The sequence below is a fragment of the Salvelinus namaycush genome, chromosome 3, assembly GCF_016432855.1.
Source record: "Salvelinus namaycush isolate Seneca chromosome 3, SaNama_1.0, whole genome shotgun sequence".
NCBI classification, from domain to species: Eukaryota; Metazoa; Chordata; class Actinopteri; order Salmoniformes; family Salmonidae; genus Salvelinus; species Salvelinus namaycush.
This window is the reverse complement of record NC_052309.1, coordinates 67179772-67468129: the sequence shown is the minus strand read 5'-3', so window position 1 is coordinate 67468129 and position 288358 is coordinate 67179772. Positions and strand designations below refer to the sequence as shown.

The following is a 288358-nucleotide window of genomic DNA, read 5'->3' as shown; positions in this document are numbered from 1 at the left end:
TCCCTGTGCACAAAGCGAGGTCCTGACCTCAACCTCATCGAACACTGTTGGAATGAATTGGAACGCCGACTGCGAGCAACGCCTAATTGCCCAACATCAGTGCCCGACCTCACTAATGGTCTTGTGGCTGAATGGAAACAAGTCCCCGCAGCAATGTTCCAACATCTAGTGGAAAGCCTTTACAGAAGAGTGGAGGCTGTTATAGCAACAAAGGGGGGACCAACTCCATATTAATGCCCATTATTTTGGAACAAGATTTTCGATGAACAGATGTCCACATACCTTTGGTCATGTTGTGTAACTTAGGTCACCTGTAGGTCATTCCCTTGAAAAGTGACACATCTGACATGAGTCAACATGTACAGCACCAGTCAAAAGTTTGGACACACCTACTCATTCCAGGGTTTTTCTTTATTTTTTACTTTTTTTCTACATTGTAGAATAATAGTGAAGACATCAAAACTATGAAATAGCATACAGTATTACATTTCTGGATGTTGCAACACACTTTTGTATGTGGTATGTTCCACAAGGTACTAGAGAACCTTACTTAAGGGGTACTCTCTATATCAATGCAAAATACAGCTAGGAAAACCAAAGAACTAGTTTGAAAAGAGAAATGATCCACCACACAATTAAAATATTAAGAAATAGAAAGATCAACTCATCCATATTCTTTCCCCTTGTCATGTCTTAAACGTGTGTAGTACATTATTAGAAGGAGGAAAGTAAGGTTTCTAACAGGTCACAACCAGATTTAATGCAGGGAATCAACCAAAACCCTGACCTCTGGGTTCCCGTTTGAATAGGAGGCAAAGACAGATGTTTTCTTCCCCCTCATAACATTCCTCCTACAGTTCGCTCCTTCTCATGACCAGATTTCTGTCCTGCTCCGTGGAATGCTTTGGAGAAGTTTTAGATAGAAAACTCACTGGTGGGCCAGTGAGCCACGCTTCAAAACCAGCTCTTTTCTGCTCTGTAAAGCGGACGAATGGGGCTGAGGAGAGAGGGGGGGAGGGAGGATGGAGACGGAGGAGTGAGGGGGATCGTGTGTGTTATCGTCTCCAACTGTGGAATGTTGAGTCGGCATGAAGAGCTCAGTGGCAGGTCTGGAACCGATCAGAGCAGAAGAGCTCAGGGCCGAAAGAGAAGGGCGAGAAAATTGGAGAAAAGGGGAAAAAATTATGGAGGGAGAGAGAGACTGACAGGCAGGCACGTACGTGGGAAGAATGGGGCAGGGAGGGAGGAATGGAGATGAGAGAAGAGAAGTGAAATGTCCTAGGTTCACCCTGCCTTCTAGTGGAGGGTTGCTGTAGCACCCTGCTTCCAAATGACTGCCTAACTGGTTGTAATGAATTTGAGCTGCCTACAAGTTGGAGTTGCCTACTAAGTGATGATGTGAGTCTGGCCCTGATGTACTACCCTTTCTGGGACTGACTATGTGACTGTGGTGGGCTTTTTACATTTGAATCCCTGTGAAGAAAGGTTCAAATAAGCACCTGTTTTGATTTTTTAAATATTTGTTGTTTTTATATGAAATGAATAAAATATATGTTGGCTAAATGACTGTCAATAGAATTATTTCATTGTTTTAATTTTTTGTACTTTAGTTAGACCAGTATATGCATGTTATTGTGGGGGAACGAGATGTTTACTGTTGCCTTGACTGAACTAGTAAGATAAATAGTTGTGATGTTGAAGAACCCCCACCAGAGGGCAGGTCTTGCTCACAATAACAGCTCATTTAAACTGTTTAACTTCTTATGGCTGCAGGGGCAGTATTGAGTAGCTTGGATGAAAGGTGCATAGAGGTGCCCAGAGTAAATGGCCTGCTCCTCAGTCATAGTTGCTAATATATGTATATTAGTATTAGTATTGGATAGAAAACACTCTGAAGTTTCTAAAACTGTTTGAATTATGTCTGTGAGTATAACATAACTCATATGGCAGGCAAAAACCTGAGAAGTTCCACTTCCTGTTTGGATTTTTTCTGAGGCTGGTAGATTTTCAACCAAGCTCCCATTGAAATTACAGCGAGATATTGATGAGTTTTCACTTCCTACGGCTTCCACTAGATGTCAACAGTCAATAGAACTTTGTCTCATGACTCTACTGTGAAGGGGGGCCGAAGGAGACAGGAATGAGTCACCACTGCCATGAGGTGACCATGCTTTGACCACGCACGTTCACGTGAGAGGCAGCTCCGTTCCATCGCTAATCTGAAGTCAATGTAATTCTCCGGTTGGAACGTTATTCAAGATTTATTTGAACAACATTCTAAAGATTGATTCAATACATCGTTTGACATGTTTCTACTGACTGTTACGGAACTTTTGGACATTTCGTAACGTTTTAGTGAACGCGCTTTGTGACTTTGGAATTGTTTACCAAACGCGCTACCCAAAGTAGCTAATTGGACATAAATAACGGACATTATCGAACAAATCAAGCATTTATTGTGGACCTGGGATTCCTGGGAGTGCATTCTGATGAAGATCATGAAAGGTAAGGGAATATTTATCATGTAATTTCTGGTTTCTGTTGACTCCAACATGGCGGCTAATTTGACTCTTGTTCTGAGCTCCGTCTCAGATTATTGCATGGTTTGCTTTTTACGTAAAGTTTTTTTTAAATGTGACACAGCGGTTGCATTAAGGAGAGGTATATCTATAATTCCATGTGTATAACTTGTATTATCATCTACATTTATGATGAGTATTTCTGTTGAAACGATGTGGCTATGCACTATCACTGGATGTTTTTGGAACTAGTGAATGTAACGCGCCAATGTAAACTCAGATTTTTTTATATAAATATGAACTTTATCAAACAAAACATGCATGTATTGTGTGACATGAAGTCCTATGAGTGTCATCTGATGAAGATCATCAAAGGTTAGTGATTAATCTTAGCTATATTTCTGCTTTTTGTGACTGGTATCTTTCGCTGGAAAAATGGCTGTGCTTATTGTGGTTTGGTGTGACCTAACATAATCGTTTGTAGTGATTTCGCTGAAAAGCATATTTGAAATCAGACACTTTGGTGGGATTAACAACAAGATTACCTTTAAAATGGTATAAGAAACATGTATGTCTGAGGAATTTTAATTATGAGATTTCTGTTGTTTTGAATTTGGCGCCCTGCACTTTCACTGGCTGTTGTCATATCATCCCGTTACCGGGATTGCAGCCATATTAATGAGTTCCTCACTTTCCTGGTCTGATGCACCATATTCTTTCTCTATCTCTGTCTTTCTCTCTGTCTCTCCACCCCATACATATCTACTGTATGTGCATGTTTATGTGTCCTTGAATGTCTGCAGCTGTGTCTCCATCCAGTCTGTAAGACTCATAGTTCAGGCTGTGATCCTGATCTGCCACACCTCATTGGAGGAGAATGAAACGAGGGCCTCTACCTTTGCTCTGGCTGGGACTCCTTCTGTATGGCTTGGCAGGCACCAATAGCTTGTCTATGTGCCGCCTGCCTGTTGCGGCTGATCTGGCAGCGAGGCATTGTGACTGGCTGCCCGTAGCTGGAGCTGGAGCACTAATGTGCTGTGAGCCATTGTAATGAGTTCAACTGGAGCCCTTTAAGACTGAGACAATCAGTGTGTCAGACTGAGCGTGCCAGCCAAGCGGACATGAGGTCCGACGGCTCTATCCACTGGCCAGGGGTACACTGTTTGGCAAATTAATTGACCTAGGTGTCTGTCCAGGGGTTTGTTCCATGGACCAATGGACCAGGGGTGTAGTGATTAGGCAGAACACTTGGATTAATATAGGTATTTAGGCAGATTGTTTTTGCGCCCTAATCAAGCGAGACACCTCTCCGTCTGTGTAGGGAGGGAATCACTCATCCCAAATCAAACAGAGGAGATTGTTTCTCTTGCAGGGAGAGAACTAAACGTCTGAGTCATTTATCTCACTTAGACTGCCTGTCGAAACTCATCTGCCTAAATATTTTACACTGTTAGTGGTATTGATGTAAGAGCCATAATGTAGAAAATAGCATTTGTATATTTTAAGTTATTACAGTATGATTATTTATGTGAATTTTTGTACATTTGTTCATATTTAGAATATTGATATCTATTTGGATCATTCCATTATGGATATTTGTATATGAATCCCCCTTTGTATAGCACAGACTGGAATAGGTTCCGGGATTCTTCCGATGGCATTGAGGAGTACACCATATCAGTCACTGCCTTTATCAATAAGTGCATCGACGATGTCGTCCCCACAGTGACTGTATGTACATACCCCAACCAGAAGCCATGGATTACAGGCAACATTCGCACTGAGCTAAAGGGTAGAGCTGCCGCTTTCAAGGTGTGGGACTCTAACCCGGAAGCTTATAAGAAATCCCGCTATGCCCTCCGACGAACCATCAAACAGGCAACGCGTCTATACAGGACTAAGATCGAATCGTACTGCACCGGCTCCGATGCTCGTCGGATGTGGCAGGGCTTGCAAACTATTACAGACTACAAAGGGAAGCACAGCCGAGAACTGCCCAGTGACACGAGCATACCAGACGAGCTAAATAACTTCTATGCTCGCTTCGAGGCAAGTAACACTGAAACATGCATGAGAGCATCAGCTGTTCCAGACGACTGTGTGATCACGCTCTCCGCAGCCGATGTGAGTAAGACCTTTAAACAGGTCAACATTCACAAGGACGCAGGGCCAGACGGATTACCAGGACGTGTACTGTGAGCATGCGCTGACCAACTCATACCATCAATCATTCATATATCTTTATGTACATATTCTTCATCCCTTTACACTTGTGTGTATAAGGTAGTTGTTGTGAAATTGTTAGGTTAGATTACTCGTTGGTTATTACTGCATTGTCGGAACTAGAAGCACAAGCATTTCACTACACTCGCATTATCATCTGCTAACCATGTGTATGTGACAAATACAATTTGATTTGATCTGATTTGAACTGGCAAGTGTCATCACTGACATTTTCAACCTCTCCCTGTCTGAGTCTGTAATACCAACATGTTTCAAGCAGACCACCATAGTCCCTGTGCCCAAGAACTCTAAGGTAACCTGCCTAAATGACTACCGACCCATAGCACTCACATCTGTAGCCATGAAATGCTTTGAAAGGCTGATCATGGCTCACATCAACACCATTATCCCAGAAACCCTAGACCCACTCCAATTTGCATACCGCACCAATAGATCCACAGATGATGCCATCTCTATTGCACTCCACACTGCCCTTTCACACTTAGACAAAAGGAACACCTATGTGAGAGTGCTATTCATTGACTACAGCTCAGCGTTCAACACCATAGTGCCCTCAAAGCTTATTACTATGCTAAGGACCCTGAGACTAAACACCTCCCACCTCCCAGGTGGTAAGGGTAGGTAACACATCTGCCACGCTGATCCTCAACACGGGGGCCCCTCGGGGGTGCGTGCTCAGTCCCCTCCTGTACTCCCTGTTCACTCATGACTGCATGGCCAGGCACAACTCCAACACCATCATTAAGTTTGCTGATGACACAACAGTGGTAGGAATGATCACTGACAATGATGAGACAGCCTATAGGGAAGAGGTCAGAGACCTGACCATGTGGTGCAAGGACAACAACCTCTCCCTCAACGTGATCAAGACAAAGGAGATGATTGTGGACTACTTGAAAAAGAGGACAGAGCACGCCCCTATTCTCATCGACGGGGCTGCAGTTGAGAGCTTCAAGTTCCTTGGCGTCCACATCACCAACAAATTAACATGGTCCAAGCACACCAAGACAGTCGTGAAGAGGGCAAAAGCCTATTCCCCCTCAGGAGACTGAAAAGATTTGGCATGGGTTATCAGAGCCTCAAAAGGTTTTACAGCTGCACCATCGAGAGCATCCTGACGGGTTGCATCACTGCCTGGTATGGCAACTGCTCGGCCTCCGACCACAAGGCACTACAGAGGGCAGTGCATACGGCCCAGTACATCACCGGAGCCAAGCTTCCTGCCATCCAGGACCTCTATACCAGGCGGTGTCAGAGGAAGGCCCAACAAGTTGTCAAAGACTTCAGCCACCTTAGTCATAGACTGTTCTCTCTGCTACCGCACGGCAAGTGGTTCCGGAGCGCCAAGTCTAGGTCCAAGAGGCTTCTAAACAGCCTCTACCCCAAGCCATAAGGCTCCTGAACAGCTAATCAAATGGCTAACCAGACTATTTGCATTGCCCCCCCTCTTCTTCACTGCTGCTACTCTCTTTTATTATCTATGCATAGTCACTTTAATAACTCCACCAACATGTAGGTACAGTATAATGTACATAAAACCTTATTTACCTCAACACCGGTGCCCCCGCAAATTGACTCTGTACCGGTATCCCCTGTACAGTTGAAGTCAGAAGTTTACATACACTTACAGTCATTAAAACTCATTTTTCAACCACTCCACAAATGTCTTGTTAACAAACTATAGTTTTGGCAAGTCTACTTTGTGCATGACACAAGTCATTTTTTTCCACTTATAATTCACTGTATCACAATTCCAGTGGGTCAGAAGTTTACATACACTAAGTTGACTGTGCCTTTAAACAGCTTGGAAAACTCCAGAAAATTATGTCATGGCTTTAGAAGCTTTTGATAGGCTAATTGACATAATTTGAGTCAATTGGAGTTGTACCTGTGGATGTATTTCAAGGCCTACCTTCAAACTCAGTGCCTCTTTGCTTGACATCATGACAAAGTCAAAAGAAATCAGCCAAGACCTCAGAAAAAAATGGTGGGCCTCCACAAGTCTAGTTCATCCTTGGGAGCAATTTCCAAATGCCTGAAGGTACCACGTTCATCTGTACAAACAATAGTACGCAAGTATAAACACCATGGGACCACGCAGACGTCATACCGCTCAGGAAGGAGACGCGTTCTATCTCCTAGAAATGAACGTACTTTGGTGCAAAAAGTGCAAATCAATCCCAGAACAACAGTAAAGGACCTTCTGAAGATGCTGGAGGAAACAGGTACAAAAGTATCTATATCCACAGGTCCTATATCAACATAACCTGAAAGGCCGCTGAGCAAGGAAGAAGCCACTGCTCCAAAACCGCCATAAAAAAGCCAGACTAAGGTTTGCAACTGCACATGGGGACAAAGATGGTACTTTTGGAGAAATGTCCTCTGGTCTGATGAAATAAAAATAGAACTGTTTGGCCATAATGACCATTGTTATATTTGGAGGAAAAAGGGGGAGGCTTGCAAGCCACAGAACACCATCCCAACCGTGAAGCCCGGGGGTGGCAGCATCATGTTGTGGGGGTGTTTTTCTGCATGAGGGTGTGGTGCACTTCACAAAATAGATGGCATCATGTGGGAGAAAAATTATGTGGATATATTGAAGCAATATCTCAAGACATCAGTCAGGAAGTTAAAGCTTGGTCGCAAATGGGTCTTCCAAGTGGACAATGACCCCAAGCATACTTCCTAAGTTGTGTCAAAAAGGATAAAGGATAACAAAGTCAAGGTATTGGAGTGCCCATCACAAAGCTCTGACCTCATGCCCATAGAACATTTGTGGGCAGAACTGAAAAAGCGAGTGCGAGCAAGGAGGCCTACAAACCTGACTCAGTTACACCAGCTCTGTCAGGGGGAATGGGCCAAAATTCACCCAACTTATTGTGGGAAGCTTGTGGAAGGCTACCCAAAACATTTGACACAAGTTAAACAATTTAAAGGCAATGCTACCAGATACTAATTGAGTGTATGTAAACTTCTGAGCCACTGGGAATGTGATGAAAGAAATAAAAGCTGAAAGAAATTATTCTCTCTACTATTATTCTGACATTTCACATTCTTAAAATAAAGTCGTGATCCTAACTGACCTAAGACAGGGATTTTTTTACCATGATTAAATGTCAGGAATTGTTTAAAACTGAGTTTAAATGTATTTGGCTAAGGTGTATGTAAACTTCCGACTTCAACTGTATATATTTTGTACACATACTGTACTTAACCCTCTTTTGTGGGGGAGGGGGGCACAAAACTACTTCCATTCATCTTTTTTAAATTGGTACCTGGTTACCTTCAGACGAGTCCTGTGACATTTGTAGGGGTCGTAGAACAAAATGGAGATGTTCATGAGTCTCCCCTTTCCATAGCGGGGTCATATTAGTTTTTAGGCCAAACAGCCTGCTCTTTAGTTACTTAGTTATTCTTATCTCTTACTTTTTTAAAGGTATTTTCTTAAAACTGCATTGTTGGTTAAGGGCTCCATGCTCCATTTAGTTTAATCCATATGACATTATATCCCTGACATCACTGCTTGAATCAGTAGGTGAGAAGAATACAGTTTTTGAACATGTTAAATTCATTTTCATTGTAAACTTTTCTATATTACTATATATTACTATATAAAAGGTCAAACGGAGAAACTTCTGAATGTTTTTATTGCGTCAGACTCACTTCTTTTTACATAGTGTCACGTTCGTCATATGAATCGGACCAAGGCGCAGCGTGGTATGCGTACATTCTTTAATATAATAAGAATGAACACTGAACAAATGAACCAAAATAACAAAACGACACGTGAAGCTATGCAAATGATTGCTGACAGGCAACTACACATAGACAAGAACCCACGAACACCAAAGGGAAAATGGCTACCTAAATATGATTCCCAATCAGAGACAACGATAAACAGCTGCCTCTGATTGGGAACCATATCAGGCCACCATAGACATACAAATCACCTAGACCTACAAAAACCCTAGACATACAAAAAAACCTAGACAATACAAAAACTAACGTACCCACCCTAGTCACACCCTGACCTAACCAAAATATAAAGAAAACAGAGATATCTCAGGTCAGGGCGTGACACATAGACTGGTTGAATTTTTTGAGAAGCCTGCACCACTACAATTGGTTTTGTTTCTGCAGTTTGTAGAGAGTGGTCCTGATGCCTCGTCCATTCAGGATAAATGAGGCTCGGTTAGAGTCTGAGGCAGGGCGACAGAACGAATCATTTGGACGGGCCTTTGATCCATAGGTGCGGATGTTTTTTCACGGGACCTTCTATGTGTGCACGCGCTGGCGTGTTCACAATTATTTTTCATGGGTTTTATAGTAGACCATGGCAGCCTGTGAGTTTCAGGTTTGCTAAGCTTATAATTTAGCCTACCATTTCTGCCGATCTAATTGACAGTTATGAGTATTGTGATATGTGCATTTTTGTGGAACAGTTTTTAGTAAAAATGTTTTTTTTTCTCAAAATCGTTGTCACGTGGTTAATCATGCAATTCTGAAGGAAAATTATAAAAATCTATAAGTTAAAATTCAACTAAAGCGAGAGCACCAGCCTCTGCCATATGGACACATTGATACACTGTGGTCCATTGGCAGCTAAAGAAATAAGCACATAGAACTCCTATAGGCCAATGCAGCAGTAGGCCTATTTTATTTTTTTATTTCACCTTTATTTAACCAGGTAGGCTAGTTTAGAACAAGTTCTCATTTACAACTGCGACCAGGCCAAGATAAAGCAAAGCAGTGCGGCACAAACAACAACACAGAGTTACACATGGAATAAACAAACGTACAGTCAATAATACAGTAAAAAATGTCTATATACAGTGTTTGCAAATGAGGTAGGATACCGGAGGTAAGGCTATAAGCCATAGTGGCGAAATAATTACAATATAGCAATTAAACACTGGAGTGATATATGTGCAGAAGATGAGTGTACAAGTAGAGATACTGGGGTGCAAACAGCAAAAAATAAATAAAATAGATAACAGTATGGGGATGAGGTAGTTGGATGGGCTATTTACAGATAGGCTATGTACAGGTGCAGTGATCTGTGAGCAGCTCTGACAGCTGGTGCTTAAAGCTAGTGAGGGAGATATGAGGTTTCAGTGATGTTTGCAGTTCGTTCCAGCCATTGGCAGCAGAGAACTGGAAGGAAAGGCGGCCGAAGGAGGAATTGGCTTTGGGGGTGATGAGTGAAATATACCTGCTGGAGCGTGTGCTACGAGTGGGTGCTGCTATGGTGACCAGTGAGCTCAGACAAGGCAGGGCTTTACCTAGCAAAGACTTATAGATGACCTGGAGCCAGTGGGTTTGGCAATGAATATGAAGCGAGGGCCAGCCAGCAAGAGCATATAAATTGCAGTGGTGGGTAGTATATGGGGCTTTGGTGACAAAACGGATGGCACTGTGATAGACTGCATCCAGTTTGCTGAGTAGAGTGTTGGAGGCTATTTTGTAAATGACATGACAGTCAAGGATCGGTAGGATAGTCAGTTTTACGAGGGTATGTTTGGCAGCATGAGTGAAGGATGCTTTGTTGCGAAATAGGAAGCTGATTCTAGATTTAATTTGGGATTGGAGATGCTTAATGTGAGTCTGGAAGGAGAGTTTACAGTCTAACCAGACACATAGGTATTTGTAGTTGTCCACATATTCTAAGTCAGAACCGTCCAGAGTAGTTATGGTCGGCGGGCGGGCAGGTATGGGCAGCGAGTGGTTGAAGGGCATGCATTTAGTTTTACTTGCATTTAAGAGCAGTTGGAGGCCATGGAAGGAGAGTTGTATGCCATTGAAGCTCGTCTGGAGGTTAGATCACACAGTGTCCAAAGAAGGGCCAGAGGTATACAGAATTGTGTCATCTGCGTAGAGGTGGATCAGAGAATCACCAGCAGCAAGAGCGACATCATTGATGTATACAGAGAATTGAGTCGGCCCGAGAATTGAACCCTGTTGCACCCCCATAGAGACTGCCAGAGGTCCGGACAACAGGCCCTCCGATTTGACACACTGAACTCTGTCTCAGAAGTAGTTGGTGAACCTGGCGAGGCAGTCATTTGAGAAACCAAGGCTGTTGAGTCTGCCGATAAGAATGTGATGATTGACAGAGTCGAAAGCCCTGGCCAGGTCGATAAATACAGCTGCACAGTATTGTCTCTTATCGATGGTGGTTATGATATCGTTTAGGACCTTGAGCGTGGCTGAGGTGCACCCATGACCAGCTCGGAAACCAGATTGTATAGCGGAGAAGGTACAGTGGGATTCGAAATGGTCGGTGATCTGTTTGTTAACTTGGCTTTCGAAGACCTTAGAAAGGCAGGGTAGGATAGATATAGGTCTGTAGCAGTTTTGGTCTAGAGTCTATAACTTCCATCTTTAACTAAGTAAAGTACATAGGCCTAAATCCAATACGCAAAAACAGTAAAAAATATCCTGATGAAAATTGTGTTTTTTTCAATCACATTCATCTCTCTATTGTGGTGAGTTAAGACAATCAGACATTGCCAAAGGGGCACTGTCCTACATGTGCACACAGCAGGCCAGGTACATGACTGTAATTAATACATGCTTTAACAGAAATGTATGTAACCAAATGACGGGGGATTAATGGTACATTTACTAGGCTTACTGGTGACATATGTAATGGGGAATTTATAAAACAACAAGAAAACAATCAAAGGGCAAACAATTCACAGAATGAAACAATGAACGAACAAGAATTGGCAGGAGACAGCTGAGTTCATTCTGGAGAGCTGAGAGCATGCATTCTGGAAAGCTGAGAGCATGCATTCTGGAGAGCTGAGAGCATGCATTCTGGAGAGCTGAGAGCATGCATTCTGGAGAGCTGAGAGCATGCATTCTGGAGAGCTGAGAGCATGCATTCTGGAGAGCTGAGAGCATGCATTCTGGAGAACTGAGAGCATTCTGGAGCGAGACAAGCCATGTCTTCTCCCACCCTCCCCTTCTTCTTGTTGCCACATTTTTTATTATACTCAAGACACATTATCTTCATAAATATTTTAGATGCTTTTCACTGACAGACGCAACTCAATCAGCTAAACATATTGCTACATGGGCTTCCCACATGTCCATAGGCCTACACATCTTGTGATTTGAAATAATCCAGAGCTAATTTTTTTTTAAAGAAACTAATGATTGATCATCTGTGGCTAAGTCATGCTCTTTGGTGAAGTATTTTGAATGTTTTCATTTAGACAGGGGTAATTATATAATTTGCGCAAAACATCATTTTATTTTAGGTGAAGCCAGCATCCTAACAGTGCACTGTGCATCGCCAACTTTTCTTTCCAATTCGCAAGAGACTGAAACCACAGATGTGTATATGATGACGAGAGGCTCATGTCGCCGCACTAAGAGTCTGAGTTGTTGTCCTAACGCTTCGAACACACGGACAGTGTCATTGCATTTTGGTACACGAGAATTGCATTCATTTCCAATGAAAAGCTGCGTTTACCTTGCAGCAACTGCAGAGGCAGTTGCAGTGCGTTAGGTGTGGTGCATATGTTGTATTTATCGAGCGTATGCGTCAAACTGTATGCGCAGACTGCTTGACAGAAATGGTAGCAGAAGGTGAATGTTGAACTTTTGTTGCATACATATCCAGATGATGCTGCATACTATTTAGCGTCTGACACTGTCGGTGTAGTGGAAGCGTAAAAACGAAAGTGAGCCCTCTCGCTTCGCCTCTTCCTCTCTGCTGAAACTAGTGAGCGAAACAGCGCCCCTCTGTCTCACTATATGTAGACCATGTATCTGATGCTGTCTGGCCAGAAATAGTATGACATGCCATGCTCTTTTGGTCCAGACAGCATCTGATACATGGTCTACACATGCGGGGACAGCGGGACGCTGTTTTGCTCGCTCGGATGCTTTATCTGAGATTGATGAGTCTTTCTGTCGACAAATATATGATCAATATTTCAATATTTTATTTGGACGGGCAAGGAGGTATGGTAAGGTGGGTCAGGCCCCCTAAGACCCGCCCATAACGCCAGTCCTGGGCTGAGGCATCAGTTCAGTTTTACCCATCTTCACCTCAACCTACCAACACCCCACCTTGTAGCAGACCCAGGTAGAGGCAGTGGTAATCTGGGCTGTTGTTGTAATACTGAGGAACACATTCTGCTGAAGCAGCGCTTTCTACACAGCAGCCCTGACAATTACCCATCTCCCCTCTCATGTGTTAACCAGGCCTGGCTGTGGAGGCGGTGGCGGTGGTAGGGTGGTGTCAACAGGAAGGACGTACGCCCAGAAACCGTCTCTCTCTCTCTAGCTCAGGCTTATGAGAGCAAGCAGATGGCTTATCTTAATTCCATTTATGTCCGGGGCCCTGTTACCGTGGTACTGGTACGCCAGCACGCCGGTCGTCTTCTCAGGCAGGGACAGTTTGGGAATATTCAGAGAGAATTATTATTATTATTATTATATTTTAACCTTTATTTAACTAGGCAAGTCAGTTAAGAACAAATTATTATTTACAATGACGGCCTACCAAAAGGCAAAAGGCCTCCTGCGGGGACGGGGGCTGAGATTCAAATAAAATAATAATAATAATTTAAAAAAATGCCATGCTCATAGTTTTGTTTCTGTTTCTCTAGAACTCAATTCTTGTTTAACTGTGTTTTGTTTTAAATACATCTCTGTAAATGTAAATGTAATATTTTACGAATTTGTCTGTGTGCTGTTCTGAGTCAGAAGCTGCTGGACAAACTGCAACAATAAAAAATTGAACACAAACCTGTATCATCATCACCAAACATCCATGTTGCATCCATGATCCGTGCTTTTAGACACTAACAGATGTGTCTGGCATGCATTGATATTTATTTATTTGGCTTCACTTGACTTTTTTATTTAGAAGATTAGTTAGTCACAGAGAAGAGGGACAGAGGCCAAAGCAAGGACTCAGTGCTTAGCGTCTACTTTTCGTTAATCATCTAAATGAGAAACCAGGTGTGTTTGGTTCTTCAAAGCTCTGCCTTCTGAAGGCACCCCATTAGCAGAGTGTTCATGTGCTAGGTAGGGCTCATTTAATTGAATTGTTTCTGTGGCAACTAGCAAATTACATTCATATTGTTTGATCATTGAGTTGAGAAGATTGTGTGCGTGCCTGTGCGTATTTTATCATGTATTTCATAGGTAGCACATCCGGTGAACAGGTCAGGGTTCCATAGCCGCATTAAGAGCAGCAGAAACTGGATCAGAACCACGACAACGTGGACTGGGGCAGCCAGGAGTCATCGGGCCATGTAGTCCTGAGGCATGGTCCTAGGGCTCAGGTCCTCCGGGAGGGGGGAGAGAGAGAGAAAGAGAGAGAGAGAGAGAGAGAGAGAGAGAGAGAGAGAGAGAGAGAGAGAGAGAGAGAGAGAGAGAGAGAGAGAGAGAGAGAGAGAGAAAGGGGGAAATTAGAGGGAGCATACCTAAGATCACACAGGACACCAGATAAAACAGGAGAATTACACCAAGATAGGACAGACTGATCCTAGCACCCCGGCAGATAGACTATTGCAGAATAGCTACTGGGGACTGAGACGGGGGGGGGGGGGGGGGGGGGGGGGTCGTGGGACACTGTGGCCCCGTCCAAAGTTACCCCCGGACAGGGCCAACCAAGGCTGAGTATAGCACATCTCCCCCAGCGCACAAGCTCAAGGGGGCGCAAAACCGGACAGGAAGATCACATCAGTGACTCAACCCACTCAAGTTAAGTATAGCGAAAAAACCTGGCATGGCATGATGCACCCTCCTAGGGACGGCATGGGAGAGCGCGAGCAAGCCAATGACTCAGCCCCTGTAGTAAGGTCAGAGGCAGAGAATCCCAGTGGAGAGAGGGGAGCCGGCCAGGCAAAGACAGCAAGAGTGGTTGTTCACTGCAGTGCCTTGCTGTGCACCTTCACACCCCTGGGCCAGACTACACTCAATCATAGGACCTACTGAAGACAGTAAAGACATAATCCTGAAGAGTCTATTGACGCACCCGTGCGTCAATCTACAGTCAGTAACATAATAACAAAATCCCCATCAAAATTCTTCAGTTTAAGTTAGAGATATCTGTTTTCTTGCATGGGCTGCGTCTCAACCCACCGAATCAGCCCATGTCGGCCTTCCGTATCTGCGGTGGAAGGTGAAACATCCCGAAAATCGGTCTTCTCACAAAAACGTCTGTAGAACAGTACAATATGACCACCCTATGGAAAGATAAGACTGGTACGAACATGAAAGTGTTCTCTGTTTTGCTCTACGACTCCCACAAGCCCAACGGGACTCATCTGAAGTCGGTAACGCTGATGTGCCAACTTCTGTCTGTAGCGTCTGAACCGTTTGGGCTACAAACTAATATGACCCCTCTATGGAAAGATGAGACGCTCACGAACGTTTATGATCTTCTCCACAAGTGTCACGAACCTATTTGAATGTAACCCATACAAATGAATGGAAGTATGAAGGTAGTTTTTTGCCAACAAAAATATAGGGTTAAATATGTATGTCCAAAAGAACAAAAATATTTCCTGAGCTTTCTTATGACTCCTAGATATAGGACAGACACCTCAAAACCTTATTCCTCATGATAAATTGTTTTATTGTCTTTTTTGCCATTTATGAATGTGTTTTTCAATGCGTTTCTACAGGCTACAGTAATAAAGGCCAATTCAATATTTTATCAAATAATTTGTGTATATATTTTATTGTTATCTAAAGTGGTCCTAAAATTCTAAATCAAATAGCTAAATGATCCATGGTATGACCATCTTAAAACAATTCCATATGTTAGCTTAGTAGAACCCCCCTCATCCCCACCACCACTCCATACAAACGTAGCTCTATAGGAGAAAGTCCTGCCTCCAGCTGTTTGCTTAGAAATTCCAGGAACAATAAGGAGGCCTGCGTCTTGTGACCATAGCGTACGCGTAGGTATGTACGAAAGGACCAAATCGGAGAGATAAGTGTTACGGAGTCTAGTTGATAGGTAATCGACTAGCTGGACTGTTCCCCAGACTCCACGTGTAGGGATTTGTACAATGCTTAACAAGGCTGTTGAACTTGACATTGGTGTCTGTCTTTATTCCCTTATCCAACCTAACATACAGAAACATGGTATCAGAAGTGGCTCGGAAAACACACGTTTGTTAATTTTGTAGCTAAGTACAGTATAGGCGCAGTTACGTTCCATATGCGAACACATGCCGTTTCCTACTCACAACACTGATCAACTCGTTGTTAGCTGGCTAGCTAGCATCACTACCTACCTCCATGACTGAAGGGAAAGACATCTCCTATTCCATTGCTATGGCAGCGAACATTCCGCCACCAAATCACATGGTTCTCACAGGGGACTGGAATACTAATTGGGACAACTTCAGGGATGAATTCGAGGACTATGCGCTGGCGACCGGTCTACATGAGAAACCCAACGAGGTACAAGCGGCAACTCTGAGGAGTTTAATGGGCAGCGAATGCAGGCATATCTACCGGCACAATCTCACCCTCACGGCACGACAACAGTGTGATGCAAAGGCTATATTGGATGCATTGGAGAATTACTTCAAACCCGCCAGAAACGTCATTTACGAGCGGTTCGTTTTCGGAAGCTGCAAACAGGAAGAGGGTGAGTCAGTACACAACTTTGTAACCCGTTTGAGAGAGAAATCCGCCACTTGTGAATACGGGGGATTGAAAGATGAATTGCTTCGTGACAAAATAGTACTGGGAATTGCAAATGAGAATACGCGCCGGCGTCTACTGAGAGAGAGAGGCTTAACATTAGTAACTGCCATCGAAATGTGCCGCACTGCTGAAGTCACTGACATGAGAATGAGAGCAATGGAAACGGAAACCCCACGCTCCGACGTTGATACTGTTCACGCTGTTGCTAGGCAGACATTCAGACAAAACCAATCGAGGCAGAGTAATTCACCACGAACGGTGAACACAGAGAGCCCCGTAGCATGTAAATACTGTGGGAATACACACACACGTGGCAAAGAGCACTGCCCTGCCTACGGAAAACCATGCAGAGCTTGTGGAACTAATAATCACTTTGCAAAAGTGTGTCTCAAAAGCAAAAGAAGGGTGAGTGAGGGCAAGATTCACTGTGTTGATGATGTTACTCAATGTTCAGAGCTGAACAGTGAAAGGGACATTTACATGCATTAATCCATTGGGGCTGTACACTCAAGAGGGAAGAAATGGTTTGTGACACTACGATTACACAACAAGCAACAACAATGTCAACTGGATTTGGGTGCTACATGCAACGTAATGAGCTACAAAGACAAAATCAATCTGGCACCTGACACACATCTATTGCCCAGCGATACTAGACTAAAGCTGTACTCAGGAGAACTAATGAGCTCTATGGGCACCTTTGAGACCGAATGTGTTATTCGGGGACGCAAACACAAGCTGGAGTTTGAGATTGTGAAAACCAGTCAAAATCCTCTCCTCTCAGGCTCCACATGCGAACGCCTGGGACTGATGCAGTTCACTGTACCAAATGACCTGCACATTGTGGATCATGTCCAGCATGGACCCCTGTCCAAAGAACAACTACTCAGCAGATATGACGATGTATTCAACATGCCCGTTGAATCAGTGCCTGGGGAGGTACACTTTGAAGTGGATGAGAGCATCACTCCAGTCCAGTGTGCTCCTCGCAATGTGCCCATTGCAATGAAAGTGGCTGTGAAGGCCCAGCTGGACAAGTATGAGGCCGATGGCCACATGACATCTGTGACTGAACCAACTGACTGGATTAGCAATATGGTCATAGTGAAAAAAACAGAGAAGCTGAGGGTCTGCATCGACCCAAAGCATCTGAACCAAGCACTGAAACGATCCCACTACATCATGCCGACACTAGAGGATGTCCTCTATAAGCTTCCCAAGGCCAGGATTTTCACCTTGGTGGATGCCCGAGATGCATTCCTTCAATGCAAGCTAGATGAAGAAAGCAGCTTCATGACTACCTTCTGGACCCCCTGGGGTCGGAAACGCTGGCTCAAGCTCCCGTTTGGTGTCTCAGTGGCGCCTGAGGTATACCAACGCAAGCAGCACGAGTTACTGGCTGGGCTCAAGGGCATTGAACCCATCGCCGATGATATCCTGATCGTAGGCTGTGGTGAAACAGACGAAGAAGCAGAACGCGACCACGATGTGAAGCTCCTGGCACTGATGGAGCGCTGCCAATCAGTTAAGCTTCGTCTTGGCCTGAAGAAGCTGCAGTTCAAGGTGAAAGACGTCCACTTCCATGGCCACATTCTCTCGGCAAAAGGCCTGAAGCCGGACCCAGACAAGGTCCAAGCGATCCTCGACATGCCAAACCCGTCTGATGCAAAAGGAGTACAGCGTCTCATCGGCTTTGCAAACTATCTTGCAAAGTTCATGCCACACCTATCAGCAGTCTGTGAGCCTCTGCGCTGGTTGCTGGACAAAGACACACCGTGGCACTGGCTACCCAAGCACGAGGCCGCAGTGCAGGAGATGAAATCTCTGGCTTCATCCATGCCAGTGTTGCGCTACTACGACGTCACGAAGCCTGTCACAATCCAGAGCGACTCTAGCCAAAGGGGACTTGGATGCTGCCTTATGCAGGAAGGCCAGCCCGTTGCGTTTGCCTCGAGAGCGCTCACCCCCACCGAACAAAACTATGCACAAATTGAGAAAGAGTGCCTCAGCATCGTCTTCTCCTGCCAGCGATTCCATCACTACTTATATGGTCGAGAGCTGGTCACCGCTGAAACTGACCACAAACCACTCATTTCCATATTCAGTAAACCTCTCCTCAATGCGCCCAAGAGGCTTCAAAGCATGCTCCTGACTCTGCAAAACTACAGCCTGAAGGTCATTTACAAGCCAGGACCTGAGATGTACATCAGCGACACACTGAGCAGGGCAACAGCACAATGTACAGGTCGAGGCACTGCCTATCAGCGGCAGGCCATCTGTTCGCTACAGCAGGAACAACAAGATGTTCAACAGATCAATCAGGCAGACTACTTAAACGTCACAGATCACCGCCTAGCCCAGATCAGGCAACATACTGACAAGGACGAACACCTACAGTCACTGAAGTCCATGGCTCTCGCAGGTTGGCCATATCTGAAAGAGGAGACACCTTTCACAGTGAGAGAATACTGGACCTTTCGAGATGAGATCAGTGTGCAAAATGGCGTCTTGTTCAGAGGTCAGAAGGTCATTATTCCCAAATCACTACGTCCAGAGATGCTTACCCGCATACATTCCAGTCACGTTGGAGGTGACGCATGCTACCGCCAGGCTCGTGAAACATTATACTGGCCAAACATGCAAGCAGAAATTAAAGACTTTGTCAGCAACTGTACCACATGCAACGAGTACGCTCATGAACAGCAAAAGGAAACCATGATGTCACACGAACTGCCCACAAGGGCCTGGCAAATCATCAGCATGGACTTATTCAGCCACAGACAAAAGGACTATCTTCTCATCGTTGATCATTACTCTGACTTTTGGGAAATTGAACTGCTCCCTGACTTGTCTGCAGAGACGGTCATAAAGCGCTGCAAGGCGCAGTTTGCAAGGCAAGGTCAGCCTGACAAGGTAATCACGGACAATGGCCCACAATTCACTGCACAGTTCAAGCGTTTCGCCTCAGAATGGGAGTTTGACCACGTGACCTCCTCTCCAAGACACCCAAAAGCAAATGGCAAGGCAGAATCAGCTGTCAAGATTGCAAAAAACCTGTTAAACAGGGCCTTGCGCGACAGCAACGACCCATGGAAAGCAATCTTACAGTGGAGGAACACACCCACCGAAAACATGGACAGCAGCCCAGCACAACGCCTTCTGTCCGGACGTCTGAAGACTACTATCCCCGTAGCTAACAAGCTACTTGAGCCCTGCGTCATGGTTGGCGTCACGGACAAACTGCGTCACAGAAAGCAGCTCGCTAAGTGCTTCTACGACCGGACTGCTCGAGACCTACCAGAGCTGGAGGTGGGTGAAACTATAAGGATGAAACCGCTGCCGGGAGACCACACAGGACTTTGGAGGCTGGGCACATGCCTACAGAGAGTTGCACCACGTTCTTACCTGGTGGATGTTGGTGGCTCCCTCTATCGTCGCAATCGGGTGGATCTGCGCGTAGCAGAGCAGACAAACCAGAACATGCCATACACTCACCTAGATGAGCTGGAGGGTAAGGGTAAGGGGTGCAGAATTGAGACATGAGCCAACTGAAGGTGAGGCTTCTACCCCACCAAACTCTCCAGCTCGTGGCCCTAATCCTACACCTGTCAGAGCCAATACTTACTCACGGGTGGGTCGGCTGTGCAAGCCACCGGACAGGCTTACTCTGTAAGCAAGAGACTTAACTTGTTGTCTGTTAATAAAAAATAAAAAAAAGGAAGATGACAACTAAAGTAAAAAGAAAATGTCATGCTTTTCAATTGTTATGACTTGACTGTTAAGAACTCAATGTTATGCCGTTATGTTTGCACTTTCTATTGAAAAGGATGATGTTACGGAGTCTAGTTGATAGGTAATCGACTAGCTGGACTGTTCCCCAGACTCCACGTGTAGGGATTTGTACAATGCTTAACAAGGCTGTTGAACTTGACATTGGTGTCTGTCTTTATTCCCTTATCCAACCTAACATACAGAAACAATAAGTAGGAGCAAGTCCATGTAATGATTTGTAGGTTAACAGTCAAAAATAACAGTGAAATGGCTTCTAGCCTTAAAGGTGTTACACTTAAAATTTCTCAGAATTTCTCCCCTACGTGGAAGCTGCATTCAAACTCCCCGTGTCCCATTTCCCCATAACATGTTAGAGACTCACGCTGGAGCCTTCTACTTTCGGTTTTGGTCCACCAGCTTCAAACAGCTGTAAAATAAAAAAGTGTTATTGAAAAGACATTTGACAGCGATTTAGATGGTACAATGATTCTTTACACCAGTGGTTTTCAAAAATTTTGTAGTCCCGTACCCCTTCAAACACTCAACCTCCAGCTGCGTACCCCCTCTAGCACCAGGGTCAGCGCACTCTCAAATGTTGTTTTTTTGCCATCATTGTAAGCCTGCCACACACACACTATACGATATGTTTATTAATCATAAGAATGAGTTTGAGTTTTTGTCACAACCCAGCTCGTGGGAAGTGACAAAGAGCTCTTATAGGACCAGGGCACAAATAATAATATAATAACAATCAATACTTTTGCTCTTTATTTAACCATCTTACATATAAAACCTTATTTGTTTGTCTTAAATGGTGAATAACTCACCACAGGTTATTGAGAAGGGTGTGCTTGAAAAGATGCACATAACTCTGCAATGTTGGGTTGTATTGGAGAGAGTCTTAGTCTTAAATAATTTTCCACAAACTGTCTGTGCCTGTACTTAGTTTCATGCTAGTGAGGGCCGAGAATCCACTCTCACTTAGGTACGTGGTTGCAAAGGTCATCAGTGTCTTAACAGCACGATTTGCCAAGGCAAGAAACTCTGAGCGGAGCCCTATCCAGAAATCTGTCAGTGGCTTCTGATTAAATTAAATTGTCACAGCACAGCTTGTTGCAATTTCGATGAGTCTCTCTTGTTCAGATATCAGTAAGTGGACTGGAGGCAGGGCATGAAAGGGATAAAGAATCCAGTTGTTTGTGTCATCCATTTCGGGAAAGTACCTGCGTAATTGCGCACCCAGCTCACTCAGGTGCTTTGCTATATCACATTTGACATTGTCCGTAAGCTTGAGTTCATTTGCTCACAAAAAATCATACAATGATGGAAAGACCTGTGTGTTGTCCTTGCTAATGCAGACAGAAAAGAGCTACAACTTCTTAATCATAGCCTCAATTTGGTCCCGCAAATTGAATATAGTTGCGGAGAGTCCCTGTAATCCTAGATTCAGATCATTCAAGCGAGAAAAAACATCACCCAGATAGGCCAGTCGTGTGAGAAACTCGTCATCATGCAAGAGGTCAGACAAGTGAAAATTATGGTCAGTAAAGAAAACTTTAAGCTCGTCTGTCAATTTATAAAAACGTGTCAATACTTTGCCCCTTGATAACCAGACGCATGTTGTAAAATAATTACATGGTCTCTGCCCATATCATTGCATAATGCAGAAAATACATGAGAGTTCAGGGGCCTTGCTTTAACAAAGTTAACCATTTTCACTGTAGTGTCCAAAACGTCTTTCAAGCTGTCAGGCATTCCCTTGGCAGCAAGAGCCTCTTGGTGGATGCTGCATTGACCTATCTGCACAAATAGCCACTCTCGCCACTGAGCTCAAAACAAAGATTGACTCCGTTAAAGAAGACTTGGCGAAACAGGACACCCGTCTCAATAGCCTGTAGGGCGGTGCAAATATTTACTCCGACAAAGTGGTGACACCGGAAGAGCAAGTCACTCGGCAGTCATCAGATGTCGTCAAACTTACTTCCAAGGTGAGGACCTCGACAACAGATAGCGCCGCGGGAACGGTTGTATTTTTGTCGTGAGAGAGGGACTCGAGACCGTAGGCGAATTGTGGCTTACCCTGTTCATAGCTAAACTGTTACAGGAATCCTAGGCCTTGATTACGCCCCCACCCTTATCCGTGCGCACAGAAGTTTACATTCCGCACCAAAGAATGGGGAGCCGCTCGGACCCATCGTAGTCAAATTCCACTACTTTCAGGATAAAGAGGATGTCCTCCATACGCATCATGAGTGACTCCCATCACTGATGATGGCCAGAAGATTCACATTTACCCGGACTACAAGGCTGCAGTCATGAAGAAGAGGTTGGCCTTCAACAAGGTGAGGGGGCTCCTACATTGCTGTCTGGACACCAAGTTTGGCATTCCCTACCCAGCAGTGCTGAAGATCACTACTCCCTCCGGCAAGCAGAAAACAATCGTGAATCCACAGGAGGATCCACAGGAGGTACGTCCACAGGAGGATGGACAGGCGGCATACGACTAACTAGCCATTGTAGGCCCGTACTCTGCCCCTGACCTTACACTACTAGCCATGCTACCCGTGACTAAGGACCAACTAGGTAACTCATCTCTTGATTAGAAATGTGCCTCCACCCTGCTGCCAAAAAGGACAATTATTCTTCCAGTAACTTAACATTATGAACAATAATGGTATGTATATGGTGACATGTTCTCACAAGGACAATATAGTTTGAATAGTATTTTATTTACAGTACATGGCACAATTAGCTTTTACCAACTAGCTGCGAAATGTTGAATTATACTGGGTTTGTTTTCCTATTTGTTTGGACATACCTACTCATTCAAGGGTGCAAAAAAGTGTTAAACAAATCAAAATATATTTTAGATTTTAGATTCTTCAAAGTAGCCACCCTTTGCCTTGATGACAGCTTTCCCACCGTACTTTGAAAAATCTCAAATCTAATATATATTTTGATTTGTTTAACACTTTTTTGGTTACTACATGTTTCCATATGTGTTATTTCATAGTTTTGATGACTTCACTATTCATTTACAATGTAGAAAATAGTACAAATAAAGAAAAACCCTTGAATGACTAGGTGTGTCCAAAATTTTGACTGGTACTGTATATCTATTTTTTATTAACCTTCAGAAATATGCATATTGCATAAGATACATTAGAGAACTGAGGTGGTTCCCTCCAGAATCCCTTCCCTAAGTGTAAACTTGATTATGTTCACCCTGGATCGAGCTCTACTGAAGTTTCGCTTAACATGGTAGTATCTTGCTCTAATCTAGAAGAGGTAGATGCAGCCTTCCAACAGGGAGAAGGCCAGCATAGGGGTCCAAGGTTTTCTTCAGGTTATTTTGATTTTTTAGCTATTTTTTTATTTTCTAATATTTTATTATTCTGACCTTTCAGACCACTGGCCATGTGATTGTACTAAAATTAATTTGAAATTACTATAACTATGCCTAATTCACATGCTCTAGGCTTCACATGCTTTCTCAGCTGGAACTTAAAAGGAATTAACCATGTGTTCAAGCGTAGCCGAGCATATGCTCATTTTAAGTCTTAAAGTCCGGGCATTGTTAATCTCCAAGAGACCCATCTCCGGTGAGACCAAAGAGATCAAAGATAACCCTGAACGAGCTGCAAACCTCCACCGCGGAGATTGGAGTATCTGTCCATGGGACCACTTTAAGCCGTACACTCCACAGAGCTGGGCTTTACAGAAGAGTGTCCAGAAAAAAGCTATTGCTTAAAGAAAAAAATAAGCAAACACGTTTGGTGTTCACCAAAAGGCATGTGGAAGACTCTCCAAACATATTGAAGAAGGTACTCTGGTCAGATGAGACTAAAATGTAGCTTTTTGGCCATCAAGGAAAATGCTATGTGTGGTGCAAACTCAACACCTTTCATCACCCCGAGAACATCATCCCCACAGTGAAGCATGCCGGTGGCAGCATCATGCTGTGGGGATGTTTTTCATCGGCAGGGACTGGGAAACTGGTCAGAATTGAAGGAATGATGGATGGAGCTAAATACAGGGAAATTCTTGAGGGAAACCTCTTTCAGTCTTCCAGAGATTTGAGACTGGGATGGAGATTCACCTTCCAGCAGGACAATGACCCTAAGCATACTGCTAAAGCAACACTCGAGTGGTTTAAGGGGAAACATTTAAATGTCTTGGAATGGCCTAGTCAAAGCCCAGACCTCAATCCAATTGAGAATCTGTGGTATGACTTAAAGATTGCTGTACACCAGCGTAACCCCTCCAACTTGAAGGAGCTGGAGCAGTAGAGACATACCCCAAGAGACTTGCAGCTGTAATTGCTGCAAAATGTGTCTCTACAAAGTATTGACTTTGGGGGGGTGACTAGCTATGCACGCTCAAGTTTTCAGTTTTTTTTTCTTATTTCTTGTTTGTTTTACAATAAAACATATTTTGCATCTTCAAAGTGGTAGGTATGTTGTTTGAATCAAATGATACAAACCCCCCAAAAATCAATTTTAATTCCAGGTTGTAAGGCAGCAAAATAGGAAAAATGTCAAAGGGGGTGTCACGTCCTGACCTTAGAGAGCCTTGTTATTCTCTATTTTGGCTAGGTCAGGGTGTGACTAAGGTGGGTAGTCTAGTTTTTGTATTTCTATGTTGACCTGGTATGGTTCCCAATCAGAAGCAGCTGTCTATCGTTGTCTCTGATTGGGGATCATATTTAGGCAGCCTTTTCCCACTTGTTTTTTGTGGGATCTTGATTTTGTGTAGTGCCTGTGAGCACTACATTTGCTTCATGTTTCGTTTTGCGCTTTATTGTTTTCTGTGTGTTTCACTTCCAAATAAAGAGGATGGAATCATACCACTCTGCATTTTGGTCCAATTCATATTACAACGATCGTGACAGGGGGTGAATACTTTCGCAAGCCAATGTAATACAGAATATTAATCTGCCTTCCTTGGCAAATACAAAATCTGCATGGGAGCAAGACATAGGTGGCAAGCTACCCAATGACACATGGCAACATAGTATTGGGCGTATCCACACCTCATAATTTTGCATTAGGCATGGGCTCATTCAGTTCAAAGTTTTGCACCGTCTCCATTATTCAAATGACTAATTGGCAAAAATATATCCAACTGTTGACCTCAAGTGTTTGAGATGCCACCAGAGTCCAGCGACTGTGGGACACATGGTTTGGTCATGCCAATCTTTGAGTGGCTTTTGGGACTCCATTTTTGAGGCATTCTCACATATGTGTAATACAAGTATTAGCCCTAAACCGTTCACTGCCATGTTTGGTGTACTTCCCCTAAATCAGAATGTTACCACGGATCAGGCGAATGCGACAGCATTTGCCTCGCTGTTAGCTCGCCGCCTTGTCCTCTTTCACTGGAAGTCTGCAAAGACGCCTTCCTTTATGCAGTGGTTTAAGGAGGTGATGTCATCTCTGCCTCTGGAGAAGGTGCATGGGTCCCGACAAAAGTTCAACTTAACCTGGTCCCCATTCTTACAATACGCAGAGCGTATTTTACTTCGTGTAACTTGTATATTTTGGTAAGCAGTCATGTCTGTTCTAGTGGCCATATATTGTGCTGATAAGACTCAACTATAATTATGATACCGATATTTATTGAACTTTTTTCATTGTTTTTGTTTCTATTACTGTTTATGTTTTTCTCCTATTTAAATTACTTTTCTGTGATATCCTTGTATGATACCTTGGTGGGTGGGGTGGAGGGAGGGAGGGATGGATGGATGGGATGGAGGGAAGGAGAGAGAGAGAGAGAGTGAGAGAGAGAGAGAGAGAGAGAGAGAGAGAGAGAGAGAGAGAGAGAGAGAGAGAGAGAGAGATGTATGGGGTAAGAATAGGGACAAGGAGGAGGAGAGGAGATTAGAAAAGAGAGGATTGAAATCCTCGGTTCACCCTGTCCCTTAGTGGAAGGTTGCTGTAGCACCCTGCCTCCAAACGATTTTGCCTATCTGGTTGTAATGAATTTGAGCTGCCTACCAGTTGGAGTTGCCTACAAAGTGATGATATTTGAGTCTGGCCCTGATGTCCTACCCTATCTGGCATTGTTTGACTGTGTGGAGTGGGCTTTTTACATTTGAGTCCCTGTGAAGAAAGGTTCAAATAAGCACCTGTTTGGATTTTATATATGAAATTAATAAAATATATGTTGGCTAAATGACTGTCAATTTATTGAATAAATTGTTGGTGCTTTAGTTACTCCATTATATGCACATTATTATATCATGACTGAACTAGCAACATGACTATTGTAGTTGTGATGTTGAAGAACTCCCACCAGAGGGCAGGTCTTGCTCACCGTAACACCTTGACTGTGTTTCAAATGGGTTCCTCACTTTCCCGGTCTGATGCGTCATATTCTCATACTCTCTCTGTCTCTCTGTCTCTCTCTTTATCTCTGTCTTTCTCTCTGTCTCTCCACCCCATACATATCTACTGTATGTGCATGTTTATGTGTCCTTGAATGTCTGCAGCTGTGTCTCCATCCAGTCTGTAAGACTCTTAGTTCAGGCTGTGATCCTGATCTGCAACACCTCATTGGAGGAGAATGAAACGAGGGCCTCTACCTTTGCTCTGGCTGGGACTCCTTCTGTATGGCTTGGCAGGCACCAATAGCTTGTCTATGTGCCGCCTGCCTGTTGCGGCTGATCTGGCAGCGAGGCATTGTGACTGGCTGCCCCTAGCTGTAGCTGGAGCACTAATGTGCTGTGAGCCATTGTAATGAGTTCAACTGGAGCCCTTTAAGACTGAGACAATCAGTGTGTCAGACTGAGCGTGCCAGCCAAGCGGACATGAGGTCCGACGGCTCTATCCACTGGCCAGGGGTACACTGTTTGGCAAATTAATTGACCTAGGTGTCTGTCCAGGGGTTTGTTCCATGGACCAATGGACCAGGGGTGTAGTGATTAGGCAGAACACTTGGATTAATATAGGTATTTAGGCAGATTGTTTTTGCGCCCTAATCAAGCGAGACACCTCTCCGTCTGTGTAGGGAGGGAATCACTCATCCCAAATCAAACAGAGGAGATTGTTTCTCTTGCAGGGAGAGAACTAAATGTCTGTGTCATTTATCTCACTTAGGCTGCCTGTCAAAACTCATCTGCTTGAATATTTGATGCCATTAGTGGTATTGGTATTGTTTCTGCAGTTTGCCTCATTGTCCATTCAGGATAGATGAGGCTTGGTTAGAGGCAGAGGCATCAGTTCAGTTTACCCCCTCCTCACCTCAACCTACCCACACCCCATCTTGAAGCAGACCCAGGCAGAGGCAGTGGTAATTTGGGCTGTTGTTGTACTATTGAAGAACACATTCTGCTGAAGCAACACTTTCTACACAGCAGCCCTGACAATTACCCATCTTTCCTCTCATGTGTTAACCAGGCCTGGCTGTGGAGGCGGTGGCGGTGGTAGGGTGGTGTCAACAGGAAGGACGTACGCCCAGAAACCGTCTCTCTCTCTCTAGCTCAGGCTTATGAGAGCAAGCAGATGGCTTATCTTAATTACATTTGTTTCCAGGGCACAGTTACTGTGGTACGGGTAAGCAAATAGACCGGTCATCTTCTCAAGTAGGGCCAGTTTGGGACAACTCAGAGGGAATGAAAAGGGCATTTTCATGCTCATAGTTTGCTTTCTGTTTCTTCAGGAACTCAACTCTCGTCCTTAAGAGTCTATTGATACACGTGTAATTAACATAATAAACAAATCCCCATCAAAATCTGTCTGTTTACAGCTAGAGATTTCTGGGTTTTTTTAGATGAGGGAGAATGTGCTCGTGGTATTGACTGGACCAGAATCAGTGGAACGGTATAAATACATCAAACGTGGTTTCCAGGTGTTTGATGCCATTCCATTTGCTCGGTTACGGCCATTATCATGAGCCGTTCTCCCTTCAACAGCCTCCACTGATCTCATTCCATCGCATCCGACCTATGTAGGCGTTCCACATCCGCAATGGTAAGTGGCAGAGCTATAGCTCTGTTTGTCAGACCAGGAGACATCGCAAACATTGTTCTTCTCACGAAAAACGTTCAAATGGTTTGGCCTACAACAATATGACCACTCTAGATGAGACTCACAAATACAATGGTGTTCTCCGTTTTGCTGTACGACCCCCACAAGACCCACGGGACTCGTCTGAAGTTGGTAACGTTGCTGGGTCAACTTCTGTATGTAGTATTCTAACCATTTGTGGATAATGATGATAGAGAAAGTTACAGATGCACAAATATCATACCCCAAGACATGCTAACCTCTCACCATTACAATAACAGAGGAGGTTAGCATTTTTGGGGGGGGGGGGGGGGGGGATATTTATGCCTCTGTAACCTTCTCACTCATAATTATTCACGATTCATTCAGCATTATCCGTATTAATCCACATTAAGTGTTGAGAAACATATTCTTATTTACAATAAAAGTGACTCCATAACACAATATATTATCTACCATTCATTTCTATTGGGCACAAAATGATCCGAAACACAACCAAAACAAACAGCAAATCTAACAAATTTGTTACCTTGATTTAGTCATTGACTGCTTTGAATATAGGACCAAATACTTCACGTTTTACTACCTTAATACACATATAAATGAATTTGTCCCTAAACTTTTGGTCCCCTAAAATGGGGGGACTATGTACAAAAATTGCTGTGATTTCTAAATTGTTCACCCGATATAGATGACAAGATTAGATTAAAACTGTCAGTCTACACTTTAAAATCTGACAGTCTACTGACAGTCATTGTATCATTTCAAATCCAAAGTGCTGGGGTACGGAGCCCAAAATCATGTCACTGTCCCAATACTTTTGGAGCTCACTGTATATTTCCTGAGCTTTGTTATACTGTATCTCCTAGATATAGTATAGACACTTCAAAACCTTATTCCTTACGATGTATTTTTTTGACTCTGTTTAGGCATTTATGAATGTGTTATTCAGTGTGTTTCTATGGGCTATAGCAGTAGCCCAAATTCAACATTTGATCAAATCATTTTTGTACATATTTTTTTATGTTTAAAGGGGTCCTAAAATTCCAAATCAATTGGCTAAACGATCCACGGTATGACACTCTTAAAACAATTCCAATGCTGTTCTGAGTCAGAGGCTTTCTGGACAAACTGCTATAATTTTCTTACAAACACAAACCTGTATCATCATCGCCAAACATCCATGTTGCATCCATGATCCGTGCTTTTAGACACTAACAGATGTGTCTGTCATGCATTGATATTTTTTGATTTGGCTTCACTTGACTTTTTTATTTAGAAGATTAGTTAGTCACAGAGAAGAGGGACGGAGGCCAAAGCAATGACTCAGTGCTTAGCGTCTACTTTTCTTTAATCATCTACATGAGGAAACCAGGTGTGTGTTTGGTTCTTCAAAGCTCTGCCTTCTGAAGGGACAACATTAGCAGAGTCTCGTGGTGTGTTAGGGAGGACTCATTTGATTGAACTGTTTCCTTGGCAACTAGCCAATTACATGTATGGTGTTTGATCATAGAGTTTAGAAAGTAAAGAAAAAATAGTGTGTGTGTGTGTTCGTGTGTGTCACAGTAATACACTTTACTCTTACACCACCGAGGGAAGTTTGAGTTGAATCCCTGCTTGATAGTCATTTACATCGTGATGACCTGTCTATGAGCCCAAAGGCCCTTAATAGTACCAGTGTATAATAGCTAAACCCCCCGCAGTGCATGTGGTTCACAACAGCTTAATGACACAAACACACTTTACCCCCCGTGGCAACCATCCCAGCATTGATCATTATGTGTATTTCCTATGAATTACCTGCGTTGATGCATTAGTACTGGGTGTTACCGCAGTGAGGGGGCAGAGTGCTGACACTGCATGACACAGTACGTCAATGTACAGTGGCTCAGGTTGAAACCCACACAAGATGTCATGACGATGATGATGATAATGAGGTGTGGCTTCCTTGTGTACAGCATGTCAGCTACCGTCTTAGCTAGGGGGCTGAATAGCAGCCATGAACTCTTGTAAGCAGCTCAGCTTAATCAATATCCTCTTCAACTTCCTGTTTTTATGTCTAGATCCTCCCTCGTTTTAGATCCTACTTGTCTTTACCTCTTCTCTTCCTACCCTCCTGTTCCTGGTTTACTCTCCGCTAGGTAAGAGAAGGCAGGGGAGAGCGGGGGAGGGAGAGAGAGGGCCGTTAACAAGTGAAATTTAAAACCTATTCACTCTCTACCCTCAGTCATCCGTTTGGAGGGAAGCAGCTGTTAGTCTGGCCGAGAGAGAGAGAGAGAGAGAGAGAGAGAGAGAGAGAGAGAGAGAGAGAGAGAGAGAGAGAGAGAGGGAGAGAGAGAGAGGAGAGAGAGAGAGAGAGAGAGAGAGAGAGAGAGAGAGAGAGAGAGAGAGAAAGAGAGAGAGAGAGGGGGGGGGGGGGAGAGAGAGAGAGAGAGAGAGAGAGAGAGAGAGAAAGGTTGGATCTTCCCTCTTCCTCTGCTCTGAAACACAGCAGTGTAATGGGTCTCCTTTGAAGTAACTCTCCTAATCGAAACATGTTCTAGATTAAGATCTGCTTGGTTAGCTTTTATAATCAATGCTTTTCATTACTCTTGTCTGAATCCAGTTATTCTGGAATACCAGTGGCAACCTATATTGCTAAACACTATGATTTTTTATTATCATGTCCACTACATTATTGACTGTAGTGACATGAGTCGGTAAAGGTCACGTGATGAGTAAGCCCCGCCTGCGAACTTCCAAACCAGTGTCTGCCCTAGGTCCAAAAGGGAATTTCTTCTTGTTCTTGTTGGTTGCTCCCATGGGAGACCCGGGTTTAAACCCTGCATGTAACAGTATCACAATATGGAATGATTTAAGTCACACGGTTCATTGTAGGTACTCTGAATAGAGGTCATCACATGATTACCACACTTGTTATCTCCAAAGAATTTCCCCAGCTGTTTCTTTTCAGGCACGTAATGCGTCCGTACTGCATGGACTTTGCATTGAGGTCCAGCTGTGGTATCCGCAATCAGCGCCATTGTGTTGATGAAGAGTGAGGGGTCAGACTGTACAGAACACTCCATTTTAATCCCGATGGTGGACCTTGGTGCGATAGTTCTCCACTTGGGGCGACTGAGAAGTAACCTGGGCTCGTGTCCACAAAGCCTCTCTGAGTAGAAGTGCTGATCTAGGATCAGTTTAGCCTTTTAGAGCTTGATGAATAAGACCATGAGGATCTCAGATCAGCACTCCTACTCTAAGACACTTTGTTGATACAGCCCCAGGTGAGTTACATTGCCCAGTTGGAAACCAACTCCAACTCTGATTCACACTCTGGCAACACCTGATCTGCCCAGAGACTCAAAACCACATCCAATGCCAGAAGTCCTGGTCTGGAATCAGCAATTGATTGATTTCCAGTCAAAATGATTTTAAAACCCATGAAGCAACCTATTGTTCTCTGTGTACAGGGATAAAAAAACGACTCTCTGGCCAAATCAAAGCCTCCACACTTCAAAGTGGCCAGATCAGCAGCATATACACACAGCAACTCCAGAGCACAAGCAGAAATAGTTTTCTCTCACTTTGCTGTCCAAACACATTTTTAGCTCCCATCTCTCCTCTCCCCCTTTCCCTCCCTCTCTCCTCTACACACAAACACACACACACACAGATGAGGCTGAGGGGATGTCAGAGTTCTGTTTTTCATTTTTGTTTATGTCTAGACATGGACTGGGAGTTCTCTCTGCTCTCTTCTCTGACATGACTTGGGATGTGGAGCTGCAATAGCAGCACCTGGAGGGGAGAGGGCGTGTAGTTACAGAGAGGCTGAGGCCGTGGACAGAGGTAGGGGACACGATGAAAGAGAGGAGGGGTCTGAACAGAGGGTGACATAGAGGGCTGGAGGGGAGGGGGGTTAGTTACAGAGAGGCTGAGGCCATGGACAGAGGTAGGGGACACGATGAAAGAGAGGAGGGGTCTGAACAAAGGGTGACATAGAGGCCTGGAGGGGAGCGTGGTTAGTTACCTTGTCTGTGCAGATGAGAATTTGTATCTGTGCCTGCGGAATGCTGCTCTTTCTCATGTCAAGGACAGAAGCGCGTGGTGAAAAGGATTATGGATATTCTGGTCCCTGCCTCAGGGAGTAGGGGGGTCTGTGGCGGTCGCTGACCATGCTGGCAATCTTTCAGCCGCGTAATTAGCATTCTTAATGTGTCTAATTAAGCCAACACGCTTTGTGCTATTTCAAGAGCCTTGTAATCCAGCGGATGGATTGATACCAGAACACAGGAAGGACTCAGAGGGAGGGAGGTGTTTCATCGGTACACATCATTGATGTAATCTATCATAAAATCAGACTAATAACTTTCCATTGTTGAGCAGCACTGCTACTTCTGCCCCTGAACCTCTCGGACTGGCTCTGCCTCAGTTTACCCACATCACATTAGAGTGTTCTAGAAGGAATGGAATTAGTATGCGAGCATTTAGACTTTATCTTAGCTAGACTTAGGGAGGATGAGTGTAGGGAATGTATTGATTGTGGCTCGTTGTATTAATAGTCATTAATAATACCTTAATTGAGAGGTTCAAACCATCAACAACGACTTACTTTCAAATACAACTTTTAAAGGTATTGATTTAATTTCCTTTTTTCTTGTTCTTTAACAATATACGTTTGTCCTCAAGCACTTCAATATTCAATCAAGCTCTCCTTCCCTAGTCAATCTCCCAAAACACTTACTGACAAGGGAGGTCATTCAGAATTTGACCTTTACACACGCACGCACGCACGCACACACACACACACAAGCACCATTTTGCAGACCCACATAAACCCTTACAGAGAGCCATTTTGCTCAAATCTGCTTATTTCATATGTTCCTAAAGGATTTCTCCTTCTCTTGTAAGGCGTCAGCTGTGCTTGAGTGAGCAGGATTGTTGTTTTGGATACGGTGGCCATGGCCCCTGGTGTCACTGAGTCTTACAGAACCCCCCCCCCCCAGAAGTACCTGTGAACAGTAATACGGTCATATAAACAACCACAACACACATCACTATCGCCCCTAACCAGGGATGGGATTATACACTGATTCATTTGCATGGATTTCTACCTCCAAAATAAATAGAATGAATGATAAATAAGGAACAAATAAAGACAAAAGGTGATGTTAATTTATGGAAATCTGTTTGGCTGCTTTGATGCAGTCTTATGCCCAATCCTATATTAACCTCCCCCCCACACGCACGCACGCACGCACGCACGCACGCACGCACGCACGCACGCACGCACGCACGCACGCACGCACGCACACACACACGCACACACACACACACACACATCTGCTAAGTGCACTAGCCATGGTGCGGTAGTGTTGGTGTCGGCTCTTCTGGGCAATAAAGAGAAAAGGAGGAGCTGAGGGAGAGAGATGAGGTCAAACTAAAGACCGAGCACAGAGCAACAGCCCAATCCCAGGTCTGTTTACTCTGTCTGGTTTCCAGGGCGATGGCAGGAGAAGGGAGAACGCAGCTAACAGGGTCCGCTTTCTATGATATGAATCCACTGCTTTTAGAAAATACAATTTTTCCCATGAAGTGAAAATATTCGGTCTGTTTTCCATTAACTCGGTCTTAACTAAAGTTTCAAGACTCATGGTCAGTAATGGTCATAACACAGTAACAGCATGGACCTTGTATTCCCATTAATGGTCCTGGCAGGTATGCACTCTGTTTGGGCAGTACATCTAGCAGTTCAGCTAGAGAGATACAGCTACTGAGGCGCTGCAGTGTTTTCTCTGTGGGGAGGGCCGGGGACGAAGATGAGCTCCATTGTTGGCATAAATTGCATGGGCCAGCCTGGCCACCTCTCCACTCGGCATCTCTCTCCTCCTGTTGATCGATCTAATCCTTTACCATAATGAGTTTCTCTCCTTGATGGTCTGAGTGGGCTGGGCCACACAAAGGAAGACGTTAGAGAGAGAGAGAGAGAAAGGGGGGAGAGAGAGAGTGGAGAGGGAGAGGAAGAGAGAGAGAGGGCAGAGAGAGGGGAGAGAGAGAAAGATAGAGAGAGTAGAGGGAGAGGGAGAGCGAGAGCGAGAGAGAGAGACAGAGAAAGCGCAAGAGAGAGAGAGAGAGAGAAAGGGAGAGAGAAAGGAAGAGAGAAGGGGAGAGAGAAAGCTGAAAGAGTGAGATGATATACAGTACAGAGGGGAGTGATGGAGATGGACAGGGCCTGGAGTTATAGCGAGAGCAGAGGCTCTTTGGCTTTAGTTGTGACAGACAGAGTCAGATGTCCATCATCTCCCTATAGAGATAGTGAACATAGAGTACATGAAGGCCTGAGACACGAAGGCTGTATGAGATGTTGCTGTACATGCAGCAGGCTCTACTGATGAAGGGTTGCCTCCCAAATGGCACCCTAGTCCCTATAAAGTGCACAAAGTATTATAAAGGGAATAGGGTGCCATTTGGGATGAAGCCAATGACTCATGCTGTGCATACTGTGATCTTACCTCTCACTGAGGCCTGGCTCTGCTTCATGCTTCTGACAGCTCATGTGTCCATCTGGGATGTTTCCAAGACTCTCTTCCCTTTCCATGTTTCCCTCCATCTTGTATCCATCTCAGTCAGTTCATTGAAGGTGGAATTCTGTTCGGCTTGATGTTTTCATACATCATTCTAGCCTCCCTGTGTCACTGAGAGGGCTGCCATTTTCGCACCAACCAAAATCAATTTACTTGTGTATGTGTTGCTGTACTGTAGTGTATCGGATGTTTTTTTTCTCACAACTCCTCCCCATCTCTTCATCCATCCAATCCGCTCTTTTTCATTTCCTAATCTAATTCTGTTCAACTGTTGGTCAACAACAGTGACCAAGCTAAGACTTCTCTGAAAATAGACTCATTGTTTAATTAGAGCAAGCTACACAACTGTAGGGACAAATGAAATATAAAGAGAAATGATAGGAGCAGAGAGCTGGCACCTACTGTAGCTTGGCACCAAACCCTAAACTGAAAAAATATCCCAGCAACCCCTGCTATTTATACCCAGAGCAATATCATCCAGTATCAACATAAAGGTCATCCAATTACAGCCCCACACAATGTTAAGCCTGACAGCCATTTTCCTGACTAGCACTGGGAATAGCCTGGTGAGACCTGAATCAGAGGAGTCACTGTTGAGACAGGCTATTTCATTCAACCTTGTCATCGTCTGTATTCAGATGGATCAAGGCCTCCTCATCCACCACTTCAAATTGTGTCTTCCTGGCTTGCATTGCTACAAGGGTGAATGACAATGGCAACCGGATGCCTCTGGAATTCATAAGCACCCTGGTGAATTTACATAGAAATTATCCCTGATATGTAAATAAATAAAATCAAGCCCTAAGGATGGGTTTTCTGTCTGTGTGCTGTTATCTGCATCTGAGCGTCTCTCTCTCTCTCTCTCTCTCTCTCTCTCTCTCTCTCTCTCTCTCTCTCTCTCTCTCTCCGTGTGTGTGTGTGTGTGTGTGTGTGTGTGTGTGTGTGTGTGTGTGTGTGTGTGTGTGTGTGTGTGTGTGTGTGTGTGTGTGTGTGTGTGTGTGTGTGTGTGTGTGTGTGTGTGTGTGTGTGAGCGCAAGAGAATTAGAGAGAGAGAGAGAAATGCTACATCTCCACACTCAAGAGTTAGTGTGTGTTTATATGACTGTTGGATTTGTCTGTGTTGATGTTGATTATCATGCGTCTTCTTAATTGTCCCCCATGATGAAATTGGGAAGGGGACTATGGTCTCCGTCCGTTAGTACGTTTGTACGTTAGTCACACGCTATATCTATCTTGATTCGTCTAAATCACTATCTTGATTTAGACGAAACTTGGGTGAATGAGGAGTCTTGCCATAGAGATCCAGTATTGACTAAATTACACTGATTGGCCCAAGGCTGGAGCTAAACTAGTTATTTGAAATATGTTAGTCACACGCGATATCTCAATTGGACCAAGAGGGGGCGCTGCATCATTCATGGGGGATTACATGCTTACTGTTGCCTTGTTTCTCTGTTGTTTTCAATATCTCAATCTCATTCTAGTTTGCTTTAAGCTTTCTCTGAGCACTTACCAGCAAGTGTTTTACAAAATCATAAACCTCAGTTCATTAACTCAGCAAAGAGCTTTCTGCACATTATGATATTTAGATTTATACATCCCAAACTGAAAAACACATTATTTCAGCAGAGTTTCGATTTGTCACAGTTTGTTAATAAATCTATGATCTGGTCCATAGTAAATCAGCCCCTAATCCCCCAAGCCCTGCCAGATGTTACATCTAAGTCCCTATCTTCATCATCATGTCTCTGAATATAAACTGATTAGTCATATAGCATGGTGGTACCACTGACATAACGCTACGGGCCTAATTAGTGTGGCTGTCACAGCAGACCGAATCAATAGGGGCCCTTGTCGACTTGATAAAACTCATTTCTCTCCACCGTGCCATTGCATAGTGTCGTCGTTCTGTTTTTCTCAGCAGAACCAAACTCTACTCTGTGATGTTGCTAGATAATCTATGTCAGCCTGGTTTAGTTCATCTTTTACAAACTGTTGTTCTGTTGAGATCTAACAAGATTCACGGCACAATTCAAAAGTATTCCACAACAGTTGTGGGAGCTCTTGAGAGGCAGAATTCTATTACTGGATCATGTTCCACAAGGGGCAACAATGGAATTGAAAATTCAGATTGATTAATGTCATGAGGCCATCATTTAGTCCCCCCTGATTTTGACGACATTTGTCGAAAGGTTGGTGGCTTGGCGAGTCCACTTTGATGTTTTCATTTGCCCAGGCCAGATGAAATGTTCTGGCATGTAGACTAGAACCCCAGTCCCTCAGTATCACACCATGCCCTCTGACTGAGACCCTCCCTTGTCACTTTCCTAGCCCCTCAGAAGAGGGGATGTTGTCCCAATGGGGACATACATCCAGAGGCAGCTCATCCTCTCAGCCACCTCTACGTGATTGGTGGGAGACGAGCCTTCAGGAACAAAGAGATTTTCCTGTCAAAGAGGAGGGACTTTTATATCACCTGGCTGTCAAATATCTAGCTGAAAGAGATAACTTAAAAGCTTTTGATCTGACTCCCGTTGTAATCTTTTAAATGCATATTGCCTTGCGAGGCATTATGTAGTGGGCAGTAATATTTGATTTGTGTATATACAGTATATTATATATATATACTGTAGATTACATGCGACTCATAATAAGACGAAGCAATTAGCCTATTAAAATGTTTACCTGACTCCAGAAAGATCATTAAAATATACAAGCAAGCATTAGCAATGAGTTGATGTAGACTAGCAACAATTGGCCTGAGAATTGTCTATAGCAAAGACAGATATTTAATTGCCATTGTACAATGAATGGATTCACATACAAGGCAAGTATTAACAAGCATTACGAAGCATACTTCTAGGCATCCTAAGATCCTAAGGTTAATTTAGAAGACAAAACATGAACAAAGAGACGCCTACTAGACCAGAGGCCTAGAAGCCTAGGAAATGAGAATTGATCATACAGCCTTCCACCGTGGACTGAATACAGGATAAGAGAGAGAACAAAGGCATTTAATTCCATTTATAACATCTGAAGGTGTAACCTTTCAACCCAAAACCAACCGGCATCAACCAATCAAGCAATACCAAGTTTACAGTGTAACCTGACCACCAAGGCCCAATCTCTACATGGTGTCACTGCATCTAAGAACGTGTGTGGCGGATGAGACCGATGTAAATAAGACACAATTCCTGAGAAGACAATAAACCCTCTTTACATAATAGAGTAATTCAGAGATCACCCTGTACAGATACAAGTGACCACATAGATCATCCATCCATATAGATAGCATCAGAGTGAACACGTTTTAGATAGATTCCAGACGTGGATACTATAGTATTATTCTATCATATTCAATAGTCAGACCTCTGGATACTGTAACAGAGAGATACATTTTGGTCCCTCAGAGGGGAATGGGCTGACTAGTCCTTGGGCGTTGTCCTTTGTGCTTTCCTTGTGTTCCTGGACCATTTGCCATGCAGCTCCAGGTGACAGAGAGCACGTCAATTAGGGCCGAGCCTACATTATACAATATCTATGAATACTCAAAATCCTTGAACAGATGTGGATGCTACTGGGTTTTTTCTAACATAGCCAGTGAGTCCTGGTAAATCATTAGGATAATCCACAGTGCTTGGAAAGCGACAGACCTGTTGTGTCATCATGGAATCCATGCCAGTCTTTGAGGGAGGAAAGGGGGAGAGATGCAGCTGTCTTGGCTGGGCTACAGAGCCATGTCGAGTTGTGCCAAGCCAAGCCAAGCTGTCTGTTCGCTAAACAACAACAGATCTTGAACAACTAGAAAGTATCACTCGCGATGAATACACAGTGGGAGAGAAATAAAACAGTACCTTTCATACATCAGTTCCCACTTGGCACAAACTGGTTGAATCAAGGATGTTTCCATGTCATTTCAATTAAATGACTTTGAACTAATGTGGAATAGATGTTGAATTGATGTCTGTGCCCAGTGGGTTACATCAGTTCTACCTGTGTGTGGAGACAAGAAAGGTCCAGACGGCCACCGCTGGGAGTGTGACTGAGAGGGGAGTCATGGTGTTGTGGCCCGGGGCGTGTGCTGGCTCCCGGCTCTGGGTCTCCGTGTACCAATCACGTCTTGTGTGTTTACGTCGCCCCCCTCCTCTCCTCTCCCATGCCTCTGAATTAAAGCCCTTCTACCTTATGAATTTTAATGTCCACTCCTGCTCTTGACCCACCCAATAGGCCCAAAATCTCTGGCTCTGAAACATTGACATACTTCTCCCGGCTCGCACACCACACCCCGACAAAACAGAAGCAGGGGAGAGCGGTGCTGTTTGCTAAAAGCAAGCATTCTGCTGAATTATTGAAAGGACATTGAGATGGAGATGGGGTATAGAGAGATAGAGGTCAGAATAACATTGGAGAAACTGCATTTTTGAACATTTCTGTTTTGCTTTAAAAAATAACATAATGCATCAATGAACATTTTATCTCTTCAATTTTTGGGGTTCTAAATTCTTGAGTTGAACCTAAATGTTTAAACATGCTGATATTAGGTATACTTTGATCAAAGTGTATCTTTAGCGAAACCTCAGTTATAATACTAAAATATATAATACTAAAAGACAGCAGAGACAAGTAGCAGCAGTAGGCCAAGGCCACAAGCACTTTCATGCATACAGATTATGTAGTGGTCTGGGTGTAGCTGGTGCAGAGGAGTCAGGCGCAGGACAGCAGAGATGAGTAACACAAGTAACTTTACTCAAATATACCAATAACATGTCGTAATACCGAGCCAACAATAACGGATCGAACATACATAAAACAATCACGCGCAAAAACCATGGGGAAAACAGAGGGTTAAATAATGAACATGTAATTGGGGAATTGAAACCAGGTGTGTAAAACAAAGACAAAACAAATGGACAATTAAAAGTGGATCGGCGATGGCTAGAAGGCCGGTGACGTCGACCACCGAACACCGCCCGAACAAGGAGAGGGACCGACTTCGGTGGAAGTCGTGACAGTACCCCCCCCTTGAAGCGCGGCTCCAGCAGCGCTTCGACACCGACCTCAGGGACGACCCGGAGGACGAGGCGCAGGGTGATCCGGATGGAGACGGTGGAACTCCCGCAGCAACGAAGACTCCAAAATGTCCTCCACCGGCACCCAGCATCTCTCCTCCGGACCATACCCCTCCCACTCCACGAGGTACTGAAGGCCCCTTGCCCGACGCCTCGAGTCCAGTATGGCTCAAACAGCATACGCCGGGGCCCCCTCGATGTCCAGAGGGGGCGGAGGAACCTCCCGCACCTCAGACTCCTGGAGTGGACCAGCCACCACCGGCCTGAGGAGAGACACATGGAACGAGGGGTTAATAGAATAATCGAAGGGAAGCTGTAACCTGTAGCAAACCTTGTTCAGTCTCCTCAGGACCTTGAATGGCCCCACAAACCGCGGGCCCAGCTTCCGGGCAGGGCAGGCGGAGGGGCAGGTTTTGGGTCGAGAGTCAGACAACGGTCCCCGGGTGCGAACACCGGGGCCTCACTGCGGTGGCGGTCGGCGCTCGTCTCACAGCCCGTTGCAGGTGCACATGAGCGGCGTCCCAGGTCTCCTCTGAGCGCTTAAACCACTCGTCCACCGCAGGAGCCTCGATCTGGCTCTGATGCCAAGGTGCCAGAACCGACTGATACCCTAGTACGCACTGGAAGGGGGAGAGGTTAGTGGAGGAGTGGCGGAGCGAGTTTTGGGCCATCTCTGCCCAGGGGATGAACGCCGCCCACTCCCCTGGCCGGTCTTGGCAATAAGACCACAGAAACCTACCCACATCCTGGTTTACTCTCTCCACCTGCCCGTTACTCTCGGGGTGAAAACTCGAGGTAAGGCTGACCGAGACCCCCAGACGTTCCATGAACGCCCTCCAGACCCTTGACGTGAACTGGGGACCTCGATCAGACACTATATCCTCAGGCACCCCGTAGTGCCGGAAGACGTGTGTAAACAGGGCCTCCGCAGTGTGTAGGGCCGTAGGGAGACCGGGCAAAGGAAGGAGATGGCAGGACTTAGAGAACCGATCCACAATGACCAGGATCGTGGTGTTACCCTGTGAGGGAGGAAGATCCGTGAGGAAGTCCACCGATAGGTGCGACCACGGCTATTGTGGAACGGGTAAGGGCTGTAACGTCCCTCAAGGCAGGTGGGCGCACACAGAGCAGGAGGAAACATAAATCCTCACGTCCTTGGCCAAGGTGGACCCCCGGTACTTCCCACTAAGACAGCGCACTGTCCGACCGATGCCAGGATGACCAGAGGAGGGTGACGTGTGGGCCCAATAGATCAAACGGTTGCGGACAGCAGACGGAACGGACAGACGCCCAGCTGGACACTGGAGGGGAGTGGGCCCGCTCGATGTCCGCGTCCAGCTCCCACACCACCGGTGCCACCAGGCAAGAGGCCTGGTGGCACCGGTGGATCCGGATCCGGATGAGCCAGCACGGGAGCCAAGGTAAACAGAGCCCTCAGGTGACCAAAAGCCCTGTCCGCCTCAGCCGACCACTGCAGTCGCACCAGTCCCCCCTTCAGCAGTGAGGTAATGGGAGCTGCTACCTGACCAAAGCCTCGGATAAACCTCCGGTAGTAGTTGGCAAACCCTAGAAACCACTGCACCTCCTTTACCGTAGTGGGAGTCGGCCAATTACGCACGGCTGAAATGCGGTCACTCTCCATCTCCACCGCTGAAGTGGAAATGCAGTACCCTATGGAGGGAGACGGACTGTTGGAAGAACAGAAATTTCTCAGCCTTGACGTACAGGTCATGCTCTAACAGTCGACCAAGCACCCTGCGCACCAGGGACACATGCTCGGCGTGAGTATATCAGAATGTTGTTGATATACACCACTACACCCTGCCCGTGCAGGTCCCGGAAAATCTCGTCTACAAAGGCCTGGAAGACTGATGGAGCATTCATCAACCCGTACGCCATGACGAGGTACTCATAGTGCCCTGAGGTGGTACTAAATGCCGTCTTCCACTCGTCCCCCTCCTGGATACGCACCAGGTTGTAAGCGCTCCTGAGATCCAATTTTGTCAAGAAGCGCGCCCTGTGCATTGACTCTATTGCACTGGCTATGAGAGGCAGCGGGTAGCTGTACTTCACAGTGATTTGGTTGATACCTCGATAGTCAATGCACGGGCGCAGTCCTCCATCCTTCTTCTTCACAAAAAAGAAACTCGAGGAGGCAGGTGAAGTGGAGGGCCGAATGTACCCCTGCCCCAGGGATTCGGAGACATATGTTTCCATAGCCGCCGTCTCCTCCTGTGACAGGGGATACACGATACACGGGAAGTGTTGCGTCTACCAGGAAATGTATCTCACAATCCCCCCGTTGATGGGGTGGTAATTGAGTCGCCTTCTTCTTACAGAACGGGCGAGAGCCAAATCGGCATATTCAGAGGGGATGCGTACGGTGGAGACCTGGTCTGGACTTTCCACCATAGTAGCCATGACGGAAACCCCTAAACACCTCCCCGGGCACTCTCGTGACCACCCCTTGAGAGCCCTCTGTTGCCACGAAATAGTGGGGTTATGACAGGCCAACCAGGGTAGGCCCAGCACCACGGGAAACGCAGGAGAATCAATAAGGAAAAGACTCATTCTTTCCTTGTGACCCTCCTGCGTAACCATGCCCAGTGGAGCGGTGGCCTCCCTAATTAGCCTTGACCCTAATGGTTGACTATCTAGGGCGTGCACAAGGAAGGGCATATCCACAGGATCAATGGGGATCACTAAACTATGGACAAATGCTCTGTCATTAAAATTCCCAGCTGCGCCTGAATCTACGAGCGCCTTATGCTGGGAATGCGGGGAAAACTCAGGAAAATGTATAAGCAAAAATATGTGAGCAACAGGGGGCTCTGAGTGAGCCTGGTGCCGACTCACCTGGGGTGACACGAGAGTGCCCTGCCTGCCTCCTCGACTCCCAGAGGAACCTCCCCAGCACCGACCAGCAGTGTGCCCTCTGCGGCCACAGATGGTACAGGGAACGGCCCCTCCTCCGGTCGCCCTAAGCGCAGCACCTCCCAGCTCCATGGGCGTCGGAGCGGTGGTGCTGGAACTGACAGGCCCCGATCTGGACGTCCGCGGGTAGCCAGCAGGTTATCCAGCCGGATGGACAGGTTTACCAGCTGGTCAAACGTGAGAGTGGTGTCCCTGCAGGCCAACTCCCGACGGACGTCCTCGCGCAGACTGCACCGGTAGTGATCGATCAGGGCCCTGTCGTTCCATCCCGCGCTGGCGGCCAGGGTCCGGAAGTCCAAGGCGAACTCCTGTGTGTTCCTCGTCCCCTGCCTCAGGTGAAACAGAAGTGGCGGGTGAACTCCGTGTAAAACAGAGGGTTAAATAATGAACATGTAATTGGGGAATTGAAACCAGGTGTGTAAAACAAAGACAAAACAAATGGAAAATGAAAAGTGGATAGGCGATGGCTAGAAGGCCGGTGACGTCGACCGCCGAACGCAGCCCGAACAAGGAGAGGGACCGACTTCGGTGGAAGTCGTGAAAGATTAGAGGGTGACGGGGTGTGTGTGTGTGTGTGTGAGAGAGAGAGAGAGAGAGAGAGAAGATAAAGACAGCAGGCATGAGCCGGTAGCACCACTGTCCACGACTGCCCTCTGACTCGTCATTTGAATAGGAACATACAAACCCTGTGGGTTTAGAAGAGGCATATTCTCCTGGCTGATCGACATCAAAACACAACTAACACAAGCTCTTAGACAGTAATCTAATCTTCTTGGTCGTGTATGTTTGTATGCATATACAAGCAATGTGTGTGTGTGTGTGTGTGTGTGTGTGTGTGTGTGTGTGTGTGTGTGTGTGTGTGTGTGTGTGTGTGTGTGTGTGTGTGTGTGTGTGTGTGTGTGTGTGTGTGTGTGTGTGTGTGTGTATGGCACAAGCCTCTCTGAAGGCCATGTTATAATGAGATCCCTGAATGCAGTCAACCTCTAAAACGACAGCTGTGAATAAATCCAGTCATCTCCCTCCCCACCACTTTCTGAGCTATCTGGCACTCAACTAGAGGGAGGATGAGAGGTCATAGGGCCACTGACTGAGGGCAGGGGCTCAAGATGGCTGCCACTCACACAATATGCATTCCAAACAGGCTAGTCAGGCTGCCAAACCGGTCCACCCTGTCACATCATACCAGAGGAATTCGCCTTTTTTATCCATTTCTGAAAGCATAACGTCCCTCTACTGCTGCTGTGTTGGTTTTAAGGGCTGGAGAGCTTGCAGGACTGTTATTGACTAAGGGGCGGCGTGAGGGCATGATGCTGTGTAATGGCCGTGGTTTTTCATGCGGAAGTGTGTCTGAGTTTTATCGACCAGCCGACCAGGGCTTAGCAGCTCCTGGACAAACTCCAGCAGCAGGAGGCTGTATAAAAGGAGCAGGTGTTTTACTACAGGACCGGCATGTACAGTTCCTCTACTTGTACGGAACAAGTACAGAACACAAGAAGTACACACTTCCACGTCGAAAACACAAGCCCTTAAACAGTCTTTACTGATATTACAATGTTAGACAGTAGAACCAGGGTGGGAAAGGTAGGGTTATGGCTAGGGTTGGAGTTGAACCAGTGTGTGGACATGAAGCTAGGGTTAGGATTAGGGTGTACATACCCATTCAGAGGCTGTTCCTCACTTGTCCTTCTGGTAGAGACCTCTGAGCCAGAAGCAGAGATCAAATATGACTGCAGGGTGCCAATAACATCACAACGGTCCTGTGTGTGAGAGAGCGCTGGACGGACAGCACAACCGAGAGTTCATACTCTCTCTCACACATCGACACACACTTCTACTCCCGGGCAAACGGTCATGGCTGCTTCCCAGTCAATAGAAGCTTACTGTATTATTTAGCATTATAGGTTCTTGCTGTGTTTCAACATGCAGTAGAAACCTGTCCGTGTGCATCACTTCTCAGTGTCGTCAGGTAAACAGGTGGAGACTATCCAGGGAGGGGTAGTACATTAGAATCCCCCATGTAGGAAACGTTGTGATGAACAGGAGTTTATCGATGGGGATTGTAGAGAGTAATTAAGGTATTCTGTTGTGTTTGAACTCCACGTAGGATTCCCGAAACAAATGATGCATTTCCTGTCCCGTGTAATGCAGTTGTGTTGGGTTACTGCCGTACTGCCGAGCCGCTGTATGCAACACAAGTCATTAGTTAGATAATCAAGCTTGCTCCCATTATCGCTGTTCATTTTAATGAGATGTACACATCCACAGCATTCCCCAAATGAGCCAACAGACAATAGGGGCCTGTTTGCCTCCCACATACGCTAATGCTCTTTTAATGTCTCCAAATCAACACAAACAAACCAACATGAAGGACATTTTAAATACTGCAATAAATGTATTCACTTTCAGAAACAAGTGAATTCGTATTTTCCAGAAATACTGCAACTGCATGTTTGACTGTGTATACTATCTCAATCCTGTTCCAAAAAGCATTCTGTCATGTATGTTCTCTATTTGGGAACTGGTTGTACACTGCATTCACTCCATAGGAGTATAGGTTAGATTAAACGCATGGCCTGCTCGCCATACCAAATAAATAACGGATCCCAATCACACACTATATTATTCGAGGCTACACTAAGGTCATAGGAAGACGTAAACAAGGAGAAAAGCAAAGTCGAGCAGAGTGGTACAGACAGAATGGTGAGTATCAGAGCTGTAGCAGACTGTGAGGGAAGCAGATGTCTTCTCTGACAGGTGTTGTCAGTGGGAATTGTTCGACACTGGCGCTACTCATCTGACTGAACAGGCTGTGTTATCTCAGCTCCGCTCTCAGTCATGCATCTCCTTCCATCTCTCTCCCCAGCGGATATTTTTCCATCTCTTTTACTCACTCTCTCTTTCCATCTCTCTGTCTCGCTCTCTCACTCCCCCCCTCTCATCCTCCTCTTCCTCTCATTCTCGTGAGCGGCAGGGCAGGTGTTTGAAACCTCTCAAGTTATTTACAGATGCAGCCGATGCTGTTACACTTCGCAATGATTTCCGTTTTATTACAGGCCAACTACCAGCACCTCAACCCCATCTAACAACACTTCATCTGAGAAGAGAGGACAAGAAACGTCAGAGAGCGAAGAGAGGAGCGAGAGAGAGAGAGAGAGTGGAGAAGAGGAGGTGTGCATGAAACTCTGATGTTTAAGACTGCTCTGCCTCAGAATACAAATTACAGCTGTCAAAAATACACAAAACCCCTGACATTCTGTTAGTTTAAACTGATTTGAACGCTTTTTCTTGCTTAAACACTCAGAGGCTGCATCAGATTTGACATTACTTATGTGTTGGCAAGCTGTAAAAATACAATTTCCAGTTCAAGTGTTCAAATTGAAGCTTAGAGCAATTCAAGAGCATTAGACTGACGTTTTAATTGGTTTTGCCTCAGTGAGATTGCATTGCACTGACTTCTCTGCTGTGGCTGCTGTTGATGGCTGGCTAGAGAAGAATCAGCCATGGAAGAGATGGAGAGAGAGAGGGCAGGTGGAGGGCTAGTTAGGGGAGAGGCAGAGTAGAGGAGTAATGTGGAGGTGTGAGGGTGAGGTAGAGGCTGAGGAGCGGTGCGGAGGTGTGAGGGGGAGTCAGACAGTCAGTGATTGGCTTGATTTCCCCAGTGTGTCTATCATCATTTGTTGAGCCAGTCTGGGCTCTATCAGGCAGAGTGGAACTCAGGTTCAGCAAATGATTCTGCTCTCACTTGTCTAAGCGATCTATTTGCAGAAAGCAACAGTGGCTCAGCGACAGCCATATTGGTCATCATAGGCTTTTTTGGAGAGAGTGAATGGAAACAAGGAAATAGGGAAAGGCAATCAACACAGGGAAGAGGAGGTTTGTTGTGTGATCGATGTGTCCTCTTCCAATCTCCTGTGTTTGTTATTTCAGAGTATGTTGCACTGTAGATGGCTCATAATGTTGGGCTGAAAGCTGATACCTCTCAAATGTTTGTATTGTCTTGCAGTTTTCTGTATCGTCAGACTGTCCCATGTATCGTCTGGCAGTTGTACGTATCGTCAGACTGCCCCATGTATCGTCTGGCAGTTGTACGTATCGTCAGACTGCCCCATGTATCGTCTGGCAGTTGTACGTATCGTCAGACTGCCCCATGTATCGTCTGGCAGTTGTACGTATCGTCAGACTGTTTTCTATACTATATTATCCTATTGTTCTCTGCATCGTCTGGTTGTTCTGTTTTGTCTAGCTTTGGCTGGTATTTGCATTGTCTCATTGTTCCATGTTTTGCCTGACTGTTCCATATATCGTCTGGAAGTTCCATATATATATTCCATATAGCGGTCCCGTGTGGCTCAGTTGGTAGAGCATGGCGCTTGCAACGCCAGGGTTGTGGGTTCGATTCCCACGGGGGGCCAGTACAAAAAAGTATGAATGTATGTACTTGTAAGTCGCTCTGGATAAGAGCGTCTGCTAAATGACTTAAATGTAAATGTAAATATATCATCTGTCTGCTCTGTGCATTATCAGGATGTCGTCTGTGTCATCTATGTGTTCCTCTGTGTGGTAGTTGGATCTCTCTCAGGCCTCCTCGAGCTGAGCTGGCACAGTCTTGGTGTTTATGAGACAGCGGGCATGTGTTTGGTCCCACCTGGCAGAGTGGGTGGAGAGGAGGGGTGCAACAGAGAGAGGGTGGATGGACAGGAGGGACAGAGAGTGTGAATGAGAGGCCTGTTGTGACACTGTGGGGAGCGGGTGGGCATATTGCAAAGCAGCGGGTGCTCAGCCAATCTGGGACGCTGCCTGCTCTCCTGAGGCGGCAATCTCAAAGGAGGGAAGGGTTCTGATTGGCTGCCGGACAAGATAGACAGGGGCAGCAGCCGGAGAGTTCTGCCAAGGACCCAGTGGAGGTGCACCTGTCCCAGTGTCACAAGACCGGAGATGGTTCAGACTGACTGACTTCACACACTGTCTTCGTTTGTGTGTGTGTGTGTGCGTGCGTGCGTGCGTGCGTGCGTGCGTGCGTGCGTGCGTGCGTTTGCTTGGCTTTGAAGTTTTTTGGTTCTGGCTTAATTTTGCTATGCCCACAGGGGAGTTTGGGCCCTAGACCAGCCTGTCTCCCCAGGAGAACCAGGGTTGATGCGTTGCCAGGGGGTGTAAATGGCTGCTGTTGGAGGGGGTTTGGACCATTCTATGTTTCTCTGCTAATTTGATTTCACTCTCACATCCATAATCTATCAGAACAGTGGCCACTGTGCTGTATGAAGACCAATAAAACCTCACCTTAATAATATACTCCATTCTCCGAGGCCCATAGCAACTGTCTCTATGATGCATGCCTCTTGCATGTGTGGATTTGCATGTATGATAGGTCTACAGTATGCTTGCAGTAAGAGTTACGGAATACTATTGGTGCACTCTTTACGTTCCAATGCCTCTGAACCATTAGAGGAAGCAACCAAAGCATTAAGCAGTCAACAGCAGGCTAGCATTGTCATAACACTGGGTGGACTCATTTGTCAAGGAAACACTTTGGTACAGTTCATGTCCAAATGCATTTTCAATAGAGCTGGACCTTAAAAGCTTGCCTCACACTACAATTCCTTCAAATGGGAGAGAATATTAGTATTTGTGGCTTACAAATGACCTAAAACACACATTAAGAGAATTTGACTTAGACAAAGATGTAGGAATACTTACACACCCATGACAACACACCCAAATTCCCCATGACCTTAGCTCCTGTGTGGCCATGTCTTTGAAGTGGGCATGTCCTCAAGCAAATCAGAAAGACTAGGATTGTGTGGTATGACCTCCCTTTCCTGTTCAAGCATACTTGCCCAAGAGTGATTTGCTATTGGCTGTGACCTTGAATACCCCCCCCCCCCCCTCTTGGTGCCAGACAAGTCTGTGACCTCTTGCTGACAGACAGGTATGTGACCCCTGCAGTAGAAAGGAAATTACTCCGAGCGAGTTACCTCAGCTCCGGTGATACAAGGACAGAGAAGATGAAAGAGTGATAAGGACAAGAAAGAGAAAAGACAGAGAGTGAACCAGAGAAAGAGAGAGAGAGACTATTGTGGCATTATTCCCAGCAATGTGTGAGGACATGAAAGGAAAATATTAAATATTTATGTTTTTCTCAGAACTCACGTAACACATGACTCCTGCTTACAAGCAAAAACTAAAGCAGGAAGTACCAGTGACTCGCTCAATACGGAAGTGATCAGATGACACGGATGCTACACTACAGGACTGTTTTGCTAGCACAGACTGGAATATGTTCCAGGATTCATCCAATGGAATTGAGGAGTACACAACCTCAGTCATCGGCTTCATCAATAAGTGCATCGAAGACGTCGTCCCCACAGTGACTGTACGTACATATCCCAACCAGAAGCCGTGGATTACAGGCAACATCCGCATCGAGCTAAAGGCTAGAGCTTTCAAGGAGCGGGAGACTAATCCGGATGCTTATAAGAAATCCCGCTATGCCCTCAGACGAACCATCAAACAAGCAAAGCGTCAATCCAGTATTAAGATTGAATCCTACTACACCGGCTCTGACGCTCGTCGGATGTGGCAGGGCTTGAAAACTATTACGGACTACAAAGGAAAACCCAAATGCGAGCTGTCCAGTGACGCGAGCCTACCAGATGAGCTAAATGCCTTTTATACTCGCTTCAAGGCAAGCAACACTGAAGCATGCACGAGAGCACCAGCTGTTCTGGATGACTGTGTGATAACACTCTCAGTAGCCGATGTGAACAAAACCTTAAAACAGGTCAACATTCACAAAGCCGCTGGGCCAGACGGATTACCAGGATGTGTACTCAAAGCATGCCTCAACCTCTCCCTGACCGAGTCTGTAATACCAACATGTTTCAAGCAGACCACCATAGTCCCTGTGCCCAAGGAAGCGAAGATAACCTGCCTAAATGATTACCGCCCTGTGGCACTCAGGTCGGTAGCCATGATGTGCTTTAAAAGACTGGTCATGGCTCACATCAACAGCATCCTCCCGGACACCGTAGACCCACTCCAATTCGCATACCACTCCAACAGATCCACAGATGACGCAATCTCAATCGCACTCCACACTGCCCCTTTCTCACATGGACAAAAGGAACATCTATGTGAGAATGCTGTTCATTGACTACAGCTCGGTGTTCAACACCATAGTGCCCACGAATCTCATCACTAAGCTAAGGACTCTGGGACTCAACACATCCTTCTGCAACTGGATTTTGGACTTCCTGACAGGCCGCCCCCAGGTGGTAAGAGTAGGCAACAACACGTCTGCCACGCTGATCCTTAACACTGGGAACCCTCAGGGCTGTGTACTTAGTCCCCTCCTGTATTCCCTGTTCACCCACGACTGCGTGGCCAAACACAACTCCAACACCATCATTAAGTTTGCTGACGACACAACAGTGGTAGGCCTGATCACCGACAACGATGAGACGGCCTATAGGGAGGAGGTCAGAGAACTGGCAGTGTGGTGCCAGGACAACAACCTCTCCCTCAACGTGAGCAAGACAAAGGAGCTGATCGTGTACTACAGGAAAAGGCGGGCCAAACAGGCCCCCATTAACATCGACGGGGCTGTAGTGGAGCGGGTCGAGAGTTTCAAGTTCCTTGGTGTCCACATCACCAACAAACTATCATGGTCCAAACATACCAAGACAGTCGTGAAGAGGGCACAACAAAACCTTTTCCCTCTCAGGAGACTGAAAATATTTTGCATGGGTCCCCAGATCATCTAAAGGTTCTACAGCTGCACCATTGAGAGCCTCCTGACCGGTTGCATCACCGCCTGGTATGGCAACTGCTCGGCATCTGACTGTAAGGCGCTACAGAGGGTAGTGCGAACGGCCCAGTACATCACTGGGGCCAAGCTTCCTGCCATCCAGGACCTATATAATAGGCGGTGTCAGAGGAAAGCCCATAAAATTGTCAGAGACTCCAGTCACCCAAGTTATAGACTGTTTTCTCTGCTAGCGCACAGACCAAAAGGCTCCTCAACAGTTTCTACCCCCAAGCCATAAGACTGCCACTGGACAATTTACATTGACCCCCCCCTCCCTTTTGTACACTGCTGCTACTCACTGTTTATTATCTATGCATAGTCACTTCACGTTACTTTTTATTATTACTTTTTTATTTTAGTCTACTTGGTAAATATTTTCTTAACTCTTCTTGAACTGCACTGTTGGTTAAGGGCTTGTAAGTAATTTCACGGTAAGGTCTACACTTATTCGGCGCATGTGACAAATAAAGTTTGATTTGATTTGATTTGATCATCCTGACATGAGAACAAGGGGAGAGACAAGTCCTCTTCTGTTTCACATGAAGGGAAAAAACTGTTTCCTCTGCTCTGCTAATGCTTTGTGCCAACATTAGCCTGTCACCACTGTCATTGAGGAAATTCCTCAGTGTTACTTTGGGTTCTTTGATTTGGCCTCTACCCCCATACCCTTCTGGAATGTGTGTGTGTGTGTGTGTGTTTATGGTGTATGTGTGTCTGTGTGTAGGTAGGTGTGTGTGTGGTTTGATGGATGGGTGGGTGGGTGCGTGCGTGCGTGCAGGTGTGTGTTTGTGTGTGTTTGTGTGTTCTCGTGCTGGTGAGTGACGGCCCTTGAGCAGATGGCAGAAGGACACCACTGCATCAGCGACTCACAGCTCAGCACCGTGCCCATCACTCACCTCTGTAAATACATCATTAGTGAAGCTGGTGTTAGTGTGTCTGTATGTGCATGTCTGTGTGTGTGTGTACTGTACGTGTATGTCTGTGTGTGTGTACTGTACGTGTATGTCTGTGTGTGTGTACTGTACGTGCATGTCTGTGTGTGTGTACTGTACGTGTATGTCTTTGTGTGTGTACTGTACGTGTATGTCTTTGTGTGTGTACTGTACGTGTATGTCTTTGTGTGTGTACTGTACTGTATGTCTGTGTGTGTGTGTACTGTACTGTATGACCCTCCTCTGTGTGTGTGTGTACTGTACTGTATGACCCTCCTCTGTGTGTGTGTGTACTGTACTGTATGATCCTCCTCTGTGTGTGTGTGTACTGTACTGTATGACCCTCCTCTGTGTGTGTGTACTGTACTGTATGACCGTGTGTGTGTACTGTATGTGTATGTCTGTGTGTGTGTACTGTACGTGTATGTCTGTGTGTGTGTACTGTACGTGTATGTCTGTGTGTGTGTACTGTACATGTATGCGAACAGTACAGTACACACAGTGCTAATGCAGCCCCTTCAATTCTGTGTTCATCTGCTGCCCTCTTAATCATTTCCTCTCTCTACTCTCATACAAAACTATTTTGAAATCCTCACTTCCGTTCTCTTTGTTGGATGCTCATAGAAATCTAATGAGAAGTTGTTCTTTGTTCTGTTCTTATATAGCTGGAAATGTGACATTTTGTCAACAGACATACAACACTTGAATGTATTTTTTTATTTCACCTTTATTTAACCAGGTAGGCTAGTTGAGAACAAGTTCTCATTTACAACTGAGACCTGGCCAAGATAAAGCAAAGCAGTGCGACACAAACAACAACACAGAGTTACACATGGAATAAACAAGCATACAGTCAATAACACAATAGAAAAAAAAGAAAGTCTATATACAGTGTGTGCAAATGGAGTGGGAAGGTAAGGCAATAAATAGGCCATAGTAGCAAAGTAATTACAATTTAGCAAATTAACACTGGAGTGATAGATGAGCAGGTGGTGATGTGCCAGTAGAAATACTGGTGTGCAAAAGAGCAGAAAAGTAAATAAAAACAATATGGGGATGAGGTAGGTAGATTGGGTGGGCTATTTACAGATGGGCTATGTACAGCTGCAGCGATCGGTTAGCTGCTCAGATAGCCGATTTTTAAAGTTAGTGAGGGAAATATAAGTCTCCAGCTTCAGTGATTTTTGCAATTCGTTCCAGTCATTGGCAGCAGAGGAAAGGCGGCCAAAGTAGGTTTTGGCTTTGGGGATGACCAGTGAGATATACCTGCTGGAGCACGTGCTACACAATGCTAAAAATACAATTGAAGAGAGAGCAGAGCTGTTATCATCCATAATTCTATAGACAGTTCTACTTCACGTTCTCATCTTCATCGTCGGTCCCTTTTACCCATACTGTACTGAACGTATCACGCATATGTGAGCATCTAAACGCCCATACTGTACATGCTTTTCATCATGCTCTCTCTCTCTCTCTCTCTCTCTCTCTCTCACACACACACACACACACACACACACACACACACACACACACACACACGCACACACACACACACACACACACACACACACACACACACACACACACACAATTATCAACTCAGAAACACAAATTTCCTTGTCAACGGCACAGTGCACATGGCTCCCTTCATAACTGGCAATTTAGAATCCTCAGCCAGTGTCATTGTCTTAGGAAGAAAAGGAAAAGGAGAATGAGATAAAGACTGAATTAGAGAGAGGGGGGGGGGGATTGAGTGGGTAAGTGATCGAGTGAGCGAGCGAGAGAGAGAGAGAGACAGGGGGGGGGGGGGGGGGGGGTGGAGTGAAAGAGAGAGAGTGAAAAAAGAGGTGGAGCAAAGAGTCTTGTGGGTACAAGCCCTGAAAGTATATCTTTAATCTGCTTAATTTTACATGCAGTTTAAACGAGCCATCTATTTTTAAACACTTCCATTTTCCTGAGCAAGCACATGTCGTGCCGGGTATTAGAGACCTGTCTACCCTGGCGTTACTGTCTGGCTTAGTCATGGAGATCACCCACGTCTATGAAACCCCAGTCCTCACCAACCAGAAACCGGGAGGTAGAATTTATCTGAATGCGTCTGAGTGGGCACCCAGTGTTTTTCACTTCCTAGCATTCAGCTAAAATGTCCATTCAGTAATCGCTGGCTGGGCCAGCCTGAGGGGATGTCAGGGACACCTTCATATAGAGCAGACACAAGATCTACCTGCTATTTACGGCCCGCAGGATAGCTGTACTTCCCCTCTCCCATGGAGCCCAAATTACACTCCTCAGAGAGACACAGCCAAAACACACACAAACCTAAACACTCACTTAGTTTTGCTGGGGGGTTCATTTCAATGTCTGATGAGTGTTTATGTGTGCTTGGCTGTAATATAATGCTGCAACTGAACATTTGTCAACTCCCTCTGGGGCATACAGAGGTGCCACTCCCTGACCAAGCCTGCTATGCTGCCCGGGGCACATGGGTAATTTATGGCTCAGGCCTGTATGTATGCCCGCTGGATTATTACTCGGTGTCCTTTGACATTACCTCTCACCCTTTATCTCATCGGGACCATAAACAACTCTCATTGTGCTGGGAGAGCAGTCAGTTGAAGACAAGGCAGGGGTCATTGGAGCAATCAAATGATTGTCTATTTTGTCTTCTCTGTCCTCTCTCTCTCTCTCACTCAATCTCTCACTCTCTCTGTCAATTGAAATTGTGCACAAAAGTTTGACTCAGACTAACAAAGTTATGTTTCGGCTAACAGTGATGGAAGTTGCTAGGTTGTGTGGTTTATATCCCAGGATTGAATAGTTTACTCAGGTCTCGGTGAGAAGATGGGCGGACACCCTGTTGGACAAGAATGACCACCAAAAGTTATGTCCACCCAACTTTTGATGTTAATTCTTCATGAGGTCAAAAGCAGCTAAATACGCTGTGCATCCCACACACCAACACACACTCTCCCACACACCAACACACACTCTCCCACACACCAACACACACTCTCCCACACACCAACACACACTCTCCCACACAACACCACACACTCTCCCACACACCACCACACACTCTCCCACACACCACCACACACTCTCCCACACACCAACACACACTCTCCCACACACCAACACACACTCTCCCACACACCAACACACACTCTCCCACACACCAACACACACTCTCCCACACACCAACACAGTCATCTGGTCCCATCCCCTGACACTAATCCAACCCACAGGTCCACATATTACTTCCTCTTTACCAATAAGTAGTGACTGCAGAGACACACAGCATGAATATACGTAGACAGTCAACGCACACACACAAACAAGCACATCTTAACTAACTCTTCACACAGACACACCCAAACCCAACCCTCCCCCCTTAAACCAGGCTGCAGAGCCAGACAATTCCCAGTTAGCCAGGATGAAATGTAATAATTATCAGAGAGCCTAGTTGCATATTAGCAGATTGATGTTGACATTTGTTGACAGTTTTTTTTTGCGATTGCTTACACATTTGTTGCGGAATTCAGCTCATTATGTCAAAACTCCACGCACAAGCCAAATAAGACACACCACTTGGAGGTAAACATCTCGCTATGTCAAAACGAAACTGCAATCAAAACAATCCTTTTTCAAAATCGCATTTTCAGGAAAACAAAATGTTTCACACATGCACCATTTGAATGACTCTTTCAAAGCAGCAACACACCGATGCACTTTATACAAAACAGGGCTGTCTTCAGTACGTTGCATACCTTTTAAACGTTCTCATACAGACCTCTGTGAAAGATTGTTCCACTACAGTACACCCACTCACATTTCAATGAACACAAAAGTAGAAAGGCTTCAGAGAAAAATAGATACAGCTTCTTTTTTGGGCCATTGCAGGTTTTTACAACAACAAACACAAAGAGAAGTAGAATTATAGTACAGTCATCAATACAATGTTACTGTAAACTCACAGAAACTAAAATAATTACAGTAAAATTCCAGTGTAATGGTAAACAAATAGTATTGTAAGGGATTGTAAGGGATGGGGTGGATGGTTTATGGATCCTGCCTTCTGTTAGGGTCTGGCCACATCACCTCATCCACATCACAAGCAATGTTATACCTGGCTGGTCACCGGGGAAAATATTGCCTTGCAACCCTGGACTGACCCCACATCAATGTCTCCGCATGCCTCTTCCGTTGCTTGCAGAAGAGGCAGACGGGCATGTGGTTGGCGGCCATACACTTTCCAACGGCAAGCCGAAAATAATTCCTCAATCGGATTGAGAAATGGGGAGTAAGGGGGCAAGTATACAACTGTGAAGTTATTGTGGTTGGTGAACCAGTCCCTGACCAGAGCAGCCCGGTGGAAACTAACATTATCCCAGATGACAACAAACCTGGGCTGCTCTGGTCCGTCCTGTACAACTGCATAATGTTGTGCATCCAGAAATATGATTGTGTGTGCAGTATTGTAAGGACCCAGGGTGGTGTGGTGATGGAGAAGTCCTTGCAGACAAATGGTGGCACACAAGGTGATATTTCGCCCGCGCTGCCCAGGGACATTCACAATGGCCCTTTGTCCTATAACATTTTCGGCCCAACGCCTGGTTTTAGCTGGACTGAGTCCAGCTTCAATGAAAATTAACTCATGAGGCTGTGCAGCTGCATCAAAGTCCAGGACTCTTAACAGAAAATGCATACACTGTACCGTGAATATGGTGTAACTCAACACAGGACTACAATGTCTACATTTTCACACAAGGATGGGGTTGGGGGGTGGGTTGGGTCAGACACATTCAGTCAAAACTACAAGCTACAGGCAAGGCAGGTGTCGCCACAGACAACCCCCTGGTCCCCTTTCTTGTTCTTGTCCTCGTCCTATGCCTCTCTCTCTTCCTCTTCCTCTCCCTCTCACTGTCTCCATGTTTGCAAAGTTCTCACAAAAGAGGTGCGCTTACCTGAGGTCTATTCGTGGTGCTAAGGCTCAGACTAATTGGTGTTCAATTACTGTATAAGTGTTTTCATGTGTGTCTGGGGGTGTTGCCAATTTCAGGTACGTTTTGCATTTTGAATAGAAGTGTTTCCCCAATGATTGCAAGAGATTTCATTCACGAAGTGTCTAATGTAAGAAACTGTGTGTAGTGTTTTGCAAGTGTGTTGCAGAATTGCAAACAAAGTGCAAACAAAGTGCAACGTGTGTTGCAGAATTGCAAAGAAAGTGCAATGTTTGTACTTTTGGTACCTTTGTTTAAGGTACGGTTACAAAAGTTACGGTTTTGATGCTTTTGTCTAAGCATTCACTTTCAGAACGTAAGCAATCGGCAAACACTGTATTTTTTTAATGAATGATGCCAAAACGGTTTGTCTTATCAGAGATGCACAGAGTGATGGAATGAATAGTAATTTAGAGGAGGAGAGGAGAGAGGAGCGAGTCGGCATCAATTTAAGACAGTGTCTGTGTGTCTGAGCTTGTGGAAGCATGTGTATGTGGGAATGTGTCTGTATGTGTCTACATGTGTGTTCATGACTCTGTATGTGTTTACATGTGTGTTCATGACTCTGTATGTGTTTACATGTGTGTTCATGACTCTGTATATGTTTACATGTGTGTTCATGACTCTGTATGTGTTTACATGTGTGTTCATGAGTCTGTATGTGTTTACATGTGTGTTCATGACTCTGTATGTGTTTACATGTGTGTTCATGAGTCTGTATGTGTTTACATGTGTGTTCATGACTCTGTATGTGTTTACATGTGTGTTCATGAGTCTGTATGTGTTTACATGTGTGTTCATGACTCTGTATGTGTTTACATGTGTGTTCATGACTCTGTATGTGTTTACATGTGTGTTCATGACTCTGTATATGTTTACATGTGTGTTCATGACTCTGTATGTGTTTACATGTGTGTTCATGAGTCTGTATGTGTTTACATGTGTGTTCATGACTCTGTATGTGTTTACATGTGTGTTCATGAGTCTGTATGTGTTTACATGTGTGTTCATGAGTCTGTATGTGTTTACATGTGTGTTCATGACTCTGTATGTGTTTACATGTGTGTTCATGACTCTGTATGTGTTTACATGTGTGTTCATGACTCTGTATGTGTTTACATGTGTGTTCATGACTCTGTATGTGTTTACATGTGTGTTCATGAGTCTGTATGTGTTTACATGTGTGTTCATGACTCTGTATGTGTTTACATGTGTGTTCATGAGTCTGTATGTGTTTACATGTGTGTTCATGACTCTGTATGTGTTTACATGTGTGTTCATGACTCTGTATGTGTTTACATGTGTGTTCATGACTCTGTATGTGTTTACATGTGTGTTCATGAGTCTGTATGTGTTTACATGTGTGTTCATGACTCTGTATGTGTTTACATGTGTGTTCATGAGTCTGTATGTGTTTACATGTGTGTTCATGACTCTGTATGTGTTTACATGTGTGTTCATGAGTCTGTATGTGTTTACATGTGTGTTCATGAGTCTGTATGTGTTTACATGTGTGTTCATGAGTCTGTATGTGTGTTCATGAGTCTGAACACACATACGGTCTCAACCTTCAAGTCTTTATTGAAGACTCATCTCTTCAGTAGGTCCTATGATTGAGTGTAGTCTGGCCCAGGAGTGTGAAGGTGAACGGAATGGCACTGGAGCAACGAACCGACCTTGCTGTCTCTGCCTGGCCGGTTCCCCTCTCTCCACTGGGATTCTCTGCCTCAAACCCTATTACAGGGGCTGAGTCACTGGCTTACTGGTGCTCTTCCATGCCGTCCCTAGGAGGGGTGCGTCACTTGAGTAGGTTGAGTCACTGACGTGATCTTCCTGTCTGGGTTGGCGCCCCCCCTTGGGTTGTGCCGTGGCGGAGATCTTTGTGGGCTATACTCGGGCCTTGTCTCAGGTAAGTTGGTGGTAGAAGATATCCCTCTAGTGGTGTGGGGGCTGTGCTTTGGCAAAGTGTGTGGGGTTATATCCTGTCTGTTTGGCCCTGTCCAGGGGTATCGTCGGATGGGGCCACAGTGTCTCCCGACCCCTCCTGTCTCAGCCTCCAGTATTTATGCTGCAGTAGTTCATGTGTCGGGGGGCTAGGGTCAGTCTGTTATATCTGGAGTATTTCTCCTGTCTTATCCGGTGTCCTGTGTGAATTTAAGTATGCTCTCTCTAATTCTCTCTTTCTTTCTTTCTTTCTTTCTTTCTTTCTTTCTTTCTTTCTTTCTCTCTTTCTCTCTCTCTCTCTCTCTCGGAGGACCTGAGCCCTAGGACCATGCCTCAGGACTACCTGGCTTGATGACTCCTTGCTGTCCCCAGGCCACCTGGCCATGCTGCTGCTCCAGTTTCAACTGTTCTGCCTGCGGCTATGGAACCCTGACCTGTTCACCGGACGTGCTACCTGTCCCAGACCTGCTGTTTTCAACTCTCTAGAGACAGCAGGAGTGGTAAAGATACTCTGAATGATCGGCTATGAAAAGCCAACTGACATTTACTCCTGAGGTGCTGACCTGTTGCACCCTCAACAACCACTGTGATTATTATCATTTGACCCTGCTGGTCATCTATGAACATTTGAACATCTTGGCCATGTTCTGTTATAATCTCCACCCGGCACAGCCAGAAGAGGACTGGCCACCCCTCATAGCCTGGTTCCTCTCTAGGTTTCATCCTAGGTTCTGGCCTTTCTAGGGAGTTTTTTCTAGCCACCGTGCATCTGCATTGCTTGCTGTTTGGGGTTTTAGGCTGGGTTTCTGTACAGCACTTTGAGATATCCGCTGATGTAAGAAGGGCTTTATAAATACATTTGATTTGATTTGATTTGTATGTGTTTGCATGTGTGTTCATGAATCTCTATGAGTTTGCATGTGTTCTCGTGAATCTCTATGTGTTTGCATGTGTGTCATGCATGTTTGAACAAGCCCCCTTTTTACTGCTGGAAACAGACCATTGTCCCTTGTCACACTCTGGAGTAACAAGGGACTGTATATAACAGCTAATTGTATATTGAGGGAATGGACATACCTTATCATTGTAGGCGAAGCTGAACATACCTTGTAAGGCCTGCAGCCTGAATAACAATGTTCCCTTGCTGTTTGTTGATCAGGCCTCTGGACCACAAAGGGAAGTGCTGCCAAAGCTGCAAAATGCCATCCAACACTGGCAAGAATGGCTCAGCTAGACGTGGCTCTCTGCCAACACATCCCCCTTCTCTCTATCTATCTACACACATACCGGCAGACACACACACTGTTGTGTTGTATGACATACAAACACACACAGAAATACAAACATGCATGCACGCACACACACACACACACACACACACACACACACACACACACACACACACACACACACACACACACACACACACACACACACACACACACACACACACACATATTTTCAGACACTGATATCTCCATAGAGAGAACATGGCAGACTTGGGGATTTAGCCAGGGTGTCTGTCTGGGGTGAAGTTGAAGTGGAGGTGCTTCTTTCTCCTCTGAGTTTGAAGACTTTCCTGGAGTTGCTGTGAATGCCAACAGGAGATGAGGACAACAGGAGAGACATTTCACAATGCCGGGGCCAGACGAGACAAGGTGGGCGGGAGGCAGACACACTCCTGTTTCAGCAGCATCCAGCCTGAGTGTGTGCTCACGGCTTCATTGGCCTGATTAGGGACAGCACAGTGGCTTCTTCCTTCCGTACACACTGAACTACCCCTCTTCCTGTTTCCTCCACATCTCTCTCTCCCTCTGCTGCTGCATTTCCTCTTCAACTATAATAGCATTTTTCTAACTGTGGGTGTGCGTGTGCATATGTGTGTGCGTGTGTGTGTCTATGTGTCCATACCTTTGCCTCTGTACGGTAATTGACAGCAGGTCTCACCATGCCAAGTTCATCTGGGTTTATTCATGTTCTGGAACATCAGCTCGTTGGTTACCGTGACGTCAGCATCTCTGGGGAAACACATTGGGTTCAGGGTCTGACAGTCGCTCGATCTGGACTTCACATCGCCATGGTGGGAGAATGTTTGTAATCAAAGCATGACCTAGCTCCTCTTTCCTATGTCTTGTCAGTGTATTCCTAATCCCTGCATAGATTGCTGTTTGTTTAGTCTGGGTTAGTGTCTTTCAGCGTAACGGTTTATCATTGTTGTTGCTTCATGATGATTTTGATGTCTGAAAAGTTCACAGGGCTTGGTGGGTAACCACCTGGATTTAACCACAAGATATCCTCAGAAATTACACCCAGGACCAGCCCATACTCCTACACCAGCTCATCCCACAACACCAGCCAACAGTGACAGTAGCTAACAGTAGCTTCATACTATACAGCAGGGATCAACTAGATTCATCCACAGGCCTATTTTCTTTTCTTTAGCGGATGGTCAGAGGGACATAATTACATATAAAACATCTGGTTTTACTGCTAGCTTGAGTTACCTGGGGTGGCAGAGAGTTCCATTTAGTCATGACTCTATTTAATACTGTGTGTTTCCCAGCCTCTGTTCTGGACCTAGGGAATGTGAAGAGACCTCTGGTTGCATGTCTTGTGTTGTACCGATGAGTGTCCGAACTGTGTGCCAACTGCTTGAACAGACAGTTCGGTACCTTCAACACATCAATGCCTCGCACAAAATCCAATACTGAAGAAGTTGATTTCTCCTCAACTTTGAACCAGAAGAGATTGACATGCATGTCATTAACATTCGCCCTCCGTGTACATCTAAGTGGAATATGTGCTGCTCTGTTCTAGACCAACTGCAATTTGCCTATGTCCTTCTTTGCCGCACCTGACCACACAAGTAGACAGTAGGTCCAGGTGAGATAAAACTAGGGCCTGTAGGAGCTGTCTGGTTGACTGAGATATGAAGAAAGCAAAGAAACGCCTTATCATGGACCTCTTCCCATTTTAGTAACCATTGAGTCTATATGTTTTGACCATGATAGCTTGCTATTTAGGGTGACACCCAGCAGTTTAGTCTCTTCAACTTGCTCAATAGCCACTTTAATTCAATAATAGATCTAGTTGAGGTTTAGGGTTGAGCGAGAGATTTGTCAAAAAAATTATGCTTTTAGTTTTTGGGATATTTAGCACGCCTGCTGCTAGTTACCCATTCTAAAACTGACTGGGGCTCTATGTTAAGGGTGTCAGTTATTCATTTTACTGTTGCAGTCGACGTGTATACTATTGAGTCGTCAGCGTACATGGACACACAGGCTTTATTCAAGGTCAGTGGAAGGTCATTAGTAAACACGAAAACAATAATGGTCCAAGCCGGCTGCCATGCGGTACACCACACTCAACCGAATTTGTATGAGAGGCTTCCGATTGGATAGGTAACCATCTATCCATGATAAGGCAGAGGATGTTCATCTGTAACACCTACATTTTTTCAGCAATATGTTATGATCAATGGTATCAAAGCCTGCACTGAGGTCTAACAAAACAGCTCCCACAATCTTCTTATTATCCATTTCTTTCAACCAATCATAGGTATTTGTGTCAGTGCTGAGCATGTTGAGTGCCCTTCCCTATAAGCATGCTGAAAGTATTTTGTTAATTTGTTTTCTGTAAAATAACATTGTATTTAAAAAAAAAAAAAAAATTTGCTAAGCATTGGTAACAGGCTAATTGGTCTGCTGTTTGAACCATTAAAGGGTGCTTTGCTGTTTTTGGGCAGCGGAATGACCTTTACCTCCCTCCAGGCCTGAGAGGGGGGAGCAAATAAAATCACTTGCGGGCCAAATTCGGCAGATGGGGATCCCTGCAATACAGTACAGGCCAAAAGTTATTGCACCGGCAAGCACTTACTCTGTACATTAAATGTAACATAATACATTTTCTTCATTGTTGAAGTGATCAAAAGCAATATACATGTAAGAGAATGTTGTTGATAAAAACCTGACTTGTTGTCACTATGCCCTGAGATTAATTCTCCAACCTCATGTAGTCACACTAGGTGTGCTTCAGCCTGCTTATGTCTGCGTGTGATTGGTTCTCCACTGTACTCATTCAATTGGATGCATGTCAGAAGCAGTCAGAAGCTTTTACCATGGATCTAGGTAGGGTGAAATACAAGGCAGTACACTAACCATCTTCCCCTCCCAGTGAGGAAGAGCAGAGCGTCCTACTCTCAGCAAATTAGGCAGACAAACCTGTCCTGCATATTAACATCACACAAGAGCAGACATGGTTTTAATTGCGCCATAATTAGTCCCCACAACACTGTCAGACACCTGGGTGACTCTTTCTCTCTCCATAGAGGTCCAGGGTGAATGCTGAAGTGTGTAACTATGGAGAAACCTAAAAGGCCCAAAGGTACTAAATAAGGATGCTTCCTAAATGGAAGCCTATTCCCTACATAGTAGTGTGCACTACTTTTTACCAGAGCCCAGAGCCTATGGTGCACTATAAATGAAATAGGGTGTCATTTGGGACACAGGCTAACTCCCTTCAGAGGGCATGATGAGGCATCAATTATGTTTTAGGTTGTGCACAGTAAATGTCTGTTCTTTATCTGCTGTTATGGATGTTCAGGTATTCTTTCTCCATCCAACACATATGGCTGTTAATCCAATAGATCTGTTCCCCCTCAATCACGTCTCAGACAATTAAAAACAAGCCCAAACACTGATTTGTTGCATACCTTAATGATGAAATAGAAACCTGTGTTTCATTATAAGCGTGGGTGAATGGTTGCCTGGCGTGTGAAACTATGACAGATTAGATATTGAATATTCTCACAACATTCCTCCTAACCACCACCCCCAACCACTTCATCCCCAATCTCCCCAATCTTTTTTACTTAAAAATCATACAATGTGATTTTCAGGATTTCTGTTTTAGATTCCGTCTCTCATAGTTGAAGTGTACCTATGATAAGAATTACAGACCTCTAAATGCTTTGTAAGTAGGAAAACCTGCAAAATCGGCAGTGTGTCAAATACTTGTCTCCCCACTGTACAAGCATTGTTTTAATTAGCCGGAATGTATTCGGTGGTGGAAAGAAGAGCTAGGCACTAAAGTGTGGACTAATTCATCCCCACAGTCTGTGTTTTCATTACTCAACCACCTCAGGGACCAGCTCAGGTCTGCCTCCACTTTGTTGTGTTCATCTGTTAGGAAACAATCTAGTTCAGCTGGAAAATGTAAGAGGCAACAAGGGAAAGTTCTCTAGATTAATATTCTGGTGGAGGCTTTTCATCTCAAGACGTGCAATTTGGCTGGTATATACTGGCTGGCATATACTGGCTGGCATATACTGGCTGGCATATACTGGCTGGTATATACTGGCTGGTATATACTGGCTGGTATATACTGGCTGGCATATGCTGGCTGGCATATATTGGCTGGCATATACTGGCTGGTATATGCTGGCTGGCATATGCTGGCTGGCATATACTGGCTGGCATATACTGGCTGGCATATACTGGCTGGTATATACTGGCTGGCATATACTGGCTGGCATATACTGGCTGGCATATACCGGCTGGTATATACTGGCTGGTATATACTGGCTGGCATATACTGGCTGGCATATACTGGCTGGCATATACTGGCTGGTATATACTGGCTGGCATATGCTGGCTGGCATATATTGGCTGGCATATACTGGCTGGTATATACTGGCTGGCATATGCTGGCTGGCATATACTGGCTGGCATATACTGGCTGGCATATACTGGCTGGTATATACTGGCTGGCATATACTGGCTGGCATATACTGGCTGGCATATACCGGCTGGCATATACCGGCTGGCATATACCGGCTGGCATATACTGGCATATACTGGCTGGCATATACTGGCTGGTATATACTGGCCGGCATATACTGGCTGGCATATACTGGCTGGCATATACTGGCTGGCATATACTGGCTGGCATATACTGGCTGGTATATACTGGCCGGCATATACTGGCCGGCATATACTGGCCGGCATATACTGGCCGGCATATACTGGCCGGCATATACTGGCCGGCATATACTGGCCGGTATATACTGGCCGGCATATACTGGCCGGCATATACTGGCCGGTATATACTGGCCGGCATATACTGGCTGGCATATACTGGCCGGCATATACTGGCTGGCATATACTGGCCGGCATATACTGGCTGGCATATACTGGCTGGTATATACTGGCTGGCATATGCTGGCTGGCATATATTGGCTGGCATATACTGGCTGGTATATACTGGCTGGCATATGCTGGCTGGCATATACTGGCTGGCATATACTGGCTGGCATATACTGGCTGGTATATACTGGCTGGCATATACTGGCTGGCATATACTGGCTGGCATATACCGGCTGGCATATACCGGCTGGCATATACCGGCTGGCATATACTGGCATATACTGGCTGGCATATACTGGCTGGTATATACTGGCCGGCATATACTGGCCGGCATATACTGGCCGGCATATACTGGCCGGCATATACTGGCCGGCATATACTGGCCGGCATATACTGGCCGGCATATACTGGCCGGCATATACTGGCCGGCATATACTGGCCGGTATATACTGGCCGGCATATATTGGCCGGCATATACTGGCCGGCATATACTGGCCGGCATATACTGGCCGGCATATACTGGCCGGCATATACTGGCCGGTATATACTGGCTGGTATATGCTGTCTGGCATATATTGGCTGGCATATACTGGCTGGCATATACTGGCTGGCATATACTGGCTGGCATATACTGTCTGGCATATACTGGCTGGTATATACTGGCTGGCATATACTGGCTGGCATATACTGTCTGGCATATATTGGCTGGCATATACTGGCTGGCATGTGGCTGTGTAGCACTACTTATTTGTCCAAGTGCAGTGTACAGATGTAGGATCTTAAATTGAGCCAGTTAGCTAAAGCGGTGACAGGAAATGTGAATTATTATGTGGATTATATTTAATGGACATTTTTGTAGAGGTTAATACATTTGTCGTAAAGGAAAATCTAACTTCAGAACCTTTTGTAAACATCAAATACACTACAAGTTTTAAAAGTCCTGCATAGTAGGAACGTTCTCCTGCAACAGGGTGATCAAATTAAGATCCTACATCTGTATGTGTGTGTGCATGTACAAACCATGTGCACTCATGCGTTGTGTGTTTACCTCTCTTGACTCCTTTCTAGGAGTCCAGGTTTCCCTCAGGACACTGGCCAGTGTACTGTAGCTTACTGATAATATTCACAGGCAAATTGGGCATGGATGTAGACAGTACGTTGTCAGTATGAATGGCCAGTCAGATACACTACATGGCCAAAAGGATGTGGACACCCCTTCACATTAGTGGATTCGGCTATTTCAGTCCACCCGTTGCTGACAGGTGTATAAAATCAAGCGCACAGCCATGCAATCTCCATAGACAAACATTGGCAGTAGAATGGCTTTACTCGGGCTTCTGAGAGGCGCAGCGGTCTAAGGCACTGCATCTCAGACACCAGGGTTCGATTCCAGGCTGTTTCACAACCAGCCGTGATTGGGAGTCCCACAGGGCGGCGCACTAATTGGTCCAGCGTCGCCCGGGTTTGGCCGGGGTAGGCTGTCATTGTAAATAAGAATTTGTTCTTTACTGGGAAAGGGGGATACCTAGTCAGTTGTCCAACTGAATGTATTCAACTGAAACATGTCTTCTGCATTTAACCCAACCCCTCTGAATCACAGAGGTGCAGGGGGCTGCCATAATCGACATCCACGTCTTCAGTGCCCGAGGAACAGTGTGTTAACTGCCTTGCTCAGGGGCAGAATGACAGATTTTTACCTTGTCAGCTCTGGAATTTGATTCAGCAACCTTTCGGTTACTGGCCCAATGCTCTAACCACTAGACTACCTGCCGCTGACTTGCTAAAGGTTAAAAAAAATGTAATAAAAAAATACTGAAGAGCTTAGTGACTTTCAACGTGGCACCGTCTTAGGATGCCACCTTTCCAACAAGTCAGTTTGTTGAATTTCTGCCCTGTTAGAGCTGCCATGCTCAACTGTAAGTGCTGTTATTGTGAAGTGGAAACGTCTAGGAGCAACAACGGCTCCGCCGTGAAGTGGTAGGCCACATAAGCTCACAGAATGGTACCGCCGAGTGCTGAAGTGCGCAGCACGTAAAAATCATCTGTCCTTGGTTGCAACACTCAATACCGAGTTCCAAACTGCCTCTGGAAGCAACGTCAGCACAAGAACTGCTCATCGGGAGCTTCATGAAATGGGTGTCCATGACCGAGCAGCCGCACACAAGCCTAAGATCACCATGAGAAATGCCAAGCGTCGGCTGGAGTGGTGTAAAGCTTGCCGCCATTGGACTCTGGAGCAGTGGAAATGCTTTCTCTGGAGTGATGAATCATGCTTCACCATCTGGCAGTCCGACGGATGAATCTGGGTTTGGCGGATGCCGGGAGAACGCTACCTGCCCGAATGCATAGTACCAACTATAAAGATTGGTGGAGAAGGAATAATGGTCTGGGCCTGTTTTTCATGGTTCGGGCTAGGCCCCTTACTGCCAGTGAAGGGAAATCATAACGCTATAGCATACAATGACATTCTAGATGATTCTGTGCTTCCAACTTTGAGGCAACAGTTTGGGGAAGTCCCTTTCCTGTTTCAGCATGACAATGCCCCCTTGCACAAAGCGATGTCAATACAGAAATGGTTTGTCGAGATCGGTGTGGAAGAACTTGACTGGCCTGTACAGAGCCCTGACTTCGACCCCATCGAACACCTTTGGGATGAATTGGAACGTGGACTGCGAGCCAGGCCTTATCGTCCAACATCAGTGTCTGACCTCACTAATGCTCTTGTGGCTGAATGAAAGCAATGATCCAACATCTAGAAGAGTGGATGCTGTTATAGCAGCAAAGGGGGGACCAACCCCATATTAATGTCCATGATTTCGGAATGAGATGTTCGATGAGCATGTGTCCACATACTTTTGGCCCTGCAGTGCATGACTAGACCTCCTGTATGGATGCCATCCGATAGTAATTGGGCATGAATTTATACAATCCAGACCACCAGACAGTGAGTTGTCTGTATGAATAATGTCAGATGGCAATTCAGATAACACTGGACCCCATGTATGTCTCACAGTGGCTGTTATGAACAGCATGGGAGGGGAGTAAATGAAGTATGCAAAGGCAGAGTGGAGAGGGAGAACTAACAAAGGTACTTCTAATCCCCCTGGTTTCTCCTCTGTAAAGGCCAAATGACTGATCAGATTGCTGAAATAAATGCCAGACATTAGGACATTCGGCTGTAATAAACCTCTCCTTCACATCACAAGCCTGGTAAATGCCTGTGAGTGTATGGAGATACAGAGAAACCCAGAGCATAGTTTTAGTTTAAATACCTAGATTGTGCATGGATGACAGACAGACAGACAGACAGACACAGACAGACAGACAGACACAGACAGACAGACAGACAGACAGACAGACAGACAGACAGACAGACAGACAGACAGACAGACAGACAGACAGACAGACAGACAGACAGACAGACAGACAGACAGACAGACAGACAGACAGACAGACAGACAGACAGACACAGACAGGAGACCACAGGATTGAGCAAGGGAAAGGCATGGTGGGCGCTGGGCCTGCTGGTGTCTTGGTGTCAGTCTGAACTGCAGGGGGACAGCAGGCCCAGCGCCCACCATGCTGCTGCTGGGGCCAACCTCCTTTCCCTTGCTCATTTTCCACCCTAAGTTATCCCCTCCCAGACTTCCTCTGTCCCCTGTGCCCATCCAACCCACCAACCCCTCAGCCCCTCTCTGTGTCTCTCTACTGTATATTGTTAAATTAATCTTTCCTTTTCTCTCTTCAGATCACATAAAGAATTTACGATAGTAAAGTTTTGAAAAACATATTTGTTATCCAAATTAAAAGCCCAATGAATACTCACCTTCTGTGTAATGATTTAACTCCCACCGCTTGTGGGACATTTATTTTTAAGGCACGTATAAATAACAACTGCACGAGGACAGACAGTGACTGACAGGCTGACACACACGTCACAGTTACAAATAGTAGCTAGCTAGATATTTAAAAAAAATAGTTTTTCAAAGATTTCAAAGGAAAGGAAAGTAGACAATGAATGTAGGGTGTTTTTTGCCCTTTTTGCACATCAGATGTACAGCCTTGTAAAAGCCTTCATGGTAAAATGACTCCTCCTGACCCGTCAAGTAGAAGCCAACAATCTCACCCACCTTCTGACACTACTAGTCTGTTCCCTATCAGATGACCAGCGGGAGAAGTATACATCGCTGCTGCGTGCTTTGAACGGTGAGTTTTCTCGTCGTTTTGAGGATTTCAAAGTGTTGGAAAATGACATGTTGTTGGTTTCCTCTCCTTTCACCTTCAATGGGGAAAACGCTCCCACTGACCTGCAACTTGAGCTTATCGATCTTCAGTCTGATGCAGTGATTGAAGAACTACTCAAAACAATGTCACTGACGAGGTTCTATGCATCTCTTGATGAACAAAACTTTCCAAAGATTAGGAGTCATGCTCAGAAGATGTTTGTACTGTTTGGGTCGACCTATGTATGTGAACAGACATTTTCAGTGATGAAATATAACAAGTCAAGGCACAGATCATCTCTTACTGACTCACCTCTCAGCAATCCTGCGCATAGCGACAGAAACTATACCTGACTTCACTGCTCTAGTCAACGCCCATCAGAGACTTCACTCCTCACACTGATTGAGTAGTTTAAATGTAATGTTGAGCTCTCTTTCTTTTGTTTTTGTGCATACCCGTTAACAAGAGTCCTGTCCGTGGTGCTGAATGCACAGTGTACTTTTCCCTCCGTGTAGTTCATTGTCTGTTTAATAATGAAAATACCTGCCAAAAGGAGAACATGGATGGGGTTTATTTCTGTGCATCTTAAGAAAGTAAAATAGGTAGCATATCTGGACGTGATTTACAGTAGATATATCTGTCAATACAGTCATACACATGATGTATAATCCTGTAATATGGTTCTGGCCCGCGATGGCAAAAATATATTCTAATGTGGCCCTCCATGGAAAATAATTGCCCATGCCTGGTCTTACCTAACCTGTTTTGTCCTCCATAAATATACTCCACCTAATTTGCTCTTTTGCGATTCTTTGCCCTCTTCCTTGCACACTATCACTCTCTTAGATGTGGACTGGGTGTAATTGGGAGCTTTGGAGGTTGCCTGGTAGTCTGGGGCTTTTAAATAATAATAAAATATGTTGATTCAACGTACAATTGTAACACAACCAGCTGCAATAAGATTGTGAGTTTGCTCAATAGAAATTCCCACACAACATTTTTGATGTGAGTTTGCTCAACAAGATTCTTTTGGAAGACCCAGGGTGAGAGGAGCAAACTCACAATCCTCTTGCAGCTGGATGCATTACAATTGTAAGTTGAATCAGCTTTTGTTTTCGTTTATTTACAGTGTGTGACAGCAGCGGTGACAGACATACATAGAGGAAATGTATTAAGTCAGGCCAGGACAGGGCCACAATGTGGTGACAGAGACTGTGTCCACTCCGACCTCCAGCCACACACTGTCTGGTCAACAGTCTGCCTGCTCCCCAACACCCCGTCATGTTTGGAATGTCACACAGACCAGCAGACAGACAGGGAGGCCATGGCTGCCCTGGCCTACAGCTTGGTTTACAGGTGCATGCAGGGAAAAATAACTCAGCCAACCACAGACGTGAAGGGTCAAACTGATGACAAAATGTTTTCCTCAGAGACTAGTACAACATGCACGTGATGTCAGCTGTCACTTTGAGTACAGTCGAAGCTCCTCTCACCCCGGGTTAAGAAGCAGCATGTGGTGACTCATTTAAATATGAACAACACATTGTGTTGTCTTCTTTGTTGTGTTGATGATGCACTCGTTTTGCTTTAGTTAATTCAGTGAGCTGTGTGTTGCCTTGTCAGTCTGACTCACCTCGAAGGCAGCATGACTGTTTGACTTTTTGATGAGGAAATAGTGCAATGATGGTGGTGGTAACCTTGACGACGTCCAATAGATGCTTATAGGCATAGCGCTAACAAGTAACCAGAGGGATCTGCCTGGACTCTCTTATGATTAACACCTGGTGAGGTTTAATACATGGCTTATTGTGCACTGTAAAAATAGAAAGACTCAAAACACCATGATTGCGTAATGAAACCACGAAAAGACCTGAGCTTAGATCTGGTGTTTGGAGGGTGTTTGAATGTAAACCCAATGTAAGTGTTCTGATACACAGAAAGTGTTTCAAAACAGAATTGAAGTACTCTGAAACACCCGAATCGATCTGAATATTGGTGTTTAAAACACTTTCTGGGGTTTCAGTGCATGTAAAAAAAGGCAGCATCAAAACACACAACAAATACTGTTTTTTCAGATTGTCTCTTGGACTGTTTCTCGGACTGTCTCTCGGTCAAATGGTTAAGAAATGCAAATGCATTATAGCCTAAATATTGATTGATGATAAGGGCCTGTGGAGAATTTTTTTTCTGGAATTCCAACTTAATTTTTTCAATGCTTTATTTAGACATAATAAAAACAGGAGACCGAGGAGTTAAAGTGGGACAGGCGGAAGCGGGAATTGAACACCCGGCTTCTGGGGCAGTAAGATGGTAGATTTCACTGGAATTTCATTGAAATTTTACACGCAACCACACATCCACAGAAAAACATATTCAGTGGTGAATTGACCCCAAAAGACAAAAAAACATATACTTAATAAAAATGAATGCAAGTCGTTTCAGTGATTTGTTAATTTCATTTTACCCCAAAAAATTAAGAATAAAACCAACTTAATATGTTGCTCAAAATGTAAGTATTTTTGAATCTCCTTCCTATCTTGCCACGTGGTTCTGTTTTTAGAGGATGCTTGTTGTAAAACCTCTAGTTACTGCTAGTGGATTGAGCACTGCTCAACAATGCCTGCCAAAATGGGTTAAACTTGCAAATGATCAGATACATAAATCAATCTTTTAAAATACTTCAGAAAAGGTTATCTAATTCTGCACTAGACAGGATTTGAAACACCATAATAGTGTTAAGAAGCTTTAAAGAGAGGAAAGGGGGCCTCCCGAGTGGCGCAGCGGTCTAAGGCACTGCATCACAGTGCTTAAGGTGTCACTACAGACCCGGGTTCGATCACAGGCTGCATCACAGCCGGCCACGACCGGGAGACCCATGAGGCGGCGCACAATTGCCCCAGTGTTGTCCGGGTTAGGGGAGGGGTTGGCCGGCTGGGATTTCCTTGTCCCATCGCACTTTAGTGACTCCTTGTGGTGGGCCAGGCGCCTGCAAGCTGACTCCGGTTGCCAGCTGTATGGTGTTTCCTCCGACAAATTGGTGCGACTGGCTCCTGAGTTAAGCAAGAGGTGTGACTTGGCAGGGTCGTGTTTCGGAGGACGCATGGCTCTCAACCTTCGCCTCCCCTGAGTCTGTAGGGGAGTTGCAGAGACTAACTAACAATTGGGGAGACAAAAGGGGTAAACAGTGAGGAAATTAAACCAAAAGAGAAGATATCTAATTCTGCACTAAACAGAACTCGAAACACAAAAAATTGTGTTTTCAACATTTTCCGGTAGGCTCTCAGTCCCTAGCAAAGTGTTGCACAACAATTGATTAAAAGGTGTTACAACGGGGCCTCCCGAGTGTTTCGGAGTCCGCATGACTCGACCTTCACCTCTCCTGAGCCTGTTGGGGAGTTGCAACGATGAGACAAGATCGTAATTGGATATCACGAAAAAGGGGGTAAAATACAAAAAGAGGGTGTTACAACATACCATGTAATGTTTCAAAACATCTCAGGATGATGTGTTTCAAAACTCCAGCAAAGTTAAGGTTTCGTCTCCTTCTCGTTGGTGGCAGCTCAGTTGCTACTAGTTGATGTTACAAAGCACTTAATTTTAACAGCGTGAATAATTAATGGAGCTGTATAGGGGAGTTAGATCAGGCTGGACCCCCAGCTAACATTCATCTGTTTGGGCTGAGTAATAACCAGAAGATGGTCACACCCCACTGGGCACACACTGGTTGAATCAACCTGGTTTCCACAACATTTCAACGAAATTACATTGAACCAATGTGGAATAGATGTTGAATTGACGTCTGTGCCCAGTGGGACAGACTAGTTACAGTGCTGCTTGAAAGTATGTGAACCCTACAGTGCTGGTCATTATTTTGGTATAACATATACATAAAATCCTTATCTAAACCCCAATTCGTAATAAAGACATTCCAAGTAAATGACAGAAACAAACAAACAAAAATATTTTCATTGTTTATTTAACAAAAGTGGTTTATTTAACAGAAACTCAGATTTGATGTGTCCAAAAATATGTGAACCCCTTCAGTCAATAGCTTGTGCCACATCCACTAGCAGAGATAACTTGGAGTAAACATCTCCTATAGCCAGTAATCAGTCTCTGACATCTGTTTTGAGGGATTGTTGCCCACTCCTCCTTACAGAACTCAGCCAATTGAGTGAGGTTTGAGGGGTGTCTGGCATGAACTGCCCGCTTCAGGTATTGCCACAGCATCTCAATTGGATTTTGGTCAGGACTTTGACTTGGCCAATCCAAAACACAAATCTTCTTTCTGCTGAGCCATTCTTTGGAAGATTTGCATGAATGCTTTGGGTCGTTGTCTTGTTGGAAGACCCATTTTCGGCCCAGCTTTAGCTCCTTGACTGATGGCCTGACGTTCTGTTCAAGAATCTCCTGGTATACCTCAGAATTCATGGTTCCCTTAATGATGTGGAGTCGTCCAGGTCCAGAGTAGGAAAAGCAGCCCCAGATCTTGACATTCCCACCACCATGCTTGACTGTTGGGATACGGTTCTTTTGGTGGTAGGCAGTGTTGGGTTTTCGACAAACCTAGCGGTGTCGATTGTGACCAAAAAGGTCCATTTTGGACTCATGGGTCCAGAGAATGGACTTCCAGAAACCTTCAGGTTTGTCCAGGTGGTCTCTGGCATAGTTACGACAGGCAGTTTGGTTCTTTTTGACAGCAGAGGCTTCTTCCGAGCAACCCAACCATCAATAGCATTTTGATTCAGTGTTCTTATTGTTGGAACAAGTTACCTGAGATGCAGCAAGGGAGGTCTGCAAATCTCTGGAAGTTGTGTTTCGTTTGGCTTTCACCTGATTTATTATTGTTCTTGTGGCTGTTGGGGATATTTTGGAAGGGCGTCCACTTCTAGGCCGAGTTGCTGTCATGTTAAATGCTCTCCATTTGTAAATTATTTGCAGAGCAGTGAACTGATGGAGCTCAAATCTTTTTTGAGAGGATTTTATAACCTTCCCCAGACTGATGTGCTCTCACTACCCTCCTCCTGATGTCCTCTGAGATCTCCTTTCCTCTCCGCATGGCGTGCTTTGCATTCACCTGGATGGGTAACACCAAACTGACCAGGTTTCTTATCTCTATTTATCAGAATCCTGCCCAAACTCTTTCCTAACGATCTCTCCTTTTGATTGGTTCATTTGGTACCCAATTGTTTACCCACCAGATTCTACTTACCTGCTTGATTTAACCAATGCAACTTGGGGTTCACTTATTTTTGCACCTGCAGTAATTCTTTTTTTCATTTTGTTCTTCTACTACACGCATGATTTCCTCTACACCAACATATGTCAGATCAAAAAGACTGGTTCTGATTAAATGAAGATTTCATGGTAAAAACGAAAAAAATCTGTAATTGCACAAGGGGTTCACATACTTTCAAGCAGCATTGTTTGTAATGTTAGTGACTGACAGCACTGATGTCTTCTCAAACACAACGAAGAGACATGGGTCAGAGAGGAAGTCTCGTCTCCCTACAGTCAAGCTGTTGCTTTATTTTAGACTTTTAGAGTATGTGAAAATACAGTAAAATAGCCCTAACATTTTACTGCTATATTTCCCACAAAGTAACATCTTAACATAACGACAACAGCAATAGCTTCAGTGAATCAAGTTGACATGATCTGAGTTGACGCATTGAACAGTGTTAAATTATTACGGAAACAGATATGTAAAGTGACTTTTTTCTAGAAAGCACTTGTGGTTCGAATGATCTGAGGAAAACTCCACACATTCTTCATGTTGTTAACTCTGTCTGGTTACAAAAGCAATGTCAAACTGACTACTGTATTTCCGTCTGTCTGACCTACTCCCATCATTTACCCACTCAATAAGCGTCCCTTTTCAGCATTTTTTTTGTACACGTTTCTATTCTCATATATGGCAACAGGAAGTATCAACACAATATAGCATAGCAACAGCAACCATGTCCATTGTCCACTGAGAAGTTTCTTGTTCCATCTTCCTGATTCAACTCCTCCACTACCTTCTCCACAGAATGAAAGTGTTCTCCTCCAGCCATCCAGTAAAGATGGCTGTTGTGCCGTCCTTGTGTTAAGGATTGATCCCCCAGTCAGTGCACTCCACAAACCCTACCCCAGGACCATGCAGCACTTCCTATTTCCCTCCTCTCCTCTCTCCACCCTAAGACTTCGTCTCGAGAACCAGTCCACTTCACAGTCCATCAGCCCCCCCCCCAAAAAATGTAAACAGCTCCAAAAAGATTCGCAAACACACACAAAAGCATATTTTTTCTTTTTTTGTCCTTGTTCCTCAGCAGTGCAAAACGAGAATATTAGAGGATTTCTTTAAAAAATAAAATTGAACAAAACAAAACCAATAAATAGAGTTCCTCTTTCTGTCATATATTTCTGTGTATCATACTGTACTATATATATATATATATATATATATATATATATATATATATATATATATATATATATATATATATATATATATATATATTTGTCTTGGTGGGTCTCTACATGAGCACACAGCTCTTGGCCCGGTCCTTCTGCATGACAGGGGCAGGATCCAGGGTATCAGTCCGACCGGGCAGGGGGGGCAGGGGCAGCTGGGACACCCGTTTGAGGCCCCGGCGGGAGCTGCTGCGTTTCAGCTGAGGCTTGTGTGGCCGCCGCACAGACGCCAGCGTGGTGATGTGGAACACGTCCCGTACGCTGTTCTCCGACACCTTGGAGGTGCACTCCACGTACGCTACCGCACCTATCTGACGGGCCAACCCACTACCCTGAGGGGAGGGAGGAGAGGAGGGAGGGGGTTAGAGACCATCATCATCTTCAACAACATCAAGAACATCATCATCAACAATGTCAAGAACATCATCATCAACAACAATATCAAGAACATCATCATCAACAACAACATCAACATCATCATCAACAACAACATCAACAACATCATCATCATCAACATCAACAACATCATCATCAAGAACATCATCATCAACAACAACAACATCAAGAACATCATCATCAACAACAACAACATCAAGAACATCATCATCAAGAACATCATCAACAACAACAACATCAAGAACATCATCATCAAGAACATCAAGCACATCATCATCATCAACAACAACATCATCAACAACAACATCAAGAACATCATCATCAACAACAACATCAAGAACATCATCATTATCATCAACAACATCAAGAACATCATCATTATCATCAACAACATCAAGAACATCATCATCAACAACAACATCAAGAACATCATCATCAAACACACCATAATCAACAACAACAATGTCAAGAACATCATCATCAACAATGTCAAGAACATCATCATCAACAACAACATCATGAACATCATCATCAACAATGTCAAGAACATCATCATCAACAACAACATCATGAACATCATCATCAACAACAACATCATGAACATCATCATCAACAACAACATAATCAACAACAACAATGTCAAGAACATCATCATCAACAACATCAAGAACATCATCTCATCAACAACATCCTGCTGTTGTGAATAGTATCTACTGTTCTTCTTGAGGTACCATGACAGTTAATGTGCCATAACCTAGCACCAATGATCTCACATTACTGTAGTGAGATACAAGCAGGAGCCACAGATGGATTTGGTACTGTAGATATGTGGTAGTGGTGGAGTAGGGGCCTGAGGGCACACAGCGTGTTGTGAAATCTGTGAATGTATTGTAATGTTTTTAAAATTGTATAAACTGCCTTAATGTTGCTGGACCCCAGGAAGAGTAGCCTTGGCCACCGCTAATGGGAATCCATAATAAATACAAAGAAATACAAAATACAGAGATGCTGCTGGTCTAAACATAATATCTACAGTGCAGACAGTTGAACCTGCCCTACATCTAATGAATAATCCATGACTCTCTCTCTGTCTCTCGGACTCTCTTGCTCTCTTTCGCTCTCTCCGTCTCTCTCTTGGTCTCTCTCTCTCTCTATCGTTCTGTCTCTCTCTCGCTCTATCTCTCTGTCTCTATCTCTCTGTCTCTCTCTTGCTCTCTCTCTCTATGGCTCTCGCTCGGTCTCTCTCGCTCTCTCTCTGTCTCTCTCTCGCTCTCTCTCTATGGCTCTCACCCTCTCTCTCCTCTTTCTCCTGCCAAGTTCTGGTGTTGCTGTTTAAACTGAGCAGAAAGCCCACCACAGAGAGCTCATTGGGCCAGAGTTTTCCTCCCACTGTCTGGTACATGTATATGTATTGGAGACTAGAGAGGAGAAACTAACTCGCTGTCCAAAGCCTGCCTGGCACTGTGTGCTGCCTGCTTCCCCCCAGGCCCAGTGTTAGCAAAGCTCACTGACTGAAAGGATACATTGAACGGATGAGGCTTCAGTTTAGAATTCTATGGTACTGTATTTGCCCTCTCATTTCTGGCTATCTCTCCTTATTCTGCATTAGATTATAACTAGTCCGGATTAAGTCTGTTTCCCTGTTTTACTTTGGTTTGTCTTCACACCCAGAGTCGTACGGGGACAGCCCGGCACTAATGCAGTACCAGATGAGAAGGCAGTACAATAAATCTCCAATGGCCCTCTCTGGGAATTATACGGACTCACACACAGATGGAGCCTTTCAGAACCACAGGCCTGGTGTGATCTTATCAAGGCTCCTTCCTTACACAGTCACACAGTCACAGGAAAAGTATCTATTAGGTGGAAGCACCCATTTAGAGAAGGGAGGGAGGGAGGTAGTGAGGAAGGAGAGAGAGATATTGAGAGGGAGGGACATTAAGGAAGGGAGAGAGAGAGCGAGAAAGTGCGAGATTGAGAGGGAGGGAGACAGAGCGATAGGCGAGAGATTAAGGGAGGGAGAGAGATTAAGGAAGGGAGAGAGAGAGCGAGAGAGAGAGGGGGAATTGAGGAAGGTTGAGAGAAACGAAGGGAGAGGGAGAGATGGGCCTGACAAGCAGCAAAGCTTTATCAGATCGTGGCCAGATTAGTGTGTAATGTGTAGAGTTCACCCTGTGGTCACCTCGCCTGTGACTCCTCAACTCTGCTACCGGAATTCAATTTGAGATCAACAACAGGATAACAAGCTGGGGGATATTGGATTAGATCAGCAAAAGTTGGTTGTTGGGAGCCTGCCTGGCGCTTGTACTGTATGTGACAGATTCCCTGGCAATTATAGACAGGTCAGAACAGTACAGTAGAGTAGCTGCCTCAGACAGAAATAGAGTATGACGTAGAACAAAAACACAATAGCCCTAACATGAGCCTCTGAAACATTGTCCATGAGCTTAATGGTATTCCACTCTATCTTTGGTTTGTCTATTTTATTGACATGCTCTGTTTCTTTCCTGTTGCTTTTTGGGGGGATCTGGATCTGGTTGTTGCCCCCACAGCCAGCCACAGCCAGCCCACAGCCAGCCACAGCCAGCCACAGCCAGATCACAGCCAGCCCACAGCCAGCCCACAGCCAGCCCGCAGCCAGTTCACAGCCGCCCACAGCCAGCCCGCAGCCAGCCCGCAGCCAGCCCGCAGCCAGTTCACAGCCGCCCACAGCCAGCCCGCAGCCAGTTCGCAGCCAGCCACAGCCAGCCTACAGCCAGCCCGCAGCCAGCCCGCAGCCAGCCCATAGCCAGTTCACAGTCAGCCACAGCCAGCCCACAGCCAGCCCGCAGCCAGCCCACAGCCAGTTCACAGCCAGTTCACAGCCAGCCACAGCCAGCCCACAGCCAGCCTGCAGCCAGCCCACAGCCAGCCCACAGCCAGATCACAGCCAGCCACAGCCAGCCCACAGCCAGTTCAGAGCCAGTCCACAGCCAGTCATGGAAAAGGGTCTCGGTTCCCTGTGTGTATGGGGGGTGAAACAGCCCCACAGCCCCTCCACTCTGTGTATGTCAGACATGGGAGAGCATCAACAAAGAAACACGTAAAAAGACTATTTCACAGATTTACTGACCAGTTTATCACCTCCTCCCTTTTTCCCTCCATCATTACCATGTCCCTGGCTAACAGGATGTGGTAGCGTTCGCTCCATCATTACCATGTCCCTGGCTAACAGGATGTGGTAGCGTTCGCTCCATCATTACCATGTCCCTGGCTAACAGGATGTGGTAGCGTTCCCTCCATCATTACCATGTCCCTGGCTAACAGGATGTGGTAGCGTTCGCTCCATCATTACCATGTCCCTGGCTAACAGGATGTGGTAGCGTTCGCTCCATCATTACCATGTCCCTGGCTAACAGGATGTGGTAGCGTTCGCTCCATCATTACCATGTCCCTGGCTAACAGGATGTGGTAGCGTGCGATAAAAGGCCTTGTTTATCAAAGTTCTATTCATTCCACCTTTTCAAAATCCCTAAATCTGCATGAATATTTAATCTCAGGGTAAAATGTGTCTCGACTCCTGAGACATAAATCCTATACATACCCACCCCCCACCCTGCCACCCCCTAAACCCCCTTTACAATAACCAACCTCCACATCGCTGTCAGCATATTAGAGTCAGAACGCCAACCTCTGCAAAATGTCTGCTTAAGTGTGTTTCTATGTATAGGGTAATATGTACATAATGTATGTTTGCGTGTTGATATAGCAACTGTGGATGGCTACATCAACGCTGGGTTAAGGGTTAAAGCTAGTTCTCCCGTGCGTGTCTCATTATAACTCAATTGGCTTCTCTTTCTCTTTTTTTAAAGACCCGTCTCCTTCCTGCTATGTTTTTCTCTCACTCTTTCATTTCTTCATCCCTCCATCCTTTCCGAACTGCTCTTCCTCTGCTCACCTGTTCGTGTGTGATGGGGATGAGGCGTTGCTTGGACAGCTCTCTCAGGGTGCCCACGTCTGTCCTCATGTCCAGCTTACAACCCACCAGAACCACCTTGGCATTGGGACAGAACTCCTGGGTCTCCCCCTGCCACTGTGGGATGGGCACACAGACAGGAGCATGTTAACAAGGACACATACAGAGAGAGACAGACAGACAGACAGACATACAGACAGGCAGAGGTTAACAAAGAAACAGAAAGAGCGAGGTAGACAGACAGTTCAAACCTAATACAAATACTGTACATGTCAAATACTAGAGCTCTAATTTATTTTGTTTTTTTCCATTAAAATTATGAAACCAATGGATTAGTTCCAAAAGTGCAAATTCCAAGCCAACTCAAGCACACCTCAATTGGACCGAGGTCAGTATTTGATCCAGGTCGGGGACAGACATAGACAGACAGACAGACAGACAGACAGACAGACAGACAGACAGACAGACAGACAGACAGACAGACAGACAGACAGACAGACAGACAGACAGACAGACAGACAGACAGACAGACAGACAGACAGAGCATCAGTAAATAGCCAGCAGCGCTCATCCGTCAGGTCACCTCACCAGCAGGACATTCCTATGAAAACAGTGGAATGACTCCACACGGAGGACCTTTACATTCTCTGGGCCAAACTACCCTGACCTGCGACCCCCAGGACTTTACCCAGGCCACTTAGCTCATAGAGGAATAGAGTTGACCCTGGCCCCTGTTCAGCAAAGAGGATGAACCGTTTCTTTGTCTCACCTAAATCTCTCTGTAATAGACATTAGGTTATCTCATTAGTCTAAATTAATGTAAATGAATGACTTTGCTTCCGTGGTCTTCCTGTGAGACTTCTGTTCTGTTCCCTGTGTATTTGTGCGAGTCTCCCAATATAGCTTCACGCAGTTAGATGAATACGCAGATCTATGATTAGACCTCAGAGGAATCTATCATTTCACAATAATAGGGAAACTGTTTCAATGAGCTCCCCATTAAATCAGTGCTATAAATTCTCTTTGCCAATTGAGTGGTTTGGATACGACTTACTAATCCAATAGAAATGGAGGAGAGAGATTTCTGTGTGATATAATACAACGGCATGAGATTAATTTAATTTCTTTCTAAAAGCTGGCTTGAGTCAATAGAGCTATTTTAGGTAGAGCACAGAACAGAAAGCCCTGTGCAGTCCAGTTGAAACAACACCCTGTGACATTAAATGTCATCGTTCAGGCTTCAGCTGGAAAATAAATTCTGCCTCCCTTCTGCCACACAAATACCAAATAACACGCCCCCCCAAAACATCCACCATGTCTGAATTCAACCAGGAGCCACATGCAGAATGCAGGGGTGTGCAGCCATCCGTCAAGAGTTAAACAACCTTTGACCCCCTCCTCATGCTCCACCCCCATCTCTTCTATACCATCCAATCACGTTGCACCCCCATTCTCAATCCCCTCCCGCTCCTGTCATCTGATGACCTTGGTGACAGGCAAGGTCACAGAGGTCAAGAGTCTAATTTGGGACGGTGATTGGGCAACAGGTTTCCATTCGCCCCAGGTTTTAAAAATTACCAGAGCGACAGCTAGGGGTCAGGGGGTCATGGCCACCCCCTACCAAGGGATTCATGGGAAAACCAAAAGCCATGTCGACAGACGGGGGCGCGGAACTCTGAGACGGGTGGGTAGAACCAAGGTGTCGTGTGGGTCAGCTCTACAGAGCCTGTAGGTGGGGCGTGTTTTACCAGCTCCCCTCAGACCACGAAACACGTCAACAGAGCCGCCGTGGGAATGTCTTTTACAAGGTCCTGAGCTTTGGAGGAGACCTTCAAAGAGACGCACCACACATGGCCTCAAGATGGAGGACTACTGAGAGACCGCTGAGGGCCAGCGAGACCGGTTAACATGACACAAACACACACACACACACACGCACATGACTGCTTTATATGTGTAATGTAACAAATTTACTGACGCACACAAACTCTCTCATGAGAATAGCTGTAAAACATTCCCATGACCACGTCACCACCCCACCTCCACACCTTACCACACTCTGTCTGGTTCCCTTCCCAAGCTCAGTATCAACATATCACACCCAAAAGCCACCGTAAAAACATTAACTCTCAGCATCTGTCCTGGCTTCTCATTTAATATGAAATTCCCATAAATGCCCAGATTCACATAAATACTCTGTCTCATTAAACAGCTGCTCTTTGATTGGTTGTTGCATAGCTAATCTGCCATTGCTGGAGCTCCACTTCAAATCCCACCCCAACCGGGCTCCAAGGCCTCCTCTCATTCTCCAGTCTGACCTCTCATTCCAATAGGGGTCAAGGGGTCAAGTAGCCCTGCTTGTTTCATGGGGATAAAGGGGGGTAGCTCTTACCCCCATCGTGACATTATTCTATTGTGTGCTGGCTATAGAATGTGTGCTGGCTATAGATAGCATGGGAACTCTATATGAGAAGGGAAGGCAGAACAGTTTGGATGAGAAGGTTAATAGAGAACGTTCTCTAATGGCAGGGCATGTTGTTTACATACCCTGGTTGTGAGGAGGAGGAAGAGGAGGAAGAGGAAGGGGGAAGGTTGGAGGAGGAAGGTGAGGGAAAGGAGGAAGAGGAGGAGGAAGATACTGACCTTCTTCAGAACACTGTCCAGAGTCTCTGGGCGACTGATGTCAAAGCAGATGAGCACAGCGTCTGAGTCAGGATAGGCCAACGGCCGCACGTTGTCATAATACGAGGAACCTGCGGACACACAGACACACATACAGCTAGTCCCAGTCAGTACGCTAGACACTTTACGTAAGGTCCCTTTACCTCATTCAACCCAGATGATTCTAATAGAATGTGAACGCCTCGCAGCCTCTGTACACCCTGGAGGACGAAGCTGTTTAACAAATGGGCATTAACATACTGTACACTTAACCATTCCAGCAGGGAGTATCACAGCTTCACAGCACACACACTCAAACACCTGTTGATTTAAACAGCTGTGGGCAGATGGGAGAGTGTCCTTAATCTGTGACCCTCCCCCTTCCCCAGTTTAAGAGGCGGTAGGGGGTAGGGAGGGGCATTGTGATAAGCACACACACACATGAACTGCAGCTGGCAGAGGAGCTAGATCCCTTTCCACATACTACATCCCTATCCCAAATGACAATGGTCGCTGGTACAAAGGGCAAAGCGCTTTCTTGCTCTCACTTTCTCTGTCGCTCCTGAGATTTCTCTCTCTCTCACACACACACACACACACACACACACACACACACACACACACACACACACACACACACACACACACACACACACACACACACACACACACACACACACACACACACTCTTGGAACTCAATCTTGTCCATATACACATCTCACTCTTCACTCTCTCTCTCTTTTCTGTACCTTTATCCGTTTTGGAGGCAGAGTGGCACCACAGCAGAACAGCAACCACTCCTTTCCCCTCTCTCCTCTCTCCATTCCCCCTCTCTCCTCTCTCCATTCCCCCTCTCTCCTCTCTCCATTCCCCCTCTCTCCATTCCCCCTCTCTCCTCTCTCCATTCCCCCTCTCTCCTCTCTCCATTCCCCCTCTCTCCTCTCTCCTTTCCCCCTCTCTTCTCTCTCATTCCCCCTCTCTTCTCTCTCATTCTCCCTCTCTCCTCTCTCATTCCCCCTCTCTCCTCTCTCCATTCCCCCTCTCTCTCATTCCCCCTCTCTCCTCTCTCCTTTCCCCCTATCTCCTATCTCCTTTCCCCCTATCTCCTCTCTCCTATTCCCTCTCTCCATTCCCTTTCTCTCCTCTCTCCATTCCCCTTTCTCTCCTCTCTCCATTCCCCTCTCTCCTCTCTCCATTCCCCCTCTCTCCTCTCTCTCCATTCCCCCTCTCTTTCTCCATTCCCCCTCTCCTCTCTCTCCATTCCCCCTCTCCTCTCTCTCCATTCCGCCTCTCTCCTCTCTCCATTCCCCTCTCTCCTTTCTCCATTCCCTCTCCTCTCTCCCATCCCCCCTCTCTACTCTCTCTCCAGCCCCCCTCTCTACTCTCTCTCCAGCCCCCCTCTCTACTCTCTCTCCAGCCCCCCTCTCTACTCTCTCTCCAGCCCCCCTCTCTACTCTCTCTCCATTCCCCCTCTCTCCTCTCCCCATTCCCTCTCTCCTCTCCCCATTCCCTCTCTCTCCTCTCTCCATTCCCCCTCTCTCCTCTCCCCATTCCCTCTCTCCTCTCTCCATTCCCCCTCTCTCGCCTCTCTCCATTCCCCCTCTCTCTCCTCTCTCCATTCCCCTACTGCTCTCATTAGGAGGCTTGTAAAACTCACTGGGCTCCGAGGGATCCTTGCTGGCGATGTGGCTGTGGGTTCCTTCCTGCCTCCCCTGAGATATAGGCAACACAAGCCTACATCCCTCTAGAGCATGGGAACAGAAACTTGTTGGAATGGACACGAGGAATCTGACTCTGCTATTGCTTTTGTTAGGAGACAGACTGGCGAGAGAGAGAGAGAATATAAAACAGGGGAGAATAAAGACGTAGACTAGATTTTAACCTGAAATGTCAACTGAAATGCCACCAAGTTAGAGCAGTAGAAGCCTATACAAACAGCCTGTACCTGATGTCTGGCATGTAGAGTAGAGTGATGTAGACATTGTTACTGTACATGGCCTCACATAATGCCATGGTAGGCTGTTCAAGCTGCACAGGCTTTCTGTGCCAGTGAATTGGGCTGGACACAACGGTAGTTGCGCCTGTTTTAGCAGTGCTATTTTCTCTTTGTTTGTGGTGGAATGAGGCCTGCACAATGGCTACACGCGGTGCATAACCCTAAACATTCAGCTAGCCGCCCTGCCCTGCCCTGAGCCATCCCCTCACCGGACAATGCAACAGGCCCCCTGTCCTAAAGGGTCAAAGGCTGCTACCCTTCAGCGAGAGAGAATGTGCATGTGCGAGGTTTGGCCTTTGTACGCTTGAGATTACGAGTGCACTGGAAGGAAGCTTTCGCAAATGTCTTCTTCTGCAGCCAGAGCTCACTCTTCCTGTTTCTCCCGTCCTGCTGTTCAACAGAGCAACAGAGTAACACAGAACAGAGTGACATCTCAAATACAAAACAGTGGGGTCCCAGACAGAGCCGGGGATTGTATCTCAGAAAAGAAGCAGTCCTCCCAGCAGCAGGAAGTCAGTCATTAGGAAACGATCACATGGACAGCAGGTCCACCACACAGCAGTGTATCAAACAATGCAGGGCCCTGATTGGTCACAAGGTATTGTAATGCCAAAGGTGATCTTTAGTATGTATCACATCACAACAGGCCTGCAGTGAGGAGAGAGAGAGGGAGTGAGGGCAGAGGAGAGAGGGAGGGACTGTGTTAGAGGAGAGGAGAGAGGGAGGGAGTGAGGGCAGAGGAGAGAGGGAGGGACTGTGTTAGAGGAGAGGAGAGAGGGAGGGAGTGAGGGCAGAGGAGAGAGGGAGGGACTGTGTTAGAGGAGAGGAGAGAGGGAGGGAGTGAGGGCAGAGGAGAGAGGGAGGGACTGTGTTAGAGGATAGGAGAGAGGGAGGGAGTGAGGGCAGAGGAGAGAGGGAGGGACTGTGTTAGAGGAGAGGAGAGAGGGAGGGAGTGAGGGCAGAGGAGAGAGGGAGGGACTGTGTTAGAGGAGAGGAGAGAGGGAGGGAGTGAGGGCAGAGGAGAGAGGGAGGGACTGTGTTAGAGGAGAGGAGAGAGGGAGGGAGCGTGTGAGGGGAGAGGAGAGAGGGAGGGAGTGAGGGCAGAGGAGGGAGGGAGGGACTGTGTTAGAGGAGAGGAGAGAGGGAGGGAGTGAGGGCAGAGGAGGGAGGGAGGGACTGTGTTAGAGGAGAGGAGAGAGGGAGGGAGTGTGTGAGGGGAGAAGAGAGAGGGAGGGAGTGTGAGGGGAGAGGAGAGAGGGAAGGAGTGTGTGAGGGGAGAGGAGGAGAGGGCAACAAAAATACTTAATGACTTTCACACTGGGCTGAAGCTAGGGCAAAGAGCAGAGGGATGAGAGAGGGGGGGATCAACCAGTCAATCCTTGGGGGATCAATCAGTCAATCCTACAGATCAGTATGATTGACAGGCGACGGGCACGGCAGGCCTAGTCACAGAACCTCAGAGGAACAGAGAAGCCACCTCAGCACTTTTACAAAGTCAGAAAAGTCCTCTGAGAGAGAGAAGGGGTGGGAGGGAGAAAACGAGGAAGGAGGAAGAGTACACTGTGTGTAAAACAACCCGAGCAGACACAAATAAAACTAATCACCATAACCATCATCATCAGCAGCAGCAGCAGCAGCAACAGGAGGAGGAGGAGGAGAGATGCAGTTTTTGCCACTCACAAAATTCCTCTGCGCCTCTTGCCAAAAGCGAGGCCCCTCTTTCACAGTTTGATAGGTGCGAGAGATACGGTGGGGATGGGGGGTGCGATGGTGCAGAGAAGGGGGGGGGGGGGGGGTTGCTGTGCTCTGCAGATGGGTAATGAAAGTCTTGGACTGGACAGAACAGAGAAAGAGGTATAGGACCGTTACATGAGGCATGAAGATGGGGCTCACGCCGTTGGCTGTGAGATAGAACAAAAGGTCAAGTGAATTCCAGTCAGGGACGGGAGGAGGGACAAGACGGATGGGGAAGAAGGGGGAGGGGTACAGGCAGAACCTGGCCGAGCCCACTCAGGACTGGCACTGCCAAAGCAAACCTGCCCCTCGATACCAAGGACGGGCATAAAACACCGCAAAAAAAACGCCTAGCGTTAGCATTATGCTGATTTAGCACTAGCCACCACCGACAGGAAGTAAGGATGGCTGTCTTTATGTCCACTGTACTAATTAGAGAGAAGAAGAGGCATGGCAGAAGGGAAAAGCCTCTGTCTGAGTGGAGGATACAGAGAAGCCAAGAGGCCAGCCTTCTCAAAGGCCATTAACATCCCAAGGGACTTACAGTATAGTAGTACGATACAGGCACGGACTAACACACTTCATCAAGTATAATGCCTGTTTTGGGTAAAAGTATCAAAACATAATTGTATATAATTTAACTTGCGCGTTGAAGAGCTATATTGCACCATTACCAGGACGATTACGCCTCTTTGAACTGGGACATGTCTGGTTACTTGTGGAGACATGACTCATGGTTAAAGGGTTTTTGCTGGGTGCAGAAGCAGCTGAGAAAGAGGCCATTGTAATGGCTTCCAGCAAAGAGACGGGGAAAGAGCAGCCTTTGCCCAGAAGTCGTCTAATGAGCAGAGGGCAGGGAGTCCACAGCAACAAACACCGGCTGACTAGACCACACACACACCACACACACACACACACACACACACACACACACACACACACACACACACACACACACACACACACACACACACACACACACACACACACACACACACACACACACACACACACAGACACAGATGCAGACGCCCACTTTCTCAAATACAGTGACTGATGCATACTGTTCTGGGCCCATAGAAACAGTATAATCAAACTAGCCATAGCCCATACACACAAACACTAAAAATACAAATGTGCTCACACATACCACTCTCTCTTTCTCTCTTTCTCTCTTTCTCTCTTTCTCTCTTTCTCTCTTTCTCTCTAACACCCGCAGCTGTTTTCCCCTGTAATACCACCTTCAAAGTGCAGCAAAACATTTCAAGTTGTGCTGACTGTGTAGCATAGCAACCTGCAGCGACGCACATGGCTTCTTTGTGCTGCCCCCGAAAGGAGGTAAGAGACGGAGGGAGCGAGAGAGCAGGGGAACGACGGAGACGGGAAAAAGAGAGCGAGGACGGAGTGTATCCCCAAGGAGCTGATGCATTGATGGCAAAGAGGTAACCAAGAGGAAACGGGGAGGGGGGAAGAGGAGAGGAAAGAGAGGGGGATTGGGGCTCTTGGACATTAGAGCTTTCACTGCAGATGCCCAGAGTCTTTAGTAATGGGGGGTTGGCCTATAGCCTTCCACTCAAGCAAACCTTGCTTACACAGAGAGAAAAGCATTATGTCTTGCCAGACCGGACACCTTTAGAGAGGGCTTGTACTGCAGGCTACTAGATGCCAACCCAGGACGTTATATACTGCATCTAGAAACAACATCCTTTCATCATGTCCTACAAAGCATTCTGCTGGCTTGGTCTGTTTCCCCTCCGTTAGTTCTAAGGTTTGAACACTGTGGGTGTTTGCACTTTTCCCAGTTCGACACACACACACACACACACACACACACACACACACACACACACACACACACACACACACACACACACACACACACACACACACACACACACACACACACACACCGATAAAGAATCTGGTGGTCTGAAATACGGTGTGCAACGTCAGGTTGTCAAAGGCTCTAAAGTGCAGGTGGGACAGTGGACAGTGGGTTAAATGGCCATTAACCTCCCCAGTCTGTGGTCCCCTTGCCAAGGATATTGATCAAAGCTATACTGGCTCCCTCTCTCTCACCCTCTTTCTCTCTCTGGCGGAAATAGATCCTTTGAAGGGTGATGGCTAAGCCCCGGTGCAAGGATCTGACTCAAAGCCCTACTGTAGTGGAGTTAATGCCTGTGTCTCTCCCACTCGCAGGTTCAAAAGCAGGGCTGTCCGCTGACAGAGCAGGTTGGGGACAGAGGGGGACGTGGCCGCCAGCCGAGAGCTGGATTACTGTCTGTCTTCTCTGGGCCTCTGGGGATATGGTGATGGAGACTCCTCTTTCTCTCTCTTCTCATCCCTCCTCTCCTCCCTCTCTGCATTTCATCTCCTGCCTTTTGATCTCTCTCTCTCTATATATATATGTGTGTTAATGTTTTTTTCTGTCTCTATAGAGACTAAGTCAAGCTGTGTTGCTTTCTATCACTCTCTCCCACTATCCTTGTCTCACTATGGCTCTCTGTTTATGACATGATTCTCCCTGGCGGAAACCTTCAATCGTCTTCCTTCTATTGCTGTTTTTCTCTCACTTCTCCCATCTCTCTCTGTGTCTTTCCTCCCCAGTTAGTGTCCAACTGAGGAACCAATGTTTTCCAATGAACTACTGTGTATTGCTTGTTTATGATGTAACCAATTCTTTGAGTTCTGTTTGCTATACAGTACTTAAGACTTTATTAGGTCCAGGTCTTTGTTAGACCGAATATGCATCCATGATTGATTGTCTATGTACAATACAAGCACACCTCCCCAGTCTGTGGTCTGGGGAGGTGTGCTTGTATTGTCTGATGTCATTTACAAAATAAAAATAGCCCCTAACACTCTACTCAGCAAACTGGATGTAGTCTATCACAGTGCCATCCGTTTTACCACCAAAGCCCCATATACTACCCACCACTGCGACCTGTATGCTCTCGTTGTCAGGCCCTCACTACATATCCGCCGCCAAACCCACTGGCTGCAGGTCATCTATAAGTCTTTGCTAGGTAAAGCCCCGCCTTATCTCAGCTCACTGGTCACCTTAGCAACACCCACCCATAGCATGCGCTCCAGCAGGTATATTGCACTGGTCATCCCTAAAGCCAACACTTCCTTTGGCCGCCTTTCCTTCCAGTTCTCTGCTGCCAATGACTGGAACGAATTGCAAAAATCTCGGAAGCTGGAGTCTTATATCTCCCTCTCTAACTTTAAGCATCAGCTGTCAGAGCAGCTTACCGATCACTGTACCTGTACACAGCCAATCTGTAAATAGCACCACCAACTACCTCATCCCCATATTATTACTTACCCTCTTTCTCTTTTGCACCCCAGTATCACTCCAGTATTAATGCTAAATTGTAATTATTTTCACCTCTAGGGCCTATTTATTGCCTACCTCCCTACTCTTCTACATCTGCACACACTGTACATAGATTTTTCTATTTTTCTTTTCTTTTGTGTTATTGACCGTACGTTTGTTTATGTGTAACTCTGTGTTGTTGTTTTTGTCGCACTGCTTTGCTTTATCTTGGCCCGGTCGCAGTTGTAAATGAGAACTTGTTCTCAACTGGCCTACCTGGTTAAATAAAGGTTAAATAAAAAATAAAAAAAAATTAAATAAACACGCTTTGTCTGGGTTTGCTCAAGCATAGCCTCCCTCACACGAAGAATGATGAGGAACGATGAGTCACTACGAAGCAGTTACACCAAATAACACCATTCAAGCAGACAAGGGGCATTTAAAGACAGCCGGGAGAACAAAAGGCTTTGTGTTTCCCCACCTCCACCACTTAGACGTCTTAACGCCAACCGCGCTGATTCTAACGTCCCCTTTCCAACACCCAGCTTCGCGTCACGTCTTAAGATAACTTCTCTGTCGTTGCTCTGGGCAGGTGAAAGCAGAGTAGGGTCCACAGGGAAGGGAGGAGAGGGAAAGAGGGTATTTTATAATTGAGAAGACCTGGGAATATCCGGTTTCACTCCCTGAAGAGATTATGTGTTGATCCGATTAGACAAAGGGCCCGTGGAGACAGGTTGTAAGGCAGGCCGCCCCCTCCCTGGTCCTTCACAGCACCTCAGAACAGTCCACAGCTGAGACACGGCTAAAGCACGGAGGGATGGAGGAGGGAGGTATACTGCAGACTGCAGGCATGGTGGTGGCCAGTGTTCGGTTGCTTCACAGACAGCGCCCCGCTCTCTTCTCTCTCTCTCACACACAATCAAAAATCCACCTCCTTAGATTCCCTTTCCCCTGTAAAACACCATGCATCACATCCTTTTATAGTCATCTCTTTTCCATCTCTTTCTTTCCTGGGCTGAGGGAAATTCATCAGAGTGTTGGAATACTACTAAGAGTGGGTTATTTCCGTCCAAGGCTGTCTGTTGGATATTAAATAGGAATTGAAATAGGAATGTTCAGACATCTATCACGGTCACATAAAAGACAGCTTGTGAGAGGAAACGGACATCCTCTCCACTTCCCAGCCATCCAAGTGCATCCCTATCATAGCCCTATCTATCTTTGGCCCACTCTGTAGGGTCCCTAGGGAGGGCTCGAGTGGAGATGATGGGCACAATTTCCCTCTCTCCTTTGAGTACACTTCCACTCCCCCCAAAAGACAGCAGAGAAAGAGAGTGATAGAGAGGGAGAGAGAGGGAGAGAGAGGGAGAGAGAGGGAGAGAGAGAGAGAGAGAGAGAGAGAGAGAGAGAGAGAGAGAGAGAGAGAGAGAGAGAGAGAGAGAGAGAGAGAGAGAGAGAGAGAGAGAGAGAGAGAGAGCATCTGATCCTGTTTTTAAATAAAGTCATCCATAACTGATGGGAGCTGTGGAAGGGAAGTGGGAGAGGATGTGGGTTAGGGGGCCACGGGGGTAAGAGACAGGCCCAGCCATATCCCCTTACACTGAGAGAGGGTCTCATCCAGTGCAGGTGGTGGTAGCCAAGTGGCGGTGAGGGTGAGGGCCAGTCACCGTGCTGTTCAAAGTGCCGTGATCAAAGCTGTCGCCACGACAAGTTATGCCGCCGCTACGCTTGCCGCCCGGAGGGACAGGCCCGGAAACTGCGTGTCCCAGAGTTCCCTGTGTGAGCTGCATCCTGCCACACTGGGAGATCAACACTCCTTCACTGCTGGCGGAGGATAACAAACAAGTGTTTCAGGAAAGTCAGTAAATCGGATGACACTCAGAAACTCCAAATCAATCAATCAAATGTATTTATAAAGCCCTTCTTACATCAGCCGATGTCACAAAGTGCTGTACAGAAACCCAGCCTAAAACCCCAAACAGCAAGCAATGCAGGTGTAGAAGCAACAGACTAATCCTAGTTTCAGCCCATTTGACTCCATTTGGGATCAACAACCATCCACTGTGGCACTGGAGTCATAGGATCATACAGAGGATCACATTACTGTGAGTCACTGAAGACCAATGAGTTATAGAGGCATGCTTAGAATACACTTCCTGTGTATAGGCCTGTGTCTTTGGCTGTTTATTCTTGGCTGGCAAATGTCTAAATAATGTGTGTGAGTATCTGTGAAAGAGATAGAGTGCGTGTGTGAAGTACAGTTTGTAAACAGTCAGTGTATGCGTGAGTAAGTGAACGTCTCCCACGGGACTGGAAATCTTTCCCTCAGGGTTAAACACAAGCCTGTACCATAACACATCACAAAGCCCAGAGTGCTAGGCTCTCTCTCATATTGATGTGTACAGTATATTGATGTGTATAGTGTATATTGATGTGTACAGGATATTGATGTGTATAGTGTATATTGATGTGTATAGTGTATAATGATGTGTATAGTGTATATTGATGTGTATAGTGTATATTGATGTGTACAGGATATTGATGTGTATAGTGTATATTGATGTGTATAGTGTATAATGATGTGTATAGTGTATATTGATGTGTATAGTGTATATTGATGTGTACAGTATATTGATGTGTATTATTGATGTATACATTATATTGATGTGTACAGGATATTGATGTGTACAATATATTGATGTGTATAGTGTATATTGATGTGTATAGTGTATATTGATGTGTACAGTGTATATTGATGTGTACAGGATATTGATGTGTATAGTGTATATTGATATGTACAGGATATTGACGTGTACAGTATATTGATGTGTATTATTGATGTGTACAGTATAATAATGTGTACTATTGATGTGTACAGTATAATGATGTGTATTATTGATGTATACAGTATAATAATGTGTACTATTGATGTGTACAGTATAATGATGTGTATTATTGATGTATACATTATATTGATGTGTACAGTATATTGATGTGTATAGTGTATATTGATGTGTATAGTGTATATTGATGTGTATAGTGTATATTGATGGGTACAGGATATTGATGTGTATAGTGTATATTGATGTGTATAGTGTATATTGATGGGTGCAGGATATTGATGTGTATAGTGTATAATGATGTGTATAGTGTATATTGATGTGTACAGTATATTGATGTATACATTATATTGATGTGTACAGGATATTGATGTGTATAGTGTATATTGATGTGTATAGTGTATATTGATGGGTACAGGATATTGATGTGTATAGTGTATATTGATGTGTATAGTGTATATTGATGGGTGCAGGATATTGATGTGTATAGTGTATAATGATGTGTATAGTGTATCATGATGTGTATAGTGTATATTGATGTGTACAGTATATTGATGTGTATTATTGATGTATACATTATATTGATGTGTACAGGATATTGATGTGTATAGTGTATATTGATGTGTACAGGATATTGATGTGTATAGTGTATATTGATGTGTATAGTGTATATTGATGTGTACAGTATATTGATGTGTATTATTGATGTATACATTATATTGATGTGTACAGGATATTGATGTGTATAGTGTATATTGATGTGCATAGTGTATATTGATGTGTATAGTGTATATTGATGTGTACAGGATATGTATGTGTATACTGTATAATGATGTGTATAGGATATTGATGTGTATAGTGTATAATGATATGTATAGTGTATATTGATGTGTATAGTGTATATTGATGTGTACAGGATATTGATGTGTATAGTGTATAATGATGTGTATAGTGTATATTGATGTGCATAGTGTATATTGATGTGTACAGGATATTGATGTGTATAGTGTATATTGATGTGTACAGGATATGTATGTGTATACTGTATAATGATGTGTATAGGATATTGATGTGTATAGTGTATAATGATGTGTATAGTGTATATTGATGTGTATAGTGTATATTGATGTGTACAGGATATTGATGTGTATAGTGTATAATGATGTGTATAGTGTATATTGATGTGCATAGTGTATATTGATGTGCATAGTGTATATTGATGTGTATAGTGTATATTGATGTGTACAGGATATTGATGTGTATAGTGTATATTGATGTGCATAGTGTATATTGATGTGTATAGTGTATATTGATGTGTACAGGATATGTATGTGTATACTGTATAATGATGTGTATAGGATATTGATGTGTATAGTGTATAATGATGTGTATAGTGTATATTGATGTGTATAGTGTATATTGATGTGTACAGGATATTGATGTGTATAGTGTATAATGATGTGTATAGTGTATATTGATGTGCATAGTGTATATTGATGTGTACAGGATATTGATGTGTATAGCGTATATTGATGTGTATAGTGTATATTGATGTGTACAGGATATGTATGTGTATACTGTATAATGATGTGTATAGGATATTGATGTGTATAGTGTATAATGATGTGTATAGTGTATATTGATGTGTATAGTGTATATTGATGTGTACAGGATATTGATGTGTATAGTGTATAATGATGTGTATAGTGTATATTGATGTGCATAGTGTATATTGATGTGCATAGTGTATATTGATGTGTATAGTGTATATTGATGTGTACAGGATATTGATGTGTATAGTGTATATTGATGTGTATAGTGTATATTAATGTGCATAGTGTATATTGATGTGCATAGTGTATATTGATGTGTATAGTGTATATTGATGTGTACAGGATATTGATGTGTATAGTGTATAATGATGTGTATAGTGTATATTGATGTGCATAGTATATATTGATGTGCATAGTGGATATTGATGTGCATAGTGTATATTGATGTGTATAGTGTATATTGATGTGTATAGTGTATATTGATGTGTACAGGATATTGATGTGTATAGTGTATAATGATGTGTATAGTGTATATTGATGTGCATAGTGTATATTGATGTGTATAGTGTATATTGATGTGTACAGGATATTGATGTGTATAGTGTATAATGATGTGTATAGTGTATATTGATGTGCATAGTGTATATTGATGTGTACAGGATATTGATGTGTATAGCGTATATTGATGTGTATAGTGTATATTGATGTGTACAGGATATGTATGTGTATACTGTATAATGATGTGTATAGGATATTGATGTGTATAGTGTATAATGATGTGTATAGTGTATATTGATGTGTATAGTGTATATTGATGTGTACAGGATATTGATGTGTATAGTGTATAATGATGTGTATAGTGTATATTGATGTGCATAGTGTATATTGATGTGCATAGTGTATATTGATGTGTATAGTGTATATTGATGTGTACAGGATATTGATGTGTATAGTGTATATTGATGTGTATAGTGTATATTAATGTGCATAGTGTATATTGATGTGCATAGTGTATATTGATGTGTATAGTGTATATTGATGTGTACAGGATATTGATGTGTATAGTGTATAATGATGTGTATAGTGTATATTGATGTGCATAGTATATATTGATGTGCATAGTGGATATTGATGTGCATAGTGTATATTGATGTGTATAGTGTATATTGATGTGTATAGTGTATATTGATGTGTACAGGATATTGATGTGTATAGTGTATAATGATGTGTATAGTGTATATTGATGTGCATAGTGTATATTGATGTGCATAGTGTATATTGATGTGTATAGTGTATATTGATGTGTACAGGATATTGATGTGTATAGTGTATATTGATGTGCATAGTGTATATTGATGTGCATAGTGTATATTGATGTGTATAGTGTATAATGATGTGTATAGGATATTGATGTGTATAGTGTATATTGATGTGCATAGTGTATATTGATGTGCATAGTGTATATTGATGTGCATAGTGTATATTGATGTGTATAGTGTATATTGATGTGCATAGTGTATAATGATGTGCATAGTGTATATTGATGTGTATAGTGTATAATGATGTGTATAGTGTATATTGATGTGCATAGTGTATATTGATGTGCATAGTGTATATTGATGTGCTTTTGATGTGTATTGATTTATCAATGCAAGGCTCATCTGTAAATGATACCTTGGTCTCAGCATGAGTCCCTGTCAAAATAAAGGTGCAATCAAAAAAACATAACAAAATAAGTAGTAGTATTGACCTAAGTATGTAAGAGCCATACGTCCACCAATCATCACTGTGTGTCCTGATGTGAATATGTTAAGCAGATTGTATGTTAAGCCTCAGTGTCTAGCACCTCCCAGTGAGTCTACAGTCATATTTAAGAGAGGCGGTACAGACAGAGACGTATCATATGGCCTTTGTCTGTCTGTGACAAAGGTCAGACGGTCATACAGAGATCACAGAGATCATCAGATAGCAGAGGGATCAGAGGGGAGGATGTCATTAGAGATCTGTCTGAATGGAATCCCCCAAAAGCCACTATGTGTCTAGATAAGGAGCTGGGAGACAGTGAGAGGGCAGAGGAACAGGGAGAGGAACAGGGGCAGGTGGGCAGTGGGCTCACCATGGGGCTGTGTAGTATACCACTCGAAAGGACATGGCACATAATAAGCCCAGAGAGGAGCATGACCTTGGGTGCACCGTATGCATGTTTCCTTTGTGTTTTTAGATTATTCAAAAAAGTATGTATGCGGGCGTGTGTGTGTGTTTGCATGCGTGCCTGCCTGCATAGTCGCATCTGTGTGTTTGTGAGTGAGTGCGTGCGTGCGTATGTCTGAGCGAGTGCGTTAGACTGAAACTGGATATTCTGTGTGTTTAATTATAGGCTGTGTGTTCCTGTCAGTGAGGCTGACTGGCCCTCTTACAGCTCCTACCCTCTCATAGCTCCTCTCCTCCTTTCCTTTCCTCTCCTACACACTGTCGCTGACTCCAGGTCAGAACAGAGCTATGCAAACTAATGAGAGAGAGAGAGAGAGAGAGAGAGAGAGAGAGAGAGAGAGAGAGAGAGAGAGAGAGAGAGAGAGAGAGAGAGAGAGAGAGAGAGAGAGAGAGAGAGAGAGAGAGAGAGAGAGAGAGAGAGAGAGAGAGAGAGAGAGAGAGAGAGAGAGAGAGAGAGAGAGAGAGAGAGAGAGAGAGAGAGAGAGAGAGAGAGAGAGAGAGGGAGGAAGGGACACGGTTCATTAAAAAAAAACTAATTTGGTCGTTTAACTAGCCATGTCAGACTATTGTCTTTCTCTTCTTTCCTTCATGTTTTCTTCCTCTTTTCCCTCTTTCAATTGTCCAGGGTCCTGTTGTCTCTCTGGCTGAAGCATACGGGCACCCAGGTCTCCTCCAACATCCAGACGGTAGTGTAACAGTTAGTGTTAGTGACTCAGACCAAGAGAACCCCAAGGCTCTAGGGGGAGAAGGGGAGAGTCAGAGACGTGTACCCAGCCAGGGGCCACTCTGACTGGGTAGACATAAAGCCCTGCAGCCTGGACCTCTGGGTGGCTACACTGTCACAGACACTCAGTGGAACAGTGTGCGGTGAGGTGGCTACGGTATCTATGAATAAGATATCTACTGTACATGTCCACATGCTGTACATCCACAGTCACCACATTTTAGGGTGCAAGATTCCAATAACGTTCCCAAAATTCACAGGTGTTCCCGAAATCCCAGTTGGATTATTCCTGGAATCAGTATGGAATAAGCAGGAGATCTATCAATCCTCCAACCGGGATATTGGAAAAATCTGTATTTTGGTTTCCAGAATTTTTGCAAAGCTACCACATATACAGCTATTACTTCTAGTCTATATGTAAAAGAGAGACGCAACACTGTGGAGGCTCTTCTCCAGTGGGTATGAGGTGCTCCAAAACGGGAGCCAGAGACGGGGAGCCGCAAGGGAGGCCAGGGAGGGGCCGGATGAAACCCCCCCACAGAGCCGACCCCCGCCAGAGGCTCAACAGAGAGCCAGATCACCACCCCCTGTCCAGAAATAACTCCACATGCACTCTGTCTGTCTGTCTGTCTGTCTGTCTGTCTGTCTGTCTGTCTGTCTGTCTGTCTGTCTGTCTGTCTGTCTGTCTGTCTGTCTGTCTGTATGCACAGACCCGGCAGTAGCACGTTTAGCGTTTACGCTCAGCTCCTGTTCAGAAGCACCGTCCATGGTCATTTGGTTGTTTGCGTTATAATACACTATTAGTGATGGTCTTTGGTGTTTTGGGTTGTTTTATGACTGTTGAAACATAAAGAAACATACCATTTTACAATGTGTTGAATAAGATATGTATAACAATATAGGCAGTGTTCTTCAGACAACGGAACTAAGCGCAGGTGCATAGGGTGAATCTTTTACAATGGGTTCTCATAACTACTTCTGTTTGAAGTGCTCTGATGACATGTTAGGGTTAAGTAGTCCTGACGTACCTTTTCATGTCCTAAATATAGTCTGGGTATTGGGCAACATCTTCCCTATTACATTAGGAATACACCTATTCTCCATAATGGTGCGTCACTGAAACAATCGTTCTAAAAACCGACACAATGCAGCGTTTGACATTCCAATGGCAAAATAATGGGAGAGGAAATGATCATAGAGCCTTTTCAAACAGATAAACTGGGGCGAGAGGGGGGATGGGTAGTTCATCTGAAATGTGACTCCATGCGCGATCTAAACACCTTTCTCATAAAAATTATTCCTCTGGGAGTCAACAAGGGTCATACCACTCATACCACTCATTTTCACAGACAAACACACACACAGACAGACAGACAGGTGCACAGTACACTCACGGGCTGTACCTAACCGGCGGGTGTGCCTGCTACGTGCTAATCCTCCTGAAAACAGGTTGAAGTTTCGGCAGTTCTACCCCCAGGCAGGTCAGGAGTCTAGCATGAAGTGCTCAGTGTAGACTAGTGCAGTTGTGTGAGTTAGTCAACAGCAGCGAACAGGATATACACTCATCTCTTTTCAGGATACTGACAATAAAGATTTCACTTCGGGGGGGGGGGACATTTCCACTACGATTTAAGGGTTGTGATAGATTTAAAACGTCACGCAAAAACGAACCATAGCCTTGTACAATAAGTGTGTCCCAAATCATAAAACACAAGTGCAGGTAGGAGAAGATGAAAACGTATGAGGATGAGGAGCATCACGGCACGACGAGGAAGGGCAAACTAAAGGCTGACTGATGCAGCACCTCACTGAGGTCATCTTCCCCAGTCATCTCTGTCTAGAACTGTAAATCAACATGGCAATCCAGGCCGAGCTGCTCATTTCATGTTTCTGCTTTCTGAAGGACCTCCAGCTACAGCCAGCCACAGTAGACGGGGCTGTTGCTTTTATTTCATCTCTGTTTTGATTTGTAGCTCATGCAGTTGCTATTAAAGATGAATCAAGTGGAAAGGGTTAGGGCAGGGAAGGCCCTGTGAACTAAGCTTGTTTATACAGGGCTCTTGATGCCCTAATGGTCCACTGCACTGCACTGAGAATGTGGCTTTAAGCTAAAAACATAGTCACAAGAAACGTTGAAAAGTCACTGCGTGTGTGTGTGTGTGTGTGTGTGTGTGTGTGTGTGTGTGTGTGTGTGTGTGCGTGCGTGCGTGCGTGCGTGCGTGCGTGCGTGCGTGCGTGCGTGCGTGAGTGAGTGCCTGCGTGTGTGTGTGTAGTGGCTGTGTGAGTGGTGTAAGGTGTTTGAAGCTATTTGTCATTATCGCTCAAATCAAAAATATCACCCCACTAATTACAGAAACACCTGTTGTGAGTAAAAGTGTTATAAAATAATCATTATAATACATGTGGAGGGTCAAGTAGGCAAGTGGATAATATTTTGGAGAGGTGTTGAACGCCTCTAATGAAATTAGAAATCATTCAAAATATGTGTGAAGCTACAGTATGACTAAGAATATTCTCTGACCCGCAACAGACAAGTCTTTCACTGTTAAGATAGGAATCATACGTAGTCAATCAGAGAGCATAAACAGAGATGTGACTGTGGTGTGGGACTGTGGGAGAAGCCTGACTGACTGTCATGAGTTACTTAGATATTCCCTGGGACAGTCCTTGCTGTGCTGTGAGTGGGAGAATGTTCCAGGCCTGACTTGGATGAGTTCCCATGGTGCAGCACCACCACACTGGGAAGAGAAACAGTACAGGGGGCATGACAGTATTGGTTGGATGAATACTCAGACTGGCTGATGAGCATCATAACCCGTGACCGTGAGCACCCAGTACTGGTCACTGATTGGTGCACAGACCTATTGTGACCCAGTGTCAGTTAGCTTGGCCAATCACAGCTCGGAATGGGGTTAGGAATGGTGACATTTAAACTCAAGGAGCAACGGTTTGTCAGTCATCGCTGGCTTTTTATATATCAGTCCTCGCTACTGCTATTTAGATACACAAATACACACATGCCAAAGACAGATAAACAGACATGCATACACAGACTATGCCCTCTCCCACAATACATACACACACACACACACACAAACACAGACAAACATTATCATTTGCATTCCACTCAATCAGTTTCTAATTGACTTAACCCTCCAGATGGTCCGTGGCGTAATGCAGGGGGAATACAAAGCAGCTGCCAATTTCCCTCTGGTTCTGGACAGCCATAATGGCCCTGTTTCTGTTCATGCCTATTTAAATTAACCATCCTATTCACTAAGACACCGGTTCACACACACACACACACACACACACACACACACACACACACACACACACACACACACACACACACACACACACACACACACACACACACACACACACACACACACACACACACACACACACATAGTACCTAGACACAGTCATGACCCTAATTAGATCAACCTCACCTCTGTTTTCTTCCATCCTGTGAATACTAGAAACCCTGCTGATCTGGAGAACAACAGATCCCCGAGGCTAAACTAATCAATGGTCTACTGCCACACTAAAACAATAGGCACCGTGGCCTTGTTAATGGCAATACACGTCCCACCAAACCCACTGAGACCTATCAGACCACAGAGGCTGTAAACGTGTAAATGAGGAGGCTAGACTCCAGCTCCTGAACCAGAACACACCTCAAGGACTAATCAATAATGATTGAATCAGTGATATTCAGAGACCACGGGGAGTCTCTTCTGTTCAACTGATGTGTTATTACTAATGCCCTCTCCATCTTATTACCCGCCACTAACTAGGTGGATGGCAGATGGCGTGAAACCAACTGAGCTGATCCTGGTACATTGTTATACAGAGCTGCTGTTGGGTGGTTATAGACAGTGGTGTAAAGTACTTCAGTAAAAATACTTGAAAGTATTACTTAAGTATTTTTTGGGGGTATCTGTACTTTGCTTTACTATTTATATTTTTGACAACTTTTACTTTTACTCCACTACATTCCTAAAGAAAAAAATGTACTTTTAGCAATTACATTTACTTTTGAAACTTAAGTATATTTAAAACAAAATACTTTTAGACTTTTACTCAAGTAGTATTTTACTGAGTGACTTTCACTTTTACTTGAGTCATTTTCTATGAAGGTATGCTTATTTTTACAGAAGTATGACAATTGGGTACTATTTCTACCACTGGTTATAGATTACAGGAGGCTTTCTACAGACCATGGTCCTGCGCTACACATGAGTAAGTTATAGACGCCATATTGGCTGTAGTTTATGAAGGCCAGCAGGGGGTCTACTACATATGCAAATGCTTCTTCACAGTAATTACATAGTGGGTCCAGATAGTGGCCATGCAGCCAGACAAATGGAGTGGCAAATACACATGGTCCCTGGCAATACACTGCTGCTGCCAGCACACGGGAGAGGGGGGAGGAAGAGTGAGAGGGTAGAAGAGGGGGTTACGAGAAGGGTGTAATTAAAAGTATTGAAATGTTTGAGTTTTTTACCATAGGAGAACATCCGTTAACTAATTTACATCTGAAGTGAAAACATGAGCATCTGTGTTTGGTACGAACCAAGGAGTAAATAGGCAGGCATGTGAGCACACATACTCTTGAGTGTAACTTGCTTGAGGCTGGTAGACTGGGTGGGTGATATCATGTTGGTAGACGGAGTACAGGGAGGGGGGGGTTATTGTCTCTTTACTGAAGATAAAAGGCTAATCACCCATCGTCAGTGATCATCAAAGGGTTAGATATGGACAGACAGAAGCACAACTCTGCTACCATTACAGAAGCCCCCCGGTCCAAAGCTATGGAGGAGATAAGGAATACTTCTGACCCACTGATTCCTTCCTCCCAGCCACAGAGACTTCTTCAGCCCTCACTGACAGACTCAAGTAGATTTACTCTCAGGGTCAACACCAGGTCCCTCCCACACACAGAAAGTCCCCTCAAAAGAAAACACTCTCAGCTATATGACCGTGTAAAACGGCAATGCCCCCATCATCATCATCCGTCGTGAGGATGTTTTTACGTTTAGGAATGTTTATGGCAACAGACGGGGATTCCCCTGTGGGTTCAATTACATACCCAGGCTTCTCAGTCACTCAGTCAGGCAGCCAGAGATGTTTCTGTTTTGACCAGTGAGTGGATCTCTAAGCTGCACTTACAGCTTCAGCCTGAAGGCCCTGGGCTGAGAGCTGAAACTAGAGCATAGCATTCCACACAGACGGACCACAATCACCCACTCTTAAGTCTGGAGATGTGGTCTCAAAGGGGCAAACCCAAATTGCTTTCCCACCATGGTGGGCATCTGTATTCTAAACCCCTCAGATAGAGGGTCCATACCTGGAACCAAACACTGACTGACCCATTATCGACAAAGAGGCATAATAAGTCAGTTAACGTCCAGAGAAACACTATTTGCAGCCATTTGGCACTGATAGGAGTGGATTGAGAGCTAGTGCAACTGTAACCACAGTCAAACACAACTGAAACAGTTTGGATGGGTTGAGATCATTTCTGTGGGCCAGTCAGTCATTCGGCCATTCTCCTTCAGCCCCTGCCCCTGCCCCTCCCCGACCCCCCCCAGCAGTCTTCTGGCCCCTGGACAGAGCATGGGAACAGCCCAGCCACACGCAGCGCTCCGCAGAGAGAGGAATGCAAACAGAGTGCAGCGCTGAGAGAAAGGGCTGGCACTGGAGATTTTCAGCAAAGAAAACAATCATAAATAGCAGATGCCTCAAGCAAAAGTACGCCAGTCAGTCAGTCGGCATGGTCAAAGCAATTCGGCAGAGAGATGGCTGCTTGAAAAACCCGAAATGATTGAAGCAGCCCTCCCACGGTTGCAGACATGGACTGTCGTCACTGCCAAGCCGAGCAGCCAGCGGGATTGACTTGTCATCAGCCTTTAGGAGATAGATGCAGAGAGCAGAAATAGTCTTACCTGACGTGTCCCACATGTTCAACTCAATCCTCTGTTTTTCGATTTCAAAACTGGCCGTGTAGTTTTCAAAAACGGTGGGGACATAGTTCTGAAAAAAGGGGTGCATCTTGATTAGTAAAGCACTAATGGCACAGGCGTAACATAGGTTAGACGTTCAACTACGTACATGTAAAGTATCATACAAATATATAGACTATATTAAAACAATATAGGTCTAGTTGCTAATAACACCCAGATACAATATTAATGAAAATGGGAAATCGAATACAATCCGAAATACATTATATGAGTCTATATTGTTTAATCACTAATAATAATGACCATTTTATATTTAAAACTGTACATTATTTCCCTGTCTTTCAGTTTCCTTCTCTCTCTCTAGGGAAATGCCTAACGCAGGTGCGTACACACCTCTGGCTCATAATTTAAATCAAGACATTTGGGGTTAAATGATTAGAATAAAGTATCTCTGGTCGTTCTATTTGGTTTGGTGTCCGTCTTGACATTTATCTTTGCTTCATTCCAAAACGGCGATGACCTACAGTACACATACCACTCTTAAATGATCCAGTTGCCTGTTTTCAAGTGTTGACAGTCGTGCTCATAACGCAAGACTTCATAGCCTATATATATATCAGGACACTTACCTCGGGATAGCAGTCCTTCGCAAAAACATGTAGGAGCGCCGTTTTACCACATTGCGTATCTCCGACCACCACGATCTTACAGCGGCTGCCTTGACTTTCCATCTTTGTCTGTCAGTGTGTCTGTTCTGGACGCGGATCGGTTTCATTCACCATCCGATGTCGATATAAGGTGAGACTGGAACTCAAGGAAAACCCAGCAGGTACATGCCCCGGTTGTGGCGCGACCTACTATGTGTCCTCCCCCGGTTGTCCTCCCCTGTCCACCCCGTGCAGCCCTCGGTTCCCACGGTTACACTAGCTATCCTCTCAATGCCTGTTTACACCCACCTCGCCCGCAACAACAGCACTCAGCAGCAGCACGCGGATCCCTCCCTTCAAACTCGTTAATTGGCCACGCCTTGCCCATACACGCGCCCAACCACAGCGAGTTGGTCCTCGTGCCTCTGTGTTCATTTACTTGTTTGAGAGCTTGTCTCTTTACTTGTCTAACAGTGACGCATATCTTCATTATTTGTTGTCGGGAAGATGATTCATATTATGATTGGGCTACATCTCATGACCTTTATTTATAGCTTTGAGGATAGTGTTGAGATACACATTTCAACGAATGTACTGACTGTTTATTACATAGTTATAAACTGTCAAACTAGACTAATAATTAGCCTAACAGTTGCTAAACGACTTATAAACCCTTTATAAATGATTTATAGGTCTAACGTATATCTTAATGTTAACTGGGAGTGTCTTATACGTTCTCAAAACAAATGAAAAGGAAAGTATTTTTGTATTATGCATTGTAGGTAGGCTACAACTATGGGGGGATGAAGCTGTATGGTGTGATGGATCGTGTCCTCCTTGTGACCGGGGTTTTAGTAGATAGCTAGAGGACAGAGAACAAGCCACTGGTAATAAGTAATAAGGATCAGTTATCACTGTATCTTGAAACATCATGTTGTGGAAGTCGAAAGTCTTAAGCCACGCAGCCCAGCCCTGTATTTATACATATTGTAATGAAACAGCAGGGAGCAGGTCTTGAACCCTCGACCTTCGAGCCCAAGGTCCGGCGCGCTATCGACTGTGCCGCAAAAGCATGCTCGTGCGGCAGAGTCGATTTCCGCGATTTTAAACCCAGGGTCGTTACAATATCAATGGATCACTTCCCTATCCAAAACTCGAATTGCCTCATTTGGAAGCTCTTCGACTGAAACGTCCATGTTTCACGTACTGTTGATGTTTCAAGTGAAATATAAATGCCACCCGATGCAGACCGGTTACAATTCAGTGAGGTCACAAACTAGTTGTTACATACTTTTTCTACAGGCTTTCACTGCCTCCCTTTGGTGAGGAGTGGTATTTTATCTATAGGAAAAGAAACCCACGCTGAGCCATCAGCAGTAGCCTACCACCAGTGCCTGCATCTTCCCGAAAGATTACTGAACCAAGAAGATATTGTTTTGGGGGGTTTCAATGGGCCTACATGATTCATAAGTCATATATAATATATTTGCAGCACTAGGGTTTCACTTGTATGATACAGACTACATTTAACTTGTAGAAGCCTAGGCATTACTGAATTCCACCAATACATATCTTTTTTACTTCAACTTTCTCAGCATGCAGTTGGTCAGACATGAGGTACAGAGAGTACCATTACATGGCTGTGTGAGCTCCCCTTCCCTCCTGTCTATGACTAACTCCACTCTATGATACAAGTCTTTTAACCAGAGTTAAACGCAATGAGCTGTGCAGTGCTTCTTCTGCGCAGCAGGTGGACACAGAGCACAGTCTCTCTCTGGTCCAGTGGTGGCAATGTATGAAAGTAACTTTTACAGTGTTCCCTATTTCCATAAAATACGACTTATAATTAGAAACAATATGAGTGAAATAGCTTTCCTTCCCAAAAATTGTAATTAAGTATGTCAAAAAAACAGCTTTTCTTCCCCAGCTTGGACTGGTCACAAACAACAGAATGGTATGGGAATATCCAGGGCCTTCAGAAATTATTCACCTTCTTGACTTTTTCCACATTTTGTTGTGTTACAGCCTGAATTTAAAATGGATTACATTTAGATTCTGTATCACTGGCCTACACACAATACCCTATAATGTCAAAGTGGAATTATGATTTTAGACATTTTTACACATTCATTAAAAATGAAAAGCTGAAATGTCTTGAGGCAATAAGTATTCAACCCTTTTGTTATGGCAAAACTAAATAAGTTCTGGAGTAAAAATGTGCTTAACAAGTCACATAATAAGTTGCATGGATTCACTGTGTGCAATAATAGTCTTTAACATGATTTTTAATGACTACCTTATCTTTGTAACCCACACATACAATTATCTGTAAGGTCCCTCATATGAGCAGTGAATTTCAAACACGGATTAAACCACAAAGACCAGAGAGGTTTTCATGCCGCAAAGAAAGGCACCTATTGGTAGGTGGGTAAACTTTAAAAATGCAGACATTAAATATCCCTTTGAGTATGGTGAAGTTATTAATTACACTTAAAACCAGTCACTACAAAGCAATGGTGGGAAAAGTACAGACACTTTAATAGAAAATTACTCAGGTAAAAGTGAGTCACCTAGTAAAATACTACTTGAGTAAAAGTCTAAAAGTATTTGGATTTAAATATACTTAAGTATCAAAAGTAAATGCAATTGATCAAATATACGTAAGTATCAAAAGTAAAAGTATAAATAATTTCAAAGTCCTTATGTTAAGCAAACCAGACGGCATAATTTTCTTGTTTTTTATTTATTTACGGATAGCCATGGGCACGCTCCAACGCTCAGACAAAATTTACAAACGAAGCATGTGTTTAGTGAGTCCACCAGATAAGAGGTTGTAGGGATGAACAGGGATGTTCTTTTGATAAGTGCGTGAATTAGACCATTTTATTTTCCTGCTAAGCATTCAAAATGTAATGAGTACTTTTGAGTGTCAGTGTCACGTTCTGACCTTAGTTCCTTTTTTTATGTCTTTATTTTAGTTGGTCAGGGCGTGAGTTGGGGTGGGCATTCTATGTTGTTTTTCTATGTTTTGTTCTGTTGTTATATTTCTATGTGTTTGACCTAGTATGGTTCTCAATCAGAGGCAGGTGTCAGTCGTTGTCTCTGATTGGGAGCCATATTTAGGTAGCCTGTTTTCTATTGTGTTTTGCAGGTGGTTGTTTCCTGTGTTAGTACCATACAGGACTGTTTCGGTTGTTTGTTTGTACTTTTGTTCAGTGTTCTGTTGAGTTATTAAATATCTCATTATGGGCACTTACCACGCTGCACATTGGTCCGATCCTTGCTACTCCTCCTCAGACGAAGAGGAAATCCGTTACAGTCAGGGAAAATGTATGGAGTTAAAAGTATATCATTTTCTTTAGGAATGTAGTGTAGTAAAAGTAAAAGTTGTCCAAAGTATAACTAATAAAGTAAAGTACATATACTTAAAAAACTACTTAAGTAGAACTTTCAAGTATTTTTACTTAAGTACTTTACACCACTGCTACAAAGATACAGGCATCCTTCCTAACTCAGTTGCCAGAGAGGAAGGAAACAGCTCAGGGATTTTGCCATGAGGCCGATGGTGACTTTAAAACAGTTTAATGGCTGTGATAGGAGAAAACTGAGGATGGCTCCACAACATTGTAGTTACTCCACAATTTTAACATAAATTACAGGGTGAAAAGACGCCTTGTACAGAATAAAACGATTCCAAAACATGCATCCTGTTTGAAATAAGGCACTAAAGTAAAACTGCAAAAAACATGGCAAATAAATTAACTTAATTTCCTGAATACAAAGCGTTATGTTTGGGGAAAATTCAACACAACACTGAGTAACACTCTTCATGTTTTCAAGGATGGTGATGGCTGCATCATGTTTGTCACACCCTGATCTGTTTCACCTGTCTTTGTGCTTGTCTCCACCCCCCTCCAGGTGTTGTCCATCTTCCTCATTATCCCCAGTGTATTTATACCTGTGTTCTTTGTTTGTCTGTTGCCAGTTTATCTTGTCTTTTCAGGTCTTACCACCATGTTTTCCCATCTCCCTGCTTTCTCAAGTTCTGTTTCCTAGTTTCCCCAGTTCTGACCCTTCTGCCTGCCCTGACCCCGAGCCTGCCTGCCGCTCTGTACCTGCCTGACTCTGACCCGTTTACGAACCTCTGCCTGCCCTGACCCCGAGCCTGCCTGCTGTTCTGTACCTTATTGACTCTGTCCTGGATTATGGACCTCTGCCTGCCATTGACCTGTCTTTTTCCTGCCCCCTATTTGGGTCAATAAACATGTGACTCTAGCTGTCTGCATCTGGGTCTTATCCTGAGTTCTGATAATGTTATGGGTATGCTTGTCATTGGCAACGACTAGACAACAATTTTTTTACATACAAAAAGAAACAGAATAGCGCTAAGCACAGGCAGAATCCTACAGAAAAACCTGGTTCAGTCTGCTTTCCAACAGACACTGGGAGACAAATTCACCTTTCAACAGGACAATAACCTAAAACGCAAGGCCAAGTATAACCTGGAGTTGCTAACCAAGATGACATTGAATGTTTATGAGTGGCCTAGTTACAGTTTTGACTTAAATCAGCTTAAATCTATGGCAAGACTTGAAAATGGCTGTCTAGCAATGATAAACAGCCAACTTGATAGAGTTTTAAGAATTTTAAAAGGAATAATGGGCAAAGATTGTACAATCCAGGTATGCAAAGCTCTTAGAGACTGATCCAGAAAGACTTACAGTTGTAGTCACTGCCAAAGGTGATTCTAACATGTATTGATTCAGGGGTGTGAATACTTATGTAAATTAGATACTTCTGTATTTAATTTTGAATACATTTGCAAAAAAAAATGTAACATGTTTTCACTTTGTCATTATGGGGTATTGTGTGTAGATGGGTGATGAAAAATATTTTTTGAATACATTTTGAATTCAGGCTGTAACACAACAAAATGTCAATAAGTCAACGGCATGAATACTTTCTGAAAGCACTGCAGCCTACCAATCATTATAAATATCCATGACAAGTAAACAGTTTATTTTCCAGCTCAGTCACTGAGCCAATGAGACGTCTCGGCCAAAGCATGTGAGGTCACCTTATATGAAATGGAAAGCATTTTTGAAGACGTCTGTTTCAGACAAGTTTATGGACAGAGAGGCCTATTACCCTATTTTTTTTCTCGAATTTATGATTTGACCACAAATACAAGTAAAGGACGAGTCAACAACATTATTTGGGTGGGCCTTAGAGTTGACAGAATATTAGCTTTTTGGAGGGGGACAGTTAGGTCCCATGTAGCCTAAACGACAGAGAAACACGTCAGAGTTTGGTCGAATAATAGCCCTTCCCATGACTCAATGCTACATTGGAGTCATTCCATGTCCCTTTCGATTAGCTGAGATGGTTTGGTCAAGTGTGGATCGCTCTATCTGGAAACAGAATGATCCTGATTGATGTATGGTTTTGGAAACCTTGAACACTCAACTTAAAAGTATTGTGCGAGATTTGGGCAATTAAGTCCTTTTTCTACTCCAGATTATTTATTTTATTTTATCCATGAGTTCATCTGACTCTGGGTAAGTAGAAAAAGGGCTTAACTGTGAGAATCTGTGTTAAAACGGCGCACAATAAGTGTATCTTTTCTATTTGTCAAATGATTTTGGGTAGATATGAAAATAGAGTTTCTGATGTTTCCAAATCCGTATTGCACACAGTGATTATTAACATTAGACAAGCGTCAGGACAGCTGTAGGCCTACACATTGGCCCTGCCTTGGTCAATTGTTCAAATGAGAACTCTATGGCTGTATGGCCAACAAGCTCTCACAGTCTCACTGCATAATTAAACGTTTATCCTCGTTCTCCAAACTTACAATTTCTAATTTAGAAGTTGCTCCAAACGTTACATTTCAAAGTGTTTTTGTTGTGCCTGCTGCTTTGTATCGTTCCATTTCTCCAAACATCAAATTTAGAAGTTAAGGGTTAAGTTTAGGCACTCATTCTAAATGGCTATGGTAAGGGTTAAGGTTTGGGATAGGGTTAAAACATTCAGTTTAGGCACTCATTCCAAATGGTTAAGGTAAGGGTTAAGATTTGGGATAGGGTTCAAATAAAAAATAGAAACCAGTGTCCACAACTGTAACCTTCTGATCCAAAGTCATAGGATTCCATCCATCTACTTTAGCAAAACCCAAGCCTACTTGATGGTAATAGGGCTCACTGTTATGCTTAGTGTTCGGTTTTGAAAAACATTTCCCGCGTCCTCAGGACATGGATAGATGTCCAATTTCGACTTCAAACTTGAACGACCTGGCAGGTATGGTCTTGGGTTCTCGAGAGCTAGTCAGATGCAGGCAATTCAATTACAGTAGGTTTGGAGCGCAAATATTTTGTTTTTTGCGCCATTATTTAGGCCTATTCTTTCTAGTCATGACTTTTGCACGTTTTGATAATTAGGTCTCTATTTCCATATCAAGATATGTTTGCAAACTTACCGGTAATTGCTTGTTCTTGAACAGGGAAGATGTTTGAGGCCTGGTTTATTTTGAGCACTCTACAGACTCCATCAATGTGCCTTCCAGACAGAGGCTTCAAGGCACCCATTATTTTAGAGGGGGCACGAAGTGCGTGATGATGGAGGGGGGTGGTCCAGAGGCTGGCTTGCAAGTCTGAGAATTTAGCATTTTTCAAACACCTGAAACAGCTTTTTCCTTCAGTTCTATGTAGTTTTTTTTTTCTGCATACGTTATCTAAGTATACCTCTTTACCTGTTCAGTTGTCATTTTAATGAATTATGCACATTGATTCTTCAAGAACTTTTATGTCTTAGGAGATTAGTACAACTGCCACATTGGTATAGCTATACTGTAGTATCATAACCAAATAATTAAAGCAATTTTTGCATGGCAGATAGGATAGTCAGACGAGCTACCCAGCTAGCACAGAACCATGTTTCTTAGAGCTTGGTGAGAGCATGGTTGTCACAAAAAAGTGCAAAAATGTATGCACTCACTACTGTAAATTGCTCTGGATAAGAGCATCTGCTAATGTAAAAATATATATATATATTTTAGGAGGCATGGCTGATTGCGGGCGTGGCCTTCAGATCGATCATATTATTGGCCACCCTTGAGAACAAATGTAATTCCTGTTCATTATGTAAAGTTTACATACTGCAAATAAGTGTTCCTTAAAATGTTTTGCATTTTACACATTCTTCTAGAATATTAGAATTATTTATTACATATTATAATAAGGGGGTATGTATCCTAAAACTTGAATTTTCATAGGCTGTTATGGAACTCATAAACTTCTGTAAGCCTCATTTAAGCTACAAAAATGTAAATGTTCAACCTTAACATATGATAACTATACAACAGAACAAATGAACAGGAATGGCTCAAAAATAACTACTAAACTACGCCTCCAGTCTTCTGATCTGACCCACTGGGTCATATCTCAATAACTCAGCACCAAAAGAAAATAATCCAACCAAGTGACCCAACGCCTAAAAACAGGACAATCTAAGGGGGCGTGTGCCCTTGTGTCCCCTATGGACATGACGCCTCTGCTTCCAGACGTCTGAACCCACAGCTCCCTGCCTTATCCAGGCCACATTACTGAATGTGTAATGCTGTAAAGCAGAACTGTAATAACCTACTTCGTCAAAACAGAAGAAGAACTCTCAGGGCACCTAGTTGTTCAGGAGCACAGACAGTGCTGCAGCAGTGACAACACTTTTTAACATTTTGTTCTGCGACTTTGTGCCTTAGTGGTGCTTTGCAAAGACATTAATAATGCAATGCACACTACTTGACTGAAGCATACTGAAAACAATTCATTCTGATTGATGATTCTATAAAAGTCAATTGGCCTCATAGGAGTTTTATCCTCAAGATGTAAGCACAGCATAAGAGAGAGAGAGCCTGCTGATGGCTGATAGCGTCCTTATTGTATTCAAGCTGGTTAAGTGGAGGCTTAAGCCTTCTGCATGATTCGGTTCAGCTGGCACCTAGCCAAACTTGGCTACGCGAAGTGAATGAGAGTGTGCTCGAGTACTCCCTTCAAAGACCGCTTGAGAAACGATGTTTTTTGTTGATCATTGCTAGACAGACATTTTCAAGTCTTGCCTTAGATTTTTCAAGCAGATTTTTCGTCAAAATTGTATCTAGGCCACTCCGGAACATTCAATGTTGTCTTGGTAAGAAACTCCAGTGTATTTGGCCTTGTGTACACAACTTATGATGTGGGAACTGGCACCTAGACCAATATCAAAGAAATAAAATGTATAAATACACTTGTAATATTTTTTATTTTGACAATTGCAACTGTCAACACGGAGGGGGGGGGGGGGGGGGGGACACAATGTAGCACACACAGACGTTTATGTAAATGATTAATGAGATACACAGAATGAAACAATATGGGATTGGCAATTTTTTGGGAGGGGCGGTATCAGCAATGCATTCAGCTATTAGCAAAGCATTCACTTGTGCCGGACAAGACTAACCTAGAGGCAGCAGTCAGGATGTATCGAATCATATCAGGAAAGGGTAACATAAAATATGTAGTCAACACGTAATCAATCATTAGTTTATGATAAAACAGGTTCAGTCAAGCAATCACTTTATTCCCTGTTTTTAGTCTATCTTGTGAGGGATAATGTTTGATAAACACCTGTCAAACAGACAGCCTATTATGTAATTGTGCCATTTGAAGCAGTGCATGTCTTTTCCTGTCAGTGTGAAGACAGCTGTAGACACAACATGGACCAATAGCTGCAGCCACTTCTTCCAGTTCAGCTTGAGTTAGTGGTGTGGCATCCACCAGCTCACCCATGCAAAGGAAAAAAACTAACCAGGATGAGTCAATACATGTAAGAACTTCAGTGATACTGAGAGCATCAACATGTTATGTATACTGTAAAAAAATACCTACTGTAGAAGTTTTGTACAGATCCATAAGCTGTGTGTGCCTCCAGTTGACAAACTACACTCCCCCAGTTACGTTTACACACAGATGTGCGGAGCACGCTAGATAGCTAATTAGCACAGGTGGCCAGCTAGGTCTTCCGTCTGTCTTCCGTGAACAAGAGATATATCATGAGATATTATAAGGGCTCAGGGCCAGACACGGATGCAGACACGGGAGGCAGATGGTTTGAGTGTTTGATATTTATTAGTTCCAAAAGGGGTAGGCAAGAAAATAGTCGTGGACAGGCAAAAGGTCAAAACCAGATCAGAGTCCAGGAAGTACAGAGCGGTAGGGAGGCTCGAGGTCAGGGCAGGCAGACTGGTCAGGCAGGCGGGCACAGAGTCCAGAAAACAGGCAAGGGTCAAAACCGGGAGGCAGATGGTTTGAGTGTTTGATATTTATTAGTTCCAAAAGGGGTAGGCAAGAAAATAGTCGTGGACAGGCAAAAGGTCAAAACCAGATCAGAGTCCAGGAAGTACAGAGCGGCAGGGAGGCTCGAGGTCAGGGCAGGCAGACTGGTCAGGCAGGCGGGCACAGAGTCCAGAAAACAGGCAAGGGTCAAAACCGGGAGGACTAGCAAAAACAGGAGCACGGGAAAAACACGCTGGTTGACTTGAAACAGACAAGACGAACTGGCACAGAGGGACAGGAAACACAGCGACACCTGGAGGGGGGGAGCGTTGACGGAGGAAAGCCAGTGTTCGACGAGTAACAGGATGACAGGTAAGCCTGGATGAGTGAGTCCATTCCAGGACCTGAGACCGGACCGAATTCGGAACAAACAGCCGGTTAGCCAGGCCCCCCCCAGGGTCCGACTGGGAATGCTGTGCCTTGCGAACCAGAGCCGCAATTCCCCAAACGACAGAAGCCGCCAAACAAGAGGCAGGGAGGATGGTCTCAGATTCAGAGGGAGTGGCAGTGGAACTGTACAGACGGGATAGAGCGTCCGGCTTCACGTTCTTTGACCCTGGTCGGTAGGAAATGGTGAAATTGAACCTGGTAAATAACAGAGCCCAATGAGCTTGCCTTGGATTGAGGCGCTTGGCAATATGGAGGTATTCTACATTTTTATGATCCGTCCATACCAGGAATGGATGTTCCGCCCCTTCCAGGCAGTGTCTTCACTCCTCCAGAGCCATCTTCACAGATAGGAGTTCCCAGTTCCCAACATCATAGTTCCTTTCCACAGAGTTGAGACGATGGTACATGAAGGTACAGGGATGAAGCTTTTGGTCCTGGACGGATCGCTGGGGAAGAAAGGCCCCTACTCCCACGTCGGAAGCATCAACCTCCACCACAAACTGACGAATTGGGTCTGGATGGATGAGGATAGGAGCAGTAGTGAATCGCTGCTTAAGATCCCCAAAAGCCTTGTCCGCTGCTGGAGACCATGTGAACGGTACCATGGGAGAGGTGAGCGCAGAGAGAGGAGCCAGAAGGTTGCTGTAGCCCCGAATGAAACGGCGGTAGAAATTAGCAAAACTAATTAAAACCATTGGAACTGCACCCTGGACGTGGGCTAGGGCCAATCCACCACTACTCTCACCTTCTCCTGATCCATCTGTACATTCCCCTCAGCAATAATGTATCCTAGAAAGGAGATAGTGGAGCGGTGGAACTCACACCTCTCAGCCTTTACAAACAACTGATTCTCCAAGAGTTGCTGAAGAACCTGTCGAACATGGAGAATGTGTTCCTGGGCAGAACGAGAGAAAACCAGGATGTCGTCGAGGTAGACAAAAACAAAACAATTCAACATGTCCCGGAGCACATCGTTGACCAGAGCCTGGAAAATGGCAGGCACGTTGGTGAGTCCAAACGGCATAATTAGGTACTCATAATGTCCACTGGCAGTGTTGAAAGCTGTCTTTAATTCGTCTCCTTCGCGTATCCGCACAAGATGTTAGGCATTCCGAAGGTCCAGTTTGGAGAAGATAGTAGCCCCCTGGAGAGGTTTGAAAGCTGAGGAGAGGAGTGGTAGAGGGTACAGATTTTTAATCATAATATCATTGAGACCCCGGTAATCAATACACGGATGCAGGGTCTTGTCCTTTTTCCCCACAAAGAAGAATCCTGCGCTGGCAGGAGAGGCAGAAGGGCGAATACTCCCAACAGCCAGTGAGTTCTCGATGTACTCCTCCATGGCCTTGGTCTCAGGGCCAGACAGGGAATATAGCCGGCTTCGTGGCGGTGTGGTGCCCGGGAGGAGGTCAATAGCACAATCGTAGGGACGATGTGGAGGAAGGGAGGTAGCACCAGCCTTGCTGAAAACCTCCAGGAGGTCCTGATACTCTGCGGGCACGGCAGCGAGATCCGAGGCCGTACTTAATCCTGGAGACAGACGTTTCCAGGATTTTTGAAATCCTCCAGATGACGACAAATGACGGATTGTTGCTACCAAACAGCCGTTGCCCAGGAGAGCGCCTTTCCCGACATTAGCATAATAATATATGCTATCTTAGATTGGTCCAACGGGAACGAAGATGGCTGTAGCTCAAAAATAAGAGATCATTGAGAAAGAAAACCCCGGCAGGTACCAGGATCCCCAGAGTAACGCTCCAGAGGTGGTAAGCGGGGTTCCCGCGGAGCCGGGGTAGGCTGTACAAACTCACCACTCATAGGGAAAAAGTTACTGGGTGGTTGGGGGTTCTCAGAGGTGGTAGGCTGCCTATGAGCTAACTCCCTGATTTGCTCCATAATAGCCTTAAACCCCTGGTTTTGGCGTGCCATCAGGGAACGAAGCCCTTCCAGAAGTTCCTGAAGTAGCTCCTCATGCCTCCCAATTGTGGCTCCCTGCAGGGAGACAGAGTGGCGGTGCTGGTCCAGCTCTGCTGGGTCTGTCATGGCCAGTTTGTACTATAAGGGCTCAGGGCCGGACCCAGATGCAGACACGGGAGGCAGATGGTTTGATATTTATTTGTTCCAAAAGGGGTAGGCAAGAGAATAGTTGTGGACAGGCAAAAGGTCAAAACCAGATCAGGTGGTACAGAGTCGCAGGCAGGCTCGAGGTCAGGGCAGGCAGACTGGTCAGGCAGGCAGGCACAGAGAAAACAGGCAAGGGTCAAAACCTGGAGGACTAGCAAAAGAGAGAATAGCAAAAGCAGGAGCATGGGAAAAACAAGCTGGTTGACTTGAAACAGACAAGATGAACTGCCACAGAGAGACAGGAAACACGGATAAATACACAGGGTAAATAAGCGACACCTGGAGGGGGTGGAGACAATCACAAGGACATGGTGAAACAGATCAGGGCGTGACAGATATGGCAGTGTGGAACACTAACCCAAAACCTGGGATGGCAGGTAGCCTAGTGGTTGGACTAGTAGCCAAAAGGTTTCAAGATCGAATCCCCGAGCTGACAAGGTAGAAATCTGTTGTTCTGCCCCTGAACAAGGCAGTTAACCCACTGTTCCTAGGCCGTCAATGAAAATAAGAATTTGTTCTTAACTGACTTGCCTAGTAAAATAAAGCTGTGTAGTAATTTAACCTTTTGGTTTTAGAAAATTATTTTTCACTGTTATGAAAGATACATTCTTTATGTGCTAGCTAGCATGCTAGCTAGCCCAACTGCTACATGCAACATAACAGCTGAGACTAATCTTAGCGAATGTCGTCAACAATAGTCAAAAACAACATATAAACCTGTTAGAACAAAACATGTATTATGAAATGTACAGGCAAAATGGTCATCACTATGGAAACCGTCCAGTTGAGGAGCAGTGGCTCTCCCTGATGGTGACGTCCTCACATCCCATTAAACATCTATGTCTCTCACATACAAAAATACCTTTGGCTCTGCCGTCCCTTCAGCTTGTTTCACTTCCGCATCCAGCTCAACATCCACTCAGGGGCTCCCCCTGTTAAGTGCTGCTCTACTGATCTGGGGTCAGTGCCAGGTAGCACTTTTGCAGATCAATAACTTAACCCGCTAGGTCTCTCCAGGACACAGGCCTTATTGACAGTATGGATACAAACCTTTCGAAGCCCGCGACACCTCAGGGGAAGAATATGGTTTTCCTGATTATTGGATCTGGCAGGTGAGCCAATTTCATAATGTCAGTCAACATACCCACACGATGGAGGGGTGACAGGATCGAAAGACAAGCAGTTTTTTTTATGACGCGTCTGTACTTTACTGGGAAGTAGCAACAATGAGTCCTGAGCATCCTGTGGGTTCCGGCCAATCACACAGTATAATAAACAGACATTTCCTCTGAACTCCTCGTGTTCCACTACTCTCTCTCTGTTATACACATACATACATACATACATACATACATACATACATACATACATACATACATACATACATACATACATACATACATACATACATACATACATACATTTATATTTTTTACAAATATATTGTATTTTATTATTTTCCGCTAACCCTTACCACCCCTTCCCTAATTGGAGTAAACTAATGAACAACAACACTTAGGCGTCTACTTCCAGCTTATACATACTATATTCATTTTACGGATACAATCTATTTTACAATAGTTATCTTTTGTTTGTTTTTAGTCCTGTCCTTCCTCTACCCTCAACCTCAATCTATTTCTGATGTTCTATTTGACATATATTTTCAACTGTGCTGTTTCACAAAAGTTCTGAACCTATATACATTTTACAGAGACAGTATATTTTACAATTGTTATCTTATTGTTATTAGTCCCACCATTCAGCTTCATTCAACCCCTCCCATTTATCTCTTAACACCATCCATATTGGATTTCTATTTGCCATATATTTTTCAACTGTGCTGTGACGCTTCACAAAAGTACTGAACCTTTCTATTCTCATAGTTTCTACAGATTGTAAATTAAAGAGAAATATTTTTGCTATAAGTATTATTATATTATTGATCGATTGACATTGACTTTTCAAATCACATCTGCAGCATTAGCTCCATGTAAACGTTGCATTTCTTCAGCCATTCCTGGACCTGTCACCAAAAACAAGCTACATATGGACAGTACCAAAATAAATTATCTAATGACTCTGTCTTTTCACAGCAAAATCTGCAGAGCTGGGAAGGTTGTATCCCCCATAAAAAATTATTTTAGCATATCAGTCCATGTGCCGTGGAATCGGTAGATCAAAACTATTTTGCAATATATATGGCTGTCAATTTGTCAATTCTTTGGTCTTAAAATGAAACTGGTATGTATTTTTATTTATTACAGACAAGTTCGGCAGACAAGTTCCTTACTTTTTCCCCCTTCCACTTGCCTTTTCCATTTGTGCGGTAATGCCGCAATTAGTTAGTTGCAATTTTGGGTAGAGCAGACATTTCCATATATTTTTGTTTGCTGCATGCGTGACATAACTCCACCAGTCCTATTTATGATATAATTTAGAAAGATTATACCTTTTTTTATTTTTCTTTATTGAAAAATAAAGTTTTTTTTATCAATTAGTATATTTGAGTTTAACCACAATATTTGCTGTATTATTTGTTCTGTCTTTTCTGGTGGATTAAATTGAAAATGCAACCAACTTTCTATGGCTTGTTTTAAAAATAACGATATTTTGGAGATGATTTTATTTTCAAATAACCGAAAGTGAGAGGTTGTAATCTGAGTAAAGGGAAAAAGGCCATTCTTTAACACGGGGTTAGACATTCTTACTAATTTAACCAGAATAACTTTTTTTTATTTTACAAAATAACTTTTGTATGACTGACACCTTAAGTGAGAGGTCTAATATACTTTAATATTTAATCATTTCTGCCCTCCGAATTCATATTCATTATATAAATAAGCCCTTTTAATTTTGTCTGGCTTGCCATTCCAAATAAAATTGAATATTTTTTGCTCATATAATTTAAAAAACAGGTCGCTAGGTGTAGGCAAGATCATAAGCAAATAAGTAAACTGGGATATGACTAAAGAGTTAATCAGGGGGATTTTTCCACAAATAGAGAGATATTTTCCTTTCCATGGTAGCAACATTAACTTTCTATAAAAATGTATTGGAGTGAGATAATTTCTTTACTTCGGTATATGTATACCAAGTATGTCCACATCCCTATCAGACCATTTTATTGGTAAACTACACGGTAATGTAAAAGTTTTATTTTTTTGTGATCCAATACGTAATATAGTACACTTATCATAATTTGGTTGTAATCCAGAGAGGTTAGAAAAAGTATCTAGATCCTCTATGAGGATGTGGAGGGATCCAGATTGTGGATTTAAAAGAAAACATGAATCATCAGCATACAATGACACCTTTGTTTTTAGGCCCTGGATTTCTAACCCCTTAATATTACTGTTGGATCTGATTTTAATAGCTAACATTTTGATGGCAATAATAAATAGATATGCCGATAGTGGACAACCTTGTTTTACTCCTCTTGACAGTTTAAAACTTGACAGTTTAAAACTTTTTTTGAAAAGGCCTTTTCAAAGTCAGCTATGAATACAATGGCCTAGTTTCCCAGATTTGTTATGTTATATTGTTTCCAGTACTTGTCTTGGGCTCCCGGGTGGCTCAGCGGTCCAAGGCACTGCATCTCAGTGCTCGAGGGTTCACTACAGACACTGGTTTGACCCCTGGGGACATTTATCAATGTAATCTCCAATCCCAGAATTTAATTGAGATGTCACTGTCTGTGCTGTTGACCTGAATTGAGAAAAGCACACAATTTGTTAAAGGCCCAGTGGAGTAAAAATCTTGATTTTCCTGTGTATACTATATACTTCCACACTATGAGGTTGGAATACTACTTTGAAATTGTGAAAATTATAATGCCATTTTAGTGTAAGAGCTGTTTGAAAAGACGGCCTGACATTTCAGCCTCGTTTTGGTGGGATGGAATATTTACCACCATCAACAGGCAATAAAATAGTTAATAGACTAATAAGAGAGTTCCACACCAAAAACAGCTAGTTTTCCCCTCCTCACTCAGACCACTCCCAGTCTGTCCGAGCAAAATTCTTGCTTGAGAAGTTGCTCTTTGCTAATGTAATGGGGGTCAGTGTACTGCAAACAGCTTAGCTTCCTTCAGTGTCTGACTGCTCCACACTGGGCTCGAACTAGTGATCTCTGCTTTGCAACTCATGCAAATGCCATATTTTATTGGGATGGGCTGGTATTAATTCACAACAAACAAAACAATATATACAGTTGAAGTCAGAAGTTTACATACACCTTAGCCAAATACATTTAAACTCAGTTTCACAATTCCTGACATTTAATCCTAGCAAAAATTCCCTGTCTTATGTCAGTTAGGATCACCACTTTATTTTAAGAATGTGAAATGACAGAATAATAGCAAAGAGAATGATTTATTTCAGCTTTTATTTCTTTCATCACATTCTCAGTGGGTCAGAAGTTTACATACACTCAATTAGTATTTGGTAGCATTGCTTTTAAATTGTTTAACTTGGGTAAAACGTTTCGAGTAGCCGTCCACAAGCTTCCCACAATAAGTTGGGTGAGTTTTGGCCCATTCCTCCAGACAGAGCTGGTTTAACTGAGTCAGGTTTCTAGGCCTCCTTGCTCGCACACACTTTTTCAGTTCTGCCCACACATTTTCTATGGGATTGAGATCAGGGCTATGTGATGGCCACTCCAATACCTTGACTTTGTTGTCCTTAAGCCATTTTGCCACAGCTTTGGAATTATGCTTGGGGCCATTGTCCATTTGGAAGACCCATTTGCAACCAAGCTTTAACTTCCTGACTGATGTCTTGAGATGTTGCTTCAAAATATCACCATAATTGTATTTTTTTATGATGCCATCTATTTTGTGATGTGCACCAGTCCCTCCTGCAGCAAAGCACCCCGACATGACGCTGCCACCTGCTTCATGGTTGGGATTGTGCTCGTCGGCTTGCAAGCGTCCCCCTTTTTCCTCCAAACATAACAATGGTCATTCTAGCCAGCCCATGGTCATTCCGGCAGCCCATGGGCCTGTTTTTACATTACTTTTTCCTTATTTCTCTGTTGTCATAATCATCTATGTTGAGCATTTGGCTGACCAGTGGGCAACGGCTGGCCCGCCTACCAAGATGGTCTCAAGTGCCCTTTTAATGTTAAACTCACAAAGTCAAACGTATATCATCAAAGAGAGTGAGACCTGCTCTGACTGTCAGTCACTCACTTAAAAAAGAAAAATGGAAGGTGGTGCCAAAAAGTTTGAGACAGTTACGCACGCCTCTAAGAAGAGGGAACGCAACACCCTGCTACAACTCAACTCCCCGTGAAGTGAAAGAGGTATGGGACTGTAGGTGCGAGTAAGGATGACAAAGGCAGAGAGAGTGGTACCGTTTACAAGGAATTTATTCCGTCACACGGTATTATGGGGAAAAGGGGCTGGACGGAACCAAAGCAAAGAAAGTAAATGTCAAAGCCCTCTCCTACCTTACCTGCCTACCCACTACTTACCTAACTTAGCACCACCTGGTGCGCTAACCAAAATACAGGGGGTGGTCCACCCAGGTCTTTCCTAGTGTGCCTAGACAGTGAATATACTACGGGTATATGTATGCCCGCGGGCCTCTTGCCTAAGCACTCCCTAGGTGCCTTCCCCTTCCCCCCTGTGAACAAATGAAACAGAATATTAAACTATTTCACAAACAAACTGAGAAACACAGGACATCAAATAAGCTCTATCTGAGCAACAAACTAACACAGAACATACCAAATCTCTTAGCAACAACCAACATGATTATAACCATCAGCCTCCTCTCTCTCCGCAATCATCTCTGAGCAAAAAATCTCTCTCTCTGCATTCTTTTTCTCCTGAACAGAACACTGGCTTTTATATAGCTTCAGAAGGTGTCTAATCGGATACAGCTGTAACTTGACGAGGGGGCGGTGTCAGCTCCAATCATCAATGAGGCTGACCAATCAGCTGCTTGGGGAGAATTCAGGAAGCCATCTCCTGAAACACACACACTCAAATACAAACTACAACACAGAAACTGGGGAACGTAACAGAGACCAAAACTAGGGAACTTGAGACCATTTAGTAGGCGGTGCTAAATTTAGACGCTGCTAAATTTACAAGCATTTTGCTGCACCCGCAATAACATCTGCTATGTGTATGTGACCAATAAAGTACAGTTTGATTTGATTTAAATGTGTGAAATTAATCAACGTATTTGCTGAAAGTTCTGGTTCTGCTGGTCCGAGTGCTGTGTACGTGTCTGTGAGAAATGACAGATCAGCTGCTGTGGTGCAGTCGAGGTAGGAAGAAAACAGAGAAAGACACACTCAGGCACACTGACACAGCTCATGTAACCTAATACTGCCAGTTAGGCCTAATATTTTGGAATATACTGTATTTCATACCTACTGTAGTAGGCTAATTACAACACTCCTTCCATGGCCTCCAACTGCTCTTAAACGCTAGTAAAACCAAATGCATGCTTTTCAACCGTTCACTGCCCGCACCCGCCCGCCCGACTAGCATCACCACCCTGGACGGTTCCGACCTAGAATATGTGGACAACTATAAATACCTAGGTGTCTGGTTAGACTATAAACTCTCCTTCCAGACTCATATTAAACACTTCCAATCCAAAATCAAATCTAGAATCGCAACAAAGCCTCCTTCACTCACACCGCCAAACTTACCCTAGTAAAACTGACTATCCTACCGATCCTCGACTTCGGCGATGTCATCTACAAAATAGCTTCCAATACTCTACTCAGCAAACTGGATGCAGTCTATCACGGTGCCATCCGTTTTGTTACCAAATCACCTTATGCCACCCACCACTGCGACCTGTATGCTCTAGTCGGCTGGCCCTCGCTACATATTCGTCGCCAGACCCACTGGCTCCAGGTCATCTATAAGTCTATGCTAGGTAAAGCTCCGCCTTATCTCAGTTCACTGGTCACGATAACAACACCCACCCGTAGTACACGTTCCAGCAGGTATATCTCACTGATCACCCCCAAAGCCAACACCTCATTTGGCCGCCTTTCCTTCCAGTTCTCTGCTGCCAGTGACTGGAACGAATCGCAAAAATCGCTGAAGTTGGAGACTTTTATCAGCTGTTGTAGGTAGTGATTCTGTCACGTCTACTCCCACTCCTCCCCTCCGGCAATCGACGTCGCCGGTATACTAACCATCGGTCCTGGGATCCATCATTACGCACACCTGGCATCAATCATTACGCGCACCTGCACGTCATCATGAGGCACATCTGGACTACATTACCTCACTTATTACCTCCCCTATATCTGGCACTCCCTTAGGTTCTTTCCCCAGTCAGTATTGTTCCTGTGTTTATGCGTAGACACTACTGTTATGTTACTACAATACGCACACTATTGTATATAGACTTATTTTTCACTGTATTATTGACTGTATGTTTGTTTTACTCCATGTGTAACTATGTGTTGTTGTATGTGTCGAACTGCTTTGCTTTATCTTGGCCAGGTCGCAATTGTAAATGAGAACGTGTTCTCAATTTGCCTACCTGGTTAAATAAAGGTGAAAAAAAATAATAATAATTTAAAAAAATAAAAATAAAAAAATAAAAAATGTTGTCTCGTTCCATGTTTGTTGTTTTATTAAACATTGCGCCTGCTTCTCGACTCTCAGCGTCTCCGTTACATAATTCTGACTCCAACAATGGAAGCAGCAGGAAAACAGACTATCTCCCAGACTGTCGACGAACAGGGATACCTTCTACGTCAACACCATGTGTAACGTTCGTCGTCGAAATGAGACCAAAGCGCAGCGTGGAAAGTGTTCATAATTGAATGTTCACAAAAACACTCAAACAAAATGACAAACGGAGAAAACGAAAGCGCACAGTTCTGTCAGGGAAACAACCTAAACAGAAAACAACACCCCACAAAACCCAAGCGGAAAATTACAACTTATATATGATCCCCAATCAGAGACAACGATAAACAGCTGCCTCTGATTGGGAACCACACACGGCAAAACAACAAAGAAATAGAAAACAGATTTTCCCACCCGAGTCACACCCTGACCTAACTAAATATAGAGAATAAATAAGGATCTCTAAGGTCAGGGCATGCCACCATGACCAGATGGCACAACTAGGGATGGCTATGGAAGAGGTTCTTTGCAGTGTGCAAGGTCTCGAACATACCCAGGAGGTGTTGCCGTCAACTAGCGGAGGATAGTCTACAAGCCAATCGACCCAGCGTGCCAGCACAACAGCCCATTCAGCAACCCGCTCAGGTCAATGATGCTCGTTTGTCCCTCCCGGATAAATATGATGGCACCCAATCTAAATGCCGTGGCTTCCTACTTCAGTGCTCCCTCTACTTTATGCACCAGATGGGAGCCCCCATCACCGAGAGGTCCAAGGTTGCTACCGTTATTTCTCTGCTGACTGGACAGGCGTTGGAATGGGACATGGACACCTGGGAGAGAGGAGAGGGGAAGCTAGATTGATATGAGGGGTTCTTGGCTCTGTTCAAATGCATATTCGATCGTTCCCCGGAGGGCAGAGAGGGGAAGCGCGCCTAATCCCATTACGGCAGTGGGACCAGACGGCAGCTGAGTCTTCCGGACAATAGCAGCATCCAGCGAATGGAACGAGCCGGCGCTTCGTATGCTATTCAGAAGAGCTCTACGCGAGGAGGTACAGACGGAATTGGCCTGTCGAGATGACAACCTTTCCTTGGACGCACTCATTGCGAGGGCTATCCGTCTGGATAACCTACTTCGGGAGCGTTGGTACTCTCATCGCTTCTCTCCCTCCCTCCCTCCGTGAACACTCTGGATCAGAGCCTGAACCCATGGAGGTAAGGGTCACATGCCTCCCCGCGGCGGAGCGATGCGGGTCAGTTGGGGCTCTGTCTGTATTGTGGTCAAGGAGGGCACCAGCTCCAGCAGTGTACGGCACTTTCTAATCCGGGATCCACAAGAGCCGAGAGACGGTCACGTGATCTTCCACCTCCTGGGGCAGGAGTGAGTATTCCATCTTCATCACTTTCTGCTAAACTATTTTTGGTGTCCATCACAGTAGTTGTCTGTCCCTCATGTACTGTGTCTACAGCGTTAGTGGATTCCGGTGCCGCAGGGACCAGACCCTTGCCTCCTCTCTTAACATCATCTCATACCCGCTCTCCTCTCCTTTCCCGGTTCAAGCCCTCGATAATCGGCCACTAGGATCCGGATCCATCACACACTATCACCCAACCCCTCACCCTCACCGTGGAGTCCATTCATCAGGAGAACATCCCCTTCTTCATCACCAGTGCACCAGTTCACAAGATCATCTTCGGCCTCCCTTGACTTCAATGCCATAACCCCACCATCTCATGGTTGAGGATGAGAATCACAGACTGGTCACCCAATTGCCAGAGGACCTGCTTCCCCATCCCCTGTGGGTGGCTGAGACCCAGGCCATGGAGAATTACATCCAAGAGGCGCTCCAACAAGGTTTCATCCGCATGTCCACTTCTCCTGCGTCGGCTGGTTTCTTCTTTGTGGCCAAGAAGGATAGAGGGTTACGTCCATGTATTGATTACAGAGGACTCAATGAAATCACCACAAAGTACCGTTACCCTCTCCCGTTGGTGCTGGCAGCCATCGAACAGCTCCGCAGGGCCCAATTCTTTACCAAACTGGACCTGCGGAGTGCATACAGTCTCATCTGCATCCGGGAGGGGGATGAATGGAAGACTGCATTTAGCACAATGTCTGGCCACCTCGATTACTTGGTGATGCCATTTGGCTTAGCCAATGCTCCATCAGTGTTCCAGGTATTCATTAACGAGGTGTTCAGGGACATGCTCAGACGCCAGGTGGTCGTGTATATCGATGACATCCTGGTCTACTCGGCTATGCTGGAGGATCACATCACTCATGTTCGAGCAGTCCTGGAATGCCTCCTGGCTAACCGCCTGTTCGTCAAGGTTGAGAAATGCCAATTTCATCTGAAGGCTGTCTCCTTTGTTAACTTAGGCTACCACATCAGTCCACAGGGAATGAGGATGAAAGCCAAGATCGTAGATGCGGTCAGGTTATGGCCAGGCCCAACCACCATAAAAGGGTTACAATGGTGTTTGGGGTTTGCCAACTTCTACCCCGTTTCATCAGGAACTTCAGCTCTGTCACCGCCCCTATCACCTCTCTCCTCAAGGGTGGTCCCCGTAGGTTGGTATGGAGCCCAGCAGCCGACGAGGCCTTCTTTCTTCTTGAGGGATGCTTCACCTGCGCCCCATTGCTCAAACACCCAGATCCTATGATATCCTTTGTGGTGGAGGTGGATGCTTCAGAGGTGGACGTGGGGGCAGTTCTGTCTCAACAACATGGTAATCTACAGAAATTGTATCCGTGCGCACATTACTCTAAGAAGCTGTCACCTGCAGAGAGGAATTACGATGCCTGAGCTCCTGGCGGTGAAATTGGCATTAGAGGAGTGGAGACACAAGCTGGAGGGTGCCAAGGAACCATTCGTCATCCTCACCGAACATCGGAACCTGGAGTACATAGGGACAGCGAGGAGGCTCCAAGCAAGGTGGGACCTTTTATTTACAAGGTTTGACTTCACGCTGACCTATTGCCCAGGTTAAAAAAAACTCTAAGGCCGATGCCCTGTTCCATCTCTACGATTCGGGAGAGGGTCCTGTACAGAATGCACCTATAATCCCATCCTCCCGTGTCTTAGATCTTGTGGTCTGGGACATAGATGTGGACATTCGCCAGGCTCTGGAAAGGGAGCCCTCACCCACTAACTGTCCTCCCGAGTGCATCTACATTCCCACGGGGATAAGGGATCGGCTGCTGACCTGGGCACACACAGCTGTTGTTGCTGGACATCCAGGTATTTCTTGCACTACCCAATCCATCTCTGAGAAGTTCTGGTGCCGCAGGACCTAACTCGCTATGCCAACTCCTGTTCCGTATGTGCCCAAACCAAATCCCCTTGGAATGCTCCAGCAGGGAAGCTCCTTCCCCTTCCCATGCCTCAGCGTCCCTGGTCCTATCTATCCATTGACTTTGTTACTGATCTCCCCTCCTCTGACAGTTTCACCACCATTTTGGTAGTTGTGGATACATTTTCAAAATATCTGGCTCTCTACCAGGAACCTCCCACTCCACCTGCCCTGCAAGAAGCTGAGCCCCCGGTTTGTGGGGCCGTTCAAAGTTCTCCGGAGGGTCAACGAGGGGACGTATAGGTTGCAGCTTCCCAGTGACTATTGGGATGTCACCTTCTTTTCATGTCTCCCTTCTCAGACTGGTGGTTCCTGGTCCCCTAGCTGATGCTGTCCCACACGACACCCCTCCACCCCCCCTGGACATCGAGGGGGGTCCGGCCTATGCTGTCAGATCTCTACTGGACTTCCGATGTCATGGGGGTCGGCTCCAGTACCTGGTGGACTGGGAGGGGTATTGCCCAGAGGAGCGATGTTGGGTTCCGGTGGAGGACATTCTGGATCCCAACATCATCCATGATTTCCACCTTCGCTGCATGGACCGGCCTGCTCCTCGTCCTAGGGGCTGTCCCTCTGGTCGGCGTCATCCTGTGGCTGGAGCCGCGCGTCGGGGGGGTACTGTCATGTTTACTCCCACTCCTCCCATCCGGCATTCGACTTCGGCGGTATACTAACCACCGGTCCTGGGATCAATCATTACGCGCACCTGTATGTCATCATGAGGCACATCTGGACTCCATTACCTCACTTATTACCTCCCCTATATCTGGCACTCCCTTAGGTTCTTTCCCCAGTCAGTATTGTTCCTGTGTTTATGCGTGGACGCTACTGTTATGTTGTCTCATTCCATGTTTATTGTTTTATTAAACGTTGCACCTGCTTCTCGACTGTCAGCGTCTCCGTTACAGACTCTAGTGTCGGATTACATTTCATAGCCACTGAAGGCTGGAAAGTCCCACCTATATCCCCCTCATTTCAATCGCTGAAAGGCCTGTCACTTCTTGGCAGAAATATAAGCAGACGCGCACGACACTGTCAAACGAAGCCCATCGCTTCTATCCACATAAACTAGTTGTAGGATCGTTCTTTGATGAACACACAAGGTTGAATATTGAATTCAATAGAAGAAAAGGGAGAGAAGGAGACTGCCCCTTCCTTAATGTAGCCATTGGCTGTATTATACAACCAAAACATTAAGGAACTGGCAGTCTCTCTCACTATCTTTCTCTCTCTCTGTTTTCTTCTATTGAATTATATGTAGCCTAATATTTAAACACTTAGCTAAGTGGGTAGGGGGGAACACTTGACATGCTGTAATTTGAACTATGTATTTAAGCTGTTATTAGGTATTATGATTTTCTTCTTTGTTTATTCATTCACAACTATGATGGGTAACATTTTATTTTAAGGGTCAATAATAAACCATTTATTACCATTCTCACAAAAGATGGGCATGCCGTTGGTAGACATTCCTGCAGTACCTGGTAAAATTGTCACGCCCTGACCTTAGAGATCCTTTTTATGTCTCTATTTTGGTTGGTCAGGGCGTGAGTTTGGGTGGGCATTCTATGTCTGGTGTTCTATGTTGTCCTTGTTTTGTATTTCTATGTGTTTGGCCTGGTATGGTTCCCAATCAGAGGCAGCTGTCTATCGTTGTCTCTGATTGAGAACCATACTTAGGTAGCCTGTTCCCACCTGTGTTTGTGGGTAGTTGTTTTCTGTTTGTGTGTCGTCACCTTACAGAACTGTTCGTTTGTCGTTTTTGTTGTTTTGTCAAGTGTTTCGTATTATATGAACACTTACCACGCTACACCTTGGTCCTCTTCTCCTTCTCCCGACGACGTTTGTTACAAAAATAACAAGCACACATCACAGGATGTTTAAGAAAATATATATACATGTGTGAATAACTACCTTACTAATATGTACAAAGGGTGAAGTAATGATTAATAAACGCTGAGCAAACGTTTTGTTAATGCCTTATACATTATTTATGGACTCTTAAAAAAAGTGTTACCCAGCACAGAACAGACAGCTCAGCTGCTGCTGCAGCAGTCAAGTGTAGTGGACATAGGGAGAAGAGAGAGAAGGAGAGATATGTACTGCCAGTTTATTGATGTTTTGGCTATATATTATATACAGTGCATTCGGTAAGTATTCAGACCCCTTGAATTCTTCCACATTTTGTTACGTTACAGCCTTATTCTAAAATGGATGAAATTGATTTTTTTTAACCTCATCAATCTACACACAATATGCCATAATGACAAAGCAAAAACAGGTTTCTAGAAATGTTTGCAAATGTATTAAAAATAAAAAAAACTTAAATATGACATTTACATACAGTTGAAGTCGAAAGTTTACATACACTTAGGTTGGAGTCATTCAAACTTGCTTTTCAACCACTTCACAAATTTCTTGTTAACAAACTATAATTTTGGCAAGTTAGTTAGGACATCTACTTTGTGCATGACACAAGACATTTTTCCAACAACTGTTTACAGACAGATTATTTCACTTGTAATTCACTGTATCACAATTCCAGTGGGTCAGAAGTTTACATACACTAAGTTGAATGTGCTTTAGAAGCTTCTGATAGGCTAATTGACATAATTTGAGTCAATTGAAGGTGTACCTGTGTATGTATTTCAAGGCCTACCTTCAAACTCAGTGCATGTTTGCTTTAAATCATGGGAAAATCAAAATAAATCAGCCAAGCCTCAGAAAAAACATTGTAGACCTCCACACGTCTGGTTCATCCTTGGGAGCAATTTCCAAATGCCTGAAGGTACCACATTCATCTGTACAAACAATAGTTCGCAAGTATAAACACCATGGGACTACGCAGCCGTCATACCGCTCAGGAAGGAAACGCGTTCTGTCTCCTAGAGATGAACGTACTTTGGTGCGAAAAGTGCAAATCAATCCCAGAACAACAGCAAAGGAACTTGTGAAGATGCTGGAGGAAACAGGCACAAAAGTATCTATATCCACAGTAAAACGAGTCCTATATTGACATAACCTGAAAAGCCGCTCAGCAAGGATGAAACCACTGCTCCAAAACCGCCATAAAAAAGCCAGACTAAGGTTTGCAACTGCACATGGGGACAAAGATCGTACTTTTTGGAGAAATGTCCTCTGATCTGATGAAACAAAAATACAACTGTTTGGCCATAATGACCATTGTTATGTTTGGAGGAAAAAGGGGGAGGCTTGCAAGCCAAAGAACACCATCCCAACCGTGAAGCACGGGGGTGGCAGCATCATGTTGTGGGGGTGCTTTGCTGCAGGAGGGACTGGTGCACTTCACAAAATAAATGGCATCATGAGGAAGGAAAATTATGTTGACATATTGAAGCAACATCTCAAGACATCAGTCAGGAAGTTAAAGCTTGGTCGCAAATGGTTCTTCCAAATGGACATTGATCCAAAGCATACTTCCAAAGTTGTGGCAAAATGGCTTAAGGACAACAAAGTCAAGGTATTGGAGTGGCCATCACAAAGCCCTGACCTCAATCCTATAGAAAATTTGTGGGCAGAACTGAAAAAGTGTGTGCGAGCAAGGAGGCCTAGAAACCTGACTAAGTTACACCAGCTCTGTCAGGAGGAATGGGCCAAAATTCACCCAACTTATTGTGGGAAGCTTGTGGAAGGCTACCCGAAACATTTGACACAAGTTAAACAATTTAAAGGCAATGCTACCAAATACTAATTGAGTGTATGTAAACTTCTGACCCACTGGGAATGTGATGAAAGAAATAAAAGCTGAAATAAATCATTCTCTTTACTATTATTTTGACATTTCACATTGTTAAAATAAAGTTGTGATCCTAACTGACCTAAGACAGGGAATTTTTACTATGATTAAATGTCAGGAAATGTGAAAAACTGAGTTTAAATGTATTTGGCTAAGGTGTATGTAAACTTCGGACTTCAACTGTAAGTATTGATACCCTTTACTCAGTACTTTGTTGAAGCACCTTTGGCAATGATTACAGCCTCTTCTTGGGTATGACGCTACAAGCTTGGCACACCTGTATTTGGGGGGTTTTCCCCATTCTTCTCTGCATATCCTCTCGAGCTCTGTCAGGTTGGATGGGGAGCGTTGCTACACAGCTATTTTCAGGTCTCTCCAGAGATGTTAGATCGGGTTCAAGTCCGGGCTTTGGCTAGACCACTCAAGGACGTTCAGAGACTTGTCCCGAAGCCACTCCTGCGTTGTCTTGGCTGTGTGCTTAGGGTCGTTGTGCTGTTGGAAGGTGAACCTTCCCCGCAGTCTGAGGTCTTGAGCCCTCTGGAGCAGGTTTTCATCAAGGATTCCTTCGACCTCACGGGTTGGTTTTTGCTCTGGCATGCACTGTCAACTGTGGGACATCATATAGACAGGTGTGTTGCCTTCCCAAATCATGTCCAATCAATTGATATTACCACAGCTGGACTACAATCAAGTTGTAGAAACATCTCAAGGATGATCAAGGGAAACAAGATGCACCTGAGCTCAATTTCGAGTCTCATAGCAAAGGGTTTGACTACTTATGTGAATAAGGTATTTCTGGTTTTATTTTTAATACATTTGCAAAAATGTTTAAAAACCTGTTTTTATTTTATCATTATGGGGTATTGTGTGTAGATTAATGAGGAAAAACACGTCTTTAATCCATTTTAGAATAAGGCTGTAACGTAACAAAATGTGGAAAAGGTCATAGGGTCTGAATATTTTCTCATTGCACTGTATGTAATAGTAATTAACCATTAAGATAGGGGGGAACATGTATGACAGCCAGGCCACTTGTATTTGCAATGTAAGTAGTAAGGCTTTCACAAGGTATTATGTCTATTAGGCATGTATTCAGTAATCTTTCTTCTTTATCTAATAAATGTGTTTATTCATTCACAAGTAGAATGTTGCTGGGCCCAGCACAGGCAGTGTGGTCTCTTGTTCTTCTGATACCAGTGCTGTGGGAAAGGATGCTAGGCTTAGCAGAGACAGCTCAGAGTTGAGTGTATTGGAGGAAAGAAGAAAACAGAGACACAGATGTACTGCCAGTTCCTTAAAATGGTGGCTCTATATGTAATGGCTCTATACTGCGCCAGCCTCCCGGGTGGCGCAGTGGTCTAGGGCACTGCATCGCAGTGCTAGCTGCGCCACCAGAGTCTCTGGGTTCGCGCCCAGGCTCTGTCGCAGCCGGCCGCAACCGGGAGGTCCGTGGGGCGACGCACAATTGGCATAGCGTCGTCCGGGTTAGGGAGGGTTTGGCCGGTAGGGATATCCTTGTCTCAGTATGTAAAATGTAATGTAATGTAAAAAAAAAAAAAAATGTAATTAAATGTATGCACTCTACTGTAAGTCGCTCTGGATAAGAGCGTCTGCTAAATGACTAAAATGTAAAATGTAAATGTAATAGCAATTAACACATAGGAGTGACAGACAGAGCAAAGACAGACATAGTGACAACAGATGAGAACAAGAAGCACAGACAGTGCAGTAAAGGTTGAGAAATGCTGTACTATAGTTGCTTATGTTATTTTACATTAGCATTACTGGGTGGGGATGTGAAATGACAGTGCTGAATTTTTGTCCCAGTCCGCCCCTGGCTATGCCGAAACGTATATAGGCGGACACAGTCAGTTTGTCTATAAAATCCACTTGTCGTTGTTCCTCCTCAGTTACTCCGCTCTCCGGGTTTCCTAGCTTGCCTCCTTCTCGTCCCACTCACACACACTGTCAGAGCGCGGAGTTGACAACCTCTGGCCACTGTAGCCGTTGCGAGGCAGCCTGCTCTTTCCTCAGCTGAAGCTCTCATTGACTCGGGTTTGTGTCCTCATGCAAGACTGCTGAAGAAGCTCTGAGAATCCGTTTTTTTCTTCTCTCTTTGCTCCTGACTCACTCAGATCGGACTCATCAACGCTTCATTACTGCAAAGCTCCTAAAGACAAGAGGATAAAAGTGAACGTTTAATTTCAAGACTTGTTACTGTCTACTAATACTCTTCACAATGTCTGGCGATGATGCACCTGCTCAGCAGCAAAACGCCGAGGAAACAAAGCAAGAGAATAAACCCAGCGAGGAGCCGAAAGCTGAGTCCAAGCCGGAGTCCCCACCAGTCAGTTCCACCGAGGCGGCAGCCACACCGGCGGCGACCGAGAAGGTCCCCGAGGAAGAGCAGTTCACCTACCGCTCTCTGGTCCTTTCCGGCTACGGGGGCTATGATAAGGTGAAACTGCAGGTGAAGAAGGGGAAGCCGGCACTCAAGGCCGGAGAAGTCATGGTGCGGGTCAAGGCATGCGGGCTGAACTTTGCCGACCTGCTGGCCCGGCAGGGTCTGTACGACCGGCTGCCGTCCCCACCTGTCACGCCAGGGATGGAGTGCTCCGGGGAGATCGAGGCTGTGGGAGAAGAGGTGACGGATAGAAAAGTAAGCGCGCCACATACTCTCCGCTCTCTCCTCTCCATCTCTCTCACCTCACCTGCTTCTTAAGCCTCTGTCTTAGAAATGGATTTAGCTTACTCGTATGATTTCCTAGTAAACCTGATCATTTGACAATTTCCATGAACAATAATGTTGTCGGCTACTTTGTTCCAAAGAAAGCACATTTGGTTAACTCATTTCTTGAGGTATTTGGGTTCATATTAGGATGCCGTTTGATTTAGGGCGTGTCAGTCTTTGCTATTGATTTGAATTGACAATTCCGTCTCACATGTGTTCATGTTAGTCATCTATTACCAGCATCACCATCGTCATCACCACATTCAACACTAAAAGCCCAGACCAATACATTTGAATATTAATGTAATCTGATTTCAGAATAAGACTGTCTATTTGTCCAAAGTCTCAAAATGACCAGAGAGTTGGAACAATGATAGCCCACAAGAATAATGTAGCCTAATTTCGCTGCTAAATGCTTTGGAGGGTTATTGCTAGCCCAGTCACTGGTGCGTAAATGGAGAGCATAGCAGCATAATACTCACTCAATCTTCTGAGTGGAAAGTTACAAGCCGAGGAGTGCATTTGTTTTTTTTAATGCTTCCAGCAAAGGACCCAATTGTTTAATTGGCAGTGAGTTCAATGAAGCCAGCGCCCCTCGTCTACCGACAATAAAAATGAGTTGCTTTGCGCACGGGAGATTGACAGCTCCAAATTGTGAGTATCGCCATCGGCTAGACAGCTAACCTGCTGAAAGGCGTGTAGCACTCGGTTCTGTGGATTTTGAGAGATTACAATGCTATCTCTACGTTTAGGGGATAGAAAAGTCGAGATAATTAAACCTTTTGAAAAACATTCCGCATTTGGCACTTTAGAGCACCGTTTCGGGGATAGGAGGGAGGGAGGTGGTGGTGGGGGGGGGGGGGGGGGGGGTGCGACTCCACGCAGTAGTGAGGTTGCCTTTGTTACGGAGAGCGACAGTGGCTCACGCACTAAGCGAACGGAAAGGGCGAGGCGCAAGACCAGGAGAAGCCGAAAATTTAAATGATTACTCGCGATCTTTGTCAACAGACATGTCTTTGGGAAAGTCACAAATCACCAACCATTCAATCTTCTGATTTTTTATCGATTTGAAATGAATATTGCTATATTCTGCATACAATGCCCATTAAACAGCATCTATTTTTAGGGTATACACGGAGCATACCAAACATTAGGAACACCTTCCTAATATTGAGTTGCACCCCCCTTTACCCTCAGCACAGCCTCAGTTCGTGGAGGCAAAGACTCTGCAAGGTGTCGAAAGGGTTCCACGGGGATGCTGGTCCATGTTGACTCTAATGATTTACCCAGTTATGTCAAGGTTCCTGGATGTACTTTGGGTGGTGGACCATTCTTGATACACACGGGAAACTTTTGAGCGTGAAAAACCCAGGAGAGTTGCAGTTCTTGACACAAACCAGTGCGCCTGGCACTTACTACCATACCCCGTTCAAAGGCACTTAAATCTTTTGTCTTGCCTTTTCACCCTCTGAATGGCACACATACACAATTCATGTCTCAATTGTCTCAAGGCTTAAAAACCCTTCTTCAACCTGACTCCTCCCTTTCATTAACAGGTGACATCAATAAGGGATTATAGCTTTCACCTGGATTCACCTGGTCAGTCTGTGTCGTGGATAGAGCAGGTGTTCTTAATGTTTTGTACACTCAGTGTATTTCCGTACTATGAATATTTTGAAAGGACTGTATTATTCTGCTTATCTATCGTATGTCTTCACATAAACCCATTGTCATATAATCAGCATTACTTGTATGATAATAACATCACCTATGTATTGATCATTCCAGGCTACCTCTCCTTGTTTGAATAGTGTGATGAGTCATGTTTTACTGCCAGTTATATTACTGACTGCATGGCAACACCAACCACATCCTTTCAATGGAGCTAATAGCAACATATTGTGCATAACGACCCTTTAAATCTGTTCATTTTATAACAATATGACAATTTAGGCATATAGTAGCCTAGAGATATTGTTGCTATATTATTTGAACCTGAGACCGAACACCATCACAGATCAAACTCTATAACAAAACCACAATGTTCACTAAGCACAAAGACTTGGTATATTCATTGCTATTTTTACAACACCAATCATATGTTCTGATGGTATAACCCTGCTGTAAACCTTTATTGCTCTTAAACAATTGATTAACCTTACATTACAAAAGTCATTGACATGAAGACAAATTGACCCAGGTCTAGACTAATTAAAATCAGAACACTCTGCAATTGTTGCATTTGGACCATGTCAGCAAGAGCCATTAAAGCACGAAAGAGAAGGTGCCAGATCAGTCCAAGCCTGCATCCCAATTGCACCCTATTCTCTATATAATGCCCAGAGGCCCTGGTCAAAAGTAGTGCACTATATAGAGATTAGGGTGTCATTTGGGACGTACACTAATAAGATCAGTGCACCTCTGTCTCAGCAGGGAGTGGTCGTGTCCCTGAAATCCACTGGACCTGAAGATCCGTAGGGATAAGATGAGCATATAGAAGCGTCTATATACCAGAGTTATTGGCTCTGTGTCGGTCATTGACAGCACAATGGTCTTAGACAGCATAATATATGATATGACCCATGTTCTATTATATACTTCCCTGGCCTCACTGCACTTTGTTATTCATGCAGATTGGATTAGAAGGTCACACACACGGTCACACACACACACACACACACACACACACTGCAGTCCCCATACTACCCCTACCTTCCCCCAACTCCAACTCCCTAAATTAAGAGCCAATCTTCCTAATGGATAGAGATCTCTGTGTTTTGGCAGGAGGGAGCTCACAGGGAATGTGCTGACCTTAGTTGCAGTCACTGTTTTTGGGAGGCTTCTGTTCTCTCTCTCTCTCACCCTCTCTCTCTCTCTCTCTCTTTCTCTCTCAAACACAGACTCACAGACACATGCACACACGCTGTCACTGAGTTTGCAGTGACACAGTGACTGGAAGTAGGTTAATACAACAGTGACATCACCCCGAATAACCGCACGAGCAGTGCGGGGAAAGAGCGAGTAGAGCGAGTAAGTGACAAAAAGAGGGAAATATCCCAAATTACACTCTATTACTCATGACTGACAATCCTCAATCAGCACTTTTTTCACTAAACCCTTTCCTTTTTTGAGAGTATAAGCTGTAGCTGAGCTCTGGTAGGATCTGACCCATATGTTCTCAATTATCTCCCTCCGGCCCACATTGTCAGTCTGGTATTTCCTCCGTCCCTCCTACCTCGCTCCGTTCCGTCCCTCTTGTCCTCCTTTTCACTACAGATTGGAAGCACACTCGTAGCATGCATTTTGCACAGCCTGTCTTGATAGTCGGCCTTAAACAACAAAGGGAGGAGAGAATCAGACGCCTGGAAACTTTTCTGAGTTGTCGTTCTTGGTCCCTCTCGGTTCTGTTGAGGTTTTTTGAGTGTGTGTGCTTTCGTCATTGTTATAATTAAGCAGTAAGGCCCAAGGAGGTGTGGTGTATGGCCAATATACCACGGCTAAGGGCTGTTCTTAAGCACGATGCAACGCGGAGTGCCTGAATACAGCCCTTAGCCGTGGTATATAGGCCATATACCACAAACCCCGACGTGCCTTATTGCTATTAGAAACTGGTTACCAGCGTAGTTAGAGCAGTATAAATAAATGTTTTGTCATACCTGTGGTACACGGTCTGATATACCATGGCTGTCAGCCATTCAGCATTCAGAGCTCAAACCATCCAGTTTATAACAACTATTATAACTTGGGTGGTTCGAGCCCTGAATGTTGAGCAAAACCACTGGTCTGACAAAACATGTGTTTTTACTGCTCTAATTGCGTTGGTAACCAGTTTCTAATAGCAATAAGACATCTCAGAGGTTTGTGGTATATGGCCAATATACCACGGCTAAGGGCTGTGTCCAGGCACTCCGCGTTGCTTTGTGCGTAAGAACAGCTCTTAGCCGTGGTATATTGGCCATATACCACACTCTCTCTGGCCTTATTGCTTAATTATAACACTGCCGAAAGCACACACACTCAAAAAACCTCAACAGAACCGAGAGGGACCAAGAACGACAACTCAGAAATACGACGTCTGTATGTCTCCAAGTTTGTTACCGTAAACAGTTCTAGCCCATCAGTAACAAGACTTGCTGTCGCAGTACCGTAGTCATGGTAATGGCTGCAATGGTAGAAAGAGCAGGTAAAAAGCACAGATTATAGGTCACACTCAAGGTAGGTTCCATCCGTGAACAGGGCGGGCCGTGTTCCTGACACATATAATGCTCCATGGATGACCCTCTCAGTCTCACACGGTGCACACATCAGCAGACTGAAAGGTTTATCATAGTCCAAAACATGTCGACGTACGCACATTGGTGTTCAAGAATATTGGACCGTTGGCCTTTCAGACTTTGGAAGTTCCAACACAGCTCAAGCAATTTCTCCAACTGTCAACACATTCAAATGAATAGAGGAAGCGTGCCGGAGGAGCGTTTGTTGAGAATTATGGGGAAGTGCGCATTCGGGCTGTGTGTCAACCGTGGATGGTGTTCTCAGAGCCGTGTAGCTATGTCACAATGGGAAGCCTATGATTTACGCTTAACAATGTCAGACGACAACACTGCTGACACAACACAGTAGGATGAATACATTGTCCCTTGTCCTTTAGTCTAAACTAGGCTCCATGAGAACATTAAGGAGCCATACTGAGTTCACAGCTACTCCTCCAGTTGAGACTAGAATCCATGATCTAACCAATTGAGGGCAAAAGTTGATGAGCTCGTCAAACCACATAAACTCTGACTTGTAGCCCACATACCCCCAAACCTGAATCACTAGTTGATAAAGGCCAGTGGTGTACAGCAGCTGACTACAAGGCTCTTTGAGAAGCTCCCCCTCATACACTGTGTGGTGACTTGATTGGAGGCTGGAGAGTCAGGGGGGAGGACATGAGAGAAGTATGAGGGGGGGGTCACACAGTAACAAGTGCTGTGATAGACAAGTCACAAGGAGGACTTTGGCCAAGAGTGTGTTTGAGTGGGAGTATGTTCTGTGTGTGTGTGTTGTTCTTCTGTTTGCGTGTGTGCATGTGTGTGTGTGTGTGTGTGTGTGTGTGTGTGTGTGTGCGTGTGTGTTTGTGTGACGGTGACTCACATGCCTCACATGGGCACACAATACATGCCGATGTAGTTGAATGTGATGGTTGAGTCATCAGCGTGTTTCCTGCTAGGCTCCAACGCCTCTGCCTATTGATCCTACCTGCCATATTGGAGCTCCAATTAACGGACTGAGGGCAATGAGTTTCACCACAGGGAGATGGAGAGAAGGACAGGCAGAGGGAAAGAAAGAGAGAGTGAAAGATGAAGACTGATAGAAAAGGAGTGAAAGAGAGAAAGAGGAAGGACTCAAAACGCATCAGCTTGAGACTGGGATATAAAGAGAGGGAGAGTGAATGAGAGGGAAGAGGGAGATCTCTCTAATTGGAGTGGATAGACAGACAGCGAGGCGCATCGCTCCCTCCAGACCATTAGAGAGGCCCGGGCGGGCGGGAGGATGGTGGGGAGGCTGGGCCGGGAGGAGTGGGTTTGTTCCCAGGAGGAGAGAGCTTGTCTTGTGCTCAACCATGGAGAAGAATCTGGCAGGGCCGCTGATGAGTGGAGAGTGGCCAGGGGAGAAGATGGGACCCATTGTCCTGTCTCACTGACGAGGGAGAGGGGAAACGGGCAACTCCTCGAACAGGGCCCATGGAGGGAGGTGGAGAGAAGGAGATAGAGAAAGGGAGACGGGAGGAGGGAGGGAGATTAAAAAAGCGGGGGTAAAGGAGATACTGTACAAGACAGATAGAGAGAGACAATCAGAAGAGATACTGAAGGAGTGAGAGGGAGAGACAGCGAAGAAGAGTGACAGGTTGAGGGAAAGGGAGAGGAGTAGAACGAGGGAAGGAAAGGAGTCAGATGGATGTAGAGGTGGGGTGGAGGAAGAAAACAGGAAGAATGTTAGAATGCAGTGGTGGGCTGTTTCCTGTGTCCCTGGTGTTTCCCTCCCTGATTGGCCAGTCCCTCGGCAGGGGGGGAAGTTTACAATGGAGCTCTTCCTCCTGGACAGACAGGAGAGGGTCGGAGGTTCCTGCTGCTCTGATAAGCCCGATTGGGGACACGGCGCCCAAAATGACAAGCAGGGGAGAGGAGGGGAGGGGGGTTGGGGTGATAAGGAGGGAGGAGATAATTGTCAGAGAGAGAAGAGTAGCAGTGGGGGCTAATGCCATATCATGTTATGATGTTGACTGTTGTCACAGTGTGTGGTACTATATAACAAACAACTAATGACAAAATAACTAACCTGACCGCCACAGTCATTTGCATTGTGAACCTTAGATTTGTAAAATTCCCCCCAACACCAAACCACAAAACAGCTGATCCCTTGCTTTCCATAAACATAGCCACTTGTAACTTGTGAACTAAATGACATGTCTACAGTAGATATACACTAGTTAGGGTTGCAAAATCCCACTAACTTTACCCACATTCCCAGGTTTTCTCCAAATCCTGTTTGGATCCAGGATTTCCTGCCTATTCCCTCCTGATTCTGTGAATCTTCCAACCAGGATTCTTGGAAACCCTGGGAATTGTCAGAAATGTACTGGGATTTTGCAACCTTATAGTAAAACATGACTCTTTCCCGTTCATGCAGGTGGGTGACAAGGTGCTGGTGCTGAACCGCTGTGGGCTGTGGCAGGAGGTGGCCGTGGTGCCCGCTACCCACACATTCCTCATCCCAGAGGGAATGACTTTTGAGGAAGCCGCCGCCCTCCCCGTCAACTACATCACCGCCTACATGATGCTGTTTGACTTTGGCAACCTGAGGCCCAACCAGAGCATCCTCATTCACTCTGCTGCAGGTAGGAACCAATCACCATAGACACCTGGGTAGGTAGGAACCAATCACCATAAACACTGTGTAAGTAGGAACCAATCGCCATCACTGGTATAGGGACAGAACATAGAACAAGACACACACCCCATAAAATTAAATCATGAGTGACCCATAGAATTAGAGTAAGTACTATTGTAATTGTAATCCAGTGACACACTTATTTCTTATTATTAACTGGGTAGTTTGAGCCCTGAATTCTGTTTGGCTGAAAGCCATGGTATATCAGACCGTATACCACAGGTATGACAAAACATATATTTTTACTGCTCTAATTACGTTGGTAACCAGTTTATAATAGCAATAAGACTCCTCGGGGGTTTGTGATATATGGCCAATATACCACACCTCCTCTGGCCTTTTTACGTACGTATACACCTGCAGGCCAGCAGGGGGGTCTCTGTCATTCAAAGGAACAAAAATGCATACATTGTGAATATGAATACATTCCTTGGGAAAACACAGTGATAAGTCTTGAATGGTGTATAGTGCCAAACCCATAGTCCAGTCCAGGTCAAGAATGTTGTGTACTATGAACCCAAGAAAATGCATCAATCTGTATTGTTCCATAGCTCCTGTCTATAATTGTGTATTATAACTCTGTGAATTACGAGAAGGAGTGGTATTGTAGATACTATGTAAGAGTATTGCAAATACCACTTAAGATACAACCCTGTGTGTGTCAGTACTGAGTAGAGCAGCGAAGTGGTGAGAGTTGGGGTTGGAGGAGCACCTGTCACCTGGCTTTGGGGGTCAGAGTGCACTGTATGGGGTGGAGGAATGGGGGAATGGGGGAGTGAGGGGGTGTAAGCACCTGGGTATGGGTGTGTTGAGGTTTTGAGTGTTTTTGAGCGTAAGAGAGTGAGTGTCTCGGTTGTGTGTCAAGGACAAGGCCAGCTGGTCAAAATGGAAGGCAGTTGTTTTTTTATTCTTCCTGTGCATACAGTACATGCATGTGTGCAGCGTGCATCTGTTATGTGTCAACACATTAAAATGACGTCCTCATTTCCTCAATCAAAGTTTGTACCGACAGATGTAGCCTATTGAATGTCATTGTAGAAAAGGCCTATGTATAAAATGCATCCTCCAATTGCAACCTCTGCCTACTGGTATGCCCACACAATGTTCTATTTGTAATACCCTCAAACACCAAGATGGGCATACCTCATTTCAAAATAGGCCATCATCACTGTCAATCGTGAATGATAATTCTTCACGTTTTACCGGTGAAACGTCCAAACTGCATCTGCGTCAGTAAAATGCAAATGAATCATTATGTGATCTTGCGAGACATTGATTCAGCTTTTATCCAAGCATCATTGTGAGAAGTGCTAATATCTTATTTGTAATAATAACAAGTGATGACCAGGACTATTAGGCGTAGGTAACATATCTTGATGAGTGTTATTAAGTGATTGGACAGCCGTTCCTGGTGCTGAAAGAACAGCGCCAGAATCGCGTAATGATGTTAAAGAAGTTGAACCAACTTGTGTTACTGAAGGATAGCTCTGTCATTCGGCCAGTTCAGGAACAGACAACAATAATTTGCAGTATAGCCTAATAAGCCTATGACTACGTGGGATAGCTATTTGTAGGCTATAGCCTAATCTAAATATAAATACAATTGGCTTAATATCATTGCACTATTTGTGAGGAGAGCTTTCGTTGCGAGTAGGCATTTCATTGTATTGTGTAGCTTACACTACGCTGTATCATAAATCAACTTTGATTTGATTAGCTTGAACACATGGTTACAATATACCATATTACAGAATAAAAGAAAACAGAGAGGTGAACTATTCATAGAATTTATTTGCATACATTAACATGCTATCAAATCAATTGACCAATTAGTGAACATAAATCATTACTAGGTAGAAATGCAGGAAATTAATTTTAAAACAGCCATAAAATCAAGCTTTTGGTGTTGTGTATTCACGCATCGCAATAAACTATAACCTAAATTCCTTATTACCTCCAACTTGGCCCAATTCACATTTATAATTGCCCACCCTGACATACCAAGCTAGAGCTGCGTCGGTCTCAACCAATAGCCAATATAGTCTAAATATCCCAAGCAGGGCTACAACAACTTCCAGAGAGGATCAGGCTCCTTGGGCTTTGCGGTGGCAACTCTGGTTTGGGTGTCCTCGGCGGAACGGTGTCACCGTAACCAAGTGGTCACATCATCTTGGGTTCCACTGCGCAAGAGGAGGTCCGTGGAGTTTTATGAACATCATTGCAGGCACACAGTAAATTTGGATCCTACATCTCGGTGTAACCACCTGTCACATTACGTTGAGCTGCCGAGATTGAGATATCTACTGTATGTTCAACGTTCTGATTGGCCAAAGAGGTATACATACAGTTGAAGTCGGAAGTTTACATACAATTGGGTTGGAGTCATTAAAACTCGTTTTTCAACCACTCCACACATTTCTTGTTAACAAACTATAGTTTTGGAAAGTCGGTTAGGAAATCTACTTTGTGCATGACACAAGTAATTTTTCCAACAATTGTTTACAGACAGATTATTTCACTTATAATTCACTGTATCACAATTCCAGTGGGTCAGAAGTTTACATACACTAAGTTGAATGTGCCTTTAAACAACTTGGAAAATTCCAGAAAACGATGTGATGGCTTTAGAAGCTTTTGATAGGCTAATTGACATAATTTGAGTCAATTGAAGGTGTACCTGTGGATGTATTTCAAGGCCAACCTTCAAACTCAGTGTCTCTTTGCTTGACATCATGGGAAAATCAAAAGAAATCAGCCAAGACCTCAGAAAAAAATTGTGGTCCTCCACGAGTCTGGTTCATCCTTGGGAGCAATTTCCAAACGCCTGAAGGTACCACGTTCGTCTGTACGAACAATAGCACACAAGTATAAAGACGCAGCCGTCATACCGCTCAGGAAGGAAACGCGTTCTGTCTCCTAGAGATGAACGTACTTTGTGGCGAAAAGTGCAAATCAATCCCAGAACAACAGCAAAGGAAGCTTGTGAAGATACTGGAGGAAACAGGTACAAAAGTATCTATATCCACAGTAAAACGAGTCCTATATCGACATAACCTGAAAGGCCGCTCAGCAAGGAAGAAGTCACTGCTCCAAAACCACCATAAAAAAGCCAGACTACGGTTTGCAACTGCACATGGGGACAAAGATGGGAATTTTTTGAGAAATGTCCTCTGGTCTGATGAAACAAAAAAAAAATGTCCATAATGACCATTGTTATGTTTGGAGGAAAAAGGGGGAGACTTGCAAGCCAAAGAACACCATCCCAACCATGAAGCACGGGGGTGGCAGCATCATGTTGTGGGGGTGCTTTGCTGCAGGAGGGACTGGTACACTTCACAAAATAAATGGCATCATGAAAATGTGGATATATTGAAGCAACATCTCAAGACATCAGTCAGGAAGTTAAAGCTTGGTCGCAAATGGGTCTTCCAAGTGGACAATGACCCCAAGCATACTTCCAAAGTTGTGGCAAAATGGCTTAAGGACAACAAAGTCAAGGTATTGGAGTGGCCATCACAAAGCCCTGATCTCAATCCTATATAACATTTGTGGGCAGAACTGAAAAAGCATATGTGAACAAGGAGGCCTACAAACCAGACTCATTTACACCAGCTCTGTCAGGAGGAATTGGCCAAAATTCACTCAACTTATTGTATGAAGCTTGTGGAAGGCTACACATAACGTTTGACCCAAGTTGAACAATTGAAAGGCAATGCTGCCAAATACTAATTGAGCGTATGGAAACTTCTGACCCACTGGGAATGTGATGAAATAAATAAAAGCTGAAATAAATCATTCTCTCTACTATTATTCTGGCATTTCACATTCTTAAAATAAAGTGGTGATCCTAACTGACCTAAGACAGGGGTTTTTACTAGGATTAAATGTCAGGAATTGTAAAAAACTGAGTTTAAATGTATTTGGCTAAGGTGTATGTAAACTTCCGACTTCAACTGTCCTTACAGTATTTGGTTTGTCATTCTATCATTTTTAATGGAATTTTTGTGGTAATTCAATTTAATTTATTTAGAATATATTCAAATATTTTTCCAATAAATTGTTTTACCAGCTCTGTGTATTCTCAAATCTCTGATTCGGAGGGGTTGGGTTAAATGCAGAAGACACATTTCGGTTGAATGCATTCAATTGTGCAACTGACTAGGTATCCCCTTTCCCTTTCCCGTGCTCCGGCAGCACTACACCCCTGTGTTTGGGACAGTATGTGGGTAGATATGGCTATGAGAAGCACAGATGAACTATCCATCTGTGTATGTTAGAAAGGAACCACGTCACTCTACTCAGTGCAGGTGTGTGTGCCCCTTGACATGGAACATAATCATTACAAGATGGAGTATGAGATTCATGTACTACTGTAATATCCACAAGTGTGTTTCAGAGCTAGCAGAGGCTAATGAGTCAGGCTAATCACTCAATTAAAGGTCACCGTGGAATTCACAGGTGTTTGCTTTCATTCCTATTATTTAGCTGATGTCATTCGTCAACTTGGACCTTGGAGAATTGATGTAGAAGTGGAACTCAGTTTGCCTCGGGTTTTGTGCACTGTAAAAGTGTATGGTTTCCATAGGAGGAGGGGGCGTACAACACTAAGTGTTCCCCTTGGTCTGGTAGAGTGTAGTGTAGTCCCGAATGGCACCCTAATCCCTATATAGTGCACTACCCTTTACCAGAACCTATATAGGGAATTGTATTCAGTTTCGGACACAGTCTACACAGGTCTAGACCTCTGGTTTCTCATGGCTCCCAGCTGTCTGTAAGGACACAAGGATTAGAACAAAGGATTACTGAATCCATAACAGAAACATTTGCCTGACAGCCTCTTTGCCTGAAGAAGAAGAATTCTTCTTCACTCTTTCTTTATTTTTAAAATCTCTCATACTACACACACCCACTCAGGGTCATGAAACAATGTGTAGATGTATATTTTCTTCACTGTTTGTAAAGGCAATTTAGTTGCAAATGGAGATGGTGTGTTTGTAACAGAGGCAGTACGTACACTAGCTGCAGCAGCGGTGCTACTTTTATATGAATTTATTTTGAGTACACACATTTAGGCCCTATTCCCACTGTGAGAGATGAAGGAGAGTCTGAGGAGCGGAGTGGGGAACGAGATCTACTTTTCAATTCACATTTACATCCTTCCTTTACCTTTTGTTGTTGTGGCTATGCGACATTCTTGGTCCGCCGCTCAAATTGACCCTAAATATCACAGTAGCCACTAGCTAGGAAGCTAAAAATATTCAACAATCCGGGCAATTTTTCTTCTAAAACATATTACAATGTTGAATAACGCAACCAAACCATATTACACTCTTGAATAATGCAACAATCCACAAGCATGTGCATACAATGAAAGGGTTTATTTTGTTGTCCGTATGTAACACAAGGGATATGAACAGGGTCTCCACGTCTTAGACCAGGGGTGTCAAACTCATTCCACGGAGGGCCTAGTGTCTGCAGGTTTTTGGTTTTTCCTTTCAATAAAGCCCTAGACAACCAGGTGTGGGGAGTTCCTAACTAATTAGTGATGTTAATTCATCAATCAAGTACAAGGGAGGAGCGAAAACCCGCAGACACTCGGCCCCCCGTGGAATGAGTTTGACACCTGTGCCTTAGACCTTTAGACCAAAATTCCCTCTTTGACTGAGGGCACTCAGGGCAGACACTGGTTTGGAAGTTTGCAGGCGGGGCTACCTCATCACGGGACCATGACCGACTCATGTCTGCTACATTCACCCCCCTTTGACCTCCTCCCCTATGAGAGACCGCCCCACGTTGGGCGCCATTGTAACACGCGGGATATAAACCCGGGGCCTGTATCCACAAAGCATCTCAGAAAATATCCTAGGAATCCCGATAAAACCGGTTTTAAGCCAAAAATAGCTCCCAGCTCAGAGTGTTTTAGGATGATGTTAACTCTATAGCATACTTCAGACAGCCACGGTGAATGTGACTGTAAATCAAATGTTACAATGGTAAAACGTTTGATATAATTTAACCTGACACGATCACTTGCCGATAATGTTGCAAACAACGTCGCATACAACGTTTGAAAGGACGATCATTTTCATCGAACACAATCAAAGTTAACATAAGCCCTAGATGCCTTCAATTGCCCAATTTATAGGCATGCCCAATTTAGGCATCTTTTTTTAACAACGTGATAATGCTCTCCAAAGGGATAACTTGAAATAACATAATGTAGGTAATTAAATAATCAAAAGAAAAACATGTTTATTTATTAGCCTATTTGTTAGAAGTATTTAAGCATATGATGTGAAATAGGCCCCGTGAAATCATTGTCAACGACACAAGAGATGCTGGTGCATGAACATTTAGATTAGTCATGGGTTGATTTTATAAAGAATTATCAAAACATGATTTGAATAACTCCAAAACAATTGCATGTGGCACAGGAACCACTGACTCGCTACATTGTTCTATTATCAAGACAGCTGCTGGTAACTCTTAATGGGTTAGGACAGCTCATGAGGTGTGCTAAATATCTGTCGACTAGGTGTGACTCTTATGACTAAAGAGGCTTCATGCACAGCTTTTATTTTTACCCATAAGAGTAGGAATAAAATGGCTCTATTCTCAGCACTTACGGGTTTCCCACAGGATCAACCAACGTCTTAGACCATTAGACAAAGCCTGCAGTCCAAACGTGTTCTTTTTACCTCATCAGGCCTTGCGCTAGCTACTTTTCCTCAGGGGAATCTCCGTCGAAACAGGATGCCGTTTGATTGCCATCTTAAGTGGAGGTCCAATTCACTAACATTGCCCCCTAGACCCTCGATTTTGCCTGAGGGAGCGAGTGGAGAACTTTGATCACTTGTGGGATTGATATGACCCACAATTCAATGCAAACTGTATTCATGTGTCAAACTGTGTCAAATTTAAGTGTCAAATTTAATCAACATGGCTGCATTTTCGGCATGTGAGACAAAATTATGACGCTAGCTTGCAAAAAAAGACATATAGATGACATTGATTTAAGCATTGGCAAATGGGAATGATGTTCAAATTGGCTTAGTCTTGTAGTGAGGAGCCTATAAAATGTAGCTAGCTTCATAAACATATTTTGGGGAATTCAGAATATATTGGAATAAATGACCAAACTATAAAACTAGCTAGCCAGCTATGGGTAACTGTAGCTCGCTACCTGACAGGAGTGCTAGCTAGCTATGTTAGCTTGCTAGGTACATTAATAGCTTTAGGTTGGTTGTTTTTAAACTTAACTTCATGATTTCCACCAAGGACGTTGCCTCTCCGATCATCACTCTCCCTCACTTGGGCAAGGGACATTTAAGGTACACTCGGATGTGATGATGTAAAACGTCATTCCAGGGCTGAGGGTTTACTGTAGGGCCAGGGGCTGTCTATTTTGCGTTTGTACTGCAACCCAAGAGAAAATTCCCTCTTGGGCTGAGGGCAGACACTGGTTTTGAAGTTCGCAGGCGGGGCTACTTCATCACGTGACCATGACCGACTCATGTCCGCGACATGTACACATTAAAGTGCTGACAATACACAGCTAACTCAAGTAACATTAGCATATCAATAATGAATGTTTACCCCTCCCATACGAATATAAAAGACAGTAACGTTATCATACAGTGTCATTCATATTATAATATAGGCTACACAGGTAGCTAGGCAACGTTAGCTAGCAAGCTAGCTAGCTAAACAAAATAATTTCTGCATTCTCACATAAACATGCTGGCTGTAGCTACTATATGCTGACGATTAGCTGAACCATAGCTAGATAGTGTAAGCCTTAGAGCTCCTAACTACCATATTAAAGTTACCTTAGAACAAATCAGGCTTCATTTGATCAATATCATGGAAGTCATTATATGAGGTAAAAGCAAATTGCGACTGAAAACGTTGATCATTTCCTAGGGAATAGCTTCTTACCTGGACCTCAGTGCAGTCAAGCAACAACAACAAAAATACACTGTTGAGATATATAGCTACAATTTCAGAATGTACCAGGCTGCTACAACAATTTCAGAATGTACCAGGCTGCTACAACAATTTCAGAATGTACCAGGCTGCTACAACAATTTCAGAATGTAACAGGCTGCTACAACAATTTCAGAATGTACCAGGCTGCTACAACAATTTCAGAATGTAACAGGCTGCTACAACAATTTCAGAATGTACCAGGCTGCTACAACAATTTCAGAATGTAACAGGCTGCTACAACAATTTCAGAATGTACCAGGCTGCTACAACAATTTCAGAATGTAACAGGCTGCTACAACAATTTCAGAATGTACCAGGCTGCTACAACAATTTCAGAATGTACCAGGCTGCTACAACAATTTCAGAATGTACCAGGCTGCTACAACAATTTCAGAATGTACCAGGCTGCTACAACAATTTCAGAATGTAACAGGCTGCTACAACAATTTCAGAATGTAACAGGCTGCTACAACAATTTCAGAATGTACCAGGCTGCTACAACAATTTCAGAATGTACCAGGCTGCTACAACAATTTCAGAATGTACCAGGCTGCTACAACAATTTCAGAATGTACCAGGCTGCTACAACAATTTCAGAATGTACCAGGCTGCTACAACAATTTCAGAATGTAACAGGCTGCTACAACAATTTCAGAATGTAACAGGCTGCTACAACAATTTCAGAATGTACCAGGCTGCTACAACAATTTCAGAATGTAACAGGCTGCTACAACAATTTCAGAATGTAACAGGCTGCTACAACAATTTCAGAATGTAACAGGCTGCTACAACAAGTAAATAAAATAAGGAAAATGTCTGTACACTTCAGCTGTTTCAAAAACATTGCTATGCTATTAAAATGTTTACTGTAAGAGTGTTGGCTTAACGAGACAATTCTGTTTACACTGGCCTTCTTAGAGGGGGCAACTGTCAGGCAAGTGTTGTGCACAACCTCCGGTTAAGACGTGACAAGTTCGCAAGTTTACATTGCAGCATATATGTAGCCGGGGGTATTTTTTGCCAAACCTCTAGTAAGTGTGAAGATCTTATTAGTACACATCCACCCTTGTTTGGTCCCTAGCTAACACCTCTGGTTGGTTGGTTCATGTGGCCTCCTCCCCCTCACATGGTGGTGGAGGGTGTTGGGCAATGATGTTGCTGCAGCCTAAGAGTCTGTCAGAGCACGTCTCTGATTTTAAACTCTAGGTTGGTGTCAGATATCAAACTGTGTGTGTGTGTGTGTGTGTGTGTGTGTGTGTGTGTGTGTGTGTGTGTGTGCACAACCACAACCACAGTAATGGTACGTGCGTGCTTTTTTTATTAGTGTGGTTGTGTGTCAGTGGATGTCTGTCTTGCTCTTGCACCGGTGAGATTAAAAACACAACCAGCGATTTGAATCATATCTCTAACCCACAGTTTTACACGTATGTACAGAACGTCAGTGTATCCGGATGCATGTCTTTAATAGTGAACACTGCTTTTTAATAAGATTCAGTGACTCCGTTTGTACAGCTATAGTATATTAAAAGAGTGGGTGGTACTGCATGAGGACACGAGCCATTTCTCATATCCAATCTCAGGACATGTCCAGACAGATATGATTTAATTGTCTGTCATTTCTACTGGCAGTAAATCAATATATAGATCAACAGCCAGCTTCTTATCGTGGCGACCATAGAGTCATTGTTTGATGAGCAATCTTCTGCTTCCCGCTGTCATCAGTCTCTTTGTCAATGTTACTCAGTTTCTTCTCTCTTATCGGCCTGTGGTGCCGTAGAGCCATGCTGGTGAATGAGAGACTACTAGAGCTCTGTCTATGGCTCTATGTGGCTCTATGGTGGTGCTGCCTGGTGTTTTCAACAGCCTGCTAACTTGTTGGCTCCCACTGTGAGGACCCAGGCAGAGAGGTGTCTAGCTCATTGCCTGCAGCAGCACCACCCCCCACCCACCTCATGACAAGGAAAGATACTGTATGTCCTCTCCAGCATAATTGCCACTGTCAATGTTTTAGCTCTCTGGAGATTATTACATAGGCCTTCTCTGTCCTCGTACCCAAGAGAAGAGACCTCAGCTAAGGAGGCCGAAATCAAAGGTAAACCTCAACCGTACCTCTGTCATAGAGTTTAGTACAGAGACTCAGAGAGAGAGAGAGAGACAGCTCTGTAGAGAGAGAGAGAGATAAAGAGCTTCCCCTGGTGTGTCAGTGTCATGGCTGTGTGTGAACCGTGAATCGTTGACTGACCCCAGCTGCCTCTCTCTCTCGTGGGCCTGTGGGCCGGCCGTTCCCATCCCCTCTCCCCAAACAATGGCATGTTGTTCTCCTACCATCCCGCCCTCTCTGTCCGCTGGGCTCGCACATCTGCATCCTCCCGTCCTCCACCTCCCCTCCTCCCCCCTCCACATGACCCCGACCGGGGAGGCTCCTCATGACCATGGCGTATCAGTGCTCGATACCTCGTCATCGGGGAGCGTGCGTACATTTCCCCCTTTGTTTTCTCCAGAGGGACAGGGCGAGGGAAGGAGTGCAGTGACATTTGGACGTGTTGGGGGGGGGGGGGGGGGGGGGGGGGGGGGCGTCCACTGTACCCGGCCAAGAGCCTTTTCCTGCGACCTCTCCCTGAACTGGACCCTGTGTTTATGGATTAGGTCTGGCTAGCAGCCCTGCATGCCACCACGCCCACTAATACACACACACACTAGCACACACGCGCACGCGCACATGCACACACATACATACACACTTGACTGGGTCTAGGCCTGAGTGGTCTGACTAACACTAGTCAGACCACTAGTGTTAGTCAGGGAGAGGAGGGGAGAGAAATCAAGAGGAGGGGAGAGAAAGGAAAGAAAGAAAGAGATTGAGTGAAGACGATAATGGAAGAGAAGAGAAAGAGGTGACAGAGTATAGAGAAAGTACAGAGATGTTGATGTTACCTGCGCACTCTACACTCTTAGAAAAAGGGTTCCAGAAGGGTTATTCAGCTGTCCCCACAGGAGAACCCTTTTTGGGTCCAGGTAGAACCCTCTGTTGCAAGGTTTCTACATGGAACCCAAAGGGGTTCTACCTGGAACCAAAAAGGGTTCTTCAAAGGGTTCTCCTATGTGGACAGCCGAAACGTTTTAGGTTCTAGAAAGCACCTTTTTTCTAAGAATGTAAGATATCACTCAATATGAGAGACAGACAGAATATCACTTTGTTAGTTTATCCTACAATTTCAGTCAAATCACGTCTCTATTTCAGCATATCCTTTAGCAGTCTACAATGACTCCCCACTGTCTGACTACCCTGTGCTGTAGGTCTTACCCTAGTTCAGTGAATGCTAATAAGGGCTGTGTTGGAGAGGAGAGTCCTGGTTGTGTTTGTTCTCTGGGCCTAGCTGGCTGGCTGGCATCATACCCAGACGCAGATCAGCTGCACTGATAGCACAGGAAAACCAGGGCATGCAGCCTCCGCTCCAACCTCCAACCCACCCTCCAATCAGAATACGCTCTCACTCACAACCCTTGCCTTATGACCCCATTCAGCTTAAGCCCCTCCACACACACACACACACACACACACACACACACACACACACACACACACACACACACACACACACACACACACACACACACACACACACACACACACACACACACACACACACACACACACACACACACACAGGTGTGTCTGTCTGTACATTTGAGTTGGTATTTATTTTCCTACAATGTGTGTTTGTGTTAGGAAGAATGTGTTTGTTTGTGCATGGTTATCAGTGTGTTTTATGAGAACATGTTTGTTTGTGTTTGTGTGTACAATGAGTGTATGTGTGTGTTAGTGTCTCTGTGTGCGTTAGCATTGTGTGAATTCTCACTCAGGAAATCGCAGGTTCTGCCTTCTCACACAGGATGTGTTTTGAATTCACTCACCCAGTCACAAAAAAATGTGCATCCTATACGTGGTACAGAGAGGAACCTACCATACGACAAAGCATATTAAAACACTCACCGAGTTCACAGCTACAGAGAGCAGGGGAAAACACTATGCTATGTAACACAGTCATCTCTCCTTATAGCAGACACAGACACACACCCAATGCCATTTTATGCTCACACACTCATGTAAGCCTCATGTAAGATTTGCACAATAACAGAGCAAGAAACATTGCTCAATCATGTCCGACTTGTTGATCTTGTTCACCGTCCCTTTGGTAACGAAGGATTCTTGAGTTTATGGTTTTATTCCATTCTTTGTCAGCCACAGGCACCACAGGCTAATGATAGGGTGTGGGAGAGGGTAAGCTTGGAGAGTGGAGACACAGAGAATGACATGGGGCAGACAGCATGGAACCCTGACGTGACATGAGCGGCCTCACATCTCTCCGTGATTAGCATTAGCACGTGTGCTAGCTAGTGTTATCATTGCTAGCACCATACGGCCCACACCTATAACCACAACCTAGCCTTTTTAGGTTAGAATTTACAGTAAGCACGGTCTGAGGTGCGTTAGCTTCTCCGTTTGAGTTATGCTAAGAAACTAGCTATCTATGAGGAAGTGGCCTAGCAAGCTTACCTCTTAAGCACCGTTCACACGAATGTGGTCAGTGTGTGGATGACTGTGAGAAAGTGCCTGTGTGCACTGACTGTACTATGGTACAAGTATGTACAGTAGTAGGAGGTTTGCGTATCCTCCTTCCCTTTGGGAAATCTCAACATTTAGTGGCTCTACCCTCTCCTCAAGTTGAACTCTGGGTGTGGACACACATCATACTGGACTACATAGTAATGTGAACACCACAGTGTTTAGGACAACATTCCTCTTCACTCTAGAAGAGCATGTTATTGAGGCCCAGAGTGTATTTGGTGCCAAAATCTGTGTGCGTGTGCGTGTGCGTGTGTGTGTGTGTGTAAAGAGATAGGAATCCACTGTGTATGATGTTCCTCCCTACACACCCTGGTCAGTTAACGAGAGACAGAGAGAGAAAAACGACGCTTTTGACGGCCCTGTAATTTTCTCAGTGAAACCTATTCAATTGAATCCCAAGCAGAACGAATGGAATTAGGTGCGGGAATTTGCTTAAGTTGCCATCTTTGGACAGACAATGGTTTAGTGTTCAGGCAACGGGTTGGTGTTCAGGGGACGACCTCGCGTCACATTGCCAGGAGAAAAAAAGGAAAGACAAGGACCGGAAAGAGAGACAGATTGCCCTGGTCCACATGTACAGCAGATAAGAGAGAGATGAAAAGGGTGCACTGACGGGAGAGAGGGAGAAGGTGACAAGGAATTTGTGAGAATTTAGTGAGAAATACCAAGAGAGCAATGTGAACCAAAACAATGTGTTAACGATGAGTTAACTGTTTAATCTGAGCACATATTAGTGAAGATTAGTGGATATGAACAGACTTTTCATCCAGACTGTTCCTGTCTGCAGTCTCCCTCCTGCCTCAGCTTATCTCTCGCTCTGTGTGTCTGTGTGTTGGGGGGGGGGGAGGCTCTTGGCAGTGCTGGCCTAGGTCTTGTGATGGTGGATCAGTCACAAGACAGGCAGACTGGCCCTGGCTCTGTGGTTCTCAGGGGGATCCAGCCAGAAACAGGTGCCCCTTCCTCCCTTTCTAACACAGGTGGATGAGTGGGACAGAGTGACAGGCACCAACTCTAAATATCAAAACTCTGTCCTACCCCGACAGCCTAAACACTTCATGTTGACCATACACATTACTGGTTTGCAAGATCAAAGTAGATGTGTGAGCAGAAGTCCATGTGGCTTTCCTTTTTTTGGCGTCCTTCAGGGTAAGCAATGTCTCATCTCTCCACCTTCACACCAATGTACACACTCATCTACTCTCAGCTGGCTCTAGGTAAGTCGTTATGTGGTGATTGGGTGGGTGTTACTGGCTGATCTGTCACATATTACCCCTGGATGAGCTTCTGATTGCCACCAAATGCCTCCTGTTTTGCCTGGAGGAATAACAGCCAATGAAACAAAATGGCTCCTTTGCTCAGTCGTCGCCGCCAATTTGGCCTGGGTTTCCCTGGCAACACAAACTTGGTTTCTCTCTGAGGACAGAACGACAGGGAGAGATAGTTGTAGCTGTTAGGAGGCAGGCTGACTCACTGACACTGCCATCCAACAGCAACACCGTTGCTCTTGTTATTTCATTAAGTTCTTGATTACGTTCCAAATCCAATTTTTATTTGTCACATACACATGGTTAGCAGATGTTAATGCGAGTGTAGCGAAATGCTTCGCGTTCCTAGGAAATGATACCCTCTTCCCTACTGCACTACTTTTGACCAAAGCCATATTGGCCCTGATCAAAACTAGTGCACTGTTACGCTCGTTGATGGAATTAGACCAAGGCGCAGCGTGGTCAGCGTACACCTTTCTTTATTATGATGAACACCAACAAAAAAAAAAGATCCCACAAACTCAGGGGGAAAACAGGCTGCCTAAGTATGATCCCCAATCAGAGACAACGATAGACAGCTGCCTCTGATTGGGAAACACACCCGGCCAACAAAGAAATAGAACACATAGATTTGCCCACCCAAATCACACCCTGACCTAACCAAATAGAGAATAAAAAAGGCTCTCTAAGGTCAGGGCGTGACAGCTCTACTTAGGGAATATGGTGTCATTTGGGAAGCAGACCTTCTCTCTTCTTCCTTGCCAGGCTTGAATGCAGTGAGAAATGTCTATTGAGTTCCCATAGGCTCAAGGTCTCTTCAGAGTAGAGCCAGGAGGGAATTGATCTCGTTCTAGTATATCTTCTTTGTAATTGTCAAAGGAGAGAGGAGGTCAGCCTGTACGACTTAGCAACCAGCGACTGCAATAGATTAAAATGTACCTTCTCCTTGGTTACGTTTGTCTCTTGTCTTCTCAAGCGTATGGCGTGTGAGTGAGTGTGACCAAGACGGTGGCCCACAACTCCCATCCCAACGCGTTGCTGATGATAACCACAGTCAACCACAGCAGTTTAAATATGCTTGAGAGAGGCGTCTGTTTGAATGTAAATGTCCCATGTTGTGAACGCTCTGTTTGCGTTGCTCTATTGGCTCTGGCCTCAAATAAGACGCGACCTTTACTTGGTCAGGCATGAGTGACCTTTATGGGTCATGTTCAGTCCATCCAGTCAGCCTCTGTCCTCTCTGTTCTGTCCCACTACTGAACAGTAACTTATTGAGACCTGGCTTAAGACACACACACACACACACACACACACACACACACACACACACACACACACACACACACACACACACACACACACACACACACACACACACACACACACAGTATGTTCAAAAACAGTGAATCATACACACACCGATACTACATCAAACAGCCATGCTCGTGTAAGTTACACCTACAGAAAGCAATGCTCTCACACAACTGCCATTTTGTCTACAAAGGTCATCATAGACAATGCGTTGTTCACCGTTTCAAAGATGTATTCCCTATATGAGAAGGTTTTGTTTCAACTGGCACAGTTACGAAACGATGTTTTCTTGTTTCCTTGACCCTGTGTCACACATTGCTCCCATAGCCACAACAAATACCTCAAATTACCCAGGATTCTTAGTCAGGTCATCTTGCATGAAGCTAAAGTCAACCATTGTCATCTGACGTACAATGGCTACTTTCTCTAGTTGTGGATGTTTGTGTGTCTCTACGTCTAGTTGTGGGTGTTCCTTTTTGCCCAGGGCGGTGGGTAGGAGGTAATGTGATGTGTGTTTAATGCTCTCCTTGCTTACCCCTGAGCCACACACACACAGCCAGCCTCTTATTGACTGACCTGGCCTGTCACAGTAAACAAAACAAATCACATTTCCCTGCAATAGAATGGATGTATATAATGGGATTTATGGGTGCCTCAAGACATTTATATCAGCTGAGTTGAATTTAGTTGGAGGTGTCTCCCTGAGTGAGTATCTCTCTTGAGGTAATGATTAGTGAAGCTTGGATAGAATTTATTCGGTATTATACTTCCTCCCCATAGTTACCCTGTTTAGAGAAACAACTAGGTAGAAAATGAAGGGATACATACACAAGTCTAATCTCCAGCTCATCTTAACCACCCGTCTTTGTCTCCTCATCCTCTCTCTCTCTGCTTTACTGGCATGAATGGGTGGTTGCCACGGTCGCCATTGCAATGTATATAAAGTATTATACACTGTAAATTAACAATATTTTTGAGCAACAATAATAATATGTCAACAAAAACAATTCTACATGGAAAATAATGCACAAAAAAAGCAACAATTGAGAAATGTAATCTACATAGGGCTTATGTGTATGACATGTTGGGAGCTTTTGTCTCTGTCATATTATAACAGGCCAGGACGTATAACCTGCAGCAACATCTACTGTCTCTACGTTTTCTCCTAACAAACTCTCTCTCTCCAGGTGGGGTGGGCATCGCAGCCACCCAGCTCTGTCAGACAGTGAAGGACGTCACCGTGTTCGGGACGGCGTCGGCCAGTAAGCACGAGACCATCAGCCAGGGCGGAGTCACGCACTGCATTGACTACCGTACAAGGGACTACGTGGAGGAAGTCCGCAAGATCAGCCCCAAAGGTGAGAGGTCAGGGGTCATCTGACCTATCTTACAGCACTGGGATGGGCTGCGTCTCAAATGGCACCCTAATGCCTATATAGTGCACACTATGGGCCCTAGTCGAAAGTAGTTCACTACATAGGGAATAGGGCGCCATTTGGGACACAAGCATGGTTTGACCCACAATTTCCACAATGTGATCCATGAGATAAGTATACTGAGATGGCTAATGGGCCCTGGGTCCTAAGGAATACTCTGTAGTAGCAGTGTTGTGTTCGTAAAGTTGTGTTTGTCTTCCATTTGCAGATAACAAACTGCTAGATGTTTCCATTTCGCTGTGTCACGACTCTCAGCCCTGATAGCTGGGGTGCATTTGAGACGGTCGGGAGTGTAATAGGCACTAGACAGAAAAGTGCTTTTCCGCTCAGACAAAGTATTTGAGAAGCCTGTGACTGTGTGGATCACATCCCCCAACATATCCCCAAGGCCAGGGCACTTAAGATGCGTTTCTGCCTTACGAGACATTTAATTCATTCCTCATCACCGAAACAGAACGTCCTCCAATTCCTCACTCTTTACTCACTTACCTCTGGTTTCATAGAAGCAGGGTGGAGGATTTTATACCAGGAGCTCATTTGGTAGTGCCTCTCCCAGCAGCAGCAGCAAGACAGAGAGAAACAGAGAGAGGAGGGGGGGATAACTGATATTTTGGACAGAAGAACATGTCAAATTAGTGGCGGGGATCGATGAGACGTCTGTCAGTCTGTGTGACTGTGGCTCAGTTAGGGCAGGGTCCTGCTGAGAGCCTTGTGAATCAACGGGCCTATCAGCTAATGAAAGGAGAGGAGAGGAGAGGAGAGGAGAGGAGAGGAGAGGAGAGGAGAGGAGAGGAGAGGAGAGGAGAGGAGAGGAGAGGAGAGGAGAGGAGAGGAGAGGAGAGGAGAGGAGAGGAGAGGAGAGGAGAGGAGGACTAACCCACTTTAAGGAGCCCCACATTCACTGAAAAAAAACATAATTGGGAAAGAGCGAGACAGCACAGATATATATATATATACGTTGCAGAGAAACTGGATGAGTCTGGGTCTCAAGCTTTAGTTTGTTATTTATTCTCTCCAAGAAATCACTACCTGGGAATGGAATGGAACTCCAACAGACTAGGATAGGAAGATGTTAATTCCTTGTCGTATCAGTGACATTAAAATGAGTAGAATTCCAGCATTCTCTCCCCCTCTCATCGTTTGGCATATGTATGGGCTGCTCTGCATAAACATAGCAATGCCTGCCCTCCTCCCTTTACACCACTGGCATTCTAATATGATACCAACCAACCAAGCAACATTGAACTGTACTGACTACCTCTCTCTGTCTTTCCTCCTCTCCTCTCCTCTCCTCTCCTCTCCTCTCCTCTCCTCTCCTCTCCTCTCCTCTCCTCTCCTCTCCTCTCCTCTCCTCTCCTCTCCTCTCCTCCAGGGTTGGATATTGTGCTGGATCCTCTGGGAGGCTCAGACACCCACAAGGCTTACAACCTGCTGAAGCCCATGGGCAAGCTCATCACCTACGGTGAGACAGGAAGGACAAAAGACCTCAATCATACATTGCTTTATTTCAACACATATCAATACCAGTGGTTTAAAACACAAATAGCACAGTGTGCACAAAACATACACAATGGGTTGGGTACACAACTGGGTACACAACTGCTTCCCTACAGAGGTCCATGTCCTCAGTGTGTGTATGTGTGTGGGAAGGCCTCTGTAGTTTCTCTCTGTGATGATGCCAATTTGCAGCGGGCATGGCATGCATGGTACAGTGGGCTGGGGAGGCATGCCTGGAGAACAGGGCCTTGCCTTCTGCATTTTGCAAAAAAGACTACCCAACTACCCAGCATGGTGGTCCCAACCTGATCCATTCACCCGCTCAACCCTTCTCTACCCCCCACCCCAACACTCCCCCCGCCCACACTCCCCCTGCCTCCCTGCTGCTCCTCTACCAGTTTATCAGAAGTATGCATGGCGGAACAATGGCCGTTCTATCCTCACGGAACCTGGAATGTCTGAATGTAGCAGACTGAATACCTCTCCAGCTCCCTCTCCTCTCTCTAAGCATGCTTTGTGTCCCATCCACAGGAGAGAGGGAGATAGTGAAAGAGAGAGGATGAGACAGAGAGAGAGAGGAGGGCAGAGAGGGTTATGAGAACAGAGATTTAGAGAGAAAAGGGGATGTGTGGAAAGTGAGGCTGGGAGGGAGAAACGAGGACAGAGAGATGGAACGGGAAAGAGACAGAGTATAAAGGAAGAGGCAGAACGGAGAAAGGACGTCAGCCTGGCAGTAGAACTGTCCTTCGGGAAAATGGCACTGACAATGGGACATACTATAAAGATAATGTAAAAGAGAGATAAAAGAGGGGGACCCGGTGAAAAACGTTGAGGGCAGAGAAGGTAAGGCCAGAGCAAGGGAGGTAGAGGGAGAAAGAGAGAGTTGGGGTAGATAATGAGACTGTGAAGTGGACTGAAGTGGACTGGGGAACAATGGCTGATCAGTCAATCAATTATACACAGACCCAAACTGACCCTACACTGAGAATAAAACCGACACCAGGACCCCTGCCCCATTCACACACGTGCGCGCGCGCACACACACACACACACACACACACACACACACACACACACACACACACACACACACACACACACACACACACACACACACACTATTACAGGCAACCCGTTTTAACACATTGACACCCTTTAACCCTTTGCGCTCTCTCCCCTTGCAGGTGCAGCTAACATGCTAGCAGGCCAGAAGAAGAACCTTCTGGCGGTGGCTAAGACCTGGTACCACCAGTTCTCCATCCACACACTCAGCCTGATCCAGAACAACAAGTCAGTGTGTGGCTTCCACCTGGGCTACCTGGACGGAGAGGTGGAGATCATTCAGCAGGCCATGACCACCATCCTGGACCTCTATAGGCAGGGCAAGATCAAACCACGCATCGACTCCACCTATCACCTCGAACAGGTGGGTGTGTGTGTGGGGGGGAGGGGGCTGTGTGTGTGTGTGCATTTGTGTATATGCGTATTTGTGTGTGTGCATGTGTGTGTGTAAGGTTGGGCGTGGCTCTGAGACCGGATGAGATTAGGCACATGTGTCTGTGAATGAAAAGGATTCTCTCCCTCCATCAGATGTCTCTTTGAGTGAAAGACAGAATTAGATTGACAGAAAGAGGGATAGAGGGAGGGTGAGAGAGAGGTGGAAGAAAGAGGGGGCTGATATGTTCATTGGTTAATGCCAGGTCCAGTCAATGGTTAGGCCTATGATACTGACCAGAGAGAAGTGTTTCTCTCTCTAATGTCTCGCTCTATGTCTCTCTCTCTGTCTCTCTCTGTCTCTCTCTCTCTCTGTCGCTCTCTCTCTGTCTCTCTCTCTGTGTTTCTCTCTCTCTGTCTCCCTCTCTCTGTTTCGCTCTCTCTCGCTCTCTGTCTCGCTCTCTCTCGCTCTTTGTCTCTCTCTCTCTCTGTCTCGCTCTCTATCTCTCTCTCTCTCTCTCTGTCTCTCTCTCGCTCTCTCTCCCTCTGTCTCTCTCTTGCTCTCTCTGTCTCTCTCTTGCTCTCTCTGTCTCTCTCTCTCTCTCTCGGTCTCTGTTTGTATCCACAGCTTATTCACTTACTCTCTGTACTCTCTCTTTCTCCGCCTCACGCTCTCCCTTTCTCTCTGTGTATCTTTTTCTCGTTTTCTCTCCTGTTGCCATGGTAACCCCCGTTGGTCTGCCAGCGCTTCTGTCTTAGGGAGGGGCCCCGTGTATGACAACGAGAGACAGAATGGGATGAAGGAGTGGAGGATGGAAGAGGGTAGATGAGAGAAGGATTGAGAAATGAGGTGGATAGAGTTCAAGGAAAGATGATTGTAACAGGAAGTGGCATGTAGTAATAGCTGTTACAATTCCTCTCCGGTGTGAATTCTATTACATATCATCAGCATAAAACAGCTCTTAAACTTGAATTAATAAGATGGTATAACGATTAATGTGACCTGGGGGTCCCAGACGCCACACCCTGACTCCATCTATCACCCCCCTCCTCTCTGACCTATCCTGTCCCGCTCCATGTCTGCGCTATTAATCATTGAACATGTTAACACAGCACGTATAAGAGCCTGGTGCCACACATTGAGCAACTCCGTCAGGGCTTTATACTGTAGAGCATATTAGCTGTGATGTCTACTGTTCTCAGACAGACAGACAGACAGACAGACAGACAGACAGACAGACAGACAGACAGACAGACAGACAGACAGACAGACAGACAGACAGACAGACAGACAGACAGACAGACAGACAGACAGACAGACAGACAGACAGACAGACAGACAGACAGACAGACAGACAGACAGACAGACAGACAGACAGACAGACAGTGCTTCTAGTGATTATTAGTGCATACACTGCAGGGAGGTAGGGAGCCACTCACTGTGAGAACACTCAGAGTTAGACAGCTGAGGCAGACTTTCAGAGAGAGAGAGAGAGCGGAGCAGTGAGTGATTGAAGGCTGGATGCTTGAAGTACGTACAACGATTACAGTGCCGTTTCAGTAATTGGGCTCGTCGTGGTTTCATTCACACAAGCTACACTTGTAAATCCGAGGTGTCCCCACCCCTGGTTACCACACCTCCATAGTCTGTCCTCTCTCCTCCTCCACCTCCTCCGCCTCCTCCCCTTCGTAGGTTTTTCATTAAAGTGATGTTCCAGAGTTTTTGTATAATATCAGCCAGGAGTTTTGAAAGTAGTGCTCACAGCTCAAAATGGGTCCCCGGAAATTGTGCACAATTGTGTACTACCATTTTACATGGTATGTTACATCCTGAAAAAAATAAAAATAATAATAATATATACTGTATATTATTGATATATATACACTGCTCAAAAAAATAAAGGGAACACTTAAACAACACAATGTAACTCCAAGTCAATCACACTTCTGTGAAATCAAACTGTCCACTTAGGAAGCAACACTGATTGACAATAAATTTCACATGCTGTTGTGCAAATGGAATAGACAACAGGTGGAAATTATAGGCAATTAGCAAGACACCCCCAATAAAGGAGTGGTTCTGCAGGTGGTGACCACAGACCACTTCTCAGTTCCTATGCTTCCTGGCTGATGTTTTGGTCACTTTTGAATGCTGGCGGTGCTTTCACTCTAGTGGTAGCATGAGACGGAGTCTACAACCCACACAAGTGGCTCAGGTAGTGCAGCTCATCCAGGATGGCACATCAATGGTGTGGCAAGAAGGTTTGCTGTGTCTGTCAGCGTAGTGTCCAGAGCATGGAGGCGCTACCAGGAGACAGGCCAGTACATCAGGAGATGTGGAGGAGGCCGTAGGAGAGCAACAACCCAGCAGCAGGACCGCTACCTCCACCTTTGTGCAAGGAGGAGCAGGAGGAGCACTGCCAGAGCCCTGCAAAATGACCTCCAGCAGGCCACAAATGTGCATGTGTCTGCTCAAACGGTCAGAAACAGACTCCATGAGGGTGGTATGAGGGCCCGACGTCCACAGGTGGGGGTTGTGCTTACAGCCCAACACCGTGCAGGACATTTGGCATTTGCCAGAGAACACCAAGATTGGCAAATTCGCCACTGGCGCCCTGTGCTCTTCACAGATGAAAGCAGGTTCACACTGAGCACATGTGACAGAGGTGACAGAGTCTGGAGACGCCGTGGAGAACGTTCTGCTGCCTGCAACATCCTCCAGCATGACCGGTTTGGCGGTGGGTCAGTCATGGTGTGGGGTGGCATTTCTTTGGGGGGCCGCACAGCCCTCCATGTGCTCGCCAGAGGTAGCCTGACTGCCATTAGGTATCGAGATGAGATCCTCAGACCCCTTGTGAGACCATATGCTGGTGCGGTTGGCCCTGGGTTCCTCCTAATGCAAGACAATGCTAGACCTCATGTGGCTGGAGTGTGTCAGCAGTTCCTGCAAGAGGAAGGCATTGATGCTATGGACTGGCCCGCCCGTTCCCCAGACCTGAATCCAATTGAGCACATCTGGGACATCATGTCTCGCTCCATCTACCAACGCCACGCTGCACCACAGACTGTCCAGGAGTTGGCGGATGCTTTAGTCCAGGTCTGGGAGGAGATCCCTCAGGAGACCATCCGCCACCTCATCAGGAGCATGCCCAGGCATTGTAGGGAGGTCATACAGGCACGTGGAGGCCACACACACTACTGAGCCTCATTTTGACTTGTTTTAAGGACATTACACCAACGTTGGATCAGCCTGTAGTGTGGTTTTCCACTTTAATTTTGAGTGTGACTCCAAATCCAGACCTCCATGGGTTGATACATTTGATTTCCATTAATTTTTGTGTGATTTTGTTGTCAGCACATTCAACTATGTAAAGAAAAAAGTATTTAATAAGAATATTTCATTCATTCAGATCTAGGATGTGTTATTTTAGTGTTCCCTTTATTTTTTTGAGCAGTGTATATACATAGCATTTTTGGGCAATTCGTATCAAATCAAATCAAACTTTATTTGTTACATGCGCCGAATACAAGTGTAGACTTTACCGTGAAATGCTTACTTACAAGCCCTTAACCAACAGTGCAATTCAAGAAGAAGAAAATATTTACCAAGTAGACTAAAATAAAAAGTAACACAATAAGAATAACAATAACGAGGCTATATACAGGGGGCACCGGTACCGAGTCAGTGTGCGGGGTTACAGGCTAGTTGAGGTAATCTGTACATGTAGGTGGGGGCGAAGTGACTATGCAAAGGTAACAAACAAACACCGAGTAGCAGCAGTGTACAAAAGGGAGGGGTGGGGGTCAATGTAAATTGTCCGGTGGCGATTTTATGAATTGTTCAGCAGTCTTAGGCTTGGGGGTAGAAGCTGTTGAAGAGCCTTTTGGTCCTAGACTTGGCGCTCTGGTACCGCTTGCCGTGCGGTAGCAGAGAAAACAGTCTACAGTGACTGGAGTCTCTGACAATTTTATGGGCTTTCCTCTGACACCGCCTATTATATAGGTCCTGGATGGCAGGAAGCTTGGCCCCAGTGATGTACTGGGCCGTTCGCACTACCCTCCTGTAGCGCCTTACTGTCAGATACCGAGCAGTTGCCATACCAGGTGGTGATGCAACCAGTCAGGATGCTCTCGATGGTGCAGCTGTATAACCTTTTGAGGATTTGGGGACCCATGCCAAATCTTTTCAGTCTCCTGAGAGGGAAAAGGTTTTGTCATGCCCTCTTCACGACTGTCTTGGTATGTTTGAACCATGATAGTTTGTTGGTGATGTGGACACCAAGGAACTTGAAACTCTCGGTCCGCTCCACTACAGCCCTGTCAATGTTAATGGGGGCCTGTTCGGCCTGCCTTTTCCTGTAGTCCATGATCAGCTCCTTTGTCTTGCTCACATTGAGGGAGAGGTAGTTGTCCTGGAATCACACTGCCAGGTCTCTGACCTCCTCCCTATAGGACGTCTCATCGTTGTCGGTGATTAGGCATACCACTGTTTTGTCGTCAGCAAACTTAATGATGGTGTTGGAGTCGTGTTTGGCCACGCAGTCGTGGGTGAACAGGGAATACAGGAGGGGACTAAATAAGTACACACCCTTGAGGGGCCCCAGTGTTAATAATCAGCGTGGCAGATGTGTTGTTGCCTACTCTTACCACCTGGGGGCGGCCCATCAGGAAGTCCAGGATCCAGTTGCAGAGGGAGGTGTTTAGTCCAAGAGTCCTTAGCTTAGTGATGAGCTTCGTGGGCACTATGGTGTTGAACGCTGAGCTGTAGTCAATGAACAGCATTCTCATATAGGTGTTCCTTTTGTCCAGGTGAGAAAGGGCAGTGTGGAGTGCGATTGAGACTGCGTCATCTGTGGATCTGTTGAGGCGGTATGTGAATTGGAGTGGGTCTAGGGTGTCTGGGAGGATGCTGTTGATGTGAGCCATGACCAGCCTTTCAAAGCACTTCATGGCTACCGACCTGAGTGCCATGGGCGGTACTCATTTAGGTAGGTTACCTTCACTTCCTTGGGCACAGGGACTATGGTGGTCTGCTTGAAACATGTAGGTATTACAGACTCGGTCAGGGAGAGGTTGAAAATGTCAGTGAAGACACTTGACAGTTGGTCTGCGCATGCTTTGAGTACACGTCCTCGTAATCCGTCTGGCCCAGCGGCATCGGGAATGTTGACCTGTTTAAAGGTTTTGTTCACATCGGCTACCGAGAGCATTATCACACAGTCATCCAGAACAGCTGGTGCTCTTGTGCATGCTTCAGTGTTGCTTACCTCGAAGCAAGCATAAAAGGCATTTAGCTCGTCTGGTAGGGTTGCATCACTGGGCAGCTCGCGTCTGGGTTTCCCTTTGTAGTCTATAATAGTTTTCAAGCCCTGCCACACCCGAAGAGCGTCAGAGCCAGTGTAGTAGAATTCAATCTTAATCCTGTATTGACGCTTTGCTTGTTTGATGGTTCGTCTGAGGGCATAGCGGAATTTCTTATAAGCGTCCGGATTAGTCTCCCGCTCCTTGAAGGCGGCAGCTCTAGCCTTTAGCTTGATGCGGATGTTGCCTGTAATCCATAGCTTCTGGTTGGGATATGTACGTACAGTCGCTGTGTGGACGACGTCATCGATGCAGTTATTGATGAAGCCGATAACTGAGGTGGTGTATTCCTCAATGCCATTGGATGATTCCCGGAACATATTCCAGTCTGTGCTAGCAAAACAGTCCTGTAGTGTAGCATCCACGTCATCTGACCACTTCCGTATTGAGTGAGTCACTGGTACTTCCTGCTTTAGTTTTTGCTTGTAAGCAGGAATCAGGAGGATATAATTATGGTCAGATTTGCCAAATGGAGGGCGGGGGAGAGCTTTGTATGCATCTCTGTGTGTGGAGTAAAGGTGGTCTAGGATTTTTTGTGTCTCTGGTCGCACATGTGACATGCTGGTAAAAATGTGTTAAAACTGATTTAAGTTTCCCTGCATTCAAGTCCCCGGCCACTAGGAGCACCGCTTCTGGGTGAGCATTTTCTTCTTTGCTAATGGCCTTATAGAGTTGGTTGAGAGCTGTCTTAGTGCCAGCTTTGTTTTGTGATGGTAAATAGACGGCTACAAATAATACAGATGAGAACTCTCTTGGTAGATAGTGTGGTCTACAGCTTATCATAAGGTACTCTACCTCAGGCGAGCAATACTGTGCACCAGCTGTTATTGACAAAAATACACACACCCCCAACCCTCGTCTTACCAGAGGTAGCGTCTCTGTTCTGCCGGTGCATGGAAAATCCCGCTAGCTCTATACTGTCCATATCGTTGTTCAGCCACGTCTCGGTGAAACATAAGATGTTACAGTTTTTAATGTCCCGTTGGTAGGATAATCTTAATCGTAGGTCATCAATATATTTTCCAATGATTGCACATTAGCAAGAAGAATGGAAGGCAGTGGGAGTTTACTCGCTCGCCTCCGGATTCTCAGAAGGGTGCCCGATCTGCGGCCCCTTTTCCGGCATCTTTTCTTCATTCAAAAGGCGTGGATCTGGGCCTGTTCCAGTGAAAGCAGGATATCCTTCTCATCAGACTCGTTAAAGTTAAAAGTTTCTTCCAGTCCGCGGTGAGTACTCGCTTTTCTGATGTCCAGAAGTTATTTTTGCTCATAACAGACGGTAACAGCAACATTATGTACACAATAAGTAAAAAAAATTACACAAAACGCAACAAAAAAAATAACAAAGTAGCACAATTGGTTGGGGGAATGTAAAACGTCAGCCATGTTCTTCAGCGCCATCTTTTCTTCCAATTCGTACAATATGTTACAAATTTGTAAGTGCTTAAGATCCCGGACTGCATCTTTAAGCGTTCGGTCCATCTGAATATCACCAGTTGCTCCCTCCCTCTCTTTCTCTCCCTCCTTAACTCCGACATGACTCCCCCTCTTCCATGCCTGTGTGTGTGTGTGTGTGTGTGTGTGTGTATGTATCTCAGGGCCAAGCTTTGACAAGGCTTTGGGTTGCTAGGAGATGGCCCTCTGTTGCCGTGACATTGGTCGTTAGGTGGTCTGCCTGCCTGCGCTGGCTGGAGTGGGTGGGGGTAGAAGGGAGGGGTGGAGGGCAGTGGAGGCTGATAGGAGGAGCTATAGGAGGATGGGCTCATTGTAATGGCTGGAATGGATTAAATTCCATTCCAGACATTAGACAGAGCCCGTCCTCCTATAGCTCCTTCCACCAGCCTCCTCTGATGGAGAGACAGACGCAGACATTAGGCAGAGCCAAGCGGTCGGTATAGGGTGGGACTGGCCTGTCTAGGATCCGCCCCTTTGTCACTATGATTGACAGGTAGGCAGGACAGGAAGAAACCTATGGGTCAATCAATCCTGGCTGTGGCACAACCCTGGGGACCGGCCTCTGACGTGACACTGTGACAGGCACCTAGAAACCAGTCAGTCAATGATGGTAATGTGACATGATCAATATATTGTCCAGCTCTCAATTAGACCCCTACGTGTTATCTATCCTGTGGTTTAATTAAACATATGAGGACGACATAGACAGTTTAAAACTGAAGTACTTTCAAATGAAAATAAATGTAGAATTTAGCAATGCATTTGAATTTTTAAACACAGAATACTGATTCATAATTCCACCAGTTTTTCTTTGTTCTTTCTCTCGGTCTACGTGATTCTCCATCTAAAGCTTTTGCTCTTGCTTTCTGTCTGTCAAGCACTGACTCAGGCTCACGTTTACACGACCTCTCCCTCTCCATCTTTCTCCCTCTCTCTCAGTTATGAATACATCCTCCCACTAAAGTTTGTACAGTGATAGACTGGTGATAGACTGGGCAAATTATGCTTGCGGTGCCTGGCATCATCGTCTTCTATGGGTTTGGAGAGCAATTTAGTGTGTGTGTGTGTGTGTGTGTGTGTGTGTGTGTGTGTGTGTGTGTGTGTGTGTGTGTGTGTGTTTTATGTGGTTATGTATGCATATTTGTGTGAAAGACAAACCAACAGTCCTGGACACATGATGATAGATGGATATCTACTCTCCCTCCCCCTCTCCCACTATCCATCATTCATTCGTTCATGTCTCTCTCTCTGCCTCTGCTTCTCTATCCAGGTGGGTGATGCCATGCGGAGAATGCAGGAGAGAAATAACATCGGCAAGGTGATCCTCATTACCGAGCCTATGCCAGAGGAGGAGAAGAAAGAGGAGCCTAAGAAAGAGGAGAAGAAGGAGGACAAGAAAAAGGAGGACAAGAAGAAAGACGACAAGAAGAAGGATGACTCCAAGAAGGAGGACAAGAAAGAAGAGAAGAAGAAGGAAGAGCCGAAGAAGGAGGAGAAAAACGAGGAGAAAAACGAGGAGAAGAAAGAGGAGAAGAAGGAGGAGCCCAAGAAAGAGGAGAAGTGAGAGTGAGGGATTGATGGATGGATGGTCAGGCAGGCAGACCATAGGGGAGCTCTTGTCCTGGGAGCAGGGGTTTGGTTTGGGAGGGGGTGACAAGGCAGGGGAAATGTGGTGGGGGAGGGAAAGGGAGGTGTGGTGTGTGTGTGGATTGGAGTTGGGAGAGCGGGGGATGGGGGTGGGCTTTATAGACACATTGCACAGCAGTCAATCTGTCATCCCTACCATCATCTCTCAGACCCCTTCCCAGTCCACTCTGACAGCGAATACTCAGGCCTGGGCCTTTACCCACCCCTCCCCCTCCTCCCCTCTCTCTCCTCCCCCACTCAAGCAAGGGTCACTTTATTTCTGAATCCCTTACGCTCCCTCATCCCAGTGCACCTTAATGATAGCCGGGCTCACAGAACAGCTCCCACTCTCACCTCGCCACCATGGGAAAATGACCCCTACGATACACTCTCCTTTGACTCATGTCATAACAGTCTGAAGGTGTTGCCTGTTGAGACCCCAGAGAGAGTCAGAGAGAGAGAGAGAGAGACACAGAGGGACGTTGTGGGTGTAATTCCCAGGCCTGGGGTGCATCACCGTTGCCTTGACAACGATAATTCGACCCGTTCCAACTCACACAGTGCCCCTCCTCCCTCCATGTCCCTCCATGTCGACTCCCACTATGCTAGATTGCCCTGCGCTGACTTCCACCTGTCACCTCTCCTTCCTCCCCTCTCCCTCTATTGAGGTATCCCTACCCTTCCCCTCTCCCTATGGTATAAACCCACAGACAGACAGACAGAACCACACCCACCATCTCACATAGTGTTTCGTTATGTCACTGTGCATGAGTCAGTCAGTGTTTGCTTGTCTGTGATTGGCTATCAGCTCGCCTGGAGATGTTTGCATGGCTGTGTGATGCTTGACTCCAAAGCCAGTGGTTACAGAACTCCCCTGTCAATCACCACTACCCACTCTTTATTTAAGTATATAAATAAAGGTTAGTAGCACGTCCCTTAAATGCCATGGCACTTCTAGTATCACACAGCTCCGCCCTCACAGCTGAGCCCACACTACAAATCCCATAATCCTAGAGGTGACGCACTAGAGACCAGACAATAGCGTGTGACAGGATGAAGCTCCAGACAGAGAATTAATGAGCCATTTGGTCCAGTATTAAATAGGGAGGGAGAAATCAGGGCTTAGTTTTGGTGCTCTATAGTCACGGATGTTTCTAATGAACCAACTGTTGGCAAGCAGTGCACAGTGTCAATTAGGAGAGAAAATTGTCTCTCTTCAAACAAGGCGCACAAACACACACACACACACACACAGGAGGATGTGTTCAAAGAGGCACTGTTGTGTAGAGACACGAAGACATGTGAACGGAGTAAGATAGAGTTGAATGCCGCCCAGTTCCTTGATATCAGACTCTATTCCTCCCCTGACGTTCCATGGCATTCCACTCCTTTCACATTGACCGCTTGCCTGTCGTTCACCCTGATCTGGAACAGGGGAGTTTAGAAGGGTAAAAAAACTCCTGCTGCTGTGCATTCTCACCCGTCCCTCCCCCTTCTCCTTTCTCTACATCTCTCTCTCTCTCTCTGTCTCTGTGGTCGGCATAGCAACAGGCACCAGGCTCGTCAGAGATGGCGCTCTGGTCTATTTCTCGGTCTATCTAGAGTGAGTGTGTGAGTGAGCAATAAATTGTCTAATGAAACCTCGGCTTTAGTATTAAAGCTGTAGTACAGAGCAGTAAAATCAGGCTAACATCCTAGTTTCTACACTCTGGAAATATTTCTATTTTGTATCGGTATATTATGAGGACATTCAAATCCCATATAGCCTGTGTGGTGGTGGCACACCTAGGGCCACAATCAGTAGTTGGCCTCTCCCATATGAATGCACTGCTGCCCCTTGTGGACATAATTTAGAACAGCAAGACTGGTTTTCAGAAGTTGATTATAGGCGACTCCTTTGTATCAATAAAGCGGGGTTTTGTTGTCGTCCTCCTCTAAATTATATTGAATTAATCTAATATTCATTCTTACGTCAGAGATTAATTGTCTATAATAAACTATGGACGGAAGCTAAACCTGTTATGTGCAGGAGTCCTGCAGTACGGACTTCAAAAACACCCCACTACTATCCATTTGGAAATATGTGAGAATCCATGCTCTTTACACACTTGTCTGTCTGCCTGCCTGTCTGTGAAGAGTCTCAGATGGTGACTAGTGACTTTGTAAAGAAGTTGTTGTGTTAGCATGAGTGGCCTCCCTCGTGTTGTGTGTCAGTGATTGTGTGTGAAGATGTGTGTGTCCTCAGGTCGTTTGTCAGGTTAAAAAGAGACTCCCACCTCCTCAACCCCACTACAACCTCCCCTTCCTTGCACTCTTTATCTGCTTCACAGCTGTCTAGCTCTAATCCTTTGTTTCTCTCTCTCTCTTTCTCTCTCTCCTCCCCTTCTCTGATGAGGCCAATGTTAAGAGGACAGTTGGTATAGGTATTTTGCACTCTGCTCGCTGATCTTAATGCACTTCCAGGCATGGCAGTCCCACTCCAGTCCCACTGGCTCTGAATCCGCTCCGCTCCTTCCCCACTCAAAGAGACCATACTGTATCTGTTGAAACTCACTGGAAGTACAGTGGAATGGACATTTTTTGCATGCAACGCGAAACACAAACACTCATCTCCTCCTCTACCTTCTGCCAGCTTCTCCTGGGTGGCAGCTCAAATGAAACCATTCATTCATCCAGGGCTGTGAAAGTGACGACCCGGTGTAGCGGGGACAGCAGTGGGCCTGGGACGGAGTCTGAGTGCCATGCCGGTGTGGGGAGTGACTGTGTTCTGTCAGGCTCTGGTTAGTGTTCTTTTCTGATCTGCTGGGCTCCTTCTGTGAACCTGTGGACGGTGCTTCTGTTTTCTGAATGCCATGTGAGAAGCTCATGCTTCAGTAAAAGGATGTTTTACTTAATAGGTTCTTTTTTGTTGTTGTTTGACCTATGTTTTTTGGTTTTGTTTTCCAAGGGGTTTAAAGTTCAAAGTTCATACTCTTTACGCAGGGACCTGCCTAACTACATTCCTTTTCAATGTGATGAGCCTTTCTGTTGGGCCTGACCATTTGTGCCAAACTGTATGTACTCCTCTGTCAATGCCTTGACTACAACGGTGCATTCAATGAAAAGGAGAAGAAGAAAAAACGTTTCTGGGTACTTTTCCTATGACCTTGTAGAAAAACAAAAACAATCTGTGTATGATTTCTGTCCCAAATGCTTATGGGTGCTGATAGAATTTTGCTACAGTTTACAAAAGGTTCTAGTTGTTTCTGATTGGTTGGGGTCTTGCTCTCATGCCTCAATCCTAACACACACACACACACACACACACACACACACACACACACAGACACACACACACAGACACACACTATCTCATTGAGAGGCACTTCCCTCCATATCCAAACTCCTCACTGTGCTAATCTCAGATCAGCGAAATGTGTTAAGAGTATTATCAGGCCTCAGACATCTACTACAACAAACTGATCCCACATCAGTCGACAGGCCTATGCGTTTACAACCATACCATATAATCTCCATAACAAGGTGCATGGACGATTAGGCTGCACAGCAAAGCAAACAAACAAAAATCTTCTTAGAATTGCAACCAAAAAAACGAAAAAAGATTTAAAAAACAGATCCATTCAAAAATATACATGACCAGGTGAATCATTGAATTATGGAGCATTTCTTTCACCCAACTCTCTCTAGTTTAGCTTTGAGAACACCACCATACTGTTTCTCTTAGCCTGATTCCAAATGGTTTGTATGGGATGGGAGAGAGTGAGTTAGCAGATTTTTTATGGCTGTCATAACGAGGCCATATGGCACAGCTGCACAGATAGAAACCCAGCTCTAGGTCTGTCCCAGACGCAACATATCCGCCCTAAAGCCGATCCCAGTTCACATACAGCCTGTTGGTCTCAGACATTCCACTATCCTCTATTGCACCTGAAGGGTTCGGGTCAATTATCAGTTAGCCAAAGCCCCGCCCTCTCCATACACACACTCGTCACACCATACACACACATCACATTAACATCTGCAATTAAATTGCATGCATCCAATGGCATGTGGTGCAGAGATTATATGTCATTTGATTCAATGTTTTTCTTCCTGTTTGATAGAACAAAAAGGTCTCTTAGATGAACTCAGCTGCAGCACACGGGTGGGTGGGTGGGTGTAGTGAGTGGCTAGGGCGTGGGGTGTAACTGGGAGTCAGAGAGGAGAGGATGAATCTGATGTTGGCTGAGCATGAGCCCTAACCCACTCCTCCCAACCCCTAGCGCCCGATTGCTTTTCCAGCTTGTTGAATCTACGTTGTGTGTCAGCTTGAATTGCTTTTCCAGCCAGACACACATTCTTATGCAAGAGCTCTAAAACCAGAGATGACCCTTCAAGAAACTAAGGCATTTCTTTGGAAAACATCATTGGAAAACATCACAGCGCCCAGCTATATTGTTCTAGATAACGTGCTGATTGTTTCTTGGAGTAAAAAAGGGGTTTCCTTTGATTGGCAGTAGTAATATCATGGTTTCACATGATTTCTCACAGGTCATTCCAAACAGCTTCCCTTACTCTTGATCAGAAATGACTGCCTTTGAGTACATTTGTCTGTCTTTGTTTTTCTCTCTCACGCACACTATATCGTTCTCCTTTCCAGTCTTATGTCAGTCGCAGTGCTTGGTGGAGTGTATTCCTAGTTAGAAAGATAATCCCAGTCTGGAGATTATTACCACATCCAGAGGCGTACAGCCCCCGCCCATCCACCCCACACACACACCCCACCTTCCCTAAAAGAAAACCACCCAGTCGCTTCTGGCTGTCTCTGGCTCTTCATTAGCCATCACTAAAAACTGTTGCCATGTGCCAACTACCGACACATTCCACGACTCTATAGGAATGCTGTGTCTGGTGCATTTGGCTAGGCTTGTTACGATGTGTATAGTCCACTAGGATCTGTGTAGGTGACCCGGGGAAAAAGGCATGTGTCTATAGTTCACTATTCCTTCCACTGTATAGTTCATTAGTCATCATCACCCTCATCCTCACGGTGCCAACAGCAGCCAAATCACTGCACCTTTACCTGCTCCCGCCCCCCCCCCCCTCGCCTCTCCTCACTGCACCCATACCCGCTCCCATTCCCCCTCCTCTTCCCTCATCTGGCACTGTCAAGTCGGCCTCATAACAAGATGGACATGATCCCATCTATGGGAAAGTTTCAGAAAAACAGGTCCATTGTCACTTTCCCGTCCAGACAGCTCAGTTTCCACACACGGTTTACTGTGAGACAGCTATTCTACCTGCACGTTGATTTTGTCGTTCCTTCTCTCCTTCTGTCTATAGTGTTGTTTTCCACTCGTCAACTAAGTTGTCTCCACTTTGTTTTTTAAACCCTTTGAATTGATGCTGCTTCTGTGCTTGACTGGGTTTTACTGCATACGTGGTGCCATGCTGTCCACAGTATAGGCTCTAGAGCTTGTAATGCTTCAATGTGTAATGTTACCATATGCCTTACATGTTTTCCAGGACTAATAAAAAAGCATAACGAAAAAAAAAAAAAAAAGATTTGACCTGGAGCTGTGGCTTTGTTACTGTGTTATTAGGATTTCACTGTGTGGAAACAATATTGAACTGCAATTACTTGATATTTTATGGCTCATGTTTTGAGTGTGTTTTACATAATGAATGTGAATGCTGTCAGCTGTGGGAGTACAGAAAAGATATGCACGGTACGCGGTCACAGTAAGATAAAGACGGGAATGTTTACTGTCAGAAATCGCGAGAGATTCAAAACACAGTAAAGATCAAATAAACAATAGCTGCCGGGACTAATATTGGTCCAGTTAAAATAGTAGCTCAAACACGTTGCAGTATATCCTGTCACTATCATAAAATATCTGTGGAAATCAATTGGTCCTGATTTAAGCATGAACAACAGTACATCTATAAAACTCCCAAGAACCAAAAGAACTTCTCTCACTGGCGTATTACTATACAGACTCACACAAGCGTTCAAGATTTCTAGGGAGTCTAGTGACACAGTGCAAGAGACATTAGCGTACAGATAAAACACTGGATAGACACAAACACCTTCATAAAAACACAGAAAAGAATATCATTGTCAGGTTATGTTTGTGTCTTGAGACTTGGCAGGGGCCTCAATCCCATGAGCCCTCAGTACTTCAGACAGGCGACTCAGATAGGTGGAGTCTGGATAACCATTCCTGTGTGGACACAAAATTACATTATGGTGTATATCTCAAATGGCACCCTAATCCTACATATTGCACTGCTTTTGACCAGAGCTCTATAGGGCTTTTCTTACATAGGTTACATCCTTAATGGCACCATATTCCCAAAAGTAGTGCACTATAAAGGGTATAGGGTGGCATTTGGGACACACTCTAGGTAATAAAACAGCCAGCACATAACATCGACCCCCGACTTTCTGCTCTTTACTGTTGCTATTTCAGTCGAGAGTCACTAATGGGTACTGTGACTCCAGTACTCACCCAGACTTGCCCCCCTGCAGGCTGGTCTTGTGGGGGATGCTGTCCCAGCTGACCCTGGCCCCTGGCTCCCTGCCCGTCACAGTGAAGGTGAGGCCTAGCCTGAAGGCTTTCTCCAGCCGCGGTAGGAGTTTCCTGGTCCTCTCACATAGGGGAAGGTAGGCCTCAAATACTCCCCCCCGAAACGCAGAGCCAGGCGAGGGGTGGCCCTCCTACAACAAGAGAGGGACAGATGGCAGATAATGGGGTGTGTTCCAGATTGTAATAGCCAACAGACAGTGTTAGGAGTTAAACATGACAGAACTTAGAAATGCAAAGCAAGCAATTACTGACAAGGGATACTTAAACTTAACATTTTAATATAAGCTGATTTAATAATGCCAAGAGTGCATTTGGACAGTTGAAAAAAATAACACATGAATGACATGACACATTTAAAATGTCAACAGTAAATGGCCCATCAGATAGCCTGGTAGAGAAGTCCTGCCCTTACCCCCTGAATGCCATCTGGGATGCAGTAGGTGATCTTAAAGACGGCATCTCTGCCATGGCCTGGCAGGCTGAAGGGCATCTCAGAGTAGCTCATGTTACCCTGGACGCCGTGTGGAACTGCCACCTCAGCCTTGGGGCAAACCCTGCATTGGACGTGGGATTTGAGTAGGCACTGTGGACACAGGTTCACCCCACACCCTGTCCTCGTCACTGACGCCCCTCTCTCCCCACACACACAGATCTGTGTCCGTGCCCCAGACAAACTAGACCTTCCCGGGCCGTGACGTGTCAGAGCTCCCCCTGACCCGGGCCTCTCCTGGTTCTCTGCTCCACTAGACTGTCTGTTGTTGTCCTTCTGGGTCACTCCGGATCTCAGGTTGCTTTCTTTTGGGGGCGCGACCATGTCTTGATTGGTACCGCCACCATTCACTGCTCCCGGTCTTCCTCCGTTGCCTATCGCTGAATGGCTGAGAAATGGGTCAGTCTTGCTCCCGTCTGCCTCCATGGTCCCTCCCCTCTCCACTTTCTCCTTTATGACAGGGTCTTTCCTCGCTGGTGATTGACTAACAACTGTGTTCTTGTGTTCTGATTCGCTGTTCCTCGTCCTCTTGGAAGAATCACTCCTTTGGATATTTTTCTTCTCCCTGTTGGCACCAGGCCCCTCCTCTCCCCCTCTCTGAGTCTCAGACATCCACTGAGGGCTATTGGTCTGAAACTGTGTGGAGTTCTGGACCCCATTCACCTGAAATGGACTGGACTGATTGAAAGTGGAGGTAGAGGGGACAGAGAAGTCCTCTTGTCCCCCCCTTTGGCCAGTCTCCCCAGGGAACACCTCCCTCAGTGCTGCACCCACTTGAGAGCACAGCTGCTTGGGGCCGATCAGAAACACGCTATCTCTCATTGTCTGGACGGAGACCTTCTTGAACCGTTGCCTCACCTCAGCACAGCACACCTCTAAAGTCTCATCTGCTGGGTCAGACACGCCTAACTCAGCCAGAAGCAACTCCTGCAAACAGAAGTCTGTCTTCACCATGGCAACCAGCTTCTGCATCTCCAACTGACAGGTGCGCACCACAGATGACTCCGCCCCCCTAAGGATGACAGTGATGTCACTGCTTTTGTCTGATTGGCTCTCCCTCATCTGCAGGTCAGAGGTCATGTCCTGTATACGGGTGGCGTAGGCCTCCTTCATGTAATTCCATATCACCATGGAAATGGTTAGCTCTGCACTGTAGGCATTTCTCCTGTCCAAGCTATTGGACCGCCTGGCTCTGGTAGTGGCTTTCTCAGCCTCACTCTGTCCTGGGTCCTGGACCTTGGACCTGGCCCGCCCAGAGAAACTACTGGCCCGCTTTAGGGTGGACCCTGACCCAGAGGTTGAGATGGTGATGCCCCCTGACAAGGTGTTCAGAGTTGAGGTGAATGGGGCTGTCTCACCCTGCTGCCTAAGGTCTGTTGGTGATGAGCTCCGGATGAGTCCATTCTCCATAGAGGAAGGGGTGAACAGGGGGTCCCCTCTCTTAAACAGGATATCCTCTCCACTACCCTGTGTACCTGGCCTGTAGAGTCCCCCAACACCTGACCCTGCTCTGTCTGAGCCAAACAGGTCATGGCCTAACATGGGCCCAAGACCTGGTCGTACACTTGGAGATGTGTCCCCTACCATCACTGTGTCCCTAGGTCTGGTCCCTAGCCCAGCCGGCCCTAATGCCTTGAAGCGGGGGGCAAACTTATACCCTCGGGCCCCCTCCGTCCTCCTCTCTGTCTCATATTGCTTCAGCACCTTATCTAACCTGGCGTCCAGGGGTGTTCCTGCTGTGGAGGAGAGAGTGGGTGTGAGTCTCTCCTCTTCCTCTGGCTTGGAGGAACCAGATGTGGATGAGGGAGATCGTAACAAGCTGGCTACATCCTCCACCGCCTCCTCTCTCTCCCCCAGGAGGAGGAACTGTTTGGCTTCGGACACATCGCTGCTGTTGCCAACTATGTAGATGTTCCTGTCATCCTCACTGAGCAGCAGCTTGGGCAGCCTGACCCGCAGGCCCTCCATGGCCCTGGACAGGCCTCCGCTGGGAGAGAGGACACTCTTGGGCAGCTGGGCTCGCCGGAGCCTGGCCTCGTTCTCCTGGTAGAGCCGGCTCAGGTCCCCACGAGCCCCACTCAGACTCTCCTGCCCAATGTCTCCCACCCCGGGTACTCTCTGTAGGAACAGGGTGGTCAGCCCCTCAGCGGTCAAGTCCACCACCTCTACCCCATGCTGGGTGAGGATCTCCTGGTACTCCCCTCCACAGTGCCACTGCAGGTAGTGGAACAAGTCTGCATCCATGATCAGGGAGAGGTCCTCTTCCATCATGGGGGGTTCCTCAGACAGACACAGACCCACAGCACCCCCCTCTGCCTGGGCTGTCCCCTCCCCCTCCCAGCCCTGACCTCCAGACGTAAAGTCCCTAAGTGGGCCTGAGCCTAGATCACTCTGCTCACCACCTCTCCTGTGATGGTCTGCTGCCTCCTGGGTATGAGTCCTTTTCGCTTGGCCCCTAGTGCCTCTAGTAAGGACTCCCAGAACAACATTGGCCCCAGCTGGGGGTGTATCTGTGGAGGCCAGGGCCCCAGGGAGCCCCAGTATTTGGGCCAGTGCAGCCTGGACCTGGGAGTAGAAGCCCTGCAAGGTGCAGAGCTGCTCTGGGTTGTTATAGTGGATCTGAACATCATGACTCCTGTCAAGGCTAGTCAATGCTGCCTTTCCTCCAGGTAGCTGGCTGTAGTCCAAAGTAACAGACATGCTCAAGATAACCTGAACGGGAGAGAGAGAGGGGGAGAAAGAGGGAGAACATGTAAGTCTAATCAAAATGTGTCACTTTTTCACAATATTGTGTCAACAACATACCTTATTTGGGTCCAGGTCTTTGTGAGGTTCACTCAAGGTGAGTTCATACTTCTTCCCGTCCACCATCAGAATGTGTCGGCCATGTTGAAGCACGCTCCTTGCCACTGTGCGGGGTCACCAGAGTACAAGAGCTAAATCAATCTCAGTCAGAGAAACACCCTTACTAAGCACTCCTGCCCCTGGCCTCTCCTTGAAATGTATGCCAACACCCGAGCCCACAGTTAATCGATGGTGACAGGACATGAAGCATAATACCTTGCATTTCACAGTTAATTTGCAAATGGATGCTAAATGAAGTTTAAAGAGTGGCTATGGTCAACGAGCCAGATGGAAATCTACTGATAAGGAACTTAGCAGTGGCAACGATGTACTGTAGTTGTTACTTTATGCCTCTACGTTATGGTGAAATAGTCAATTTATCACCATCAAGTCTCCAGTCTCCTGATCTCTTCTCTCTACCAATTCATCATTCACATTCCATCCCCTACGCATCCCACCAGCCCTCCCTTCCCAGGAGCCTCAGACACATTATATATATACACACACACACACACACACGTGCACGCAAACACGCACACACACACACCTACTTACCTCCAATGTCCTCAAAGGTGATGAGGGCAGAGCCGGGTGTTGCCTTGACAATGGTGACATGTGCTATTTCCCCTCCTCCATTCCTGGCCCTCAGGAAGTAGATGTATAGCTTGTCTGTCAGTCGGTCCTCCTTTATATCAGTGGGCAGGCCACTCACCCTTACTGTCCTGCACTGCTCCGCCATCTGCTGGGCAAAACTGGGTTACTGACATACAGGAGGAATATATAGATAGGTATACCAAGCAATGTCTCCCTTCAACCATAACCACTGATCGTAAATTGTCAATAAATTTGTCATTGCCATGTAATAGGCCAACATAAGAATTTTTTTGTGGGGGTTGTCTGGATATTTGATCAAATTACACCCTCTGCTGGACGTTGCCACGAAACTTCACCAACATAAACGTCGTTGTATTAAACTGCTGTGTCAACGTTGGTCAATGCTATGGAAACAGCTTGAGGTACTGTTGATGTTGATAGTATAATGTAAAGGGAGATGTGCGAACTGTTCACATGACATGCGCACTGACTGCTTGAGGTTCAAATGGACTCCACAATCTACCAGTAGTAGGCACAGTATGCGTCACATCACTTTCATCCACTGTTTCAGAAATAAACGCTAGATGAGTGCGCATAGTTATCCATTCCCTTCCCGCTCTATAAAAGAGACGATCACTTTGACCATCAGGTCACAACATCTGTGAAAATCAAAGGAATGGGTAAGTGTGCGGACTACGGACTGAGAAAATGAAACTTCAAGGAAGTGCACAAATCCAACGACACAATCTAAAATAACCTCAAAGTAGAGCTCTTCAAGGCATTGCCTTTTTTCACAATGATATCAACGCAAATATCCTTACCGTACCTTTTTAGAAGCCTCATATCTCTCGTCTCGCACCAAAGACGTGGACGTGCTTCGCTTGCATGTTGTTCAAAACATGGATGGAAAGTGAAACTGTATGAAGTAGGAACTGCAGGGTTAAGATTGTTGTTGTTCTTCATTTTAAACGCCAGGGGGCGAACATAAAGCCAGGTTCACAGGTCCAAAAATGAATCAGTGCATTGGTCAACTGAAAACCTAAATTAGAATTGGCCAATAATGAGATACATTTGACTTTCAACAAATTGTGTGTGTGTGTGTGTGTGTGTGTGTGTGTGTGTGTGTGTGTGTGTGTGTGTGTGTGTGTGTGTGTGTGTGTGTGTGTGTGTGTGTGTGTGTGTGTGTGTTAGGAGCTAGGGTTAGTTTTAGGGTTAAGGTTAGGTTTTCGGCTTAAGGTTAGGGTTAAGGTTAGGGGAAGGTTTGGCTGGGGTAAGCCGTCATGGTAAATAAGCATTTGTTCTTAACTGACTAGTCTAGTTAAATAAAGGTAAAATTTAAATTAAAAGGGTAAGGTTACAGGGTTAGGGTTAGAATTGTGAATGGGACTGAATTGTGTGTCCCCACAAGGTTAGTTGTACAAATCAAATTGTATTTGTCACATGCGCCGAATACAACAGGTTACTGTGGAATGCGTACTTACGAGCCCTTAACCAACAATGCAGTTCAAGAGATAGAGTTTATTTAGAGTATTTACTAAATAAACTAAAGTTTTTTTTTTAAGTAACACAAGAAAATTACATAACAATAACGAGGTTATATACAGGGGGTACCGGTATCGTGTCAATGTGGGGGGGTACAGATTAGTCGAGGTAATTTGTAAAATGGCTATGCATAGATAATAAACAGTGAGTAGCAGCAGTGTAAAAACAAAGGGGGGGGTCAATGTAAATAGTCCGGGTGGCCATTTGATTAATTTACTGTTAAGGAGCCTTTTGGTCCTAGACTTGCCGCTCCAGTACCGCTTGCCATGCGGTAGCAGAAAGAACAGTCTATGACTGGTGTGACTGGAGTCTTTGACTATTTTTTGGGCCTTCCTCTGACACCGCCTAGTATATAGGTCCTGGATGTCAGGAAGCTTGGCCCCAGTGTTGAACTGGGCTGTACGCACTACCCTCTGTAGCGCCTTATGGTCAGATGCCGAGCAGTTGCCATATCAGGTGGTGATGCAACCGGTCTGGATGCTCTCAGTGGTGCAGCTGTAGAACTTTTTGAGGATCTGGGGACCCATGCCAAATCTTTTCAGTCTCCTAAGGGGGAAAAGGTGTTGTCGTGCCCTCTTCACAAGACTGTGTGTGTGTGTGTGTGTGTGTGTGTGTGTGTGTGTGTGTGTGTGTGTGTGTGTGTGTGTGTGTGTGTGTGTGTGTGTGTGTGTGTGTGTGTGTGTGTGTGTGTGTGTGTGAAGCCAGCCACTGAACGTTCTGAAATGATACACAGTAAGTTCAACTTTATTTTCACAATGTCTCACTAACCTCTCAAAATTAAGAAGAAACAGTCAAACATCTGCCTAGACATTATTCTCGCCAAAGAGATGATTCATTCTACCAAAGACAGTACAGTATGACGATAGGCTGAAACTGCTTCTCCAATAGAAATCCCCGATCACACTTGTAGGCGATGTCATGGCGACAATGGCTACCTAAACTCATACGCAGAAGCACTTCATCGGGTCTAACGCTTCGAACACACCGACTGTGTAATTACGTTTCGATACACCAGAAGTACATTCATTTCCAATGGAACGCTGCATTTGCCTTGCAGCATTGCGTTGCAGAGGCAGTTGCAGTGCGTTCTGTGTGGTGCATACGTTCGATAAATCGAACGTATGCATCAAATTGTATGAGGGGACTTGACAGAAAGTAGCAAAATATGAATGTAGATTTTTTTTGCACACATTCAGTAAAAATTTGGGATTACATAAAAACAGTTTGATTGCATAATTTCTTTACATTTTTTATTTATTTATTTGCCAAGTATATTATTTATTCGATGACATCCTCAAATTAATTGTGAGAGCCTATAATATAATTTCCCTCCAAAATGCAGTTTTGGAGCGAAATGCAATAATAAATAGTCAAGATAGGCAGAGTAGGCTCTTTCAACAATGAGACCAACCTTGAGGAAGGTGGTATGACTATTTCTTTCACACACACCTCATTGGCTAGGTTAGCTAGCTAACGCTAACTAGCCACATCTAGCACAAGCTCACTACTAAACTGACCTGGCAATCCTACTATCGTGGACACTTGTCTCCAAGCAGCATTTTTTGTGTTTATGTCCCTGTAGCTGTCAGCAGTTGTGTCAAAAAGACACGGTTTTGAGGATACTGCGAAAATGATTCTCTCCTCCATGTGTCCAACCGCATGCGACCATTTGCAAAAGGTACCTGCATCAGTATAGTTGCCTAGCTGCGCAAAATGTTATGCAGCAGTGATGCAATGACGCAGTCGGTGTGTTCGAAGCGTAACGGGTTGTCTCGCGCTGAGCTGCGCTTGTGCAGACCGTCAAATCAAAGGCACTCCTTGGATATAAAGTTGTTTTTCACGAATATTAAAACGTGTTAGTTTGTCAGTTTCACGAGGTTGGAGTAATAACATGTTCAACTACTTAAGACATTGACTCAAATATAGGTTGTGCCTTTACATTTTGAGAAAATTAACAACTAACGAATAATTTTTCACTTCTCTCATTGACTTCTCAAACCCTGGCCCGGTCTGCATGGTCTGTTTCACAAGTCTTCCGCAAGTCTCGCGATGTGGCCCCTTAGGGGTTAGAAACTCTGTGATTCAACTCTGTTCAAATGACAGAAATATTTAATTATCATTATAAACTGGGTGGTTCGAGCCCTGAATGTTGATTGGCTGACAGTATACCACGGGTATGACAAAACATGTATTTTTACTGCTCTAATTTCGTTGGTAATCAGTTTATAATAGCAATAAGGCACGTCGGGGGTTGTGGGATATGGCCAATATAACACGGCTAAGGACTGTATTCAGGCACTACGCGTTGGGTCGTATTTAAGAACATCCAATAGCCGTGGTATATTGGCCATATACCACACCCCCTTGTGCCTTATTGCCTAATTAAATCGTAATATTACTATTATCATAGTTGGTGAACTTCAGCAACCAGAATGCTCAGCGATATTCTCACTAGCCAATGAATTGAATCGATAAACAAGAGCACTACTTATCCAATCAGAGAGGGGTTTGTTACAAGTTGACGCGCATGCTTTGTAGAAAAATAATTCATGCGTTCTAACGTCGGCTCTGGTGGAGGTCATAGACAGAACTGACAAAACAGTAGGTTAGTGCTAATGTAGTTCTGACCATATACGTGTATCAAAATATTATTAACAAAGCTCCCTAATAGTCAGATATTTCTGTGTGACTAGTTATGTGTGTAATTATTCAGTAAACCGAGAAGGTATGCATTGAGTAACATGGACACGAGCGACCGATTTGCAAGTTCATGTCGCTGCGTGAGCATGTAGTTACAGATTGTCATGATAGCTCTAGATCAGGGTAACAAACACTGTCGTTTGGCATGACAGGTCCAGGTGTGACATTGCGTGTTTCATGTTTCAATTCACATAGCTAGTTAAATAGTCTTAGTCGTTTTTGTTGCGAAGTCTGCTTGCTTGGCTAGCTAATGTAGCGTTGGCATCATTGACAGACCAAGGCCATCACGTCAGAATTGAATAACTCCGAGCTCTGGATAGCATTAATAGCTACTTGCCTACATGCAGATATATTATACCACCACATACAACTCTAGCTCTTAATGATATTATTGCGTATCTGGTGAGCTCACATGGCAATGAATAGCTCGCTATAATATTTAATACATTTTTTTTTCAGGGCTGCAGACATGGCGAAACTATTTGAATCCATCGGGAAGTTGGGGCTGGCCCTCGCCGTTGGTGGAGGTGTTGTGAACTCAGCCCTCTTCAATGGTGAGACATTGAGCTCTGTAAATTGATCTTGATATCATGGAAACACCTGGATTTTTATTCTATTTTACCATTATTTAACTAGGCAAGTCAGTTAAGAACAAATTCTTATTTTCAATGAATATGAATTTGTGGGTTAACTGCCTTGTTAAGTGGCAGAAGCACAGATGTTTACCTTGTCAGCTCAGGGATTTGATCTTGCAACCTTCCGGTTACTAGTCCAACGCTCTAACCACTAGGCTACCTGCTGCAATACTAGAATTTATGAATGACATAAGGCTTAAAGTTGTGAATTCTGTAACACTACCAACCTGAATTGTTCTAATATTTCTTAATGTTTCAGTTGACGCAGGTCATCGGGCAGTTATATTTGACAGGTTCCGGGGAGTGCAAGATGCCGTAGTTGGCGAGGGAACCCACTTCCTCATTCCCTGGGTACAGAAGCCTATCATCTTCGACTGTCGTTCTCGTCCACGCAACGTGCCTGTCATCACAGGCAGCAAAGGTAACTAACATGAGTCACAAGTACCGGCATATTAGCCTTCACACTTAGACTTTCTCTGGCATACTAAAAGCTTTTACCACCCCCCCCCCCCCCCCCCCCACACAGATCTGCAGAATGTAAACATCACACTGCGCATCCTCTTCCGGCCGGTGACTAGCCAGCTCCCACGCATCTTCACCAGCATCGGAGAGGACTACGACGAGAGGGTACTGCCATCCATCACCACAGAGGTCCTCAAGTCCGTGGTGGTGAGTGTTAGACTAATGCTGCATTTCCGTTATAAGGTTTTACCCTGGTGTTTGGGGGTAAAAACAGACTTTTGCGTTTCCACCTCTTAGGCCTTGTCATAAAAAAAAGTCTGCGTGGCATTGGGTTGCAGTAAAGTCTATGCTATCCTGTTATTTCCTTGTGTTTATATGGGTGTGTTTGTGTGCACCTCACAGGCCCGGTTTGATGCCGGTGAGCTCATCACCCAGAGAGAGCTGGTGTCTCGGCAGGTCAGTGACGACCTGACAGAAAGAGCCAACACCTTCGGCCTCATCCTGGATGACGTCTCACTGGTGAGCTGCTGTTTAAAGGAATAATACACTCAAAACAACTAATTCCTATGATTTATAATTTTGTCTTGTGTGAACAATATTTTTCTGCGCTAATGTTTCATTTCATTGTACTAATGAGTAGGGAAGCAACAGTGTTTTACCCAGTGGCTCTGGTCATCACTTGTACATGTTCTGTGTTTAATTGAAGACCTCATGTTCCTCCAACAGACACACTTGACGTTCGGTAAGGAGTTCACAGAGGCTGTTGAGATGAAGCAGGTGGCTCAGCAGGAGGCCGAGAGGGCCAGGTTTGTCGTGGAGAAGGTAAGGATGAAAGGGTTTGTTTTGAGACATTGACAGATTTATTCTTTAAGGTGATAAGAATGATAAACATGCATTTAATACACTTGAAGTTGGAAGTGACCCCGAACAACCAAGTGATTCTGACCTTGCACACCTTTTTATAAAGGATGAATAGAAGTGAACGGTGTGTTTCTTCTCTACTTCCCCCAGGCCGAGCAACAGAAACAGGCAGCCATCATCTCAGCGGAGGGTGACTCCCAGGCCGCCCTGCTCATTGCTAACTCCCTGCAGGAGGCTGGAGACGGCCTGGTAGAGCTGCGTAAGCTGGAGGCTGCAGAGGACATCGCCTTCCAGCTGTCCCGCTCCCGCAACATCACCTACCTGCCCGCCGGCCAGGGCACACTCCTCCAGCTGCCCCAGTGAGACTCACACACCCTGACCTAACCGCCCTCCCTGTGACCAGCCAATGCATGGGCCATGGAGGGTGGGGATGGGGTGAGGGAACGGGCGTCCACCTTCACACTCTCTCCTCCCACTCCGACTAACTATGGACTGGTGAAATAATGGCGGCTTGGGAGTGTGGAAAGATCCATGATAAGGTTCTGAAGTCTGGGCAGTGTGTGGGGAAGAGGAGGGAGCCTTAGGCTTGATCTATGGTAAACTACATATAGTAAGTTCTGTCAAAAATACAAAATTGGTGATGCAGTAAATTATCTTGGCTTTGTCTGGCAAATTCAGCACAGTGACAGTCCTGTGATATGAAGAAGTTGTAATTGTGTTAATTTAGGGGAAGAGCTGTATGGAATGTCATGAAGGATGGAACATTTTAGCACTATTGTAACCACCACAGCAATCACAATACTGGGGATTTATTGATCTGAGAGGACAAGCTATTTAATCAACTGGATTTACATTCATCTTAGTCAAGCACAAACTTCCATGGGTGAATAAGATGCTGCTATACACAAGTAGTGTAGGATCCAAAGCACCCTTGTTTTTCCACTCATAACTTTAAATTACATTGTACAAATGATCTGAACTAATCTACCCAGAGCCATATATTCAAAATTTGACTCTGAATCTACCCATCCCTTTGACTTAGTCTATTGTGTCGATGGCCTGTCAAATGTCCTCTCACAGCTAGCTTTCCTAAAATCCTCAGTTTGATTGCCATGGAGTCCCAGTGCTGTACTCCCCTCTACTTGATTGGATCCTCTACAGAATCATCTTTGGTTTACTAGCACGCTGTCCACACCACCTCATCCATGGTCCTCAGTGACATGTCCCTCCTAGCCCAGTGGTATGAAACGTGCCTGTAAGATGGTCAAGTGTCATAACCTTCCCTGATTCTTTAAAGTTTGTCGCTGTGTCTTTATTTTGAAGGAAGGATATGCAAGTCCCCGCATTCCACTCAATATGTCTCAACTTAACAATAAAATTGTCCTATTTCCACAGCAGCTCTTTGTGTGTGTGTGTGTACCAAATCTCTGAAATGTGACACGGTTGATGTTATTGTCTCTCATTTATAGCCACAAGAGGGCCCTATAAATATATTGAGTTTTGCATCCAATTTGTGAATACCTGCACTTGAGTGCATAAATATAAAACTTAGACCAGATGTAACTTTTGTCTGCTATTGAGTAAATTCTGTGTAGTTTGAAAAGCCTCCCTAAGCATCTTTTTTTATGTTTACATTGAGGCAGAAAACATAAACATTTACTAGGCTACCATTGCATAAATGCATACTATGTAGTTTATACTGATAACTAAAATAGTGGTAGTTTAAGAAATATAAACCTGGCTATGCTTCATATCAGATGGTTTTGTTCTTGATTGGTTCTATTGCCTTTCACCTAGCCCAACAGCCTGATTTATAGGTTGTAGACATTTTAGCACAGATATTTGCAGAATGGAGTACTATAAACTGCCTCATTTGGGTCTCGCTTACACAGGATGTAAGTCTGATTTCCTGTTTGTTTTACACACAGTCATAGTTGTGGGCTATGTAAATATTACAGTAAATATTACAATCTAATACTTATTTGTATGACCGTAATTGGCATACTTCAAATGGCAATTACACATTTCTGTACCTAGGTCAGAGGGGAAAGTTAGTAAATATACAGTTGCACATTGTTCCACATTTCATTTTAGAAGAGTGGTTACAGACGGGAACAACCGAGCAGTCTCAATCTACTGTGTTTGGTTAGTACAGACATCCATCCTTATAGGCTTCTATGTTCAGGAAATGGGCAATGAAAACATTTACAAAGTGAAATACTGTATCCAACATCCTTCAACATCTGGTCATTGCCATTTCGATGTACATTTCATGCAGTAGTTCGATTTTTCCAGTAACTGATTCCGTGTCTAATCCAGCTCTGGTTTTCTCATAATTTCCCGGCTAAAAATGGGGACAGACACGAGTGCGCGCATCGTGCGCAGTCTGGTTTGGATAGAAGACGAAAAAATTGTGGCGCGCCTACCCAACCCAGACAGCGGCCTGCCTGTCAGTGCCCGGGATGAGCGAGAGTCGGTAACGTTAGTGCGAGCGAGACCTTGGCTGGGCCACGTAGCGATGGATCTACAGTAGCACTGAGTCTACTGCTAATATATCAGTGTCATACATTCTAAAAATGCATTAGTAAACACATTTGCAATTGAGCATGCAATAGGATTATCAAACAGTGGTGAACTGCAACAGTAGCTGGCTCTTTTTGTGCGTCTGCAGCACTCCAGAATCCCTGCAACTCTGATTGCACGAAATGAGAGAGCGCTCTCACCGAAGGTAACATTTCTCTACAAGTTATTGTATATTTTTTAATGTATTTACAAACATGACATTTGTCTACAATGCAAGACAAATGAAGGATTTTCTTAGCGATTTTATTGTCTTGGTTATTATCAAGTTAGACTGCTGACAAACCGTCATTGAGTATGTAACGAGCTGTGTGCTATCTTGCTAGGTTTTTCATGGGGAAGAGCGAATTTAAAAGATTCTTGTAGCTATGATTGTTATACAATTTTATTAACAAATATTGACATGTTTAACCTTGATTTGTGTAAACGATGTATAAGAGCTGATGCTGCAATAGTATATACTGGTGTAAAATTTCGGTTTAGCCAATTTATATCTGGGAGGTTTTGGGTTAAAAAAAAGTGAAAGTCGTCTGATTAGCTAGGATTTGCTAGCTAACGTTAGCCGTGTGCCATGGTAATTCACATTTGCGCTAGCTATATTAGCTAGTATTTCTGGTGAAACGGACAGTGCATGGCGAGTTTGATTAGCTAGGTAGATACTAACAAGACAGAAACAATTTGAATGTATGTCGATTTCCAACCAATGTAAAATAAATGCATCTGTATTTATATAGCTACTGTAAACTGAATCTACCTTGTTAGTTGTTTGTAAGCTAATAAATTGGCTAGCCGAACGGCCTTCCGTCCGACGGTCTTGACCAACCAATGTTTCCTTTTTGTTTAACCCTTTGCACTTATTTTTAAAGTTGGTTGTTACCAACAAAACTGCATATAATCGTGTAACAGTTTTTAATATGCGTTGCTTTGGAGTTTGTAGGATTCAACTAATATAGCCATCCGTATTTTATCAATCTGTTAGTATTATGAAAATATATCGCGGGTTGGTAACGCGTTAGCGCCAAATTGACGTAGCTAGCAAGTTAACCTAGCTAGCCAGCTGGCGAAATAGCTAGCAAGGCCAGATTGATTACAAGCGAAGCAGAGTTAGCATTCGTGCTAGATAGTCTGTTATGTTTGAGAAGGGGGCAAAGGATTGCTTTGCAGTGTCAACCGTGATTTAGGCCGCTGCAGCCTTGCCAATTCTTGCGAAAGAAAATGTCAACTTTTTTCGGTTGTGCAGACGCTTTTACGAAGTGTATTTTGCCATGCACACGTTCGTTGTGTTGAATATAGCCTCATTTCTAAAACAACATTCAGACATTTTGCTTCCAGTTCCTTCATATCACATTGTCAGACCAAACTTCATAGATACATGTTTTTGTCAATAGTAGCTAAATGGCAATCTCTCACTAATCACTGTGACATGTATTTTAAGGGATTTCAGTATTAGTGTTCGTTATTAGTGTTTTAAGTTTGACAGACTTCTCATGTCAACTGAGACTCACCGTGGACCATCTCCTTAGCCTACATTGTTGCATTTCATCATCCGATCCTTTCCCCTCTTCCTTTCCTGTGTTGTCACAGAGAGGGCTGTGGTGGAAAAAGTACCTAATTCTCATACTTGAGTAAAAGTAAAAGATGCCTTAATAGAAAATGACTCAAGTGAAAGTCAACCAGTAAAATACTACTTGAGTAAAAGTATTTGGTTTGAAATATACTTAAGTATCAAACGTAAATGTAATTGCTAAAATATACTTCAAGTAAAGTGTATGTCATTTCACATTCCTTATATTAAGTGAACCAGGCAGTATTTTCTTGTTTATTTTAATTTACAGATAGCCAGGGGCACACTCCAACACTCAGACATCATTTACAAATGAAGCATGTGTTTAGTGAGTCCTCCAGATCAGAGGCAGTAGGGATGACAAGGGATGTTCTCTTGATAAGTGTGTGAATTTGATAATTTTCCTGTCCTGATAAGCATTCAAAATGTGACAAGTACTTTTGGGTATCCGGGAAAATGTGTGGAGTAAAAAGTATATAGTTTTCTTTAGGAATGTAGTGAAGTAAAAGTTGACAAAAATATAAATGGTAAAGGAAAGATACTGCAAAAAAACTACTTATTAAGTAGTACTTACAAGTATTTTTACCTAAGTACTTTACACCACTGAGGGAGGGAAAGAGCGAAAAAGAAACGTAGTCCATGCATTTGGATGGAGGATTATGACAGAGCAGAGGCCTGTGGAGGTTTAAAGCGTGATTGCCTACCACTGCTGCCCTTCTATCTATATCTCTAGAAAGCTTAGGCACAAATACCTACAGGGGCATGGGGCTCCCCTACTGTGCGCAACACAGTGAGCTGGTTAAGGTCTTATGAGTTTGGAGTCAGGAATGTGAACCCTCACACATTTGCCTCAAAGGGAAAGCTCATTAAAGTCCACAGACAGAGAGAGGGTGGAATTCAATGCTGCAGAATAATGCGTTGAAACAGTGGTGAATGAAATTAAACCTCTGGGAAGGATTCAGCTGACACACTTTGATGCATACCCTCGACATGTCACTATCTACATGAAGTTGCGACTCCCATCTGCACAGGATTTGAACCCATCTTGCAGACACTTTAGATGAGAAGGAGCAAAGTTCATATTTGAAAGCAGCCCAAACAGTTGTGCTGAGCGATCTTTTTTTCTTTTTTTTTTTACAACTAATTGACCAATGTCAGTTCAAATATTTGAATTCCATTTTGTTCTGTTTTTTTTCTGTGAGCTCAATGCAGACATTGCACAATTTCTCCAGAGATAAATCAGATCAGGCCGAACTGTGCGCTGTAGTATGGAGTTGTAGTTTCCAACAGGCCAATAGTCTACAAAGTTTAATGCAGAAAACGTGGTAAATGACTACAATGACCGTAATCCTTTGCTCACCTACTGTCCGGTCTATGTTTACTTTACTCTTGCTACATAAAAGAGACAGAATGCGAGATCAAGAGGGAAAGAGAGCAGTTGCTTTGAGGTACCTCTACCTGAAAATACATGATCTAAGTGATTGATAGTTGGTATTCAGCAGTCATAACAGTATACCATATTTACTTTGAAGAACTACTAAAATAGTGATTTTTGTCAGACTGCATAGGCAGCAGCTCTATAGATGAGATGACTTAAAATAAAATTAGTCATCAATTAAAACATGTAATATACACAACTGAAATATTTCATTAATGTGAATAAATTATGGTTAATAAATGATAAGCAGTAATGGGTAGTCACTACCACACTGCAACTTGTATTAATTGTTTTATTCTGTGTTACAGCATTCAACTCACATAATACAGTTGAAGTTGAAAGTTTACATACACCTTAGCCAAATACATTTAAACTCAGTTTTTCACATTTCCTGACATTTAATCCTGGTAAAAATTCCCTGTTTTAGGTCAGTTAGGATCACCACTTTTATTTTAAGAATGTGAAATGTCAGAATAATAGTAGAGAGAATGATTTCTTTCATCACATTCCCAGTGGGTCAGAAGTTGACATACACTCAATTAGTATTTGGTAGCATTGCCTTTAAATTGTTCAACTTGGGTCAAACGTTTCGGGTAGCCTTCCACAAGCTTTCCACAATAAGTTGGGTGAATTTTGGCCCATTCCTCCTGACAGAACTTGTGTAACTGAATCAGGTTTGTAGGGCTCCTTGCTCACACATGCTTATTCAGTTCTCCCCACAAATTTTCTATAATTTTCCTCCCTCATGATGCCATCTATTTTGTGAAGTGCACCAGTCCCACCTGCAGCAAAACACCCCAACAACATGATGCTGCCACCCCCGTGCTTCACGGTTGGGATGGTGCTCTTCGGCTTGCAAGCCTCCCCCTTTTACCTCCGAACATAACGATGGTCATTATGGCCAAACAGTTCTATTTTTGTTTCATCAGACCAGAGGACATTTCTCCAAAAAGTGCGATCTTTGTCCCCATGTGCAGTTGCAAACCGTAGTCTGGCTTTTTTATGGCGGTTTTGGAGCAGTGGTTTCTTCCTTGCTGAGCGGCCTTTCAGGTTATGTTGATATAGGACTCGTTTTACTGTGGATATAGATACTTTTGTACCTGTTTCCTCCAGCATCTTCACAAGGTCCTTTGCTGTTGTTCTGGGATTGATTTGCACTTTTCGCACCAAAGTACGTTCATCTCTAGGAGACAGAACGCGTCTTCTTTCTGGGCGGTATGACGGCTGCGTGGTCCCATGGTGTTTATACTTGCGTACTATTGTTTGTGCAGATGAACGTGGTACCTTCAGGTGTTTGGAAATTGCTCTCAAGGATGAACCAGACTTGTGGAGGACTACCTTTTTTCCCCTGATGTTTTAGCTGATTTCTTTTGATTTTTCCCATGATGTCAAGCAAAGAGGCACTGAGTTTGAAGGTAGACCTTGAAATACATCCACAGGTACACCTCCAACTGACTCAAATGATGTCAATTAGCCTATCAGAAGCTTCTAAAGCCATGACATAATTTTCTGGAATTTTCCAAGATGTTTAAAGGCACAGGCAACTTAGTGTATTCTGACCAACTGGAATTGTGATACAGTGAATGATAAGTGAAATAATCTGTCTGTAAACAATTGTTGGAAAAATGACTTGTGTCATGCACAAACTAGATGTCCTAACCAACTTGCCAAAACTATAGTTTGTTAACAAGAAGTTTGTGGAGTGGTTGAAAAACGAGTTTGAATGACTCCAACCTAAGTGTATGTAAACTTCCGACTTCAACTGTACATAGTGCATTTAATGTATAAAGAAATAATTGAAACGGATTATTTTTAATATTCAAGCTGAAACAGGACCAACCTCAAAAAGCATGAATCGCTCAGCACTACCAAACTGTGAAAAAGCGGAGTCATAAACGATCAACGTTACACTGAATTTAACCTCGAGATCTGACAAGGTAATCGTACAATTACCACTGATATTGTGAAGTCTGCTCTCTTCCTGCTCACCACATCAAAGGGCTGTGCTCTCTCATTGTGAGTGAAACTCTACTGTGACTCATCTAAGTAAGGATTTTACTAAATGCGAGTTGCATAACCTCAGCTGTCCTGTGTGTGGTTGTGGAATGTTTGCACATGCTCTCTTGCCCCCCCCCCCCCCCCCCCCCCCATCATCTCACTCTCTGTTTGATCATGTTAAAGACCGGAACAGCACTAAGGGTGTGCAAAGTTGTTATATGTTCTGGTCCAGTGATTTTATTTGCAAATCTTCACTGAGCAGAACGAACCCTCAGTCTTCGGTGTAAGGCACGTGTCAATCTCATTCCACGGAGGGCCAAGTGTCCGCGGGTTTTCACTTCACCCTTGTACTTTATTGAATTAAGGTCACTAATTAGTAAGGAACTCCCCACACCTGGTTATCTAGGTCTTAATTGAAAGGAAAACCAAAAACCTGCAGACACTCGGCCCTCCGAATGATTTTGAAACCCCTTGGTGTAAAGGTAGACCGACATCTGCCTGCACTACGCATCAGGAAAGCCGTGACGCTCACTCCACTCAGAGGGACCATCAAGGCACAGGCCTCTTGTCTTCTTGACCCTACTACATTCCTGTGCATAAGCAGCTGTTAAGAGAGTACAGGGCCTATTTGGATTGGTTCTGGCAGATATAACATCACATCTGCACACGGGGCAGGAGATGATCTGAGGGAGTTTAATGCTCCAGTAGGTGAGACGAGGTGCTCTATGGAGCACAGTCACTCCTCTTGTGGTTGTAATGCACCTAGAGCGGTCCATTTCTCAGAAAGGATCAGACTGTCAACATGCACAGGAAGAAAGGTTGTGGGTGGGTGTACATTGTTTTGCTTTTGTCTAAATGCCTAGGCATCTGTCCTCTTTTTTAAAAAGTATATCTATATATTTTTTTGTCAACACATAGCTGTAGGCATTTTGTTTGTGTGCTTGCATGTGTGTATTTGAGTCGCTCTGTTCCAGAATTGTACTTCTCGCAACTTGAGTGTAGTGGATAGAGGAGGTGGACCCAGAGAGTTTGGGGCTGTGTGTGGAGCTCGGCCTCAGACACAGTCCAGCTGCCTGGAATCTGTTATTAGAGGGCCTCTTTGGCTTGATCAGAATCGTGGAGGTGGGTTGTGACGGTTAACCTGTACTGGGCCGTTGAGCAGAGGATGTTTGTTTATGAGAGAGGATTTTTTTTTCTCTCTCTAGTGGCTCTCGAAGTCATTGCAAATCAAGAAACCAACCCCAGTGCTGAGTCAGCGTCCGTGCCTAAGGTCATTTGGGGTCAAACATCCATGTGGAAATAACAAAAAGCTTAAAGCTGTAGCTATGTCTGACTTAAATGTTTCAATACTAGTGTCACATCCTCGCACTGTGCCTCGAGGGTCACTGCCATGACGGTGTTATAGGGGCAGGCAGTAAACGACCCCTCAAAAGCCAAGTAACAAAAATATTGCAAAAGCTTTGTTCACATTTACAAACAGTATATTTTTTTGTTCTTTGATCACTTGCACACATGCGCTGTGCAGGCTCACTCAATCACTCACTCACACAGAAGCTGATGTACAGTTTCCTGTGGTTGAACTCATTTACAACTCCCATACTGTGGTTATTTTGTGCTCCGTAACTGCCACAATAGAGGGGAAGGGGGGGGGAATGACAATTTATAGGCGTTAAGGTACGAGTGCAAATCATACATGCATTGAAGTAGCACACCCCCTAATCAGAGTTCAAGAAGCCATTTGAAACACCTGGAAGAGCAGATTGCTTACTTTGTCAGTAAGTTTGTCGAAAGATAGGCCTACATGATTGCCAATATTCATTGCTCCGTCAAGAATCGTTATTGTAAAAGAATGTGTTCTCAATGACTTACCTGGTTAAAGGCAAAGTAAATAAAGCAGTATTGTATATTTCATACCAGCTTATGAATATTGTTATACATGTCAGTGTATTTATTGAACCTTTATTTAACTAGGCAAGACAGTGTGTTAAGTGTGACCGCTATTGAAATTTGAAAGCTGAGATTAAGGTATTGATTTGTGAAACTGGTGTTTTGAAAGCCGGGTTGAGATGGAAGATGGGTTTTCTGATTAAATGTGAGCGGATCATTTTTGGATGATATGATGGCATATATCAAGTCTGGTTAACAAGATGGTGAGATTTAATGAAAGATGATTTGACCTGAAAGCATAAATAGATTGTGAAGAGCAGGAGGACTGTGTTTGGGTTTAAGTCCTCTCTCACAGAGCTCTGATGCGTGTGGTTTGGATGTTCACACATGCCAGTGAAACGGTTGCGGTGAAGCATGGCTCAGTCTCCGTTCACAACGCCTTCACCAGGTTGTAGTTTCACATCAGACACACTCACTCTGAGGCTGCACCACACGCTTGTCACAGAATTGAGCCTAATCTCTCGTTCTCCATTTCTCTTGCTCTCACAGGCGGCAGATTGCAGATGGCTCCTGAAACGAGGCACAGAAGTTCTGACTGCAGCTCAAAGTCCGGCGTGAAGCTCACCCTCAAGACAGAAGCTTAAAGACGGAAGCCCTAACGGACAATATAACACTGACAGCCTCGAGTGAGAGACTAACCTGAGAGGCTTCATCTGCGGAGAGACCGAAACCTCATCGAGGTTGAAGAGCAGACACCCCAGCATCCAGAGAAGCTTTGAGATTCAAGCTCAACAGAGGCCTAAGCTGTAGCAGAATGCCACTCACGGTCTGTCCTCAGCCTTTGTCCTGTGGTGAGCATGGATCCCCTGTTTGAATCTGGGTGACGCTTTCTTCCCTTCACCCCTTCCTCCTTCCTGTCTCCTCAGTGGCGGGAGGGGTGGGGGATTGCTTCCGTTCCCCCTGCCCCTCCTTACAACATAGCGAGGTTACTCTCACAGTTTAAGAATACCAACACTGCTAACAAACCTCTGGCTGTGCTTCAACTAGCACTACTACAGTCTTCCCCTCCCACACACATGAAATCCTGCCAGAGCCTGAAGGGAGAGGTGTCCAGCCCAGGTGGGATGTCACAGGAGGGGCGCAGAACACAGCAGGTGGCCCAGTCCTACTACCACTCCCCCGCCCCAGACCTGGACCTAACGGGCAAGCTGTACAAGCGGGAGGGCGGGGGCAAGCCTTACTCTGTGCTAGTGGACAACAAGATGGCAGCCAAGACCCCCATGGGTGACCAGACTCCCAGTCAGCTGTCCCCGCAGCATGTTACCTCCCCCCAGCAGCAGTACTACAGAGAGGGGACAGTAGGGCAGGAGGGGGGCGCGCAGGGGGCCCAGGCAGGCAATGGGGGCACCTCCGAGGACTCAGAGGAAGAGGAGGAGTCATTCAATCGGGAGCAGATCATCGTGGAGGTCAACCTGAACAATCAGACACTTAACGTATCAAAGGGGGACAAGTCCGTCCCCCAAACTGATGCCTCAGAGAGACACTGCAGCGAGGAGGAGGAGGAAGAAGATGAGGAAGATGTGGAAGAAGATGAAGTTGAAGAGGAAGAAGAGGAGGAAGAAATAGAGAGCCGTAGAACGAGAGCCAAGAGGGCCCGGCGTGGGTTGGCCCCCGCTACCAGCCAGTCCCGGAGGAAGACCCAGTTCACCGCTCTGAGCACCACCGGCATGACCACCAGGGGCCGACGGAAGAAGACCACCCAGCCGCCCAAGAGGACACGCCGGACTGCCAGGGAGGGCAAGGGGACCCCCTCAGCTGGCTCTGCCACGGGGGATAAAGCGGATGGGGAGGAGCGGGAGACGCTGGCGTGTGAGAAGTGCCCCCGCGTCTTCAACACCCGCTGGTACCTGGAGAAGCACATGAATGTCACACACAGACGCATGCAAATCTGTGACAAGTGTGGCAAGAAGTTTGTCCTGGAGAGTGAGCTGGCCTTACACCAGCAGACTGACTGTGAAAAGAACATCCAGGTAAGGAGAGCTGGTGCGTGTCACAAATGGCCCGCTATTCCCTATACAGTGTACCACTTTTGACCAGAGACATATAGAGCCCTGGTCAAAAGTAGTGCACTATGCAGGGAATAGCGGGCCATTTGGGACGCAGGCCTGGTCTCTGGTTTTTAATTAACTGTACAAGGTGTTTTTGACCTGAGCAATCAAAACGACTCCATTGATTAGGTACATTGGCTACAGTTACGTACCAGGTACAGTGAAACGAAAATCTGTCTGTCATCAAGGCCAGATTTTTGGGGTTTGAAGGATGTAAGAAACGTTTTGTCCAGCAGAGGGAATCGGAGCGTTAGGAACCAGCCTAGACAGATACTGTTACAGCAGTGTGGGAAATACCACCTGCAGCTTCAGACACTGTGATTGTCTCAATTGCTTGCTCCTGTTCTTAGGTTGTCAGGGTAATCAATGGCACAAAACAACAGCAATCATCACCTGTGACTGAATGTGTTCTCTGTGTGTGGTGTTCTGCTGCTCAGTGCGTCTCCTGCAACAAGTCTTTCAAGAAGCTGTGGTCGCTGCACGAGCACATCAAGATTGTGCACGGCTACGCAGAGAAGAAGTTTGCCTGTGAGATCTGTGACAAGAAGTTCTACACAATGGCTCATGTCCGCAAGCACATGGTTGGTAGGTGGACTCCAGTTTGTCTGTTCCTGCTCTTCCTGGTAACTCCCACATGTCCCTAATAGGATATACATTGCCTTGCAAAAGTATCATCCGCATTGGATTTCTTCACATTTTGTTACAAAGTAGGATTAAAATTGATTTAATTTAAATTTGACAACAACCTACACAAAATACTCTGTCAAAGTAGAAGAACATTTGTAATATAAAAAAAAGATTAATTTAAGTTAAATTAAATAACAAAAATATAGTTGTTGCATAAGTATTCAGCTCCCTGAGTCGATACATGTTAACACCTTTGGCAGTGATTACAGCTGTGAGTTTTCTTGGGTAAGTCTATAAGAGCTTTACACACCTTTTATTGTGCAATATTAGCCCATTATTCTTTTCATAATTCTTCAAGCTCTGTCAAGATGTTGCAGATCATGGCCAGGCAGTCATTTCTGAAGTCTTGCCATAGATTCTCAAGCATATTTAAGTCAAAACATTCACTTGGCCACTCAGGAACATTCACTTTCTTCTTGGTAAGCAACCAGGGTACATTTGCCCTTGTGTTGTAGGTTATTGTCTCGCTGAAAGGTGAATTCCTCTCCCAGTGTCTGGTGTAAAGCAGACTTAATCAGGTTTTCCTCTAGGATTTTGCCTGTGCTTAGCTCTATCCCGCTTCGTGTTGGATTTGCCCCGAACATAAGGCTTTGCACTTAGGCCAAAAGGTGTATTCATTTACAGTATTACTTCAGTGCCTTGTTGCATACAAGATGCATGTTTTGGAGTATTTGTATTCTGTACATTTGTACTCTTTTCACTCTGTCATTTAAGTCTTTATTGTGGAGTCACTACAATGTCGTTGATCCGTCCTCAGTTTTCTCCCATCAGGCTTTAGAAAAGCTCCCTGGTCTTTGTAGTTCAATCTGTGCTTGAAATTCAATACTTGACTGAGGGATGATACATATGTGGTATGAGGAAGGGTTAGTCACTCAATCATGTTAACCCCTATTATTTCACACAGAGTGAGTCCATGTAACTTATGTGATTTGTTAAGAGACATTTTACTCCTGAACTCATTTAGGCTTGCCTAAACAAAGGGGCTGAATACTTAGGCAACGATTATATTTTAGTTATCTATATGGAATCCTTCTTCCACTTTGATATTGAGTAGTTTGTTGGCCCAAAAAAAGAAATTTAAATCAATTTTAATCCCACTTCGTATCATTAAAATGTGAAGAAATCCAAGGGGTATGAATACTTTTGCAAGGCTCTGTACATCTGTATCAATTGGAACTAACTCGCCCTCTTTTGCCTTTCTTGCTCTCTTTCATGGAGCAACATTCAGATCTCTCTTTTATCGAGAGCGAGAAAATGAATACTCTTCACTTTTGAGCACGACGAATCACTGTTTTAACGCCCCCAATATCTATCCCCTGTCCCTCTCTGGTTGGCGCCCACCTTTTAACCTGTTCCTTTCTCTCTGCAGCTCACACTAAGGACATGCCGTTCACCTGTGAGACCTGTGGCAAGTCGTTCAAGCGCAGCATGTCCCTGAAGGTTCACTCACTGCAGCACTCTGGGGAGAAGCCCTTCCGCTGTGAGGTGAGCTGTTTAGACTTGCAGTCACACTGTTCCTCCCACACTCAAACACAGACTGAAACAGAAGATTTATTTAACTTTGTAGGGTATTGGAAGAGATGGACACACACACACACACTGTCAAAAAAAAAATATATCCAAAACTGAGGCTTGAAAGCAAAATAAAGATGTTTCAATAAACATCATTGTGCCCTTAAATCATAGTGCATAAATGAAAGGTGAAAACAAAACACAAACGTTTCGGCCTCAGGCCATCATCAGTTGGAATTGTCGGCAGGCACGTCTGGCTTTGTTTCAAGGATAATTGCATATGTCACATGATCAAGCAAGAAAACGCATCAGAACATTAGTACAATAGAATGCCTGATCTAGATTATATACGAAAGGGAACAGAGAAATATCATCAAATATTGCTTTTACATACAGTGGGGAGAACAAGTATTTGATACACTGCCGATTTTGCAGGTTTTCCTACTTACAAAGCATGTAGAGGTCTGTAATTTTTATCATAGGTACACTTCAACTGTGAGAGATGGAATCTAAAACAAAAATCCAGAAAATCACATTGAGTAATTAATTTACATTTTATTGCATTTCTTCAGAATATGTAACACAGGATTGTAATAGAGTAGGGCGCTAGAGAGACCACTAGATGGGGATATGGGACACCAATAAGTGGCAATATACCAGTTACAGAAACCCTTCAATAACAATTCTTCATTCATGCATGATGGGTGGAGAGTTTTTAAATAGAACATCCACCTGCTTTCGGTCTGGAGAAGACTAAGTTCAATATTTCATGAATATTCGTTTTATAAGGAAAGTGTTTTGTCAGAGTATGAATAGTGTCCATTTTTAATGTATTTGATTAGAATCCTTAAATATTGACTTCTAGCTGGTAAGGTTTGAATGGCTAACTCAGACAAACTGGGCAGGATTCAGACAACTATGGGTTGTTTGAACAGAGGAATACGGCCTGCTGTACTGTGACTGCTCCAAAATGGTGATTACTATTGAACCAAGGCACACTTGACTACATATAAACTATCCCTAAATGTTTATGGTCACACAGTTGGAGCAGCGGCTAGCTGGTGTAAGCAACCAGGTCTAGATGCAGCATGTCCATGTCAAACATTAGCAGACCATGAATACACATGGTGTACAGAATAACTGGAATCAAAATACAGACGGGTGAAGTTGGATTTTTGAACTGTTTACTTTTTAAAGACCCAGTGTAGTCAACTATTTTCCTGTGTTTTGTGTCATATTGTTGTATAACAGCTGATAAAACTAACACTGTAAAAGTGTGAAAACAAGTGTTAATTCCTGATTTGTTTTTTTTCAACCAGTATGGTTTTTTTCGACCGTTTAATCAGCAGAGCTCTATACTGCAAATCAGGTTTGAGCAGTTAGAGAGGTAACTTTGGTCTACCGGTTATCCTGAGTTCAACTCGGGATAACCGGTACGAGGCTCACCTTTTAGCAAGGTACATTTCTATGGCAAGGAATCTTTCATAACTACCTGCCCTGGGGCAAGTAACTCTATTTATACTGAATGAAGTGTCTGAGCTGTAAATTGAGGACCAATAAATTCAGATTTATTCCCTCTCGCATAGATTGCATCATCATCCCCTTTATTTGAGGAAGACGACTGAATATTAAATTGTAATGTTAAAATACCTATCCCATTACACATTTAGTAATGACAGAAACTTGAAACTTCACACTCAGTAAAACTTTTCTATGACTTAATACGATTATTTTATCGATAGGAGTGGGAGGTGCTTATGTATTGAAAAGCACAGCAAAGCTGGCATTAACGATAAGTAATAAAATAAAAACAGCACTTCTAAAAGCCTGTTTCGGACCATAGCCTGCTATATTTGCAGTACAACTTTTCTTTCAATTAGATTTGGGCGCAAATGAAAATGTGGTACCGACTCGCCCATGGATTGATGTTTCAGCATGGTCTCAGTGAAGAGTTTGGCGTTCTACTAGCCATGTGTGACATGTACACGCAGTTATAAACCTGCTAGAGTTAGGGGCAGGCGGACGAGCAATGTCCACCATCGTAGTATGAATTAAGCCTGAGAAGCTAACTGAAGCTGGCTAGCCTTTGAAAACACTGAGTAGATCTAGCTTCCTTTGTAGTATACCCCTCCGGTTTTGCATGGGTGGAGTTTTGGTTCGCCTGGTGACATCACTAGTTGGTATAAGTTAATAGACCAATAACAGAGTTCCAACATTCGCTATTTAAGTGAAGATGCGGATATATTGGCACGGGTGTCGAGGGCCAGCAAACCGTGCCAATATATCCTCCAAACACCGGCTTCGAGGGCATTATCACTTTTATGCAACGGGTTACCAACATATTCAAATAATTATTGACATATTTTCAAACTTTTTTTTGGTGATTTAATTAATTTCATCCTTCTGCAAGATGTAGACCCGACACACATCAAGGGTTGCTACCCAAGCCGGCTGGTCGGTCGTTCGTTCTATTGGTTTGGTTGCCAGAGACGTTCAGTCTTTTTGTTCTGTATCTCTGGACGCAACCCAGTCATTCGTTTTAAATGTTCCATTGCCATACTGGCTGGTGACGTTCCTATCCCTTGCTTGTGTTAGCAGTTGATGTTATTTTCAATAACACAGACCCCAAAGCAAATCAGGTGGAGAAAAATTTGTTTTTTTCTCCACAGAACATTTTAAAACCCCTAGCCCGGGTTGACCTATTAGAATTCCTTGCAGTAAAATTGGGCCAGTGGCCAAATAACAAGTATCCTATTTCAGGCTCAATGTATAGACGATTCAGACTAATGAGATCTTGCCACACGTAGCTGTGAGTCAGGACTGAAATCCCTACACAGATTCTAACCAGATGTTGAACTGAAAAACAAGTATTTCCATTGATCGTTAATTCCCTATTGATCTCTAGTCCTCTGCGTTGTGTATTATCTTAAAATATTCGTACACTTGCTAGCTAGAAAACTATGGCTAACATAGTCACGTCAAATAGTGCAGCCAGAATAACAACAGTAGCTGCATTTGTTTTAAGCTGTTTTCCAGTGACATTTATTGAGGCAAGAAGCTATTGAGGCAAGAATTCGCCTAGCTTAGAAAATGTGCTCTCTCGTCAGGACACTGTTGTTCAGAGGAGCTAGTAAACAACACCGCTAACACAATCACTTCAAACTGAAGCGGGAAAGACTGCAAACTAGCTGCACTTCGTTTCGTTTGACCTTTTTCTTAATTGACGTTTTGTTGTATATATCCATAAAAATGATTCCTGATTTCGACTGGCAGAGAAACGCTGCCTGTCTGTCTTGTCCCGACACGTTCATTACAATGCGACACCTGGTGATCGAATTTGAATATTGAAACAATGTTGCAAATGTCAGAGAGACAGACAGCAAGGTTTATGCAAATCTCCGTTGTTGAAAAATAAATGTTAGTCTAAAAGAAATTAGATAATGTCTAGATGCGTTTTTATAGTGGAGATCAAGTTTATAAACTTGAATGGCTGGGCTGATGAGACGGTGGATTGCGCATTCAAATGGAACAGAGTAAATAAGCATTTTAACATAATAGATGTAGCCTGTGGTTACCCGTTGTATAACGTTCAGACCCACCCGTTGTATAACGTTAGCTAACTGTCAGAGAAGGTAGTGTGCGGCAGACATGCATGCGTGCCTGTTTCGGGTCTGAACTGCCCCTACAAATAATCAAGTGGCCATGTAGTCATTCAACAAGGGCAAACCGAGCCCGTGTTGAACTCTCCTCAGGTGTTCGTCTGCATACCCAGCATTCTGGTTTATAGGACATTCTGTAGGAAGCAGGTACCACCTCCCCCTGGGGGGGCCTCTGTGTGGCCAACCACATAAAGGGAGGAGGGTTGTCTGGGAACATGTGGTTGGTTGGATGGGTGGGGCTCCATGTGGTTAAATAAAGCAACTCCACTAACATGTTGTTAAAGAGTGCAGCTGACTAAGTACTGCGTGGTGGGCTCCTTCTTCCACTGCATCTGTTAGGTATATATTATGGATGTTTATGTATGTATTATGTGTATTATTATAGTGTTATTATACAGTAGCCCTTATGAATTTCCATTCCAGGGATGATTGTGTATGTGCCATGTCGTCTACATGGCTGCGTCTCAAATGGCAGCCTATTTCCATATATAGTGCACTACTACCCCCTATGGCCCCTGGTCAAAAGTAGTGCACTTACGAGGGAATAGGTTGCCCTTTGGGACACCCTAACTGTCTCTCCCTCTGTCTCTCTATAGAACTGTGCTGAGCGGTTCCAGTATAAGTACCAGCTGCGCTCCCACATGAGCATCCACATCGGACACAAGCAGTTCATGTGTCAGTGGTGTGGCAAGGACTTCAACATGAAGCAGTACTTTGACGAGCACATGAAAACACACACAGGTGAGACACAGTGAACACACACCAGTTTACACACTCACTGAGGAATTTGTGTGACACAAACGTGCAATTACAAAGCTCACCCTCCAAGGACTTATTCCTATAAAAGCCTTTGAACTTTGTCATGTCATCAAAATGTTTGAAACCAAATATTCAGACGCTGGTCTTCCAATAACGTTAGAAGCCAGGCCTCTTCATTCTTCAACATTCGGAAGTTCTCCCTGACCAAAGCCACCCCATTTACTGGAGAGTCTGCATGGCCTTCAGTCTTGATCCCTAGTCAGCCAGTGAGACTCTGTAGATGCTCTATAAAAGGAAAGAAACGGGGCGTCCCAAGTCGAGCAGTACCAAGACCTCACCCAGTCTACATAATGAGAGGGTGGCAAAGCGTCAGTGGTGCCTCTCCTCCATGTCTACTTATAATGACTACCCTGACACATTCTATATTACATCTTACATTTTCTCCCCTGCCACTTTTCTCCTTTCCAAAGCAGAACATCGGGACCAGGCCTGTTCTTTTTCAGTCTTTTTAATTTAATTTCTCCCTCCCTAGTGTGGGTGGATTCCCTGCACTCCCTGGTGGTTATTCTTGTAAGGTGTAATTATTTGACCGTCTCTCCCGGCCGCCGCTGACCAATTTGGCCTCCTGTGGTCAGACACACCCAGTGATGCCTTGTAATACACAGTCTTCTCCTTCTTCGTCCTTTTTTCCTTCTTCTTCCCCCCAAGGTTTATGCTTTCCTCTGGAACTTACCTACTACACAGAAGTTGCAGAACATTAACAAAAAGGCTCCGGTATAATTTCTCACAATTAAATGATTCACTGTCATACTGTAAATGGTTTACCGGAGCCTCTCAGAAAACATGCAGCTCAGATTAAAGCCGAGAGATGCTTTGAGTATGCTGTGAATGAGTGTACGGGGGTGGTAACGGGCACATTGAATGAAAGGTTAATGAGAGCAGCTCTCGAATGGACAGCCGTTGTTCATTTTCTCATCTCCTCTCATCCCAAAGTGTGAACTGGCATCGCTGCCTGCTGAGTGGGTGGTTAGACAGCAATGACCCCTCATGCTCTCCTACAGGGACATTGTCTGATTGTAAAGTTCACTTCTTCATGAAGTTCAGAGGGGTTTAATCAGCTCAGGACAAAAAGTGTTGCCAGGTGGTATATTATTCTTCTCATGCATGAAGTTCGGTGACGTGTGAAAGTTAAACTAATTAAGGAGAGTCAGGGACTAAGTCACCCATCTCCTCGCTCTCTCTCCTTTCTCTCTGTCCATGTCCCCTGCAGGAGAGAAGCCATTCATCTGTGAGATCTGTGGGAAGAGCTTCACCAGCCGGCCCAACATGAAGCGCCACCGCCGCACCCACACAGGAGAGAAGCCGTACCCCTGCGAGTTGTGCAGCCAGCGCTTCCGCTTCTCCAACATGCTCAAGGCCCACAAGGAGAAGTGCTTCCGGGTCACCAGCCCTGTGACTCTGCAGGCCAGCAGCCTCCCCTTGCCTCTCCACCTCTCTGCCCCCTCCTCCTCTGGCCCCGGCCCGGGCCTCGCTCCCTCAGCTGCCACCACCTCCGCCCCTCTGGGCCTCAGCCCGGCAGGAGGGGCTCTTCCCCCACGCGCCCCCGTGGGACACGCCTCCTTCTCCCACCTGCACATGACCCCCTCTCACCATCTCCCTCACCACCACACGTCGCAACAGCAGCAGCACCACCCCGGCACGCCCCTGCAAGCACCCCCTCTCCCCCACCACCACCTGCCTGTGCCCCCCGTCTCCCCTCCCCCCGCGCTCTTCAAGAGCGAGCCCCTCACCCACTGTGGGCAGGAGGACAGCAGCTACCTGCGTTACATGGCACCGCAGGACAAGGGGCCTGGGGCCCCCCAGCATCACTGAACCCTATGTGGGCCCTGGGCTCCAGGCCTGCCTGCCTGCCACACCTCGATTACCCCCACCCCAACTGTACCTGGCCCCTGGTGTAGAGCGGCCCCTCGAAGACTGATATGAACAAGACACCCAGAGCTCAGTACACACCAGTGTGTGAGGGATACAGACAGGTACACTTTCAGTCTACACTTTAGATAAGTGAGTGACCCACTTAGCTAGAGACCCAAGTCAACTAACACAGATTTTACAACCTCTTTGCTCATATCTTTTCTTGTGAAAATATTCTTAGAAAATCCTGTATTCTTAGACAACCTGCCTCCCATGGTAGAAGGCTGTGTGTGTACCGGTATGTGAGTTATCCTTTGTTTGTGTCCATTTTGTCCTGCACTGACGGTTGCTAATGTCATTATTCTGTTAGTGGTTCCTTATCCAGGTAGCGGATCAGAACAGATCCATTTCATCAACTTAGTCCTTCATGTCGACTGACTTAAACAACAGTTGCACAGTTCTGGGGGAGTTGTAAGTCCTAAGGCTGACCCGTAGGACCATGGGGTCACCAAGGTCTTATTGAATGTTTACCATCCTGGTGCCAACTGGGTCTCCCACTGTCTCCTGAGGCATTCCACACTGGCTCTACCAGCAGTAGGCCAGGAATCACTGCCACAGGTCACAGTGGGGAGGTTAGAAAATGGCTGTTAGTGCTACTACTAGTCTGTTGCGACAGAGATTCTGGTTAATTGGTGCTTTCCATTGCAGTACTACACACTTGTATACACAGGCTAGGTCTCGTAACATCTGGAGTGTAATGTAACAGTGTGGGATTGGTTGCGTTGTTGTGATGCAGTTCTGGGATTTGTCTTCTTGACTGACATACAGCCTTCGAGCTGACAAGTTCAAATGTTCCCAACAGAACAAACCTGATGATCCTGAAAGTGCCGCCATGTACGTATACACACGCACGCACGCACGCACGCACGCACGCACGCACGCACGCACGCACTTCAAAAAGCAGTATGTCATCACTGGTCTTACTTCACACAAAATGCTTGTCAAGGGATTCTGCCGTGTTTTTTTTTTTTTTTTGTCTTCTGTCATCAAAACAGTTAAATACTGCCACTGTGACGGGTCCTCACATACGACCCAACCTGGACCTCGCGTGTCTTTTCTGTCTCTCGCTTTCTTTCTCCGTCTCTCGCTCCTCTGTCTCTCTCCCGCTGCTGCTGCCGAGATGATGATGATGATGATGATGATGATGATGATGATACGGGTCACCCTGTAAAAGGCCATTAAAACACATTCAGAAGTTCTGACTTTCAGCACAACTCATAACTGAAAAATATGTATTTTTCCCAACCAGCCTATATTCCACAGCTTGGTGTGGAGCATGACACTTGTTTGTAATGTAACAGTTTGTTCTCTTAGTTTTACATATTCTGTATAAGGTTACACAAACATTGAGGCCCTATCGCACACGTTGGCAAATAATGATGAATCAAAACACGTTGAATGTTGCCTTAGATGGAGGGATATCGGCTAACGGTTTAGCAATCAAATGTGTTATTTTCGAGTAATATTTAATTGACAAATGCTACATTCGGTTTCAGACTGAATAATTGTTCTCATCTCACTCTGAACATACTGTTGAGTGGTAGTCATAGGAAAGGTTGGAGGATATGTCTAACATGCGTTTCAATTTCTGGTGTAGATACATTTACTCAAGTTGTACATTTACTCAAAGAAATCACATTTGTATATGTAACCTTTTTTGTGTGTATGAATGTTCCCGCTGTCCCATTGTATGATATTCTGACAGTCCGGTTGTTGTTAGTATTGATGAATGACAGAGAGAGATTCTGTCTTGTCGGATTGTTGACCCTTCACCCTGTCTGGGACTGTTCTCAGATGAGACTGAGTGTTGAGGAGCAACATTTAAGGTGTGGGTTTGTCTCAGTAATGGCAAAATGGTACCCCTCTGGTGCTGTTGTAACAAGCTGCTTTTACATAGTCTCTTTTACTCTCTCCCTCTATGCACACCCTGCTGAAGCCATGCCATCTCTTGAAGGGGGTTCTGGGGGTGATTTGCACACAAGAATATGTCTGATATGTTTCTGTGGATTAACACAATAGGTATAGCATAGTAGTGGATCAGGTTACTGTGTTTGCATATTGGGAGAAACGGAAGAGGAACAATAGCAGGCCATGAGCAAGGCCCATTGAATTTGGTTTAACAGTGGACGGAGATACCCACCCTCTAGAGAGCTACAACCATTCTGCCGTTACTGTGGGTCTGTTAGTTGGGCCTCTGTATCAGCTTAACCATGAGTTACTTACTGTTTTTCACAGTATTTCACTGTTTTTTTTTTTTACGTTAGTTTTGAAAAGCTTATTCATTTGTGTGTATCCTCTGCACTTTACTGCTGCGTGAGTGAGGCGCAGTGAAGGGAGGGACTGACGATGCATTGTGGGAGTGAGTGATATGTCGGGTGCATGGAGGGAGGTGATTGGTTTGGTGAGTGGCTGTTTGGGCAAGGAAAAAGAGGAGAATCAATCTGGAGGTGTATAGTGTGTAAGGGACCATGGCATAAGGAAATGTTTTGTTTTGTTCATACATTTGTTTATTGTTTCCTGTAAGGAAATAGACTGACTCTAATATGGACTCCCAAAGAGTGATCGAGTAGTGTTGTGCCTCCTGCTTTGGTGATTTTACACTAGCCCCTCCCTGCTTCATCTGATCTGAAATACATTTGAGGTGTTTGTCTGCCTCATCCAGTTTCCTCTTTGTTGTGTAACTTTTTCTCTTCCGATTTACTGTATGATTCTCCTCCTTTCATATTTGTTATATAGAATGCACTTTTGACTAAAATCCTGGCTAGTTAAGAAAAATAGCAATGTATATTCTTTAAAGATGTTTAAAAGAAATAATCAATATACTTTTTCCCCTCGTGTATTTTTAACCACTTAATGTAGCATTGCATATTTTATTATTGTGAGTATCTGGTACAAAATTGTGCGGCTTTATACTGTCCTGGGTTGTTTTTGGGGGGAAGGGGGTTTGTATGTTTGTTTTTGGAGATTGAGGAGAAGTTGAAATGTTGGGCCTTTTTTTAATAATGTACATTTAACAGACTATCTGCTAACTTTCAGAAGTAAAAAAACGAGTAGCCATAATTATCACATATTTGTGTGCTGTCGTGTGTTCTTCTCTGTCAGATCCTATGTGGTATTGGTAGTTTTCAAATGCACATGAAGCTATCTTTGCATTAACGCTATCCTGTTCTCACAGCTTATGGAATAACATTTCACAGTCTCAGCTAGGGCTGCACAATTATTCAAATTATTATCGAAATTGCAATATTGACTTGTGCAATATGCATATCGCAAGAGGTTGCAATTTATTCTTAAATGCCATGAATGTAATGTTCAAACGTACTAAGGGTCCCCTGGGAAACTGGCCGACACTGGTTCCTACCCTGTCACAACAACTTCTACTGTACCTTGTTTGTTCTTTAGTTGTCATGCCAAACTACACCAAGCATAGAATCAGGAAGGCTATTTTTATCTCTATGCTTACAACAGTTCAGCAAAGTGTTTTGATCTAAATTGCAAGTTAAATCATAATCGCCATATTTGGTCAATATCGTGCACTCCTAGTCTCAGCCCAACATCACATTGTCTGTTGCAACGGTGACCACGTGTCTTGTGTACAGACAGGTCGTAACTGAGGAAATGCATCATGTTCACTAAGAATGTGACAAAAATACTTTTTTCAACTGAAATCTAAATTTCAGTCTAAATTCAGACCCCCCCCCCCATTGAATGGATAGTTTGACCAGCCATTTTGAGTCACAGGCTGATAATATACATTTTTAAAAAGCTGTACAATCAGTCCTGGACTAAACAAATCTGTCACCAAGGCAGAAAGCTGTGGTTGAAGTTGTGCACCATGTTGAGAACCAGAAGTTGGTTTCCCGCCAAGCTTTTATGAAACAGGGCTGTTTTCCAGAGTTAATCCCAGGTGGCTGTAATATTCATTACTACATTGATTTAATCAACAGGGTTTGTGTTCTGATTGCTTAGTCATGTTCTTTGATACAGGCTCCAGACGTCTACAGCTCTGATTCTGGTCATTCCTGTTACACAGGGTTTTGCAACTCGCTGACCTCTTTCTTTCACTCCTTTTGCAAGCTGGCTCATTCTGTACATTTTGTTCTCTTTTTCAATTTTTTTCTGATTTGTTCCATCTCTGTGGTTGCAGTCAGTTTTGTGTTTTGTCTGGTGATGTTTTAGGGTCATTTGACAAGCTCAACTCTTGAGTGGATGTGATTCTATCAACAGAAAGAAGCTGATACTGATCAAACGGCTGCAATCACTGCATTACCAAACAGAGGCTTTCCTTTATCTCTCACCAATTGAGCTGTGTGGCAATTCCTTGTCTGTGGCAACAGTGTGTATTTATGACCTGGGTCTGTGGTAAGTCTGTAGTAATCCCTGTGTCTTTGGCGACAGTGCTAGAGCACTGTATTCCCTTTTTAGCCGTGTGTGCCAATCCAAATAGGTCAAGTCTTCTACACCCCTGACCTTTTTAGATGACCTGACTCAACTCCATTGTTACCTGGCCTCACAGCTTTAGAAGTCTTAATAGCACAATGTCTGGGGGGGTTTTCCTCAAGGAACCGTTCTAGAGATGAATAAATGAAAGGCTTGCACAAACACAGCTTGACGTTTTTCCAAAAAATGTGCTTTCATTTTAAGCACCAAAAGACCACTGCTAATGAGCCTTGTAAGCACTGCACGAACACTTAGAGCAGTCCCTGTGCATAACTAGACAATATTATGCACCCGTTTTTAATTAATAGAACTGGGTTTGCCAGGCAGGAAGGAAGGAAGCGGGAGTGGTTGACATGGAGGACGCCACATAAATCATTTGACAACACTTTATCGTGATTGTATCCAAGATCTTTTAAGTAGCTCTCAATGGGAACAGTAAGTATTCTAACAGCAGTGTGTTGGGCTGCAATGTTTGTGTGTGTGTGTGTGTGTGTGTGTGTGTGTGTATTCATGAGAGTTTGAAATGTCTCTGCCTTCAGGAAAGAGAAGTGAAGATCATAAAGTGCATGTTCCAAATAGGTGGGTCCACGCCACATCAACCACCCATTAGTCCCTAGACTCTGTCTTGTCTGTTTTTGGCGTCATAAGTGTTTGTCTGTGTGTTCAAGTGCTTGCAGATGTTTACTCTTAATCCTATAGAGACCCTGTAGCCAGAGCAAACTATTAGAGCAAGACCTAACAAAGTTTATTTTCAAAACTTGATGTGAGAAGTCAATTACTGATACTGAAATTTCGCATCACAGTTCGTTGTTGACATCACAGGGTTAGAGAGGATGTGAGTCAGTGTTTGTGTTCTATGCAGATGAGAAAGAGACGGCGCGCCCAGCTAGCTCATTTGGTTCCTTGGAAGTTGTGGAAATTTGTGTTTTTTGGTATCCCAATTGGTTCTGGGAACAAAGCCGTATGTTTCCTAAACAGTAAAACTGAATAAGTAGTAAATAAGTAATAAATATAAACATTTAGCCTGTTCTGGGAGCATACATTTTTAGGTTGCAGGGAGGTTCTGGATGGTTTCATAAACACTGAGAATGGAAATTATAGGTTACTTAATAACTTCCTTACACCTTGACCAAACCGTCTTCGTCCGTGTGTGCGCCATTGTGCGCATGTTGATTTTAACTATCCCTACCTAACGCGTTCATGACACGCAGGTTAAAATACCAATTAATTTGACAGGTCAAAACACAAATGAAACATTCAAAGGACATTTAGATAGCTTGGTATTGCTAGCTAATTTGTCCTGGGAGAAGAAATGCATATGGTCCTTTTTTTTTAGCTGGATCTTTGTAGAATTGTTGCCCATTTTGAGTCATCTAAAATCATGTGTTCTCTACTCTGACAATCAATCCACTGATAAAATGGGAAACCTAGTTAGATTTTTTTGTGAGATTTCTCTTCATTCAGCTTTCTTTTTCTTCTGTGGATTTTATATGGTGTTTGGTAACCAACTTTAAGGTGCGTTACCTCCAATTGGACTGGAGTCTGGACCTCCATCTTTCAATCACCCACGTGGGTTAGTATGCTCTTTAAAAACCCATGAGTAGATGGGAGAGGTGGCGTGTCTAAAATGGAGCCAAGTTCTATTTTAGCGCCTGGCTACACAGACCCATGTGAGCAGTTGGGATGAAATGATTGAATAACACGTATATGTTCATTTTTTTTTGCACGCAACACGGCTGGTTTAGTCACCATCTTAAAAGTTTCAATGAATCTTTCAATAAGACTAAACACTGCTAGCTTGTTTTAGGTCAACTTTTTATTTTACTCCAAGCACAGATAGGACACATGGAAAGTAATTTCCTTAGGCTTTAATCATGCAAACACATTTTTATTTATTATGACACGGTGTCTGTGAGATTTGAAGCTCTGTTCTCTATCCATGGAATTAGTCCACTGGGCCACCAGGTTCGAGCTAGCGTTTTTTTTTTTTTACATATACAAGGCAACATTCCCAGAAAGTTGTGGGAAGGTATGCAAAATAACCATAGGACAAACACGCTCTCATCAAGCGCTAAGAAACATGGTTCTCAGTTATGTGCTTGCTGGGAGTGGCAGGGGAACGTGTGAGTGACTGACTCACCACAGCACTGCTGCTGTTTGTGAGTATGTGAGTGGGTGGTCAGGTTCATTCTCTTGCACTGTGAGTGGGAGTGGGCCGGGTGAATACACAGCACCAGATATGTCTGCACTCCCATCTGGGTTCAGAAATAGTCACTTCCCAACTGCTAGGCATTATTGGCTCTTGTGGCAGCGAGGCAGGAGGAAGGGAGGCTGTCTGAGAGGAGATAAAGACATGAGGGAGGGGTTGGGGGAGGGTAGCCTGCTGGGTCGCAGTGGCTGAACATTCAGAGGTGCAAATGTCTTGCTTTCACCTTTTTTCTAAACCATTTGTAAAACCATTCATAGTTTATTTTTCCATACATTTGAACATTGTGCTCTGTGTTCTTGGTGTCACCCTTGGGTCAATTAGGGATGTGTGGTTTGCACACAGCAAAAAGGCTGTAAATGATGTCACATAACAGGCCTATCTTGTGTACATACCACTAAGCAGTTTTGTTATGCATATATTGAGAGAACACAACAAACGGAATCTCTCCATGTTGTCTGTGGAGGCTGTGCTGAGTGATATTCAAACCAGAATCAACCAACTTCTCTCCAGCCTGTCTACTGCTCTATGGGTTCACTTACACAGGATATTGGAGGCGGACGCCAAATGGGCCGTTGTTGCGTAGCCTAGGACGTCATAATCGTAGCAAGCTCAGTGGTTTTGACAGCCAATAAAACGAGCTGAAAGCACCCTGTTCCTCGACAATCAAAACTATATATAACCAAGTGATGGTCAAGTTCGAGACTGGACAAAGTACAGCATGCCGGTGAAAAATTCAAGAACATAGGCACCTTTTAGAGATACTGCGAGGGACAACCGTGCCGTCGGGACATGTTTGTGGACATACATTCTTAATGGTATATTTTTGCTATTGTTCCTTTGCTCTGCAAATAAGATGAATTATTTAGCAAACTAACCGTCGGGAAGTTTTCCAGTGCGTAAATATAGCTCGTTCACTCGTGGCTTAGGATACATTTGCATAAAGGCTAATTTATCTATTAGATGTTCATCAGTCTACTCGGTTTTTGGAGCAAATTGTTATAGCTTAAGTAATTGATATTCCTGTGAAATGGTATAATATAATGCGCTACTGTACTATATTCATTGCATACATTTGTATGTAGCCTAATATTGTATGATGATGGTTACATTACGTTATTAGCCTACAGTAAGCGCTGCAGAAGCGCGCTGCACTTTCTGGCATTGTAGATAATTACAACATTGATCAGTGTCCGTCTCTTGGGGTTATTTACAGGGTTTTCCTTAATTATCTTCCTCACTTTACAGATCCCATGTATTGGTTGATAGTGTTCTAGGAACCTTCTGTTGACAGCACGGAACATTGAAGGTCAGTACAGTATGTTCCGTTCTTTTCATTGATTCCTTGCAGCTTCAAACAGATCAGCATCGCATGACATGTAGGCTGGCGTTAAAAATGTCTTGATTTAAGATATCAGTTTATTTTGCATGCTGTTGACTCATGTGTATTACTTGGGTCTTATTACATTTCAATGTTCTGCAGCTGCACAGGTGCAGGACATCACAGCTGTACCACTTACATAATAATGTGACTTTACATTTTGACGTTTCAAATGGTAAAAAATCTGTATTGTAGTACTCTAGTCCAGGACCAGATATGACTCGACATGACCAGTGGTGACTCTGAATCGACCAATGGTGACTTGAACTTGACCAGTGGTGACTCGGACTGAGAGTAGTGTCTTTGAAAATCTCTCTTTGTTGCATAATTTAACATACTAGCTACAACAGCAAATGTTAGAGAACTAAATTATCTAGATATCCTTACAATGTGCAACAATGTAACAGCATTTAGTACATAAAAAATGGTTGGGTGGCAGCTTAGCACTGCAAGTGACTTGTGACACGACTCGTGACTATAAAGGACTCGGACTTGAAGACTTGTGACTTGCTCTGACTTAATGTGGTTTCAGGGGTATAAATGTGCTTGATGTTTTAGTACACATGTTGGGTGGCTACCAAGCAGAAATGCAACCCACGCTGATATTGGCAAAATTATTCTTTCCCATACTACTTCTAATCTTTCTAATTCAGGTCCATTGAAAAAAAGAATAATCTCTAAATGTGTGTATTTTGTTTGTCTTTTCCTCTTCAATCTTTACTTTTTACTCTGCTTCCATCCTCCTCCTCCTCCCTGGTCTATTAGACACATTCTTCCCAGAATCCCCTACCTTGTGTTTCCCGACCTGCCTCGTCGTGAACGAGAGACCAGAAGAGCAGGATTTTGGTGCCACTCATCTCAGTAAGAGGTTGTGTCAAAGCCAATCATGAACTGCTTTGGCTCTCCCCCAGGCGAGGACGTTACCCCCCCACGTTCCAGACGCTCTGCAAACAACATGGCCGCCAACTCAGCAACACCCCCCTCTGACAGGCGCTTCCTCATCATCTTCGACTTTGACGAGACCATTGTGAATGAGAGCAGTGATGATGTGGTGGTGCAGGCAGCCCCAGGGCAGAACCTCCCCGCCTGGCTGAAGGACACCTACCGGCCGGGCCACTACAACGAGTACATGCAGCGCGTGCTAGCCTACATGGCAGAGAAGGGCGTGCCCGAGAGCGCCATCCGCTCCGTCATCGAGAAGATCCCCGCCTCTCCCGGCATGCTGGCCCTGTTCCAGTTCCTCCGCCACTGTCCTCCGCAGGACTTTGAGGTGGTTCTGGCGTCTGATGCCAACACCTTCTTCATCGAGTCCTGGCTCCGCCGTGTTGGGGCCCGCCAGCTCTTCGTCAAGATCTTCACCAACCCTGCCACCTTCGACAAGGATGGCCGGTTGGTGCTGCGCCCCTTCCACTCCCACAGCTGCCTACGCTGCCCGGAGAACATGTGCAAGCAGGTGATCCTGAGGGACTATGTGATGAGGCGGACGCAGGAGCGCGGGCGGCCGTTCCAGAGGGTATTTTACGTGGGCGATGGGGCCAACGACTTCTGCCCGTCACTGATCCTGGGCCCCCGGGACACGGCGTTCGCCCGGCGGGACTACCCCATGCACCGGCTGATCACTGAGATCCACGAGGCCAGGCCGGGGGAGTTCAAGGCTGTCACTGTGCCATGGGCCAGTGGGGAGGATGTGGTGGAGCGACTCAGGAAGCACGCAGAGGAGAAATGATGAAGCTAGGGGGGCGGGGGGTACACCACCTGCTCACACACACACACATTAACAAATACTCAGACACACGCACACACACACACACACCCATACACACATACACAAATCACATTCCCAGATCAAATACCCACAAAACCACATACTGACACACATCAATGAAAAAACACTCTACACTCAAGAATAGAGCATGCCAATTGAACAGGCCTTTGATATATTGCCTGCGACAGACAGTGTCACACTTCCGCTCAGTCCATCTGTCTTACTCTGACTCAGCCGTAGAGCTAGAGATACTGTAGAGATACTGTTGTCTTTCAGTCCAGCTCCTCACACTCTAGGCTTAAGGTCAATCAAAGACACCAACCCAATAAAAGCATCAACTCTGTTAATCATTACAGAGACCTATGCCTTAGTTGATACCCTACCAATCAGGCCAGTATTGAGTCAACCAAGCTTTTAGAGGGATTGATCCTCTGATCAAACATACATCATTGACTGAATAGGGGGTTCCGCAGTGATACATTTAGGACTGATGTATTACCTATATTCCTTTGTTGACACCGAGCTTTATTGGTTTATTAACAGTCAAACTAGGGCAGCAGATCGTGTTAGTTAGTGGCCCGTTCTCTGACTCTAGCCCTCTCCAGTCCACCCAATGGCATTGTCGATGCTAAATTAATGGGTGGCTATTCCAGTGTAATTCTTATCTTATATCAATAATGAATGGTGTTTACTTGTTAACAGTGCTCTTTGTGAAATAGAGAATTAATGGCTGATCAGGGAAAATGTAATGTGACAACATCGCCATCTACTGGCTGACCTACAGATTGCAACTGGAGACCAGTTTTGGAAAATAAGTTCAAATGTAATGTACCAAATGACATAACTAAATATTGTATAATTTTAAAACATGTATTATTATTTGTGTATATATGTCTGTTTTTAATATGTACCATGTACTTGTTCCACCACCAGCAGGAATATAAAGCCATGAACTAAACTTCTGAGTCTGTACTTTAATGTCCTATCCTAACACACTGCAATTGCACAACCACTATGTTATTCTCTACACATAGGTGCCACTGGAAACAGTGTTTCTTAAGGCAGCAGCACAATAGTCTTGAACACCATTTAGATACGTTTCGCACCCATGCCTATGCCACACCCCTCCCTCTCAAAACATTAGACCACGGAGGATAATTAGCTGTGAGATAGGCCAAAACCAATGTGATAAAGGAAAGGTCTAAATAATGTCTCCAAAGTGGGTGAAAAATAGTTCACCATTACACCAAAGAGATTATGGATTTATTCTGTGTAATCGCTGATAAAATGCATACTTTTGTTTCGACATATTACAAGGCCTACTGAATTACAGAGGCAGATTTGTTCCTCGTGCCAGTCATCTGACACCCCAGAACTATGCAACCATCAATGAATAATTGTCAATTTCAATAACAAGCACTGTAATAATTATAATTGTGCCAACACCACTTGAGCCCCTGAGGATTTATCCATTGTTTGTATTATAAGCAGGCCTAGCCTATCTAAAAGATATCTATGACATTATACAGAATTTGAGAACAAGAACACAGTCACTTTTATTGTTTCACATAATGACTGTATCTACTTAAACTGTTTACCAACAGCAGGCTATTAGAGAAAGCTAGTTTAACAACTTATATAGCTGATAATGGTTGCAATACATCTGCATTTGGCAAATATATGACTGTCGTCTCCACCTTAAAGGCCCAATGTAGCCATTTTCATATCAACGTCAAATCATTTCTGAGTAAAAATTTAAGACCCTTACGGTAATAATTTTCCACTAAAATGGTCAAAAAGAAACAAAAATAGCTTTATAGCCAAAACCTATTTCTCAAGCATGAATTTTGCTAAGAATGTCATCCAACCATTTCATGTGGATTAATTACTTGATGTATGAAAAAGGCACGACCGGCCTCATGGAAACATGAAATGCCGGTACAATTTTATAAATGCTGACAGACAATTTTTTTGTTCGACATGGTGGGAACTTTCTGTGTCGGTAAAATGATTTATGCGGGAAATGGCGGTGGAAATGCCTTTATGTACAAATATTGATACACTGCTCTAAAAAATAAAGGGAACACTTAAACAACACAATGTAACTCCAAGTCAATCACACTTCTGTGAAATCAAACTGTCCACTTAGGAAGCAACACTGATTGACAATAAATTTCACATGATGTTGTGCAAATGGAATAGACAAAAGGTGGAAATTATAGGCAATTAGCAAGACACCCCCAATAAAAGAGTGATTCTGCAGGTGGTGACCACACACCACTTCTCAGTTCCTATGCTTCCTGGCTGATGTTTTGGTCACTTTTGAATGCTGGCGGTGCTCTCACTCTAGTGGTAGCATGAGACGGAGTCTACAACCCACACAAGTGGCTCAGGTAGTGCAGCTCATCCAGGATGGCACATCAATGCGAGCTGTGGCAAGAAGGTTTGCTGTGTCTGTCAGCGTAGTGTCCAGAGCATGGAGGCGCTACCAGGAGACAGGCCAGTACATCAGGAGACGTGGAGGAGGCCGTAGGAGGGCAACAACCCAGCAGCAGGACCGCTACCTCCGCCTTTGTGCAAGGAGTAGCACTGCCAGAGCCCTGCAAAATGACCTCCAGCAGGCCACAAATGTGCATGTGTCAGCATATGGTCTCACAAGGGCTCTGAGGATCTCATCTCGGTACCTAATGGCAGTCAGGCTACCTCTGGCGAGCACATGGAGGGCTGTGCGGCCCCACAAAGAAATGCCACCCCACACCATGACTGACCCACCGCCAAACCGGTCATGCTGGAGGATGTTGCAGGCAGCAGAACGTTCTCCACGGCGTCTCCAGACTCTGTCACGTCTGTCACATGTGCTCATGTGCTCAGTGTGAACCTGCTTTCATCTGTGAAGAGCACAGGGCGCCAGTGGCGAATTTGCCAATCTTGGTGTTCTCTGGCAAATGCCAAACGTCCTGCACGGTGTTGGGCTGTAAGCACAACCCCCACCTGTGGACGTCGGGCCCTCATACCACCCTCATGGAGTCTGTTTCTGACCGTTTGAGCAGACACATGCACATTTGTGGCCTGCTGGAGGTCATTTTGCAGGGCTCTGGCAGTGCTACTCCTTGCACAAAGGCGGAGGTAGCGGTCCTGCTGCTGGGTTGTTGCCCTCCTACGGCCTCCTCCACGTCTCCTGATGTACTGGCCTGTCTCCTGGTAGCGCCTCCATGCTCTGGACACTACGCTGACAGACACAGCAAACCTTCTTGCCACAGCTCGCATTGATGTGCCATCCTGGATGAGCTGCACTACCTGAGCCACTTGTGTGGGTTGTAGACTCCGTCTCATGCTACCACTAGAGTGAGAGCACCGCCAGCATTCAAAAGTGACCAAAACATCAGCCAGGAAGCATAGGAACTGAGAAGTGGTGTGTGGTCACCACCTGCAGAATCACTCTTTTATTGGGGGTGTCTTGCTAATTGCCTATAATTTCCACCTTTTGTCTATTCCATTTGCACAACATCATGTGAAATTTATTGTCAATCAGTGTTGCTTCCTAAGTGGACAGTTTGATTTCACAGAAGTGTGATTGACTTGGAGTTACATTGTGTTGTTTAAGTGTTCCCTTTATTTTTTTGAGCAGTGTATAATAACCATCAAATCGAAGTAAACTTGGAGTCACGCGATGATATGTTGTGTGGTCCTCCCACTATACGACTCAGGAAAGCTTGCAGTTTATTAGGCTACAGATAAAGCTCCCGAGTGGCGCAGCGGTCTAAGGCACTACATCTCTGTGCTAAAGGCGTCACTACAGACCCTGGTTCGATTTCAGGCTGAATCACAACCGGCTGTGATTGGGAGTCCCATAGGGCGACACACAATTGGCTCAGTGTCAGTCTGGGTTTGGCCGGGGTAGGCCATCATTGTAAATAAGAATTTGTTCTTAATTGACTTGCTTAGTTAAATAAAGGTAAAAATAATAAAAATAAAGATGAATAAGCTATGATTAACTTCACAGGGTGGTGAACGTGCAAGGTGATGAGCTTTATGCTTCTTTACAATAAATATCAAGGTTCTTATTCTTGTGACATGATGATCGATGCTGGGCTGCCGTTTGACAAATACAAATAATATCTCTCTTATAATAATAATCTCATAATGTAGGTAGCCTACCTGCACTGTCTCTGCGAGCTGTTGGCTAGAGTGCATGTGCAAAGACCATAGTGGACACATTTGCTATATAAAGAAAGTTTTTGTGACAAAACCATCAGTAAAGTTGAAAATACGATGGAAACCCATTTAACTTGTATTTTTAATTCGGTACATGTGAATTTAACAGCAACATTTATTTTTATTTGCACTATGTCATCAGGCACAGCATTTTATCTGCAAAAAGTAAGTTTGATAGAAACACATTTCTGGTGGGAAAATGCTCATATTTTTTTATGCAGATTTTAAAATATGTGCATGAAAATTTCTCAAATTGTTTGGAAACCTAGCTACTGATCAAATCTTTTTTACTGCTAAAATCTTTTTTACAATGTTAGTTTCATTAGCTGTTGTACAATATGACACAAAATACAGGCAACAACATTTTGAGTGCACTGGGCCTTTATAACAAACCTACAAATCCATTTTACACAGACGTTGCCTTTCAGTCCAAAATACCGATCCTGAGTAAACTCGCTTGTCGTTCATGTAAAATATGCGCCTCCACAAAAAATATCGCCTAGGCAAGAGACTTCGCGCGCATGAACATTTTCTTCCAAATATATTAGCAAATAAAATATCTGTGGACTGTAAATGTTATATACATTTCCTAAAACAAATAACCATAGATATATTATTTTAATATCATTATTTTTAATGCATTGTACTTTTACAAAAATATACAATCAGGCAATATGAAGATAGTCTACATGTGTGCATCACCTACGCTCGACGTCCGTTTGCATTGAGGGGTCCTACATGTGCATGGTTTGGAAACAGAAGAGAAAAACACTGTGAATAGTTCAAATAATTAGGAAAATAGCGATACAAATTTGAAACTACCGCTCGTTTTGCACATCAAGGTAACGTTATGTGTTTTTGTGCTGATATATTCTCCAGAACAAGCTTGCTACTTTATTGTAGAAAAGCGAAACGTCATCAACTGCAACACAGCCTGGCCGTTGGTTAGGGATGCCATTCATTCCCTATATAACTGCTATGGCTAACTAGCTAGCGATTCCACCAAAACATAGTTAGCTCGCTAAGAGATTACGGTAGCTACTAAATATCTGTATTACAAAGTTGCACATTTTAGGCCTTTTTAAAGTGAGCCATTGTCTTTGAGGTGTGAATTTGATGGGTTTCTTTTCATGATTTTCTCAACTTACTCGCCAATGCATGCAGTATCTAGCTAACATTAACATGTAGTTCCTGTGTGTGTGTGTGTGTACCTGAAACGTTATACATGAACATCTGAACCAGTAACACAGCGAACTAATTGCAGAATTATAGTAGACAACATTCATTGGTTTGTAGAAGGTACTCTTTGCAGAAGGCTAAATCATGTGCGTGGCTGGGTGTGTGTGTGATGCAATTTTAATGCTAATCCATTATGTTTTCCTCTTACCCAGTCCTTTCACAATGGAGACGGATCTGTATGACGAGTTTGGGAACTACATTGGTCCAGAACTAGACTCTGACGAGGATGATGATCTGGAGGCAGACGACAGAGATGCGGATGAGGTTTGTTTACTGAAATCAACAGACAGCGTAGACGTTAATCCACATTACAATGCATTCGAACAAAAATGAAGTAGGTGTGTTTATAATGTCTGGTCATTTCATGACATGCTTGTTTCCCCCTCTGCTTTTGTGAAGGCTGATGAGGATGAGGATGATGAGCCGGCTGATGCTGATGAAGATGTCCCAGGAATGGAGGTAGTTCTGCACGAGGATAAGAAATACTATCCTACAGCAGAGGAAGTGTACGGGCCGGAGGTGGAAACTTTAGTCCAGGAAGAGGACGCACAGCCCCTCACAGGTCAGACACCACACACATATAAACACAGTCTCACTAATACACACTCAAGCACATAGATGCATTAATTCAGATATGATAGTATTAAACTTATTCCCATTTTCTCTCCATCCCCATCAGAACCCATCATCAAGCCTGTAAGGAACAAGCAGTTCACTCTGATGGAACAGGAGCTACCTTCCACTGTTTATGACATGGAGTATGTAATTGACCGTTCACAAGTTTGACTGTTGTAAACTAGACCTGCGTCTGTCTGACCTTTTGTGAGTATAGACAGAGACAATGTTCAACCCCTACCTCTCCTCTTCTCCAGGTTCCTGGCTGACCTAATGGACAGTCCCGAGCTGATCCGTAACGTCACCCTGTGTGGCCACCTGCACCACGGAAAGGTCAAAAACTCAGCAATTGGCCTGCTTTAGAGCCAGACCTGGCTAAATCATGGATGTTAGTAGCTATACTGATGTCATTATTGTGATTTAATGCGTTTTGTTTATTGTCTGTAGACGTGTTTCGTGGACTGCCTGATTGAACAGACACACCCAGAGATCAGGAAGAGAGATGACATGGATGTAAGTTTACGCTTCAGCTTGACTCAACTGCCCCAAACTTGCTGCTCACCTTTCATCCTAATTTGGAGAAATCCTATAACCAGAGAGGCTGCAGCCTACATACAGAGACTTTAAATCATTGGCCACTTTAATAAATGGAACACTAGTCACTTTAAATAATGTCACTTTAATAATGTTTACATATCTTGCATTACTCATCTCATATGTATATACTGTATTCTATACTATCTACTGAATCTGTCTGTCGCTCTGACATTGCCCGTCCATATATATATATATTCTTAGTTCTATTCCTTTACTTAGATTTGTGTGTATTAGGTATTTGTTGTGAAATTGTTAGATATTACTTGTTAGATATTGCTTCACTGTCGGAACTAGAAGCACAAGCATTTCGCTACACCCGCAATAACATCTGCTAAACACGTGTGTGTGTCACAAGTAACATTTGATTTGAATCTGAAATGCTCTGTGTATACTGTAAATCAGCCATTAATTCACTGCATTTTTCCTTGGTATTTCAGCTCCGTTACACAGATATCCTCTTCACTGAGCAGGAGGTAAGTTTTTATTGTATTCAGAGCTATGACAAACAATTCTGCAAGAACTTATCTCCCATATAAGTGCATTGTGCTGACTCCTATTTGGTGCCTCCACAGCGAGGGGTTGGTATCAAGAGCACCCCCGTCACAATGGTTCTTCCAGACTCCAGAGGCAAATCCTTCCTCTTCAACATCATAGACACACCAGGTATGCAAATCACCATCAAATCCAATGTTATTGGTCACATACACATATTTAGCAGATGTTATTGCGGGTGTAGTGAAATGCTTGTGTTCCTAGGAAACGTAGGGGAGATTAAAATCAAGGGCGGTTGATTGATATAATTTACCGCCTCACTGTGTGTGATGTTAGGTTGGCTGCTTTAGAAAGGCAGAGCGGGACATCATACCCTTTGTCATCCCTGCAGGCCACGTCAACTTTTCGGATGAGGTGACAGCAGGCATCCGACTCTCCGACGGTATCGTGCTTTTCATCGACGCAGCAGAAGGAGTGGGTGCTCTTACTTTTTCTTTTTTAGCTCAAATCCCCACTCACCTCAGTGCATCTCTCTATCTTGTCTCGCTTCTCTTATCAGTCTTTGCTTCGGTGTTTGGCCTAAAGACGCAGGCTTTTGTGTTCTGAGGCCTGGCCCCAGAAAGTCAAATGTACCATTTCTCCCCTAACCCAGGCCTCTGCCCCTCTGTGTGTCTTTAGGTGATGTTGAACACAGAGCGTCTGATCAAGCACGCAGTCCAGGAGCGTCTGGCCATCACCATCTGCATCAACAAGGTGGACCGCCTCATCGTGGAGCTCAAGCTGCCCCCTACAGACGCCTACTACAAACTACGCCACATAGTGGACGAGGTTAACGCCATGCTCAGGTACTGACGTGGGGAGGGCCTAATAGCCATGGCTACGGGGCTGACACTGAGGGGTGTGGGGGAAAGGAAATATCAACTTTTTTCAGGTGAGATTACTACAAGTAGCAAACAGAGCATTTGTAAAGAAGATTCCATTGCAGAGTGAAACCATGAATGTGAAAACTACTAGCATTGAGATTAGCCTGTTGTAGTATAGTGTCCAGTGTGTGTCATTGACTGTGGCTCCACTCTCCCCTTTCCCTCAGCACCTACTCTACAGACGAGAACCTGGTGGTGTCTCCTCTCCTGGGGAACGTGTGTTTCGCCAGCTCTCAGTACTGTGTTTGCTTCACCCTGGGCTCCTTCGCCAAGATCTACTCCGACACCTACGGTGAGGCGACCCTGATTGTAAATAATAATTTGTTTTTAACTGACTTGCCTAGTTAAAAAAAGGTTACACACACACCACACTGACCAAACAATTATTTTGTTGGTGTTTACGTATGTCCCCATTACCAGTAAAACATAATCAAAACCAATTTCTTTCACTTATTTGCTGTGCTGTTTCGTTGCTCATTTCTTCAGTCGTTTCATTCTCAACCAGGATTTCTATGGCATGCCATTTGGTGTCTTTGCGTGTCTAAAAATATGTTGTCTTGCGCACCTACAGTGCTGGTCATTAAAAAAAAAAGCTTGCTAGCTCATGGATGCAAACAATGTTCTTCCCCAGAAACATAGGAAAACAACATCTGTTTCAGTAGCTATAGTTAGCTAGGTGTCATCTAAAATAACCCCAATTTATAAGACAGTCTTATTTGATTAATGGTGGTCTGACCCATCTATGTGAAGCTAGCCACATTAAGGCTTAGCCACAATAGTGGACTTTGCATTTAGCCTTAAAAATAAAAGTATGGCATAATTCTACTATTTGTATTCATTTGTGTCAATGACATACTTTTATTTTAAAGGCAAACCGCAAATTCCACTATTGTGCCTAATCCTTATTGTGGCTAGCTTCACAACCCGGTCTGGTCGAGCATCACTAGCCAGATGAAGCTAGCTGGCTACTTGTAACGTTAGCTTTGGGCAAGAGAATAATGAAAATGACTGCCGTTTCTACTGGTCATTGTTTTCAGGCTGGTTGTATTGGTGCTAGCTAGGTACCAAGCTAAAGCTAGCTACCCCAGAAGTTGCGGTTGAACAAATTCTGCTTTATTACCAACGCTCTATTGTAAACACATCGTTTGTGGCTGCTGGTGTTTGCTTGTTTGCAGACTTTTTTGTACAGTTTTGACAGTGCTTTATCTTTTTTGACACGCAAAGACCCAAATGGCGTTCCATAGTATGTATGTCGTGAAGCTAATAGCAGAATTACTGTGTAACTCCGGTAGGGCAACATCTGAAAAATAGCGCGCTTGGTAGCGTGTACCGGTGCTCGACCAGTCAGTGCAAGCCAACATCACCCACGACAGAGAACGGTTGATTGTCAAGGGCAATGAATTCCATTATTGGCAGACATTATGGGCTAGGTTAGGAATTCTGTGTTGCAGGTGTAGCGCAAAATTTTACGTGGCGTCATTACGTTATGTACCTACGTTATATACAGTTGAAGTCTGAAGTTTTATCAAATTTATTTATATAGCCCTTCTTACATCAGCTGATATCTCAAAGTGCTGTACAGAAACCCAGCCTAAAACTCCAAACAGCAAGCAATGCAGGTGTAGAAGCACGGTGGCTAGGAAAAACTTTATATACACTTAGGTTGGAGTCATTAAAACTCGTTTTTCAACCACTCCACAAATTTCTTGTTAACAAACTATAGTTTTGGCAAGTCAGTTAGGACATCTACTTTGTGCATGACACAAGTCATTTTGCCAACAGTTGTTTACAGACAGATTATTTCACTTATCATTCACTGTATCACAATTCCACTGGGTCAGAAGTTTACAAACACTAAGTTGACTGTGCCTTTAAACAGCTTGGAAATTCCAGAAAATGATGTCATGGCTTCAGAAGCTTCTGATAAGCTAATTGACATGATTTAAGTCAATTGGAGGTGTACCTGTGGATGTATTTCAAGGCCTACCTTCAAACTGAACGTACTTTGGTGCGAAAAGTGCAAATCAATCCCAGAACAGCAGCAAAGGACCTTGTGAAGATGCTGTAGGAAACAGGTACAAAAGTATCTATATGGACAGTAAAACGAGTCCTATATTGACATAACCTGAAAGGCCGCTCAGCATGGAAGAAGCTACTGCTCCAAAACCGCCATAAAAAAGCCAGACTACGGTTTGCAACTGCACATGGGGACAAAGATCATACTTTTTGGAGAAATGTCCTCTGATCTGATGAAACAAAAATAGAACTGTTTGGCCATAATGACCATCGTTATGTTTGGAGGAAAAAGGGGGAGGCTTGCAAGCCCCAGAACACCATCCCAACCGTGAAGCCCGAAGGTGGCAGCATCATGTTGTGGGGGTGCTTTGCTGCAGGAGGGACTGGTGCACTTCACAAAATAAATGGCATCACGAGGAAGGAAAATGATGTTGATATATTGAAGCAACATCTCAAGACATCAGTCAGGAAGTTAAAGCTTGGTCGCAAATGGGTCTTCCAAATGGACAATGACCCCCAAGCATACTTCCAAAGTTGTGGCAAAATGGCTTAAGGACAACAAAGTCAAGGTATTGGAGTGGCCATCACAAAGCCCTGACCTCAATCCAATAGAACATTTGTGGGCAGAACTGAAAAAGCGTGTGCGAGCAAGGAGGCCTACAAACCTGACTCAGTTGCACCAGCTCTGTCAGGAGGAATGGGCCAAAATTCACCCAACTTATTGTGGGAAGCTTGTGGCAGGATACCCGAAACATTTGACCCAAGTTAAACAATTTAAAGGCAATGCTACCAAATACTAATTGAGTGTATGTAAACTTCTGACCCACTGGGAATGTGATGATAGAAATGAAAGCTGAAATAAATGATTCTCTCTACTATTATTCTGACATTTCACATTGTTAAAATAAAGTTGTGATCCTAACTGACCTAAGACAGGGAATTTTTACTCTGATTAAATGTCAGGAATTGTGAAAAACTGAGTTTAAATGTATTTGGCTACGGTGTATGTAAACTTCTGACTTCAACTGTAGGTATGCACGGCAGCTTTGACACTGGTTTTTAACATCGGCGTTAAACTGGACATCAGGCCGATACCGATGTTGGCATTTTTAGATAATATTGTCAGATTCCAATATGTTCACCGATATATCGTGCATCCCTAGTTTTAACCCTATGAATAACTGTTAAAAAGGAACTGTTAACCCTTCTCTCTGGTGTTGCAGGTAACATCAACTACACAGAGTTTGCCAAGAGGCTTTGGGGAGACATTTATTTCAACCCCAAAACGTAAGTGGTTTTCATTCAGGGTCATTTAGACTTTTTGTCTGTAATGCACGACGATAACCCTGTTTTATCTTCTCTCCTCAGGCGCAGGTTCACTAAGAAAGCCCCCACCAGTAACACCCAGCGTAGCTTTGTGGAGTTTGTGTTGGAGCCTCTGTACAAGATCCTATCCCAGGTAAGACCCCTCTAACGCAATCATCTCCTAGGAAACACATCTTATACGCTACATGCTAGGGTTGCAAAGGGTCGGGAAACTTTCCGGGAAATTTCCGGAAATTTTCCATGGTTAAATTCAGCAAAAAAGTTTACTTATAACAGTGAACCTTTTTTTGTGGGATACACAAGGCAATTCTAGGTCTTGTGGCATATTTTGATTAAACTATCCCCAATTCAATGGAATTGCAACCCTCTGCATGCACGGTGCATTCTTCCATCACATGTGCAGTGCACTCTCCATCACATATACAGCTGATTCTCAAGATCTTGCACACTAATGAGATGCTATTGAGCCCACACTACTACACTGTGTGAGCCAAGGACTGCATGCTTTCTGGTAAGTTTTGATTACAATACTGGGTGGGGTGAATATATTTTATATCACATACATGATTTTTTGTTAACAAGTAAATAGTAGCCTACAGCAAAGTGTGTTTAAATCATTTCTAACTTGATAACAATTTCTGCTAGTTAGTTTTTGCTACTGTGTGGGTGCTAACTGAGGAGTGTTAATTCACATGTTTCCATACATGTTTCATTTTAAAACATGTATCTTACAAAAGAGTTGTTTAATCTAACTGCTTAACTATTTATCTGTACATGGAATTGTGTGTGTGTGTGTGTGTATATATATATATATATATATATTTATTTATTTATTTATTTTTACTCCTTTTTTTTTCTAATCTTTACAGGAAAATGCCACGGGCATTATCTAATGTGTGGAGACATTTCCCTGCAGCTAATGTAGAAGGAAAAGCTGTGTGCATTTGCAAATACTGTAGCAAATCATATGTGAAGAATGTAACAAAGATGCAGAATCATCTGGCCAAGTGCATAAAGACAAAAGTCCCTCTACTTCTATTCGAGGTGAAAATGATGTATCAGACACCTTATCGATAGCAACAGCTCATGGTCCTCCTGGAATCAGATGTTTTTTTGACTCAATGGAGGAACCTAGTCAGAGAAGTGCTGATGAATGTCTTACTCGAGCTGTGTATGCAACTGGTTCACCTCTGATGCTCACAGGCAATGTGTATTGGAAGAGATTTCTGAATGTTCTTTGCCCAGCATACACCCCTCCAACCAGACATGCTTTATCTACTCATTTGCTGGATGCAGAGTTCAACAGAGTTGGTCTAAAGTGGAGGAGTCCTACCCTCACATCACACCCATTGGCTGTGCTGCTCATACATTGAATCTGCTCCTCAAGAACTGAAAACAATGGTACTGAAAACAATGGTTACACTCCACATGAGAGTCATGGAAATGGTTAGTTATGTGAAGGGTCATCAAGTTATAGCAGCAATCTACCTCACCAAGCAAAGTGAGAAGAATAAGAGCACCACATTGAAGCTGCCCACCACATTGAAGCTGCCCATGAACACCCATTGGGGTGGTGTTGTCATCATGTTTGACAGTCCTGATGGGGAAGGAGTCTCTCCAAGAAATAGCTATATCACAGTCGGCCGATATGGACACCCCCATCAAGAGGATCCTCCTGGATGATGTATTTTGGGAGAGAAGCCTGAAACTCCTGAAACCTATAGCAGTAGCCATTGCACAGATTGAGGGAGACAATGCCATCCTGTCTGATGTTCAGACTCTGCCTGCAGATGTAAGATAATAAATATGTACTGCCCTGCCCACTTCGCTGTTGCTCCAAGCAGAGGAAACTGCAGTTCTGAAATCCATCAAAAAGCATGAAGCCTTCTGCCTGGAACCCATACACACGGCAGCGTACATATTGGACCCCAAGTATGCTGGCAAGAGCATCCTGTCTGGTGCAGAGATCAACAAGGCCTATGGTGTCTTCACTACCGTGTCTCGCCACCTTGGCCTGGATGAGGGCAAGGTTCTTGGCAGTCTGGCGAAGTACACTTCCAAGCAAGGGCTTTGGGATGGAGATGCAATATGGCAGTCGTGCCAACATATCTCATCAGCCACCTGGTGGAAGGGACTTTGTGGATCTGCGGCTCTTTCCCCTGTTGCCTCCATCATCCTCCAAATCCCACCAACATCAGCCGCCTCAGAGCGCAACTGGTCCTTGTTTGGGATCATTTTACAGATGTATGTTGAAAATGTTATTGTGAGATGCGATGCCATTCAATATTCCCTTTTGTTGTTCAGTGAAATCATCCCATGTGAAGAGTCAACTCATTTAATTAGAGTTCGATTCGTAACTAAATAGTTTGTTTTATGTCTTTTGGAAGGATTTAATCATTTGAAATTATGTCTACTTATGATAAGGTAAAATGTTTATGTATCTGTCTTCGTATGATATGGAAAATATATCCAATGCAAAAAAACATCTACATTTAAATGGTATTAATATTAATTTGCATATATTTCCGTTAATTCCCGCGGAAAGTTTCCACCTCCTGAATTTTTCCCAAAATGTGCAACCCTACTGCATGCACAGATGATTTCTTTAGTGTAGACATGTCTGTTCCCTCAAACACACTATCCCTGTGAGTCCAAAAAACAAAAGGGGATTGCGTCTCCCTTATTTAAAAGCTGACGCATTGCGACCTCGGTCGGTCTTTGTCACAGAAAGGACGCTTTGAGAAAGGCAGAGTGAAACGCGTCAGCTTATGAAACCAAGAGGAGCGCCATGAATTAAAGTGTTGTTGAGGCCGTTCGTGGGAGATGCCGTCACATTTTCTTCTTTGGACTCCATGACTTTACCCAGATGACCACCCCATGCCATAGAAGTCTTTCAGTAGCGCTTGCACGTCTAAAAAGTAAACTTCCCCCTTCTCTCTCTTTCCCTCCGCTCTCCCTCCCAGGTGGTGGGTGACTGTGACACGTCTCTGCCTCGGGTGCTGGATGAGTTGGGGATCCACCTGGTCAAAGAGGAGCTGAAGCTCAACATCAGACCGCTACTCAGGCTGGTCTGTAAGCGCTTCTTTGGAGAGTTCACTGGTACGTACGCCATCCGCCACCCCCGTTTCCTCTCTGACCTCCACTGCCTCCTCATATACCGCTCAATAACTATTTCTCGTGTTTCATCTTATTCACAGAGGTCGTTTACAGTTGAGCCATGTTTATCTTCTGTCTTTAGCAAGGCCTAATTCTATTGTACGCATTCTCATTATAGGCTCTTAGTGTACGTTTGCGTACGATGATTCACTATACGTGGTTACCGCTCACCCTCCGTGTGCTCTGGCCAGTGTATCCGCCTACAGTCTTGGATAATCAGTGGTATAATTGCACACAATGTTGTGTTTCTGGTGAGTGTGACAAGCATATTATTGTGATGCCAAGCATGACCTCCCTCCTGCAGGCTTTGTGGACATGTGCGTGCAGCATATCCCCTCACCACAGGGGGGCGCCAAGAACAAGATAGAGCACAGCTACACTGGAGGACTGGACTCAGACCTGGGGGAGGCCATGGCAGAATGCGACCCTGATGTGAGTGTGACGGAGTGGGGAAACACAGGCCCTGGGGCTGGGAGTGAGAAGAGGCGAAAGAGAGACGGATGGTAGTTGGTTTCTAGTAGGGGGGAGTCTGTTTTCAGTGTTAATCAATAGCCTCATTGCAATTGGAATCGCAATTAAGCAAGCGGGTGATTTGGAATTGACTGGGAGTGAAGTGAGTTGTTAAAAAAAATCGATCACAAACATTCCAAATGCCCTTCAGAGATCCTCTAACCAATAATGAAGGGAGAGGCTTGAGATGTAACAAATAGTTGCTTTTTGAATTCTGTTAAATAAACTTAGTTATTAACCTTTTCTATTTCCTTTTACCCTCTTTCCTCTCTCCCTGTATCCCTTCTTTATTGCTCGTTCTCTTTCCCCTCCTCCCACCAGGGTCCTCTGATGTGCCACACCACTAAGATGTACAGTACTGAGGACGGGGTGCAGTTCCATGCGTTCGGCCGGGTGCTGAGCGGTACCATCCAGGCGGGCCAGCCAGTCAAGGTGCTGGGAGAGAACTACACTCTGGAGGACGAGGAGGACTCGCAGGTCTGCACGGTGGGACGTCTCTGGATCAACGTCGCCAGGTAATGACAGTCATTGTTAATATGCCACCTCGCGGACACATCACTTGACTTGTGTCCCAAATGGCACACTCTTCCGTACATGGTGCTCGAATTAGGACGAGAGCTTTATGGGCCCTGGTCAAAAGTAATGCGCTATATAGGGAATAGGGGGCCATTTTGGGCGAAGAATGAGTGTGTTCATTATAACAAGTTGACGGTTATGTATTCATTAGTCTAACCCCTCTGTGTTTCCTCCCTAGTCTCTGGTCCTCAATATAATAATCATCATCATGATTTGGTGGGTGCTTATGTAACCGAGGTGAAATGGCTAGCTAGTTAGCGGGGTGCGCACTAGCGTTTCAATCGGTGACGTCACTCGCTCTGAGACCTTGAAGTAGTTGTTCCCCTTGCTCTGCAAGGGCAGCGGCTTTTGTAGAGCGATGGGTAACGATGCTTCGAGGGTGGCTGTTGTCGATGTGTGCAGAGGGTACCTGGTTCGAGCCCAGGTAGGGGCGAGGAGAGGGACGGAAGCTATACTGTTACACTTATATTTGTCCTATTTCACATGTACATGTGTGTATTATACACAATGTTTTCTTGTGTATCCTAACTCCCTAAGTGTTCAGTATGAGAAGTTGTCTGTCATTTACCCCAGCAGTTGTAGCTCAAGCCCCTTCACGTTCTAAACCACAGGTACCAGATAGAGGTGAACCGTGTGCCTGCCGGCAACTGGGTTCTCATTGAGGGCTGTGACCAGCCCATCGTCAAGACCGCCACCATCACCGAGCCCCGAGGGAACGAGGAGGCCCAGATCTTCCGGCCGCTCAAGTTCAACACGGCGTCTGTCATCAAGATCGCTGTGGAGCCAGTCAACCCGTCAGAGCTGCCCAAGATGTTGGACGGACTGCGGAAGGTCAATAAGAGCTACCCCTCCCTCACCACCAAGGTGGAGGAGTCAGGGGAACATGTGATCCTGGGCACTGGGGAACTCTACCTGGACTGTGTCATGCACGACCTGCGGAAGATGTACTCTGAGATCGACATCAAGGTCAGTTCTCGCTCCCTCACATGTCCCTTCACCCAATTGGAACAACAAACTAATCTTCCTGTATCGGAGTCTTAAGCAAAATACCCTTCATGTCTGGTGTTATTTCTTGATTGGTTTTCCAGTACTGAATGTCTCCCTCTTTCTCCAAGGTGGCTGACCCCGTGGTGACCTTCTGTGAGACGGTAGTGGAGACGTCGTCTCTGAAGTGCTTTGCCGAGACGCCGAACAAGAAGTAAGCATCCACCATCATCTCCCATGGGTCACCAGTGACCTAGCCTACAGTACACTAAACGACTAGTGTAGACTGGGTGCGTCCCAAATTTCCTTCTATGGTGCACTACTTTGGCCAGCTCCCATAGGGCTCTGGTCAGAAGTAGTGCGCAATATAGGGAATAGGGTGTCATATGGGACGCATTCTGTTCCATGTTGAGGTGTGAGGTTTAGTGTGCTGTGTCTAGACCAGCTGGATGGGAGATTGAGAGCTGTGGCTGTTTGTCTGTGTTTTATTTTTATTTTATTTTTATTTTATTTAACTAGGCAAGTCAGTTAAGAACAAATTCTTATTTACAATGACGGTCTAGGAACAGTGGGTCAACTGCCTTGTTCAGGGGCAGAATGACAGATTTTTTACGGGGATTTGATCTAGCAACCTTTCGGTTACTGGCCCAACGCTCTAACCACTAGGCTACCTGTCGCCCCTGTGTGATTGACGGTTGTGTGTTTTGATTGACAGGAATAAGATCACCATGATTGCCGAGCCTCTGGAGAAGGGCCTGGCTGAGGACATAGAGAACGAGGTGGTGCAGATCACATGGAACAGGTACGGGACACACCTGCACACCACCTATTCATACAGAGAGTTCACCTGCTGTATCCTTCTACCTGTCCACATGTCAGTGTCTCAACCCAAACAGACACCTGCCATCACAGAACACCTGTCTTGACCATACCTTGAGGCCTATCCTCCTATCTGCAGCTGTAGCCCAGTGTGTGTGTGTGTGTGTGTGTGTGTGTGTGTGTGTGTGTGTGTGTGTGTGTGTGTGTGTGTGTGTGTGTGTGTGTGTGTGTGTGTGTGTGTGTGTGTGTGTGTGTGTGTGTGTGTGTGTGTGTGTGTGTGTGTGTGTGTGTGATTGGAAGTGTACAGTGTCCGGCCCGCTGTGTGCTGCTATTCTGTGAACCAATCTGGGCCTGGCATTGTCAACGTGAGCCACGGTGCCAAGGCAGTGACACACACTTTAACTTGACATCCCATGAAACCAACTCTGTTCCCTCTGTTCCTCTTCCTGTCACCCCCGCCCCACATCCCCACGGACACCACTCACTAATCCATCCTGTTTAATCCCTGGTTCCAGGAAGAAGCTGGGAGAGTTTTTCCAGACCAAGTATGACTGGGATCTCCTGGCTGCCAGGTCTATCTGGGCCTTTGGGCCCGACACCACCGGGCCTAACATCCTGGTAGATGACACCCTGCCTTCTGAGGTGAGACCGTGGCTCTGGGGATGGGCTAGGGGTGGTGTTGAGGGCTGGTGGTCTTGGGGTCAGGCTGGGCTGAGGTGAGTTGGGCAGGCTAGGGCTCTGGGGTCATGCTGGGCTACTTTGGGGTCAGCCTGTCTGTCTCTAGGCCTAACTGTAAACAGACTGTGTGTGAATTGTGAGTGCGTGTCGGAGTGATTTAGGATGACTGCTGTCTAGCAGATGTGTGAAAATGCATCGATGGATGTGTCAGTGAGTTGGCCCTCTGTCGACACCGGTGTGATCATGGGGGCATTGACCCATTGAGTAGCCGGTCATCGGGCGCAACAACATCGGTCGTGGGTTTAGTGTTATGCCACCTGGAAGACAAGGAAATATTATGAACAATCAATCTCTCCATATTGATCTTTGATTATGACACTGGTGGGTGTGATGAAGGCAATTTTGTGTCCACTTGTATTCAGACGTGCATAGCTTTGCACGAGACATATGTCTCCAGGTAGTTGACGGTGGTGTCGTTGTGTGCAGGTGGACAAGGCTCTGCTGGGCTCGGTTAAGGACAGCATCATCCAGGGCTTCCAGTGGGGCACCAGGGAGGGGCCTCTGTGTGACGAACGTAAGTGTCTTGCCACTCTTTATCACTCACTCACTCACTCACGCAATCACCTAACCGCTGTACGTCCCCTCCCTAGCTATCAGAAACGTGAAGTTTAAGATCCTGGATGCGGTCATAGCGCAGGAGCCTCTACACAGAGGAGGAGGACAGGTCATCCCCACAGCCAGGAGAGTGGTGTACTCTGCCTTCCTCATGGTGAGATCGTCCCTCTCTCTCTCTACCTCCCTCCCTCACCCTCTCCTTTCTTCCTTCTTTCATTAACTCTCGCTCCCTCACTTGCTTCCTATCCTTTTTCTCCAGTTTTTCTCCTGAGTTACATTGCCTTGATTAAAGTGCTGGTTTCTTCCGACTTGCTCTTGTTTGTATTGACGTGTGATAGCTTCCCTCTTTCAAGGGTGTCTCCTTTGCATTCCTCCATCATTGCCCGCCTCTCGGGCTTCTCTCCTCTCTGACTTTCTCCACTGTTCTTTCCTCCCCTGCCCTCTATCTTCTCTGGCTCTCCCTCCTGCCGTCCTCTCCTCTGGTTCTCCTAATGGCTGTCCCAATTACTGTCCCTCCCAGGCCACCCCCAGGTTGATGGAGCCCTATTACTTTGTCGAGGTCCAGGCCCCAGCTGACTGTGTGTCTGCTGTGTACACCGTACTGGCCAGACGGAGGTGAGGTCCGCAAACCCCTAAATAACGATGTCTCCTCTGTACCATCCCAATTACCCCACCCATAACTTCTAGACTGACCTTTTTAAACCTTCACCTGGAAAGTTGAACGTGGAAATATTGTGCTGATTGCTCAAATGTGGTGGTTTTGTTATTTCCGTTGTTACAATTCTATCTGCTGTGTTTTTGTGTTGTTACAGAGGTCATGTGACCCAGGACGCCCCCATCCCCGGGTCTCCCCTCTACACCATCAAGGCCTTCATCCCAGCCATCGACTCGTTTGGCTTCGAGACTGACCTGAGAACACACACACAGGGACAGGCCTTCTCCCTGTCCGTCTTCCACCACTGGCAGGTAGGATCAAACGGCCGGACACACACACACACAGACATGTGTGCCCTCTTTCTTTATGCCCACCAGCTGTGTTAACATACACATGCACACACACTCGGACAGAATGATGCCAGTCACGAACCTCGTGCTCATGCCTGGCACTCTGAGTAAATTGGTTTGGATGCTGACTAGAAGGGTGTTGAGTCAGCAGCTATTGTGTACGCTACAGTTGTCTGTTTTTCCCCCCGTGTCGTGTGTGTCTCTCTCTTCTCCTCTTTGGCTGTGTCAGGAAAAATGTATTTGCTCCCGTCGCCCTCATTTGGCCCAGCCTGCTTCTAGTCTCTCCTCTAGTCTCTCGTCTTCTGTAAACTGAAACGCAGGCTGTTCCTCTCCGTAGCGTGATCATCGCCCCCTCCCAGTGTGGTGTGATGGCGTTTAGCGGCCCTGCTCCATCTGTTCATTGGGCTGCAGACGCTCCATTGATTTTTCCTCCCGTTCAATCTTTTCCCCCGCAGGCCTGGGGTTTTGTTACAGCACAGTCCTAGGATTTGTCCCAAATGGGCACCCTATTTCCCTATTTAGGTTAGTGCACTAATATTGACCAGGGCCCATAGGGCTAAATAGGGAATATGGTTATATTTGGGATTGGAACGCAGCCCCACACGGAGGAGGGAGTGAGAGATTGCAGAGTTGGCGAAACAGCCCCTTGCCTGATTTGGGGCCAAGAGATTCACCCCCCTTTGCTCTCCCTCCAACAGGCATGTAACATTTACCCATGAAAACGGGATTGAGGTGTCGGTGAAGATGATAGGTTTAAGTAATCATTTTAAAACACCATTCGACTCAGCACTAGATGTGCTAACGTTGCGGCGGTGAAGAGTGTGACGGACATCCCCCTGACTCAGTGACGTGGAGAACGCCGGCTGACTAGCAGAGAACCAATCACGCGTTTGAGTGGTGAAAGGTTTAGTGGTGGCGACTCTATTATAGGAGGCCTCCGCTCAGGTTTCAGCTCATGTGCATCTAGTCAGCGTGTGGATCATGTGAAGCCGTAGACTAGATGGGGAATTCCTCAAACTGACCATATTGTCCTTTGCACTCATTCCCCTTTTTTCTTTTCAACCCTCGTCTGACCCCTGTTTCTTCTCTCCTCTCCCCCCAGATTGTCCCTGGTGACCCCCTGGACAAGAGCATCGTGATCAGGCCGCTGGAGCCCCAGCCTGCCCCTCACCTGGCCAGAGAGTTCATGATCAAGACCCGCCGGCGCAAGGTACCCCCCCCCCCCCCCGCCTTAATAAGTATGTGCTATTGACCTGGCACATCACAACCATGTGACTGACCGACTCCCTGGTTTCCATGCAGGGTCTGAGTGAGGATGTGAGCATCAGCAAGTTCTTCGACGACCCTATGTTGTTGGAGCTGGCCAAGCAGGACGTGGTGCTCAACTACCCTATGTGAGGTGTCAGAAGACGGGGAGACAACGACCGGAGTGCTACCCTTCTCCACCAGCACCACAACCAACATCCCCACACCACACTGTATGGAACCCAACGGACCCTGCAATCTCCTGTTAGACTTTGGCCACCCGTGCTCTCCTTGTAGGAGGGACTGTTATTATGATAGGACTGCATCTACAGTTGTAGGGGCTGGCGGGATAGCAACATCTCTGACACCTCTCGTCATCAGCGCAATGAATAATACTGCTGAGGTGTTTCGCCTCATCAATGTCTTGTTTATTTTTTTTGGCATGTATAAATTCCCAAATGTTTTGTAGATGTACGATGACTTGAAAGCAGGCTTGATTTAAAAAAAAATATATATATTATGAAATTGGATATCTTGCGTCTGTTTTGAGTAAAAAAATAAATATGCTTGTGAAGTCAGTTTTGTTTGAATCCATAACCAACTGTGGTGACTTTATTTTCTTCACTTCCTTCCAGGCGTTTAGTTTGGTTCACATTGAGAGCCCTTTTCTGAAGTTACTGTATATACGTCATGACCTTGATGTGTTATTGCACTGTATGCAAATGAGGGGGTGTTCAGCAGAAGTGGGCGTGTACAGTGCGGAGCGCCATGTTGGAGCGCAGGTGTCCGTGTGAGTGATTGGCATGTCTGTTTTGGGGGGCTGTGTGAGCTGTGACTGATGGACAGGCCTCTGGATGGGGATAGGCAGCCACGGAAGATAGATGGTGAGACCAGGGTCACATGCACCACAAGTGTGCTGGAGCACAAATCCTCAGTCTTTCTGTGATTCCTCGCATTCTAAAATAATCTCCTTGGCTCCTTTTATTGGAGGAGAAGGTCCAAGGTCCCTCCCCTAGGACGACCACCTCCAATGGGTTTTGAGAAGGAGACGAGGAAAGATGAATTGAGAAAGAGCCACCGGGAAAGGTAGGAGAAAGGAGGTAAAAGAAATGGACAGACTGATGGTTTTATTTCTAACTGAGCCTCTCTCTTGGTGCCCTGATGATAAATGTAAGAGTAAGTAAGTCAAAGTTTCCCCAAGCTTTTTCCACTGACCCAACTAAAGTCTGAGTGCACAAGGAATTGGCTCCAAGATACATTTGGCAAAGACTCATGACATATTTGCGTAATAGCTTAAATATAACCACTATATATATGTGTTAGGAAGCAAGGCTCGATTCAGTACACTTGACTAATAGTGGATTATTCCCTTGACTTGGTGTATGGTTAACTCTGTGTATGTCACACCTAGAGAGCTCTGACATCTCAGCTGTATGCCCATCATGATTACTAAAATGGACACGGAGACGCAGGGTGGGGACGGGACTGGACCTGGAGGGACAAAAAAGGTCTCCGAGCAGCTTCGTGAGAACTCTGGGTGTGGTTTTCATTCACGGAGACATCGGTACATTAAGATATGGAATGTTCCAGCAGGTTATTAGAAGTCCAATGCAGCTATTTTTATCTAGATGTCAAATCATTTCCGGGTGATCATTAAGTGATTGTCTTCAATTAAAATGGTAAAAATAAGCAAATAGCTTCTTACCGAAGAGTAATTTCTCAAGGAAGAGTTTTGTTAGGACTGGCTGGGAGGGGAACATTTTAAACTAGCTGTTATTGGCAGAGAGGTTTGGAACCCTCTTACTTATTGGCCTATTAACTAATTTACTAATGTCACAAGGCAGGTCAAAATTCCATCCCACCAAAACAGGCTGACAATTCAGCTGTTCTTTTCAAACCGCTCTTGCACTAAAAGGGCATCATAATTTTCACAATTTCACAGTATTATTCCAAAGTCGTAGTGTGAAATAGATAAACACAGGGAAATCACGTTTTTGACTGCACTTTTTGTATCTTGTACATGTTTATGGTCCGATGTCATCAGTGTTGTCAGTGTCAAACACAGCATTTACAAGAGTCTCAGTTTGTTGCTAATTAACCAAGTCCCCTACCCTCCTTCGATGGCGTCTGTTGTGACATTGTATATGATAATTTTCACTCTCCCACACTGCTGGTATGTACTGTACAGTGTGTGAATGTGTCTTTTAACCCTCTGCAGTGGTCCTATCTCTCTCCCTACCCCGTGCTGGCTGGCATGAGTTGTGATCGTGCATGGCCCTGGGCAGTGGGACGGATGGCAGCGGTTCCTGCCGGTCTGAATGCACGTCCCCTGAGCGCTCCCTGCAATCTGTGGACTGCTGCTAAATATAGACGAGAGACACTAGAGACCGCTCTCTGCTATGGCCTGGCTGAGGGCACCCTCCCCAGCAAGGCCTTCCCTTCCCTCTCTTCTCTCATCTGTCTCTTTTCATCCTCCTTTTCATCTGCTCGATTTCCCCGCTCTTTTCATCTCCTCGCTCTCGATCTATCTTCTCCTACACCTCTGGTTCTGTCATCTGCCTCCTTCTCTCTTTCAGTCTCACCTCTCCTCTACATCACAAGCAGTCACATACATTCCACCACATCCACCCCCCCCCCCCCCCCCCCCCCCCAACAGAAAACATATTAATGTCTACTGTGATAAGAAATGTAATAATATATCATTATTTACATTAGTTTGTTAGCGCTACCAACCACATTACCCATAGACTGAGCAGAAACTGGTGGCTAAATGCTAAGTATATGTCTCCCTTTATCAGCAGATGGCTAGATGACAGAGCTGTATGTATACGTAGAGGTTATTTCCTAATCCTTTAATGGGGAGGAGGGTTTGTGACTGCCCTGACCTCCCCTCCATCCTTCCCTCCCTGAATAGTCACACATGTCCTAGAGACACAGGGGGGCGCCATTGCTGCCTGGCTGGCCGGTCCGTGACAAGTGTTGGTCCGGCAAGGTCGGGAATACTGAACGAACAAAGGGAAAGAGAAAAAACGCATGACTGTGTGACTCTCTCACCCCTAGGGCACCTGAAGGACCCAAAACACTGAATCATCATCCTCCGATGATGAGAGATCACAGGATCTGTGGAGGTCAGGCCACACTGCAGAACACAAGCAGCTAGGCAGGGAGAGTCGGGCTGGGGATGGCTGCGCAGACACATGCCTGCCAGAAAAAGCGAGACAGACGGGGTGGAGTACATTGGACACACATTGAAGAATTAGGGCCTCAAACTTAAATAGCCTGGTTTCAATTAGCCATGTGTTCCCTGGCTTGAGGCTTCACATAAAGGCAGATCAAGACCAGACCCATGTAATTTTTTTACATTTTACCTTTATTTAACTAGGCAAGTCAGTTGACTGCCTAGGAACAGTGGGTCAACTGCCTTGTTCAGAGGCAGAACGACAGATTTCTCAGTACTGAGCAGTTAGTTAGGGAATGGCTATGTTCCTTTCCAGTATGGAGCAGGAGTGAGAATGTTAACGTTATTTCCAGTGAATCAAGAATGGAAGATTTGACTCCATGGGATCATGATATGGAAGGGACTCTTTTGGAACTTAATCTTCCCCTTGGGACACTGTTGTCTTGGGCCTGGTGGTGGAGACTGTCAATTACACTCTGCATTATGGGTCATCCAACCAGTGAAGTCATCAAAGTTGTATTGGGATCCCAACTTTCCTCTCTCCTCGGGCTCTTGGTGTTGAGCAGCAGCAACTGAACAGAAAGAACGAGTGTAAACCTGGCATCAGCCTCTTCTCTGGGCGCCCTCACAGGCAGAGCCCAGACCCAACCAATCCTGTCAAGCCTATCCTGATTTGACAGGCGCTATCACTATGGAGAGAGGATGAGGGACTGCCACTGGTCACAGCGGGAACCCGGTTCCGTTGTCACTCTCCATTTCATTGCCCCAAGGTTATGTCTAAAAGGACCTACATTGTTCTACCGTTGGAACTTTCCGTGTCTTTTCGCGCGCTTCTCTGTGATGGAAGAAGTAGAAAACGGGTTGTCAGCGCAACAGCTCCTTTCATAAGAAACGCAAATCTTACATCAGGCATTTTTAGGGTAAGTACAGTCAATTCGATTTTGAATTGGCCATTGAGGCAAAGTCAACATTCTATGGGCTTGTGAGTTAATAGGGAATTAGATGGGGATTAGGTTACTCTAACATTTTAACAGTTCATTTGGAGAAGAAATAGCCTACAAAATTAGGTTATCACAATAATCACAATATTTGCACATCTAATTCTGCTGACAGTTCAAGGTAAGGTAACTAACTTTTACACAATTTAATGTGTTCCATTGAAATGTTCCCTCCCCCTAGATATAGCTCATATATTTAAATAGTTGTTTGCTAATGCAAAGGAATTGGCTCCTCAACGTGCGGTGATGTTTATGAGTTGTGTCACCAAAATCCAAATGTGTAACCTGACGGGCACGCGCACTGTCAAAGATGCGCAACATCCCACTGTCCTTTCGCATCACATCGACATCACTGCGCTTCTGACAGAAAATCGAGCTGTCACTCTCCCGTGTCCATCGTATCTTCAACCAAAACGTGTCAGCTCGAAGTCTAGCCAGCGACTATGTCATGCCAAATGGTTAACAAACGCTCGCCTGCCATAATACATACGAGAGGAGAAGTCACTGTCGGATTGAGGTGGATTAGACCAGTTGAAGTCACTTGCACAAGACATCAACTCTCTGGTTTTCCGACGATGAAGCGACCCAAGAAGGAACAATAAGATGTGAGCGATTCATGGCTTTGTTAGAAATGTTGAATTGTGGCAACCCAATTCAGCGACTGACATGAACAAAATAATTTGTCTGAGAAGCTGATGCCACGGTTCCATATGCAAAGAAGCCTTTAGACCCGACAATGCACCCTACTAGAGCGTTTGGCCAGTAACCGAAAGGTTGCTGGATCGAATCCCCGAGCTGACAAGGTAAAAATCTGTCGTTCTGCCCCTGAGCAAGGCAGTTAACCCACTGTTCCCCGGGCGCCGAAGACGTGCATATCGATTAAGAAAGTCCCCCGCACCTCTCTGATTCAGAGGGGTTGGGTTAAATGCGGAAGACACATTTCAGTTGAATACGTTCAGTTGGACAACTGACTATGTATCCCACTTTCCCTCATAGGCTACCGAAATGAGAAGACAGTAGACTGTTCAGGAATGCGCTCATTGGGATTTGGCATGTATTTTACGCAGCAGAGAACTTTGCTTTAATCGACGTACTTGTATCATGATATAATAATAGTTATCCTAGGAACATGGACAAATAATGCACAAGCTTTCCCTGATGCGATGAGAAACTCTTCAAGTTCTCTTCAGAATTGGAGCCAACCATATCGACACCGACAAAAATTAAAGTTTGGACTGTGTGTTAAACCAGAACCGACAACCAATTTCACGGGAACACCGCATCAATTTTAAAGCATCTTCACAGACTCGCATAGCGGTAAGAATATCTACCCTATACAATAATGATACTGCTCTTTATTTGCCTATTCATTGTCTGCATGAGGCTGTGTTCCGTAGTGCGTTTTGGTTAGCCTTGGGTAACCAATGCGCCTTTGCAACAATGGCAAATCGAACGCACATTTTTGCATGGTCTGTTTTTTCGTAATTTGTGATATACAATTTGCATTGCCTGTTTCACTGTTATGTTGCCTACAGGCCTACTGTACCTTAGTATCACCAGGAGGGCAACTCTCAACCGACCACACCTGCATGCACATGTGGTTGGAGAGGCGGATTAGATTGTCGCGGCTAAATTGCGCGACGTAAATCTATTTTGTGAGTGCAATCCGTTTGCCAATCTCAAATGACTAGTCTATGGTTAATTGTATGGTTATTTCAAATAAGTGTATTCGGTTTGCATGTCAATAAGCGCTTCATTAGCCTATCCTTTGTTACAGAATATTGACACTTGTCATGTTGATGATGATTATCTTTTTTTTAGTATGCATTCATTTAAATGTATGTAGCTTTTCGGAACTAGTGCTTGGTTGCTCATAGATTAATTAACGATCATGTGCAGTGCGCTCGATTAATGGGATTAACAAACGTTCCGTAACCACAGTCAATGAGTTGGAGACAATAGGCTCTGGAGCGTTAGCTACTGTTCATAGTGTTTAGTGTTTACTACTATGCACCTTTGCACAATAAGACAATACACAAGGGAAATGTAGTTGTCAAGATATTCAGATCCTTTTTATTTGTTTTTAGGCATATTTTATGTGTTTTTGTCTCTTGCGAATATGGTAACATTAACCATGATTTATCTTTTACTTTTATGACATTAGTATTATATAACAATTAAATGATTTTGATTATTATTTTTATTAAAGGAGCAAAAGAGTGAGTCGTAGACAGTGGAAGAATGGTATACCGTGATTTTCAGAAATGGCCCTCCTCCCCATAGCCACCTATTCCGTCTCTCTCCATTCTGTGGGTGATGCTTTATTAACCACCTGATTCTCTAATCCATGCAAGTATTAATTTTGACCAACTTCCCTCTCCCTGGATATATTTAATTTATCTGTAACTGGTTCAGTCAGAGGCACTCCCATCACTTGGTATGGTTAACCCCAAACATAGGCTGGATCTTCCATTATTTTGTTACTGTACTGAGTTCCTGTTCCATTATCCCATATGCACATTAAATATACACTGAACAAAAATATAAACCTAGCATGTAAAGTATTTGTCCCATGTTTCATGAGCTGAAATAAAAGATCCCAGAAATGTTACATACAAACAAAAAGCTTATTTCTCTAAAATGTTGTCCCTGTTAATGTTGTCCAACTGTTGATGAGCATTTCTCCTTTGCCAAGATAATCCATCCACCTGACAGGTGTGGCATATCAAGAAGCTGAAAAAACGGCATGGTCATTACACAGGTGCACCTTGTCCTGGGAACAATAAAAGGCAACTCTAAAATGTGCAGTTTTGTCACACAACACAATGCCACATATGTATCAAGTTTTGAGGGAGCGTGCAATTGGCTTGCCGACTTCAGGAATGTCCACCAAAGCTGTAGGTAATTGAATGTTAATTTCTCTACCATAAGCCGCCTCCAATGTTGTTTTATAGAATTTGGCAGTACGTCCAACCGGCCTCACAACCGCAGACCACGTGTATGGCGTTGTGTGGAGGTGAGCGGTTTGCTGATGACAACCTTCTGAACAGAGTGCCACAAGCTACGGACAATGAACACAGTTGCATTTTATCGATGGCAATTTGAATGCACAAACGAGATCCTGATGCCCATTGTCGTGCCATTCGTCCGCCGCCATCACTTCATGTTTCAGCATGATAATGCACAGCCTTTTGTCGCAAGGATTTGTACACAATACCTGGAAGCTGAACATTTTCCAATTCTTCCATGGCCTGCATACTCACCAGACATGTCACCCATTAAGCATGTTTGGGATGCCCTGGATCGACGTGTACGACAGCGCTTTCCAGTTCCCGCCAATATCCAGCAAGTTCACACAGTCATTGAAGAGTGGGACAACATTCCACCGACCACAATCAACTGCCTGATCAATTCTATGCGAAGGAGATGTGTTGCACTGCATGAGGCAAATGCTAGTCACACCAGATACTGACTGGTTTAATGATCCACACCCCTACTTTTTTTAAAGGTACTGTCTTTGTGACCAACAGATGCATATCTGTATTCCCAGTCATGTGAAATCCATAGATTAGGACCTAAATCATTTATTTCAATTGACTGATTTCCTTATATGAACTATAACTCTGTAAAATCTTTGAAATATTTACATGTTCCGTTTTATATTTTGATTCAGTATACATCCGGTTTCTGTGTGGTATCTAACACTGACAGACTGGGATTGACTTCAACGTGTTACAGTGACTTTGCACTAAGCTGCAGCAACACAATACAATGTCTGTCTACAAAATGTAGATACGTTTTACATAGCCCAGCACCAACAGAAAAGCTCTAGTCATGAATCCTACGTATTGGTTTGTGTTAAATACAGATGACATGTATTTATTCTGGGTCTCCCCTTTGGTGAAATTGGGATGACCATTGTCATCCCCTCATTTGCCCTGTTTTCCCAATACCTTCCTGTTCTCTTCTCTGCTTTTACATTTACAAGGTGTGGTTTGGCATTTCTCTTCATTTCCACCATGGGACTGTGGTATACACATTTTTTAGGCAGTTTATCCCCCCCCCCCCCCCAACAAACCCCGGACCAGCCCCCTTAATCCTGAGCTCTCATTTCAGTCCCTGGAGAGTGGGTGGGAGACCCGGCCACTGCAGGGAGGAGGGGGGTCAGCAGGGAGACCAGCCTTCCTAGCCCCAGTGCTGAGAGAGGGATGAGTAGCAGATTCTGTGTGGCAGCAGAAAAATGAACACCATCCCCCCATCAGTTCTTTATTATCATGACTGATGTGCTCTTCTCCTGTTTTCATTCAAAACACACAAATTGCTGTCTGTTGAATCATCTGTTGGGGGAAACCACTGGGCCAGACTTATAGGTGTAGAGAATACAAATAATGGATAAACGAATGGAATAAATAATGGATATTAGAGTCTCCCCTTGAGTAATAGTGTAGAATGTAAAATAAATCATAGCTGTTGTAAAATAGTAGGCTAATCATGGACCTAAAAATGGTCTATGTCTGAATAATGGTGTATGCCGACGGACTGTGTCTTGCAAAAGATGTCCTGAAAATGTAGTGTGCTCTTTCAGAAAAGGATTTGACATTCTCCTTCTTTAAATAGTGAATGTCATTATCGAGGGTTCCTCACTCTCCGTCCAATTTTCTAGCTGCATGGGACAAGAGCTGAAATGCCTAGGCATTATGTGTACATCGAGTTTAGCGGACGTAAACACACCTCGGATTTAACCCTGGTCGCACAGCACACAGACAGAGAAGACTGAGGCTTTGTGTCTGAAATGAAAATGCTTTAGATTCCCTCCGTTTTCCTCTTGGCTAGTGCTTTTAGACTTGTCAAAAACGGAGAATAATCTTAAAGTAGAATGGCGGGGCCTGTTTTATCGAATAGTGTAAATGGTTGTTGTAAATTGGGTTTGATGTGTGTAACTGACAGTTTTGGTCTGGTATGTAGTTATGGCAAAATTAGAAGAGCAAATGTTATTTTGGGGGGGAGGCTGTATGTCTCTGGGTTTTAATGTGGTTTATGTTGTGGAACAGTTCTGGAATGATGATTGGGCTGCTCTTGTAGAACATCTTGGCTATGGGTTGTGGATTGAGCAGTTTTTGTGAAACGGTTTGCTCGGGATTAGGAATTTGGCCAGTCTCTTAGAACGGTTTCAATTTCAGTAAGATATTGGGACAATTCATTGAACACTTGACCACCGTTTTGTGACACGAAGCATTCCTCTATCCACTGACGAAAGGTCATGCTGTATGTGACTTAAGGAAGCGCGTAGAGGATTTTTAAATGTGTGTGGGGAGATGGGTGTGTTAAATGAAAGTTGCTTTCTTGAGAAAGATCAATTACTTCGAAGACTTTGTCCTTGCTGGTTTTCTTTAATTGCTCTTAACTAAAAATTCTTCCTATTTTTTCCTAATTAATGTGTAAGATTAATGAGTGTGCACTGCAACTACACACGTTCTTTGTTCTTGCTTCTTCTTAACACTGACACAGAAACGTGGTGGGGCGTTTGTAGTCCAAAACACAAGATTAGCATCACTATATTTGGCAATCGAACACAAAAGGTCCGACTGAAATTTGACTTCTGCTTCATCCCAACCCTTCCAAACATTCCAACAAAACTTCAGTGAGCAGTGGGGAGGGATCGTGTCCTTGTCCTCGTGACTCATGATGACTTGACGTCAGTCTGAGGAGAATGTCCCCTGCAGTCACCCCTGCCCCCCTTAAAACACAAATGTCTGTAGTTGACATTCCATGTGTAAAGATGAGTCTTTCATTTTGTTAAGCAAGAGAAATTGGTCATTTTCCTAACGAAGAGAATCCATATCGTCATGATTCACGATACACCAATACTTATCAGGGTAATTTTTCGGGGAAAAAAGTCTAATGTGTCATTTTGTTCATTTTCTTGCGCCCCTCAGATATTGAAGACTTGTAGACAGGCTTATAGAGAGCCATGAATGTTCGTCAGACCAGACATCAGAAACTTTATATCAGTGTTATAAAGGTCTGTAATGCAAAGGAAAGTGTGTGTGTGTGTGTGTGTGTGTGTGTGTGTGTGTGTGTGTGTGTGTGTGTGTGTGTGTGTGTGTGTGTGTGTGTGTGTGTGTGTGTGTGTGTGTGTGTGTGTGTGTGTGTGTGTGTGTGTGTGTGTGTGTGTGTGTGTGTGTGTGTGTGTGTGTACAGACTGTGATGTCTGGTTTACCTCAGTGTGTGCTCCTAAGGAGAGGTAAGCAGCACAGCAAGATGCATACAGCCATGAGACTCCTTCCCACTGGGAAAGTCACTGCTGAGCACGGGGATCCGCTCAGACACATGTGCCTCGTGTAACACACACACAGCGTCTCTCTCTCTCTCTCTCTCTCTCTCTCTCGCTCGCACACAGACACACACACAGTCTCAGACACACACAGATTCACACACTGCTCATACACACAGAGACGTTTACGCTCTGACATACATATTCACACAGATTTCTCAGACTCATGAGTCAGGGTGCCATGATGCATTTACGTACAAGCGTGGAGGAGACGGCACGGCCCGCAATGCGTGGCGACGGGTCTCATGCCTACTGCCCGCAAGTCACTAAAGGGGTGGAGCCGCAAAACTGAAAGCTGGCTGCAGTACACACAGTCGGAAGGAATGTACTTTAAACACAGAGACGCTGGTCATTCACTCAATGAAACTGAGATCTATGTGTGCCGTGTGTGGGTGTGTGTACGTGGACGTTTGCGTGTGAGGTGCAGCTGTTGCTAGGGTGAAAAATAGTCAGGACGGAGGATGCACAGTTGCACTGTTTAAACATAATCGCATACTCGTATACTCGTGCCGCTTGAATCATATTATATTGAGATACTGTATCTTGGCTCCTTAAACCAAAGCCTTTCTTCACCTGCCTGAGTTCTAAGCTCTGTGGCTAATAAGCAGCTCTAGACTAACACACACACACACACACACAGTATGATACTAAGGTGAAACACAAATTATCAGCAGGTTGTCTCCGCTGCGGTGGAACACACAGAGAAAGCCCTTTCACTCACACACACACACACACACACACACACACGCAATATCAGCACACTCGCAAGGGTCATCTGCAGGGCGCAGAGACTGAGGTGCTCGTCTATAAGAATCCAGTAGGGGATCTGTGTCACAGTGCTGTGCACGGCGAAGGACGCACGGATTTGTCCAGCAGCGTTCACTGCTCATGCCCCATTGGCTTAGCTGGGCCAGACGTGGCTGCATGGGCTCTGTCTCTCTCTGTCCTCGTCAGCAGGAGAGGAGAGCTGAGCACAACAGCCAAGCTCAGGGGCCACCGCAGCAGAGACGACCTGTTACTCCCCGGCAGCCAGACACAGCTACACAGAGAGGGAAGGAAAGGCACAGAGAGAGGGAGACATTTGATTTGCTTCTTTGCTGACACAAATGTTTTAGACTTGACATGAATGAATATTATAAGCTATGTCAAATCTGACATAATGATCTTTTAACGAATAGATGTGAATGAGCAGCGGAAAACATACGGTACACTGTATATGTCTAGTCTGAAACCAAGGGTCTTGCAACTCTGAGTTGTCCAAGAGAATCCTTTCGGTCAATTGAGCATCTTTAAGGGTCTGCAGTACACATGACCAAAATGGTAGAGAGAGAGAGAGACAAGCTGGTACAGGGTTATTTTTAGCCACTGCTACATGTGCAGTAAGGGTTATTTTTCTGAGACATCCCACTGTCTTTGGTCACGTAGCTGCCCATCCCAACTCCATATGGTGGATAGGCAGACCGGTGGATAGATCTCCTAGATGATATAGACATTGTCTCCAATGGGCTGAAATATTCAAGAGGGATTTCTCCAATATACTGCGATCAGATCCCAGACGAATTACCAAACTGACGTTCTCCACAACTCTTCTCCCTGATAGGCTACATCTATATGCTGACATGCCATAAGCTTTGTAAGCATGCATATTTTACTGGTCTGACTCGCTGTGGTGTGGTGTGTCAGTTAGAAAATGACTCTGTTATACTCGAAAGATATGGGTATGGTTGTAGACGATCGAAGGACCGTGAATGTAAGAAGAAACCTTAGGTGCTGGCTTAAGGCCGGAAACAACCGCTACCAGCCTAAAGAACAAGGATCAGGCGGATGTCCAGGTTAAGGGGAGTTTAATGGAAGGAGATGTCCACATTCATACACACATCACACACATCTGACCACTCTTGGTTCAGATAATTGAGAATCCCATCCAGTGAGAACGGACATTAATTGTGTCTGAGAATGATTGTGGTTCTGAAAAGAAAGGATAAATAAATGTAGGCTGTAGCACTGATATGACATGCATGACATGAAAGTACAAGCTAGTGTACGACACTGTAATAAGGCCTACCATAAATGAACTAGTAAACAGGCTCCATAAGCTATAGGTCCTGTATATAAACAAATATATAGGAAATACAGCAATGTAGAAATGTCTACAGAATATAGCCCAGATTATAAACCGGTTGGTTCAAGCCCTGAGTGCTGATTGGCTGAAATCCGTGGTATATCAGACTGTGTACCACAGGTATGACACAGAATTACTATTTACTGGTCTAATTACGTTGGTAACCCGTTTATAATAGCAAAAAGGCACCTCGGGGGGTTGTGGTATATGGTCAATATACCACGGCTAAGGGCTGTATCCAGGTACTCTGTGTTGCGCCGTGCAAAATAATAGCCATTAGCCATAGTATATTGGCCATATACCACACCCTCTCTGGCCTTATTGCTTAATTATAGCATGAGCAATATACACAAATAATATAGCCTGGCACCATGCATGAGAAATGCTAACAAATGGCTAATCGCTAATAAGCATGCTAAATCCTAATGCATTCTGAATACAAATGCTAATGCTAGCACTAACGCTAATGGGAGCGCGAGCTAACTAACAAGTTCAACACAATACAATTATTTACAACAGACGCTACTTGGCTCCAAACCCACAAGACATAAAGATCTCTTGGCACTTATGTTAAGCTACACGCACAATATAACATCCAAACTGCAAAGGTATGTGACCTCATGCAGGAGGACGAGTAGCGTGACCTTAACCAATAAGAACTAAAATACGTTTAGGACTTTCTGAATGACTGAAAAACACCAGTAGAGTGTGCTAGAACAGCTGACTGAAGCTGTCTGTTTCGACACGACTCTTCTGTCCACTTCTGTCCTTTCGCTCAACTTGTCTGGTTTAGTCACTCTTCTGCATAAATCCCTTTCTCTCCTCTTCAAACTCTAAGGAGTCAGCACCAACTACTTATGGAAGGCTACTCCATGATCTGAGTTGAGGCAGAGAGAGAAGGGGAGGTCAATTTGAAGGGTCTTAGCTATGGGTTACATTTAAGGCTGTCACAGTAACATTGCCCGAATCTAGGCATCTCTTTATCACTCATTGACCTATTCTCTTCAAATCAGCTGTCAATCAGTTGTCAGGCCCCTGTCAGATAATGACCTTTCATCTAAACAGATGATGGAACAAACAAACAAACAGACACAGCCATCAGCTACGCACAGAGGCAGGTTGAAAAAGTATGTGAACCCTTTGGAATTACCTGTATTTCTGCATAAATTGGTCATCAAATTTGATCTGATCTTCATCTAAGTCACAACAATAGACAAACAAAGTGTGCTTAAACTAATAACACACAAATTATTGTATTTTTCTTGTCTATATTGAATATATAATTTAAACATTCACAGTGTAGGTTGGAAAAAGCATGTCAACCCCTACGCTAATGACTTCTCCAAAGCTAATTGGAGTCAGCTAACCTGGAGTCCAATCAATGAGATGAGATTGGAGATATTGGTTAGAGCTGCCCTGCCCTATAAAAAACACTCACAAAATGTGAGTTTGCTATTCACAAGAAGCATTGCCTGGTGTGAACCATGCCTCGAACAAAAGGGATCTCAGAAGACCTGAGGTGAAGAATTGTTGACTTGCATAAAGCTGGAAAGGGTTACAAAAGTATCTCTAAAAGCATTGATGTTTATCAGTTCACGGTAAGACTAATTATCTATAAATGGAGAAATTTCAGCACTGTTGCTACTCTCCCTAGGAGTGGCCGTCCTGCAAAGATGACTGCAATAGCACAGCGCAGAAATGCTCAACGAGGTTAAGAAGAATCCGAGAGAGTCAGCTAAAGACTTACAGAAATCTCTGGAACATGCTAACATCTCTGTTGATGAGTCATCGATACGTAAAACACTAAAAAAGAATGGTGTTTATGGGAGGACACCACGGTGAAGCCACTGCTGTCCAAAAAAAACATTGCTGCACGTCTGAAGTTCGCAAAAGAGCACCTGGATGTTCCACGGCTCTACTGACAAGACATTCTGTGGACAGATGAAACTACGGTTGAGTTGTTTGGAAGGAACACACAACACTATGTGTGGAGAAAAAAAGGCACAGCACACCAACATCAAAACCTCATCCCAACTGTAAAGTATGATGGAGGGAGCATCATGGTTTGGAGCTGCTTTGCTGCCTCAGTGCCAGGACAGCTTGCTATCATCGGCAGGAAAATGAATTCCCACTTTTATCAAGACATTTTGCAGGAGAATGTTAGGCTATCTGTCCGCCAATTGAAGCTCAACAGAAGTTGGATAATGCAACAGGACAACAACCCAAAACACAGAAGTAAATCAACAACAGAATGGCTTTAACAGAAAATACACCTTCTGGAAAGGCCCAGTTAGAGTCCTGACCTCAACCCGATTGAGATGCTGTGGCATGACTTCAAGAGAACAGTTCACACCAGACATCCCAAGAATATTGCTGAACTGAAACAGTTTTGTAAAGAGGAATGGTCCAAAATTCCTGACTGTTGTGCAGGTCTGATCCGCAACTACAGAAAACGTTTGGTTGAGGTTATTGCTGCCAAATAAGGGTCAACCAGTTATTAAATCCAAGGGTTCACATACTTTTTCAACCCTGCACTGGGAATGTTTACACGGTGTGTTCAATAAAGACATGAAAACGTATAATTGCTTGTGTGTTATTAGTTTAAGCAGACTGTGTTTGTCTATTGTGACCTAGATGAAGATCAGATCAAATGTTATGACCAATTTATGCAGAAGTCCAGGTCATTCCAAAGGGTTCACATACTTTTTCTTGCCACTGCTACATCTGCAGTAAGGGTTATTTCTCTGAGACATCCCACTGCCTTTGGTCACGTAGCTGCCCAACTCCATATGGTGGATAGGCAGACCGGTGGATAGATCTCCTAGATGATATCAGAGATGGTAATTCATGTTGAATGGTTGAACAATCACGCTAAGTGAAGCTACTACACTGTTAGTCATTCACATGCTAGATCTGATCAGACAGGTACATTGTCTCCAATGGGCTGAAATATTCAAGAGGGATTGATCCGTTTATACTGCGATCAGATCCCAGACGAATCACCAAACTGACGTTCTCCACAACTCTCCTCCCTGAAATAGGCTACATCTATATGCTGATATGCCATTTGCTTTGTAAGCATGCATATTTTACTGGCCTGGCTCGCTGTGGTGAGGAGGGTCAGTTGGAAAATGACTCAAACACCATCAGACTACTCTTCTGTCCTCTCAAATTTTGGGCTTGAGTCACCCTTCTGCATTAATCCTTATCTTTCCTCTTCAAACTCCAGGGAGTCAGCACCAACTACATATGGAAGGCTACTCTGAAGGCCCTTCCTGATTGATACTGTCTCCATGATCTGAGTTGAGGCAGAGAGAGAAGGGGAGGTCAGTTTTAGCTATGGGTTGCGTTTAAGGCTATCACAGTAGAAACAATAGTTTAACATTGCCCTAGTCTAGGCCTCTCTTTATCACTCATTGACCTATTCTCTTCAAGCTGTCAATCAGTTGTCAGGCCCCTCCAAGATAATAACCTTCAATAACAGATCATGGAACAAATCAAATCAATGTTTGTTGGTCGCGTACGCAGATTTGCAGACGCTATCGCAGGTGCAGCGAAACGCTTGTGTTTCTAGCAACGACAGTGCCGCAATACCTAGCAATAATACAACAATACACACATAATCCAAAGTAAAAAGAAAGACATTAAGAAACGCCAGAATGAATCCAATGAACAGCCCAAATAGCACTGTAACAGTAATCCAAATGGAATCTGTATGTACCTACACCAGATGAATGTACACAAGATCTTCTAAGAATGATATGTACAATACATCAGTAGAAATATTAGAGTGAGCTATGTCAAGAATCCAGAATATAAATAAATATGCAGTGTGTATAAGCAGTGTAACTAAAATGCAATGTACAGTAGTAGAAATATAAGAATGAGCTGTGTCAAGAATACAGTATATAAATAGACAGTACAAAACCCCATAACAAAATGGATAGAATTGCAGGAACTTAGCTTCCGGACCTGAGTATAAATCATGTATATGTATGCGATTGGTGTGTATAGACAGTATGAATAGAAAAGCTGTGTCCTGCAGTAGTCATATAGGATGAGCCTTGACTAGAATACAGTATATACATATGAAGTGGGTAAAACAATATGTAAACATTATTAAAGTGACCAGAGTTCAATCAATCTATGTACATATGGCAGCAGTCACTAAGATGCAGGGTAGAGCATCGGGTGGTAGCCGGCTAGTGACGATGTCTGAGGTTCAGGACAGGGTACTGGGAGGAGGCTGGCTAGTGGTGACTATTTAACAGTCTGATAGCCTAGAGATAGAAGTTGTTTACCAGTCTCTCAGTCCCAGCTTTGATGCATCTGTACTGTCGCCGCCTTCTAGATGGTAGTGGGATGAACAGGCACAGCCTGTCGGCCTGCCATCAGCTACGCACAGAGGCAGGTTGACAACAACATGAAACGATTGGGCAAGAATTGAAAACAACAAACTAATTGCACGCTCGTTGTTTTCCAACGGCCTTGTTACATCACTGCCATGAGCTAGCTCTCTCAGGACGGTCCGGTCCTGTCCTCTCCCCCCACCCCCACAGTCTCTTCTCCTGCCCCAGGCTCTTTCCCTCTTTTCCCCCCTAGTCATGTTTAAACAAAGTAATACAAGTGGGTTTCCATGGCCACGGGGTCTGGTGATTATCTGGTGGTGTGATAGATAGGAAAAAGGCCTAAAGTGCTGCGCAGATGCTAGCATGCTAGCTGTTAATGGGCGATAGCATCAAAGCAAACTTTGAGATGTAATGTTTTTTTTAAGAAAAGATGAGCTTGACAGAAGAGCTCAAGGGCTAACTTTAAATTGGCTGGTTTCCACCATCACATGGGAAGGGCATGGATTCGGGGAAGGGAGAGAGATGTGAGGGAAAAGAGTCTCTCACATAAACATCCTTAACTCAAGAGTGTTTACAGTACGACAAAGGAAGGGCTGATGGGGAATGTGTTCTATCTGAAGGTGATAAAGTGTATGTTTTGGTGTGGGGCATGGGGGAGAGACTGAGTAGGGGTCCTTGGCTGGGGCAGTGGAGTTATGTCTGGATCTCATCTCGTCTTCTGTCTACTGAACTTGGCAGCAGAAGACTCCTGGAGCAGCCGGTCCTCTCCCCTACACTCTCCACCCCAAGCCATCCAGTTATTGACCCAGTGGGGGACCTATACTGGAAAACTGGTCCGTTTATGTGCGTGGAGTCACTGGTAGCCCTGGCAAGACATAGGCTACACACATGAATAATAACTGGAGTCAGACAGACACATAGTGAACCAGGACTGTGCCTCTTCAGTCCAAGTCTGTAATCCTTCAGCGCGTCTCTGTTATCATTATTGGAAAGGAGCATGCTTCTCCTTCCAACACTGGTTTCTGTGGAGAACGACAACAACGAGATGACATGAAAACTGAGACTGACATGGTCAATGAACACGCCTTTATTCGTCTGCTTGCCTGAACAATAAGCATCGCAGTGTGTGGTCTTGGATGTGAGACAGCACAATGTACAACAGTAGGCCTACGATGGTGTAGTCATGGTGTACTCTTATGCTTTAGCCTACAACGTTTTTAGGTCAATAAGGGATTTGTTTTTTGTGAATTCACTTTTGTTAACATTTTTGGGAGAGATCTGATGTTCCCCCATATTCATTCCATAGTGACTACCCCTCCTCCCTTACTCTTCATCTCTGTACTCCATTCCTCTCTCCTCCCTTATTCTTCATCTCTGTACTCCATTCCTCTCTCCTCCCTGGTGCACCCACAGTCTTTTGTGGAAGGTAATGTGATTGCTTAGTTCAACATAATGCTTTCCATCTGTTGAATTTGGCTTCTATTAGTTTCAATTAAATAAGTTGGTGTTGGAATCTTGCTCTATGGCCTTAGGGGTCTCACTTAAATAAATCCATGGGAAACTCTTTTTCCAGGGGAAAGTCCTATACTTTTCAATTTTTTTAATACCTTACTTAGCTATGGGATGTCACTATCAATTACCTTTAACTATGAGCTGTGTTTTCCTCTTTTCTGAAACAGGGAACTCTTCCACATCAGAAACAGATGCACTATAGCTTATAGGGCATCTCTACTGAATGTCTCTCAAATTCAATGATGTTGTTTGATAAACCTTGACCATGTTGATCATTTTTCTCTTAGAGATTTGGGTCCTTGATCAAAATTCCTAGCCACTTAAAGGCCTAGGCTATTGATGATTGAGTTGGAGACATGCGTGGCCACAGTCATGGGTGAACAGGGAGTACAGGAGGGGCCTGAGCACGCACCCCTGTGGGGCCCCCTTGTTGAGGATCAGCGTGGTTGAGGTGTTGTTGCCTACCTTCACCACCTGGGGTCAGCCTGTCAGGAAGTCCAGGACCCAGTTGCACAGGGAGGGATTCAGACCCGGAGCCCTGAGCTTAGTGATGAGCTTGGAGGGCACTATGTTGTTGAAAGCTGAGCTGTTGTCAATGAAGTCAACAGAGGCACAGACCACTGGATCTTAAAGTTAATTCACCCTCCTGTATGTAAGATGTCTATTTTGACTCTGCCAGAGGGGGTAGCCAACATTGATTCATTCATTATTCAATGCTAATTAATTTCTGTAATAACTCATGCGTGTTTTGAAAGGATTTAGTCATTTTCACACCCCAAATTAAATGTTCACAGCTCATGACAATAGCTTAATCCCAATTTAGCGCTAGTGAAAATATAATAAATTCAGCTAATGACATGTTATAAAGTGAAATGTCAGGTGCTCCTCCTTCCTATTGTTAATAATATTACACTTATTTCACTCACTAATCAATTTCTAATTTGTGTTGTTACGTTTTTACCATGCCGATGTCATCAATCATGGCAATTGGCAACACACTTTTTGTATTCATTTCTCATTCAGTCATTTGGCTTTAATTTCAAAGGACATGAAACAGCCCATACAGATTAGCCCTCCGCTGGTATCTGGAGCAGAGATGGTGAATATGTTCAGATCCCAGGTCAGTTGGGAGCGTTTAGCTCTGTGACAGAGCAACAGGGGGTGAGCACATTTGGCAGGTCTCAGGTAGACTTTGGCCTCAGGCGATGTACCAACGACTAACACAATAGAACTGGGCTTCTGGGAGCTTGAAATCATATCCTAATGCTCTTTATTGGCCTCTCTCCTGACTCTCATGACCAATTTATCCTATTCTCTTCCATCCCATCCCATTGTCCCATCCCATTGTCCCATCCCATTGTCTCTCAGGTTAATCTGGGTTTGCTTGTGCGTGTGTGCTTGTGCTCTGACAGCGGTTTGCGGTTTGTCCAGTCATAAATCACCATTCTAATCATCTTTAGTCTATACCAAACACTGCTGTAATGGACTCACTGGAAATCAATCTCATCAATAAGGGAATCTTCCCCCTGTGTGTGTGTGTGAGTGCGTGTGTGTGTGTGTGTGTGTGTGTGCGTGTGTGTGTGTGTGTGTGTGTGTGTGTGTGTGTGTGTGTGTGTGTGTGTGTGTGTGTGTGTGTGTGTGTGTGTGTGTGTGTATCGACCCTGGTTCAGTGTCTGATTCGTGCCCTGTTTAAACTCCAGGGGCCTCTCCTGCACTGCTTGTTAGCAGCACATCTCACATCAGAGGTGTGTCTGCCTTAAACATAAATGACCCCCCCACCCTGAATTCAGGAGTCAGCTTTAATGAATATGTGTTGGTCTGTATTTGGCAACATTTGATTCACCTAATTACTGAACACAGAGGGTAAGAGTTGAATGACATACTGCACATGCAACAAAGAGGACTAGACATACACACTGATGCTGCGTGTTAGATGTGGAAGGAGGGAGTCTATATCCTCAGGGTCTTTGGTGGATGATGAGGAGTTCTGGTGAGGAAAGAGGGGGATGGGAGAGGAGAAGAGAGGAGGCCTCGGTAGCGGGGGATTAGGAAGGGTGGGGCTACAGCTACACTACAGCCATGGTGTGGTGGACGGGGGCTGGGTAGCGAGGGGGGTTGGGGGATGGGGGAGAACCTTGTTAGAGAGCTGATGATTTCCCCTCTCAGAGTCCACACACACAGCTCCATTTTGTGCCCTGGATGAAAGGCTGTGAATGAGTTGGTAGGGCAGCATTGTGTCTACTGGGTCCATGGTGCCATGGGCTGACAGACAGACACAACGCTCCATTCATACACACTCTACTGGCGTAACACTGTGGGCTCCATGCGTGCTAGGCTGTCTTTGTGTGGGGGAGTTGGTGTTTGTGTGTGTGTGTGTGTTTCGTGTTGCCATGTGTGAGAATCGCTCAGCTTTCAGGTTTTTCTTTGCTAATGTATGTATGTATGTATGCATAGGGCATCATTTCACTATCTGTGGTTAGCATGGCTTTGTTTAAAAGATAGTCGGCATGGAGAAGGAGGGCTGGGGGGATAAGATAAGACCACTGAGGAGGAAGGAGAGAAGGGGTGGATGGTTCTCTCTATCTATTTCTCTCTCTGTCCAAACCCAATCATCAAGACTCTGTCTTTCACCCCTCAGGCCCTTGCGGAGATCTCTGCACGCTTTGATGAGTGCGTTAAGCTCACAGTGCCTCTTCCCAAAACGATGCAGCAACTCTCGTAGTGTGACCCTTATTTTACAACAGTGCCACATCACCCCCCCCCAAACAGAGTCTGTTTTCTATCACAGTGTATACATAGAGTTGTAATAGGAATACATTCCCATTCACATACTGCTGTGTAAGTCAAATGCAACACCCAGTACAGTTCAATGGTGTCCACAGAGACACCATCCTATTTCTGCTTTTAAATCTGTCAGTGTTTCTTTCAGATGACAGAATGTCTCTCGCAGTACTAGAGACCCAGTGTGCAAGCTGCTGCAGCTGCTACACCCCCCACTCCATACACACACACACACAGGCACACACACATACACACATACATATACACACACGCACCCTCATGCACATACATACAGGCACACACCCACACACCACCGCTGCACTCGCTGCCCCTCCCCATTTGTCTGATGTTTCTCTTTGCTTTAATAACAGGACTGATGCCATTTAAATCTCTCGCTTCAGTTAACTCAGTGGAAATCCAGCTGCATAAGTGGGTTACTGAGTTCCCCTTTTTCACCAAAATATGATAAGGCACTGAATTCAAGTCACCGTGTGAGCGCAGCTGTGACAAGCTGTAAATAAACCTTATATTATTAATACTAATAACACTACTGCTAATAACAGTAATGACATATCTTATGAGCTGTGTCCTGACTTGGTTTGAAGGAGACCTTTCCACCCCCACTGCCCTCTGTCCCCCTGCCGTCCTCCCAGGGGGTGCCAGCCACAGTACCCAGTGCCTAGGCTGTGCCCCCAATTCACCCCAATTCCCCCCTCACTAACCAGCAGCCAGGCTGTGCACCTCATCCAACCCCCCTTACCCAGCGCCCAGGCTATGCCGCCAACTCCCTGGACATTATGCATCCCAACACAGCCAGATGGTAGTCTATCTCTATAACTAAAACACATCCTCATTTAGGAAACAGATTTGACGTTAATGAGTCTACAGGATGTTATTTAATAAAAACAGCCTCTCCTCCTACATCTATGTTTTTCTCTACCAAACAACCCTTGTTCAATGGAAGGTATTTTAAGTAGTGCTTATTAATCAAGTCACCACAAATACTTTACAAAGTATATTTAAATTTAGACTAAACAAAACCAGGAAACGGCTTAGTGATATATTAAATCCTATTTGAATGGTAATGGTGGTTTGGACCTGAGAAGTGAGTGTGTGTGTATTGTACACTGTCTCTTACCTCTCTACCCTAGAGAATAACCACTGCACCAGGGGAAGCTGGTGACTTGAGACCCACGGTATAAGCGCGGATTGCACAGGCGACAAAGCGTCTTTCAAAAATTGCCAAATCAATTATTTTAACCTAAAACATTTAATAAAGACATTTATAGTAAAATGGAAATGAGAGGGCTACTTACACACTGTTGGGAAGGGACCGCAGCAGTGATTAAATTAGTTGAGGTGTTCAGAGGCTTGACTTCAGTTCAGGACAGGGGTTGAGGTGTTCAGAGGTTTGACTTCAGTTCAGGACAGGGGTTGAGGTGTTCAGAGGTTTGACTTCAGTTCAGGACATGGGTTGAGGTGTTCAGAGGGTTCAGTGCAGGACAGGGGCTGAGGTGTTCAGAGGGTTCAGTTCAGGACAGGGGCTGAGGTGTTCAGAGGGTTCAGTTCAGGACAGGGGCTGAGGTGTTCAGAGGGTTCAGTTCAGGACAGGGGTTGAGGTGTTCAGAGGGTTCAGTGCAGGACAGGGGTTGAGGTGTTCAGAGGGTTCAGTGCAGGACAGGGGTTGAGGTGTTCAGAGGGTTCAGTGCAGGACAGGGGTTGAGGTGTTCAGAGGTTTGACTTCAGTTCAGGACAGGGGCTGAGGTGTTCAGAGGGTTCAGTTCAGGACAGGGGTTGAGGTGTTCAGAGGGTTCAGTGCAGGACAGGCTCATCATGGATGGATGGTGTTGGAGAAGAACTCTCCAACTGAGGTCAGGACAAGATTTGACTGGGAAGACAACAAACAATAACACTACACAGTTAGACAAAAGAGTTAAGAATGAGTTAGTCCAAGCACGGATTAAAATCGCATTGATGTGAAATAATGGGATTTAGTGATTGACTCTACTTACAGTTATGAGAGAAAATTGAAATGGAACATTCAATGTGCCAGATGAGACATTGTTTCAGTTCATATCAGGAGAGAGTTGACACTGGTAGTGGAGTGGTTATCCCCTCTTAATCAGGGAACAGGAGGGGACTTGGCTGTAAATACAAGACCCTGCTAGGTAAAGTCCCCCCTTATCTCAGCTCGCTGGTCACCATAGCAGCACCCACCTGTAGCACGCGCTCCAGCAGGTATATCTCTCTGGTGACCCCCAAAACCAATTCCTTCTTTGGCCGCCTCTCCTTCCAGTTCTCTGCTGCCAATGACTGGAACGAACTACAAAAATCTCTGAAACTGGAAACACTTATCTCCCTCACTAGCTTTAAGCACCAGCTGTCAGAGCAGCTCACAGATTACTGCACCTGTACATAGCCCATCTATAATTTAGCCCAAACAACTACCCCTTCCCCTACTGTATTTATTTATTTATTTTGCTCCTTTGCACCCCATTATTTATATTTCTACTTTGCACATTCTTCCACTGCAAATCTACCATTCCAGTGTTTATCTTGCTATATTGTATTTACTTCGCCACCATGGCCTTTTTTTGCCTTTACCTCCCTTATCTCACCTCATTTGCTCACATTGTATATAGACTTATTTTTCTACTGTATTATTGACTGTATGTTTGTTTTACTCCATGTGTAACTCTGTGTTGTTGTATGTGTCGAACTGTTATGCTTTATCTTGGCCAGGTCGCAATTGTAAATGAGAACTTGTTCTCAACTTGCCTACCTGGTTAAATAAAGGTGAAATAAATAAATACAAATACAAATAGAAGATACATTCCAATACAGCAGCGCCATCCTAGGTTTGGGCAACAAGTTTCTCCATGGAATTAAACTCAGAATTGATATTCAAACACAGACTGCACATCTCGCCCACTTGACACATCAAAGTAGCCCAAGAAACGTTCCTGAATAAAGCCCTGATCATCCACATACCTGATGATAACTAACAACTGCGCGCGACACCTGATGTCTGTGGTTTCATCCATTTGCCATGCGTCAACCTCTCTTTTAATCTCATTTCTAATGGATGATGCGGTAGAAGTTATCAAATCATTCTGAATTTATTTCTACATCCCAGAGAAGACAGTAGAAACTTCCATATGCTCAGCAAGTAAAGCATCGTAACATGCAATTACCTTTTTTCGTATATACACCACGCAGGGTAAAGCAGAGAACTGACTGAATTTGTACAGACATCTTCTTTTATACTGTGACAGATGTAGTTCCAACTTTAGAGTTGGCCTGTCACAGTAGAGGCTTAGCGTGGTTTAAGCTTGCTAGCCTATCGGTGGTGCCTAAGCTGGTCCCAGCCGCACAGCACACAGGATCCAGATATCCGGAAGTGTTTGTTGTGTAGCTGAGAATTTTCCATCTTGTCTCAACCTCGTATTCGACACCCTAGATTAACAACAGCTTTTCTGCAATCACACTATGTTTTGTGATTAACATGTCCTATTTCTATAAGGCATATATTTTTGTTAAAAAGAGAACAAAACCATCCTTCTGTAACGGCAGTCTAAGTCGTCCTCCTCCTCAGACGAGGAGAGGCGAGAAGGATCAGAGGACCAATACGCAGCGTGGTAATTTTCCATAATGAATTTAATCAACACAAAACAATACACTATACAAAATAACAAAAGAACATACCGTCACAGTCCTAGCTGGTGCAGAACACAAACACAGAGACAGGAAACAACCACCCACAATCCCCAACACAAAACAAGCCACCTATATATGATTCTCAATCAGGGACAACGATTATCTCAATCAGGGAGAACCATATCAGGCTGAACATAGAAACAGACGAACTAGACACACAACATAGAATTCCCACCCAGCTCACGTCCTGACCAACACTAAACAAGCAAAACACATAAGAACTCTGGTCAGGACGTTACAGTACCCCCCCCCCCCCCCCCCCCCTGAGGTGCGGACTCCGAACGCACCCCTAAAACTCAAGGGGAGGGTCTGGGTGGGCATCTGTCCGCAATGGCGGCTCCGGCGGTGGACGAGGACACCACTCCACCACTGTCTTTGTCCCCCTCCTTAGCGTCCTTTGAGTGGCGACCCTCGCCCACGACCTTGGCCTAAGAATCCTCCCCAAGGCCCCCACATGATTTAGGAGGTAGCTCAGGACAGAGAGGTAGCTCAGGACAGAGAGGTAGCTCAGGACAGAGAGGTAGCTCAGGACAGAGAGGTAGCTCAGGACAGAGGGGCAACTCCGGACAGAGGGGCAACTCCGGACAGAGGGGCAACTCAGGACGAATGGCAGCTCCGGACTGAATGGCAGCTCCGGACTGAGTGGCAGCTCCGGACTGAGTGGCAGCTCCGGACTGAGTGGCAGCTCCGGACTGAGTGGCAGCTCCGGACTGGGTGGCAGCTCCGGACTGGGTGGCAGCTCCGGACTGTAGGGCAGCTCATGACTGTAGGGCAGCTCATGACTGTAGGGCAGCTCATGACTGGAGGGCAGCTCATGACTGGAGGGCAGCTCATGACTGGAGGGCAGCTCATGACTGGAGGGCAGCTCATGACTGTAGGGCAGCTCATGACTGTAGGGCAGCTCTGGCAGCTCCTGACTGGCTGGCGGCTCTGGCAGCTCCTGACTGGCTGGCGTCTCTGGCAGCTCCTGACTGGCTGGCGTCTCTGGCAGCTCCTGACTGGCTGGCGTCTCTGGCAGCTCCTGACTGGCTGGCGTCTCTGGCAGCTCCTGACTGGCTGGCGTCTCTGGCAGCTCCTGACTGGCTGGCGTCTCTGGCAGCTCCTGACTGGCTGGCGGCTCTGGCAGCTCCTGACTGGCTGGCGGCTCTGGCAGCTCCTGACTGGCTGGCGGCTCTGGCGGTTCCTGACTGACGGACGGCTCTAGCGGCTCCTGACTGACGGACGGCTCTAATGGCTCGGGACAGACGGGCGGCTCTGAAGGCTCGTGGCAGACGGATGGCTCAGACGGCGCTGGGCAGACGGATGGCTCAGACGGCGCTGGGCAGACGGATGGCTCAGACGGCGCTGGGCAGACGGATGGCTCAGACGGCGCTGGGCAGACGGATGGCTCAGACGGCGCTGGGCAGACAGGCAGCTCAGACGGTGCTGGGCAGACGAGCAGTGCAGGCAGCTCAGACGGCGCTGGGCAGACGACCGACTCTGACCTGCTGAGGCGCACAGTAGGCCTGGTGCGTGGTGCCGGAACTGGTGGTACCGGACTGGAGACACGCACCTCAAGGCTAGTGCAGGGAGCAGGAACAGGGCACACTGGACTCTCGATGCGCACTATAGGCCTGGTGCGTGGTACCGGAACTGGAGGTACCGGGCTGAGGGCACGCACCTCAGGGCGAATGCGGGGAGAAGGAACAGTGCGTACAGGGCTCTGGAGACGCACAGGAGGCTTGGTGCGTGGTGCCGGAACTGGTGGTACCGGGCTGGAGACATGCACCACAGGGAGAGTGCGTGGAGGAGGAACAGGGCTCTGGAGACGCACTGGAAGCCTGGTGCGTGGTGTTGGCACTGGTGGTACTGGGCTGGGGCGGGAAGGTAGCGCCGGATATACCGGACCGTGCAGGCGTACTGGCTCCCTTGAGCACTGAGCCTGCCCAACCTTACCTGGTTGCATGCTCCCCGTAGCCCGTCCAGTGCGGGGAGGTGGAATAACCCGCACTGGGCTGTGTTGGCGAACCGGGGACACCATGCGTAAGGCTGGTGCCATGTACACCGGCCCGAGGAGACGTACTGGATGCCAGATATGTAGAGCCGGCTTCATGGCACTTGGCTCAATGCTCACTCTAGCCCGCCCAGTGCGGGGAGGTGGAATAACCCGCACCGGGCTATGCACCCGTACAGGAGACACCGTGCGCTCTTCCGCATAACACGGTGTCTGCCCGTACTCCTGCTCTCCACGGTAAGCATGGGAAGTGGGCGCAGGTTTCCTACCTGCCCTCGCCACACTACCCTTTAGCCCCCCCCCCCCCCAATACATTTTTGGGGTTTCTTCACGGGCTTCCAGCCCCGCTTCCGTGCTGCCTCCTCAGACCACCGCTCCTGGGCTTTAGCTGCCTCCATCTCTTCCCGAGAGCGGCGATATTCTCCAACCTTAGCCCAGGGTCCTTCTCCGTTAAATATTTGCTCCCATGACCATTCCTCCTGGTACCGCTGCTGCTGTCGCTGCTGCCCGTTGCCACGCTGCTTGATCCTTGTTTGGTGGGTGGTTCTGTAACGACAGTCTAAGTCGTCCTCCTCCTCAGACGAGGAGAGGCGAGAAGGATCAGAGGACCAATACGCAGCGTGGTAATTTTCCATAATGAATTTAATCAACACAAAACAATACACTATACAAAATAACAAAAGAACATACCGTCACAGTCCTAGCTGGTGCAGAACACAAACACAGAGACAGGAAACAACCACCCACAATCCCCAACACAAAACAAGCCACCTATATATGATTCTTAATCAGGGACAACGATTGACAGCTGTCTCTGATTGAGAACCATATCAGGCTGAACATAGAAACAGACGAACTAGACACACAACATAGAATTCCCACCCAGCTCACGTCCTGACCAACACTAAACAAGCAAAACACATAAGAACTCTGGTCAGGACGTTACACCTTCACACTTTTCAAGTTGTACTAGTTGCACTTGTTAGCGGAACTTTCCTTCTCATCATGCCCCTTTGCTTCACAACGTGTCCCTTAAAAGCCCAAAAATGCAATATCCCTTTTTCTTCTTGTTTTGTTGCGCAGTTTGAATACGCAGACCTTCGTCCATTACATGATCAATGCGTCTTTTTCTCAGAAGCTTGAATCTGATGTGTGCAATGAAAGGGGTTCTTCAACAACAATTCCACTATGTTGTTCCACTACAACGTTAGTGTTAACTAGCCATTCTGGCGAGAAAAAAAACTCCACTCGTCTAGTATCTAGCTAGTTACTTGCTAGTAAAGTTAGCAGGGCACTAATGGCACTAACTTGACACCAAAATAAAGTTATAAAACCAAGAAAACAACATATAATCTACCCCCTCTGTCTCCTGTAGTTTGAAGAAACTAATTTGAATGGAATAATATTTGTAAAAATGCTCCTTTCACTATTCTCTATCTCAATCTATCCAACAATGTCACCAACTCACCAAGCTTCTAAATCACTCATGCGTAGTACTAGGTTCATTCTCTGATCCTTTGATTGGATAGACAACATGTCAGTTCATACTGCAAAAGCTTTGATTGGTTGGAGGATGTCCTCCGGAAGTTGTCATACTTACCATATAGGTCTATGAAAAGAGGTGAGCAGCACGAGCCTCCTAGGTTTCGTAATGAAGTCAATGTAGTCAGAGAAGGATGGAAAATAGCTGTCCTCCAGCTACACCCTAGTGCTTTTGAGACTACTGTAAACCTTCATTGCAAAACAGTGGGTTTTATTCAGGTATTTGGTGATGTGAATATAGTTAGTGTATAGTTTTATCTAAAAAGTTTAACTTTTGTAATGTTATGTTATTTGTATTTTTATTCACTGAGCAGGATGGTCCTCCCCTTCCTCATCTGAGGAGCCTCCACTGCACAACACATACACACACACTCATCCATTCTACTCCCAAACCTGTCACTTTAGGCAAAGCACTCTGTACACACACACACACACACACACACACACACACACACACACACACACACACACACACACACACACACACACACACACACACACACACACACACACACACACACACACACACACTATTCATGCCTCAAGACACAACAAGAAACACTCACTCCCATCCTGGCTCACAAACACAGTGAAGCATATTTCAGCCCGAAGTGGACACACCATTTTCCCTGTAGTTAGTTACAGCTAGGAGGACCTTTATCTCTGTATTATAACCCATACATACTGTACGTAGCCAACCTGGCTTTCTGTTATACCTTTCATGATCCCACCTCCCCACCCCCACACAGACACACAAACACACACACCCCACACACACAAGCAATCTTTTACACAGTTCCAGTGGAACATCCATGAACCCCTTGCCTTTACGATCCTGTCTGTCACAGACGATATAAAAAATATTTCAGAAATAAAAATAAACAATAAAACAACAACCTGTATTTAACCTTTATTTAACTAGGCAAGTCAGTTAAGAACAAATTCTTATTTACAATGACAGCCTACCCTGGCAAAACCCGGACAACTCTGGGCCAATTGTGCACCGCCCTATGGGACTCCCAATCACAGCCAGATGTGATTCAGCCTGGATTCAAACCAGGGACTGTAGTGACGCCTCTTGCACTGAGAAGCAGAGCCTTAGACCGCTGCGCCACTCGGGCACATTAATAGGGTTTCAGACAGGGGAAAAATATAAGTATACAATAACTCTCTAAATTGTACGCAAGCACATGTGCATTCCCTTGTACACTCACATGAACTCTAAGATCCCCTTCCCCATCCTCTCCTCCATCTCTTCCTCTCCTCCACCTTCTCCCATCCTCTCCTCCATCTCTTCCTCCCCTCCTTCCCCCATCCTCTCCTCCATCTCTCCCTCCCCTCCTCCTGTCCTGCCTGCTAATGAGATATCTTTCTAGGAGCTCGCAAGTGAGTCGGAGCTCGGGGGTGCGGAGGTGTGTGCCGGTGCACTTTCCTGTGTGTGTGTGTGTGTGTGTGTGTGTGTGTGTGTGTGTGTGTGTGTGTGTGTGTGTGTGTGTGTGTGCTTACAGTGCAGGCTGATAGTGCTCCTAGCCTCACTTCACCCCCAGGTCGACTCATTTCCTTCACACTAATTACAGACAAGAATCTCAGGAAAGCTTTTGGTGTTTAAAGGCTTCCATGAAATTACAGTTTTATGGTATGGTTAAAGTCTGCATCTAATAAAGTAATTAGATGTATAAGATATAAACTTAGAACTGCATACTTGAGTATAGGTATTTAAAGGTAATAGTTTTCTGTACCATTATATTGTTGTGCCTTTATTTTAATAGATAATACATTTATCAATTATAATAATTTATAAATAAACCTGGCAAACTAACCAAGACCAGTCACAAGTGACAGATCACCACTTAGAAAACAAGGTTACTAGACAGAGTCCACATTTGAAATAGGCTGTGGATTTGTGAGATGCGATTTGAATGCTAATACCCAGCGATTTTTCTTTCCGGGTGAGATGCTGTGAAATGGGGTGATAGGAATCTGTCCACTCTCAACAGAGAGATAAGAACAGAGTTGAGATAGCCCTTAACTCTCATTTACGCTACACCGGAACCACTGGTGAGTGGATTCCTACAATACCAAGGAAATACTTATTATTATTCTCAGCAGGGAATGATTATATGAAGGTTTGAAGATGGGAAGGAAGGGATGGAGAGAAGAGACATTGGAAGGATGAAAATGCTTATTTTATTCATATTAATTGCTAATATTAATTGCTGTCTGGACACTTACTGTACCCTACCATTCTAATCATGAAGTATTTTCCCCCCATACACTGTCTATTCTAATAGATTCTACAAGGTCACTCCTTCTGCCGCGGACGGTTAGCAATTATACCGCTTACATATATTACCTTCTTCCAATACCCTCTCTCTTACCACCTCTTCCCCCACCCATATCACTGTCTACCCCCCTCTTCTTCAGGGGGATTTACCATAGAACCCCACCCCCATCCATGACCCAGTTCTGAGGAGATGAAGGGTAAAGTGGGGAACATTGTGTTTGCCTCAGAGAGACGGTATGCTCTCTCTCCTCTCTCTTTCATCAGCGCCTCACACTTGGTTAGACATACACACTGCTTCCTTGTTTAAGCACATGGCTCCGGGGTCATCTGTGTTTTGTGTTGTTTAGTGCGCTTGGGATTAGGCCGGGGCACTGGGACGCCAGCTCAGGTTAGTTTAAGGAGTCGCTAAAGGAGACTGAATATTAACATTAAGGAGATAATAGAGATGCAGAGGAAACACAGAAACAGGCTCAGAGACAAAGGAGAGGCTGACTGGGCTAGGAATGTGGATATGTCGCCTCCCTATTTCACCTTGTTGCACGTTTTGTTTGTTTGTGTGCGTGTGCGTGTGTGCGTGTGCGTGTGCGTGTGCGTGTGCGTGTGCGTGTGTGTGTGTGTGTGTGTGTGTGTGTGTGTGTGTGTTTGTTGTGAAAGAAAGAACCAGACTGTATGTGTGAGACCTTTTGTTTGTTTACTTGTTCATTTAATACTGGAGCCTTTGGCAAAATAGTTTTTTATTGTTCATTTAATACTGTAGCTCTTGAGGAGATACAGTATTTTATTGTTCGTTTAATATTGGAGCTCTTGAGGAGATACAGTATTTTATTGTTCATTTAATACTGTAGCTCTTGAGGAGATACAGTATTTTATTGTTCGTTTAATATTGGAGCTCTTGAGGAGATACAGTATTTTATTGTTCATTTAATACTGGAGCTCTTGAGGAGATACAGTATTTTATTGTTCATTTAATACTGGAGCTCTTGGCAAAATAGAGTCGGACAGTTTGTTTACGCGTGTAGTGTTTTTTTCTCAAGTTGAGGAGAAATCCCAGATGCCTACAGTGCCACTCAGCCCCAGAGAGGGGAAGGACAGCCTGAGAGATTGTTCAACTAACAAACATATGGAACAGCTTCATAGTTGCCTTCACTCCCTTTTGGATGCTGTAAAATACAGAATTCCTCACAATCTGTAGGCCTACTTTCCCACGAACACAGAGAAGCTGACACTTCTCCCTCCTTCCATCCGCCCCCAAATGTCTCCATCCATCTCTCCAAAGACGTCCGTATTCTCCACCCTGATTCCCCACTTGGACCACAGTCCAATATATCTGACCGGATGGGAGACTGTGCTTTTCTTAGAAAAGGTCAGAGGTTGTCCAGCACTGTATCCACGTTTACCCTCTAAGGAGAAAGATCTGTGTTATTCTTGATGTCTCATAGTAAAAACATAATTTTTCCTCTTGGTCTTTTTATAGAACAGTTGAGGCCCAAATAAGGGTCCCCCCATCCATCTTCTCTCCACTGTGGAATAAACTGTTGTGTTTTGGGGTCTTGTGTTTTTTTGTGTGTGTGTGTGTGTCTGTACATCCTTGCTAGTGCGAGTGTGTGTGTGTGTGTGAGTGAGAGAGAGCGAGAGAGTGACTGTGTTAACTATAAGTATGTACAGGTAATTGACAAAATAATAATGCTGGTCAGGCCATTATTTTGGCTACCGTGGCTATGCCCCCATAGGATTACAATGCCCCCATCCACAGGGCACGAGTGGTCACTGAATGGTTTGATGCGCATAAAAATGAGGTAAACCATATGCAATGGCTGTCTCGGTCCCCGGATCTCAACCCAATTGAACACTTACGGGAGATTCCGGAGCAGCGCCTGAGAATTTCTTGTGGAAGAATTGTGTCTCATCCCTCCAATAGAGTTCCAGAATCTTGTAGAATCTATGCCAAGGTGCATTGAAGCTGTTCTGGGTCGTGGTGACCCAACACCCTATTGAGACACTTTATGTTGGTGTTTCCTTTATTTTGGCAGTTACCTGTATATCAATGTGTAACTGAGGTATATAGGCCTCTAGCAGCATGTTTGCATTAGATATGCGGAGAAAACTGTCTGAGAACATGAAGTCAGCTCTTTGTAATGTGTGATCATAAACACTGATAACCGGCTCAGTTTAAACCCAGCTGTGTATAGTCATTTTTGGCAGACATTCTTACACATCCGTCTGATCCACTCCCAGGGTTATTGGTTGGTGTTTAGACAAAAAAACAGGCAAGGAGACAAGATAAGAATTCCTCTACTAGCTATGCAGGGATTTAGAATATTCCTGAACATTTGACAAAGGGGATAATCCAAACCCCCTAGCTCAGATATGATAGAGTAACCAAGCAGGAGAGAAATCCTGTGTGTATTGCCTTAAGGATTTACCATTGCATTCCCCGCTGGCTAGAAGAAAACAACTTCCTCCCCCAGCCAGCCGCTGGCTAGAAGAAAACAACTTCCTCCCCCAGCCAGCCGCTGGCTAGAAGAAAACAACTTCCTCCCCCAGCCAGCCGCTGGCTAGAAGAAAACAACTTCCTCCCCCAGCCAGCCGCTGGCTAGAAGAAAACAACTTCCTCCCCCAGCCAGTCGCTGGCTAAAAGAAATCAACTTCCTCCCCCAGCCAGCCGCTGGCTAGAAGAAAACAACTTCCTCCCCCAGCCAGCCGCTGGCTAGAAGAAAACAACTTCCTCCCCCAGCCAGCCGCTGGCTAGAAGAAAACAACTTCCTCCCCCAGCCAGCCGCTGGCTAGAAGAAAACAACTTCCTCCCCCAGCCAGCCGCTGGCTAGAAGAAAACAACTTCCTCCCCCAGCCAGCCGCTGGCTAGAAGAAAACAACTTCCTCCCCCAGCCAGCGGCCTCCAACAGTCCTGGTTGGGTCTGTGCTCACTAACATTAAATCACACAGATGTGAATGACCTTTTGAGCTCCATCCTCTCTCCCTCTCTCTCCCCTTCTATCTTCCCCCCTCTCGTTCTTTCTCTCTCCCTCTCTCTCCCCTTCTATCTTCCCCCCTCTCGTTCTTTCTCTCTCCCTCTCTCTCCCCTTCTATCTTCCCCCCTCTCGTTCTTTCTCTCTCCCTCTCTCTCCCCTTCTATCTTCCCCCCTCTCGTTCTTTCTCTCTCCCTCTCTCTCCCCTTCTATCTTCCCCTCTCTCGTTCTTTCTCTCTCCCTCTCTCTCCCCTTCTATCTTCCCCCCTCTCGTTCTTTCTCTCTCCCTCTCCGTCCACATAAGACTTTACTCTGGTGTTCATTGTTGTCACACCATATTGGACATTCTACTGTGCATAGTGTTATGTGTGTTAGGACTCTGTATTAGAAGATGGCTCCCTCACCTAAATATACCAATTTAAAGGGGTTATCTCTTACAGATGCCATCCTTGCTGTCAGTCTAGCAAATTACTATGGTGTGTGTGTGTACGCGCGTGTGTGTGTACATGCGTGTGTGTGTGTGCTGGCTGGTGCCATGTGTGCGTTTGTGCATATGCATGTGTGTGTGTGCGTGTGAGGCGGACAAAGTCTTTACTACACTGAACTCTGGAGGTGAATCTTGAATGACGTAGAGAGGCCAGGTTGGCACTGACCCTTACAACAAGAACAGTCCCCTCAGCATGGTCCCCAACCACCATCCTCAGATGCAGAGAGGGAGGTCAGTATGGATAAAACAGATCTGTGTGTGCCGGTTTGTGTCCGTGTGTGTGTTGCTTGTGTGTGGAAGGTGTGAGTTTTACATGTGCTGAAGCATGTTTCTGATTTGGGGCGTACAATCAGACATCGACTGCCAGCTCCCCATATGGTAGTGACAATTAGGACATGGAAGTTTGGAGTGGACACAGGAATGAACCCGAGGGAGATTTGGCATGGGTTAAGGAATGAGATGTTGGGACGAGTGGGAGAAGGGAAGGGGGAGAAGAAGAATGAGATGTGACGAGTTGGAGAAAGGAAGGGGGAGAAGAGGGAACGGCAAAGACAAAAGGAAGTGTAACGGCATTCCTACCTGCCCTAGACCCACTACCTCTTAGCCCCCCCCCAAGAAATTTTTGGGTTGTACTTGCGGGCTTCCAGCCTTGCTTCCGTGCTGCCTCCTCATATCGTCGCCTCTCCGCTTTAGATGCCTCCATGTCCAATCCTCCTTGACCCACTGCTGCTGTCGTTGCTGTCCGTTAACCCGCTGCTTGATCTGGGTTTGGTGGGTGATTCTGTAACGGCATTCCTCCTCCTCTTCATACGAAGAGGAGGAGTAGTGATTCGACCAAAGTGCAGCGGGTTGTGAATACATAATGATTTATTCAAGCAAACGACGAAACACGAAAACAAACACTTGGAAGGATACAAAATAACAAAAACAAATGTAGACTGACCTAAACCATGAAAACTTACATATAACACGAAGCACGTAGGAACAGGTACAGACTATAACAAACGAACGAACAAACGCTACAGTCCCGTGTGGTGCGCAGACACAGACACGGACGACAATCACCCACAAACAAACAGTGAGAACAACCTACCTTAATATGACTCTCAATCAGAGGAAACGTCAAACACCTGCCTCTAATTGAGAGCCATACCAGGCAACCCCAAAACCAACATAGAAACAGAAAACATAGACTGCCCACCCAAAACTCACGCCCTGACCAATAAACACATACCAAACAACAGAAAACAGGTCAGGAACGTGACAGGAAGTCTCCTTTGATTTCCTGTTAGTGTCACATGTCGCCTGAGAGAGAGACGGGCTCTCCCATGGCGAGCTCCAACAGTGTGCTTTTAATTAGGAGGAGGAGCAAGAGAAGGAGGGATGGAAGGAGGAATGGATGTGTTCACCAGGCTGGGACCGTGCTGTTTTGTGTATATAGGCTTCATGCTACAGCACTTTCACTTCTGTGAAGTCTTCCCTCCCCAACTGGAGAGACAATCACTATTTCCCCCTCACAACTCACTGTGGATTTATGTTCATTATCCAACTGCCCGCCCACATTTTCCTTCTAACGCACACAGTAGCAGTGTGCATGTGTGTGTGTGTCTGTGTGGGTGCGTGTGTGTGTGTATTTATGTGTGTGCTTGTGTGTGAATATGCAGTCCCCAGCGGCAGTTCATGTAGACAAACAAATGTAAAGTCTCTCGTTCCCTTTGGGGGTGAGTGTCAATTCAACCTTGAGAGAGAAATAACACAAGAGAGAGAGACTGAGAGAGACACAATATACTGCCATGGGGAAAGAAAGAAGAGAGAGAGTGAGACAGAGAGAGAGAGAAAGTGCAAGAGACACGTACTGCCATGGGGAAAGAAGAGGGAGAGAGAGAGAGAGAGAGAGAGAGAATAAACATGCATAAGATAAATGGTTGTTCATCATGTCAGTTTAGTTGACAGTTTATGGTGACTCTATGTAGTTATTTGTCTAATGCAGCCTATCCACTGCTCAACAACACCCATGTAGGATATATCTGGATACAGTATATCCTGTGACACAAACACATTCCCTCTCACTGGGCTCTCCTTCCATCCCATCCACACATGGAGACACCACCCTCCATGCTCAGCTGGCCTGCCTTAGGACAGGGTTGGGGACAAATCCATTTCAATCTAATTCAACTCAGGAAGTACACTGACGTTCTTATTCCAATTCTCTTCTATGCTTTTCAATGAGTAAAATGTCGAATTGGAATTTAGGGCACGATTCAATCTGTAGTGCAGAAGATCAGCGTTAAAGGCAATGCTTCCATGTACATGGATATTGCATTCACGGTGAATGCTGCATATTCTGGCTCAATCGGAAATTACATTTACATTTCAACCACGCTACAACACAGATCTTCCATCCTACAGACTGAATCTAGCCCTTGGTTTACTTTCTGAATTGACTGGAATTCATATGGAATTGACCCCAACCCTGGTCCCAATGCTCCTTTGTCCTGCCTCATATCCAGCCCCATGCTCACTTTTTCTGCCCCTACTTCCAGCCCCATGCTCCCCTGTCCTGCCCCTACCTCCAGCCCCATGCTTCCCTGGCCTGCCCCTACATCCAGCCCCATGCTACCTCCAGCCCCATGCTCCCCTGTCCTGCCCCTACATCCAGCCCCATGCTACATCCAGCCCCATGCTACCTCCTGCCCCTACATCCAGCTCCATGCTCCCCAGGAGGAGCAGTGTTTCTCTGGCTGCTGAGGTGACATTGAGACACAGCTGTCCCCTCAGTCCTCACCAGGACACTCCACTGCTCTGCTCTGTCTGTTGGGATGCACAGATGGTCCAGAATCTGTTGTGTATGAGGATGGAGTCTGGGGTTTCAAATGTCTGTCGGTCGGTCCATCCAGACTTGTTCAATGCGGGGTATGATAAGATGGCGGTGGTGCGTGTCCATAACAGGGAATCTAGTGGCATGGTTGCATTATGATGCATCGTAGAAAGTGCATCATCACCAGCGGGGTGATTTGCACAGAGTCTGCGCAGTGTGTGGTAGAGATGAAACTAGGTTATGTAACCAACTATCCCCTAGGACTCAGCCCTAACCCATCTGACCTTGCTCCTAACCCCTCTCATTTGGGCCTTAGTTTGTCTGTTTGGCTCTGAGCTATGCTACGAGTGTTGTGGAGTTGATATAAGAGGAGTGCATACAGAATGATGATACACTATTGCATGGTCTGTGACATGTCTGCCTGTGGCTTTAAAATCATTGATCCGGACTAAAAAAGTTCAAAAACACGTTCAAAGGTTAGGGGTATTTTCTGCTAGAATGATTGAGAAAGGGAAGGCCAGGGTGTGGGGGGTGGTAGGATGGTAGGGGGAGGCAGCTGGAGACGTGCCCATGTTGGAGGCTCTCGCATGGGCAGCTGGTGGTATGACGGCCCCAGGCTGCTAGTTATTTCCATGGCGCTCCAGGCTTGGGAGTGCAGGAAGAGGCTAATCCTGACTGCAAGGCAGAGGACACTCTGGCCATCTAACATGGTGCCATCTAACATGGTGCCGTTTAACATGGTGCCATCTTACATGGTGCCATCTAACATGGTCTCTCTGTTCACATTCACTTTGTGTAACTCTTTCACAGTCACACATACACGTATTCCACCTCTAGCTCACACACACACACACACACACACACACACACACACACACACACACACACACACACACACACACACACACACACACACACACACACACACACACACACACACACACACACACACACACACACTTTGTTCACTTTCACTTTCCTCCTCCTCATGCACAAACACACACCTACACACAGATATAACACACACACACATTCGAATCCTCACACCTTCCCATTCCAGAGAAACAGCATGTTAACATCCAGGGGTCTGTTACCCAGATCTTCCTTTCACAGGGTGATGACTCAATGACAGGTGTCACTCGAGATCCCCCTCTGCCACAGCTGGCGCTGACAGATAAGAGACGCACAATGCACATTCAAGAAACAGAAAACTGGACTGGGCTTACACAGCAGAAACTTCCAAAAAGAACAAATGTATGGTTAACAGGTGTTGGAGCACTCGAAGAAAAAAAAACAGGCAGACATACTTATCTTCTTACACTCAGGCTTTATTCAAACACGTATACTGACATCTGACGGATCCTCAGTGACGTCTTCCTCAGATGAAAAGATCCCCGTCTGTGTCACACTGTACTGTAAATTACAAGTCACTTAGTGCCGTTTATTAGCCTTGGACTGGGTGAATGTACAGTATGTGTCTAAGTGTGTCTAGGGATAACAGATAGCAGAGGGATAACAGATAGCAGAGGGATAACAGATAGCAGAGGGATAACAGTGAGGGTTCTACAAAGACGGTGTGTTTAATGATGTCATGCAGGAGAGGAAAGGCCAGAGCCAGACAAGAGTCCAGACGGTTGAAGGACAAACTGCCTAATGGCTCTATGTGTTAATGTCAGCTCCTCACTCTCAATATGTCCTCATGATACCTATTCATACATGTCGGGTATGAAGTGTTAACACTGGTACTCACTTTTCTGTTTTGGGAAGGGGAAAAAGTATTATATATATATATATATATATATATATATATACAGTGTTACTGTACTACTGTAATGTGAGACTGGTGTTAAAAACACTCCTGTTTATGTGCAGCAGTTCTAGTACACACTTGTGGGAACATACACACACATACACACACGCACACACTCACACACATACGCACAGAAACAAACACACTCTAAAACAGCAGTATGCACAGCATTCCTGACATCTACAGTCCCTCCTCTATCCCAGGCAGGCCTTTTATGGTCACAGTGATCAATACTGCACATGTTTTATAGTGAGTCCAGGCAGGCAGCTTCAAACATTCCCATCTCTTTCACTCCCTTCCTGCTCCTCTCCTCTCACTCCTCTCCTCTCACACTATAGGAGACACTAACCAGGGGTCTGAGGAGCTCCAGCTCAAGCCTCCCTATGGGCCCTGGTGAAAAGTAGTGCACTATGTAGGGAATATGGTACCATTTAGGACACACCCTACGGTATGTCTACTAACAGCCAAGCCTCCACTCCCTCCAGCGTTCAGCAGACCTGTATTGGCCTCCCTCTATCTGAGCTCCCAACCTGCGAGGGGGGAGGAAGGCGCTGTGGAGCTCCTTTCAAACCTCAGCCTAAGCTCTTATTTCATGGTTGGGTTTACCTTTCAGTCCGACTCACAATGAGCCATGCACCATTGGAGCTACTTAGCAGTGAAATATATATATTTTTTTTGGTGGAGGTGTCACTCTGTGCAGAAGGCAACCTGGCTCTGGACACCTGTCCCCCCCCCCCCCCCCCACTCCCCTGGGATCAGTCAGGAGGGTTGGGGTTTTGCTCCAGTGCCTTGGCTAATGTGGGTCTGCGGTGTGACTCCGTGCTCCACTTGTTTTGGCCAGGCCGCCTGCTGGTTTAACTGGTGCAGTTGGACTGGCTGCCTGGAGCCCACGGCTAACCTACATAGACAGGCTTCATCTCTCCCACACACACATCCATTTTAATACAGCACTACAACACAACAGAACACCACACCACACTACACTCCACAATGCCATTTACACACCAGAACAGCACCGTTAAGTCAACACAATCTGCACCTCACACAGAGGACGGGTCACTAAGAGGATTTATTCCCCAAAAGAGAGAGAGTGTGTGTGTGTGTAAAATGTGTTCTGTGATAGCTCAGTTCCTATTGGGATTATTTTGGCTCCTCTCTGCTACACTTGAGCATCTTTTTCTTAGGTTTGATATCCTATTGTTTGGTTTGATATCCTACAGCCCCTCAAAATACCCCCATTTATTTCACCGTGCTGAAACTGTGTTGTTGGGTTGGAACGTGTATTCTTTTGGGGTATACCAGAGACTATAATGGATCTAATACATGTGGCGATTGCAGTCTGTCTCAATTTCAGAGAGAACACTTGTTTGGATTTAGGCTCCTCTCCTCTCCGTAATTCATCTGTGACTCCTGCTGTTGAACTTGAAGAAGCGAAGCTCATTGGTCTAACTCGACTATCTCTACATTCTCTGTCAAAATCCTCTCACTCATCCGCTTTCATGATAAGATATTGTGCGCTCGTACTTCTTTGCTCTTCCTTCGAATTTTTTGAGACATGTTGGTAGACAGTACGTTATGTATAATCTCCTTTCATATTTGACTAATTCTCTCTTTTTCTCTCTCCCCCTCTCTCTCATCCCTCTGTCTTCATCACTCCCTCTTCACCTCTACTCTCTCTCTCTTCATCATCCCTCTCGCTCTCTCCCTCCACCCTCTCTCTCTTCATCCATCCCTGTCTCTCTCTTTATCTCTCTTTGTCTCTCTCTTTATCTCTCTCTCTCTCTCTCTCTCTCTCTCTCTCTCTCTCTCTCTCTCTCTCTCTCTCTCTCTCTCTCTCTCTCTCTCTCTCTCTATGTACTCTCTATGTAGAGTCTGTGAGCAGGTGAGTGCGGGACCCTGTCTGCCCCACTGTCCAGCGACATAATGAGCTGGAGCTTCCTCACGCGGCTGCTGGAGGAGATCCACAACCACTCCACCTTCGTGGGGAAGCTGTGGCTCACCGTGCTTGTCGTCTTCCGCATCGTCCTCACCGCCGTCGGGGGAGAGTCCATCTACTATGACGAGCAGAGCAAGTTCATCTGCAACTCGGGCCAGCCGGGCTGCGAGAACGTCTGCTACGACGCCTTCGCGCCGCTGTCGCACGTCCGCTTTTGGGTCTTCCAGATCATCCTGGTGGCCATGCCATCTCTCATGTACATGGGCTACGCCGTCAACAAGATCGCCCGGCTGGACGAGGACAAGGGCGGGGGAGGGTTGGCCACTGAGACAGGGGGAGGGGATGGAGGTGGCTACACCCACCGGAGGCCCAGGAAGATCTGCTTCGGGGCGCGGCAGCACCGGGGTATAGAGGAGGACCAGGACCAGGACCAAGAGGATGACCCTATGATCTACGAGGTGCCTGAGCCCGAGCCCCCTCGCCGGGTCGACCCGCTGGCCCCGCGGCCCAAGCCCAAGGTACGCCATGACGGGCGGCGGCGTATCCAGGGTGACGGGCTGATGCGTATCTACGTGCTGCAGCTGGTGACTCGCACGGCGCTGGAGGCAGGCTTCCTGGCGGGCCAGTACCTGCTGTACGGCTTCCGTGTGATTCCCGTGTTCGTGTGCTCCTTCGAGCCCTGCCCCCACAGCGTGGATTGCTTCGTGTCGCGGCCCACGGAGAAGACCATCTTCCTGCGCATCATGTACGGCGTCACGGTGCTCTGCCTCACCCTCAACGTGTGGGAGATGCTGCACCTGGGCATCGGGACCATCTGTGACATCATCCGCCGTCGCCGCTGCCCGCCCCAGGAGGACGAGTACCAGCTGGGGCTGCTGGGACCCAGCGTGGGGGTCTCTGTGGGGGTGCCCGGGCCGGAGCCGGGCGCAGGGGGAGGGGTGGTGGGGGATGGGGGTGCTGAGTACGTGGGGTACCCGTTCTCTTGGAACGCCCCGTCAGCTCCGCCGGGCTACAACATCGTGGTGAAGCCGGAACAGATCCCTTACACGGACTTGAGCAATGCCAAGATGGCGTGCAAGCAGAACCGGGCCAACATCGCCCAGGAGGAGCAGCAGCAGTTTGGAAGCAACGAGGACAATTTCCCCACGGGAGGGGAGGCCCGCGTGGCCCTCAACAAGGACATGATCCTGCATGCCCATGACCAGCTAGAGGCAGCCATCCAGGCCTACAGCCAGCAGCACAGGGCAGAGGAACACCTGGGGGACAACCATGATGACAAGCCCCGAAGCAACATCACCCAGACCCAGCCGCAGCCTCAGCCGCAGCCTCACAAGGAACGCAAGCACCGATTCAAACACGGCAAGGGGGGCAGCAGTGGCGAAGGGACTGGAAGCAGCAGCAACAGCAGTAGTAGCAAGTCAGGGGTGGGCAAGCCTTCTGTGTGGATTTGACCCCGTACACACACAAATAGACAAACACACACACACACACACACTCCAGCCCTGGCCTGAGCCAGCACTGACGGAGCCCCATATCCGTGTAGTGTATGTGTCAGTGAGGGAAGGGGTGGTCCCGAAAACACCAGCGCCAGCCCTGAATGGAGGGCTGAGGTAGTGGGATGTCATGCTGTCTTTCTGTGGATATTTCAACACCATGTTGTGCCTTTAAAAATCCCACAAGCTGGAGGAGACTAGCCTACAGTAGTAATATGTCAGTGTGGACAGGTAAGGAGAGGTGTGTCAAGAGCATTGGTGATTTATCAGCAGTTTGTCTTGGTTGTTGCTGTCTAACCTACAAGACCCCGACACAACTCTCTGAAACAGTCTCGAGTGTTTCTGAACTCTTCCAGTTCTGAAGCAGACACTTGTTCTCTGTTGTCTTCCTACTGTCCCGTCTTCCAGGTAGCCTGACGACTCACACTAAATGATTCTGTAGTTCGCTGCATACTTTAGTCTGAGGCTGCCATCATTGAAGTCGTTTGTGGTGACGAAGGGCACGTGGGGCAATGTACAAAACAAAGTCATCAGCGATTGGATCCTCTCTAACCAATCAGAGTCCATGAGGAATTTTCAAACTGCCGCTTTACCCACGTGTGTTCTGGCTCTGGTCCAACCCATCGGTTTCTGGACCAATCACATGGCCTCGAATGTGTTGGCATTCGGTGAAGGGTCAGATCCAGACTCATTGAGGAGAAGAAACTAACGTCTGTGTAGCGTTTGGCCGGAGCAAGGATTCTGGGCAGCCAGGCAAGTCTTCCAGAGGATATTGGGCTGAGAAAATTACTAAATTGTTATCACCATCTCTTTTTGGGGATTTCTGATCCATTTATTTATATCCTGTCCATTCTCTTGGTGATCCTGATTTCCATTCCAGATTTCGATCAAGATAATCTGCTGGCTGACTTTCTGCAAAGTCACTGACTTCATAATACATTGGCATCAGAATGAATGGACATCGTAATGCAATGGCATCATAATGCAATGAATGACATCGCAATACAAAAACCGTATAAAACAATGACTTTATAATGCAATGACATCATAATGCAATGAATGACATTGTAATACAAAGACAGTATAAAACAATGGCTTTATAATGCAATGGCATCATAATGCAATGAATGACATCATAATACAAAGACAGTATAAAACAATGACTTTATAATGCATTGACATCATTATGCAATGAATGGCATTGTAATACAAAGACAGTATAAAACAATGACTTTATAATGCAATGACATCATAATGCAATGAATGACATCATAATACAAAGACAGTATAAAACAATGACTTTTAATGCAATGACATCATAATGCAGGGATAATAATGAAAAGGTCAATCACAATGTCGATGTTCAAATTCCCTGAAGGCTATTGTCTGTCTATTTTCTCTCCAAGGTCACTGATGTTTAATGTGTGTGTGACTTTATATTTGACCCAGGCCAAGTCTTTGAGTGCATGCATCTTCCAGGTGGAGGGACTGTTCATGGCTTGATCAGATGAAAGTGGTCAGGGAGATGGTTGATGGAGACAGAGTCTGGTGAAGAGGGCTCCTCTTGTAGCCACTGGAGTTCCCCTCCTTCACAATGTGTATGAGAAGCAATTATTCTCACCATTAATTAATACCATTTATTGACAACTCCCTGTGTAAACCTGCACTCTTTTCACTTTATTTTCTCTGTGTTTCTCCGTCTCTAGTTCTCTCCAGTTTGGACCTGTGTAAGGTTCTCTCAGTACTGGGTTGACATGTTATCTGTCTGGTTATTGAGTGCCCCCTGGTGGTACAGCTTTTAAACTAAGGATTTATCATCCCCTTAGTACAATATTACTTACTTTAATTTGGTATTTTACTAGTACTTACTAATGTCGAGTTACCAATGATCACCCAGCATTCCAAACACCTGAAGTTAGTCTCTCCAGTTACACTGTAGCCTACTGTTTCCTTTTCAACCTCTTCCTTCCAAGAGCCTTCCTTACAGTGTTCTATATGAGACCAACAAGGCTGGAATACAAACAGCTCTCTAAGCTAGCCGTGTTGATGAAGATCTGCCTCTCTGTTCTCCTCTGTCCAAGTATTTCTCTGAACTGCCATATAGGCTGCGTCCCAAATAGCGCCCTATTCCCTATGGGCCCTGGTCAAAAGTACTGCAATATATAGGGAATAGGGTGCCATTTGGGATGAAGCTGTAGAGACCAAACACTGTTAGTGTGATGACGGCAGCGTCACTGCCATTGCCAAGACGACGTTAGGCTACTATGCAGCCAGGTTGTCATGTAGCTTTGCCAAGGAATACTGTGGCCATGCTACCTGAATCACAAAGCAGAAGAACCTGTGTGCTGTAAGACCAATCCTTTGTATTTTTTGTAAAAGTCGCTCTTTTTTCTATTATGTGTAAGTGTGTTTCGGTGTGTTTTGGGAGGTCTAATGTAGCAGAATTTTTTTTTTTTTTGACCAGTGGTGATTTTCAAACAAAACTTTTTTTCTTCAATAATGATTTTTAAAATAAACAATAAAGATTGTTTTTACAGATAATTTCTTCTAGAATTTTTTTTCTTTCATTGCCTTCAAATTGTACAAATAATATATTTTTATAGGTACAATAGTTGTTGTTGATGTGTAAAATAAAAAATGTAATTGCCAAATGTATCCTTGTATGGAAATAGACTCGTATTTGCCATGTAGCAAACTTCTGGGCCCATATTCAGAAATCATCTCAGGGTAGGAGTGCTGATCTAAGATCAGTTTGGCCTTTTAGATTGTAATTACACTCAGTGTACAAAACATTAAGAACACCTGCTCTTTCCATGACATAGACTGACCAGCTGAATCCAGGTGAAAGTTATGATCCATTATTAATCCCACTTGTTAAATCCACTTCAATCAGTGTAGATGAAGGGGACAAGTTTTAAACCTTGAGACAATTGAGACATGGATTGTGTATGTGTGCCATTCAGAGGGTGAATGGGCAAGACAAAAGATTGAAGTGCCTTTGAACAGGGTATGGTAGTAGGTGCCAGGCACACCGGTTTGTGTCGAGAACTGCAACGCTTTTGGCTTTTTGATGCTCAACAGTCTCCCGTGTGTATCAAGAATGGTCCACAACCCAAACCACATACAGTCAAACAAAAGTTCTGAGTAGTGCTGACCAGCTGTGTGTATAGGAGCGTGCCAGGTTTTGGGCATGGGGGAGAAACTGACAAATCTTTCTTAGCTCTGCTCGACAGTAACTTTTCCCAATTTTAGGACTAATAATCCTGCTCTTTCTGTCCTAGTTGTACTGTTGGTTTACTATGGGTAGACCTTTCTCCTGATAGGTTAGTGAAATTTAAGAGAGGCCTATGTAAATCAATCAATTGATCACATTTATTTATAAAGCCCTTTTTACATCAGCCGATGTCACAAAGTGCAGTGCAGAAACCCAGCCTACAACCCTGAACAGCAAAGCAATGCAGATGTAGAAGCAAACTAACAGTACTTCATAACCTACAGTAACTAATTCAAATGAAAACAAAAGCATTCCTTGTAAGTAATAATCCTATAGCCTATTGTACATGTTCAGTGCCCCGTGTCCATAGTTATAAGGCAGCCAACAGGCAGGCATAAATCACAGGAAGTACTCCGTCCAGTCAGCTTCTCTTCTGGCAGTGATTGGCTGATTGATATGGACGCCAGGCAACCACTCACTCTGCTCTGATCCCAGCAAGCCGCAGGTGTTATATCAACCGCCCAATGAATTGTAATCACATTTTATTGGTCGCATACACATATTTTGCAGATGTTAACGCGAGTGCAGAAAAATGCTTATGTTTCTAGCTCCAACAGTGCAGTAATACCTGACAATACAAAACAATACACACAAATCCTTCAAAAAATGAAGAAAGGAATTAAGAAATATCAGAACGAGCAATGTCAGATTCAGGAATATAAATATATATGTGTATAGACATTATGGACAGTATATGAATAGAAAAGGTGTGTACAGCCGTAGTTATATAGGATAAGCTTTGACTAGAACACAGTATATACATATGAAGTGGGTAAAACAGCATGTAAACATGATTCAAGTGACCAGTGTTCCATGACCATCTACAGTGCATTCGGAGAGTATTCAGACCCCTTCCCTTTCTCCCCATTTTGTTACGTTACAGGCTTATGAGACTCGAAATTGAGCTCAGGTGCATCCTGTTTCCATTGATCATCTTTGAGATGTTTCTACAACTTGATTGGAGTCCACCTGTGGTAAATTAAATTGATTGGACATGATTCGGTAAGGCCTACACCTTTCTATATACAGTGCATTCATTAAATATTTAGATCCCTCCCCTTATTCCACATTTTGTTACATTACAGCATTATTCTAAAATGAGTAAAAAAAAAAAATCCTCATTAAATCTACACACAATATCTCATAGTGAAAAATTAAAACAGAAATACTGAGAACACAGTGGCCTCCATCATTCTTAAATGGAAGAAGTTTGGAACCACAAGACTCTTCTTAGAGCTGGCCGCCTGGCCAAACTGACCCCTAAAGAGGCAGTGCGAGAGCTGGGCCCCTCTTTGAAATCAAACTGTGTACAGTATATAGACTAAATGCCACAGAGAAAAGGCACAGACTGGGTTCAAAGTACCTGGGTGTGTTAGGGGCCCGTACAGGGTCTGTAGAGGCTCGACAGTGGCTCTATAGGGGCCTAGAGTCTATGTATGCATCCCAAATGGCACCCTATTCCCTATATAGTGCACTACTTTTAGGGTGCCACTTGGGATGTATCCTCTATAAGCTGTGTGCAGTAGGGGGCAGCTGTCTCTATGTGGCCCCAGCCAGCAGACCCTCAGTGGGACCCGGTCCCAGGCAGTATAGGGGCCATCTCAGAGAGAAGGAAGGCTGAGGCCCCATCTGTTCCACATCTGAGCATCAGTCAGTGCGGACTGGGGTGACTTATGGCTCCAAGATGGGGCCTGTGTGGTTTGGATTTGTGTGCATGTGTACGTTCATGTAGGGGCGGACTGGCCACCTAGCATTTCAGGCAAATGCCAGATGGGCTGGTCCATTTTTAGCTCTGTGGGCCTATTTAACTTTTGTGCAAAATTATCATTATCTGGCTAATAATGGGGGCCTGAAGGAAAAAATGGGCCGATGTGGGGGCCTCAAGAAAGAAACCGGGTTGGTGTCCTCAAGGAAAATAATTATCCGGTGTGTTATACAGTGCCTTCAGAAAGTATTCATACCCCTTTACTTATTACCAATTTTGTTTTGTTACAGCCTGAATTCAAAATGGGTTAAATATTTTTCACCCAATATCACCCATCTACACACAATACCCCATGATGACAAAGTGAAAACATGTTTTTAGAAATTTTTGCAAATGTATTGAAAATGAAATACAGAAATATCAAGTATATCAAGTCACACCCCTGAGTCAATACATGTTAGAATCACGTTTGGCAGCGATTACAGCTGTGAGTCTTTCTGGGTAAGTCTCTAAGAGCTTTGCACACCTGGATTGTACAATATTTGCACATTATTATTTTTAATTCTTCAAGTTCTTCATGCTATGTCAAGTTGGTTGTTGATCATTGCTAGACACCCATTTTCAAGTCTTGCTATAGATTTTCAAGACGATTTAAGTCAAAACTGTAACTCGGCCACTCAGGAACATTCAATATTGTCTTGGTAAGCAACTCCAGTGTATATTTGGTCTTATGTTTTAGGTTATTGTCCTTCTGAAAGGTGAATTTGTCTCCCAGTGTCTGTTGGAAAGCAGACTGAACAACAAAGTGGTTCACAACAAAGGGGTTGCATTCTTATTGACTCAAGAGATTTCAGCTTTTCATTTGTATTAAATTTGTAACAATGTCTAAAAATATAATTGCACTTTGACATTATGGTGTATTGTGTGTAGGCCAGTGACACAAACTATCAATTTAATCAATTTTATATTCAGGCTGTAACACAATAACATTTAGAAAAGTCAAGGAGTGTGAATACTTTCTGAAGGCACTGTAAATGTCAGGGCCAATTTCGGGTCCTCATCCGCCCCTGCATGCTTGAACGTGTGTGTGCAAGTGGATTTGGGCACTCTTCCAGACTCTGTGTCAACATGGTCTCAACATGGTCCCATGGTGGTTGGTGAGTGGGGTTGGAACTAGAAGGCGAGGGTATTCAGCAGAAGTGCAGAAGTGACATATCGCTTTCCCAGCACTTCTCATTCCAGCAGGAGACATAATGGCTTGTGATTGGCCATGTAGGCTGTTTGTCTAACTGTGTGGGTTCTACATTAGACAGATACTTTTCTCAGACGTCACATTGTGTTGATGTCAGGCCCAGAATATAAACTGAAAAAAATAAAAGATCTCCAGTCAGACTGAATCAAAATGAAGTTTTGTCAACTGTGTCTACTCATCAGGAAGCTACATTATCTTCCTTCAGCATGTGTCTGGTGATGTCTATGTAGTTGAACCCTTTATGTGCACGCAGGGATCTATTTGTCTGATGATGGGTAGTCTGTTAGAGGTCCTCTATGTTTGTCAAAGTCACCCTTTGGGGATTTCATCACAAACCAACAGTAGAAAAGCACTGTTTCATAAATAACATAATAACATTTGTGTTTTTCTAGCCTTTTGTAAAGGATGTTTCTGAGAGTTCCAGTCTGGTATCCCCATCAATGTACTGTATGTCTCCCTGATGCCTGTCTCTTCAGTATAGAAGCACCGCATCACCAGAACAAGACAAGACTAACATGGACTTTTGGGATGTTGTTGTATTGTCCTCTTACTGTCAGTCGGGTTCCCGTTTGATTTTGATTGGTGGAGAGCAGCGGGCTGTACGGTCCTATCAGAAGGATTACAGTCTTACAGGCTGATGCTGTGTCACTATTCCAGCGACCCATGCAGCAGACGGGCCTAATATGTCACTTCTTCTCATGTCAGCTATGTCATATTTATTTGGCAGTTGTTAATGTGGTGACAGTTGAGTTTCAGGTTGGTATGAGAACATTTCAATCCTTGAGGGAGGCCTTGATTGACTGTCACAGAGGTCCCACTGGTATAAAGCCATTCTTAAAATAGAGGGGATTTTCTATTTGCAATCAGCTTGCTTATAATATCATTAATCATACAACAATGCACCAGTCGGAGACGGAGCGGAGCTGAGAGCAGCAGCTGGCTCTACACTGAGGTCACAGTCCACATGAATGGAATCTCATGAACCCATGTTCTTGAACCGCAACATGTGGGGACCACTGCTTTCAAACAGTAACAAAAGTATCTTCCCTATTATATGTCCTCGCTGACTGAATTGGCAGTAAAGAAGCTATGTTACAGGGATGCAAACTGGTGAAGGCCCAAAAAGGTGACACTTTTTTTTTTCACTGAAACATGCATAAAATCCCTGCTACAGGGAAATACAGGTTTTAACTAATTAAACAACAAAGAATATGATCTACATGGTCAGTCTCTGTGTGTAAAATAAAAAGTGGTTAATGTGAACCTAACTCACAGCTAAAAAATGTAAAGAATTTGTATTTATTATGGATCCCCATTAGCTGCACTCTTCCTGGGGTCCAGCAAAATTAAGGCAGTTTATACCATTTTTAAAACATTACAATACATTCAGACTGTGTGCCCTCAGGCCTCTACTCCACCACTACCACATATATACAGTACAAAGCCATGTGTAAGTGTGTGTATAGTGCGTATGCTATCGTGTGTGTGTGTGTGTCTGTCCCTATGTTTGTGTTGCTTCACAGTCCCCACTGTTCCATAAAGTGTTTTTTTAAATCAAATTTTACTGCTTGCATGAGTTACTTGATGTGGAATAGAATTCCATGTAGTCATGGTTCTATTTAATACTGTGCACCTTCCATAGTCTGTTCTGGACTTGGGGACTGTGAAGAGACCTCTTGTGGTATGTCTTGTGGGGTATGCATGGGTGTCTGAGCTGTGCTCCAGTGGTTCAAACAGACAGCTCGGTGCATTCAACATGTCAATACCTCTCATAAATACCAGTAGTGATGAAGTCAATCTCTCTTCCACTTTGAGCCAGGAGAGATTGACATGCACATTATGAATATTAGCTCTCTGTGTACATCAAAGGGCTAGCCGTGCTGCCCTGTTCTGAACCAATTGCAATTTTCCTAAGTCCTTTTTTGTGGCACCTGACCACACGACTGAACAGTAATCCAGGTGCAACAAAATTAAGGACCTGCCTTGTTGACAGTGCTGTCAAGAAGTTAGAGCAGCGCCTTACCATAGACATACTTCTCCCCCATCTTAGCTACTGTTGTACCAATATGTTTGGACCATGGCAAACAGGGCTAAAGTAACCAATGTTATTTGTTGCCTAGACTTTACTGCAAATGACACTCAAGTCTTGAGAAAAAAACAATACACTGATATTACAGTTAGTCATGACAACCTTTCTAATAGAACGCTTGTGACCACACATCTAAATATTGCACTTGGGAGAAAACATCTTAAGTAGGAATAGAATGAAACAAACAGGCATTCTATTTTTGCTCTATTATAGCGGCCACTATAGACATCGATCAAGTGCACAAGGCTACATGTGTGCAAAAATAACATTCACTGAGTAAAACATGTAATAAGTGGTACTGTCAAGTTCAACACAACAAAAGCAATATCTTTGGGCTACACTGCATTAATACATTGTACACTTTCTGCCTGTGGACATCTGTTCTACAACGTGCCAGCAGAGCATGATGCCCTTTCTTGGCATAATTGATCTTTCAGGCAGAAAGTACACCTGGCATACGCCTTTTTGGAGTGGGGTTAAAGAAAAGTATTTAAGGGATAATCAACTAGGGGCTATGTGTTCCATGGAAAATAATGAATGAGGTGGAAGGTGTGTTCCATGACCCGCTGGGTGAGTGGAACTGACCTTCCACTGAATTGCATTATTTTCCAGAGAACGCATAGAGCCCCGAGTTGATTATCCCTTTTATACCATGGCTATAATTGAACACATTTGCCGTTAGAAATGTGTTCATTTGACGCTAGAAATGTGTTCAACATCCACTGAAGTAGCTAGCAAGTTTACTAGATAGCTACAGTAGTTGCCGTGGTAACCAAACAAACAGACTTGCTAGTTTAGCTAATCAAACCATCGTCTGCGCTTACCACCGTTTTCAATTAGACTTTTGCTTTCAAAAGCAGTTCAAACATAGAACATGTAAGAATGAACTATAGCCATTGAATTCTAACTTCCAAATATATCTTGCATTATAGGGAAATAATGCAAGCCCTAGAATGCCCTTCTTACCCATGCATCTAGTTTTAACCTATTACTTACAGCAGCTACAGTGCTAATAAGTGAACTGTCAATCCTGCATCTCCCCACCACTCCCTTGCTAATGTTGTTATTTAGTCACAGCACAGATGCTTTACTGTCACCATGGTCACAGGGGGAGAGTATTTGTTGTTATAAGCTTTGACCTGTGAGAGCTGGTAACCATGGAAACCCTTTTTGAAAGAGGGACTCCCCAGAAATGTTTATGGGTGTCATCACTTCCCTGGTCTCTTTCTGTTCCCCCTTCTGTGTTTTTGCCCAAGGCTTCTGTGTCTGGGAGGTTGTGTTGCGTTGTGCCAGTGTGGGCATGGCACTACCCAGAGAACCAACCGGGAGACTGAGGCCTGAGACTGAGGCTGGGGCCCAGGCCATCTCTGTGCAACATCCAGGACTGTCAAATGGTACAAAGAACCAGAATGGAAAAGATCTCTGTTTGAAGGGTTATGTAACATCAGTGTGTTAATGTTATCAATAAAACATACTGTGCCAGGTCACTTTCACACACTGGATTAACATTGGACTAATGACACTCCCTAGATCCTTTTCACAATTGTTTTTAAATTATGTGCAAAAACAATTTGGTGCTCCAGCATCATTAATTCTGAGTTGGTTTGGCCTGGGTAAGGTTGGTTTGGCCTGGGTAAGGTTGGTTTGGCCTGGGTAAGGTTGGTTTGGCCTGGGTAAGGTTGGTTTGGCCTGGGTAAGGTTCGTTTGGCCTGGGTAAGGTATCTAGTATAGTCCTTGCTGTGTAAGAACCCTTTGTTGTTATTTTATGTTTACAGAATCATTGAAACACAGTTTTTCTTTCCCAAAATGTATTTTGAAATGATGAAACAAAAAGTGTTGGTATAGTAGTAGGGTCATTCCAGGAAACAAGTGTCTTCTGGTGACCTAATGAGACTCTTAAGGAAATGTTCTCTAAAGTTGTGGGAACATTTGTTGTTAGCTGGGTTTTGGGTAGTCTAACTTGGAGAGAATAAAACGGTTTTATTTCACCTAATTTTAACATTCTGTCATGAAGAGCACATGTTCAACTTAATAAAAAGCGTGTTTTCCCATCATAAGAGGTTGAATAAAAAAATGACTATAGTCAGTGCCTATTAAGTGCCAAATAAAGTATCAGGGTTAACCGCAACAGGGTATACCATTTAATCTTAAATCAGCTATTTCTCCTTGTGACAGGAGGAATGGAAGCTTATTGTGTGAAACTGAGAAGGGCACTTGAAAGAAAGCATCACAAAAAAAATGTATTGTAAAAATAATTCTAGCCTGTTCCTATATGGGTAACAGGGTTGACATGTTATGTTCAACCCACTCAGTTTTCCACCACAAAACACCAGAAAATAGCCAAAAAGAGTAGAAGCAGCTCTGCTTTTACACTATGATTTGACTATTAGATATTCAATGTTTCTTTTCAAAAACATGTTTAAAAGGAATAGTTTCACCATATTAAAACGAGAGTTCAGTTCACGTAACAGGGTTGACC

General features: G+C 44.9%; 8 protein-coding genes across 10 annotated transcripts; 6 read left to right on the top strand and 2 right to left on the bottom strand.

Annotated features, from left to right (window-relative positions):
• Positions 1-75359: 75359 nt before the first annotated feature.
• Positions 75360-103590, bottom strand: LOC120044525 (rho-related GTP-binding protein RhoN-like). Its single transcript, XM_038989181.1, has 5 exons — positions 103293-103590; positions 102646-102733; positions 82295-82404; positions 79634-79768; positions 75360-75632 (listed from the first exon to the last, which is right to left on the bottom strand). The coding sequence occupies exons 1-5, from the start codon at positions 103392-103394 to the stop codon at positions 75363-75365; spliced, it is 705 nt and encodes a 234-aa protein (XP_038845109.1). The 5' UTR covers positions 103395-103590; the 3' UTR covers positions 75360-75362.
• Positions 103591-131812: 28222 nt separating this feature from the next.
• On the top strand, positions 131813-173118 carry LOC120035556 (synaptic vesicle membrane protein VAT-1 homolog). The gene is made up of 6 exons (XM_038982190.1): positions 131813-132567; positions 139312-139519; positions 155955-156125; positions 157576-157665; positions 158885-159126; positions 167221-173118. Exons 1-6 carry the CDS (start codon positions 132148-132150, stop codon positions 167512-167514), a joined length of 1425 nt encoding a protein of 474 aa, XP_038838118.1. The 5' UTR covers positions 131813-132147; the 3' UTR covers positions 167515-173118.
• A 180-nt stretch (positions 173119-173298) lies between these two features.
• Positions 173299-178964, bottom strand: LOC120035540. Its single transcript, XM_038982189.1, has 6 exons — positions 178900-178964; positions 178035-178218; positions 177441-177544; positions 174558-177347; positions 174068-174276; positions 173299-173779 (listed from the first exon to the last, which is right to left on the bottom strand). Exons 2-6 carry the CDS (start codon positions 178216-178218, stop codon positions 173677-173679), a joined length of 3390 nt encoding a protein of 1129 aa, XP_038838117.1. The 5' UTR covers positions 178900-178964; the 3' UTR covers positions 173299-173676.
• Positions 178965-182109: 3145 nt separating this feature from the next.
• Positions 182110-185670, top strand: LOC120035514 (prohibitin). Of its 2 annotated transcripts, none has more exons than XM_038982187.1 (7): positions 182110-182220; positions 182775-182869; positions 183210-183371; positions 183477-183619; positions 183815-183931; positions 184139-184234; positions 184424-185670. In XM_038982187.1, the coding sequence occupies exons 2-7, from the start codon at positions 182785-182787 to the stop codon at positions 184634-184636; spliced, it is 816 nt and encodes a 271-aa protein (XP_038838115.1). In that variant the 5' UTR covers positions 182110-182220; positions 182775-182784; the 3' UTR covers positions 184637-185670. The 2 variants fall into 2 exon arrangements, with proteins under 2 accessions (XP_038838115.1, XP_038838116.1); XM_038982188.1 differs by having other exon boundaries at positions 182153-182216.
• Positions 185671-186683: 1013 nt separating this feature from the next.
• On the top strand, positions 186684-205302 carry znf652 (zinc finger protein 652). The gene is made up of 6 exons (XM_038982186.1): positions 186684-187001; positions 194290-195770; positions 196286-196433; positions 197905-198020; positions 202303-202447; positions 203736-205302. The coding sequence occupies exons 2-6, from the start codon at positions 194817-194819 to the stop codon at positions 204335-204337; spliced, it is 1965 nt and encodes a 654-aa protein (XP_038838114.1). The 5' UTR covers positions 186684-187001; positions 194290-194816; the 3' UTR covers positions 204338-205302.
• Positions 205303-211732: 6430 nt separating this feature from the next.
• On the top strand, positions 211733-215186 carry LOC120035472 (probable phosphatase phospho1). 2 transcript variants are annotated; one of them, XM_038982185.1, is made up of 3 exons: positions 211733-211900; positions 212331-212391; positions 213375-215186. In XM_038982185.1, the coding sequence occupies exon 3, from the start codon at positions 213419-213421 to the stop codon at positions 214187-214189; it is 771 nt and encodes a 256-aa protein (XP_038838113.1). In that variant the 5' UTR covers positions 211733-211900; positions 212331-212391; positions 213375-213418; the 3' UTR covers positions 214190-215186. The 2 variants fall into 2 exon arrangements, with proteins under 2 accessions (XP_038838113.1, XP_038838112.1); XM_038982184.1 differs by having other exon boundaries at positions 213229-215186.
• A 3987-nt stretch (positions 215187-219173) lies between these two features.
• On the top strand, positions 219174-235805 carry LOC120035456 (116 kDa U5 small nuclear ribonucleoprotein component-like). The gene is made up of 26 exons (XM_038982182.1): positions 219174-219285; positions 219835-219946; positions 220082-220244; positions 220362-220440; positions 220555-220630; positions 220745-220810; positions 221332-221367; positions 221467-221557; positions 221778-221860; positions 222065-222231; positions 222477-222601; positions 225549-225612; positions 225694-225784; positions 228615-228750; positions 229112-229239; positions 229639-229832; positions 230505-230859; positions 231009-231091; positions 231593-231679; positions 232212-232338; positions 232861-232948; positions 233025-233143; positions 233510-233604; positions 233802-233955; positions 235097-235204; positions 235297-235805. Exons 2-26 carry the CDS (start codon positions 219845-219847, stop codon positions 235390-235392), a joined length of 2913 nt encoding a protein of 970 aa, XP_038838110.1. The 5' UTR covers positions 219174-219285; positions 219835-219844; the 3' UTR covers positions 235393-235805.
• A 40248-nt stretch (positions 235806-276053) lies between these two features.
• On the top strand, positions 276054-277597 carry LOC120044524 (gap junction gamma-1 protein-like). The gene is made up of 3 exons (XM_038989180.1): positions 276054-276906; positions 277003-277310; positions 277392-277597. Exons 1-3 carry the CDS (start codon positions 276054-276056, stop codon positions 277515-277517), a joined length of 1287 nt encoding a protein of 428 aa, XP_038845108.1. The 3' UTR covers positions 277518-277597.
• Positions 277598-288358: the final 10761 nt, after the last annotated feature.

Excerpts from the sequence above, each read along its gene's own strand:
- LOC120035472 (XM_038982184.1), top strand. The coding sequence starts at position 213,350 with ATGAACTGCTTTGGCTCTCCCCCAGGCGAGGACGTTACCCCCCCACGT.
- LOC120044524 (XM_038989180.1), top strand. The coding sequence starts at position 276,054 with ATGAGCTGGAGCTTCCTCACGCGGCTGCTGGAGGAGATCCACAACCAC. Across the intron at positions 276,907-277,002 it reads CATCATCCGCCGTCGCCGCT|GGGTGGTGGGGGATGGGGGT; the intron begins GCCCGCCCCAGG and ends GCGCAGGGGGAG. Across the intron at positions 277,311-277,391 it reads CCTACAGCCAGCAGCACAGG|CCTCACAAGGAACGCAAGCA; the intron begins GCAGAGGAACAC and ends CCTCAGCCGCAG.
- LOC120035514 (XM_038982187.1), top strand. The coding sequence starts at position 182,785 with ATGGCGAAACTATTTGAATCCATCGGGAAGTTGGGGCTGGCCCTCGCC. Across the intron at positions 183,620-183,814 it reads AGGTCCTCAAGTCCGTGGTG|GCCCGGTTTGATGCCGGTGA; the intron begins GTGAGTGTTAGA and ends TGCACCTCACAG. Across the intron at positions 183,932-184,138 it reads TCCTGGATGACGTCTCACTG|ACACACTTGACGTTCGGTAA; the intron begins GTGAGCTGCTGT and ends TTCCTCCAACAG.
- LOC120035556 (XM_038982190.1), top strand. The coding sequence starts at position 132,148 with ATGTCTGGCGATGATGCACCTGCTCAGCAGCAAAACGCCGAGGAAACA. Across the intron at positions 156,126-157,575 it reads CCGCAAGATCAGCCCCAAAG|GGTTGGATATTGTGCTGGAT; the intron begins GTGAGAGGTCAG and ends CCTCTCCTCCAG. Across the intron at positions 159,127-167,220 it reads CCACCTATCACCTCGAACAG|GTGGGTGATGCCATGCGGAG; the intron begins GTGGGTGTGTGT and ends TTCTCTATCCAG.
- LOC120044525 (XM_038989181.1), bottom strand. The coding sequence starts at position 103,394 with ATGGAAAGTCAAGGCAGCCGCTGTAAGATCGTGGTGGTCGGAGATACG. Across the intron at positions 79,769-82,294 it reads TGGACAGTGTTCTGAAGAAG|TGGCAGGGGGAGACCCAGGA; the intron begins GTCAGTATCTTC and ends CCCATCCCACAG. Across the intron at positions 75,633-79,633 it reads TCCCCATCACACACGAACAG|GGTAGTGGGTTGGCCCGTCA; the intron begins GTGAGCAGAGGA and ends CCCTCCCCTCAG.
- LOC120035540 (XM_038982189.1), bottom strand. The coding sequence starts at position 178,218 with ATGGCGGAGCAGTGCAGGACAGTAAGGGTGAGTGGCCTGCCCACTGAT. Across the intron at positions 177,348-177,440 it reads AAGACCTGGACCCAAATAAG|GTTATCTTGAGCATGTCTGT; the intron begins GTATGTTGTTGA and ends TCTCCCGTTCAG. Across the intron at positions 174,277-174,557 it reads TCCCAGATGGCATTCAGGGG|GAGGGCCACCCCTCGCCTGG; the intron begins GTAAGGGCAGGA and ends CTCTTGTTGTAG.
- LOC120035456 (XM_038982182.1), top strand. The coding sequence starts at position 219,845 with ATGGAGACGGATCTGTATGACGAGTTTGGGAACTACATTGGTCCAGAA. Across the intron at positions 229,240-229,638 it reads TGGCAGAATGCGACCCTGAT|GGTCCTCTGATGTGCCACAC; the intron begins GTGAGTGTGACG and ends TCCTCCCACCAG. Across the intron at positions 231,680-232,211 it reads GTGCAGATCACATGGAACAG|GAAGAAGCTGGGAGAGTTTT; the intron begins GTACGGGACACA and ends CCCTGGTTCCAG.
- znf652 (XM_038982186.1), top strand. The coding sequence starts at position 194,817 with ATGAAATCCTGCCAGAGCCTGAAGGGAGAGGTGTCCAGCCCAGGTGGG. Across the intron at positions 195,771-196,285 it reads ACTGTGAAAAGAACATCCAG|TGCGTCTCCTGCAACAAGTC; the intron begins GTAAGGAGAGCT and ends TCTGCTGCTCAG. Across the intron at positions 198,021-202,302 it reads AGAAGCCCTTCCGCTGTGAG|AACTGTGCTGAGCGGTTCCA; the intron begins GTGAGCTGTTTA and ends GTCTCTCTATAG.